We start from the raw sequence: 269,259 nt of genomic DNA, 5'->3' as shown, positions 1-269,259 counted from the left end.
GGCAAGGACCAGCATGCACACAAACCATCTGCAGTCACCCACAGCCAGAGATCTACCACCGGCATAAATAGCAGGGACAAGCCACATCTTGCTGAATTCCTGCAGGCTAGTGGGAGCTGTCAGTGCATGCTCTGGTGCCAGCTGCCTCCTCAGCTCCCATTTCCCATCTCCAGGCTAAGCTGTGTTATCCCAGCACTGGCTGATAGCCATTAAACCTAATCCCAAAAGGGGCACTTCTCACCTGGTCTTATACACACATTGTCAGTGATTAATGAGTACAAAGCAGCCAGACAGACCCAAAGTCAACCCAAGAGAGCAGAAAGCAGCGGTGAAACTGAGCAAAAAGCAAGCCAGGCAAGGATCTGGACTTAAATGCAGCTGGGGAACAAACAGGGTGGAGGGGGTGTGGGAGGAGGACACAGATGAGGCTGGTCAGGCTAATTAAGACCAATTACTACAGGCAGGACCCTGATCCCTTTTGCAGGGGGAGGATATGGGAGTGATGCTATGGGAACTGCTTGGGAAACTCAGGATAAACCAGCACTTCCTCCATCCTTGGCACAGCACCATTTTCTCAGTACCAGCAGAGCTGGTCTGAAGGGGTTTTGCCAGGGTTGTTCAGATTCCTGTCCTCAGGAATCTGTTTTGAGGTGCTCTGAGAGCTTGGTTTCTCTTGGGTCTGTCTACATTCCAGGGATGGATCAGAGCAGGAGTTTGATTTGTGACTGAAGCTGGGGCAGGAGCAGCTCCCTGCCACAAAGCGCTCTGCAATCCCACAGCTGAAATGTCACTTCATTTCCCTTGCTTTAGACAAAAAACAAAACCCAAAACCAAACAACCCCCTGCACTTCCTCTGCAAGAATCAATCTGCCAGAGGATTTGCTAATCTGGATCTCTGGAACAAATTCAACTGGTCTTTCTCAAGTGTGATTTGCAAGCTCTGAGGCGTTTTCACTTTGGTTTCCAGCCACAAAGAATCACAGAACCATTTGGGTTGGAAAGCACCTTTAAGATCATTGAGTCCAACAGTTAACCCAGCATTGCCAAGGCCACCACTAAACCATGTCCTTAAGACATGGCCTGCCCCAAAGCTGCTGCTGAGGCTCCGGAGAACGGGGCTGGTTTACCAAGCTGTAATGTGCTGGTAAGGACAGGCAGAGAGCAGGGGACTTGCAGCCACCTCCACCGTGCCCCAGGCACAGCCTGTCCCCTGAGGGCTGCAACCAACGGCTGACAAGTGACATCCAGCAGAGACAAGCCCGTAGCACTGGGCCAGGCTGCACCACTTGGGCTGATGCTTTAATCAGAGCTAAATCTGGATTCTCTGCTGTCACCTCACTGGGTGACCTTGGAAAAGTCAGCTGGGATATAATATAAGCTACATGGGAGAGGATGGCAAAGCGAGACACGGTCTCAGAATGAAAAGGTACTTAAAAAGTCACTTATAAAGGTATTTACCAAGACAAAGTGCTTTGCTTTCCTACCCTCAACAGACACTTAGTGACCCCAAAAAGCAGTTTACTGCCCCGCTCAGTTTACAGTAAACATCTCGATTCTGTACAGGCAGATTATTTTACACATTCATAAAATATGTGTCCAGCGCATACCAGGGTTGAGCTCAATGGCAGGAGGGTGCAAGAAACCTTCTTCTCCATTCCCATTCCTGTTCCCAAGCCACAGGCATTGTCCAGTCTCTGAACACCCTTCCAAGCCCCATTGCTTTGGGCAGTGGTTCTGCCTCCCCCCAGCCACACTCACTACTTCCCTGCTGCATCCTGTGGCTGGGTGTCCCTCCTCAGTAGCTCCAGAGAAGAAGTGGGCTGCTCATCTCCCTACAGAGGTGCCACCAGCTACAAGTTCTTACTGAACACTATAAATATCCTTATTTGCATAACATAAACCTGAATTTGCAAAATATAAACCTCTTCCTTCAAGGTGAGCTACATAAATGCCCCAGGCCCTTGTGTCTCTTGGCACAAAGGGCTGCATCTCCTTGCAGGGAGCAGCCAGGAGCCCTTATGCCAGCAGCTGTTTGTCCCCTATCGGAGCTAAGGGAAACTGAGGTACAGAAGAAGAAGGGAGAGTCACTGTGTGAGCATTCCTGGTCTGCTGCCATAAGCAACAGCTACCAGGGCTACTCCACAACACCTAGGGAAGTCCAAGGTTTGAATGCTGATGTCTTGGGGATCACTGCAAGAAGAAACAACATTCAGCCATCAACAGGAGAGGATTAGCTTATCAGGGCAGACAGTGACTGCCAGAGAGTGGCTGGAGAGAAAGACTGAAACAGGCAGTTATTCCCTGTGTCCCATCCAGGGCACTCACATGTCCTCAGGTGCTCCACAGGCTGGTAGAGAGAAGCACCTTTGCACCGTTCACCTGCTCCCAACAAAAGCACACTGTTTGCAGTAGGCACCCAGATGTGGCTATTGCTGTGAACTCCAATCCTATTCCCAACCCTACTAACGTGGGATGATCACGTGTGTGTGAAAATCTGCCCGTGTTTCACAGGTGTCCCAGTGCTGTCACGTTCATTGCTCAACACCAGGAGCAGGTTGCCTGAGAGCATCAAGCCCGTAGGAGCAGGACAACACACACCAGCCTTCCACTTTTCACACAGTCCATCCTATCTGGATACCTTGGAAGGGTTAATCCGAGGGTTTGCTGCGCTGCTGTTGCTCGGTGTGGCACAGCCGGCTAAGCCAGAGCTGGAACAAACTTGTTCCTTTACCTACATGCAGGCAGGAGGCAGCGAGGAGGTCGTGTGGCACCTGGCAGCACATCCCCAGGGTCCTTGCAGCGACTGTGCAGGTCGGGCTGCCCAGGAGCAAAGGTGTCCTGCAGCCAGGGGCAGAAAGTGGATGAAAGCCATGGGGTCTGCAGCCCCACTGGAGAGTCCTCCCCTGTGAGCAGGCGCCCAGGGAGATGTGAGGGGAGCCAGGAATCTGCTGGACAAACTCAAGAGTTGGACAGGGCAGCTGGGAACAGAGAGGAGCTGTGCTTCTGCCTTTTTTTGCAGGTTTGCTGTTGCCGGGGAGAGGTTTTAGGCTGTCATCCAGCTAATTCACACCACAGAGACAAGCACTTGAATTAGTTGCATTATCTGCGCCCAGCTAAAGTGGACAAAGGATTAAAGTGTGCTGAGCACCACCACCGTGATTTGCATCTCAGAGCCCCTTCCCACGGGCCCCTTCTGCTCCCAGCCTTTTTTTTTTTTTTCGTTTTCTGGCTGTGAGCCAGCCAGCATAAGAGCCCTGTTTACAGAAATGATGCCTAGGTTAATATTGCAAAGACTTCATCAAAGCCTGTAGTCGCTACTGAAGCAGAAGGGTCTGACCGCGGGCCATGAGCTGACCGGGCTGCGTACACAGGGGATGAGCCGCAGCCACGCGGCGCCGCCCTTCGTTTGACCAGTTCTGGTCTCAGCCTGAGGTACGAAACTAACTTTCTGCCACCAGGGCATATTTGAAATAATGAGCAAAATCAAACTGTTATTCATCTCTAAAGCTGCACACAAAACCTATATGCAGCTGTTGTGTCAGGGAAAAAACACCATTTGAGTGCTAAGTAAATATTGCGCTGTGCAGTGACCTTATGGGCACTTTTTCTGAGCTCATCCAGCTGCCAGAGATTATTATTTTATGCATGTTTATTCATGTGGAGAGGATGGGGAATGCTATTGCTATACCTTCCAAGCTGCCAGTCTCAGAGAAATCCAAACTGGGATCTCTCAGAAGCAGCTCTAGACCTAGAGAGGTAAAGCAAAAGCCTATCTGCCATCACTGGATTCTAATTAATTAATGGCTTTAAAAATGTTTTTTTATCACCACCACTTTGTAGGTAGGTGTAGTTTTCCTGAAAGGTTCGCACTGAGCTCTGCTGTATAGGTTTCTATTTTACTTGGCATTTGCAGTTTTTCTTCCTCTTCTTGGCATGGGGACTGAGTGACCTTAGCAATTGCCAGCAAGGGGACTCCATATGACGAAAGCAGGTGAAAGAGAAAATAAGGGTGGAGCTAGGTAAAGCCAATTCATACCTCAGAGGAGGTGTGGTCCTGTCCTCTACCTGGCTGTGGTAGCAGTCTTGTGAAATATAAAAGAAGGCAGTGGTTTCTTAAGCAATCCGGTGCCAGGATCCTGTAGTGAGAAGGAAGGGAGGTGCTGGAAGAAATGCAGAGCAAGAAGTCAAGAGTGTCAGCTGGGAAAGGTGTGGGAGACCGGTGCTCTGAGCCTCAGGAACACCATCACGCTCTTCCCTGAAGGCCTGTTTGCTGGGCTGAGGGTTGCATGGTAGCTGCACTCCCTTCCCCAGCAGGCTGGCTTAGAGGAGAAAGGAGCTATCATGTCCCAAGGAGAAGCAGCAGGACACGGCACTGCCAAGCCCCAGGACCGAGGATGGGCATGGATGGTCCTGCTGGCTGCAGTGCTGCTGCAAGGGCTGACGCTGGGCTTCCCCTGCTGCATCGGTGTCTTCTTCACGGACCTCCAGCACGAGTTCCAGGCCAGCAACAGCCAGACATCGTGGTTCCCGTCCATCATGGTGGCCGTGCTGCATGGAGGGGGTGAGTGACAGCAGGGAATGGCCTCCTCCACCTCCTGCCCTTGTGCTGCTGGTGGAGGGATGTAATGAGGATACTTCCACCATTTAATTAAGGCGGGCGGTGGAAGGGATTGGGAGGTCCAAGCAGAGTAGCTGTTTGGCAGTACACAGCATCTTCAAGCCACTTGGATCCCACAGTCCAAAGCTAAGTGTGCACAGATTCTATGGTCCCTTTTGTCACTCTCAGAGTCAGCCAAGACCCTTGGTCAAAGAAGGCAAATCCCTTTCTCAGCCCAGTTTTTCAGATCAGCAAGAACATAGTTATTTCTCACATAAGCTCTTTGAATAAGCCAGCACACAGTGCTGGAACTCTGCTACTTTCTTGGTTTATCTTGTCCACAAGAGCACATCTCCTTCCAAGTGCCACGTGACAGCTCTGTTCTTTGTGGCTGAAGAGATGCCAAAAGCTGAGCTCCTCCAAGCTGCCAGCTGAGGCAAAGCCTTAAAAGCAGCTCCTTGGGTAGTGGCACGAAGCACACACCCACGCAGGCATCAGGGTGGACATGCGCAGGGCTGGATCAGTGCAGAATGTGGGTCAGGCAGCACCCTCCGGCTGCAGGGGTGGAAGGAGCATTGTGCTCTGTGGATAGTAGAGTGACTCACTGGTTTTCCCCTCAAAATAAAATGTGGGAGTAACACAGGACAGTGGTCCCAGATTCCACACGCAGATGCAGGGATGCTTTTCTATTTCTGCAGAGAGAAAACCAAATCCCCAGCAGCTTGAGGGCTTCCCAAAGAGTGGCCTGTGCTTTGTGCCCCATACAAATCCTGTGCTTACTCGATAAACAGACAACCCAAACCCTACCAGGCAACAGAGGGAAAGTTCCCAGGGTTGCCCATGTATCCAAGCTTCTCCCTGAGTTCATACCTGCTCCCTTCTAATGCTGGTGAAAGTTGACACTACGTGATAAAGGAAAAAAAAACAACCCCAGAGCCCTGAGTCACACTGATGTGAAGGCTGTGGTAGGACATGGCTGGCAGCCACCTGCATGAAATTGAGAGTTTACACCTTAGCAGAAACAGCTGGGTCCAGAATATCAAGGTGTAGATTGAAAGAGATGTCGAGGGAAGTGATAAGGGGAGGAATCACCACTGAGAGTCAGCAGAAATAGAGCAGTATCCTTGGGGCTTGGAATTTGGAAGCTGTTGGGCATTCCCCATCCTGCCTTCCAGCCCCTGTGATCCTTCTGTGATTAGTGGGAAGGATCCAACTGGGACCTGCTGGCTCTAGGAAATGGTCTCAGAAGCAGCTTGGTCCCAGCATGTCCAGGAAGGACAATTCTGGCAGTATCTACAAGAATGTCAATTATCCTGTCATCTTTAATGAAGTAATTTTTGTGTAGGAGGCTGGAACCACAGTAAAAGGTAATACAAAGATCCAAAAGTTATAAATTGGATAAAGAAAGAATAGCCTCACATTAATGATATTCACAATAGAATTTGTCAGGGCACAGTTGTGCTTTTCTTGCCAGTTATGTCTCCTCTTGCAGGGTGTTACAGCATAGGGGGGCTTGTTCTTGTCCCCCAGTAGCACTAGGCAGCAGTAACATGAACCAGAAGGAAAAATCAACAAAATAAGCAGAGATCAAAGCCTCCCTCTCAGGCCAAGCACATATGGCTTTTGCTGCAACTTCTGACGTCCTTTGCAAGGGGCCAGGCTCTACTTGATTCAGGTTCTCCAGTTACATTCATCATTTCAGCACTTAAATCTTTCCCAAAATTGCATTCCGCTGTCACCAGTATCTCTTAGAAGTGCCTCTCTCTTTTCTTCACCTTTATTCTTTTTAATTCAGAGGAACTGAAGGGGGGAAAAAAATTATTTGTTGCAAAAATTGGAAGAGAAAGGAAAATGGGCAGAGCAGCCTGTTCTCAGAGCAGTCAGTCCTGGGAGAAGGTTCGATGCAGGAGAGCTATGGAAGGAAACGGGGAAGGGCACAGGGCAAACAATGGCTTATAACTCAACCAAACATATCCCATTATCGGTGCTGTGTTCCTAGGTAAAAGCCATTAACGATTATTTTGTTATAAGATAATTTGAGAGATCTCAGGGTCCTACATCTGTCTCCAAAAGGGAATTTCAGGCCCTTACAGGTTCCTGCTCCTAGATATCCATGCACACAGAAACTCTGGACTAACTCATACAAATGCAGCACTTTAGTTGATATTATTCTTGCAAAAGAAACCACAAAAGCCCCAGGCAAGTGAGAAATAACATTTGAAATCCAGACAACAAGCAACCAGGAACTAATAATGAAAAACTCTGATGGTTTTTAGAGCCAATCTCATTATTTTGTAGTGTTCAATGTATGCCTTCTTGGGCTAGTTAAACAGCAGTACCATCCTTAATGTCTTTAGCAGGAGGAAAAATAATCCAATCACATTTGCTGGACAGTTTTTCAAAGGCCAGTGAAGTCTGAAGCGAAAATCTCCCAAGCAGATCAAAATACAGACAGCTGCACTCGTAATTTTAATAATGTTCCACTGTTCACTTGACTGTGTGGATTTTATTTCAAACCAGACATTGATTTAGTTCACAAATACGCCACAGGTTATATTTCCTACACTGACTGACTCCGAATTCTGCAGCTTACAGTAATTTTGCATTTGCTTGCATAACCTTAAATGTTCAGAATTGGGGAAAAAAGTTAATAAAACCTGGAAAACCTTGAGGATCCTCAAAGGAACAGGAAAAGAAACTCTACCTTCAGATCCTCTTCTGCCAGAACATGCAGAGAGAAGCACCTTCCCACTGATGGACTGCAGGTGGGAACTAATCTTTCCCTGCCCCAAAATGAAGGATGTTAAATGTCATTAACAAACCAGTAATTTATCACAATATCATGGAATTCACCAGAAGTCCATTTCCAAGGGTTTTAATGAAAATCCATCACATCCTACTTGATGGTCAAAATCCCAGCAGATCACAGACTTCCCCTCAGCCAACAAGCTGGCCAAGCACTTGGGAGGATCACAGAACAGATTTTCTCTTCCTGTCTCCCCCACTACATTAAGCTGCTGGGACAACCCTTGGGGTCTTTAGACTACATCATTCGATAATTGCAGCAATCCAGCACATACAAAATACTTCCTTCCTCCCTAACTGCTTCCCGTTTTTCTTCTCTGCTTCCAGGGCCCCTCTGCAGCATCCTGGTGAAGCGGTTTGGCTGCAGGTTTGTGGTGATGCTGGGTGGGCTGCTCAGCGGGCTGGGAATGGTGTCCAGCTCCTTCTGCAAGTCCATCAGCCAGCTGTACCTCACGGCCGGCCTCATCACTGGTACGTACCAGAGAGCAGGGAAACTCAGCTGCTGTGCTGGAGATGGGAAATGGGAGAGCCCCAACTAAGTGGTCACATTTTTCCACTCATCTGTGAAATAGGAGAACTCAACAGCCTCCCAGCACAGCAGGAATCCTACAGCCACTAGACTTGGCCTTCACACCCCTTTAGCACACACCTCACCCACTCAAGCTCACTGGGAAGTGTTTCTCTGGAAAAAGCTACAGGTCTCCAGAGGGTAAAATGGAGAAAAAGGATGTCTGTTCTTTTTAGTAGCTTCTCAGCCTTTTGTCTTTCAAGAAGGGAGGGTTTTTTGCTGTTTTTCCAATCTTTGAACATAATGTGTTGGGATAATGTCCTTCCCAGGTTCCCTGGGCTTGTATTTCACCACTCCCAATCAGGGGGAGAATGGAGACATCTTCTTCTAACAAAAGACCATGTTGGTTTTGAACAGAAGTAACAGATGGGAACTTTTCCTTTCCAAATATTTCTCCTATGTAACTGACATTCAACTCTTGGTTTTTAATAACATAAGAGAAATTAATTCCCCACTCTGGGACCAATCCTGGTGGATCTTGCAAGTTAAGCAGTGGCCACTGCATAGAGAGAAAAACAAGCAACTCCCTAAGCCCTGATGAAAGCATCAGGAAAGCAGCAGTGCTTGTTGCATGTGGTGTTACACCCAAGTTTTTAATGAACAATTCCATAACAACTTTAGGAATTGCGGTGTGTCCCAGAAAAATGTCCGTTTAGATGAGTATATTACTATACTCAAGAACACAAATAGTTTAATTTACACACAACATCCTTCTTCATCCCTGATGTGAGGTTTCTGAGTATTAATCAGTCCCTGGGGGATGTGTGGCCTGGCAGGTCAGAAAATGCTTCAGTGGCAGATGAAGTCATCTGTGGGTACACCCTGAATTTTCGCCCTTTAAGACAACATAGAAGGATCATTTACTCTTTTATTCTCACTTTTAGGTCTGGGATCATGTTTCAGCTTCCAGGCAGGAGTGACTGTGCTGGGCTACTACTTTGTACGGTGGCAAACACTGGCCAATGCCGTGGCCTCCACTGGCGTCTCCCTCGGCTTCACGGTGTGGCCACTGCTGTCTCAATACTTGCTGGATGAGATGGGTTGGAGAAACACCTTCCTCATCTTCGGAGGAATACTACTGAACTGCTGTGTTTGTGGAGCCATCATGAGACCCATTCAGCTGGCATCAGGGTCACTCTCACAGTCTGCCAAGCCTGAAGAAGAGCCAGGGAACAGAGCACAAGAGGCACAGCTGTCCAATGGAGCATCTCCTCACCACCCCATGCTCCAGCAGCACACCAGAAGGACAAAATGCTTCCAGGTGCTGCAGAAGTACCTGGCTTTTGACATCTTCTGTCAAAACAAAGGTTACCAGATTTACACTATTGGAGTGACCTGGATGATGATGGGGTTTGCCTTACCTCATGTCTACCTTGTGCCTTATGCCATCCACAACGGGGTGGAGGAACACAAGGCAGCCCTTCTCATCTCCATCATCGGGTTCATCAATATCTTCATCCGCCCTCTCACAGGGCTGCTCTCAGGACACAGAGTCTTCACAGGGAGACGCATCTACCTGTTCAGCCTGGCCGTGCTCCTCTATGGGCTCAGCAATTTCATCTGTGTCATCTCAGCTGAGTTCAGTGTGCTCATCCTCTACTGTGTCATCCTCAGCATAGCCATGAGTGGCATCGGGGCGCTCACCTTCCAGGTGCTGATGGATGTGGTAGAGATGGACAGGTTCTCCAGTGCTCTAGGGCTCTTCACCATCCTGGAGAGCATCACCCTCCTCATCGGGCCCCCGCTTACAGGTGAGAGAGGCTATGAAAGCTGGCTGGGGGAAAGGTGGTGGTTTGGAAACTGGTGACAAGTGTTTGGGAGCATCAAGAAGAGGAATAAAGGAGTTTCCAGACCCATGGTGTAGGTGAGTTATGCAAAGGGAGCAATATAAAGGACAGGGTGGGAAAGGAATGATCAGCCTTTTCTGACAGTTGGAAGGTCACTTCTGCAGCTGCATCAAGAGCAGACTGAAAATATGACTCGGTAAGGGATCTGATAGGTATGGGAGCAATGAGAGCTTTTTTCCAGTGAGTGGCAAGAAGCAGACAGGAATTACTGTGAACTCTTTCACCATTTTGCCAGTTTGCATTGTTTTATCCATGAAGTCTCAAGGAATTGTGAACATCCCATTAAAAAAATTAACTGTTCAGAATTATTACCAGTCCTACATTATTCAAAAGCCCCGTAGTAAAAGCTTCTGTTCAGTCTTTCTCTCCAAGTTCTGGAGTGTATTAATTTTTCTCTGGAGACAAGAAAGGAGCTAGTTATGACTCTCAGTCCAATAAATTATTCACAGTTCACTCCAAATGTCACTAAGTGACCTGTCCAAGACACACCTGCTCCCGCAGTACAGCAGTAAATTCAAAAGACTAACAAACAACAAATGTCAACCTGAGCATGTCAACCTCAGTTCAGGCTTTAGTTCTCTTCTCCAGACAATGAATTGTGGCTACTCAGCAGGAAAATTATGTCTGGTTCAATAATGTGATGGCAACATGCACCATGCTTCATGGTACTCCCTGGCATTAGTGTGTCAGTCACTTTTCTCAAAGAGCAAAAAAGGTCCTTTCTTGGACATCTCTGACAGGAGCAGCAGATGGGCAAAACAAAGCACAGTAAAAGCAGCTCCATTTCTGTTTGTAGTCCTAAAATCTGCTACGGAAAAGTGCACTGTGGAAAGAAACATCACTAATCTTGACTGAAAAATACAAGCAAATAAACATTATTCCAGTATTTCCGCATTGATAAGCAGCCTATGGAAAGCATCATGTATTTGGCCCAAGCATCACTTTTCCATCTCTAACATTAGTGTTAAATTACTCCCTTGATATCTCATGCTTCTAAACGGTTTATATTGAGGTCACTTAATGTTAGTCATAATCTTGTTGTGCTGTGAATTTCCTTATCCCTCATTACACACGATTAGAGACAAATGTTCAGTTTAGAGACCCTAGTATGTAAATTTCTGAGCTATTTCTCTCTCTAGTTGTTCTATTTTCTGCCCTAGGATGTAATAGGGTCACTCATTCCAAAAGCCACTGAGTGGCAGTGGCACCAGTGTCCTCTGCTGAGCAAATGAAATGTAGCAGCAGGTTGAGGAAAAATTGCAATTTCCTTTCTTTCCTGATTTCTCTGTATATTGAGAAATACTTTCTACAGAAGTATCACCTGACTTGAGACTATAAATAAAAAAGTAAACAATCCCTAGAATCTAGAGAAGAGGAGAGAACTTAACTCATCAGAGAATGCTTGTCTTTTGTATACGGCAGTTTGCTGAATGATGCAGGTTTAACATTCAGGTAAATGTATACCTTTAGTGTGCTTCTTCTCTTTGGCTAAGCTATGGCTTCTACTTCAGGTCTCCTGGTAGACGTAACCAGTGATTTCCACTACGTCTTCTACAATTCCAGCTTCTTCCTCATATCAGCTGCATTATTTATGGGACTCAGCTTCTGTGCTCTGGAAAAAAAAAACAAACTGAGAGAGGCTTCCAAAGCACATTTGGACAATCCCTCCAGATATCAATACAGTGAAACATCAACAGAACCAAAGGCTGAAAATCAATCCCCTCCAGCAGTTGAGTACATCACAAGTGTATGAAAATAAAGAAGGGGAAGAAAGAGCAACACAATGAAGTGGTCTGTACAAAGCAACACATGGCCCAACACTGGCAGCAGATGAGAAAAAACCAGTCTGCTTTCCACAACTGTCATCTTCCTTTTGCACTTCCACTCCACAGGGCCATGGCAGACTCCAAGACAGCCATTCAGACCACGGGCCCAGCCCAGAACCCAGCACCAGCCAAGGAGACAATGCACAAAGAGATCTGAGCTCTCCTAAATCAAACCATGGGATAACAGCCACAGAACCCAGCGCCAGGAGACAAAAGCTGTGTCAGTTCAACTGGGTTAATTGACTTTAAGAAGTCAACGGAATTTCACAAGCACGTTCCAGTTGGAAGTGCTGGCTAACACGTATTAATGGGTAGTTCTTCACAAAGAAGTATTTTTGCCTCATCTGAATATGCAGTTTTGGTGCACAGGCTTCCTGGTTACTTCCCATGTTGGGGGTGGCAAGACAAACACTTTCTACAGGACGTGTGTTATTATTTTCCACATCTCTAAATATTATACAGAAGCAGCTGTGTGGGTTGTAGAACTCAAACAAGTCTCTAGTAAGATCAACTATTTTCTCCTATGAAACATATACAGGAGTTCTTCATGCCAAGGACAGTTTCAAAGCCTCAAAATTCAGCTCCAGAGCCTCAACAAAAAAAAAACCAACCCACCCACCAAGGCTTGGAGTGCCTGCTTTGTGTAACTACTGATATCTCAAGTGCTGTTTAATGTAACATAAAAGAGGATTCGTGGTTCATGTAAACAGTATTAACTGGAACTCATTTGGGGCAGGGAGGGTGGTATTAGACCTAAGAATAAGGATATGCATTATTTTATAGGGCAAAATTCAAAGCAACTGTATGTCCTCTTTGTGGAGATCAATTCAGCTCTTTAGTCTTAGACTTCTGAACTTAATTACACCAGCATTCTCAGTATAGAGAACTTTGTACAAACATAACTTATACTTCTTATAAGTACAAGCAGAACTTACAAAGAAATCTGTGGAGAAAGCATACTGAGAAAAACCAGTGTTGCTGACTTTCTAGCCATGCAGCCTTGACTGTAAGTGGCTTTTTTCTGCCACATTCCCGGGATTTAGGCTTGTCACGGCTCAGATGATGGCTGCAGCACCCTCAGCATCAGCTCAAGATGCAAACTGTTCGTGTTCTGTATCATTCCTGATCCAACAGACGTGGATAACAGCTCATGAAGCACACGGATGAAGATAACCCAACACATCAGAACAATCAAAGAGATGGAAGTACAAAATGGGAGTGAAATGGAAGAAGTAACAGCTTTCAATGGAACTCCAGCACCTGTCTAAGAACTGTTATATCAAACTCAACTGCAGTGCTTATCTGGAAAACTGTCCTATCAGATTCCTAGGGATAAACCCACAGTTTTCATTAGAGCTCCTCAGACAAAACAAACCAACCAACAAAAAAAACCCCACTCTGGATGAAACCACTGGAAAACTGACTCCAAGGTCTTCAGAGACTACGATGGCTTTCACAGCTGGCTTTTACACAGAAAAGGCATCAGCCCTTCAGAAGGGTTCCTGCTCCCACAGCTCAGTATCTTCACCAGTACTGCCCTGGGATTACGGACCCAGGAGGATTTGCATTGTCTGATCAAACCGATACTTAAATAAGATTATTAGTGGGAGATATACATATCTAATCTCTCCTCACATGTGTTTATTAACTTATGTAATGCTTACATGGCCCATAACTATGAAGCAAACAGGGGCTGGTGCTTCTCATCAAAACAGACCAGTGTACATTCCTAGGAAAATGAGGGTGCTTTCTCAAAAAAGCAATGAAAAGGGATTAAGTCCCAAATCTCTTCTAGCTATTGCAAATAAACAGCTAAGCATCCGAACAGACTGCTATTTTCTCTGTGTGTAATTCTTATATTTTAAATTCTGTTCACCTTTCTACATTCCCTTTCTGTTTTCTTATGGAAATATGAGGTTGTGTTGCTCCAGATCCTCCCACTGCTACAAATTACCTGGGCAAACCAGGCAAGATATGGTGTAAGCTACAACCCACTAAAATTTCTCACATGAAACAAAGGTTAGGTGAAGGAGCAATGGAATGGCTCTTGTGTGGAGCCAACTGCTCCGCCTGTAATGCTTTTGCCCTGGCTGCTTCATAAGAAAGGAAATATACAGGACAAAACCAAAAAATCTTCACCAACTGAAGCTGACACAGAGATCAGCTCCTCCTACACCAAGGCAAAGAAACCTGTTTTGATCATTTCTTGATTGTACACAGCAGTGCAAGATAATTTAGGATGGAAAACAGGGAGAGTGCTTTCCAGAACTGCCTTTTGATATTCCCAGACTCCTCACTGGGGTCACTGGGACTTATTCGCAGGCACAGGGAGTGTTTCTGGGAAGAAAAACAACCAATTCACAAACCTGTTGTTTTAACATTTCTCAACTTGCTGACTGAAACCTTTCTAACAGCCGTACAGAACTCAAGCCTGAAAACAGAGCTGTCTCTCCTGGTTACTTTCCACAGACCCTTTAAAAGTAATCCACAACCCATAGGTTTGAAGCAAATCCTCGGCAGACAAGAAGCAACATTTTATGCTGTGTTTCCACAGGTGAATAAGATGTCTGAGTTCCCGTAACTCTCCTTTCCGCAGAGCTCTTCTCCCGTGTGTGTTTCAAACCTGAACTCCAAGCTGCCTTGAGCAGGAGCTTGGCAAAGGATAACAGGAGGGACCTGAGCATGCTACAGAATAATAAATATTCCCCCTCAGAGGGATCCTACAGGTGCAGCAACACTCAGCCCTTAGGAATCTTGGGGACCAGAAGGAAAAGAAAGCAATAAAAGTTCCCCTCATTAGTTTAAGGTCAGCCCTTTATGCAAGGCAACCACAGCCCAACTGAAGCAGTTTCTTTAACACCAGCAGACAGTAAAATAACCCTGGCTTTAATTCGGGACAAACACTAATAACTCAGCCAGGTTACAAATCTCTGAGAAACAGCAGAGCAACAAAAACTGACCAGAATTAAATGTTCCTTTCTCCCCGGGTCCCCTCTTGCCCCTCCCCTGCTCCCTTTATCACTGAAGATACTCTGACTCTTGCAAGATAAGCATTTTGGCAAGAAGCACCTTTACTCACTGAAATTAAACATTCACTGGGAAGCTCACACTGAAGTATTGCAAGATCATGATCCTTTAAAGCCTAAGGTTCTCTGCCGGGGTAATAATTGGGAAAGTTTATGATTATTTATTTATATTTAATAGCAATAAACCCCAAATAAAGGTTACAGCAATCTAACACACTCTAAGACACCTCAGAAGTTCAAAATCACTTAATTTAAGAGCTTGGCTTGCTATTTGCAGACATGGCTAGTAGCTATAAGAAAAGAAACAACTACTAGAAATTAAAATTTCCTGAATTCTGGCTTCAATATGCTATGGAAGTCACCAGAATAGCCCCTGGAGCTGTGACTACCCCAGCTAGCCCAGTCCCTGCTCTGGGAACTGCTCTGGCAAACAGCAAGTGCTTGGAGCACTCAGACCATTAAACTATACAGCCAATATTGGGTGAGTAAATGCAGTTCTTACAAACAGAAGAAATAGCGTTTTTCCTTTTTAAACACAGTTTCCCCCCCCTTATTAGTCAATCCCAGTAGTGCTCTGTTTGTATGGACTAGCTCCCGGTGTTTGCTTTCTCTGCTCCTGCTTTCCCACATTGCTCATTTACCTTCTATTTAATGACAGATGAAGCTTTAAAGTGTATCAACACTTACCACTTACAAAGGCACACATAAGAAGAGATTTCTTAGTACAGTAGCAAAACATTCTAATATAGACATAGTCTGTAGCACCTTTGCTGATCATCTTCACATATATATACTCAAATATGCACATAAAAATACATATATATATTTAGACATATACATAAATACATACTGACTTCAGTTGATAATTATGCTAAGAGCTGAAGTTGCTAGTGCTTAGTCTGGCTTAAACTTTTGTACCAGGTAGAAATAAATACCTTCCCTTTCATGTTCTGTGTCTTCCCACACCATTACAACATTAAAATATTTAGCATTACTGCATTCAGTGAAGCTTTCTTTGCTCATCCTTCTATTTAATGTAGTCATGGGCAGATAATTTTAGTGGCCCCAGCTGTGTGGGTTATCAGCCCACCACTCTTGTCACTGGTGCCATGTGGATCAGTCCATGACTAATTTGCTTGATATGAAAATCAATTGTATTTGAGATAACACAAAAGACAACATGTTCTCACGGCCTGTTCCTTGCCTTATCCACAGAAGAACATCCATGCATGTAATTGCTTCAATAAAAGCAGTACAAATTTCTGCAGAGTCCACTCCCACAATTTACGATCTTTATTAACCTTTACCTTGTATATTTACACAACATGAACCATAATTGAACCCTCTTGCAGCACGTAAAACTGCGGTGGTTTCACTGAGCTGTGTTAGTTCAAGACAAGGGAATTGCTCTGCTCTGTGCCCAAACCTTTGTACAGCCAAGGTGGAATCACCTGCTGCTCTTTTAATTCACTCCTTGGGTTTGTTTCATTTTCTTTCCCAGGTAATTTACCTCACTCTGCACATATGTTTTTACCTTTTCTCCCTCAGCTTCGTGAGTTGCAATCCCGTTATTTAGACTGGAACTGATCCAGGAGCAGCACTACCACAAGGGCAGCAGCACTGGGATGGAGCAGCAAAACACATACAGAGGTGAAAATTCTTTTAAGTAATCAGTGGGGAAAGGTCAGCTGGTTTGCAGAACAAAGCGTTTAAACAGCAAAGCTTTGCCATATAACGAGACAGTCAAATACCTCGACGCAGGTTCATTTATCTTGAGATATTTGATATATTTATTTATATTTTGATATAGTTATATACAATACATTTAGGGAGAGAGAGGAGGGACAGGCACCACCGCTCCTCCTCAAAGGAGTGGGCCCGCCCTCCGCCCACAAAATGGCGGCCGCCCCGCCCCGCCTGAGGGAGCTGGCCCCGCCGTGCACCGCCCACAAAATGGCGGCTGCCCCGCCCCGCCTGAGGGAGCTGGCCCCGCCGTGCACCGCCCACAAAATGGCGGCGTGTGGGCCTTGCGTGCTGCCCTGAGACAGCCGGTTCCTCCCCATCCCTCGGTACACCCGGTCCCTGAGCCGACGCTGCCCCGGGGGAACGGGCAGCCCCGGGGGTGTGTGTGTGCCGCGATGGAACTGGGTCGGCTGGAATACCTGCAGGCGCTCGTCACCGAGTTCCAGGTGACGGACAGCACAGGTAACAAACGGCGCTGCTCGCTCGTCCTCTCCGTGTCGAGCGTTTCCTCACACACCCGACCCTTTTTCCTTGCAGAGGCCAAGGAGCAGGTGCTGGCGAACCTGGCCAACTTCGCCTACGATCCCAGCAACTACGAGTACCTGCGGCAGCTCCAGGTGCTGGACCTGTTCCTCGATATGCTCACCGAGGAGAACGAGACCCTTGTGGAGTTTGCCATGGGTAAGGGCTGCTCCTCAGCTGACGCCTGGTCAGGGAACACCCGGCCCTGCGCTCGGTTCGGTCGTTAATCCTCCCCAAATTCACGCAGGGCTCCAAAAACAAACCCACACTGTGCTGGTAAAGCCTCCTTTAGTGCAGAATAGGAGAGAGGTCAGAGGCGGGCATGACCCTCCATGTCCTCACAGGGCTTAATAAAGGCACTATCTGGAAAGGATTTTGGGTTGTTTGTTTCTTTTCTAAACAATACCTGATTAACTTTTTACTGAAATCTCTTCTATAGAGAAGCAGTCATTAATACATAGATTTTGCCAGGTCTGTTGTACAGATCCATGTAACCATTCTGCTATTGGCAACTGGTCTTCTAGAATACTACCTGACATTTTTAATAAATCTCTGAGGAACTGCCTTACCGTGATTTTTCATGGTCTGAATGTAAGCTAAGGGGGCAGATCCTGTGAGCAGCTCTATGAGATGATATTAAACGTATTTGATTTTTAAGGTTTGTGGCTGCATCTCAAAGTTTCATATTTCAAACATTCTGTGGTTCTTGGCTACTTACTCTGGTTATCTCCATTCTCTGGCTTCCTGTAGCACCTGCAATAAACTGCTGGCTTGTGTCTTCCACTAGGGATGAGTGATCCTGGAATCATTCTGTGGAAGCAGTTATGTGCAGCAGTAACAGTGCCCTCTAATGACACACAGGAGGAGGAGTGTGCTGGTGGAAAATCTCGGGAAAGAATCAACAAAACATGGCCTAGGGAACCGTTAAGAATTTTCCGTCCAAACAGAAGATCTGGATGTTAGAAACAGGATGAGCAATGAATTTGGACAGACACTTTTCTCTTGCCGTTCCAGGTGGTCTTTGCAACCTGTGCTTGGATAAAACAAACAAAGAGTACATCCTGGAGGCCAACGGGGTGGAGCCCATCATCAACTGCTTGTCCAGCTCCAACGAGGAGACCGTGGTGTCGGCCGTGACCACGCTGATGTTCCTGACGACGCCGCGCTCGCGCGTGCAGACCACGGCACTGCCCGTGGTGGAGTGCATGCTCCGCTTCTCGCTCTCGGCCAACACGCGCCTCAGCAACCTGGCATCCATCTTCCTGCAGGATTACTGCAGCCCTCCGCAGGTGGAGGAGGCCAGGAACCTCAGCAGGCACACGGCAGTGGGGATTCCTCTGCCCAAGGACTGAGCGCGGGGCTGTGGAGAGGGGAACCTCCTGCTGTTCTCGCTTTCTGCTCAGCAGGTCAAGAGCAGCATTAAAGACGGGGGGGTTGGTCCCACCAGTGCTGGGGTTTAGTTAACAAAGAGGATGGAACAGCACTACCATGGCAGCTGGGCCAAGCACACAGCCAAGCCTGCAAGCAAATATTTAAAATAAAGCAGGTCATGGCTGCACATTGGAGAGTACTTTGCCAAGTGCAGCTCAGCACCCAGCTTGCTCAAGTAACCCTTCCCAGCAATGAGGGGTTTTCTGCTTGGGTTATTGGGCAGAATTATGTCCCCTCTGGTTCCTGGATAGTTGTGCTGCAGCTCTCCCCTTCAGTGTCAATGACAAGGAACGCTAAGTGTCAACTCAAGTGACTGAAATGTCACAGAAATTTATTTCTCTTGCAGAGAAAAGAGTTTCCCTGCCCTGGCAGTTCACAATCTCTGCATCCCTGTGGCACTAGTTATGCCATCCTCCAATCATGGCACAGGCAGCCAGCTAGGGAATCACTGCATAGGACACGCTGTAGCTACCCTACAAATGAAGAAGTGGTAAGTTTTTCTTTCATTACCACTGGTGAGAAAGGTGAAGTCAAAAAAAAAAAGGGGGCTCATGGCAGTCTGGCTCATAAGAACAGCTGTCTTGTAAAAGCTTCTCTTAATAAAACATTAACTTAAATGCTGTGTAATCAGTTCTGTGTGAGCTCATGAATGTTTTTCTCCAGCACTTGCAGCCTTTGCCCACTCTTACTGAAGCACATGGGCCAGAAATCGAAGCCAGCTTAGTCTCTTTTCATTATCAGCCAATGAGGCAAGAGAAAACCCAAGAGCCAGGGTGGCTAAACACATAACATTTATAAGGTTTGACTTGAGCCCAGTGCTCCCTGACAGACACCCACACTGGATCTGCTTACCTTTCAGAGCCTTCCTCCTTCCTCTTTTTCCCTCCCCTCTGCCCCCAGACAGCACAAACCAAACAGGAGTGAGGTTAAACACACACAAAAATCCAACCACAGCTGCTTGTAGTTTATAATTTCTCTTCTCCTACAGCAAACATCCAAAACGCTACAGAGATTAACTGAGTGCAGAGCAATCTTCCAGAAACCCAAGAGCACTGTGTGACAGGAGCAGCTCATTTACTGTGACTGACCCCTGCAGTGACAGTGCCTCCTGGCCATGGGAGGAGATGGGCTGGTTGTTCCCTGGCAGTGGGAAGAATGCAGCATCCCCTTCCTGCACTACTTCCTCCGCTTGCTTTCCAGGATGGCCTTCCAGTCGTCAGCCCAGGAGCGCAGGCGCCGGCGCGGGGCCGGCAGCTGGACGTGCCTGTTGTGGCAGCAGGTGAACAGGATGTGCTCCCAGCTCGGGTTGGGCTCTGCGCCTGTGGGAAGGGGGGGAAAAGCTGCAATCAGCTGGGGATGGCTCCCCAGCCAACAGCCAGCCATGGAAACGCTGTTCAAACCTTGGATGGTGTCCTTGTCATCAAACAGCAGGTCAGCAGCCACCACGGTCTTGTCTCGGGTCAGAATAATCCGCTCCACAAACTCGGGTCCCAAGTGTTTCTCTACCCACTTATACTGCAGAGACAAGGAATAGGAGAAAATCCCGCTGTGCTCTCGGTTTGCACATCACTTATGTCAGACCAGCCCTAATAGAGTAATTTTTTACCCCTGTAAACCTTCACCTGTGTCTAGGAATCCCCACATGGAGCCTGGCTGTGGCCCAGGATGCTGATTAAACCTGTCTGTGTGACAGCTGCCAGTCAGCACTGCCCTGGCCATGCCCAACTGTTGAGTTTGTGAGAAGCACTGGCTGCTTGCCCAGAGCACGTGGGTTGTACCCATCTAAGTCATTCCAGTGACCAAATTACCCCTTCCATTCTCATGCCACTGACAAGAAGGATTTATTCCAACACTACAGCCTCCTGAACACAGCACTGGCCTCTTTTGGGACATCTCAGGCTCCAGATTCAGACTGAAGTAAGTTTTGTTGGTTGATGGTTCTCCAGAGTGGAATCCCCTGGGAATATCCCATCCCTGTGGGCTGCACTGTAACAGTTCCTTTGCTGTCACCTGCTGACACAGCTGGTCCCAGCCCAGCTCCAAAAGCCCAGGGATCACATGCTCCACAGTAATTCTGGCACCATGTGGCACTTGGAGATTCCCTGTCCTGAGTTACTGCTCTGTGTGTGGGAAGCTGTCCCTCAGACAGGGATTGAGGGAAGCCTGGCAGCTGGAGCAGCTACTGTCTTTAGAAAGGAATAGCTCCAACTTGGGTAGTATGAAACAGCGAGGCCTTGCAAAAGCAGCATTAAGCCCAATAAAAACAATTCCCTCCCACCTTTTCCACAATGCAGTGCTCGTATTTCCGGAGAGGGCTCGTGCAAATGAAGACTTCAGTGCTGAAAAGAAACAGCCTTTGTTAGCAGTGAGGGGAAAGTGTGTAAGGTCCTGGAAAAGGGCTGCAGGGTGCGAAGTGTCCTTACTCCTGCATGTGGAGCATCTCCTGCACAGCTTCCAGGGCTCCTGGAATTGGATCCAAGTCTAGGAAGAAGCCAGGCGACTCATAGACACTGGCTACCTTGGCCTGCAGGAGACAGAGGACGATGAGCAGCGGCTGTGCTCTGTCACAGCACTCTCCAGTCACCCCCTGTGTGACAGCCCAGTGCTTCCCCCCAGGAGTGAATTATAAAATTTCTCACCTTTCACTTCTGGGAAAGGTCCAGTTTGGGCAGACAAGAAGGAGAAGTCACTTTCTGGTGGTTCATGAGGAGGCAGAGATGCCCCTGGCCTGACTTTGCTCCTACAATCAGCCCTGACCCACTGGAGTCTCTAGGGGCTGAGGGAGACAGAGCTCCCACCCCACCTCTTCACAGCAGGTCTCTTTCAACTGACTGTGGTGAAAACCAAAGGAACAAGTTGGAGGCTTCTCCTCCTCTGTCACATTTGGCTGAGTTTGCTGAGGGCTCAGGAATTCACCGGGGATGGGTGGGCAGATGCAGGTGCTGCCCATCAGCCCCCTTTTCCTTTAGAGCAGACAGGGCACGGTGGTGACCGTGCCAATGGCCAGGCCAGCACTGCCACACACCTGGGGGGAATCCCTTCAGCAAGAGGGAAGGATGAGAGCGCTGGGAAAGCTCCGTGTCTTTGCTGCTTTTTATGATTTTCAGTCACCCACTTAAAATATTGTTGAAGGAGCAGACCTTGGCTCCAGCCCGGATGGAGGTAACCCTGAGGTTACCCTGAGGTAATGGGCTGGTGCAAAGTCTGCTCCAAAGAGTCTGAGACTGCAGCAGGAAGTTCAGAGGTGATCCCTGTGCTTCCCCAAGAACCTTTGGCTCCGTGAGGTGACCTGTGCACCCCATGAGCCCCATCTGGGCTGGGTTTGAGGGTGCTCTCCTCGCCTGGCTCAGCACTGGGCTGAGCTCTGCAATTAAGGCCTTTATCCCTTTTGTGTCTGCACCTGCTCTCAGTGTAAACCCACCTTCCATACAGGCATGTGGGATGCCACGTGAACCAGAGAGGAAATCAATGATAAACAAGTGGGGAAGGAGGTTAGCCCTAAAGGCAGAATCATTTTTAAGTGAGTGTAAATAGGAAAGAAACAAGATTACTGGAGAAACAATGTTATCCCAAGCTAACATAGCCAAAAATGGGACAAAAAGATATTTAATATGATACAGTACAGTGCATCTTTAATCTCTAAAAGGAAGAGCAGTATTTCCAGGGCAATTTCCAGGTAGGACTGTCCTTCCAGTCCTTTTTCTTCTTAATTTACTGGTAAGACATTTTCACACCTTTTATTATTAGGAAATTTACTGCTTTGAATCCAGCTCTGGTTAGTTAATTTTAAGGATTGCTCCCTGGTGACTGTTCAGTGGCCTGTGTTAAATGAGTGTTTCAGAGTGGGTCACAGCTGATGGGTTTTCCCCTTCCTTATCCCACATCCCATCATGGCAAAGGACCCACAGCAGCACCGAGGGCGGAGGCCCCTTCCAGGCCTAAGTTTCACCCTAAGACAGAGAGATTAAGCTTCCAGTCTCTCTTTACCCTGAGGCACACAAATCTTAACTTCCTTGGGGTCACGTAGTGAAGTTCAGAGGTGTCAAAGCAGCATTTTTCCACAAGCATTAAAGTCATACGTTGCCATGCCACTGAACAGTTTGGAAAACTTAATTCTTGTTAAGTGTTCTTCAAAGGCAGGCTGCAGCCTTTGCTCAGAAGAGTCCAGCTCTAAAGAGTCCAGCCGAAGGTCTCCTTGCTCTGTATCACCAGTGGAACATCAACATAAAACCCATTTCAATCAAGCAGCAGTGAGGAGTCAAACCAGACTCTCAGATCCTGAAGCTCACTCAGTTATCACCACCTACAAATACTCATAAATCAACAGCCAGAAAGTTGGAAGCACTGTCTGATTTCACACGCAGATCAGAAGAGGTTAAGGAGCCTGTCTAGGTGCAGACATGGCAATCAGATCTGCCCAGATCTCTGTTTCCATGCAAAGCCTCCGTGATCCCAGCAACAATTCCCTGGAGCTCTTCCCAAGGAGATTGAATTACAGACTTGGGGCTCGTGTCTGAAAGCTCTTTTATCCTACAGCAAGACACCAGAAACTGGCAAGTTTCCACCACATCACAAAAAAGTCTGGCTTTGTTGGAGAAAGAAATTTGATTTGATGACTCCTGGAACCAAAAGCCATTTCCTCTCATAAAAAAAGTGACTAGAAATAGAAAGTAAAACCATTTTCTTTCCTCATTTTCATGCTACCAATGCTGAACGCTTCCTTTTAACCTCCATTAGTAAGATAACAATTTGGATACAAAACTGGAAGGACTACATCTGTCCCTAAGCTTTCCCATTTACAGGACTTAAAAATAATTCTAGAATTTTTTACCACTGGTGGGGATGTTGAATCCTTTTCTTGAAGCTGTCTGGGGCCAGGAAACATGGAGATAAATCCCCACCAACAAATTGACCACAGACACAGGAGGGCAGAGAGGCAAGTGCAGTGCAAAAAACTTGAACAAAATAAAATGGATTAGAAGTCCTTCTAAATAAAATGGATTTACAGTGTGAAATTAATGATCAACTTGCAATCAAAACAGAAACAGAAATGAAGTAATGGCTCAAGTTTCAAGCGGCAGCTGCTCAGCACCAATTAAGCATGAACACCACTCAGGAAGAGGTGATGCATAAATCATCACCACAGCACTTCCCAGCCCATGTCACGAGAATATCCCACACCCTGGAAGTTCATGGACAGACACAGCCAACAGCTGCCACAAAGAGCCTGGTGTCCAGCTGACCCCCCTGGTGTCCAGCTGACCCCCTGGTGTCCAGCTCACCCCCTGGTGTCCAGCTGACCCCCCTGGTGTCCAGCTGACCCCCTGGTGTCCAGCTGACCCCCTGGTCTCCAGCTCACCCCCTGGTGTCCAGCTGACCCCCTGGTGTCCAGCTGACCCCCTGGTCTCCAGCTGATCCCCTGGTGTCCAGCTGATCCCCTCCTTTCAGCACTAACAAATTGCAGGCTCAGTTTCCCTGCATGGACACGTGGCCCCACAAACTGCCCTGTGTGGGCTGCTGGTTCCTGCCAAAGCTTTCCCTGCAGCTTGTGCCAAGGACAGACTTTCCATGGGGATTCTCCTGCCCCACAGACACCCTATACAGCCACAGCAGAACAAACAAGGGCTCTGTTTTTAAAATAATGTATGGTATTTACATAAAACCCAAAGGAGCCTCAAATCTTTAAAACTATAACTTCATTGTGCTGCCAAACATACCTAAACCAGCCCAAAGCTCCAGAGATTACTGAAGGAGACAGACACACAGCACAGCTCCATAAAGCTAATTTCCTTAGGAAGCCAGGCTAGAACAGCAAGATAAGAGCTTTTAGCCACTGCTGGTGTGCGTGGGATTCAAACCAGTTGTCTGGTTATTTCATTGCCACACTTAAGGTCTGGGGAGGAACAGGATGAGCATGAACCAAATTAGGGAATGGGGTTTCCAGAAATAGAACAAAATGCAATTTTCTGGATAGATCAGACTGTAAGACCTTCCAAAAAAGAACAAATAAAAAGTCATGACCCCTTAAATTTCCTGCAACTTTTTTTTTGTCCGTGAGATTCACTTAAGGACTAGTCATTTAAACAATAAATCATGTTTGTTTCTGCAAAATAATAGCCAAATTTATGTCTGCTGACTATATTTACAGGCTTCTGGTTCCAGGAGCTTCTTACCATCAATAGTCATCGATTAGAACGCAGGCAGTTTGGAGCCTGTGGAAATGCTGACTGGATCCAGCACTCCAGCCCCTTATTCTGGTGCAGGAGCCTTTACCTCACTATGGAACAGCAGTGAAATTAATGTGAATTGTCGTTTCTTAGCAGTAAAACCCGCCAGGCTCAGTACAGGTTTTTAAAATGAGCAATGAACTTCTCAGGGACAGTGTTCAGCACAACCCAGATCAGTGGTTTCTTTACCGAGTCCTTGACTGTCCTGTGGTGACCAGAAGGAAGGGTGAAGCCTGGATTCACAGTATTTCTAATTCTGTGTTTCATGCAGCCTTAATTTGTGCAGTGATAATCAGTGACTTCTTCCAGGAGGATCACCAACCCTTTACAGAGGGATGTGTGTGTGGGAGTTTTGTCATCAAACCATTCACTGAACCATCTGAAGATGCTTGCTCTTTACCTACTCATGTTCTTGCTCTTGCTGTGCAGCAGAACAGTAATTTACCCAAAGCTCCCAGAGCACTCTGCACATGCTCACACGGCTCCACAGCAAGACAAGAACTATAAATGTTATATCTGGGTTTGTACAGAATGAAATCCTGCATCCATATTCCCTCTGCATGCCCTGACAAGCTGAGTGCATGGCAGGTAAGAGATCAGGAACAGCAGGAGAAGGCTGGTGGAACACCCTCCATCCATGCAAACTGCTGCCATTTTGAATGTTTGCTGATGGCTGAATGAGTAACAGAGAGGTTTGCAAAGCAAAATTACAAATACTGTAAATCCAGACTTCACCCTTCCTTCTGGTCACCACAGGACAGTCGAGGGCTCTGTCAGGAAATGGAACAGATGCTGATCTGGGCTGTGTTGTACACATTCCCTGAAAAGTCCATTGCTCATTTTAAGATCCTTTACTGAGCCTGGGGGTTTGTTACTAAGAAATGACAATTTCATTTCCCTCCTGTCCCATAGAGTGGCTCCTGCCACTGGCTGATAGACAGGAGTGTGGATCCAGTCAGCATTCCCACAGGCTCCAAACTGCCAGAGCTCTGATCGATGGCAATTGATGGTCCCAAGTTCCTGGAACTTAGGAACCTGTACATATAGTGAATAGCCATGATTTTGGTTATTATCTTACATAAACAAACATGGCCTTGTTTACGTGAGTATCCCTTAAACGAATCCCATTTAGGTATACATGAACAAAAAAACCTGCAGATAACTTAAGGGGATTTTAAAAACCACTGGTCCCACGCTGAGTTGTGCCCAGGCTGGCGGGCAGGGAGAGGTTTCCCAGCGGGATGGGGAGGGTGTGTTGGCCCCGCAGCCGCACTCACCGCCAGGTCCTCCGCACGCTGCGGTACTGCTCCCGCACCGAGAAGCCCCTGCGCTCCTCCAGCTCCACGCGCGGCTCCGCCGGGAAGCGGGCGCGGAATTCCCGCAGCACCGCGCCCTCGAAGTCGGCCAGGACCCCGTCCATGTCCACCAGCACCCGCAGCGGCGCGGCCGCGCTGCCCATCCCGATCCCAGATCCCGGATCCCGGCTCTCCGCTCCCGGCACACGCGGGCGCAGCGCCCCCGGCTCCGGCACACGCGAGAGCGCGCATGCATATGTATTAGCTACATGAATATGCATGAAGGGGCGGGGCGCCTGGAGGGCAGCCCCGCGTGGGAACAGGGTGGGGTCCACAGCAGGAATAGAGAAAAAGCCCACAAAAGCCGATCCCGGCACTCCTGGGGACCCCGCGGTGGCCGGGATGCGGCTGCCACGTCCCCCCGAGGAGAAAGAAGCGCAGTGGAGCCTCAGCAGCCATCAAGGAGCATTAACAAGTTCCCCTGGGCATGGCGCTTGCAAAGGAAACATTAATTTCTGGGTAATTCCCCATGCTCTCGATGCAGCTGGTGCAGGGCACGGAGCACATCAGCTACAGGGACCCCCCCCCCGCCCCAGATGGAGGAGAGGAGGAGTACGGCAGAGCAAATCCAGTTCGGTAGGTTCAGCACCCCAGGGCAGGGCTTCTCCAGCAGGGATCTGGAAAGCCAGGGTGCTTTCAGGCACCGGTTCTTCCAGAAGGGTGGAAGAGGCACCAGCAGACACGGGAGCTCCATACAGATCCTCTGCTGTGGCTTATTGGGCAACAGAGCCCTGCCAGGACAGCAAAGAAAGTCATGGTTTGGTCTCAATTCCACCCCCTCCCTTTTTAGGGTCCTCCTCTCTTTTCTTTTTAGTGAGGAAAATACACTTTCCTCAATTTTGAGAAAAAACAGTATTTTGGATAAAACAGATTATATATATCAAGCCATATTCCACAGTTTTCTGATCTAGAAGACAAAAATGAAGAGAGAAGTCAGATTCTCTCTTCAGGAGAAGATGGCATATGTTGATGACCTCGAGCCAGGTTTAAGAACTCTCCTCTGTTAGAACAGGGCAGGTTGGCTGAGACAAGGACAACTGAGAACAAAGCAAAACCAAAACCATGAAATAAAACCCACACAGGAAACACTGCTTCAAAATTTCTATATTATTTACTTTTAAGCAACAATCCAGCTTCGTGAAATTACAACACACACTTTAAAGGATGAGATTTTCACCTCATGGTCAAGCACCAGCATGATCATGCACAGCATTGAGTCAGTTGTAAAAAAAAAAAAAAATGCCCTGTAATTCTTAGTTATATAATCCACTCCACCTTTACTGAATAAAGTCTGAATCAGCCCCTTCCCAGCACTAGGCCAGGTGGCTCTGGTCATCAGCCCTCTATTTGGCACAGACCCTGTGTCATAGTAGTCCAGTATCAAGATTTATTTTGTTTTTAAAGGCAGCATGGTGTACATTAACCACTTAATGATTTATATGGCACAGCAGGGCACAAGGCATTTACCACATGCAGTCAATGAAGCCTTTTAGATCCCTAAATCCCACATGTGGAGGAGGAAGGGACTGCTCTTGCTGATTGTTTGCTGGCCTGGTTAACCAGGATTCTAGACCCTTGTAAAGCTAAGGGGTTCTAAAAAAAAAAAAAAAAATTTCTCAGTACAAAAACCTTCTAAGCACACTTAGAACCAAGCTACTCTCCTTTGAATTACATTACAATACTTCATAAAGCTTTCCCTCAAGTCTATCACTAGAAAACACTCATGTCACTTCCAGTAGATCTGGGGGAAACACAGGACAGAAGTGGAAAAAAACCCTTGATTTCAAAAAAAGATGGAGTACATAAAGTGCTTCTCTTTAATGAAAGAAATTTGAGATGTACAGTCAGGCTCAAGTTGTGCAGTTCACAAGCATGGGGGAAAGAAAACAGACACGAGTTCAAAACAGTCAGGAAGGGAAAGGTTTAACCGAGGACTAGGCTGGACTTGCCACCGGGTGGATTTCTCCTGGAGGGTGCAGGTGCTGGTGCTACTGGGCTAGGAACAGGTGCAGCAGGCAGGGACTTTTCTTCACTCTGACCTGGGGCAGCTTCTACATCAGCCTCAGTGTTTTCTAGAAGAAAAGAAGCTTTTAAAGTGTTTGATGTGGATGATGAGAGCCAGATGTTCGGCTGGCTCAGATGGAAGCTCAGCTCCTGTCAGTTTTGTCCAGGGGTACAGACACACTCCAATGCTATCAACCACTGGCAGGGCAGACTCAGCCCTCAGAAGTGTTTCTCAGATCAAATCTGAGGCCTTACAGCTCAGTCTCAGGCGTTCAGCAAGAGCCACATTCACCCAGCTGTTATTAGGGGACACCAGCAATTCATCTTTGTTAATGACAAGCAGCTTAAGGCTTAAGTCTTGTACATATAATTAGTCAGCGTTGTGACTCTGGCATCGTCACTCGAGTTTGAGCAGGTGCTGGGAGTCACAGCAGCACCAGCAGGAGCTCAAACTGCATCCCCAATTTCCTAACTGGAGAGAAGAGGATCTGACACACTTCTGAGGCTTCACACAGGACACACCAGGAAGCAGCCATGCATGGGGAGGCTCTGATTGTACACTCCCTGGAGAGCACGTGAGAGTTTTATCTTAAATCCTTCTGAGCAACCACAAGCAAAGACAGGGCACAGAAGGAATTCTTCACAGGAAGCACTTTAGATACTTGAGCAAACTAATGTATCTGCTTTGACAATTGAGTACAGCAAGTACATCAGCATCTCACATTTTTACAGGTTAGCACGACCAGTTCTGAGCCAAAGGCCCAAATCAGCACCAAGTAGCCCCTGATATTGAGGGTGAAGATGAACCTCACCTGTTTTCAACAGACCCTTTTGTTTTATCTCATGCTCACTAATTCTGGGTTGGGAGAATTCAGGAAACTGCTGCACATTCACCTTAAGCTTCATGATTTAGTAGATCTTGATCAAATTGCCTCCCCTAGCCTTCTCTTCAAACTGAACAGGCACAACTATTCCAATCTCCCCTCACAGAGCAGCCACTGCACCCCATCCTCTTCCCTGTCACCTCCACTACAGCCCCCTGCTCTTCACGTGTCAAGGACAGCACACAATTCAAGGTATTACCATTGTTTACAGAAAAAAATGATGTCGTTTTCCATCCTCTCCCTGATGAAATTCAGTATTTTGCTGGCACCTCCAAACACCTCAAAGAATTTCAAGGAGAAGGAGTTGAGGCAGATCCTGGGAGCACCACAGCACAGAGCTGAACATAAGGCTGCCATGGTTTAGTTTTTGGGGTTTTCTCCCCCCCTAGATTCATTACTTTACACTTGCTTACACAGGGATTATCCTGCCTACCTCATTTAGCTGAGTCCTTCTGATGGTGAGATTTTCCCACCATCAGCACAATTTGACTACTTCAAAGAGGTAGTATCATCAACAAAATTGGAGACTTCACTGTTCATTACCTTTTCCAGGTCACAGACGAAGGCACTGAATAAAACCACCCCCAGCATCACCTTCCCTAGCTCATTTTTCCAACCTGAAAGGCAATTACTAAGTCCTACCCTTTGCCTCCTATTCCTCCTACCCCCAGCAGCAGCTTGTCTTACATCCTGTGTCAACTCAGTTTATTTTTTCCAACTCAAAATGTTATCAGATACACCAAAACCCCACTTGTGTCCACTGAACCTCCCCATATTCATGCTTATTATAATCTCAAAGAACTCCAGCATCTGAGCATAGTCTGCATGCAATCAGGAACAATCTCCACTACGGATTCTCTGCTGTGCTCACTAACCCAGCATAGCTGAAACAAACACTTAACACCACGTTTTAAGCCTGAAGTTCCTGTAGCTGCTGTGGCCCAGTGTCTGCTGACACAGCAAGTGCTGAATGTCCCTGCCTGGGGACAGTCCCAGCACTGTGCAAGATCCAGGCTCCACCTTCCTGTGGGTCATGTACAGTCAGGCACTGCTGACACTCAATCGGGCACTGCCTAATTCTCCTTAGCTGCTCACATTCATTCAGCTCACACTGCCCCTGAATCACAGAAGAAACAAGAATTACCAGCACAGGAGGCTTTGGGGGAAGTTTCTGTAGCTCCCTGTGTAGCTGATAGACATTAGCACTTCCCACATAGTCAAAGTAAGTTTGCCAACCTGATGAGTGACGTGGTAAACCCAACAGGATCAGATAAAATATCAAAGCTCTTCCCTTCTCAGAAAGGGTCTAATCCCTGAAGCAGCTCCCTGCTGAGTGCACTGCAAGCCACTGGGAACTCTGATGCCCAGAAAGGAACTACAGCTCCCAAAGAGGAAACAAGAGCCCTGCTGTAAAAGAAATGGGTTTTTTACCCTAGACAGGCTTGATTAGTAAATATACACATTCCACCTGACACATGGAGGGGTGACACAGCCAGATGAGTGAGACTGGGCTCCATTGAGCTACAACACCCAAAGCTGTCAATGGTAGGAATTAATTTAACAATCCATCAGGACGTTTAGGTATCTACCACAGACACCTTCTGCAGGAGGCATTGATTTCTACTCCTTCCTGAGTACCATCAGTGAAAGTTTAACATTCAAATCTTTGCCTGCTATTTTTATTTCAGCTTGGCCACCTTCAAAAATTTAATATTCAGTCATGGCCACAACAGGAAACAACCCCAGTTACTTTCCATAACATTTGTTTTTTAACCACCTCCCAGCACAGATTTACCTGACCCTTGATAAGAACTTCCTTCACTGTCACTTGCCAGAAACAAACCAAAAGACAAATACAACACCTGTAGAAATGTGAACTTTTTTAAAAAGTCAGGAATACCACTCTGCACTCCAAGTTTCAGCCAGCTGTCCTGATGCCAGGCAGCCCTATTTCTGCTTCCTGGCATCCCAGTCCTTGTCACCTCCCTGCTGTTTGTGGGATCTCCTCTGCCCTGTGGGGAGCTGGTTTAAACAAGCACCAGGCAAAGCAGCAGCCCTTAGAGCAGTTTTCTTCTATTAGCAAACCACATCCTCCTACTCAAGGCATAAACTCTAGATGCCTACAGTGCTAATTAAGATCAGACAGACATGGGAAAGAAATCCTAGAGCCTGTACAGTTGCATTAGAAGCAGCCTGCTAGAGAGGCAACCCTTATTTTGCATACAGATACCACTCAGAGGTAGTGCAGAAGTTCTGGAAAAGCTTCCCCCCCTCCCAGCAAAAGTCTTTTCAGGACACGGAGGTGCTAATGGCCTCAGGGATGTCCCACCACTCTTAGGTGTTGAAAGTAGCACTTGGAAAGCAGCAGTCAACACACACACTCCTGTCATCAGGAAGTCAGCTATTCCTAAAGTGAATCTTGCAAAAGAGACATTTCCAGCCTCAGAGCTAGAAAAAGTACTGGAAGGGGAAATGCCTCTGTTTACAAGCGATTTGCAGTATGCAGATCAACTTCCTTGGCAGAAATCAGCATTTTAAAAGCAATAGGAAGTTAAGAGCTGGTTAATGCAGCTACTTCCAGAAGCAGTAGCTGGGTTTGATTCTTTCTGTCAATGTGGAGTTTGCTGTATGAGAAGACTGTGGGAAAGAAGGAAACTGCTAAACTAAAATCAATTATTTTGACTGTCCTATTTAATTACAAGCAACCCTAACAGCAGTCTGGCCTTTCAATCACTGAACTCTTTGCAAAACAGTCTCCATCTTACCTTCTAGTACTCAGACACGTCTTGACACCAGCAGCTGCTGGCAAAATAAACCAACAGGACTGTTCTCCTTTTTACCCTGATGAGCAACAGCACTACACCATTTCCCTCCAAGCCCACACTCCACTGAAGCAGTTGGTCACGTTGTTTTGATGGATTCCAGTGACAATCCCAGGCTTCCTCTTTCCTAATAAATGACCATTTATAGATCCTACATCCTCTTCTACTGCAAAGCGACCTGCAAAAGGCTTTTACTAGAGGAGTCCAAGGGAGTTACTCACCAAAAATGTCACCACCAACATCTCCTCCCTAGAAAAGAGAAAGGAACATGTTACACCTCATGTCTCACAAAGCATTCTCCTATTCCATGGAGTGGATACTCCTGCATGGTGTGACCACTGGCACATGGTGTGACTGGGCACACTGCTCTATGTGGCACCACAGATGCAGGGAGGCACTTTTACAGCAGCAATGGGCTCTGGGTTCCAAGAAAGGGACAGAACCCAGAGTGGCACAGTGGGGTCTGCACTCATAATCTGCAGACTGAAATCATGGGTTTGTAAGCACCATTTCTGACAGATTGACTTATAACTTAACCAACTCTTTCTTTACCTAACATACTTCCAAAAGTTGAAACAGATATTGGAGTAATCCTGATGACACATGGCACATTTGTTATTCCCACAGTGAAGGACACAGGTGGGTATGAACACTTTATTGTACAGAGCATCCCACATCAGGCAGCATTGACAGGATCCAGAACATTCCCACTGCCCAGCAGGAAGGGCAAAAAAATTACTATGACAGCAACAAGCAAGAGTTGAGTGTCCTCTGCTTTCTACTGAGCAACTCTTTGCAACACTGAACATTTATCTGTTGGCAAGGCCAAGAGCATTTGTTCTGCCCAGGGTATTTAACTTCATTTGTGAAATACAGATCAGCTTTTTTGTTCCTGATGAAGCTTCCTTCACTACATAAACAGTTAAACATTCTTTGCATACTGAATCTGTTCACAGGCTGCAGCTTGACACAAAAATAGGGAGTCTCCCAGCAGCAGCCAAGGCTCCTCAATGGCATCAGGCTTATCAGCTTTTATAGATTTAACATTGCTAACTACACAGTGAAACTGCAGAAATTTGGATTAAAAAAAGCACAGAAACTGACACAAATGTATCACCTTAAGTCTCAGGCTGTTTGCAGCTGAATTACTGCATAAAAGTAAAGTATTCCACATGGGAAGAATCTGTTTGCAAAGCTGAGAACCACAGTATTCAAAACAATTTAGCAGAAAGTAGAATTAGACTAAACAGTTAAATTTATAGCAGAAAATATACCACAGAAAATAAACTCACTTATATTTGCTAAATTGAAACAAGACATTTTTCGTAACAAAGAACAGTTTTGTGACTTAAAGCTACAATTAATAACAAAAATGGGCTGTGGTGCTTGATGCCAATTACCAAAATAAAACCTATGATGAAAGGTGTCTGCTACAACATTTGAGATCAATTACTTACCTACCCAGTTCTTTTCAGAAAACCTACAGCTGGAGAGTTTTAAACAACAAGATTTCTTTTTTCCACTTTGTTCATGCAAACACAGGCTATCATACATTCCTAGGGACCTAAGTTCAGAGGAATTACTGGCTTTTTACTGAATTTACTGTGTTTCAAAAGAACCCTGTTTTTCCCATTAAATGTAGTCACACATCTAGCAAATTTCACTTAATTAACACCATTAACACTACAAATCATGCTCCATATTGCCACTAAGTAAGGAGTTTATATAGAAAATAACACACCTGATGGTATTATTAAAACAAAACAGGCATTGATGCTACTGAGGTAAGAATTTGCTGGGATGTGAAACCAAGTTCTTTGTCAGACCCACACAGAGTTTGCTGTAGTAACTATTGTTTGTGAGATGTTTAAACCCACAATTACACACAGAGCTGAAATCAGATTTCACACCACTTCATTACTGTCTCAGCAATGAGATGGGTAAAGAGCTCTACAAAGTGGTCCTTGTGAAAAATCCAGCCCTTCCTTCCTCAGCATACTGGAAGAGTACCAGATGGAAAGGGGAACCTTCAGGAAAAAACAGATTTGAGAGAAAGGCTTCAAATCCTACAATGCTTCCAACTGTGTGAACATCCGTGATAAATTAATCCCACACAGAGTGTGAATTGTCCATTATCAGGCTCTTTGTAGTCAAGTACTGACCTTGGGATCTACAAAGTCTCCACAGTTTGCCTCAGTTGAGTTTGTTCTTTGTGGTCCAGACGATTCACAGCTGTCTCTGGTTTCACCTGGCTTAGCCCCTACAAGCAGAGATTGATTCTAACCAGTTTGCAAGATAAACTTGATGTGAAAGCAGATCATAAATAGTCATAGATTTGGGTACACTGGGAGAGGTTTTTCTTTTAAATTACAGCTTTGCCATTCTAAAGAGTCCTGGTCCTTTAGATAATAACTCACAAATTACTGTCTTACAGCAGCACCCCATGCAGTGAGGGTGTCATTTAAACAGATGGAGTTTGGGATCCCAAGGCCACCCATACTGGCAGTGTTCTGCAGAAAGGGAAGCTTAATCCCAGCTGTGAAAACACGAGGATAAACTTCCTCTGAATAATCAAGACCAATTAGTGCTACTCCAAACAGTAAGACACAAGTCCACTTGTGTGACTTGGAGAAATTGCATCCAAAATACAATTCTCTGCTTGTAACATGCCCAACACTTGAATAAAATAAACCCTCCTGGAAGAAATTAATGAGAAATAAACAATCCCCTGCAAGCAGACATGATTTATAGCCCCAAAGTACCAAGCAGGAAGGGAACTCTGGTTTCCACACAGCCACCAGCAGCATCAGGCTAAGCCACAAAATGAATCAATACCGGTCAGCAGATGTGGAAACAAAGCACTACAGCCTTACCTGATGCTTTAGCCCAGGAAGGTGGGTTCTCCTCAGGAGTTCCAAAGATGCTGGATGCCATTTTGTTCCTCCTCACGGGTTGTTCTTTGGGCTCGTCAAAGCCCAGGGAGAAGTTGGAGCCGCCGCCGGGAGGACGCAGCACTCTGCAGAGAGAGGCAGCTTTACACCCTGTGCCAGCCCCCAGCTGCACTCCCAGCACGTCAAACAGAGGCTCCAGCACATCACTTCAACTACCCAGGTAAGCTCCAGCCAGAATTCCATCCTGGCACTCTTATCTCCACTGCTCTTCAGTGGCACTTACAAAAATAAAATGCTCCCGCGCTCTACTTGTGCCCTTGTTCCACCCGGTGTCACAGCAAGGGCTGCTCCCATCAATCTGAGCCAAATAAAAAATAAAAATAACTATGTGGGCATGTCAAATTCCAGCTTTTTTAAGAGTACCCTGGGAAGGTTAATATTCATCTTCAAACTGGCTGCACAGCAAAGACTGAAGTTTGAATCAAAGGACTGGTTGCACCACTGATGGCTGGGGGCTGCAGCCTTTATTTAGATTTGTTTCCTCAGGAAAAAACCCTCAAATCTGCAGCATGCTGCTGGTCTAGAAGTAAAAAGTGAAATTAAACAGCTTGCAGTTGACTATTATTAGGAGAGACACGTGTACAAAGCTCCAGATATGTAACCTAAATCTAACAATCTGCTCTTAGACAGACACAAAAGAAGCCTGCTCAGTACTTCAAGAGCTTGATTGCAGTCTGCTTTCCAACCTGCAGAACCCAACCAAAATGAACAGCTGCAGCAGAACAAATCTTGAAACATAAACTCCTCCTGATCTTATTTTCATAAGCAAGAGATTCTGGGTTAGCTGGAGAAGCCAGACAAAAGCCAGGAGAATAAAACTGTGTGTGAGAACTTTCAAAACTCCCAGAGAGATGTGAGGACATCAACAGAACCTGGGGCTTCCTGGTCTTTAAAGACCTCCAGGGCTCCAAAATGAACACCAGGACAAACTAAGGATGGTGCACACTTCCTCTTCTTAGCAACTTAATCAATCAAAATTAGAACAGGAAACAGCACCCAGCTTGTTAATGCTCCAAACCTGGGAATTCAACACAAAGAGTGTGTCAAATTGTACAATTCACATCTTTGGAGAACTTGTGCCTGTTACATTCCAGCTGCAACACAAAAACACTTCTCCATGCTACAGAGCTCAAACACCCCAATGGCAAGGGAAATTCCTAAAGGTGTGTGACATGGATATTTTCTTAACCAGAAAAATACTTTTCCTAACAAATTCTCTTACTAAGAATTACTAATGCTCAGCCGCTAATGGGAGGATCCCAGGAGACTGGAGAATGTGTTTTATTATGACTTGTTTTGTCTCCTTTCTGAATCAAGATGTGGTGTAATGGTCTTGAATCATTCCTTTATCTTTTTTTTTTCTGTGAGGAAACGTATAGAAGGTTTATTTTCTTAGTTATAGGTGTTGCAGTTACTAATCTGAAGAACAGTCTGTTCAAAGCAGGGCTTGTTCCCAAACCTTAGATCACCTCTTTTTACCAGAGCAGTGAAACCAGTACTCTCTTAAGGGCACAACAGTTTCCACTGACAGACTTAATGACATTAACAGAAAAGGCAACTGAAGGGGGGAAAAAAATCCATCACTCAAACTGTTAGAAAGGAATAATCGCTTTTACCAACCTCAGGTAAATGCTAACAGATTTTATTAGAAGCCTCTCACAGCATCAAATGCTGTAACCTGCTTTATGAAAGCCACGTTTAAACTACAAGCAATGACATGCTGTTAAAATTCCACCTCATGCCCAGTGATGTCCACCGAAAATCCACCCACAGCTCCAGGAAGAGCTCAGGTAAAAGGTTTAAAAACAAGCTTTGTAAAGGGTTGGTTTTTTGTTTTTTTTTTTCTGCTTTAAAATACACTCTGAAAAACCAAAAGGGAACAGGAAGCATCCGCTTTGTCAGGCCACAACCTTAGAGAAAAAAGACACGACAGTGTGGAAAACGACACGATCCTCTCCAGCTGTGACTCCCGAGACCGCGGGTGCCCGACCCAGCGCTGTGCATCTCCTCCAGACCAACCTGCCAAGTTTTCTTTGTTTCCAGACAGGCTCCGCTTCTCGCTCCCCGCCCCCCCCCGCCCCTTCCAGCCCTGGGTCGCCCTCGGGAGCGGGGCCGCGGCCCGGGGAAGGGGCGACCCCGGTTCGAGCACCGGCAGCTCGCGGACCGAACGGGCCCCCCCCGGGCAGAGCGGCGCGGGGCGGGCGGGGGGGGCGAGCAGCGCAGACAATGGAGCTCGCCCGGCCCCACCCAGCCCGCGGCGGCTCCGCGGGGCCGAGGGGCGCGGGGGCCGCGGCGATGTGGGGAAGGCAGGCAGGCGGAGGGGCGCGGTGCCCCCCGCCCCCGCGCCGTGGCTGCGCGGCGAGGCGGGGAGTCGCCTCCCTCCTTTGTTCGGCGCCGGCGGCGGGGCCGCACCGAGCGGCCCGGGCGGGTCTCGGCAGCTCCCGCACCTTCCTCTCCCGGGCACGGCGCGGCCCCAGGATGCCCCGTAGCCCATCCGGGTGGGCGCGGCCGCCCCCGCCCCCGGCCGACCCGCCCGGGAGAGGCCGGGAGGAACCGCACACCCACAGCCCCGGCCCGGCCGGAGCCTCCGCCCCAGCACCACGCCCCAGCACCGCTCCGGACATGCCCTCCCCGGGACCCCCAGACCCACCGCCCTCTGGGTCCCAGCGGCCCTCTAGAGCCCCGCAGACCTGGAGCTGTTCCTGCCATTGGGGTCCATGCCCGAGAACGTGGCCGTGGTGGTCATGGCGGAGGGGCCGGACCGAGGGAAGGGCTCTGTACAGTGAGGACCCGAGGGACGGAACTGCTCCCGCTACCGGACCTTACCGCTACCGGTGACAACTGCAGCCGCCGCCCGCACCCCCGCGCCTTTTATACGCACCGCAAGCCCATCCCACCTCCGGCCTCCTCATTGGCCGGTTCAAATGAAGTCGCGAGATCCTATTGGACAGCGCCCTGCCACTCTCCCACTTGCCCCGCCTCGCTGTCTATTCCGAGGCGCCTTTGCCTCACCGCTGAGAGCCCATTGGTGAAGCACTACGTCTGCTCTGCGGTGACTGGCTGTGGGCGGTGCCGCCCCTTGCTGCTGATTGGCGGGAGCGCTGTCGCTCACCGCTGGCGAGCTGTGATTGGCTCAGGCGCACCTGAGGCCAGACAAAAGTCCCCGCGGCGCTCCCACTCTGAGGGGCCCCGGGAGGGGCTGGGCCGTGAGGGGGACCGTGAGGGAGCCTGTGCTGCCCCATCGCTGGCTCCGTGACCCCCTGCATGGCTCCTCTCCTCACAGACACCGCTCAGGGCACACCACCAAAGCGGCCATGGTGCCACCAAACCCACCCCTGGCATCCCCTTGGCCGCGCAAGGCCCGGCTCCGTCACACTCATTGCCATGCCCGGCCTGTGCAAGCCCTGCAGGTGCCTCAGAGGTGTCACGGAGCAGCTCCAAGGTACGGGGATGAACCGCACCGAGGCCATCGCGGTGCGGGAGGTGTTGGCACAAGGCTGCTGTGGCCTTGGAGGTTGGATCCGACGAGGGCTGAGACACAGCCAAGGGCCTGCAGGGCCACAGGCCTGGTGAGGAACGCCCAACAACTCAAAAATCACGGCAGAATAAAATAATTTGCAATATCGGTGTATTATTTTGGATTATTGCATGAAAACTGAGTTCCAGCACGGCTATTGTAGCTGGAGTACAAGGCCCAGCGACGCTGCTCACCTGGCTGTCAAAAGCACAAGGCTGCACATTTTGGATTGTGCATCTCCCACCAAGGCCAGCACAAAACTCACAGCACTGGGTTTAAATCACATGTTGGCTGCTGACCTGTCTGTCACATCCACCTTTGATTTGGTGACTGGGAGCTTCCCTGCAACTTCCACAGACACAGATGCTTCCCCGATCACAACTTTTACTCTAAAACCTATGCATCAGCAACATTATTGCAATTAGCACTTGCATAAAGTAGGAAGAAAGGGGAAAGAAAACCCATCTGTGCCAGCCACCCCTCCCAGTTTCCACCAACAACAGCCCCAAAACGCTTTCTAGATAAAGGTATTTCTTTTTGGTCTGGAGAACACATGGATTGTGTTACATCCCTCTATGCACAACATGAGTTGTCCAGCATCTGAATTAACACCAGCCTTAAAATTAACACAGATCAGGAAAGAGAAGAACTGTTAAATATACACAAAGAGGACCAGTGTTTTATTTTTGCTAATCTAGGATCCATTAAAAAAAAAATCCTGGGTTTTTTTTTAATTTAAAAAGCTCCAACCACTATTTAGATCCCCAGGGAATTCTCTGTTGCATCACATCTTTTTAGAGGCAGATTAAAGGGAATTTTTAAGTAACATGACACAGTTGTTTTAATTCTATTATCCCTTAGGCTTGGGCATTAAGAAGTCAAATGATGCCTACCTGCACACAGGTAACCATCTGCTCTCTCAGGAACTTGCAGAAGTATTTTGTAATCTAGATGCTTCTTATTCAAACCCACAGGATTTGACTCTTTAATTTGTACCCCTGAGACACACACAGAGCCATTTTTTAAAGTCAAGATGACGAAAAACCCATTCCCTATGACAAAGCCAGTTTTAACATGGAGCTTTAGAATTCTAAACTGTGTTTCCAAGGGGCCCCACTGATCTCTCACAGGCCTGGCTGCAGGGTGGCCCTTAAATAAAAGCTGCTTTTCTGACTATTCATCCATTGTAAGATGAAGGGGTTTATGAAGATGGCTACAGAAACTGGCCTTACAATCCATCTCAGGAAGATGACATTTGACTAGAACAATTCTCAGCAGCTGTCTGGAAGACTCAGACACCAAACAATTCCACCTGTTGTTGAAATTCCACCAGCAAGGAATGCACAAAGCATCTGGAAGTCTGAACAAGACTCCAGGAAATGCAAGGGTTAGGCAAGGAGAGATACCATTGGTTTGAGAAAAGCCTCAGCTTGGTCATCCTTCTGTGACCAAGGGTTTCTTCATTCCAGTCTCTGCTACTTATGGCTGTCACAGAGAGCATTCCTTCTTTATTCCAAGCACATGGCACAAAAAAAAGAGGGTTTGACTCAGTCTTCTCTTGACCTGTTTCACTCACAGCTGAAGATAAAGTGCCAGCTAATAAACAATCCTTGCCACAGCTGGATTTGCCGCTGTCAGATTTTTGCATCTGGAGTGATGCACAGAGGAGGTTCAGTGGAACGTGGTATCCTACAGATCCAATGGTTTGTCCTACAGAGCTGATGCTGTTGTTTGCAAGAGTTGTAAAAGTTGCTCTGGTACCTCTCTACATCTTCAGGAAACGTTCCCAACAGTCTGTCACTGTTTGGGGAAGGGGATTGCACCACAGTGCCAGGACTCCTCTCAGAGCTGCAGATGTAGCTCTGAACAACGCGAAAAGCAGAGTGGCCAACTCACACTGCTGTTCCTGTCTGGGCATCCAACACCACCAAGCCTGGTCGTGGTCAAAGTGTTCCTCCTTAGTGGGAAAAAGCAGGGATTGCTGGAAGGGGAAGTCAGTGTCCCATTTTTGTTTTGTTTCAGTTTTCTTAAACAGTGAGGTTTTCTTATTCAAGTGGGAAGTTTTCTTACTGAAGTGGGATTCAAGTCTTGATCCTTCAAGAGCCTTTGCAGGGCATCAGATGTGCTTTGATGGGATCCATGGACTGGGTGCTGGAAGGGGGAGATCTAAGCCACCAAAACCAGCACAAAATTCACCACAAAGGGTATCCCTTGCATCCATGTTTCCCTGAAGAATATCCCTTTCCAAAGGAGAAACTCTATTTGCTAGTTGGGCTTCCACAACCTTAGCCTTTCCCCAGTGCTCCAAAGTCATCCTCATACTGGGATTGTTTAAACCTACAGCTCTTCCCACAGTGCCCATTCCCACTGCAGCTCCTCACTGACTCACACACATCCCTTGTCCTTCTCCAGCACCTGCTGACCTTCCCTCCTGGGATCTCTGCTGACACCCAGCCAGTCCTTTCACAGCACCACCACCCCACCTCACCCCTCCCATGTAAACTGAAATCCTTCCGGGATTAGGGAAAACTCTTCCCTTAAACGGACTTCAACCATTCTATGAACACCGGGTGGGGCTCCCGGCACCTCCATGTTACAGTAAGATCACCATCCCATGCTGCTAGGGGAGAAACCAGGAAACCCCAGTAATTAAGCATCTTGGAAGTCAATCAAAAACTGAGAACAGGGATCAAAATTCCATCTTCCACTTATCCTCACACTCCTACATCCCAATCACCCAGGAAAAGTGCTGTACCACCAATTCCTTCTGCCCCTAAGTACTAAAAAGCAAGACAAACTACAGGATTGATTATTCCCTACCAGAACACATTGTTTGGAAACTCATTGCAGGCAGAATGAACAAACCTCAATAAACCAGTGAGTTAAATGCATTATGATGGTAATATAATTAATAATAATCCAAGTTATTTAAATTTTTTAGATTAGTACTCTGTAAGAGTCCATCACAGCAGCTGACACACATGTAATGAGAAGAGGCCACTACCTAGAATTCTAAGAAAAATACTCAGATTTATTGTTCACATGACGACCAAGGAGGCATCTTGTCATTTTTAGCTTTGAAAACAAATTGCTATTCCTTAGAAATTCAGTTATTTCCAGCTGGCTGAAGCCTAGGAAGTCTCCTCTCTTTGAGCGGGTCACATTATGCCTTTTCATTAATGTTGCAGTAAGAGACACAATAGAACCAGCATCCACCAGGCAAATGACAGCACTTAGTTACATTGACTCGGAAGTAATGAAGTGAAGGTACTAGAAAGGAAAATTCCTGCTGAAAAATCATCTCCCTTTGACCTTAACCCTTGCAGAGATGGTGTCTCTGTTCTGATATTGCAGTTATCTTGAAGCAACAATTATCTTAGTGTTACTTCAGGGATTTTTCTTTTGTTAAAAACACCTCCATACGCCAGTACAAGAATCTCATGTTACCACATGGAGTATTTCCTTACAGTCCTGGCAGCTTGGAAGATTCCATGTCAGAGCAGCCTTGCACTGCTGAACCCCTGTTCAACCAGCACCTCAGGCCAGTTAACACTGACCCCCACAAGAGCCCCCTGGGGTGGGTGTGATCCCCACTGTGCAGATAAACCAAGGCACCAGTTTTCAAGTGTCAGCCACCCAAAGCAGCTGTGATTTCAATCTGTCATTATCTCCCCTGCACATGAATAAAAATGCCTTACTTAAGGTACCTGACACAATTTTGGTTACCTATTTTTAAGTAACTGGTCATGTCCATAACTAATTTGAGGGACTAAAACCCCAGCACAGGCTGAAGGCAGGGTCCAGCCATCTCCCAGAACTCACCGGGAACTGGATCCAATTATGAATTACTCCATCTTTTTTCATTTAAAAACCATGGGAGAAATATTAACTAAATTGCATGGCAATCACTTTAGAACACATTATTTGAAAATTGTGGATAATAATATAATTTTCCCAGGCTCTTGAAAAGATCCCAGCTGCTTAACAAAGCATGAAGAACTTACCTCACAACTAGCCTGACAAGATCTCTTTGCCCGGTTGTCCTCCGACACGTGGACTCCCAGAAGTCCATGTGGCTACCACTGTAAACCTGCGAACTGCCACAAACCAAGCCAAGCAGCAAAGGGAACTCCAAATAAGTTGATCCAAATTGTCCATATCCCTGTACTCCATACCACTTCCAAATTCTCACCCCCAGCAGCAGCTTCCTTAGCTAAGAGGTAGTCACAGTAAAACCACTGAGGGGTCCAGCAATCAGGAATCCACAGGTGAATCTGTAGCACCAGAGGAGTACAGACAAAAACAAGTTCTGACATAAAGAGAGTATTTGCATGACCATGGAGGAAGAGTGCTATTTTTTTTTAAGGACAGTATTTCTGCATTACTGTTACACAAATGTGTTATGCATCAGAACCAGAATCAGAAATCAGCCCGCTTCAGTTTGCTACACTAACAGAAATTCAGCTTCTGAGGCTCTTGAGGAACTACGTCCCTGAAGTTCTTTGAGATGTTTTCATGATTAGATTAAAAAACCAAGAAACTGTCTCAGAAAAGACCATTTTATCAGTTTTTGGCTGCAGTCACCACCTAACATAACAAACACCATTCAGCATTGTTAGAAGAATCATTTCAGGAACATGCGCAAGCCCAGGTAACAGCAAAAGATGTGAAAAATGGAGGAATGTAGGTGAATGCTGCACATAAGTTCATGACAGATGAAGTAATGCTTGACTAATTCAGGAAATGAAGATATTGCTTTTAAAAGCTCTTCAGTACCTGTCACTTGACTTCTGTTGCCTCAGGAAATAAAAAGTAAAAGGCAAGATACAACAGGGAGCTTTGAGCTTCACAATCTTAAATTGAGCTGAAAAAAAAATTGTATTTAAGGAGACCTCACCCTTTCTTCAGAAACTAAAGCAAGTCCAAACACCTTTTTGGGCCAAACAAGATAAAGATAGCTTTCTCCTGAAAAAAGTCTTGGCATGACATCAAGTTGAAAGAATTTTATACACTGATATCAGAAGTTTAGCCATCTTAAAAGCCAGAGATCCTAAAGCCAAAGAGCAATGTATTCCATGTGTAACCTAGGAAATATGTTGAAATATATTCCCCCACCGCCCTCTTTTTTTCTTCGAAGTAGTTTTTTCTAGGCCTTTTAGAGTTTGGCTATGCATACATTTGTTCACAAGAGGGAATTTCAATCCTGCAAAACACCACAGAAGTCTACAAGATACATCCCAGAATGAGAAGTAATCTGCTTAGCAGTAGCATTTCCTTCAATCAAAACAGAGGCACAGTAGATTACATTCTTCAGCTACAGAGTCAAAAGCAACTGCAAAAACAGATGTTAATTTTCCCTGTATCTCCATTAGATGTAACTAATGTAGCATCAAATGTGTTATTCCTGACAGAAGACAAACAGATCACAACTCATCAGCTAAATGCACACACCCATCATTCTGCCACAGAACTTTCAGCTCAAGCAGGCCCCACATGTAATAATCATTCCTTGAATTAACTGTTACAAAAAATACCACCAAAGTGTGGCCTCTTCTAACAAATTAATACCTAAAAGAGCATTAACTTACTGCAAACACTACAAAATATCAGAACATTCCTAGGACATCAGAGAATAACATGGGCTGTGGGTTTGACAGGTGTATAATCTTCCACGAACGTCCATGGATTTCACTGCAACCTCTAAACTTCCCCAAGAAGTTCCCCAAGAACTCGAGAACTGTGGAAGACTTGTGAAAAACACCGCCATCACTGTATCTCCCTTCAGTACTTCCAGCCTCTTCCCCTCTTCCAAGCAGAACAGCAGAGTGGGGTAAAGCAGAGCTTGGAACCTCCACCACCATAGCTAAATACACCCAAAAACAGAACTCAATTTTTTATTTTTGCTTTACATTTCCAAGCATCTCCCATTTGATACCATGGTAAACTGAATGGTTAATGAAATTATTTGCTCTCTTTAACTTAATGTTTACATCAATAAGCATTCAAATACAGAGTCTTACTGCAACAACAATATTGATGCTTGTATTAAAGACTGACAAAAAGAGCTCAACCCAAAGGCATTACTAAGTAGTTCAGTATTTTGCAGTTTGCCTAATCAAACAGTTTTGGCTTAGCAGAGCATTCACCAAAAAAAAAAAAAAAAAAAAAAAAAAAGAAAGGAAAAAAAAAAAGAAATCAAAGTAAGAGAAAATTGACTTCTATTTCCAGTTCAACTGCTGACTGACAGGTCTCAAGGAAGCCTTTCATTTTCCAACAGTCTTCTGCCTAGACAAGGGGGATTATGCTTACTTACCACAGAGAAAGCTGAGATTTGAGAGGCATAAAGTGCTGCAGAGAAAGAAATACAGGTGCTGAGTACTATTACTCCGCAGAAAAAGAAAGAAAGCTGGTTATTTTAAACAAGAAGTTTATTTAAACAACAAGACGTTTTACTTGAAGGGAAAACTATCTAGGATTTTTTTTTGCCTTTTTTTTTTTAAAGAGTAATTTACCCCTACTTAGACAGAGATTGCTCTACATGTAACAGCTACGTACAAAAAAGTTATAAAATTGCCCTTGGTTTTACAATGATAAAAGAAAAACATTGAAATTATCCAATCAAACAAGGTATGCAAGGTTTTTGTTTTGAACAGTGAGAGCAAAATAACTTACTGGAATATAAAGATAACTCGGCTTATTCTGTGATTCTGTAAAAGTAGAAGGAGCATGCCACTAACGGAGAGAGGGGCATTTTCACAGAACCAGTTTGTTTTCCCACCCCATCTCCATTAAATGTTGATCAAAACATACCATTGGCCATTTAGTTAAAAAAAAATATGCATTATGTCTGTGCACATCACCAGTTACTTTATGTACAATAAAAGGAATAGGAAAAAAAAATCAGAGAGAAGAGAGAAAACTATACTGCAGTAGTCAGGATGTGGCTGAACCAAGTCTCATTTTTCTAATTGTGAAGTGTCGCCTGTGGTAGCACAGTTCTGGAGAGGAAAGTAGCAGGATCTTTTTTGTGTGTTTGTTTTAGTAAACTCCTCCTGTTTGCTGCTGGAACACATCAATTGTATCTTCATCCTCCATTTCCAACTACAGCAGAAAAAAGAAAAAAGGGCTTTCAACTCTTCTCACAGCTCTACAGCAGCCTGGGTTGTTCTTACAGTTCCTGACTTTTTATGTTTACTTGCTATGCAACTTAACTAGAGCAGCCCCACTCCCCTCCACCACCATCCCTTTGTACATTTAACAAAACTCACTAACTCAAAAGCAAAGAGACATCACAGAAAAAAAAATGCCAATTGATAACTGTTGACCTAGAACAAATTCTAGTACTAACTTCAGGGTACACTGTGTGACTCCTAAGAAATAGATTTATAATATTTCATTTCTGTTGCCTGCTTTGCCATTGCACCTTTGTTCTCCTATTTACTCCCTCCGTTTACCTCAGAACATTGCCACAATTCCACTTGGCTGCTGCTGCTCAAATGGCTACAGCCCTGGGGAAGCAGACTGGAATTAAGGCCTCTGCCCAACCAGGCAGTAAAACCAAGAATCGTCAAGCACAAAAAAATTAAAAACACTTTGCATGTAGCCATGTAACAAACTGCCAGTGAGGAGCAGAATACTTCATTAATATAATTCTCTTTTTTCACCCTAATTTTTACAGTTGATATTCCTGGGATGTTAATGGCACCTACTGACAAAATCTGTACCAAAACTGAAGGAACTGCTGTAACTAATGCAAGTTATATTTCTAAACAGACTCAGCTGCTGCTCAGGAAATCAAAATGGTCTATGCCATTGACCACAGATATAAACAGACTGATCTGAGCTTCAGTAAAACATGGCTGGAGAGAAAAATCATCCTGTTGCCTGAATTATCAGTTTTCCAAGTTAAAAAGTTACACAGATTGGGGCCATAAGACACACAATCTTTGAAGCAACAGCTTAGAAAATTCAGAACTAAAAACTAAAGTCCATTATTTCATAACAAGTGGTTCTAAAGAGCAGATAAAACTATCACTTGGTCAAGCTGATTAAACACAGCTCCATGGAGCAGGACAGAAAAATGCTCCACAGCCACAGGGAACCATTCTGTTCTTGGAATGGCCTTCATTCAACTACTTACAGACAACCCAAACTTCACCATATTCATTAATTTTATGCTGCTGAAACAGCTTCAAATTACAAACAGAAAAGTACTTTTGTACTACAAATGCAAGCTTGCAAACAGGATCTCTGATAACATCCTCGCAAGCTTTTATATAAAAAATAAAGCCATTGCTTCAAGAAAAACTCAGTTCTTAACTTACCATCCTTATCTCAGAGCCATGACCTAATAAAGTGAAAGTTTTACAGGACTCACCATCTGTACACTGTACTTAATTTTTTTGTTTTATTACTACAGTGATACAGATTTATTATTCAAAACCCTAAATAAAGTCCTGGATTCTATTTCTAATAATCCCAAACTAGTTACACCAAAATAATGATTAAAAAAATCCAGTTCTATCAGTAATATACACATTTACATAAGTATTTGACAGGAAACAGAAGCATCAACTCCTGCAGTGAATTTCAAGTAGTTCTTTAGCCTTGCTTGTGCTGTTTACCTGTGCAGGTGTGTCTGTTTCATTAATTGGCTGCCCATCGAACCGGAATCTGATTTGCCTCATTGACAACCCCTGGACAAAGAGAAGCAACACAAAGGGAAATAAATCTGGTGTCAAAGTACTCAGTAGTTTACTCTTGAACTTGTCACTGAATTGCAGCACCATCATTAAAAGCCACCATTATGCAGGACAGAGATTCTGTTCTCCCCTCATGCCCTGACTTTTAGGCATTTCACTCCAAATCCCTGCAATCTGTTTTGTATTAAACATTGCATTGTGTCCAACAACTCGTGAGAAGCAACAGTGCCCCCACTGACTGAGTTAAAATAAAGCCATTTCTGCTACACCCCAAAGGCCAGCAGGTTTATTGTGCTTTTGAGTAATTCACTTAAAAACTAGGTGCAACGCTCTAGGTAACATGAACAGTGATACTCAATACTTCTTTTTGATCTTCTCCAAAGAAAAAGGTATTCTGAAATATTTCTTCCAGAAATGCAACAACAAAATTAAGTCTTCAGCAGCAAAGAGTAAGCAATGGGAACTTTTTGACCTCCAATTCCTATTATCAAGAAATCAATGTATCAAAGTTTTTCCGTGCACAGATGGAAAAAATGAAGGAATTTTCTACTTCCACAAATTACCCAGCAGTATTCTAGATAAGCATTTCTACCACACAACACTCATTTTGCTGGCCTCTTCCATCCCTAGAAGAACATCTCTCATTCTCACCTGAGCCAACAGACTGAAAAATGTAACTTGGGAGTAACAAACAACCTCTCCGACTGATAACATCAGCTCCAAAATCACCAGTGAGTTTTCCAAGGTATTTTATAGCACCCCACATTCTGCAAGGGCATGTCAGTGAAATTTGGGGATACAAACTTCCTTTCCAGTTCTATCCATTCTCTCCAGAGTATCTAAATAGCCAAGAAGCCCAGTCTGGTTTTGAAGCCAATCCAATGGATTGCAGCGTCGTGCTTTGGCATCTCTGAGTTAGAAGAGAAGCCTTCATTCAGCCTGGCAAGAGCGGATGTCACACACAACAGAAAACAATGTAGTAATTATTTCTGAGGAGTAGATTTGTCAGGAAAAATATTTTAATAAATGTGAGTAAACTTTTTTTTTTTAATTAACTTTACAGTTCACAGCAAAATGTCTTCTCCAGCATGACCAAGACACTGCAGTGTTCACTCAGAACATCATCTGGTCTAAGGAAACTGTGTGGCTCAGTCTCATGGCAGCAACACATTTCTGCACAGCAACATTTGGTTTGAGCCCTTTTCTGTGACATTGTGTTTCTTAAAACACGTATTTCCTATTCCCAGTGTGTTGGTTTTTTCCAGGTTCATGACAACTTTATGAACTAAATAAATGTTAGCTGAAAACATACTGAAAAACTGTACTTTGGTGAGCTTAGTGTCCACAAAACATGAAGTATGGTCCATGGATGATTTTTTCACCATTTAAAATAATCACAAAATACTCTTGATCTTCTCAACAGATCACTCAAGTTTAGCTACTTCCATTTTAAATCTACTACACACAACAGATGATTATCATCCTTTATAACTGCTAAGTTCTCTACCACCTCTCCAAAATTAAATCTAAAGTCCACAGTTTAAGGATTTAAGCTGGGGTGTACCTAGTTAGGTAAATAAATACATGAATAAAATCTAACTTTTAGAGACATGCAATACAAATGTTTTTAAGCAAAATTTCAGAAGTAAGCACCTAAGAAATAAAATTTAAAGACAAATCCACCTCCATAAAAATATTCTTTGGATACTTACTGCTTACAACTGAGATCAGAAAAAAAGTCTCCCATTCTCAAGATTTACTGATTTTTCCCCTCCAATCTGGGGGTTTTTTGCTGGCTTTGATTTTGTTTTCCTTTAAGCAGAGTAAACATTTTGGCAATCTAAGACAACTTAGTATGTTATTTTTGTTTGTTTCAGAGTAACTAGAAATGAATGATACTTTTAAAATCTTATTTCCCAGGACTTTATAGACAAATAACTAATCCTCAAACTCCCTGAATGCCAGATATAACTGCACTCTATGACTGGAAAAAGCAACATAGTGATTTGCAAAATGTAACAAGAGTTTGTATGACTGAGGCAGGAAAAACAAACTCACAGCTTCCAACACTCACAAATTTCTCCTCAGAACACTCATACAAGTACATATTCATATGTTCAGTAAGAGCTGATTTTTCCTGTCTTTACTTCTACTCTGTTGTGACACAGAGTAAACTGAAGAGGTTTTACTACTCTCTGTGTGATTTACAGGGTTTTTTTTCCTGGTAATGAAATAGTTGCTCCAATATGTTATACTGACTTTATTGTAGTAATAGTAAAACTGAATATTTGTGTTTAAAAAATTAAAAATTCACGAATTCGAAACACTTTTGTAGAGCTAGAACTTTTTAAAGACAGACAGTAATTTAAAAAAATCATGGATAACAAAGACAAAATTTCCCTGATCAGATGTTTCAGAAGGAAGAGTTCCATAGCTCTACTCAAACAGGTGGTTTTAAAACTTGCAATAGCTGCTTGCAGCCTCACAGACCGGCTGCAGCTGCCACCACATCAGCAAATACAGGGGACTTGTCTCTCAGAAGATTCATTTGTCAACCAGGCCACAAGAGAAAAAACAAAGCTCATCGTTAAATGTACAAGCTCCTTCTCAAGGCAACTTCTCATCTCACTACAATTAAGCTAATAAATCAGAAGTCAATGACCAGTCCAGGGAGTTACTCAGAGCTGTAAAAATCCCTGATTATCACTCAACTCTCTGTCCCCTAAGTTCATCCCAAACCCACCCTTTCCACACTAGTATTTCTGAGCAGTAGAGCTGCAGGTACCTCCCAGAAGCCTCCACCTATAAATGCAGATTTCACACATGACAACAGATCTTTATTTCACCCGTTTCCTGTCACAACCTTCTCAGTCCTCCCTGTAACAAACCCCAAGGACAATACAATTCCCACAGCACAATTAGTTTCTGTTCAACGTCTATCATTTTGCATATTTACTTAAGTTTTAAGACTTTAACTGTCTTCCTCTATCCCTGTGGAGAGCAGTTCTCCCCCAGACACCGTTTTCCTGAGATCATACCTGTCGTTCACAATAGGCTTTCATTAGTTTACTAAGTGGTGTGTGCCTCTTAATCTTAAACTGCACCACAGACCCATCTTGCCCTGCCACCTTCAGATTAATGTGGTCATTGTTTTCAGTCTTCACTCCTTCCTGTGGAGGAAATAAAAGAAAAAAAAAATAACCAACACTTTGTAAAAAAAGGTATGAAACAAGAAGTTAACATTTTACCAAAGTGCAACAGGTTATTAATAAGGAGGAAATAAATATATTATGGCTATTTACTGACTGGAAACCTTGAATTAGGGAATAAAGGTCAGTACTTTTCAGTTGAAAATTTAAAGAAAAAAGCCACATACAAAAAAAAAAAAATCTGATATTAGCTGTCATCCTACAGACTGGAAATTTAGCAATGAAGAATTACCAGGCCAGGCGTTCAAAACAGATGTTAAAAAAAAAAAAAAAAAAAAGTTATTTCTATCAAAAGCAAAACAATGTGCAACACCAGTGCTCCCTCGGAAAGGAATTAAGTTACTTATGTTATAACTATGATCTGTTATATCTGATTTGTATTATAATAACTGTGATCCCAACCAGCACCAAGGCTCTTTCTCATTGCATCTCAAACTTTCTCCTACCGTTTGACGTACTTATTAAAAAAACTTTACAGATACTTTAAAGGGCTATATTTGAAATGGTGATAAAACCTGAAGCGGCCCAAGTCGTCTTCTTCAGAAAACGTTTAAAAAAAACCCACATCAAGCAGCCCGACCCTCTCGGAGCGGAAAACTGCGGAGGATCAACTTCCAGCTCGGTCCCTCGTGTTCTGGCCAGCCTCAGGGCAGAGGGACGGGGATCGGGGCTGTCCCGCTCCGGGGGTGCCCGGCACCCCCATCCCAGCTTTGTTTTCCCTCTTTTCTGGGAGCCGGGTCCCGCCATGTGTCAGCCCGCGCGCGGCCCCGCGCCCTCCGCCACTTCGAACTCGGTTTAAAAATCGTGTGGGGGAGGAAAAAAAAGGAAGGAGGGGGAGGGAGAAAAAAAAAAAAAAATCTACCCCAAAAAAAAAAAAAAAAAAAAAAAATCCAACCCCCCGGCGGCGGCCGCTGTTAATTCCTGCCGTGCGGAGCGGAGCCCCCGCGGCTCCCCCGGCCCGAGTGGGGCCAGAGGCGGCACAAAGGGGCCGGAGCCGTGAGGGGACCGTGAGGGCAGCGGCTGCCGAGGCGGCCGGCGGGGATGCTGCGGCCGCGGAGGAGGAGGAGGAGGAAGGCAGCAACAACCGCCTCCAGACCTGCCTCTCTCCCCGCGGAGGGCGGGAAGGCGGCCCGGGCTCGCCCCCCCTCTCCCCGGGGATCCCCCGCCCGCCCCGGGAGCCGCGGCCTCGGCCCCCCCCACCCGCGCAGGAAAATGGCGCGCAAAGGCGGCGCGGGGGCTGCGGGCCGGGGCCGCCGCCTGAGGGGCCGAGCGCGGCGGCGGGAACTGCGGAGCGCGCCGGCCTCACCTTGGGCTTCTCGTCGGCCATGGCGAGTCGGCGATGCGGGGGCGGCTCGGAGCGCGCACAAAGGGGGGGCAGAGCCGGCCGAGCGCGGCGGAGAGAGGGAGAGAGAGGGACACAGAGAGAGGGGAAGGCGGGGGGGCCGGGAGCGCGCACGCACAGCCGCGGGGCCGCGCCTTGCCCCGTGCGTGCGCGCACCCGCCGCGCTTCCCCCTCCCCCCCAGGCGCGTTCCCGCCGCCCATTGGGCCCCGGCGCGCGGGGAGGGGGCGGAGCCAGGGCCGGGCGGGGGGGGCGAGGCGGGAGGGAGGGGGAAAGGGGGGGCGGAGGGAGCGCGCGCCCGCCCCGCGGCCGTTACATAACGCGGCGGCGGCGGGAGGGGAGGGGCGCGCGCGCGCCCGCGGCCACGCTGCCCGCGCGCTGCGTGCGCGCGCCCCCGCCCCGCCCCGCGCGGCGGGCATTGTCCTTCGCAAAATGGCCGCCGGGTCGCCCTCAGAGCCCCGCACCGCGCCTCACTCCACACCCTTCCCGAACGCACCTTCCCCTGGCCATCCCCGGCATCCTTGGCCCCCTCAAATCTTAAATCTCCTCAAAGCTCCTCAAAGCTCCTCAAAGCTGCCGGGCCGCCTGCCACAGTCCCCTCAGTGCCTCGTCAGTGCCTCACATGGGGTTCTCCACACACATCTCCCCGCGACCACCCCCAGCCCGACTGAACGGGCTGCCCGGGGAGGTGGTGCAGTCCCTGTCCCTGGAGGTATTTGGGGGAAGCGTGGACGTGGCACTCAGTGCTATGCTCTGGCTGACAAGGTGGTGTTGGGGCACAGGTTGGACTCCCTGAGTTCAGAGGCCTTTTGCAACCTCATTGATCCTGTGGTTCTGTGATGACCCTTGTCTGTGGGTCATCAAATCTCTCCCTCCTGCTTGTGTCCCTCGCTGTGTTATGGAGGACGCTGATGGTGTGGCAGCCCCCTGAGACCGTGGGCTGTCCCTGTGAAGGGGGTTGTTCTGGGAGAGATGCCATGTCCGTGAGGGAACCGAGCTCCTGCAGCACCCCAACAAATACACTACATAAATTACGCTACATAAATCAGAGGATATACCACCAATGATGTGATTTCTTAAAGTTCATTCCGATGGAAGGGAGGAGGCAATTCTCAGTAACTTCAGAGATCTCACAGGTTCACACAAAACAGTTCCTGTGTCTTTTTTCATCAGCATTACGCCTGCCACCATAATATGCCAAATGTTTCTCTATATCACGCAGATGGAAAAGAAACACCACAAAAATGATCCCTGTCAATCCCTCAGGGATAGATTTTCCAGGTGGACATCATTCCACAGCAGTGCTGCTCTGTGTGGGAACGTGCTGGGTTGTGACACCGAGGTGGCCGTGTGGTCACACTCCCCCTGCTCCTGGCAGGACAAAACTTTCTGTACCATTTCAGAGATGTTCCTTGTCCAGAGTAAACTGCTCACGTAGTGAAATGTCGACTGAAGAGAAACTTCACTTACTGGCAGAGCTGCAGATTTGCTTTTCCCTGTCAGTTCTGGTCCCTCTCCTCTGCCTTTGTCATGTTACTTCACATTCCAGCTCCTCCCTTCTGAGCACAGATTGCATTTTTACTGCAATTTTCTGGAAATTGCAGAAGAGTAACACCCACTGGGCAGAGGAAGTTGAAACCAAACCTTTATCTGAGTCCACGGTTGAGAAAATGGCACAGCCACGGTCCTACCTGAGGCCCAGGCAGCCACCTGAGCTTCCACAAAACGTGGGCACTGAAGTCTTTTACCATCCGTTGCAGTCCAAAATTTAGCCTGAAATTTCATAGAACCTTTTAGTTTTAGTATTTTACTCCTCCTGAAGGGTCTTTATGAGTCAGTTCTGAAAAAGTCCCAGGCACTGAAATGTTCAGTTTGACCCGAGAAGGCAACAGATGTTGTTTCAAATTGTGACTGCGACTCAAACAGATCCTCCTTTGAGCTCTGCTTTCCACACCTACCTGTGTCAATTTACTTGATTTATCATCAAAAGATCAATCAGTTGATCCTGCCTGTTTTCTCTGTGTTGAATTACTCATGGTATTATTTTTCTATTTGTTTAAGGTAATGGGAAGTGAGAAGCACCCGTGGCTGGAGAAGACCATGTGCTTTTACCCAAATCCCCCTTCATGTGTGACGGTGCCTCAGGCTCCTGTGATCTCCCTTCTCCTTTCATTTGAGCTCTGAAAAACAATGGGCAACGTGGTTTGGGCCTTCTCAATTCCATCACCACCATTAAGAAGCAGAACTACTAGTAAGAACAAGGAAACAAAGCACCTTAATCCCCGCCCTTCTACCTCATTCATGGCTTTTTAAAGCAAAACTCCAAACCCATGGGGTACTTCACAGAACAAAAGACGAGTGGCGATTCCCAATGGACCTTAAGTTCTATTTTTAGAGATGATGCCCTTCCTCACACTCACATATTACACACTCACAGAGAAGTGTGAGGAAGGGCATCATGGGGCTTGATGATCCTGTTGTATTTTGTTCTTGTCACTTCTCCCCCCTCCCTCCGTGAAGATCCCTGTGCTGCAGGCCCAGGAGGAGGATTTTTGAGGAGGTGGGATGAAACTGGCCAAGGCCTGAGCGTGGCATGAAAGAACTGAAGGCAGGACTGGCATCAAGTAAGACACACGTTAAGGCAGCATCACAAATAGAACAAATGTGCTAAAAGAGACAGGAAAATACTCTAGAATTTATGAGAACATATGGGAGTTAGACGTGCTCAGAAAGGCTGAAAACGGCTTCAGCTGCACCAGCACTGGTCTCACCACCAATCACAAATCCCAAATCACAGAGCAGGTTTCTACAAACCTCATCTCTGTGTGGCTTTTCTTTTTACATAGCAACAGAGGAAACTCTGAGAAACTGGAGCTCACAATAATCACTGCTAAAACCTGTAAAGGAACTGGCCAGACGGCAGCACTGGGAGCGAGCGGCGGGGGGAGAAGCCACACTGGGAACTACAAAGGCCCTGCTCCTGCAGGGTCCGGGCTGCAGCAGAGGGGAGCAAAGCAAAGCTTTTTGTCCCTCTGAGCTCCTCCTCTTCGGTGCACCGAGCTGAAGGGAAATGAATGGGGAAGCATCACAGTGAGAATTCCTGAGAAATTCCATCTGTGGGAGAAAAAAATTCCACGTGTTGTTTCTTAAAATATTTCCCTGTTTTATTTCATTATTGTACTGCAGTTTTATAAGGAAGAAATCTAGATCTGTCTGAGCTCTTTGGCTTAATTCTCCACCCTCCGATGAAGAGGGCTGGGAGCACAGGCATTCCATATATATGCCCTTCACTCTGGGATTTTAAAACATTACGGTTTTTGACACCAAGACAGCTACAGGCAGAAGGTGTGTGCTCCGGCACATCAGCAAGCACTAGCCTACAAAACCAACTCCAGCCCCTTTAGAACTGGGTGTTATTTTGCACTGAGTCCAAGGCAAGAACAGAAAGCAAACAGTAATTTGGAGGTGTAAATGAGTTGTGTCGGGTTACTGGCTCAGACCCTGCAGGTCCGAGTGCTTTACTCAGGCTTTGCTCTTCATTAATTGTGGCTTAGCCCTGGGAATAGAAAATACCTTTAGCCTACAGCCCTGCCTGTGCTGTGCCTTCCCTGTTCATGATGCTAATCATTCCCTCTGTTCCTCAAATAGCTTCCAAACCTCCTATTTCACAAGTTAGTAACTCCTATCCTCGTCAGACCTTTTTTTTTTTTTCTTTTTCTCCTGACTGTAAAACACACAATTTCTCTTTGCTTTCCTTGCTGGACCCACAGCCTGTACTCCAAAGCCTTTTTGAGCAATGTGAAGTTCCACTGACACAGACACTCCCAGTTTTGCTTACTTACATGGACTGGAGAGGCACAGAAGCCTCCTTGAGAGGTGAACAGGAAGGCTTCCCTTCTAGATACATGCAGAGCTCCAGCCAGTGTTCAAGAGGACTGAAAAATGTCAAGATTTCATACTAAAACTCACCTTTCCCAAGATGATTTCCCCAGGAATCATCCATTTAAGAACAACAGATGCTGCGGATATGAAAAGCCACTGACACTTTTAGGGAGTGAGCAAAGTGGACTCTGTGTGCCAAGAGACAGCAGGAGAAGATCAAAGAGTTCCAGCTTTCAGTGTCTTTACACAGATGGATCTGGGAGCAGCAGAGGACACTGTCCCACTCCTAGACCCACCTCCTACATGGTGGCTCCCTACACAGTGTTACATGGATGTTCTGAAGATGTTCTGCCACTCACAAGAAACTGCTGCAGTTATAAAAGCAGCACCTTAGCCTTGAGGAACAGTGGCAGGAGGCCTCGTACTCCCGGGTTTTCAGACATGCGGTTTTGATTTGCTTCTAGAGCCTTTTAGTGATGCGTGGAATGGTATTTTGGATCTAGGAATGCCCACTAACATCCTCAGAAAGTCTGCAGCACAGAGCAGCACCGTTGTGTAAGACAATAGGTGATTTTGACTTTGTACAGCAGAGATTCAAATACAGGCACATCCTCAAATAACAAAACACAGACCCTTACCCACAATAAACAATGAGGGATTTTAAACTGATGAGTCTTCAGTTTCTCAAGCAGCTTTCTGAGCATTTAAATTGTTCTACCTGCAAAAATTCATTCCTTCTGACCTGAACAGACACCACTTCCTTTTCTCAGCATGACTGGTGACATGACATGCTCCTCCCAGAGATAACTGCTGGCTTTATTTTTATTGGAAATGATGGATGCAGCAGCTGATAAGTAAAAAAGGGCAATTTAGCCATGGAGTGTTGCAGCATTTGTCATATGAGGACAGCAAATGATTTACATTATTTTGAAAAGTTAATTTTTAGTGAGGGTCTTGGGAAGGCATCAGCCTAAGAGGGACTGGTGGTTTCCAGCTGTAAGACCAACAAGGCAGCACTGCTAATACTTGTCTTGAAAAGTGTATTGCTGAAGAACTTGGTTATTGGGCAGCACCGGCAAAAAGGGAGGAGTACACAGGAGTGGGAAGGAGAGCAGAAGGGGAGGAGTGGGGTGCCATTAGTGTTTTATCGCACCAGGTTATTGAGTTGAATGCCATGGTAGGTGAGCTCCTGGCATTAACAGAAAGGTGATGAGCCTCCAGCAGCCTCAGAAGGCTCCTCTGCCCAGTATCCAGGGGATATCAATCTCCTCCTGGACCCTGAGGGAGTGAGTGAGTGAGGCACAGTGGGAGTTCTTCCTGCTGCGATCCTGCTTCATGACGAGTCCTTCCCCAACCTGCAGGCAACTCACTGAAGTCAGAGCACATAATTTGATTCGTCAGCTTTATCAGTGCCCAAGAGCTCCAGAGAGCATCACCTTCAACATCCCAGAGGCTCCTCTACCCGCACGTGTTTGACATGCATAAGGAAGTAGGAGACACTGGTTGTTACACAGCAATCAGTCAATGAATTGAGCATGAAAACAACACTGTGTGAGTGACTGTGCACTTGAATAGAGATCAGACAGGGTGTGGAGTCTCCCTCACTGGAGATATTCCAGAATTGTCGGGACACAATCCTATGCCGTGTGCTCTGGAATGACCCTGCTGGAGCAGGGCTTTTGGACCTGATGACCCTTTGTGGTCCTTCCAGCTTGACCCATTCTGTGAATCTGGACGCTGACTGGCCAGCTACATCACTGCACTACACACCCAGGGCCAGCAATGCTCCCACCCAGCACTGAAACTGTCCTGACAAGAAAATGAGGCAGATTGTGATGGGGCAGCCTCCATTCATTTCATCCATCGCATCGCATCGCATCGCATCGCATCGCATCGCATCGCATCGCATCGCATCGCATCGCATCGCATCGCATCGCATCGCATCGCATCGCATCCATATCAGCCCCCACTGCCTGCTCGCAGCAGCCCCTGCCCGGCCCGGCCCTTGGGGACGGCGGCTCGGGCAGGGGCGGAGCGGGGCCCGTCCCGCCCCGGCGGGGCCTCGGGAGCGGGCGGCGCTTCCGGGGCGAGCGGTGGCGCCTGCCCCGAAGCGGCGGAGAGCCGCGGTCCCTCCCTGTGCGCTCCCGTCCGCGGGCGGCGGCTCCGCCGGGGCAGCAGCGGCCGGGCCGGGCCGGGCGCGGGGCTCGGGGCGCGCAGGCGGCGGCGCGGGCAGCCCGGAGGGGCCTCCGGAGCCCCGGCAGGCGGGAGCGGGAGCAGCGCGGCCGCCGCCATGGACGAGTTGGACACGGAGCCGCCGCTCGTGGTGCGGGACGGGCGGGCGGGACCGCGGGCGGTGCGGGGACATGAGCGGTGCGGGGCCGGGGCGCCGCTAATGGACACTGTCCTCCCACAGGTGGTGCCGGGCGCGGACCCATCGGCCCGGCAGCTTTGCTTCGCCTGGGGCCCCGCGGAGGTGCTGGTGTGTGAGACCCTCTTCGGCCGCGCAGGTGGGTCCCGCTCCCGGGGCCTGTCCCGGTCTCCGTGCCCGTCCCGGTTCCGGGGTGAGGGCAGGGGCGGGCACTGCTGCCCGGGTGCTGACGGGCTCTATTGCAGGTACCGGGGAAGGAGCGCCGAGCTCCTCCCGCGTCTTCGTGGTCCGCAGGGATCAGGACATTTACATCCAGACGCTGCGGAAACTCTTCAACGAGTCGCACGGGATCTTCATGGGGCTGCAGCGGAGCGAGGAGGAGCTGGCGGGGAAGTCGCGGAAGGCGCAGTGAGTGGATGGGGTGGGTGGGAGGCACCCGCTGCCCCTTCTCCAGCCGGGTCAACGCCAAGGGCTGATGAGGCAAGTGCCGCTGGCCAGACTGCTTTGACCAGCTCTGGAATCAGCAGTGGGGCAGATAGAGTGACCATTTTGCGGGGATCTTACAAAGCAAGGCTCGGATCCTTCCAATAATCACGCTGGTAGAGTGTGGCACAGTCTCACTGATTCCAGCTGGATCCACCCAGGTACTGGGAGTTGCTGCTGCAGAGAAACTTGTAAGGATTTAGGGAGCATAACAGTAACACTCTTAACAGCTCACTCCAACCAAAGTTTTTCTGTGTTTGGCAGATTGGTTCAAGTGAGTAAAAACTACCGGTCAGTGATAAGGGCCTGCATGGAGGACATGCACCAGGCAGCTGGTAAGTTTGTTTGTTTGTTCTGTTACTGCAGGAAAAGGAAACACCAGTTGCAATTATGAAAGTAGTATTTTAATGGTAACTTATTGCAACTACCGTACAATAGCATGTGTAGGTTTCAGTAATTAACAAGACTCCATTTCCATGCTGGAGATTTCCAAGCTGGTTTGTAAATCTGGTCAGAGACTGTTTCTTCCTATTGTATTGTAACTGATTTTCTGGGGACTTGCAGCCTTTTTGTATCTCATGTGGCAGATATATGGAAAGCTCTCAGAGCTCAGAAGGGACTGTCAAAGGTAAATATGTTGCTCTTTGACTTTCCTTGTTTTTCCCTCAGTTTCGACCCGGGACCCTGCCCTGCAAGGCCAGTACAGCACTCAGGTAATCTGCAGTCGTGTCAGGGTGAGCGTGGATAACTGGCTGGTGAATTCACCAGGCCACCATTGTGGCATGAGGTGCTTCACATTTAACTCTGCCTTATATATGAGATGCAGTTCATGACCAAGAATAAATGGAAATAAATAGCTAATTCCTGTATTTCTAAAACAGTAAAGATGCCTAACACTTCAATTCACTGCCATGTCTTAAACATATTTGCTGTTGTAGATGTGATGTTTTCTTGTCATCCCAAAGCTGACAAGAAAAGTTTCAGACTTGCCTGTGTGGTGTTTCACCTCTCAAACACTCAGATTCCAATCAGCTGCCTCTGAGCCTCGTAGCAACCTCTGGGTGTTCATAGTGAGCTGTCAGATCCATGGGAGTGTTCTGGGAAGAGCAGAGTGCTCACACCAGTTTTGTCCTATCAGTTGCAGTGATGTTGCTTCACTGGCCTTTCTTCCTTTAAAGTTTGTATTGAGTCTTAAAAGTGCAGAAAGGCTGAAAATAAGACCAGTTAGATAGCTCACTGGTGAGAGATTATTGCTGCATTTCAGTACATAGTGTCAGTGTTTTCTGATAAAAGTGTGAAATTGTGGCCTGTGTCTTTTAATTTTTATCTCTGAATTGTCAGTATGATATTTCTCTGTAAAAACTGATTGCTGTGGACAGCAGATGCCTTTGTGTGGTTAAAAAACCCAACTGGAATAATGACTAGCTCTGAAACTTGGCCCTGCTTTCCTTCAGGTTTCCATTCTCTCTGCGATGGAGCTGATCTGGAACCTGTGTGAGATTCTGTTTGTTGAAGCAGCTGCAGGTGAGCTGTGAACTATCCTGGTATAAAGACTGAAGGGTTTCTTCTTTGCATATTTATTTGTTTAAAAATGTATATCATACTCACTATGCCATAGTTTAATGTCTTAGAGATATGCAGAGTGTCAATAAGCCTTTTAATACCCTTTCTGCCTCAGTTAATTGCCTTCTTTATATTGAATTATGTCAAACTACTCAATTTGCCTTTTATTTTTCTCCCTCACTGATTTAAATTGTTTCTTTGTCAGAAAGGTTATGAAGAAGAGGGATATCAAAAATTGTTGCCAATCTCTTTTACTTACAAGCTTAAACATGTCTTTGAGCATCAAATGTGTCAATGCCAGCGGACATTTACACAGCTGTGATACAACTCCTTTTACTTTAGGTTGCCATTTTTGAAGTCAGTCTGTTTACATTGGCATTTTAAAGTAATAAATAATTTTTGAAGGAAATCAGATTATGCAAACCAGTGTGCTACTTACACAGTCCCAGAATTCAGGAGAGATTCACAAGTTATAGGTTACTTAATCTAAAGTAATCATCTAGTGCCAGATTTCTTCCTCATATTCAGTTAGTAATAATGAAATGATGCTAAAATAAACAGAAATATTCTGTTTGTCTCTTGGCATTGCAAGATTTATGATCTGAATCACTCACTTCTTATTTCTTCAAGTTTGGGTTTTCTACTGGACCGTGTTGCCACAGGAAAATCTGTCAGAGGCCGGGTGCTCCCAGGGCTTCTCTGCTTAAGGAACTCTGTAATTTGGGGGTGGCAGGTAGAAAATCCAGTCAGTAAATCTCATTGTGTGGTGTCAGACTGTTACAAAGTGTGTGAGAGCAGTTTGGGAACAAACACGTGGGAGCTCACAGAGGGAAATCTTGTCTGCACAGCTGGGCCCCTCCTGCTGCGCCTGCTGGACTGGGTGCGGCTCCACGTGTGTGACGTGGACAGCATGGTCCGGGAAGTTCTGAGCAGCGAGAGTCCATCCAAACACAAGCTCTTCTGGAACGTGGTGAGTATCACCACCTGGAAGGTTCTTAAACAAAGGGAATTCATGTCTGGGCTTTCTTTCCTCTTCCCTGCTGGACTGTACACTTCATTGCTGTCTGCCTGTGTAGGCTTTAGGATGAAGCCATTCTCATTCCCGTCATCATCCTTCATGACCCATAGAGATCAAGCCTTACACTGTTATTTGAATTAGCAGTGCCTACAGTGTAAACATTTTAATTCCACTTCCCTTGCCTGAATCAGAGGTTGAAATTCCCCTTTGATTCCTTTCCTGGGTGTTCCATAGCCTTGCCCAGCGTGGAGCTCATGGACAGGGGGTTTTTGCAGGTGGATGTCTTTGTGCTCCAAGGCCGGATGGACGAAGCACGGCACCTGCTCTCCAAGGAAGCCAGTGCCAATCCCACATCCATGAACATGTACAAAATCTTAGATGACTTGATGAAGAAGATGCCTGTGCCCAGTGTATGTACAAAGTGTGTTTTTTCATGCAGTTTGTTGGGAAAATCCACTGTCTTGTGTCCCCTTGTGTAACAATTTGTTCCCCTTTAGAACATCTCAGTCTTACTCCTTTACAGTAACAATATTTGTGTTCTTGAATTGCCCAAAGACGCAACAGTTCAGATACAAGCATGTTAGGTGACAAATCAACCTAGAAAGATGACAGGCAGCCTCATGTTTAGCTTTTTATCAGTGAGTTACTGTGAGTTTGGCCCCAGAACCTGGTGTGATTTGACTCGGTGTTTCCTTTATTCCCTGTCTTCCTTTATTCCCTCTGTTCAGCTTGGCAACACCCAGACACTGACAGAGCTGGAGCTGAAGTGGCAGCACTGGCACGAGGAGTGTCAGCGGTATCTACAGGATGGAACTTTTGCTTCCAATCCCCACATGGAGTCCATCTGCAAGGTGTGTTTTTGCTGGGAACAAAGGAAACTTTGGACTAAAGTATTGAATCCGTCATTGTGGATTTCAGGAACCCAGTGTAGCCATAAGTAACTTTAGTATGTCTCCTATCCTCTGTTTGCCAGCCTGGGCACATGGGTTTCTCTCCCTGTCCAAGGCCCTAAGGCTGATTTGGAAACTGGGCTGTGAGAAGGATCTTTATTATGTAATTTTGATTAAATCCTCACCTTTGCAGAACAGGAGTAATGCCTCTGGAGAGCTGGAGTGCAGCTGTGTCCATTGCTTACTCTGCATCATTCCTGCTGTGTTTTTGTCCCATTAGATCCTGCTGGGAGATGAGGATGCCATTCTGGAGAAGAAGGAGCTCATGACCACATGGTATCACTTCCTGGTCACCCGGCTCCTGTATTCCCACCCAACAGTGAAGCCGCTGGAGCTGCGGTTCTATGCACAGGTAGGAAATACAATTATTCTTATATTCTCTACTGTTGCAAGCACACAAGGGTTACTGCACTGAAAGGAAAAATCTTACAGCAACTACATCCCTGTAAGATGTTGTCTGGAGTTTGTAAAAGGACTGGGAGACTGATAAAGTTGACAAATAATTATTGAAGACCCACTTTTCAGTGTCTTAATGTTGCCAGTCTTGTTCCTGCAAATTGTTTTCTCAGTTCCCTTATGCTAAAATAAGGAAAATTCCATTTTGTTAATGTGTTCAGCCTCCATGACCTGTTATTTCACATAAAATAACTGCTACATCCAAACAAATGTCTTGCTTCTGCATTTATCATGTCTTGTCATCTCATTCCACAGTCTAGTATGGACCTGTTCCTGGGTGGAGAGAGCAGCCCTGAGCCTCTAGACATGATTTTAATGGCAGCCTTTGAATTTGAGATGCATCAAGTGATCAAGGAATGCAGGTTGAGTTTTAAGGTTTTTGATTCTCTAGTTCTACAGGATTGCTTCTGTGTATTTGGGGCAGGGGGGTATGGATACAGAGCCTTGGTCATCCTTGCAAGGAATTTAGCAAAAATATGTGAAGCTGGCAGCAACTAAAAGTATTCCATTAGGTCTGGGACATTGCAGCCAGACCTTGCACTGTAACAGAGCTGTGTATTGGTAAGAAAGGCCTGTGGAAAACCTGACATAGTCCGTGGCAGTGGTAGGCTTAGTTTTTTCTTTTGCTTCAAACACAGCATTGTCCTGAGCAACTGGTGGTTTGTGGCTCATCTGACTGACCTGTTGGATCACTGCAAACTCCTGCAGTCTCACAATCTCTAGTAAGTATTTATTTACGTTATTTGAATAAAGCTGATTGAGATAGCCCAGAGGAAAAAGAAACAAAAGAAAACATGCTGCAGAAATTGAAAGCACTTGTGAAATAAAGTCAGCAGGTTTTTCCAGTGAGATGCAAATAATAATATCTGGATATTTGCTCTCTTTCCCCCCCAGTTTTGGTTCAAATATGCGGGAATTCCTCCTGCTGGAGTACGCCTCAGGACTCTTCTCCCATCACAGGTACCAATTTTTGTTTTATTACTCATAGGACAGACTAACACTGAGGCACCCAAAACAAATAACTGCATGTTCATGAAGTAAAAGGGCAAAACTTAGAGCAGCCACTGTTAGAATTTCAGCAGAGGTGTCCCTAAGGGATTGTACAAGATGGGCACATTTCCCTTCCTGAATGGAGACAAAAGCTGTTAGAGCCCTTCACATGTCATGACCTGGGCACAGCCACTCCTGCCACTGTGCAGAGTGCCTTGCACTGAAGCTCTTACGAGCTGCACGTATTCCAAAGTTGTGGCATTCCAAAGTTATGTTACAGGGAGCTGGCATGGGGTAGAAAGGAAAAGCCATTTCAGGACTGAATACAGAGTTAATCAGAGCTAACAGTTATTAATGCAGGCTCAGATTCTCCTTGGGGCTTTACTGTTGTGCTCATTGAAGATTTCTAGGGTTGGAATGGTGGTGATTTCTCCCCTCTCTCAGCCTGTGGCAGCTGGGGGTGGATTACTTCGACCACTGCCCGGAGTACGGCCGAGTGTACCTGGAGCTGCACATCGAGCGCATCCCGCTCAGCACGGAGCAGAAGGCCCTCAAGGTGCTGAGGATCTGTGAGCAGAGGCAGATGCACGAACAAGGTGGTGCATTTTCAGTCTCACTGTTTTGCAGTGATCCAGCTGAACCTTCTGACACTAATTCTTCCCCTCCTTTCCCCCCAAGTGCGCAGCATCTGTAAGATCATGGCTATGAAGGCGCTGCGGAACAACCGCCTGGGTTCTGCCCTGTCCTGGAGCATCCGGGCCAAGGACGCAGCCTTTGCCACCCTCATCTCGGACCGGTGAGGCTGAGCCAGCAGCTCCCAGGCTGGGGGGGGACAGGGGAAAGGTGGCTGCTGTGCCAAGGGCTAGGAAAGCTCCCACTGCTGCAGGTGGGGCCAGGCACCTTCTTCTGGACCAGAAAACAACACCCTCGGGTGCTCTCCCCTGCAGTACCCCCAGCTGTGCCTTCTCTGTGTTGTTTTCCTTCCTGACATCTAGAGACAGAACAGCTTTATCTGAGAGTCCAACCCCCTTAGACCTTGCTTGGATAAACATTTCTTTTAACAACTTCTGTTTTCTGCCCTTCACTTGCTGTGACGGCTGTTTGATGGGCTGGACAGTGACCCAGGGGGCTGATTTGGGTGGAGGATAATCCCCACCTGTGCTTTATTCAGCAGATTATTTATAATCAAGTTCACAACCTCCAAACAAGTCAGTGGCAGTCACTTAAGCCGCCGTTTCTACTAAAAATTAGCATCAAGGAGTGGTTTTATCATGTCCCTGGCTTTGCATGAGACTCTCAAAATTCCTGACCTTTTCTGGGGTGGGAGGGTTGTTATCAAAGTGAGGAGAATGCTGGCACTTGGCTCAGGCCTCAACAAAAGCTCTGGCAACTCTTTATGCTTTTTAATCTGTAACAATCCATGTTGTGTGGGTTTTGCTAATTGGAAATAGGCAGAGACCAATCTCTGCATAGTTAAGAGTATAATTTTGAAATTACACTCTGGGTAGGTGGCCAGGCAACACTCTGTCTTCAGCAGTGGAAAAAGGAGAGGTAAGAGATTGCTGGTCTGAGGTTTTGGGGGGTTTTTGCGTTTATTTGAGGGAGTGGGAATCGTTACATTTCCTTCAACAGAAGGATGAAAAAAAACCATCACAGGAAGCAGCTCTGCAGAAAGCAGCATAATGGAGGCTGTAACAAAACAGATGAAAAGCTTTTAGCATTGTTTTTGTTCCTGCTGCTTATCAACTTTTTTACACAGCAGAAAAACAGAGCTTTTGTTACGATCTGGGAGTGTTACTTATGCGTCCACCAGCCTCAGCTTCCTGCCTGCCTTCCTTCACTTACTCGTTTTAAAGAATAGATCTCAACTACCACAGAATGTGAAGAATCAATGAAGTGTCTGTTAAATGTACATTACACCACTTCCTTGGCCACTTCCAGGGAATGTTTGACAACTTCTGAAACCCTCGGGGAGGTCGATCGAGATGGAACTGAGCTGTACAGTCAAGTTTTCTGGGAAGGGATGAGGAGGTACAGACTGGATGTGGATGATGTCCTTCTCTCTAAGCTTTTCCTTAACTTTCTCCCCAGATTCCTTAAGGACTATTGTGAAAGGGGGTGTTTCTCTGACCTGGACCTCATTGACAATCTGGGTCCGTCCATGCTGCTCAGTGACCGGCTCACATTCCTTGGTGAGAGCTGCCTACAGTGTCCATACTGGTCTGTTATGGAGAACTCCATGGAATTACTTGGATTTATGCTTTCTTCCATCTGGCTATCTCCTGGTTTAGTGATGAGGGGAAAGCAAATGGTGAATGTGGTTTGGGATGCAGCTTGTACCAGGGGTGGTATTTACCACTGCCCTCACACCAGGTACCTGCTCTACTCTGAGCAGGACAGGCTCGAATCCTGACACTCTTCCTGAACTTCCCCTTCCTTGCTTCTTCCAGACTGTATCACTGCGTCAACAGGCTCTGGAATACTAACCAATGCTGCCTTAGGGGGTTCATTGGAAGAGTAATCCACTGCTTTAAGTTATGTTGACCGTGTTATAATTTTACCAAGTTCTCCAAAGTCTCCAGTGTGTGGGTTCAGTGTGCCAGTCAGGCTCACTGGAACAAGAGCCCTCCCTGCCCTCTCACTGAGCACTTGTGCCAAGAGACACTGAGGGCCTCCAGCTCATTTCCTTCAAGTACCACAGCTTCCTTCTGCCTGGCACAAGGCAGGCTGTGGTAACCTGCCCCTCTGCCTGCAGCTGCTCTGAGGCCTTTGATTCATGGACCAAAACAGGAAATTGAGATAAAATATCCCTTTGTCTGATGCTGTGAGTTAGGAAGCTCCATTTCAGGGGCCAGAATCTGATAGGAATTTGGAATAGCTGTCAGCATTGGACTGACTCCTCTCTACCTGATGCCACCATTACAAGGGAGGGATGAGCATGAGTTTTATCTGTTTCCCCTTGGTCCAGCTTGCAAGACTGGAGCTGAATTTCCTTCATTAAAGCTTATCTTGAGTTAGGTCTAGAAGCTGAACATGACTTACCAAATTGGTAATCCCTCAACTCTGCATGCCTAGCATCATCTAGTGATGCTGTCAGCCTCAGAGAAGCCATTTCCCTTGCTGCTCTTTATAAACAATCCTAAAAGGCCTGAAAATATTTCTGCCTGTTTTTCTTTTGGGCTTTTTAGAACATCAGGTGTACTTTTGCTGGACAACTTTCCCATGTCTCTGCCTTGAGCTCAAGCATTAGTCAAGGTGAATCTGAATGGGAATCATTAACTTCCCGTATTGTGACAGTTTAGTGGATACAGAATGAACCCCACTTCCATCCTCAGCCACTTCTCTCATGCTGGATATTGATCTCACTAATGCTTAGCAAAAGCAGAACTTTCCCTATTAACAAAGATCCCCGTTTCCATTTGAACAACCAGGAAGACAGTGCAGCCTTTCAGACCTCCTGATACTCTGTGACCTCAAAGAAGACATTCTCTCTGCTCTCTAAGCCACTGGGGCATTGCTCCCCTGCAGACACTCAGCATGAGGCAGCAGCAGCCACTGACCAGGCTGATGGAAACCCTGAAGCTCACCCAGAACAGCAGCAGGGTTTGGCTGCCCTTTCAGGAGGCTCTGCTGTCACTTTCCTTCATGCACCAGATTCCCAATTCCCCAGACTGGGCTGCTTTGGGCTCATTTTGGTTGGGGGTGGTTCTGCCACGTGCTTTGTGGGAGCAGAGGGATCTCCCAGGGCCCAGCAGCCCCTGATGCCTCGCTCCCTCCCCCCGTGGCAGGGAAGTACCGGGAGTTCCACCGGCTGTACGGGGAGAAGCGGTTCCCGGAGGCGGCGCGGCTGCTGCTGACGCTGATGACGGCTCACATCGCCCCCTGCTCCTTCTGGATGACGCTGCTCACAGACGCGCTGCCGCTGCTGGAACAGAAGGAGGTGAGGTCCTGCTCACACCCCCCAGGGGGCCTCTTCTTTTTCCTGAAAAGGGAGCTCAAGGTAGGAGTGATCCCCTTCCTGCTCCTGCCAGGACCTGTCCATGGCAGCTCCAAGTGTCCCAGCAGTGGGAACACTCAGGGACCTCGGTTCCCTGCTTTTACAACAGCAGTGGAACTCATCTGTACTGGTAATTTAAGCACACGCTGCATCCAGCTCCTTTGGGTACTTGGCTTGAAGATTGTTCCAGTGCTTCCTTCTTCTAAGCAGAGTTTTTCTGTTAAGATCCATCACGACAAGGACAATTCAGCAATTACAGACCCAGAGCAGCCACTCTGACCTCATAGCTGACCCTGCTGGGTGCAGGAGGTGGCACCTCCTGCAGACCTCCCAAAGTCACATCCAGCCTGAATTATCCTTGGATCCTGTGATTTGAAGGGTCAGAATGGATCTGTGGGAGTGTAAAAGCATTCTCTTCCTTTCAACTGTATTATCTTCTCAGCCTGTGTGATGTCCTTCAACTTGATATTTTTCAGTAAATACTTTGATTTCCACAGGTCATATTTTCAGCAGAGCAGACTTATGAGTTGATGCGATGCCTGGAAGATCTGACAGCAGGGAATCCAGATCAGCAGAAATTCCAGGTAGCCCCAGTTCTGAGGACAACTGGATAATGAATCGAGGGGGGCCATGGGAAGGGTCAGGGAGGGAAGCTCTGCATTTACATTCCTAGTGAGGGCTTAAGAGAGGGACAGCCCAAATCACAGAGACTGGCACAGGGGGTTCAGGGCAGCCAAATGAAGCATCAACAAGAGACTGAAGTATTCACAAACCCAGTGCAGGAGTGCTCCTACTCCTCATGTTCTGATGGTTTGCACTGGACCATGATGCTTTTCCAAGATAAATAATTGCACATTACATGGGCAATGAAGAGCTTAGCTGTTGCCATCCAGCAGCTCTGGCTCTTGAGCATTCCAGGCACAGAACAGGGAACTGTTTGCTGCACACGCAAAGCCCTGCAGCATCCAGGGAATGAAAAGGTTTGGCAATGCTGCCTTGGGTTGAGCTATTAAGTAGGAAATGTAGCTTTTGCTCTTCTCAGGAGGTCCCTGTAACAGGTAATTAATTACCTCTTACTGACCTGCATCTTTACTTTCGACACCCAGAGACAGACCCTGTCACCAGCTCATTGCTGTGTGCAGTCCCCTAACCCAGGCTGTGCTCCCTTCCAGGATGATGATGTTGAGACAACCAAAGTGGAAATGCTGAGACTTGCTCTCGCACGGAACCTCGCCCGAGTCATTGTCAAAGAAGGCACTGTGGAAGGGTCTTGAAGACTGCAGGGTGTTCCTCTTCCTCTGGGGCTTGCTGTACATAAACTGACTTTTTCTAAGATTAAATGTTTTGTTTTGCAGATTGCTTGGTCATTTGTTCTTGTCTTCCATAAACAACTTTACATAGATGTTTTTTTAACTTCTGTGAAGGAGCTGCATCAAAATGTTACAGCTGCTTGTTCCAGCTTGGCCTGGCAGCCCTCCCCTTGTGAAGTGACCCTCACTACAACTTTTCCTTGGATTTTATGTTTTCTTTGCCTCTAACACCCAGAACTGAAATGAAGGCCACCTCTTAAACCAGTGGGGTTTCAGAAACAGCAGCTTCTCCATTTTTGCTTAGGAAGGTCTTGAGTCGAGTTTCAGTTTGAGGCTTTCCAGAAGCAGCCCCACATTCCAGAAGCTGTCACGAGAAAGGGCCAGCACAGAGCCAGGTAGGGAAAATGATTTATTCAACATGCAGCAGCACAAATGCATCGGAGATGTATGTACAGGTAGGACTGCTGGGGATGAAGCAGGAACCTCACCCTACAGACAAGGAACATTCATAATTTAATTTCCAAAGCAGCAGGACCGGGGTGCGTGGCCGTGTCCGCTGTTTCTGTTCACAGAAAGCACCTGTGCTCTCCTGCCTTCCTCCAAGTCACAGTGAGATCCACGTGCAGGCAGGGCAAGCAGTGACCCTGCTCCTCAGGACATACCACCCAGGCACTGCCCCCATGCCTACCGTGTCTAAAGTGCTGGCAAGAACATGTCTGATGCAGAAAGAATTCTCTCCTCGTCCCTTATCTCCCAGTCCATCGATTTGAAATAGCTTTCTTTAGAATCCGAACAAACCATCCCTCTCACCTGCCTTCTACATCAGGAAGCTCACAAGGCTGAGGTCTCCACAGGCTGCAGACCAGGACAAGCTTGGATTCCACCTTCAGGGGCTCCTGCAGCTGCCTGGTGCCTCTGATGAGGGCCTCAGGCTTGTGAATCCCCTGCGTTTTTCATCTCTAGGGATTTTTACTCTGCAGCACAGTAGAGAAAATTCAACTACAAGTTACTCCAAGCTGTGTTTGCAGCAATGGTTTTACAGCCACCATTCATGTCCCGTGGAGTTTTCCTAAAAGGCAGGAGCCTCTTCCTGTGTACTGCTTTTCTCTGTCCTGTTCCCACATTTGAGAAGAGCTGTTGCTTGACAGCCCTGCTGGAAATGCAGAGCTGAGTGTCCAAGGACTGTCCAAGCACCTCGCTGTGCTTGTGTCAATGGGTTAGAAACCCCCATTAATTTACAATGGGCTGTCTCAGAGCTCACTGAGGCACTGCTTGAGACTGGAAACTGAGAAGAAGGACGGGGCTGCTGGAACCAAGTTTTGCTGATTTGAACCTTACTTCTAGGAGAGTGTAGCTAAGGGATCAGCTCTTCTGTTAGCACAGAACACTGATGTCCAGCAAAACTGCTTTCCCCTTTGTGGGCACAATTGCACTTTGCCACTTAATACAGGGAACAAAGAAGATGGGGCATTAACCCAGGGGCTCCCCCAGGGGAACCTCTTCCTTCCTCTGCCTGCTTGTTCTAATATCCTACAGCTCTATTATTTACATCTTGTAGGTCACTGTACTCAGCCCAATAAAACACAGTATTTGACTATACTAATAATACTGCCTGCATGAGGGGACATGAGAGGCATCTCTCCTTACCCCTGGATTCAGTCACTGCCCCAGATTAGTGATTGTAAAGACAGTTCTGTGCTCCAGGTGCTGTCCTCCTCCAATACTGACCAATACCTTCCATCCCTCTTTTCCCCTCACTACGCATTTCCTCTTTTCCCCACACTATGGAATGCAATGAAGGCAAAAAAATAACCAGTGTAACCATTTGCAGACAAAACTCAGCCCTAGCTGCCCCAAATGGATACCCCCGGGCGGCAGCCAGCAGTGTAAAATAAATACAGCAAGTAAAGGTACAGCAGTGTGGCACACACGGAGCGAGGGGCTGCTTACACGGGCCCTTGGGAATGAAGCAGGAGAGGGGGAAGGGAGCTAAGTGCTATTTCAGTGTAAAAAAGGAAGCATTCCCTCACGGAGCAGCATTATTGCTCAGCATGCTCACAGGCCCGTGTGGCACAAGGAGGTCACAGTCCCAGGGAGGGCTCTGCGCTGAGCTCGCGGCATCATCACCCCACAGCCTGTCGGGATCTCTGGACAGCAGTGCAGGAAAAGCCAACTACATCCCCTTCTGCTGACAGGTCTCCCCTCAAAATACAATAACTTCAAGTTTAATAGAGTGGAAGATAGAACCAGATTCACCCAGAGGTCAAGGTAAAAGCAGCCAGCACTGCCTGTCACTGGCTGCCACTCAGTTCATGCTTGGCATAAGTGTTCCAGGGCCCCTTCAATGTGGGGCACAACATTCTGGACTAAAGCTACAAGCAGAGTGGTCAGGACATGTAAACAAAGCTGAACATCACCAGTGGATAGCATGTGTGTCCCTCCCCACGGCACATCCGTTCCAGTCCTGTGGGATCCTGCCCTGGTCCTGTCAGAGTCTCTGGCAGTGTCCTAAGGTCATAGATTCCCCCACTGCTCTACCGGGGGAAACTGATCCACTTCGCCCACTTCTGTGCTGGGCTGATCTCCCAGGGTGAAGGTCAGTCTGTACCTCAGCCTCACCTTCTCCTGCAGGAAAGACAAAACCCAAAAGCAACATGAGAACAGCCCCAGCTCAACAGCCCCGAACAAAACACTTCACTGTTACAGCTCTACAGAGAGCACAAGACTTCTGTGGTACAGAGCAGGGGCAGGAGGGCTCAGGTTAAGTTCATTAAGTTCAGCTATTTACAGACCTGAGTTATTCACCTTACATTTTTTATACCAAAAAACCTTTACTGCTTAGCATGGAGCAGAAGGAGAAAAGCATAAATGACCTGTGAGCAGACACTGCACAGATGTGGCCAGCTGCTCAGCTGCTCTCCGGAGAGCCTAAAGACTGCTGCTGGAAAAGTTCAAAATTTTCAAAATTAAATTCCTCATTATGTGGAAGAAGGTAAAACAGTTCCTGCTCTGAAAAATGCCTTGCAATACAGTAAGCAAGAGATGGAAGCAGCCCTTCAATGAGGGCACCTCCATGTACCTCACAAAGTTTTTAAACATCCACTAAACCCCTCTGACATCCATCCTTCTATCTCAGAGCCGTCAGCTGATACTTGAAGGACACTGTTGTAATTCTCAAGTAGAAACATCTAATTTGTCAAACAATTAGAAAGTCCTTCAGCTTTGGACTTTCAGAGCTGGCTGACTGAATGAGTGACTACAGCAAGCAAAAACAGCTTCTCAGCTGCTCCCAGCATCCTCAGCAGAAAGTAAAGTGTTAACCCTGTTGTGTCCCTGGTCACAGGTACTTCCTCAGAGAATGATGGAACAGACATGATCTGACATTTGTCTGTTGGTTCATCAAAAGTACTGCTACAGCACCAGTTAATTTAGCATTGATCTAATTATCAGCAAAGCCAGGCACGTTCAGTGGAGTCAGGGGAGTCAAACTCCTGATGCAGCTTTGCTATCCTTTAAAGCTGTGCCTGACATGATCCTTGCTCCTTTTGCTGTGAGAGGTGTAGTGCCCCTTCTCACACCTCTCCTTGCCAAACACTTCTGGGAAGAGCCTCCTCTAGCCCTGAACTGAAACACCAACATTCCATAGTAACCACTTCCAGAGGGCACATTAGAATCACAGATAATTAAGGTTGGAAAAGACCTCCAAGATCAAGTCCAAACTTTTAGGAACGAACAGCTGTAGCTGCTCAAATGTTTGGTCCTACCCCTCCAGAGAGTTCAGCTGGTATCAAATGTGTCTGAGGAAGGCAGGATAAATCCCACTGTCCCTCTCACCTTCGCAGGATTTGCCAGAAGCATGACCTGAGTGATGGCAGCTGGCGGCTGGATGGGATTGAACGGAGACAGCTCAGTGCCAGAGGGTGGCTGTAGCTTCACTTTCATGGACTGCAAGTGAAATAGAAAGCAGAACCTCAGGGATGATCTCCTGCCTTGGGGACAATGAAGAATGCATGCACAGGCTGGGGGGACAACAGCACACATCCAAATGGAAGAGAATCAACCCACAAGTGAGGATGAGGGAACAAGAGCCAGCCCAGCTTGCAAAACACAATAGGAACAGGCAGTTCTTGGCTTATCCTGTTCAGTGTTTTCTGCCCGTGACAAGAACCTTTGTGCTTTGGAAAGGGGCACAGCACAGCCTATGGCAAGGTCCCCAGTCCCTGAGTCCATGGCCAGGCCTCCCTGGATGCAGTCTCTGTCCCGTGTGTCCCTACCTTGGGCACGGCTGCCTGCAGCACGATGTTCCTCACGGGCAGCGGCGCTGTGTTCAGCATGGAGACCACCACGACCAGCACGTCCGAGCGCCCTGGCGGGCACTCCCTGGCAAAGTGCAGCAGGATCCGGAACCCGTTCTTGTCGTAGGCTGTCACTGGCAGGGCACTGCCTGCCACAGAGAGAGAAGGGAGAGGATCCAGGTTCATGCTGCAGCAGGTGGGCTGAGGCAGCATCAGGTGTTCAGGATGTTCAGCTGGAGCTGCTCATCCCTTCTCTCTACTTCATGAGCTTTGCCAAGAAGCTTTGCCTTTAAAAAATGTTCAGAGCAAGGTGAAAAGCCTGAAATACTTACTGGGTTTAATGGATTCCAAGGGAACATGGACGTTGGCCAAAGAAATTTCAGGTGCTTTCATGGGACTGCCTTGCTGCTGGAATGACGCCGGCTGGAAGAGAGGACTTCCTGATCCAGCAGTGCAGCTGCTTGGGAAGGGAGCTGGAGGGGCTCCAGAGGCAGTGGCTGGCAGCCCTGCAGGTGCTGCTAATGGGGCAGGGGTGACAGTGGTTGGCAAAGTAACCCCAGGGAACACTGCAGGTGTCGCCATGCCTTGGGTGGCACTCCTGCAAGACAGAAAAGCCATGGCGAATGGAGCTGGAAGTGAAGCAGGAATTTCTCCAACACCCAGAGATAACAGCACATCACGAGGACAAAGCAGCAGCCTGCAGCTAGGCTGGAGCCTGTGACTCTGCACAAGTCTCACATGAGGAGAACTACAAGGACAGGGGTGGTGGTAGGGGTGGGGTCACTTCTCTGAGTCAAGAAGGAAATGAGGCCTCTGTACCTCAACAGCTCATTCCCCTTCACACCACACCTTTGGATCAGGCAACAGTACAGCTGTGTGCTCTGCCTGAATTTCCCTCCCAGAGGTGGGAAACTTGTATTAGTTTTTAAACTGAAACCTCTGAGAAGAAAAATCCCAATCCCACATCTCTACCAAACCAGAGAGTTGAAAGTCAGCCTCAGAACCTGGCACTGCAGCAAGCCTGGCTTTCTAACTGCAGAGCCAAAGCAAAGTCAGGACTTTTGGTTACCCTTTGGCTTCTTCAAGGAGTTGTCCCAATGCATCCATCTTATGTGGCATGTTGCTCCCCACAGACGAGCTGAAGTACCCAGGAGCAGCTGGAATAGTCTTAGGAGGCCCTGCAGGGGCAGCTGGGACAGCAGGAAATACAAATGGTGCTGAGTTTGGTGCTGGGATGCTGGGAGCAGTCTGGGAAGCTGGGAAAGCAGAAGGCAGCGTGGCTGATGTCCCACACGTGGTCTGTGATGTGTGATGGAGAAGAGGGTTCCCTGCAGGGTTGCAAGCAACAGTCACCATCTTCGGATTAAAGAAATCCAGGTCCAACTGCTCATTCTGAAAGAGAGGACAGATAGATGCTCTAACTCACTGCTGCCCCTGATGCAGAAATGGCACTGCTCTATTACAGAAGGACAGAGGTTTACCACAAAAACAGGTGCTGGGTGACAAGCAGCAAAGTCTGTGGCCTAAGTCAGGGCTACTTCTGATCTGTAATTTAAGCAAAGGAAGGACTAACATCATGGGGACAGATAGGACACTGAGAAAGCCAGGTTCAGGGATACCTACTCTGTTTAAACACATCTATCCCTATTTTAGGGCTAAGCCAGACTGCCCCTCTGCCTGTGTGTGTGATCACATGCTTCTCCAAGGTGACAGAGACCTCCCACAATGTCAATCCCTCCCTCCCCTTCTCTGAGACTTCTCCTTTGTACCTCAAACATGCTCCATTGGTTGTTTTCCAAGGTCTCCTTCCCTGCTGCAGGGGCTGGGTCATTCAGGCCTGGAGGGAGAAACAATAGGAGGAGAAAATGAACTCAGAGTCATTCCTTGGCTGCTGTTTCAGTACCATCAAAACTTGATTCAGCTCTGCCAGAGCCCAAGAACCTGATGAAACACTGAGATGGGCTGCAAGTCTATGATGAGGAAAAGAGACTGACAGCACCAGCAGCCAACAGTCATGCCCTGCACCCAGCTCTTCTAACCCATCCTGATTAGCACTGCCTTCTGCTGCTCACATCTGGGCTCTACAAACAGGCATCCTGCAGGCTCCCATGCACAGCCTCTCTGAGGCACCTTCCCTTTAGCACACCCGCAAAATCAGGGCTTAATCTGTCCCAAACTAGTGTAGCCTGTACAGCCAGCAGGATCACCCAACAGGAGATCAGACAGCAATTGCACTGAACAGCTGCTTTCTTGCAGCCAGCTCTGGGAAGAGATTTTAATACTGACTCACTGAGGTCTAATATTCAGAATGATGCAAGGGATTCCCTGGAATCCAGGAACATGGAGAACACAGAAGCAGCCTTTGTTAGGATGGATTGAGCAGCCCTTTTGCAGGCCCCTCAGTGTCTTACCCAAGCACAGAAGCTCCTCATCCAGCAAGGACAGGGAGTTGGTTGTGCTGCCCTGCTGAGCGGGTGCTGTTTCCACCTGGCCGGAGGAGCTGCTGCGCAGCGGTGCCAATGTCTGGGGAGGAGGAGGGAGGATGGGGATTTCAGCTGGGCCAGGGGCTGTGCTGGGGGCTGGTGCCAGGCTGCTGGGTGGCATTGGAGGTGGCGGAGTGCTGGTGACGTCCAGTCCAGCAAGGTCAATGAGGGTGTTGAGATTACTGGTGGAGTTACTCCCTGCAGTGGACAGGAGAAGAGCACTACTAGGAAAGAAGGCAAAAGGCTCAGAGTAAACCCAGTGTGCAGAAGAAATTAGCAGAGAGATGGTTTAGATCCTCATCTCAGCATAGCTTGTGGCTCTTTGTAACAGAGCAAGGGTATTTGCTGTCCAGACTATGTAAATCAACAGAGATACTTAAAGAATTTCCATGTGAAAACCTGCTGCAACCACTGCTCCTTCCCCAGCGCTTCACAATTCATGATCCCTTCAAAATTTTTTGAACTCAGATAAGGCGTTGGGAGATCCTACAGCATTATAATAAACAAAGGCTACCAGAGAGCTGGAGAGCTGAGGGAAATTCATACCATCTCAAACTTCATATTTAGAACAGTCTTGTCCCAGTAAGATGCTGCCAGGCAGCAGCACAAATGTTTGAGTCCCAAATGGTAATTCTGTCACACTCATGTCCAGAGCTTTAAATGGTGAAGCTGAAGTGTGAAGTGGGCAACTGGCCTGAATTCACAAATGGAATTACTGGCAAAACCAGGAAAAGGACCTCTGGTCCAGCTCCTACTCTCCAGCTCTTGTGTTTTTAATAAAATTATCTTTTTCTTACACATCACCATTAAGAAACAGGACAAATGTGGGGAGGAAAATGTATGAGAACTTCCGGCCACAAAAACTGCTCAGATGCAGGTTTGCTACTGATGTCACAAAGGTTTCAGTAATATGGACTGAGCAATGGAGAATGCAAAGCTGCAGCACTGCTGCTCCTGTCCAGAATTGTTTATCCACTGCTCAGGAGCCTTCTTGTCCCCCTCTGATTCACAAACTGTTCGCCACAAGAACCACCAAAAGCTACTTTAACAAAACAGGAAACATTGTTCAAAAGACTTAGAACTGCAGGATTCAAAAATTAAACAACTGGCTTCCCAGGAACTCACCTTCCACTACAGACATCCCAGGGAGATCCACTTCACCATTGATCACTTGCCCCTCTATTATTTTTTTATAGGAATTTATCACACGGGATAAATTGTCACTGGCCTGCAGAATATCCCCTACAAGAGAGACAAAAATTACTTCCAAGGCTTCAGTCACTTTGCTCCCACTAATGCTGAGAGTGCTCAGTTGTCAGCTATATAATCAGCAAGAAAAACCATGAATATTTGGCTATGAGCTCCATCACTCTGCCTGTGCCACACTTCTCTAAGCAATACCCTAACCTCTTCTAGCTCCACACACATTGCAGTAACAAGGAAAAAATGAGCCCAAGGTTGTTCCTCACAGCAACCCTCTTCCCCTCCCAAAGCAGCAGCTGTCCCCCATTATTGTTCCCATCCTCCTGAACCACCTTTACTATCCAGTCCTTGCCTGAACTGAAATGATAAGCACAAAGAGAGAAGGATTGTCCTTTACCAAAGCAACGGGAACTCACAGTGAGGAGGTGACTTTACAGCTGAACCTTTGCATGGGCAAGGAGCACAAAGCAATTAAAAAAGGACAGGTGTAGCTTAGTTTACCCAAACTGCTGTCATTATCCTCTGTCTCACTGGCCAGCTTGAACAGTGTCCGTCGTTTGGTTTCACACCTTTCGTAGAGCTCCTGGAAGACAGGTTAGGACAAAGGATTTCACTTTGTGGCAGGAGCCACTGCCAGCAGCACCAGTCAGCACAGAACAACCCCCAGAACAGACCAGTCTTACTGTGCTGACCATGCCAGTGTGGCTGCACAGCCAGGATGGCCCTCCCTGCCCAGCTCACAGTGCTGAGCAGCGTTACATGAGCCTGGGGTCTAAACACAACCTGCATTTCCAACACATCTCTCAGTCCTCCCTCACATCAGCACTTACGGCCAAGTTCTAGTCTAAAAGAGATGTTCCTTCCTTGTGTAGTAGTCCCTAAAAGCCTGAGGAAGAGCAGAATATTGTTTCAGCAATTAGGCTTCAGTTGTGCTGCAACCACTACTGAGTCTGTAACCACACGGCAGAAAGGTGGCAATAACAAAATGGTTCACAGAAACAAACCAGTTTCTTAAGCTTCTTACCACTGTTTAAGGATCTTGCTGTTAAAAATAAGTGGGTTTAATTTTTTTAATTAGATAATGTGCAACTCTTAAAGGCTCTGGGCCTACCAAGTCATCCCTGGTGGCTGTTTTGATTTTTACTTTCCTGATGTTCTCCTAACCCTGTAACACAAGTTAAAACTCTTCCTCTGAAGGAGAGGGACTATTTCCTGCCCCAGTCAGCCTTTAGTTTATTCATCCACAGTGCTGCAAGGGACAGTTATAACCTGCAATCCGTGTGTCCCTATAGGATCCAGAATTACAAACTGCAGCTTCTTGGTTCTGCCACGATGCACCTTTGGAGAACAATTGCACCTCACTTCAAGCATATGTGAAACTGAGCTACTCCCCACCCAGTCTTTTGGTGAAAGGCACTAAAACCATGGATATTTTCTTGCCTGCTGTTTGCAGCAACTGCTCCTGTTTCTCACCACTGCTCTCCATTTTACTGCAGTGTTTGTAATTCTCTGCAAAACTCAAGTCTGTAAGAAAGGACTGACTCCAGGACTACTGGGAAGAAGGAGCAGCTCAGACCCACCTTCATGAGCTCCCTGTCGGCCTCTGATGAGTCCTCTTTGCTGTAATGAACCAGCATCTCATTCAGCAGCTTCACATTGTTGTTCACCTCCTCCAGCGTGTGCATGCGCTTTGTCACCTTCTGGATCCGAGCCTCATCCTTCAGGGTGGAAAGCACAGACAGAAAGGGTGAGTTTGTCTCTAGAAGTTCACAGTAACACAACCACAGATATTATCTGTAAACGTGTCAAGTGATGGCTATTTAAGGCTAAGCTAGGAAAAAAGCAAACAAAACCCTTCTTTGTTCATGTGAAGCTTTGCATATTTTATTTTCACCACCATTCTGAAATTACAGGCAACCCCATATTTTGAAAAAGTCTCATTAAATAGACTTCAATGTATAATTACACCGCTAAAAAAGTTCCCAGAAATTCCTTTCTGACCTTTTCAGAAGATTTTTTTTTTGTTCACTTGATGCCATTTAACAAAAGAGATGTGTTTGAAGCAAAAAATTCACTAGGAACAACATGCACACTCTGGTGGAAAATGTCCACCCATCTCTGATTGGAGATTCCAACTGAAGACATAGGAGTCTCCCCTGGGAACAAGAGGAGCTTGAATGGAAATATTTTAGTAACCTATACAACCACTACAGTCCAGAAGGTACCCTTTTATTTGCCAGAATCCCAGTGAGTCATTTCCTGGACTCCAGAGTTTGGAATGACTGTCATGGGTGGATGCAGCACAGCTCTACAAACAGGAAGGTGTTTCCATGGACTTGTTTGTGACAAAGTCCAGTGACTCGGTCCTCAGCATCCAGGGGTGGTACCACGATGCTCCCACCAAACCTTGATATGAAAGCCCATCTTGAGTGATGGGAATCTGGTAATTACAACAAGGGATATTCAATTCCTGCCCAATCCTCCACCAGAGACACCAACTGTAGACACTTCTGTGACACAAACATCTCCCAGGTACAAGCTAGAGACCAAATCCTAAGCTCTCCACCATTTGAAGTCAAATTGCTTAAAACCTGGAAAGCAGACTGCTGACCTGAACCAATCCTACAGGAATTTCTTACCTCTTTTACCATGGATTTTATAAGTTTGTTGGCCTCTTGTAAATCATCTGGGTTTTTGCTTTTCAGCAGCTTGGCTAGAAGCTGAAAGACAAGATGATAGTCAGGAGACAAATAAAGACCCTTGGGTAAAGGGAAAGGAATCTGTGTGAACAATTCAGGGGAAAAGGGATACAGCCCAGTATTGCAAAGCTTACACAGCTTCCATAGTTACAAGGACTCCAGCATGAGTCATTTAGAGTTTATTATCTATGTGAGCTCCTGCATTCCTGCTTTTACACAGGACATATTCTGTGAAATCTCAGAGACTTCTGACACCAGATAGTTATTCCTCCCATACATTATTTTTCCTCCTGTGTGTGAAACATTCTCTGCTTTCCAGTACTTCAGCAGGATGGCACTTTAACAGGAGTAACCCCATAATGGTAAAACAGACAAGGTCTTAACTGGAACTTTGGGTTAAGCGGGTGGACAAAGCAGTGAGTTCTGCAAAAGTACAGACCATCCCCCCAAAACTAAAAGCCACATTATTATACTTTGTTTCCTTATTCCAAATGTGCACTGAGTAATCACTTTTCATTAGTGATTTTGGCACAAGTCTTCACTGTACCTTGGATTTCTCCTCATCATCAAACACCGGGTTCTTGGGACGAGGTGGTGGAGAAGGAATGAGTGTTCTGTCTGCAGGAATCACAGGATCAAACATGACAATCCCTGAAAGCAGAACGGGAACCCCTGTGGTCAGCACACACCCTCACACCAGGCAGGGCACACAGGTACTCCCAGGCTGCTGTCAAAGCCAACACACATCTGCCCCTGACACTGCCACGCTGTTCCAGTGAACAATACATCCAAATCCCTGAGCTGACTTTTACCTGGATGTTCTCCCAACCCCACAACATGAGCTAAAACTATCCCTCTGAAGGGGAGGAACCATTTTCAGCCCCATTTAGCCTTTAGTTTATCCATCCACAGTGCTGCAAGGGACAGTTATGACTTGCAATCTGTATGTCCTCATAGGACAGGATGGTTTCCAGAGCTTCCATGGAATCAATTTTTCTTATGAAGCTACTGAGTTTTTTTCACTGTGCCTACACAAGAAATGTGTGTCAGCTGAACTAAAGGTACAGCTGCAAAGCCATTCATTTGAAAGAACACAAAAGGCTGCTTGGAAGCTCTTATTTCACTTTCAACTAGACTTGTTCAAATAATTTAATAACTACTTCCACCAAATAAAAAATTCAACTTAAAAAAGGCCCTTCAAACCAAAACAAAAGTATTTGCAAGGTATCTCATTAATTTAGTTAACAGAGCCAGCCCAACCCTGCCCAAGGCATTTACACATAATGAAAAGCTTTTCAGAGAATTTCTCCCTTGTTCTATCTCCCCTCAGAGTTTGTGTTGACCCCATTTAATTAGAAGCTGTAGATTTTGTGATGCTCTTGCTCAAAGCCAAGGCTGGAGAGAATGCATGAGTGAGCAGTTGACTCCCTACCTTGTCTCTTCAGCATGTAGTAGGCATCCTTGATTTTGGATTCCTCTGGCAATGCCACTGTCCAGCTATACAGCAATTCAATGACTTTGGACTTCACCTTCTCTGAGACTCGGTCTCCCAGGTACTAAGGGTGGAAAAAAGGATCCAAATTCTTCATGTTCTTAATTCCTTTTTAAAAATAAAGCTTTGTGGAAGCTCAGTGATATACATTACAAGGTGTATGATCCAAGTTCCAAGATGGCCTGAGGTACATCTCACTAGGAGGAAAAACTGCTCCTCTAATAGATTTGAAATAACAGTGAAGAGAAGCTTTGTGATTATCTTCAGCAAAAGAAAAAGCAGCTATTCTGCTAGCTCCAGGATTTTGCTATTTAAAAATTACAGCAATACAGAGAACCACCTCCTCCCCTGTCTTATGGGAGAGAATGTAGGAATGCATTGCTGCATCAATCATGCCATAGGGAAGATTTTCAGCACATTAAACTCATCATGAATGTTGAGGGACTTAGCAAAGCACTCTTTACACAGCAAGTCAGCAGAATGAGGACTAGAACTCCATGGTGTGTTGTCAAACCTCTTGTTTTAACCTCTGCATCACACTTCTCTTCCACCACCACTGGAGTTCTGTTTTTTAAAACAACACAGCCAAAGTTTTAGAAGCCCTTGAGTTACCTGAAGAATTGGAACAGCCCAGAGACTGCATAGTGATGGCACATAAGTACGACTTCCTGAGAAATTTAGTAAGGCATAAAAAACCCCCAAACAACAAGAGCTTAGCTAATAAATGCTCTTGAATATAGACTAATAAGTGCAATGAGCCAGACAGAACACTGCAAATATTTTGGATGCTGCCTTTAGCTTACAGAGATCAAAAAGTAGCTACAGCCATAAGGTTCAGGGACTAACCTTTGGAGACACAACTTTTATTAACTCGTTTAAAAAGCGAAACTTCCCAACTTCATTATGAAATCTTCTCCCACAATTCTTCATACAAGCTTCCAGCACCTGCATTCAAGGAACAGAAACAGGGGCTGAAACAGCAAAACCCTAAAATAACAGTGTGTGTTCTGCTTAGAGGGGAGGTGAAGGGCCCCTGTCAGTGGGCCAAGTATTCCTGCTCCATGTAGATATCAATCTCCCATCTTTAGGGACGACACATCAAGACAGGCTGGTGTCCCACCCTCAGCCAGGTGTATCTGGGTCTTGATACTTGGTCTTAACAATGAACACAAATCTTGCCTGAAGATAACAAAGGAAAGCAGCTCAAACTAAACCAGAGCTGTTTCTGGACACTTTAGAGACGGAACTGTGCTCCCTCCCACTTCCCACTCCCTCCCGGGGATCAGGGAACTCAGCCCCCAGCTGACCCCATGGACACTCCCTGTGCCCCCCCTACTCCACACAGGTGATGCCATAGGATACATGCCTGGATTTAAGAGGAGGGGTAAGGACTACCTACTGTCAAGGCTTGGACTGCCTCCCATTCCTGTGGTGACTGGATTTTATGAGCCAGGAGTCTCACAGCTATCTGTGGCCTGGAACAGAGCAGAGCCCCGTTACAAACAGAGCAGGTAAACACCAGGAAGGATTTTCACACTTTCACAAATTCTGCTGTTTAAACAAAGTGTCTTCCACATAATCAAAGGGAAATGCCATTAAATACTTTTATTTTTCCATCACAAAGGCTAACAAAAAATGTTCATGGTAACTTCGTAAGCCTGGCTGTTTGCATGCATGAAAGGAAGAGAGGGCTGGTAGTCTGAGCCAGCAATTCCAGATTCCTCCTTGGGACGGACCAAACAATTGCCAGTACAGGCCCTAGCCCAGGAAATCATTACTCTTGCATTTGTTTCCTTTTTTCAGAAGAAAACACTTCTTCCTTAGCTCTCACGAATGCTGTGAGCCAGGTTTCCTCAGTTAAGTCCAATAAGGATTTTAAAGATGCGAAGCCCCACCAGCACAATCAGTGATAACCCAATTTTATAGACTGTCAAATGGAATAATTTTGGCCAGATGAGAACCCTGGAGCTGCAGAAGCTGAAATTAGAAGCAGATTCAGAATTCCCAGTTTCCCAGTGCTCAGTCTGGATTAGCCACGCGGCCTTTCACAGGAGAGGCAGCATCCTCTCTCTGTTGTAGCCAGCTCTGCCTTGTGATATCAGTATATATAAAAGAAAATGTAAATGTTTGATGATGGAATTTCACACTTTAAACGGTGAATGTTAATTTATTAAGTCTAGAGCAGTTTGGAACACCCACCCTTCAAGTTCCTTGTTGATCTGGTCACAGAATCCAATGATGTATTCCCAGTCTTCTTGCCTGTTAGATGGGTTGGTGGCTTTATCTTTGGCAAGGAAAAGAGAACATATTACCAATCAAGAGAAGAAACAGTATAAAAGGTCACACATTTCTTAGAGAAAAGCATCTGACATCCATTGCCAGCTCTAAAAAAGGAGAAAGAAATTCACACATGGTATGTCTGTTCAGGGAAAAGGGTGTGCCCAAGTTGAGACATCCAAACATCCAGTAAGAACCACCGCTTTCTAAAGAAAACAGGTGCCAAATCTCAAGTATTTAGAAACAGGCTATTCCCATATCCTCAATGAGAGCACAAGATAAAAGATTTCAGCTCACAGCTTCCTCTGCCTGAAATGCTGTCTCTTTCTATTTGGCTGTAACATTAAACTCTTTAAAGGTTAAACCCTCACATTTTCTACATATGAAATTATTTTTGTATTCCCTGGGAATTTTGCAGAAGCAAGAGCTGGAACATCAGCTGTTTAATATCACTCATTTAGCATTAGCACTTGCTTTTGGAGTGCCAGCTGATTTGATTGATGCCTTAGCATTTCTCCTGGGATTTATGACTGAAATTTATTATTATATGTTGAGTTCTTCTTGCAAGTAATAAACACTGCAGCCTGCACCTGATCAGGAACTCAAATCCTACATGCTGAAGCCAAGAGATCGATGCTTTACTGACAGGGCTATTTCAGGCTCCTGAAGGATCCTGCCTTAAGCAGCAGGACCTCACTGACTGTACTGATTGCAGAGTAGTGAGGCTATCAGCATCTCTTTGGTTATGAATGCATCTTCTCCATATATTTTACTTAACCCTGATGCAGCAATGAATTTACAGGAGATCTTAAGCCAAGACGACCAAACATTATGGGGGTTTTTTTCTTGTAAGGGAAGAAACAATGCACTGTACCCGTCCCTAAATATCTATGTATATCTATGAGCTGGCATTTAAGAAACCTTCCTCAAATTTTTAACATAACAGAAAGAGGTTTAGAAAATAAAATACTGCTTAGTCAGATAGTACAGAGCAGGGATGAAGAGCAGGAAAAAGCCCCACACATATCCCTGTACTTTCATCTCAGAGGGAAGTATAACAAACAAACACATGTTGCATTACCAAGTGTCATTTTTTATCATCATTAAAATGTATCCTTTTACCTTTCCAGAGACAGATAAAACCAGCTGCTTTAAAACTCCAAACCCTCCCTTTCCCAGTGCACCTCAGCCCTCCTACTGTGCCCATACTGCAAAGTTTGCTCAGGTTTTCCTCCTCACTGAATGATACTTGTAGAGCAAGTAAATTTTCCATGGATTGCATGTAAAATATTCCACAGGTGAATCTCTGTGCCTGCTGCTGGTCTTCCTGTGACCCTAGATAAGCAAAGACAGCAGCCAGGGAGGAATAACTGCAGGATCACATCCTGTAGAACTAAGGAGGAATAACTGCAGGATCACATCCTAAGAACCAGCTACAGGCTGGTCTTAAACTCAAGAGATTCAAGGGAGGCTCAGTTTAAAAGACAACTTCTGCAGAGCCAAACAACTGTTCCAAACATGTGGCACCTAAACCTTATTACCACATTTCCAACTGCTGAACATCCTGGAAGCATCATGAAACCATGGACTTACAACAATCTAAAGCCTCTTCATGAAAGTCAAACAGCACCGTGGTGGTTTGGTGCTCCAAAGCACCTCTTGTGCTCGGCAGCCGCAGAAGAAAAACACTCAGTTCCAGGCTGGAATTAAGGGAATTTACTTAATAAATGCAGGAGGAGCAGAAACAGATATGGACACACAACCAAACGGACTCTGTTGGCTGCACAGCCTGAAATTAGGAAAATGATGTGGTACAAACATGAAAATGTAAACAACATTTCCATGCTCCAAGTGTTAATTTTAAAGCTGTTCCAAGTATCTCCAAAAATTTTTTCCAATGACACTGGATTATTTCATGCTCTCAGACTCATCTAAGTTTTCTTCTGCAAAAGCTCTCACATGAAGACAGTGAAGCCTCAGAAGGAGAGAGTGACTGCCAAAGGGAAGTGCTGTTCCACATGAAGAAACTCCCTATTTCCAACATCCATAAAACTTCCATGTGAAGCCTTGGTTCATAAAAGTTAATGAGCTTGATCACAAGTCTTGCCCTGGCTCTGGAGATTGGTGTGTTTGCATGACACAACACAACAGGGTGTATGGATACCTGTTCCCAGTCTCAGCACAGCCACATGAACTCAGCATTCCAGCAGAGCAGAATCACCTCACTTCACCTTTTCAGGTCTGCCCCACAGGAAGCTGTGTCACGTCTATCAAGTTGTGACTTAAAATCCTCTATTTTTATGAAGAATGCTTAAAATGTGGGCAAGGAGCTCATCTGTGCTGCTTTATAAATATGCTTCAACCCTTATGTGAAAGGATTCACTCCAGGATGAAGAGTTGGTGCTCTGGAATATCAAATCCTTGGCTTTTCTGTTGAAACTGCCAACCAAGGCCCATTTGGTACCAGTTATTTGCTTCCAGAGACACTTGTCCACCTGGTCCCCTCCTGAAAATCCCATTTCACACTGGCAACCACATGAATCTAAATTAGCAATTGGCACTACCCCAGTCCTGCTAGCACTTTTGCCTCAGTTTTCAGCTTTTTTTTAATGTGCTCAGGACAAACAAAGCTGCTTCACACCCACCCCGAGCATCAGAGCCACTCAGCCCTCAGGTGCTCTGCCAGACTGAAATGCTAATGAGGCAACATTCAGATTAATAATTAGATATGAAACAAAGGTGTTCGTTTTCTCTAGAGAGAAATGATGCTGGAATGCAGAGAACCACAGAGCAGCTGGAATGAAGAGAACCACAGACCATTAACTGGCTGGTAATGAATGCTCCTGTTTTCCTGGGTTCACTTCTCTACTGAAATGAGACAAAAGCCACCCCAACAAAGAGTTTCCCCAGGTCAGGCTTAGCCTATGAATTGGGAATCCCCAGCCCGGGCAAGTCCAGTCTAACAGTCAGACTCTGTTTGCATCCCTGGGCAGAAAAGAATGCTGAGACAGAAAACCCAAGGAAAAAAGAAATTAAGACAATTATAATATTTTATCCATTTGTATCTGTTCCACAGTGGAACACTGCCTTAGCCTGACATGAGTGGGATATAAGAAGCTTCCTTCTGGATGCAGCAGAAAAAGCAGCATTGGAGTCAAAGGCTCCAGCTGTGTTTGTACAACTGACATTATCTCCTAACCTTCTTCTGTTTCATCTCAGTGCAGAAGCAGAGCCTGCCAGCCAGAAGGGAACAGGAAGGATCACCTTCTCTCATCCCAGCTGCCTGGAATGAGGCAGGACATGCAGATGCCAGATCATCACTGGCTGAGGCGCAGATCTTGCTGCAGCAGCTGGACACGAGGATGATGTTACTTCATGGGTCTGTGACTCCACCTGATGCCAGAGGCAGGGCAGCAGGAGGCTGCACACCACCGCAGGAAAAAAACCCAACATTTTCAGTAAGAAATTCTCCATCTTCCCATGGCTGGGAAGTTGGCTGTGCTGCTGAGCCATTCTCTTTAGGAAGGGCACAGCATGGCACACCGTCAAGGCTGGCATTAGCCACAGCTTTGTGATGATCACACAAAAAAAAACCCTCGGGAAGGCAGGTGAAAGCCGGGAGCTGCACCAGCTCTGCCTGCCCGGCCTCCTGACTCCGCCGGCAACTCCTGGGCACGGAAGGCTCCGCGCTCCCTGCGATGGGAGGGGCGATACAGCCGCACCAGCAGCGATCACTGTAGCAGTGACCTGGCATAAAAGCATCCTCCTAAATCAGAGAGCAGCACCCAAGCCTTGAAAAACGTGTGCCCCTCTGCAATCAGGCTCGCTGCAATTCTTCTCACAGTGAGTAAGGCCTTTGCAACTCTTCCCTTTAACCCCTTGGCCAAGGACAGATCACCCGTCCCTTAACTTCCTCAATTAAAGAAATATCCCCACAAAACAAGCAGTCAGGAAACATTCCAGGCTATACAACCCAAAATATCCTTCCTACTAGAGATATTTTCACACACAAACTGAACTGGGTGAATCAGCTCTCCTCAGAGGAAGATTGCAAGGAAGGGATGTGGGTGTTCCTTCTTGTGTCTCACTGGCTACAACAAAAGATATTGACAAATTGTGGGAGTTGAGAGGAGGAGCAAAAACGGTAAGGGGACAGAAGGGATTGAGCTAAAATGAGAAGAGCTGAAAACATCTTTCAGCCAGTAACTCGTATAACAGATCATAACAGCATGTACATGTTCGAATTTTATATAAAAATACCAAGAAAGAAGGAGAATTATCTAGTCTTGTTGATGGAAGGATAGCTCCAAGGGTAACAGGTTTTGCACTCTGAGGTATTTGGGGTAATGACCATCTTCTGCTGTTTGCCCAGTGCCTGACTACTTGGAACTTCACTTCCTGCCATAATTAAACAAATAACTATTAAAACAAAAAGAAGAAAATCTAGGCAACAGGCTATGATGAGCAGGATGGCCTCCCAGGGACAGCAGCAGGAGCTCCTGTGTGTGGAATATACAAAAACGGTTACAGTTATGACTGATTCATTCAGGAATCACATCCCTGTGTTCTGTATAGCCAGAGCTGAAATGCCATGGGCAACACGGACAGACACACAGACAGAAGACACTCAGAAGGGGCTGGGCATCAACAGACAACGGAGGTTTGTCCCCTCTAACCTTTAAGATACCTTATCCTGACAAAGGGTTTTGATATATTCCAGCTTGTACAGAATGGATGTCCACAACTACCGTGAAACTGCAGCCAGGCATAAAGAAGGATTCGTCTGCTTGAAAATCACAGTTGTGTAACACATGAATACAATTCATCTGGGAAACCCCACAGTTCTGAACCTCAGGAACGGCACTCAGGCTGTACACTCGGCTGGCCACAACCCAGGCAAGGGACGAGACGGGAGGGACAAACACCTACCATGACCCTTTACGGACAAGAAAAAGCAGGTGCAGAGCACGGCGAGCTGCAGAGCCGCCCGCATCTCCCACGGGGAGCTGCTACCGGCCCCCACCCGCTGCCGCGCCCCGCACCGAGGTGACCGCCGGGAGGGGCGGCCCCGGCTCTTCCTCCGGGACGCCGCATCCCCGGCGTGCTGAGCCCCGGTGCCCGGTGTGCTGAAACTCCCCCGCGCCCGGGGGGGGCTGTGCCAACCCGTCCCTAAGGCGCTGACACCCCCCGGCCTCCCCGGGACGCCCGCCCGGCTGAGGGGGGCGGCGGAGTCGGGCGACCGAAGGCTGCAGGGAGGTGATGGGAAGGGGCTGAGGGGCCGGGGGGCGGCGGGGCCTGGGGTCGGACGGTGCCGGAGGGGGGCGGGCGGTGCCCCCGCGCCCGCGGTACTCACTCAGCCACGACTCCAGGCTCTCCCCCTCAGCCTCCGCCATGTTGCCGGAGCGACCCGGGGCCCCGCCCCGCCCGCGCGAGAGCCGCGCGAGGGGGGCGGCGCCAACTCCGGGCCCGCCCCCGGCCGGGGTGGCCCCGCCCCGCGCGGCCGCGCGCGCAGGGAAGATGGCGGCGCCCGGCGCGGCGGGGCTGGGTCGGCGGCTGCGGGCCTGGCTGCCCCGGTGAGCGGGGAGAGGGGGCGAGGGGCTTCCCGGGGGCGCACGGGCGGCACTGGGGGCTGCGGCCCACCGGGGGAACACGGGCAGCGCGGGGCGAGGCCGCGGGGCGGCTCACCGGGAGCGCACGAGGGGTGCGGGGACGGTGTGCGCCGCACCGGGAGCACACGGACAGGTCGCCCGCCTGTTTTTGCTGGGCTCATACAGGCGTAGAATTATCAAGGCTGGAAGAGACCTTTAAGGTCATGCAGTCCGACCGTGCACCCAGCACTGCCACTGTAATCCCTGAACCGCATCACCCAGCGCCAGGGATGGTGACTCCACCGCCTCCCTGGGCAGCCGCTTCCAATGCGAAAATGTGAAAAAAGGGATAGAACCCCGCCCGAGCTGCTCGCCCCACTGCCACTGATGCCTCTCACATCTAACATGTCGTTCTGAGGCGTGTTCACATCTGTCCACGTCTGTCCAGCTGCATCCCTGTCACGACACAGCGTGTGCCTTGGGTTACAGCCCCGCTTCTCCCGTTCCTTGCAGGATGGTGCCGGTGAGATGGAGCCGCTACAACCCCAGCTACCTGGAGCCAGAAGTGAAAAAGGAATCATATCAGAAACCTTTAGAGGAGCTGACTGAGGAGGAAAGGGAACAAATGGAGCTTAAGGCTGTTCAACTAATCAAAGCTGCTCCTCCCTCTCTCTCCAGTTCCGTGTTCAGCGACCCCATGATTAGGTCAGAGAAAGCAGCAGCTACTCCTCTCTTCAGAAACGGCTGGGAGCTATGCTGCCCTCCTCGACCTTCACCTGCTGGCTGAATATTGCCTTTTGTTACAGCATAATCCCTATATTCTGGGTTAATCTTTTCCCATCAACCAGTCCATTGTCCTACAGTGATTAGAGATAATTACAGCAGATCTGGCAGCACCCACACTTAACCGTGGGAACAACACAAAGGAATGGGGGTGGGGGGCTTATTTCTGTGTGTGATAAAATCAGAATTCATATCAGATCCCATTTGACTTTGTGTTTACAGTAAATTCACCAATATGATGATGAAGAGTGGAAATAAAGTGCTGGCCAGAAGCCTCATGTCTCAGGTAAGAACTCATGTTTCTTCTCACTGTTACGTTAAAACAAGACAAAATGGAAGGCTGGGATGTCAAACTCACTGGAATTGGAAATTACCAGAACTTGGGTGGTCCATCTCTGTGGTCTTGATGTGTTTCCCTCTGCCACACGTTGCTCTCAGCATGATTCCTCTGATAAACCATGGTTTGTTTGATAAAATGTACATTGCCCCACCCTCGTTGGCTCACAGACCAGCAGGTAAGAGCTTCATGGAGAACCTTCTCTTTCCATCCTTCAGTATCCCTGTGTCCTTCTGTACTGCATAAAGCATCATTTTCTCTAAACATCATCTTTCCAGCTCTCTGTCATGCCTTACCCTCTGTATAACTTGCCCTTGAAGTCCCACAAATGTGTCACCTATATGACAGAGCTTTGAGCCTGCTCTGACCCACAGCAATTGGTATTAACTGGTGGTCCCATCTGGTCTCTTCCACCCTTGAAATGGGAACACATTTTACCCAAATGTTTCCAATTGACTGCTGATTCCTTGTTACAGAAGAGCACATGGGCTCTGGGCTCTGGAGTCCAGGCTTTGCAGGGGAGGATGCTCAGTGCACAGACCCCTATTCCAGCCTCCACTTTGTCCTTGCCCTTCCCTGGCTTCTGACCTGGGTTTGTGCTGCTTGTCCCCCTCACCCCAAATGCAGTGTCTGATAAAACAGTCTGAAGAGCTGGAAGAAAGTGAAGTAAAACTTGAGTTAAAGAATTCCCAATGGGTCTTTGGCCTCTGGGGCTGGAGGACCAGCTGCTCAGGTGAAAACGGGGTGCCTGTAAAAGTGATGTAACATCATGGAGTGGGAGAATCCATCTGCTCTGTATGTCTTCTTTCTTGCCTTTCTTCCAAGACTCTGGAGACCATTAAGAGGAAGCAGCTGGAGAAGTACCACAAAGCTCCAGAAAATGAGAAGGAGACAATTGAATGCAACCCCTACGTTATCTTCCACCAGGCTCTCAAGAACTGCCAGCCCATCATTGGGCTCAGCAACATCACCAAAGGAGGCAAAACCTACCAGGTGAAAGGGGGGCTGGGAGCACATCTGGTTGGGAGAAATTAGGCAGGGAGGCAGATGAACTGATTTCCACCCCATCAGCTCAAGATCTTCTCTCCTTGAAAGAGCCCCTTCGCAATCTGGAATAAACCAGCACCTAGAAACTGTCCAGAATCAGGATCCCCACCTATGAGTATTGTGATTCCCCTGTCACAGAATCACTAAGGTTGGAAAAGACTTCTAAGATCAATCAAGTCCAGCCATTAATCAGCAGCAGTCTCTGGTTCTCTGACTAGATGTGAGGAGAAATACACAGCAAGTCTTTTCCAAGGAGACAGAGATCAGCAGCAAAAGAATTGGTAGTGCTTGGATTACCAGTCCTATCCACTGCACCATGTTGCTTGGGGAGAGGTCCCACAGCCCTGGGGTAGGTCAGCGTGGCAAAATGGGTCACCTAGATCCTGTGGGTATTTAAAACACAAGCAGAACCTGTCTCTGAGTACAGGCTCTGCAACCCTTGGGACCTGAAGGAGAGGTGAGATGTGGAGGTATTTGGAATTAGATGATCTTTAAGGTCTCTTCCAACCCAAACCACTCTGATTCTGTGACTTCTCTGTATTCAGTGCAGGGATGGGGTGACCATCTCCCATCTCTGCTAACACACACCAGCCTGGATCCAGCTCCCAAACAGGCCAGCATTTCCATTTTGGTAGCAGTGGCCAGTTCCTAAGGACAGAGCAGGAGAACTGGCAGGGCTCAGCTGTCAGGAGCAGGTCTGGCTGCAGAGAGCAGCACAGTGAACATCTGCAGGTGCCAGCTGGTGCTGTGTGGCTGCTGGGGAGGAGCAGGTTGCTGATAACTGCCGTGGTTTAACCCTTGCCCAGGTGCCCGTCCCACTGACGGACAATCGGAAGCGCTTCCTGGCCATGAAGTGGTTGATCACCGAGTGCAGGGAGAACAAGCACCGCCAGACAATGATGCCAGAAAAGCTCTCCCAGGAGCTGCTCCTGGCCTTCAACAACGAGGGGCCCGTCATCAAGAGGAAGCACGTCCTGCACAAGATGGCAGAGGCCAACCGGGCATATGCCCACTTCCGCTGGTGGTAGGGACCCTGCATGGGACACGCTGCCACGGCCTGGAGAGCAGAGCCCCAGGGCTGCCAGCCTGGGAGAGGGAAAGGTGGAACATCCCTTGCAGGCAGCTTCTGATCTAACCCAGGGAAAGCTTACACGATCCCCATGAGGTTCTTTTTCTTTGTGCTTGTCTGGATGGGGGAAGGGGGGGTCTGAGTTACCAGCCCCAGCAGGGATGCTCCAGTTATTTCATAATCACTTCCCTGTGAAGACAAGCCTTAGATGTTTTTCTTACAGCAATGCTAAACAAAATCACCTTTCACTCACCTGTTTCCTGGGCATCTGAAAGTATCTCTGCTCCTCAAATCAGCAGTGTTTTTGGCTACAGAGCTACGAGCAGAGCTGGATCCTCTTCCACACCATAACCAGCCTTAGAGGGATTAGTACAACAGGCAATAAAAGGCCCTTTTTGATTGTTGGTTCTGGTCATCAGCAACATTGTCTGCACAGATTTGATGGGAATGTTAATAAAACCAGTTTTATGGGAAAGGTTTCCCGATTGCAGACCTTTGTCTCTGTTGCTCCAGCCACCCTGGTTATGTAAAGCCCTGAGGCCCTACACTGGAGCAGAAACTGAGTTATCACAGCTTTAGGGCTTCAGGCAGGAGCAACCTTTCAGTATTGCTCAGAGCTCAGCAGCTGCACAGGGAGAAAGCAGGGCACACATTAATGGAAAACTTTTATTAGAAAAAAATCCTTCAATAGACTGTTTCCTTTCTTCCTCTCCTATTCTTATAAGAAACATACTGTAGCTGAAACTTGCAAAATTCTGAAAAAAAGGTGACAGTTATTGTATAAAACTTACAAATTCCATTCCTGCATGTGCTCAGGGACCTCTCCTGTCACAGGCTGCCCCATGGCAGGTATTCCTGGCTGTAAGAGAGGCTGTGTGCATGCAGGTGCAGCCAGCATGCTGGAAGGAGTCTGAGAAAAATAGCACTTGGTTGAGTTGTTTGTGAGGCCATGATGTGTTCTGTGACCTGTCACAGAGAACCACGTACAACCTGAGCTGGGAGATTTCTCCGCTGCCTCCCACAGCTCTGCTGGCTTTGGGGTGAAGCAAAATGTTCTCAGCCTAAACTGTGCTTTCCTTAACACTCATAGAAAATGCTGGTGTGAGCTAGAAGCCTCCCAAGCCCTTGGCTGGCAGCAGCCCAGTATTAAGACAAAATCAGTGGGAGAACTTGGTGGGTTAAATCTGCACTTTCCACTGCTCTGAACCTCCAAAGTCAGACCAGCACCAGCTGCATCTGACAGTAGGTGTACAGAGGCTCTAGCCAGTATAAATCCTATTTACAGGAAGTGCTAAAAAATTAATGTGAAAAATTCCAACTTGGTATGAAGCTTGCTGGTGAAGGTGCTGGGGACTCCCCTTCTCTGCCGCGGGAGTTAATCCGTCACTTCGCTGTAATAATATTTCTGGGCAGCGTCCGTCATCTTCCAGTCAGCAGCCCGGAACTCGATGATCTCCAGCAGCAGGAGCTGGGACAGGGAGCTGAGCCCCTCCTGCAGAAGGAAGCCATCTCGGAGGAGGGAGAAGAGCTCATCCATCCGCTGGGAATTCATCTTCTCCAGCTGCTCACCGATGCGGTGGAGCTGCAGGACCAAGCAGTCCACCTTCAGAAGGAAGAGCAGATGGCTGAACACAAAGCAATGGAGGCTCCTCTGCACCCCCTGGGCTGTGCTTTTTACAGGTCCTTGGCAGGACAACAGGCACATCAGCAGCTCTTCCCTGCACTCACCTCCTCCTCCTTCTGCAGGCTGTCGGGCTGTGCCAACCGGAACAGGCAGTCGTACACAGGGTTCACCAGAGCCATCATGGGCATGTTGTTCACCTGCAAGGAGAAGGAACATCATCAGCCTGGAGCCAGAAAGGAGTCTGCAGCTATTTTAAATAGTTATTCCCTTGCTGCACTCCAAAGGAGAATGGAGCAGGATTTAGCTGTGCTGTATTAGTGGGATTTACATCAGAGATCAGACAATTGAGTCTCCAGGAAGCAGAGGAGCTGAACAAATGATGTAAAAAACATCTATTTTTAAATGTAAGCAGGTAGTCGTGGGAAATATACCTGTTCCAACAGTATTTTTCCTGCCTGCAGCTCTACTTGCATCATTTTTACATCTACTCCAAGCAGGAATTCAAAGTTCACACACTGCACAAAGGCCTGAAGGCAAACTCCGTCAGCAAACTCCACAGCAACTAAACCAGTGCAATCTGGGACATCTGGGAGCAGGCAAATCGGGATTTCAAACACCAGGTACAAAATGAGGAAGCTGAGACTTTGTGACTGTTCCTGAAGACTTCCTCTGCTTCTCCAAGCCTGTAGGTAGCACGAGCCCTGACAGCATCCTTGTGCGGAGAACCAGCTCTGGCCCCCATGGCCCTGGGGCTCTGTACAACACGCACCCAACACTCCTGCCCTGGTATCCTGGGATGCCCAGGCCCTTCTGGCACTCCAGGCAGCAGCAGCTGGGTGCTCCTGCTCCAGCTCCTCACCCTCAGGTAGTCGAAGATGTTGCAGATGAAGGTGACGTAGCAGATCCAGGCCTGGAGTGAGCGGGTGCGCAGCTCCTCCCTGTCCTTGTACTCCTGCTGCAGCCGGTTCAGCAGGCTCCTCCGGAAGATGCTCTGGCCAACTTGTTTGCTCTCTGCCTACGAGCCCACAAAAGCAGGATGGAGGGATGAAACAGGGCTGCCAGAGGGGCAGGGGGATGCAGAACCACACAGATACCCTGCTGTGATTCCCGGAGAGGCAGAAAAGCTGCAACTCGCTGCCTGTGCCAGCCCACTGCTCCTCTGGATGCTGCCACTGCATGGGGCAAGTGGGAAGAGAGGAGAGAAGAGGGAGAGGGAGAGGAGAGATGGCCAAGGGGTCAGAGCACGTGGCTGGGGCAAAGCCCTTCCTGGCCCAGCCCAGGGACAACCCACACAACACAGCCCAGGTGTTTCGCCGTCCAGACACGAGCTCTCACCTGGATGATGGTGTAACAGATGCGCCCAGCCTCCTTGCTGAACACACAGTCTTTGAGGGACTGGTCCACTATAATGTTGGCCACTTTCTCCAGGTCCACGTTACTGGGGTCTGCAGAGAAGAGAAACACTGTCAGGACGCAGCCCTCTTTGGCCCCTGATTGCTCTGGGGTACCTGGAAAGCAACCAAGGTCTGTGCAGGGCCCGGTACAGTCACGTTAAATGGTGCAGAAACTGTGCGTGGCAGAGGAGTTCATAAAAACCTGCTGACCTTTGAGGGCTGTTTTCAGCAGCTTCTGAGTCTCGGAGTCGAAGGACTGTATTTTGTACTCTTCTTTGCCTGTTTCCCCCATGACTGGTTTCCTCCAAGGGCAAGAGTCAGGGCAATGGATGAGCTAGTGACAGTCCCTGGGGAGGGAGCACACAGAGCTTAGTTGGACAGAGGCAAAGCTTCACCCATTTGCCATTCCACAAATCCCAGGTAGTGCTGGAGCACAGGCTGTTTCCTGACAGCTCCCCACCCCAAGGAAACTCCTCTTTTATTAGGGCACCAACTCCAGCCCTAGATCCAGGCAAATCCTCATTCCCACATCTTATAAAGCCTTGTTTCCTACCAGCTGATGATAGAACTTCATCTTCAGAGTCTTTATATTTTTCTGATATATGTTACAGGCAAAGCAGACCCAAAATACACCTATCTCACCTCAGAATATTTCCCTGTGGCTGTATCACAGGGAAGCACACACTGCTCCCTTGGGCCTTGGAAACACCAATTCAGCTGCTTTCTTACAAAAATCTAGCAAGAATCAAAGCCAGCACAAAAGCATCTAACACATGCTCACCAGAGCACCTCTCCTGCACCAGAGCCAGGCTCCCTCAGTTCCCAGCACAGCACAGCAAACTCAGCAGCCAAATCCCCAACAGCAACAGCTCCCATCTCATTCCTCTGCAGTCAAGCACTGCTCTGCAGCACCAACAGTGCTCCTAACTAGTCTCTAAATTGATTTTCTTCTGCTTCGTGACACAATGAAGACAGCAAGAGGGTACGCACGGGACAGAGAGAAACGGCTTGCTCACACAGGATCTGCTGGATGGAAATGCAGGGCTGGCCAGACCGACAGCACAAACACGAGAAGGCAATCAGCCAAATGAGTTTTGCCAGCTCGTCGAAATTCCTCGGCCATTACTCACCCCCCTCTGCAAACAGGTCCCTACCCAGATCAAAGCCCAAGAGCCTTTAGGGGCATGGGACAGGTACAGTGGGCAGACCCTTCACACACAGCACAACAGTTACTCACAGCAGAGAGCAGCCATGGGGGTGACCACCTGCCGACACTGCTCTCGCACTCAAAGCTCTCACCTACCCTGGGACTGGCACTCGGGTTTCTTTCCCAGGTGGATTCACAAGCAGCTGGGTGCCCTCCGTGCCATGCCTAGTTGGCAAACACGTTGCTAGCCGACCTCTCGTCTCTCTGCATCTGGACTAATGCCATGCTGCACTGCTAGTGGAGCAGCCCGAGATCACCAGCAGCCCCGTGTCCCACCGGCAGCATCTCCACGCAGAAGGAACCTGGCGAGAGCTCAGTGCCTCACGCAGCACAGCGGGAAGCGCCCGAGCCCGTCTGGCAGCGTCTGTACCGCCGCTGCCCAGCCCCTCTCCCGAAGCTTCCGTCCCCACGGCTCCCTGGGATGGCCACGGCTGCTTTGAACTGCTGTGCCAAATAACCCTGCCTAGAGCAAACCACAGCGTGTGAACACCGAGCCAGCCAGGTCTCGTCAGCACTAGAGACTCTGCTGCCAGCACCTCCTCGTCTGAAGGGCTGGTAGCAGTGGATGACATGGGGCACCTGTAGGCACCGACTGCTCCTCTGCCACTGGCCCCTGCTAAACGAGCCGCCCCGGGGACTGACACAGTTGGAGTAGGCACCCTCAATGTGCCGGTGATCCATCAGCTCAAGTGCCAGGGCACCTATGACCCGCGGGGTCACACCTGGCCGTATGGGCTGGACAAATCCTGACCACTACAAGGAGAGGGAGCAGTGCAGAGTCTCCTCTGCCACCCCATAGTATCTGCCCCAGGGGCTCTGCCAGCCCCCGGGACTCCCATCCCATCCCCGCCGAGCCGCACGTGGAACTTCCCAGCGCCGAGACGCCTCTTGCCCGGGGCAGCTGGACCACCGGAGCCCCCAGGAACCGCCGCCGCCGCCTCCCGTCGCTCCAACCCCGCGGCTGGCACAAGCCCAAGGGCCACCGGACGGAGGGACAGGCGGATCCCGGGGAAAGCAGCCCCCGCGCTGCCCCGGGCCGGGCAGGGGGAGCCGGGCGCAGCCCCACCGACCTGCCGGCCGCCCCCGCTGTGTCCTCCGGCCGCCGGGGCATCGCCGGCACCTCCCGAGCCCCGCGCCCTCCCGGCACGGCCCAGGTTTCCTCTTAGGTCATTTCCTCGCCCGAGCCGGGGGAGGGACGGGCCGGGACGGGCGGGGGAGTGGCGGCAGCTGCGGCAGCGCCACCGCCTGCGAGCGCCGGGGCACGGCGGGCTGAGCCCCGGGTACGGCTGGCTGCTCCTCGGGAAACTCCCGGGCTGCCCCGGGCACGGGCGGCTGCCCCTCCAGACACCCTCCCGCGCACGGCCGGCTGCCCCCCGTTCCCCTGGGCACCCCCGGGCACGGGCGGCTGCTCCCGGGTGCCTCCCCAGACACCCCCAGGGCACGGCCGCTGCTTTTCCGACTCTCCCCCCGCCCCCGGCAGGTCGCGGGCAGCACTCACCCCTCTGTCCTGGTCCCCCGCGGGGCTGTCCCGGCGCTCTACGGGTGATAACGGCGTGAATTCCGCCCTTCTCTCCGGGCCAGGGCAGGCTGCAGCCGAGTGGTATTAAAAACTGAGTAGAAAAAAGTCAGGAAAGGGGAGATGCACTATACCAATGCACTGCAACAAGAGCTGAGTATGGTATAACATACTTCACGTTTTTCCTCTCAAATCTCAACCATTTCACGAGGGAAGACCCCGCAGGGGGTGAAGCCTTCACAGCAGAGCAGCCAGGCTGCTGAAACCAGAGAATGGCTGAGGGAACACAGAACAGTTTGGGAACATTCTTGCTAGCACTGCATGGCCTGGCTGAATACAAAGCCTGAACTCACCCACCGAGGGTGTGAGGCTCAGAACTGGCCACCGCAGTTCCAAAAGCCCCTCCAGGACACAGCAGTGGGACTGGGCTGCACAAATCCCCCTTGGCCGATCCCTTTTGGTGCAGTTCTCAACAGCGATACCCAACACAGAGGGTACCGTTCTGCCTACTGCTGAGGAGCATCCACAAGCAGGCAGTGGGAAGGGAAATCCAAAAGGCTCCTGTTGCCCCACGCTCTGGGCCCTGATTATCCTTTCCTTCAGGAAGGCCACGTTGTTCCTGCGGGGTCCAGCACAGGCACAAAGAGGATAGGAATAAACCAACTGCAGCCAGACATGTACATAACAAAATATTTAATGTACCTTGTCTCAAAGGTAGGCACACACTGTGCGTGTTGTGCTCGGACGCCTTCAGAAAACAGCAGCTGCAAAATATCCACTCAGGCAACACAGCAAAATGCCACAGTTACAGTTTCTACATCACAAGAGAAACTTAAATCCAAATTAAATACGATCCATTCCAGTCCCGACTGTAAAACATTAATTTCTTGTCAAAAATGATGCTGTGCAGCTCTGGATGAGCATCCTGAGAGTGGGACTGTCCTAGGAAGTCGGTGAGGCAGCCAGCGCTGCAGGAAGCAGCATGTTCCTCGCAGATCTTGTGCGTCCGAGGCCGGCTCAGTGCTGTGGTGGAGCTGCAAACAACCACGGCACAACTCCTCGCCTGTGCTCTGCCTGCTAAGGAGCTTTTGGACGTTCTGATGGTAAAAGGCACTAGAAGAAAACAAACGCAACTGCTGAGCAGCTTGTGAGGTGAACTGCAGGCAAATCCCTGGTGATAGGATTAGCTTGGAAAGAAATCCCAATGGCCAAAACTGGCCAAGTCTCACAGCGAGGCACTTGCTGCGTTGAGTCACTTCACACTAAACGGGAGGGCGCAGCTTCCAAGAGCAAATCTGTGCCAGCACATGGGAGAACAAGGTGACCACAGATCTCTCACACCTCCTGCTCCTCTAATTTTAAGAAATTTAGCTCCTAACAGTGTGCATTTTGGCAGAGCAGCATGACAAATAAGACCTGTCCTCCTAGTGCTTCATTCAGCCTCAATCCCGCAGAGAAAACAACATTCCTCTTAGAGTGCTTTCCCCAGCAAAGTGCACATGAGAAATCTGTGAGGGACAGGTGCAGCTGATCAGAGGTGAGTGATGAAGTGACTGTTGGATGCAGCTCCTAATATTGTTGAGGTTTTCATGTCTTTCTCCCTCTCACTGGAAGCCCAGATGCCCTTATGGGCCTGCAATATTTGTGACTCGCAGCCCAAAGTCCTCCGACCAGAGAGTGTCTCTTCCACAGCCTGGGCCAGACAGACACAACTTGAACTCCGGCTGTGCCATCTGTTGGGTGGAGGCAAGCTCAGTTAATGCAGAGTGGAGGAAAAAACTACCCCAGAGAGGAAAAGCTGCTCCATACTCTCCAGTGCTACCCTCTCTGTGGAGCAGCCAAGCTGCCCATGCCCATCACCCCAAACTCCACAGAAGCCTCGAGGAACGTCATCTTACCAGAGCACAGATCTTCCTGTTCTTTCCCACTGCTGAGTTCCCAACCAGTTTCCCCCTATTTAGTGCAGTTTAACAGCAGCTCTTTGACATAAAGTGGAAAACAAGTCTTGCAATGTTTAGACAGGACGGACGAGTCCCCATTTCCTAAGGAAGCCTAGGTCAGCACTGAACATTTTCTGCTGTGGCCTGTCCCTGCTAACCATGACGACATTCCTCTCACCAGCAACAAAAGACAATAACAAACCCAACCTGTTTGTGTCTGTTTTGAAAGGAGACATTTCTCTCCCTCAGAAGGATGTCATGAGGCCGAGTTCATTACTCCTTATGATGTCTTTCCAACAGCAACAGGTGAACAATAAACAAAGGCTAAACATTGTTAAGAAGATTTTGAGGAATCTCAGCCTAAATAACACAGGAAAATGCCAACAGGATTGAGGTGCTTGGAGAAACTCACTCCACATTTTCTGCATTGTCTCCTCTAAACAAAACAGCCATTTTTAGAGTACATGCAGCTCTCTCTGCCTCTTTAAGACTCACATATTGGCCTCCTGCCTGACACCAACACTGCTCAATGAACTTAATTTTACGCAGCTCAGTCACCTGCAGTGAAACGGCCACTTTGTACTCCAAGATCTCAAACCCACAGCAGACACAAAGTTATTTGGCCTGGATTTGCAAGGAATTTCTCCAGATACCTCAGCCACCAGTGAAACAGCTGTTCTCTAAAAACAGCCTCTCACAATAGCTCAGGATAAGTGAGCAATGCTGATATGCTCAAAATCGCCAGGAGAAGTTGCGTCAACGGAATGGAATTGGTCACACTGGAATTTGGCCAGACCATTTGGGATTAACACCCTGAATACTGCAAAAGAGCTGGGAAAGCTCTGTGTTAAGAGAAGAACCATCAAACCATCCTCCAAATAACTGCAGTGCTCTGCCTTATCCACCCCTCGCAGATGACTAACGTGCTTTTGTGGGCAGGGTTCAGAACTCTGCCTTCCACACAGTCCAACCACACCCTGCTAGGCTTGAAAAAACACAGAATAAAAGAGGAGGAAGAAAGTAATTTTCCTCTTTTCCACTGTTACATAAATCACAGTTGTTGGTAGGTTGTTTTGTTGGGTTTTTTAACCTCTCATAAAACCTTTGAAACTCCAGAAAAAAACCACTTTTCCATCTCTAATTCAATCACCCATGTGAAACACCACACTCAGCCAACCAATTCCCATTTGATGTTCATTCCTTTCACTTCAGCAAATCTTGTCAAAACATTTTCATCTGCTAGCACCAGTATGGGACTGAGGTTCTGAAATACAGAAATACTTGCTAGACACAAACGTGCTCAAACGTGCTATATTAAATAAATAATAATAAAAATACTACTAGTTTCCACAGGACTTTCCCTTCATTATTTAGAGTAATTACTTCTTAACTCTATACAGCATTAGTTTACTCACTGCTTTGAAGCAAAGAACCCTGAAGTAAGAATTGGGTTTGTGTGTTGAATCCCATCAGAGTGGGGCTCTTAATATGCAGGTTTGCTTGTAAAAAGTGTGAGTGAGACACTGCAAACCTCTAAGATATGTATGGCCACACACCCAGGAAGTGAAATGGGAATTCAGGATACAATCAAGCTGACTGGAGTTAAAGGAAGAACAAGTCTGGTCCACAGCATGATCAGAGAAGATGCTGTGTTTAAGATGACAGAGAATGCACAGCCAGCAAGTGGTGACCAAGCAGCAGCAGCTGGCAGCAAAGGAAAGGAAAACAGAGGGTCTGTGTACTAACGTGGCTTTACCCGACTTCACAGCAGCAGGACAGAGTGACCTGTGCAACACTGAGACAAGAATCTGGTGCAAACAGCAGGCACAGAGCAAGGGAATAAAGCTGTGCAGATGCAGTGCTAGGAAGTGGTGTTTGGCTGGTTAAGCAGCACTAGGCTGGGCCAGGATCCCTGCTCTGGGATCCAGGGCGAGCTCAGGGATTCACCAGCTTTATGGGTGCCTTTCCAGAGCACAGGCCTTGCTAGGGAGTGGTCTGTTGGTTCCCCCTCTCCCCACTGAATGTGCACTGATATGAGAGGAGACAGAAGAAAAGTGCTCTGTTGAACAGCTTCCAGCCAAGCAGCTCAGTGTCTCCAGCAGAACTGCAGTCGCCTTCTCCTTCTGCTTGGTCCCAGGAGGTGATTCCCCACAGGCTGGGGGAGCTCCGACATTTCCAACACGCTCGTGACAGAGCAGGGCCATCAGTCTCCCCTCCTGAGGAGAACAGCAGGCAGCCGCACACATCCCTTTCAGCCTTCCTTCCTCCTTGTGCTCTCAGGGCTCTTCAGGGCGCACAGGAGGCCGCAGAACAGCTCATACCAAAAGAAGATGAGGCCAGTGGAGAAGGCAGCCTTCAGTAAGCTGGGAGAGAGGCCCTTGAAGAACCCACCTGGGCCCTCCTCTTGCATGATCTGCCTCATGCAGTCCAGGAGACCCCCGTACGTCCGCACCTGGGAGAGAAATGACAACAAGGTTAAACAAGAAAACTTCAGGACAAATGGAAAAACCCACAAAGATCTCCAAACTATACCACAGAAACATTATCTTGACATGCAGCCTGGAGATGCCTTTCTGGAAAATATTAAAACTAACTGAAAGTTTTAGAGACAGTTTAGAGAGAGCAGGATAGAGGAAATGTACACATTTAGGGTCAGCAATGGTTTATGCACATCATTCATTGAATGGCTGTAAAACCTCTGCATGCAACAACAGCATGACTTTAAATTTATGGCACAGGTTTGTGAAGTCATTATTTCAGATTGTGCGGCTGCTGTTTTCTATCCCCTTCACTCTCTAAGAAGGGACATTTTTGAGTTTTCTGACAGAAAGAAAACACAGTTACAGCACTTAGAAGTTTCCAAATTAGCTGTCTGCATGTCGTTGTGTTACACTGTGCAGTTTTAACATCTTGTGACACATCAATGCTAAGAACAAATTCTGTATCTCACTGCAAGAGGAAAAGCATCCAATGCAATGGGCTGAGACATCCAAATCCTATTCCAGAATTTCTTACGGTACAGACTGATTTCCTTCTCAGATCCAAGGAATTTTAAGGAAAAGAGAAAATTTCCATGTTTCATGGAAAAAAAGAGAAAGTTCCTTGAAAGATCTGTATTTGTCTTCAAGTGTATTTCAAGGTGGTAACAATGGTGCTAAAGAACACCAGAGTATTTAATTAGCTTTGAATTTCAGGCCATTTTCATACAAAAGACACATGCTGAACACTTGGTGCCTATTCCTTGCGCCAAAATATTAATTGCAGAAGAGGAGCCTGACAGCCAAGTGACCCCAGCACAGAGCCAGTGTCATCCTCTGCTAGTAATTGGTTCTGGATCAGAAATACCAAGCTGCAACTAGAAAAGTAAAGTAAATCAAAACCCCCTTTGCCTGCCTGACTCACCCCCAGCTCCAAGACATAGTTGATGGAGAGGGATGACAAGCCAGAGCACAGGTATGTTGGACAGTGTCATAAAATAAACCCAGTATGTTCATGCATAAATTCACATTATTAACGAGACCAATGCTCAGTGGCAGCTCCCAACCCCAACATGAACTCAACAGGTACCACTGGTGGATTGTCACTGCATTCCAGTGCACTGGACTAGCTCCATTCTCAGGAAAATCCACCACTTCCAACATTTCTCACCTGCCCAAAGGCTGCCCGAGCATCCTCAAAGCCACCCACTTGCAGTCGCTTTTTGACCACATCCAAAGGGTACGTGAGGGTTTTGCTGACGACTCCAGCACAGCTACCACAAACAAGGTTTTTAACATTGCCTGAGAAGCAAAAAAGGAAAAGCATAGCAATGAGGGAAAAGAGAGGATTAGCAGGGAATTCTGATTAAAGATCATACAAGGTAAGTTAAAAATCACTTTTCACAAGAAGTAAGGTCAAAAAAGTCCTCTGAAGTTACATCACCTCTTCTGCATAGTTTGGGCCAAAGAATCTCAAGCTCTATTTTTTCAGGGTTGCAGTGTCTGTTGGAATCAGAGGACCAGCTCCTCTTGGTCCATTACAGTGACTAATGGTTTTGCTCTTCTCAAAAAACCCCAATCTCCAGTCACCAGACAACTTGCTGACAGTGGATGGAAAAGTTTTCATGCCCCGCCCCAGTAAAAGCCTGATCACTGGAAATCTTGCACCCCTGACTGCTCAGGCTGATTTATTCTGGATTGGAATGTCACAAGCTGACACTGCCTGATGATTTCAGAGGCTTGTGGGAAAGGAGTTCTGTATTAGACTCTTTCCTGATAAACACGAGCCCCCAGCACAAAACCACCATCAGCCTCTGCCACCTACAATTAAATATGCAGACAGGATATTGAAAAGTCTAGTTCCTCTGCTGAAGAGATTCCATTGAGGAACAAAGCCACGCTGCTGCTGCATCCCTCTCTCTCAAAGAGGCACAGGTATCTAGAACTGCTAAGATGACAGGTTGCATCAGGATGAGGTTCTCTTGCAATGGAGCTAGAAACCAACATAAAAACATCAAATCAAGAGCCTAGCAGCTTTAAAGAAGACTAAATAAATCCTCTTCTCTAATAGCTGTGCTGGAATTTGCAGGCAGATTTACTAAGGAAATCCAAGAATCCTGTCCCCACAGCACTAATGAAACAGAGAAGGGTTATGCCAGCACTGTCTTCCCACAGTATCAGTAACGTGACACTGCTCAAGAAAGAGCACCTGGCCTGTGACACTTCACTTTCCCATCCACCCACTTCCATCACGGTTATTCCACAATGGAAGCTGTTTGTGAACTCCATTGGACTTAATGTGGCATTTCGGTGCAGGGCTAAGAATGAGAGGTGGGAAATTGAGATACTTTTCAGATGTTGCACCAAAAAACGTGAAAGGACTAACAGAGCTTACATCAGTCACACAAACCAGCATTCATCCTCTTTCTCTCCTGACTGCAGCCATCACTGTCCCAAGTTCCTACCTCCATTCTTTCCTTCAGCTGGAATCACACATCTGGAAAACTGCTGCAGGATGTTGTAGAAGAAGAACTGGAGACCAGCATATGGGAAGATAGCAACGAGTGTGGGGGTCAAACCTCTGTAGAAAGTCCGAGGCCCTTCTGTCTGGTACATGGTCACCACTGCATGGCGAAGGTTGCGGTAAATCTGGACAACAAGGAAGAGGCTGAGTGACTCTCCAGTGAACTTAAAACCAGCAAAACAAAGGTCAGGTCATTTCCCAGCAATGGGTATAGGAATTTCCCACTGCCCAAAATACAACTGACTGTCCTCAGCACAAAGTGATGAGCAAGGTGATTTTCCACACCCTCAGTGTTCTGTGCTAAGCCCTTGTGACTTACAAGAAACAAGGCACAGAGCTGAGTCCTGAGACCAGCTACATCACAGACATGATTATTTTTCTTTTAACAGCACTTAACTCCTGCAACACAGTTCATATACAGGCAAAGTACAGAAATGGCTCTGGTAAAAATCGATCTCATTATTACAGACCTATTTAGCACAGAGACCAATTTTTGTGTAAATAAGAACACGAAGCACAGGTGAAAGGTGACTGGTTTCAAGTATCATCCCCATCATTATCTAAACATGACTCTCTGCATGTGGAAAGTTTCAAAAATGCAATGTTCAACACCCTGGGGAGTGGGTTCTATAAAGGGTCAACAGCGAAAGCAAAACTGAGTTATCCTGTTAAGGACAGTTTCTCCTTTCTGGATCACCTGTCAGGATCAGAAGCAGCAAAACACAATTAGGAAAGCTGTGTCAACAGCACAGAGGATAACTGGGCAACAGTGCAAACACTGCCCGTAACAGCACCTGCTCCTTCATTTTAACCCACATGCTGCATGTACTTTCAAACCTCCTGCATCTTCAGACCCGTGAAATATTGCCACTGCTATGGATGACAATTCCAACACGAATGCTAAGCCTCACCTTTGGCTCACCCTGGGCAGCAAAGCGGGTGCGCAGCATGTCCACAGGCTGGACTGCGACCGTGGCTGTGCAGGCAGCCAGGCCCCCGCACACCAGGTGCACCAAGGAGTCGCGGGCGTTGAAGGAGGTGACGTTGTGCACCAGCTCTGTCAGGCTCTCAAACACCATGAACTTGCAGAAACAAACGCACACTGGTCAGGAAGCCGATCCTTAGGACTCACAGAGGTCTCCCACTCTTTCATTTCACCAAGAGCTCCACCCCCCCCACTCGTTACCACCTTCTCTGTCCTTCAAAAGTCCTCCCCAACCTGCAACGTGTAAAAATCACTAAGCAGCCCGGGGAACGCTTGGGATACTCTAGTGTCTAACACTTCTGATAATTCTTGCATTTAGAATCGTGAAAAACTCATTTTAATGTTCTATGTATCCAGAAGAGTGTTCACCATGTCACAAATATGCAGTCCTTTACCCTTTCAGCCACTGCTCCTAAAACTGCTGTTAATGTTTACAAATTAAGCATAACAATGCTGTGTAAAACACCCTCATCAGCTTCACTGATTTTCTCCTAACAAGCCCTGACCAGAAGCAAAATACTGCCCAGGCTTGGGGCATGAACAGCTAAGCAGTGTCAGGAGCAGAGAAGGTTTATCTATGATACCAGATACAGACAGAGTTCAGTTTGCTCTTGCCGTGCTCCAGTCTGTTCAGCAATCTCAGGAATATTAACTTAGGAATTATACACCAGTTTTAGACAGCTACACATCCTTCCCACTCCTGAACACAGCCGGTCTGAGGGAGCAGAGCAGCGTCCTGTGTACATACACTTTGCCCAGGTGATGCCTGGTCGCCTCACCTGAACGGCTCCAAAGCCAACAGAAAGGAACTGAGCGGGAACATGGCCCTTCCAGAAGGCTGTCAAGCCCTCCTCCCGGAAGATGCGCTGCACAGCTTGCAGGATGCCGTGGTACTTGGCCGCGGGGTTTCTGGAGGAGAGCTGCTCGATCTGGAGCTGGAGGAAACGGGAGAAAATATTTTCAATGTCACCCTTCAACATTGGTTCAAGCGTCCAGTTCAGGAATTCACAACCCTGTCAGCCAGCCAATGCTAAGGGATGACATTCTACCCTCCCACAGAATCACAGTCAAGATCTGACTGGGATGTTATTTATGAAGGGCTCTAAAAGAATAAAAACATCCATGAACACAAAGAAACAGGAGGGGATGATGGTGAAATTCAGTCAGATAGTGGAAGTCATTCACAAAAACAGAGAAAGAGAGCGAACTATGAGAAACACAAGATTCCATTCCCACACAAGTTAAGTTATATAAATAGAAGTTGTGGACACAGGATAGCCCTAATTCCTTGCATAACCTGTACACAACGTAGGTGAAGGCTGACGAGCGGATTTAGTGCTCTCTGGTTGCACAAGTGACCTGTTCACCCAGGACACGATCAGCTCTGCTCCCTGACAGGCTCATTCATCCTTGCCCCAGGGCACGCCGCGAGTGAGGTACCTGAAAGCGGATCTTGAGGACATCCAAGGGGCTGACAAGGACCCGAGTGACCAAGCCAGACGCTGATCCTGCTGCAGCCGCTTCCGCCGTAGACACGCACTTGGCTTCGGGGTCGTAACCCACCATGCCTGCCGGCTGTCCTCAGCCTGGGCAGGGGCACAGGGGCAGTGATTCCCCCACACCGAGCCGACAGCCCCTCCCCCCTCACAGAGCCCCCATCCCACAGACCCCTCACGCCAAGGCCCACAGCCCCCTCCTCACTCCAAACCCCCTCCTCACCCCATGGGACACACAGACGCCCCTCTCCACCACTCCCTCTGCCCCGCAGCTGCCGGCCCCGCCCGTGGCAGCCACCGGCGGGGAGTCCAAGCCGGGCCCGGTGGGACCGGGGGTGTCCAGCCCTGGGCCGCCCCGCGCCGCGCCGCCTCACCCGCTGCCGCCAGCTCCGCACTGCGCCTGCGTGCCGCGGGGGCAGCTGGGAGATGTAGTCCCGGGAACGGCGCCCGCGCCGGCCCCGCCCGGAATCCGCACCACGCGCAGGATGGGGCGTTCACAGAACCACGGGATCTACGGGGCTGGAAAAGACCCGAGACCATGGAGTCCAGCCTGTGATCCAACACCACCTTGCCAGCCAGACCATGGCACTGAGTGCCACATCCAGTCTTTCCTTAGACACCTCCAGGGACGGTGACACCGCCCTGGGCCGCCCGTTTCAATGTCTAATCACCCTTTCCATAAAGAAATTCCTCCTGATCTCCAACCTAAAGTTCCCCTGGTGCATCTTAAGATTATGTCCTCCTGTCACTTGTTACCTGGGAGAAGAGCCCGACTCCCACCTGGCTGCACCCTCTTGTCAGGGAGTTGTAGAGAGCAAGGTCACCTTGATCTTCCCTTCTCCAGGTTAAACAACCCCAGCTCCCTCAGCCACTCCTCATCACACTTGTGATCCAGACCCTTCCCCAGCTCTGTTGCCCTTCTCTGGTCCCACAAGCCAGGGCTGTGAGAGGGGAAGGTCAGCACATGGCGCACACCGCCCTCAGCACTGCTCCCACCACCACCACAGACCAACAAACCTTCTCTTGTCCCTATGGCACAGGGGAAACAAGAGTCTAAGCAACCCAAGGTACAGTAATTCACCACTTCGAGCAACATATTCTGCTACAGCATTCCAAAAAAAGTCGAGCGCTTCAAGCCACACCGTGAATTTTCCAGTGACTTCTGGCACAAAAAAAGAGAAAGAACTAATCATAGGAATATCCAGGCATTTCCACCATGACATCATCAGTATTTAAGCATAATAACTAAGAGCAACTGTTAAAAAACCACTCAAAACTCCCATGTGGGCCTTTTCCTATTGTATGTTAAAATTGGCTGTAACATTCACGCCCACAGGCACTTTCTGACCACTTACAAAGGCTGGGGAAAAGCTGCAGAGAGCTGCCCACACACCTTGTTAGCACAACAGAGCCATTCTTCCTTCGGTAACAGAAGTGAAAACAATCTGCAGGGCCCTGATAGAGCAGAGCCAAAGCCACAACAGCCTGAGCCTGGCTGCTGTGCTTACATCAGCCCAACATCCACCTCTCCCTTTTAGCAAAAGGCTCCAGAAGTGTCTGAACTACAAGCTCAGTCATACCTCGGTCAGTTAACTGAAAATAACAGACAGATGCTCAAGTGAAGAATTCAATGTATATTTATTATTCACAGTTAATTACTATCTACCAAATGCTGCTGCAGAGTTAAAGGATTAAGTACATAGGCCTTTTTTTTTATTTAAACACGGAATTTTTTTTTAATATATATACACACACAAGACATATGTCTGCAAGGCTGCATGATATACACCAATTCCAAAATAAGGAAACAATCAAATGGTCCAGGTGTAGAATGCCATAGATTCCTTTTCCAATCACTTTACAAAGTGGGAAGAAAGTGAGTGACAGCTAGCAAGGAGAGGGGGAGAAAGTAATACTCTACAGGGTAGCTCTCTCTTTCATTTGCTGGAAAATTAAAGTGTAAGGCAGAGTCCATCTCATGAGTAAAACTTTTGTAACACTTAGTACAAAAAAAGGCACCCTCCAACAAAAGATTGCCCGTGCTGAGGCAGGGCGGGAGGAGATCTCTGCTGCAGGTTGGGATGCGTTGGTGGGGTGAAGGGATCCAGCCAAACGGCCACCGAGGGAAAAAACGCAACTGAAGATTGGCACAGAGAGCGCTGCGGGCTGATTGCTTTCCTTCTGTCCAATTTAATGTCACACTGCTCTGGCGAGGAGCAAAGGGCCACCAGAAACGCCCCGGGGGTGCAGGGTGGGGAGAACAGTCACACACAGCCTGCTGTGAACGGGAGCGGGCGGGGAGCTACTTCAACAGGAACACTGACCTGAGGAAGGAGGAGAGACTGAAGAACGGGGATGCCAACTCCACTTCTCAAGAGCAACGACTGCAAATACTGCCTATCCAGGCCGAGGAGACAGGCTGATCACATGCATCACGTAGAAACATTCACTAAGAGCGTAAAGTTTTTTTCAAGCACTATTTCTTGAGGTTTCTCTGCATTATGAAGTTTTCCACCCAAGGAATGTACATTTTGTAGGACATCTCAGGCCTATTGTTTCTCAAATTCCCCCCTTAACCCTCCCTCCCCAAAATATTCTTCCTCATTTTCCCTGACCATAACTTTCCCCTTTCTGTTACTTCTTCTGAGGCTCCTGGTTGCAGCTCTCCACCTCTGAGCAGCCTAAGTTGCCACTTGAATGCCTTGATTTTATCTTCCTTGGAATAAGGGAAGTTGAACAATAAGACAAATCTGAAGATTAAAGCTCCATCTCTGTTTGTAGATTTTTCTCAAGTGTCCATTGATAAAACCACCCTCCTTTGCCCCCTTCCCCCAAAGTATTTATTTACACATAGGCAGAAAAAAAAACCCCCTCTGAAAAGCTCTGGACTGTCCTTTTAACTTAAAAAATAATAAAAAAGAAAATAAGGGAAAGGCACTATGGAAAAAATTACAGAATGTGCTCAACCGTACACCTTTAAGAAAAAACAAAAAAGCTGTCAGCACAGCATTAATAGACTTCAGTTGTATGTTGGAGTTTCTCAAAGCAGCTCTGTGACTCAAAAGAAAAAAACAGAACAAAAAGCCACACAGCTCTTCTCCCTTCCTCTGTTTGGAAGCTGCTGAGCTTCAGAAGAAAGTGCCAAAGGAGAAGAGACAATAAAAATTAGATTAACACCTCATCTTTCCCAGGCGAGAAATGCTGAATGTTGAAGGCAAAAGCAGAGACTGATGATTTTTGTTTTTTTTTAAAGGCAGGACTGTAGATTTGGTTCTTCTCTCATGTCCCTTCATGTCAAATGAAGACCGTTTGCAGAGAGAGAAAATACCAGCAGAGTTTCTCCCTTTTCCTTTAACTGCATGGCTAGGACTTTATATGGCATTAAAACTTCATGCACTGATGGACAGAGGAGGAGGGGGAAACAAGAAGAGTTGTGGTGGTGAGACCTTAGGTGACCTTAAAACACTCATTTGCAACAAGAGTGAATAAAGGGGGATAACCCAGGAGCAGCTGAGGAAATTTGTTATTTTCATTTTTTTCTCTCTCTCTCTCTCTCTCCTTTTTTTATTTCCTTTTTTTCTTTTCTTTAAGATAAGTTTTGGTGTGTAAGTTGAACTCTTCCCCCCCGCCCCTGAAGTTCCATACTGAGGGAAGGAGGATCACCTCACGGTGAAAGGTGACTCTGGTTTTACCGCCGTGTGATTTTTAGGTCACTGGCTGCAGTTAGGCTCTGTATGTGTATTTACTGTTTCTCTGGTTTCCTTAAATAATCTCTAATATTTATCTCTAGATGTTCCGGTTCACTGGGGTCACGTAGTTGCGTGGGAACATGCCCGTCTGTCCACGGCACGCTCCCTTCCACCAGTTGGGGTCAGAATTGTCAAGGACTTGGATAAAGTCTCCACGATGGAAGCCCAGCTCTCCTTCCTCTTGGGGATCAAAATCAAACAGAGCTTGAACGTATGTTGGTTGCTGTGGCACCTGCTCAATGTCCCGGAGAAATATTTGCTGGTTCCTGGAGACAGATGTGGATCTGTGATAATCTACCAGCTCGTTCAAAGAATTGAACTTCACCACCCAAAGGAAATAATTGCCAGCCCCATCTCTAAGCACCTTGAAGTGCTGCACATCATTTCCAAACTTGACTGAGAGGGAGAAGTCCCCGGGAGCACTCTCACTCTCCCTGATGAGGAAGGCACCATCATGTCTCTGTTTGCCCAACATCTCTTCAGCCTTCGCTCGGGGAATCTTTCCAAAAAAACACGGATGGGGTTTCATTTCTATGTAGTTCTTGGGAATGAAGCCGTCTTTTCCATTGAGTTCTGCCTTGTACCAATTCTGATCGCATTCTTCATTCAAAACCTGAAGGAAGGAAGCACACAAAAATTAAGCTTGAGATACATTCAAGATACAAGCAAAACTGATGGAGGTAATTCTTCCCATTTGTGTTGAGCAGTTTTAATAAACACATTCAAACAGCAAATGTAGATGAACAAAGTTCCTTCTTTTTATTTTTTAAGGGGATACTTTTCTTGCTGTCATTTTAAACATGAATGAAAGATCAGGAGTCACAAGAGAGGAGCCACATGAAAAAGTAGTTTTAAAAAGCACAAATTGATACTTCAAAGCCTAATTACAAAAAAAAAACTTTGATGCTTTATTTTTCATTGAATTTCTGCCAACTGGTACAGTGCAATAGGCAAGCCTGGTACACTGAAAGCAGTCCCTCCAATATTGTATTATGTTCTGTAACTAAAACCATGCTAGTGTTTGAAACTACCTCTCCTCAAGATGATTTTATTTTGTGTTGGAAGTAAGCACCCCAGAGAACCTGCCCCCTTTCCTTTAAGATTAAACACCACAACTACACTTTTCCTGGAGCTCTTTCATTTCTTCTCAGGAGGATACAACAAAAAGCTAGATCTGAGTCAAAAAAATAAAAACTTAAAGCCTCAAGTCACAAAAGTATCACATGACTAGCACTGCCTGAATGCAGGAAGATGAGGAAATGCAAAGAGAAAGAAACATGAATGCAGATCCAGAGATTGCATACTACACACACAGAGTTATGGTGAAGATATCCACCAAACCTTCAAACTAAAACTCTTTAGCTATGCCATTATGTTTCTTTATTTCAAGGGTGGTGAGAGGAAATTAAAAAAAAAAAACCCAGAAAGTAAAAGCAGACAAGAATTTGCAAGTTCATGTCTTATTCTTACAGCTGATGGGAGTGCTTCAGAAAATTAAACTGTAAAGATCAGTGCTTGCTGCCTTTCAAAAATATGGGACACACCAACACCCTAAATCTGTCTCACTGCTGACTGTATGACAGAGAAAAACCACAAAACCTACTGAAAAGAAACGTGGTAAAGGAAAGAGAGCGTAAAATGTGAACCTCCTCAGTCAATTACAGTGGGCAATAGTTACTTGGATGTTCCTTAACTCCCAAGGGAAGAGGCTGATGGGGTGTACATTCCCCGGGTGCCAGCACTTCCACTGGGGAACTAGCACAGCTGCAGGGCCACATCTACAGAACTTTAGGTGAGCAAAGATATCCATCTTTATGGCCCATTTCAGGATATTTTCAGCTGAAGAGGCTTTAACACTTAGAAGACCCCAAGTACTTTCATATGGATGAAAACATTCAAGCTGTCTTTTGTGAAGTTACTACTTTGGGTTTCCATGCATTTATTTACAAGCACTGTTCCAGCATGCACAGCAGAGTTCAGTCATTTAGCTGGGATAATCTGAGCACAGGTCAGGAGCAGTTCAAGCGTGGCTCTGTTAGAGGCTCTGAGGTAAGAGCTCACACAGGGAGAGCTGCCCTGGATCAGCTGATGTCTGCTGGACTGCCTTTGAGCTTCGAGACAGCGATCTGGGCAGGGACTGATTCCTCCTCAGCATGAAATACAGGGAGAGACACCAGCAGGAGCTCCGGGATACTGAACAGCAATGACAGAGATCAAAAACAGGCGTGTAAAAAAGTGAACTGCACAGAGACCAGGGAGGGCACAAGCTGAAACCCAGATATATAACTCAGTCATATAAAGATTTCAGCACACAGCTTCCAAGAACCAGTAATTTGGGGCTGTTCTGCAACTCAAGCTGCCTTCACTAGAGTCCTGCACAATATAACACAACTCAAACACAACACATTTTAATACCATTTCTAATAAACCAAATCTTACACAATGGTGTGCATACCTTTATCAGAGATAGCCCCCTTGAGCTTTGGTAAGCTCATGTGCTACAGACTTGTTTCATCACCATCAGCGAGCGGTTAAGGGATCTGGCAGTCTGTTCTTTTTCCAGAAAGTATGGGTAAATTGTAGTTTCATCTGAAGGACACTGCCACAGTTTTGTGGGTTTGGCAGTAGGTATTAAAAAATTATCAGAAATTCTAATGCCCAAATGTAAATTATTTTAATGAGTTTTATCTTGCTCTGAAGATATGCTAATAGATTTGGAGGAGTCAAATCACATTGGGCTTGGGGTACTCATTAATGCCTGGCCTGAAGCCAAATGCCGTCGAGGGAGCAGTACTGAAGGATGCATTAAGTTTTGTGACCAGAGTGAAAAATCGCTGATTAAAGGCAGGGTAAGGTAACTGCCTACATACCTGCACGTCCAACCTCTTCAGGGGACTTCTGCTGTAGTGATGAGCCCTTCACACCTCCCCTCTCAGCGGCTTTGTTTGCTCCCAGGACCTTTTCCTGCCTCACACCCAGGCTGACGTTATCTTCGCAGCCCGTTGTCCTTTCTAGGATCATTTTAACGAGCTGTCACAGCTCTATTCACACCCTGGCAGGCAGCCAAGGATCCATGCCCTGTGTTATGGACCAGAGAGCTCATACACACACACTCACCCAGTAAACACCCCTGGGTTCCCCTTTCTGGCTCTTCCGGAGAGAACAGAACACACAGTTTTCTTTCCAAAGCTCCATGTTCCTGTATTATTTCAGCAGGAGTCATCTCCACAACACAGATCTACAGAATCATTTTTTCTGACAGTGTCAGACACCCCTGGTGCTGCTCCCAATGCTTAGCACCAAGCAAACTGACTTGTACTGAAGTGCCTTAAATTCAGGACAACTTTGCAATCACATGCACAAGGCTGGAATTCTGATAACTCCTATGAAGTTATGAAGCTATTATAATGAAAACTGCAGAATAGTCCTGTAAAATTTCAGCTTTCAAAAAAAAATACGTCACTAACATCCTTTAGTGAAATCTAACTAAAAAGTAAGTCAGGAACACACATAGGAATTTTGTGCATTGGTGTATCTGCCTTTGATGTTTACATCTGACACTGCTCTCTTATTTTAAATCATGAATCCACTGAAATGAAAGAACTAACTTTAAGTAATTAAACCATTTTACTGCAAAACGTTTCATGAAAAGCATCCAGTAAATCCATCTATTCTATATCTCCACGTGATTTCCAGATAATAAATCATATTAAAATTTATCATCTGGATATTAAAACACAGTGCTATGCCTCTAAGAAAAAGAATGATTCTTAACTGAACCACAGTAAGATTTCCCCGGACTTACCAAAGCTACAAAATTTAATCTAACTACAGCATGCATCACTGGATTTTGCTTTGAATAATTCGCCAAGTACAAAATGAAAACACAAATAAATTAAGTAACAAAATGAAACTTTAAAGATTCACTGCTCCAAACTGAACAGCCTTCAAGGTCTGCAAAAAATCTGAAACACTTTTTTAGCTCAACTGTTCAAAACTGCTGCTCTTTGGATAGGTCAAAACCTAAAGCGTTCCTCTGCATCCAATCCCATGGCTGCCATAGATCTAATCAGGTCTGTGCCAGAGTGACTCTTCCATTCACACTGGGGCACCTTTGTCTGAGAGGAGGAACAAGGAAGTGTATTTTTATCCCCTCTATTTGAAGCCATGCTGCCATGTGATATCCTCAGCCCACAGTCAGCCCTGGTTTACAGTAAGAGTGGCTCAACTGCATCCAGCAGTTTCTCAGTTTGATAACAGCTCTTATCAACAAAACCCCATCTGTTCCCATGGCAATGGAGAAGAGGAACCTCGGAAGAGTTGCACAGCAAGGCAGCTCCCAAGTTTTAGCTAGAACAGTTCACACACAGCAACCATCCCCAGCCACGTTCAATTCCATACCTAGCGAGTATTTCCAAGCACACCCTTGGGAACTGTACACCAGTCTCAAACCTCTCAAAACCAAATCACCCTCAGGAACACACGGGCACCAAACTGGAACATAACAAGCAGATCTGGCTCAGCTCTCAAGCTGACACCCATTTGCAAACATGAAACTAAACATAATGCCTCAAATGTTACGTGCTGTGAGTTTAGCCAAATTAATCAACATGCTTCAGTTTTGGAGAGACAAACCCCAAAAAACATATTCAGAGAGGGCTCTGAGTTTGGACTGAAGCTCCTCTTTTCCCTGAACTCCAAGGTTTTGGGATTCTTGCTGTGCTAACTGAAACAGAAAGTATAACACAACTGCTGCAGTAGCACCTGTTATTGCCAACGTGGTTTTTCTCCTCCACCAAGTCACGTTGACAATGCCACAAGGAAAACAATGCAGTTGATTAAAAACATTCCCATAGTCTGAAGAATCCAAGGAAAGCACCCACGACACCCAAACTAGGGCAGGAATTAAAATTTACTAAGTGAGCAAATGTTTCAAAGGCAGCAATTCTGCAACTGAATTTCTAAGCCTGGAAATTACTTGTCCCAGGATGGAATGGCCTTTGGGAGAAGGGGGCTCACCCACAGCAGAGGTGCTTTAACACAGCTTTACATTTCAGAGAAAAATGGCTCCTTTTCTGCTCTGAGGGTTACAAACTAGCTATAAACCAGCAAGTAGAAACTGCTTCAAGGGAAACTATGTCTGGATTCAACAAAGCAAGTTCACCACAGCCCAACATAAAGCATTTTTGTTCTCTGCAAATTTACTGTAAATGGCACCACAGGATATTCAAATTCATCTCTTCAGGGTTTTGCAAAGACAACCCAAGATATAGCCTGGTCACCTGTACCTCCTGTCTTATCCTCCTCCCTCTGGCTGCATGTCACCAAGGTGGCTGTGAGGCAGGAATGGCATCTTAAGGAAACCTGGGGAAATGTGCACATCAAAATGCCATTGTGACTCAGATCAGGCCAAATCAAATTTTCTTGTCTTTTCTTGATTTACTCATCACACACAGTACAGTTAACTTTAACTGCAAACTTTCAATGCAAAAAGGTACATTGGACTATTCGGGTGACTCAAGAACACGTAACTGCTAAAATATTTTAGCCTTTTCCTTAAATTCAATTTATCATGATAACACATAGGAAATGCAAAATATCCACATTTTTCAGAACAAAGCCTGAAGTACCACGTTTGGACATGCTTTAAGAAGACTGTGCATACTTGTTCTCTAGGTAGATATAAAAAGCTGTGGAAATGCTTAACAACCACTGAGCAAATATTACCAAAAACAGCCAGAGAAAAGACTGTTTCTTAAATTGCACTCAACTACCAAGTATTATAATATAATACCTAAATAATGGATGTAGATTGCACTGTAATGCAGTAATGTGTTATGGATACAGGTTTTCCTTCTCACGCGCCCCAGTTCCCATTATCACTATAGAAACACTTCTTCCACCCACAGCTTTTTAAAGGCACAAGAGGAGCACAAAATATAAACTTAAAAGAAAGTAATTTTAGAAAGTCTCCCCACCACAACAAAGTCCAGGGTTCTTTTTTCCCCATTCCTCAGTGGTGCTTTTGTCAAAAGCCTTATCTGAAGTGACACTGCTGCTTCAACACACACGGACTTTGCATACCCACAGCCTTTACCACAACAGCCAAGCAGCTGGAAGCAGGAGTCCAGAAGAGGAAATTTTGAAGCTTTTCAAAGCAGAAGGCTGATGTCTGGGTTACCAACTGCTGTCTTTAGTTTCTTTGAGAAGAAATTATGTCCAAGTTATTTCCATTCATCTTGAAGGAACCTGGAAATTCCTCCAAAGTAAAATACATGACAAAGCTGAGAGACAACAAGCCAACAATAAAGTCACAGGACAAGGCCACTCTAGGACCTAAACTTCTCTTTCCAAACCCTGAATAATATTGCCCTCCATATCTGCTGCACAAAACTACTCACCACGGGAGGTCTGTGCAATATAAACATTTATACATAAATTCAGGATTACCCTAAACTTCTGAAAGGGTTGATGGGGAGAAGTAGCTGGGTAAGATTACAGGAAATGATGTTATTTTTAACTGCATGAGATAAAGACAAGTAGTCACTACAATTCCATGCAGTATTTCACTAGGAAAATCTCAAATCCATAGGAGCATTGGCTAAAGTGGTCAAGAAATCCACAGTTGCACTGGCTGGCAGCACAGTAAAATCTGTTGTAACAAAGAAAAGTCCAAAGAGAGGACTGGAGCAAGGAATTAGCATTCAAACTTTTACAAAGCCACCTTTTATGTTTTTTTGTAGGTAACACAAGAATACTTGAAACAACTTTATGTTAGCTGAGGCACAATCAAAGTCTAGCCACCAGGGCAGAACCCAGTACAGACTAACTCACCCCGCCTCTCAGGCCTTGCCAGTCTGGTACTACCATGTCCCCTCTTCAGTTGTGAAGTTATTTATTTAAGATAACAGGAAAAAGAGAAGTAAAAAATGAACAATCTAGACAACAATTCTCTTTCCCTATGGCTCACCTTTTCTGGTTCATGTGGCACAAAGATGGGAGGAAAAACCCCAGTATTTTAAAGTATACTGCAGTGAGCTCCAAAATGTCTAATGGAGATGCTGGATGGAGCCAATAAAGTTCAAGAAACTTTGCCACAGGTCTTGCATTTCTTCTGTGTAGGAAGTTTCCACTAGCACAAACACATGGAGGTAAAATGATAGCAAATGTGCCAGTTCTGCTTCTATTCTTGTGGTGGATAGAGAGATCTCAGCCACAGTGACTACAGAATTCCCTTCAAATTAGTCCTCCCACTATTATCATCTGTATAAAGGTTAAGCTGTAGATACTACAAATAGCCTATTTTCAAAAAGGTTGATGGAAAATCTCCCGAACAGAAAGCATGGCAGCCTGCAGCAAAAAATCAGTATTCGTGATTTTACAATTCAAACAAAAATAGCTTTACAGAACTTGAAGTAGCTACAGCTCACATTCTAATTAGGCTTCCCACATCTCAAAGACCCCCAAGTGTTTCCAAAACAGCAGGGACTCTCAGAAGTGAGATTCATTTTATGTTCAGCAACTTTAATGGTACTTAAATGAACACTAATTCTGACAAACTTCATAATGTAAGGACTACTTCAGCATTTGATGCTGCAAGGAATGCACAGTCTCATTCCAGTGCCTGATCAAAATGGAGTGCAAAGCAGTAAAAAGCTTGTTAACACAGCCTGAGCCCCACAGCTTGGCTTGAACATGTGGAGAGCAGAATGCTCAGGGATTCACAAGAGCAGTTTCTTAAAAAGAGGAAGGGGAGTGTTGTTTTTCCCCAACAGACCAAGGGTTAGTTTACAGTGACTAAAAACCAGGATCAGCCGCCTTTTATAACGAGCTGTAGTGCTCAGGATGTTATCACGGAAACAGAAGACAAAACATCCTTCCTTAATCTCAAACCCAATCCAGACCAAATTTGGAAGCCCTGAAGAGCACAGCATTTGGTCGGCTTTCTGTTGTGCAGTGTGAATTACTTCACTCAGGTACTACTACGGATGGGCATTTGCTTGCAAATGAGCTATTCACGGAGGTTTTATTTAGCACTGCTTAATTTAGGATTAAACAGGGTCCCAGAAAAAACACCATTGGTGAAGCAGGAACTGAAGAACAGGTCACGTGCGGAAGCCTAGAGAGCTCTATGCCACCCTCCCTCTTTTTTAATGAGGAAAGAAAACAGCCTTGAATTCTGAGTACAAACCTGCTCTATCTGGGAAAGGTTCAAAATTCAAAACCAGACCCCAAAATAACCCAAATGCATATATGCACAAGTCTACATAAAGAACAGAGCACACATTGCCTTAAGCACCAAATAAACCCTCAATTTTGAGAAGAAAAATTTTGAAAGAAGTCTTTTTACCTACTGGTCAGAGTGAGGTCTCCTGGTTTCTATTCCTGTAATCTGCTGCTAACACTAGTGCTATTGATGCCATGATGATTTTTTGCCTTTTTTTTTATATCCCTTTTATATACCTTTTTATACCTTTTGTATTCTTAATGTTTTTTAGCCTACATTCTTAGACTTGTTTGTCAAGCCAGGAGACTAAACATCTCAGGAGCCTCGTAGTTAGGGATCAAAAATCTCCAGACACCAAGGTCCTCTCCAGAACACATTCTGTAAACTAAGATAGAACATCCAGGGGAAGGTTCCTTGGGGAGGGGGGCTCACTCGAGCCTCTCACTGGGGAATCTTTGATAGATCTGCTAATTAGTAAGACCTATAATGATATACCCGATCTATTAGGGGTGTGCACTGTGGCGTGCATTTTGGCACATTCCACCTGGGTGTGGTGCACCTAAGGATCCTTAAAATAAATACAGAGATAAAATCCCGTTTTCCCTTCTAACCGTGTTTGATTCTTGATTTTAAGACCAGGAAAAGGCATCACTATAAATTCCAGGCCATCTTACAAGGGCTGTTTCGAGCTGCAACTTCAAGTTTAGCAACATGGACACCAAGCATAAAACATCTGTTATCATGTGCTCTAGACTATTTATCCAAGTACAACCAAACTACAACCTTTCAGGCATTTAATGAAATTGTGAGGCTTTTGTAAGAGCTCTTGGCACAAGCTCTGAGGGATGATGGTTGAAAGTTACTAACAGAAAATAATAAAAAAGAGCTATCAAACATTCCAATGAGAGTGTTTCAGAACTGCTTTTGAGCTCAACAGAGAAACGGCAGAAATATCAGCAGTGGGCTTGTGGCAGTTTGCAAGCATATCAAAATTATACATTTCTCACTTTCTGCACTTCTCTCATTGTGCTGGCTCTGTTGTAAGCCCGGACTTGATAGTGTGTCTCAAACAAAAACTAAAAAGGTAATGAAGAACAAGCAATCGTAGCATGTGCTTGTCCTTTTAGAGCTTTACAATACAAATGAAGCTGGTCACCACAGTAAAATTGGAAATACCCCAGGGAAATACACATGCCTGACAGCCCATAGGTCAGACATTCACTGCTTACAAAATCCATTCGTAACCTGCTTTGCATAACAATTTTACTTGAGTACCCAGCAGTTCCTACTTCTATATTTGCATGTGTCCTACTTTGTCCTGCTATCTCTCACTAAAATGCACCGCTGGAGAATGAATTTCTCACCATCTCAGGAGGAAGCACATACACCTGTCCCAGAGACAGGGACAATTCCTCTGATTGTACAGCAGAGGCAGGACCAGAAGGCAGAGCTCTTGGCTGACTGTCCCACATGGTGCCTTTGAACACACCACAGTCAGGGACCAAAACATTCACTAGAGGACAAAGGATGGTTTGTATGAAGCACAGGATGGTGCACCAGTAACAACCAGCCCTTGATCATCTCATGCTTGCTACCCCAAACCTCTACAGACAGAAAATTCCAAAAAATTCCTCTGTCAAGAATGAAAGGTAAAAAATGCTGAAATTAGGACAGTTGTCCTTTCTGTTCCAAATAGAGGGTGTGTACCATTACCTCTGCTACACTTTGCTGCCCAAGAAACCACCAAACCCAACACTCCATGTCAGTACTTTCACTCTTAATTACTGCTTTTCCTAGCACACAAACTCAACAACTGACCTATCACTTTTGATCAGACAGGAACAGTTATTTGTGGAGTGACATCCAGCAACTGCTTCACTAGGACATTCTCCATCACAAGCATTCTAATGCTTATACACAACAGAGGTGCTGTGATGTACAGAAGTAACAGCAGGTTGAAGTCCAACAGGATGTGTTATGGGAGACAAACTAATTAGGAATACTCAGCATCCTGCAAAAGTATCACACCACATAAGGCACCTCGACTCCAGTACTGGAAAAGCTCGGTGGGAGGAACAATGATTATTAGTGGGACAACCTGGACTTAATCTTTGATCAAAAATTTAGGTTATGTGACCAGAGGGCAGTTTTGCAGCAGCCTTGTGGACATCAAACTACAGTGCTCCCCAGCCACAGCCTTACATGCACTGAGTGGAAGAATTACTTTGCATGATGGGCAGGAATTACAGCTCTGTCTGTACAGCTCAATATGAGGTGACATCAGTTTGATTTCAACCAATTTTCCACTGTAATGTTTGGGGTATTTTCAGAGGAACTGATACCAAGTGAGTTACCCCCTGTCCTGCACTGGTGCAGCTGATTATTTCTGCCTACGACTCTGACAGTTCATTGAACCTTGTTGAACATCTTCCTGTTTTCACATTTCTTCAAACCACCATGACAAGAGGTGTCACCTAAATGAGGTCACTCTGCTTGTAAAACAGACTGACAATGGCAGTGGACAGAGTTCAAGAAGCATTTGGACCCTGCCCTCAGGCACATGCTTCGACTCTTGGAGTTGTCCCCTGAAGGGTCAGGAGCTGGACTTGATGATCCTTGTGGGTTCCTTCCAACTCAGGACATTTTATGACTCTATGACAGGATTGATAACCCAGGATGCACTGGTAAGTCTGAGTGACTAACAACATGATGTACTTTGAAAACCTGGAAAAAATTAAAAGAAAAAATGTACATGCCTTGCACTGACAACCAGAAATTTGGTGAGGAGCAAGCCACATACCAACGCTGCTTGCTACAAAGCAAAACTGAAGGAAAAAAATGTGAAGGTTGTCCAAAACCCAATTATGTTTCTGTGGGAAATACAATTAGAAACATTATCTGCTGCATTTTCAAACACACTAAGAAAAGATACAACCCCATAAAGGCCTTAAAAAAAAAAACTCAGAAGAGTTCAAAGAACCAACTTTCAGTTTTTGTGTCGAAAGGAAGCAAATTTACTTGAGCTGCAGCTGCTCTGTTTTTTCCAGTGAAAAAGGTATTGCCAACACATGAGCAAAGGGTTCAACATGTTTCCAAAGATGAAAACAGGCACATTTCTGCTATTAATGACAGCAATATAAGAGGAGGGTCAAAAAAGGCTTTTTTTTTTTCTCTAAATGCACGGTTTTGTTTAAAATGTTTTATTACAGTATTCAGTACACATTCATTTTACACTGCAGACAAGTTAACACAGCAATAAAAACCTTAACTTTGCTTCATCTGGTTTTGAAATGCAAAAGCTTTAGGATTCTACTAGCATAGATTCTTATTTAATATTGATTGCTTAATATATTATTAATATTATAGCATTGTAAATTTTACAGAATGTGAAACAGCCTTACTCAGCCCTTTGTAAGAAAGATTCCAGGAATGATATTTGACAACTAATTATCTACAGGACAAAGTTTCCTAGGTTAATTACACCCCGATAGGACATACTGAAAAATGTATTTGAAAAACACTATGCAACACTGCAGTTATTCTGATATTACTGAACTTTTGTGCATCTCTTACTGATGGTCCTCAGAATCCACAGCTAAGTCATGCCTTGAAAGGCACAAAAACTTAGTGTACTAAACACAGAGCTATAAGCCAAAATCTAGTTGATTTAAGCCTTTATTCAGGAATAAGGATATTTGCAGGCATCTCTCAACACAGTCAGCAATCAAACTGTTAATACTGATACTGCACATATCTTGACCTTGGAATTAACCACCTTACTTGGGAATTCACACTTCTGAGCAGGAATTCCTACCCAGCTACAAACTCAGAGGCCACACTCTCAGTTTGGGGTGGCTCCAAGTTTGGCAGCAGCTCTGTGAGCTGGTTTATGCAGTGGCTGCACCCTCCCACCTGTGCTCCCCAAAGTGGGAACAGGCACCTGTTTAGTTCCTCATTGGAGGACTGAACATTGGAGAATTGATGTGCAGAAGAGTTTAGGGAGGTGCTGCATTTCTCACCTGCCTGGTTGGCTCCACAGAAAGTGCAGGGCACAGCTCTGGGTGTGAAGCAACAGAGGAGACGGGAAGGAAAGGAACAGGGCAGGACTGCTGGAATGGGCACTGCCATGAAGGAAACACCCTTGTTCCAGTTTCAAAGGATACAAATTCTCCCCAATTCTTGCAGCAACCCACCCCAAAATGTACACATGCAAGAACAGTTCCACTTGCTCTAAGATTTAAACACAGCAGATCAGGGGAAGAGAGGGACAAGAGCTCAAGAAGGAGAAAGTGAGTAGTCCTGCTCTGGGGCAACAAAAATTCAGAACTCACTGACTGCAAGTGGGAGGAAGGGAAATGGGGAAGCTGGAGTGAGTAACTTAGCTGACACCTAGATGTATTTGTGTTTTCTGATGACAGGCTTATTTGGACAAGTGTTAGGATTATTTTTTTCAAACTGTATACAAGCTGGGACTTTTAATGGATAAAGATGGAGAGTCAGGTCAGCCGTACCTTCATGTCAGCCAGCCAGGTTAAGCTAATCCTGGCAAGACACATCTGAAGATAGACAGGAAAAACTCAAACTTCATGCATGAAACGGCTCTAAAGTTCAGGGACACACAAGAAACGCTGGTGGGCTCATCCATCAAGTCTCTTTTTGTGCTCTGTACTGTCAACAGTGACAGCTGCTGGTCCTTCTGACAAGTTTAATTCTTTACAGGTTACATCACCCACGTGCAGAGCAAAAGTCATCCCCCCTTCCATCCTACTACATGTTGCAAAACTGCACACAGGAGAAAGCAGGGCTTTATGGTGTTTGAAATTACATGTTAATACCAGTGCACAAACCTCAAATTTTTTGGACATCGAATGTCAAGAGGATGCTGACTGCAATAACCTCTCTGCAGCAACTGAGCAATCAGAATTTGACAATCAGTATTTACTAATTTCTTTCACACCTAAGACCCACATGGACTTTTCTGCCAGTCCCCGGGGCATACCCTGCAATTTGCATTTGAAAGTACAGAAGAGGGAACAGCGCATGTTCCACTACCCTGAGACAGCTGCCCCAAATGTCACCACCACCCAGGTCAGGCCCCAGCTGCAAAGGCATCACTGGCCAATGAAGCTCAAGTTGCCACTTCCTCTTAGCACCAAAAAGGTTTTACAGCCTCAGTGATCTAAGAATAGTATTATCACCATCTATTTCAACTGCATTTTCCCCCATTTCAGAATACATCCTGACCTCCCCATCCGTGCATTTCAATCCCCATCCTGCTGAGGAGAGTGAAATTAATGGTGTTGAAATCTAATTCTGAGATGAAAAATGAAAATTACTTTTAAAAGGACCACACAGGATTTTCTGAGCAATTGCTGCAAAGCAACAATGCCAAGAGATCCTGGGCAGGGTCTGAGAACCCCTCCACAAACTACTGTCAGTCTGTGCAAAAAAGCCTACTGAAATACATACCTATAAAATACGTATGATTCAATATAATATATTTCAATATAATAAAGATATAATTAAATATATAAAAATATTTTTTCCTATTGTTGCTAGGATGGGCAACAGCAGTTGCACCTGCACCTTTGAAAAAGCATAATTTAGCTTTGGCCATAAAATTTCCCAGGCTTATTGATGGAGAACAAAATGATATAAATGCTTGTGGGATGGAAAGACAAAGATTTTTATTAAGCAGACTTCACACACAAAATGGAAAAGAATAACTAGTGATAGTTAGACCAGAAAATAGTATTTAAAGTAATCTAGAAAGCCTCATTACTTTTCTACTGTGTTATGAAAAATCATCATCCAATCTCCACGCTATATGAGGCGTTCAGATGCAAGGCTTACTGCAGCTGCCTTACACCACAGACACCACAAATTAAAGACTTGCCTCATCAATCCAGGGCTTCAACAACTCTGTTTGCTAGAATTTTGTGCAGGAGTCTTAAAGATCTTGTTTACAGAGCCAACCTCTGCCTCAAAGGGACTGCAATGCTCTGCTTTGCCAAGAACCAAGTTCAGGGAGAAAAGAAGAAAAGCTTTGTGTTTGCCACAGGAAGGGTTCACTGTGCTCATTTGAATGATCCTCCCCTTACAACAGAGGAGATATGATTCATATCAAGTGTCAAAGTTAACGAATTCTCAACATCTTTATTTTTCCTTCCACCCCTGACAGCTCCTCACTGAAGTTATTACTGGAGGAGTGTCACAGCAACAGCTCTTACCTCACCATCTATTCCCCCTTCCTCCTCCACTACCCCAAATGGAACAGACTTGCTATCACTGAGCCAGCTCATGCAATTCTTTATTCTTTGCAATTTCCTACCTCTCATTTGAAAAACAAATACTTCACTGTTATCTAAAAATATATTAAAACATTGCCAGCAACTCAGCACTTAAAGCAAAACAACCATCACCACCCAGTGTGAATGCACAATAGAAGTAGCATTTTTGGTAAGGCAAATTTTTAAGGAGTTCTTGAGAACTGCAAGAAAAATAACTCAAGTTACAAAAATAAAGGGCTGCTTTGCCATCATGAGACTTGGCCAAATGCACAGCCCCAGGGCAGGAATGGAGACTGCCATCCACCTCAGTTTGCGGTGGCTCATCCAACTTGGATGGGAGCGCACGGAGCACAACTACTTTGTATCAAATCAAAGACAACCTTAGCTTAAAAAAGAAAAAAAATATATATATGTGAACTCCCACACAAGTCCAAAAAACCAAGCCAAAACAAAAAAAAAAGCCACCAAACACAAAAAACCCCAAAACACAAAACCATAACCAAACCTCACCAAACCCTTGTCCAGTTCACAGTGCAACTCTACAAATGTCTGTGCTACCACATATGAGTGACACTCAACACAGTGTCCTGTCTGTAAAGCTCAGATATGACCCCAAGATATTGATTCCACAAGAGGAGTTTGTGACAGAGCTAGGTTCAGCTTCTCCCTGTATTTTCTTCCCTCCAGCCATTCATTCTCACCCCTTATTCTCCACCCCCATGCTATGCCGGCCCAAGTGTTTGAGGAGTTAGTCAAGACAGGACAAGGTGAAGGAAAAAAAATTAAACGTCATTTTCAAGGGCTCCGTTTTTTCCAACTTCCTCAGTCCCAGTGGAGCTCGGTCACTTGGGTGAATTCTATATCCACAGAGCACAGGAATTACAACTAGAGGAGAAGCTCAAGTGGTCTCTGTACTGCACAAAACAATAAAGTGTGATTAGAGTCACACACCGCAGGCAGGGGGAGTTCCAGGGAGCATCTTCAGTGATGTTCCAGCATTGCAGATTCTCTCAAAACCAGCTGCAACAATATACACCACTGTACAGAAAGGCACCCTTTAGATGACCTATAAAAATAACAGACACAGGAGGAGAAGGAACTTGCTTCTTCCTATCCCAGCTTCAAAGCACTAACACATATTTTCCCCTTTTTCCATTTCTACATTCTGAAATGTAGCTTCAGAATGGGAACTGGCAAATATGCTCCATGTTCAAAGCTGACCAGCAGAATAGTCAGAGCAATATCCAAATGCTTTTAAAAGAATTCCCTACACCATCTAATCTAGAACTCCATCAGTGTAGTACAATAAAATCTCAATTATCCCATGAATCTGTTCAAACAGGAGTTACAATAAAATACCAATCTCTTAAAGACAGAGAATCACGTTTGCTTTTTAAACTCCCACCATCAGCAGCTGTCCTTTTGCTTTCTTTTCATTTCCAGGCCTGAAGAAGTAGTACCACTTGTTTCACAGTTGATGTCCAAAACTGTGTAGAGAGGACAGGGCTTCCTCCCCAGGTTTCAGACAAAGAACTCTTGTAATCTTCAAAGTCCACCTGACAATGTTTGTTCAGTAAAACATGTTAGCCCAGTGCAGAAGTGTCTTCTCTGTTACAGACTACACAGTTAACCCTTTACAGTTAACTCTTCAGTTAAAAGTGAAACGATTTGCCAGTAACAAGAGTGAAGCTGTAGATAAGGAAAAACCAGGGAATTTTGTGCTCCAGTTGAGTTGTCCCTTCTGCATTTAAACTGCCCAGCTACACACTTTCCAGCATCTTGCATTAACTTCTGTGTTCTTGTAAGAAAATGAGGAGACCTTCCATGAAGTTTTATATTTTTGTATGTCAAACACTGAGACAAAGCTCTGGAAAATCCTATTCTGTTTCAGAAAAGCTAGTAAATAAAATAATTCTGACCTATCGGGAACTAAGAATTTCCCAAAATTTTGAACTGTAATAGCCAGTACTAATTTGTTGTCATGTGTGAATTGCATCCTTTGTTACTGAAAAGAGTTGATTTACCCATCATTTTAGACTGTCTGTTAAGACAAAAAACTCCAAACAAATATCCCCAACAAACCCACCCAAAAAAACCCCCCAACCAACAAAGTGTATGACTCCAAGGAGCAAAGTCTTTGAGTGCTTTACTATCTCAGGATAAAATAAGCATTTAATCTGAAGTTTGCAGAACACATCTCAACCACCTTTCTTTTTTCACTACATTTTTTGTAGCTGTTGAAGAAAGGGTTAAAGCCAGGACATTTTCAAATCTAGAGATTAAGCGTAATGAGATCAGAATAATAAGATTACCATAATCTGCCTCACACACATAGCTAGGATCAGCCCTAATCTCTTCATTTTCAGACAGATGGAAAAAGCATGAAATCAGAGATAACAGGAGGCCAATTTCCTGGAATCGGCAGCTTTGCAAGGTTCACCATAGCTGTAAGTCAATATTTTGCTAGATTTATACCTATTTAACCAATTCTAATATAACATATTGGATGGGACAATCAGGCATCTCTAAATCCATACTACATAAACAGTAAGTGATACATCAGTGTAATTTTAATATATTGCAGAATATTAAAGACTAATTTACTGAGACTGCAGCCAGTACCATTCCCAGATGCTTTAACTGGGAATGCAACGAGCAAAGAGCTAACCATTGAAAAACAAAGATCTTACAACTGCGCATGACCAGGGGCTGCTCATTGATTTTTCTTATAGGGTGGATAAACACAAACTAGCAATTTGCATCTGTGGTCAGTCTGACAGAAAGCAGGCACAGGAAAGGACCGTTTTAACCTCGCTTTAAGACAGAGTATTAAAGAGATGCAGCGTGGAACCATCCCTTAACTCTTCTTTCTGCAGGATATAGGCGGGGGGGAGAGGGGAGCTATGAAGTAGCCTCAAATACACAACAGAGCGGTTATGGTGGCTACTGTCCTATCTTGGTGGAAGCTGGCTAAGAACCAACAATAGGGAAACATAAGAAAAAAAAAAAGAAAAAAAGAAAAGCATGCTGGATTTTAGCACTAAATAGGATGAGGATGATGCCTTGAATTAAGTAACACTGTTAAGGGAAACCGAGGTGAGCAAGAAACCATCCAAGGAATTAAAAACAGACTGGTGGCTGTAAGATGAATGGAAAATTGCTGTTCAAGCAGCTAAAAGATCCTAACTTTTTCCCAGAAAAAGTAAAAGTAAAAGCCTCAGTCTCTCTAAATCAGATCCTGCAACACGGCACCTTTGAGTTTCGAATGTGATGGTTTAGCAGGACTTTAAGACAGTTATGCAAAGACCTGAGAAAGGGAAAAAAAAGTGCCACAAGATCCAATCTCTTACTGAGCAGGTTCACCTGTCAGTTCAGACTAATTACTCCATAACTCTCAGAGCACAGTTCCCATTCATCTGCTCTTGGCCAGTGATTTTACAACATGTCTTAGTTCAGCCCACAAAAAGCCTGCTCACAGTCGCACAGCCCTCGTGATTTTGTATTGCATTATATAGACACAGCCACAATTAGGAATTTGGTCGGTCTCCACACAAAGCTCTTTATTGCCTCAGCCCTGTCTGTACATATGCAGAACTTGCTGCCCCACCTCTTATCTGCTCATTTAAAATGTTTAATTTAACTCTCCTTTGTGGGGAAGACATGCAGATCCAAAAGCACTTATCACCCATTTCATTTTGGGATGGCTCCCTGGAGAAAGCCAGAAGAGGAGACCCAATCCCATCAGTTCTGCAGGGCTGCACCAACAATCCCATCCTCGCAAAAAGAACAGCAGTACCAATAGTGTAATTTTATCCTCCTGGCAGAGATGAATTTTTGCTATCAGAATCTTAATCCAACTGCATGTAAACAAATCCTTGCTTAAAAAAAGACACTTTCATGACTAGATTAGAAATTCAGTTATAAAGCAGCATTGACTAAAATAAAAAGAAATTAATGAAGCTGGTTTTTCCCTGTACAAATCAAACCAATTTTGGCTCAGTGTGACAGAAGAGCTCAGTTTTCTACAATATAAAAACCACCGTTTAAGGCATTTAAACCACTAATTTACGACTGAGGAACTGCAATGATATTTATCAGACATTTGTCACCTGCAGAGTGACGGTTTTAATCAGTGCATTTTTGATTAAGTTTATTTAATGTTTTTACAGACTTATATCTAGGAACATCTTGAATTGAAGAGGAAAGGAACAGGTACATAGTCTGGCTGATCTTCAGAGTGAGAATATTTAAGAGAAAAGGGAACTCTCCTCGTTTTCCTGTAACTGCGAAGCTGTTCCCACTTCCTTCTGCTAGTGGGACAAGCACACACAAGAGGAAGACACTTGCAAATGGTTTCTGATCCGAATGTTGAACATCATCTGATTCATTTCTGTCCCATTTGCATAATGCAAAGCACCCCAAGAGCCTGCAAACCTCTCTGAGTGTAAGTGAACAGATCAGACCACACCGGGGGCAGTTTGCACCACTGGCTCTAGAACACTAAACTCACAAACATTTCACAGGATGTCTCCAATCTCACCAAACAGAACCAAACGAGGAGAAAAGAGATGAAGCTTTACTGTACAACATTACATGAGCACCAGTGATTTCCCTGCTCATGTAACACTGAATGGGGGAGAAAGAAAGAATAATAAAGAGGCCACTTAATGCAAAAAGATTTTTAGGGGACTTGCTTTTAAAGGCCTGAGACAGAACACAGCTGTTTCCTTGCCCCCATGTTTCAATGGATGGGTGCAGGTCATCAGTCACACTTTAAAAGACACCAAACAAAAAAGCCCAAGCTGGTTAGTTTAAAAACAACAACAAAAACCCAACCAGGATTATGCTAGTGTTGCACTAATAACCCGAAGTTCAAAGACAGTTCGAACAGTCCATTCTTACAGGCTGTTCACGCCACTCTGGAGGTTGTTAAGAGATGCAACTCTGATCATTTCCACCTGGCCAGGTTCTATTAAGAGAAAAAGATTTCAAATAACAAATATACTGAAAGATCTTTGTTCACCAAAGCCATGAGGGACACTGACTTCAAACTTCTAGGCCTGCAAGAAGCAAACCTTAAAGTAAAAAAAAAAAAACAGTCACCAAGGCAAACACATTAAATACAATACATATTAGAAAACCATATAGGAAAAATGAATTTCAGTGGATTTTGCAGTTAAATAAGCTTTCTGAAAAGATATTTAATCACAACATTGCTCCACAGGTTGTTCTGAGCAATTATTCTAACAGTTTTAAAAGTCAACAAAACCAAATTGCACCAACTGGTTATGCTCAGTGATCTTTCTAAAATCTATAGTTTCCCAAACAACTTGTTTCAGTTATAAATCCTTAATTTCTTTTCCAGGTTTCCTTAGGTCTTTGATCATGAGGCATAGAACTTGTATGTCAATATTCTTAACATCGTATCTTAAGTAATTTTATTAGGAAGACTTGGACAATCTGCTTATCCACCATCAATCCCATCTTTTACACAAGTGCCAATATTCCAGCCTCTCCAGCACAAAGCCTCCTCAGTGCTTTCCCAGTGACTTGTGCCTTTAGCATATGCAAGCCTCAATAGGGCAAACACACCAAATTCTCTAAAAACAAAGTAGGGCTGGTGTACCAACATCTCATGTTGATCTTCAATCCATGATAACTTTCAGAAGGAATGTATGATTGTTTTCAGGCTGCTACAGGATAATGAACTATTATATTCCAGAAATCTTTTAATGACATTTAAGTTTAGCCTATTTTTGTGTAACAACAGGCCTGAGTCAAAAAGTGATGATTCATTCCAACATTAATCCATTTTTCTTTCTTTTCCAAACTCATCATTAAATGAAGGTTCAATGAGTGGAGAACCAATAGGATACAGAATGAAACACCCACAATTCTGTACTCATAACTTTGGAATAGTAAATTCTGGAGTCACAGTGGCCTCAATTTAACCATAAAAAGCTCAACAATTTCTGGCCAAACAGGAAAGCTTAGCCTTTTCTCAAAGAGAAAAGAAAAACACCCTCCCACTGGAGCCTGTAAAAATCCACACTCCTCAGGAGACTGAAAAAAGAACCTGCTTTGATAACTGCCGATGGAGAGAGGAGCAGGAGAAAAGGCCATCTGAACCACAGACATGGAATCAGACGGCAAAGGAGAAGGATCATTCCTTTAAAACAACAAAAGCTATCAGAGCTAAATGGCCTTTGTGTAAGCCCAAAAAGAAGTGCCAGAAGTAATTATGAATGGCAAAAAGTGGAAAGACACCAATAATCTCCTCTTTTGGAAAGGAGGAGGAAAGATGACACTGTACAGCAAGGACCACACGTGTGCCAGAGCTGCTGATGGTCTGTGACATCCACTCATGCCAAAACACTTCCTACTCTGACATCAACTGGGAAAGTACAAGGCTCAAGAACTCCAAAGCAAATTTAACTTTCATTCTACCTCAGAAAAAGTCCAAAATCACAGCTGCGGGGGCTTACTGAAAGTAAACTGCTGAATTACACACTGGAAGGGAGGGGAGAGGGGAAAATGAGAAGAATAAAGAAAAAAAACAGGGGGCAACATCTGCACATCAAAGTGATGCTTAAAAAAATCCCCTTGTGTAATGAAGTTCCTCTTTCACTTCAGAACTAGTAAAATAGTATTTGTTCATGTCCAATTCTCTCCATAAAAGGAAAATAAAGCATTTAAATACAATTTAACGACACAAAGTTAGAACAGAACTTTGTATCACTAACAGACTGAGGCTACACTAGTCTCTTGCAGCTTACTATCACATGGATTGGGCTAAGAAACAGTTGTCCAGAGTTACTCAGGGTCAGGAAGAAAACCAGTATCCTAATACCGGAATACTTTTATTTAATTTGGAAGGAGACAGTACTTACAATATCTCAGAGGAACAGAAAATATCAAAGTGATAAATGCTGCCTTTTTTTTTTAAATATAACATACTATTAGAAACACCAGCTGTAACTACAATAAAAGTCTATTGCTGCTCTCTTGGCTTGTGGGCAAAAAGAAAAAAAAAAAATCAAAGAGTCTCCTTATATGAATAATGCAGAAATGCAGATACTAAATGCCAAAAGCAGTAACATGCTCCAGAATCTTAAAGTCAAGACAGCTGAGGCACAAAATTCTTTATAGAAAAGATCAGATATAACTAAAACCATCTCCTAATTAGTGTCTCAAATTAGAAGAATTGTTCCAGGTCAAGAACAAATTAAAACAAGAATAGAACTCGTTATGGCTCCGTTGCAATAACCTGGAAGGGATATCACAATGCAGGTCACTGACACCCGAGGGTGTATTATTTGACCACAGACTAATTTTAAGCTTCCAGGTACATTACAGCAGCACAGTATCTCCATTGTAAGTCTCAATAAAAGCTAAGGCATTAAAACTCTCCCTTGCTGGGAGATTCCAATCAGGAGATCAATGCCTTGACCGCAGAAAACTCCCCCCAGGGCCCTGACAAGGGGTCAGTTTTTCCTACACAACAAAATGGGATTTTCAGACCACGCATTAGTGTGGATGCATCCAGAAACATTCCTGGAAGCGGAGCTCTGGAAGACCTCAGTGTGTGGAAGCCAACTCAGGACCAGGCCTTATCTAAAGATTTTAAAATACGTATGATGAGATGACAGATGCTGGATGGTCCCAGCTGCTTTGCAGCAATATTGCCAGTCCACAGCCATAAAACCTCCCTGGAAGTACACGGAATATCCAATTAAGGTGACTCAGGCAGCTGTTTGGAGGCTGGGCTCTTCTGGCAAAGCTATAAAAGCCAAAAGCAATCTTCACCTCAGACCTCCACTTAATCAGTGGCAGGAGAGAACAAAAATATAACTCCGTATAGAGGACAGATGAATCACTCATTGAGATAAACTGGAATAGTCACAAGGCTTTTCTAGGGTTTGTTTGAGCTGCTTCATTTAAAAACCCAACAACTCACACTTTTGGCTACTCGTCCCCACAAATGTGCTCATTAACAACACAAGAACTCCACCCTTGGTGGTTAAAAAGGAAACCAAAGGGTCACTGTCTGCAGCAGAGGGAAGCTGTGCCACAGGATCCCAGGACTGGCTGCAGCTTCAGGAGTGATCCAAGAAAGTAACAGAGGGGTGAAGTGGCAAAGTTCATCAAGAGAGTGATTAAATGTACTCAAACCTCAAAATTCATCAGTTAAACTGATAACTTTTAATACTGAAAGGCCAAGGGCTAAATGTCAGATTAAATACAATATGCAAAATAACACGTGTGAGGAAAAACACAACCAAAAACCCCAAAGAACTGTAACTGTATGAAGCTAAGGGTTTTTAACTATTACTCCTCAGCAATTTTAACACAATCAAGGGGGCAGCAGTCTGAAATTAGAAACATTACCTGTTTCTCTTAAGAACGAAACAAAACAAGTATTTTGACACTAAATTTGTGTCAGCCCTTCCATACTCTGAGTACTTACATTTAGCACTTTTTGAGATGGGTTAAAATGAACTAAAAGACTTGCAAAAAGAACCAAGATAAAACAAAGTGTGGAATGGGTTTTGGACTGTATCAGACTCTCCCAATTTCCTTCTCAGAACAAAAAAGCAACAAAGACAAGAAGACATTTGCAAATCAGTTCTTCCCATGAGAGGTACAAGGGAGATGTTTTCCTATTGTTTCTTGCAAGGGGAGGAGGAGAGAAGAGGAAAAGAGAAAAATCAGTAAAACTCCTAGGTAGCATGTTTCAAATGAAGAAAGCGACTTTATTCCACACAGCACATGTTTACATCATGAGGATTTCATGCTGTAATGTACAGATGGATTCAAAATGGGTTTAGAAAGATGCACAGAAAGCGTAGCCGTCAATACCCAGGCACAGCCTCCAGCGGAGCGAGTCACTCCAGCCTGACTGAAGGAAGCCAACCTTACACAAGGAGATGATGATGTCCAGGGCTAAATATCTGACCAATACAGTAAGCACTGGAAGGGTCCATCTAGCCCAGTCCAGAATGGCAAATATTCAGAGTACGCAGAAGAACAGAGGAACAATTGATGTGTAAAGAGTTTTCAGTTACTTTTATTTGTGAAAGCTGCATAATTCACTTCAGATGGGAACTGCTCCCAGAACATTGTGAAGAGTAGAATTTACTTCCACAGAAGTTTAAAGCATAATCCATTATAAAGGTACAACAAACTGAGTATTATTTGTGGCAACCAACAGTGAGTGAAACTTTCCTAATACAGGTAGCTGGCAGCACAGTACAAAGGCCATGTGAAAGGTCAGCTCAGGTCTGTCTGTGGGGGCTAAAAAACCTTGGCAAGCCCAAGCACACCCCAGGAGTGTTACTTGATCCCTGCTATGAGGACATGAGAGTTAGTTTTCACCCATTTGAATGATGGCCTCTCCCTCCCATTTAGTAAATGGGAGTTTTGGGAACCATGAGTGAGGGAAAACAAGCGCTTTCAGAAGATTTTGATTAGGTACGGCCAGACTTCTGAGTCTTGACTGCAATCCTGACCAAGAACAGCTAAATCCAGTTAGCATCAAAGCAGACCTAGAAGATTGCATAACATTATTTTCTTTGTGAGGACTTTAAACTAGGGAGCCCCAAAGGGTTCAGAAAAATGCCTTTGGGGGGTAGTTCAGCCACTTCCACAGAATTTCAACTTGCAGCACACGTGAATCACCCATGGATCATTTTCAGTAGCTGACCAGCCTGTAGAGCAGCTCTTTTATCAACATATTGCCCTATGTTTAGTAACTTTAGCCTTTTTAGAAAGTTAAAAATAATATTTTCTTCTCAACAAACAAGCTTTAAGGGGAATTTATTACTCATCATGCAAATAGCATCAACAGTGCCTCTAATCTTACTGTGACATCATGCAGGTGTTTGTAATCCAAACAGAGACAGGTGGACTGAAACAGAAACTTTTCAAAGGAAAGAAAGCTCAACAGAGTTTATAGAAATGTTGAAAGCCTTTCTACTAAGGCCCTTCCTTTTTATGTTACCTAAAAAGAGCAAAGGTAACAGCTTGCAAGATTTCCAAACACAACAAGCTGTAATGGGAAGGGTGAAAGTCAAGAAATGTGGATCAACTACAATCACTCTGGTCATCTTTTTTTTTGTGACTCTGCAGAGAAAGTTGTTAGTTTCAATCGGAATTTTTCTAGGTAGGAAGGTTGAACCGGATCAACTTAGGGGTCTTTTCCAACTTAGGCAACTCAGTGATTTTAGGGAGAGTCACAAGAGTCTTCAGTTGCCCATCCTAGCAGAGAGCAAGTGACATCTTAACCTTACATGCAATTTTCAGGGAAAAAAAAATGAGGAATGTATGTCTTCTTAGTAAAGAGTAAGGAAGCATCAAGATAGCTTGATGCTGGAAGAAAGTTTAAACACCCTGGCACAGACAGTCAAAAGACAAATCCACACAGTTTTTGACAAATTATAGTTTCAGGAGAGGTATGACAGAGGCATTAGTGCAAATGTATTTTAAGAAATAGGGACAGAAGTGAAGGCAAGGAAGAAGCAGAAGCAACTTCTGCTTCCTCCACTCCAGCAGTCAGCAGGGAGCTGAACTGCCAGCCCATGCTTGAGCACTTCCAGGGTTAAGGATACATCTTGTGTAAGTAGTCTTTGAGAACATGTAAAACATTATAGAAACAAAATTTAGCTGTGAAATATGTGCACAACAGGTTCCCCTGATACAGCCTGGACAAGGCAAATCTGTCAAGCTGATGTTCATGTCACCAAAATTCAAGCATTGTTCGAAGGCAAGGTTGGGAAATAGAACATTTTAAATGCCAAATTTCACCTTTAGAAGTGTTCACTGTCCTTGGCTGCCACTTTCTCCTCATTTTCCTCCTTGCATTTGGTTCTTCCCTTCTTCTGCAACTGTACAATGCACTTTGAACCCTTGTTTGCCTTCCCCCTCCCAAGAATTTCCCTGATTAGTTGTGCCCCAAAAAGTAATAAAGATTAGAGCAAAGACCTGAACTGCACAGGAGCTCAGGAAAATACCTCTAAAACAAAAGTGGCAGATTTTCCAGAGGTACTCACAAAAGGCACACTTCTGAAGCTTAAAATCCTATTTATTCTAGAACAAATCCGCTTAGACCAGGAACCTAAGCATAGCTCTTTCCAAGCAGACCACCATCTATTGTTAACAGCAGTAAGTAAAAACCAGACCAAATGGTTAAAATATCATTTTCATATTTATGCTAAAGAAGTGTAAGTAACAAAAGAAGACTCAAAATTTGACTGTACATAAGGACTTACAATGGCAAAACCTACTCAAGCTCAGCAAGAGTTGCAAGAATTTAAGATTTTGTGCCAATTTCTCACAGACCAGAGGGCTGACTAGCTCATACTACAAGTCTTCAGCACTAGCAGAGCTGCTATGCTTAGTGGAACCTGCTGGCTCATACATAACTCATGAAGAATTCCCCCCTTTCCTCCCAAGGGAAACAATTTTGCATAAGAGCAGCACTTCCAACCCCCCCCATCCCCCGTAAACCTGTAGAGTTTTAGTACAAGTTAGAGCAAGAAGTAGGTTGGCTCCACAGAGAAACCATGAATTCCAGAGACAAATTATTTAAATAAGAGGTTTTAGAGACTAACAGTATAATTACAGTTCAGCTGAAGAGGAAAAAAAAAAAGCTTTCTGCTCTCTCTGCATGAGGTCCAGCTGCAGTGGAGCCAACAGGCAGCTCCCAACACGGCGTGCAGGCTGACACGAAGTCATGCAAAGCAGTAAATCCAGCAGGTACAAACAGAATAATTCTACTCTGTTAAGTATTCTCTTCTTATATTTTATTTATAAAGGGCAGTAACATTTGAACATCACCATTCTAAATTAATTACTCTACAGAGGCTGACAGTCTACTTCCTAGACAGAAATAGCTGTTCATAGCTTTTGCCTTATTCCAGTCACTCTTCTGACCTGCCACCACAGGATCAAAACCCAACTGATTTCATGAATCCCCAAGACCAGGACTATTTGTTTTTCACAACCTCCAACAGTTGGAGACAAAAGAATCCAAGATCAGGTACAGAAATTCAAGTGAACAATCACTCCTGAAGGGGATAAAAAGCTTCTTAAGCTCTTCAAGACACTTAAGACATTTTTAAAATGGGTTTCTAGTCAGTATCTATAGAAAAACACCATACTTTTCTTAAAGAGAGAAATACAGGCTGAGGAAAATTATGAACACAACCATTTAAAATGCAAATTTCAGATGCATCTAGTAACTAATCAGGAAGTATTGTAGAGTAGCATCTGGGATTCAGGAACATAATAAGTACCCTAAAAATAATTTTCATGAGCAGTTTTGGAGACTGTCAGTTCACTTTTTGCTCCATTAGAGCTCAGCTGTATAACCCCGTGTGTTTAGCACATGTCATCATGAAAAAACACATTCTTAAGTTTGTTAAACCAATTCTCACTTGAGTTGTCAGATGGTGGCACCAATCATGCATACAAGCCATGGGAACAAGTTCAGGCTCCACCACAGACATTCTGCTTCACATCTTCTGTTCCATTTGAACACCTACTCCTAGGAGGTGTTACAAGATGTCTTCAAAGCTGAAGGCATGTGCCACTCACACAGTGCTTTAAATACTCAGCAACAGGGCAGGAGTCTCAAAGTGACAAACAAGGACAAGCCCAAGGCTTGACAGATTGAAATGGACAATGCTGCTGGTCTGTCTAAAAAGATTTGGCTATTTGAGGGAAAGAAACAACTTTATCCAGCATTTCCCAATGTAGAAAATGAAAACAAACCCAAACCACCCCCAAAATCATAGGAAGTATTCTCCTATCCTATTTTCCCTCCCAAGGCCCAAAGCATCCAAAAAACACATTTATTTCCAAGTGTATATTAATTATTCCAGTCACTGGTGCTTGCCCAGCCTGGGAGATAACTTAACTGACACTGCAGGGCCAGCAAAGGAAATGAAGGAGCTGTGGGATAAAGCTGCAGATAAGAACTCGCGTATCAAACTGCTGCACTATCAGTCCCCTGATCTGCCTCGAAACGCAGAACACACAAGTCACCTACTCATTTGCATTTTGAATCTAACACAGTTTTCAGAGAAAACTGGAAATGACAGAGATCAAAGGCAGCTTTCCCAGGAAAATGCTAAATGAAGCAAGTAAAAAATAAAACACTTGGACCTAGTGCCTCTGTTCACTAGTGCCCCAGTGAAACAGATAACTGCACAAATGCTCCATTTCTAAGCCTGTAAGACTGGGCACCAGAGAAAGAACAAACACATTCCCTTGATCACTTTCCTATTTAAATATTCCATTCCCAAGTCACAGCTTCATCTCCCTGGCTAGGACCCATCCCACTAGCACTGAAAAAAGTGAGGGCAGGGGGAAGAAGGGAAGATAGCTTACCCTTTGCTACACCTTGTTAATTAAGAGTAGCTGCTCAGACATTAACTAACGCAGCAAAGTATTCATCCAGAGTCCTGTGTGAGTTTTGTAATTCACAGTGAATCCCACAGTGGGGTTATCATTACTCCAGCCACCTCGAGGTCAGCTTGGCTGTAGCTAGAGAAGATCCAGTCCCTTCTCTTGGCCACACAGCGCAGACAAACCCACAGACCTGACAGACACCTCAGGTCTCACTGCTGCAACAACCCTCTGCTGTCACACCTGGAAAGGACATTCTGCAATTCAACACCACAGATCAGAAGAAAGGTGATGCCACAGAGACACACGGGAAAAACTCAAACAAAACTCATCTCCACTAGGTCCCGTCTGCTGTCGAATCCTTTGCTGATGTCCACTATGTAAATGGCTTTAAATGTGCTTTTTTTGGGGAGGTGTGTGTGTGTGTGTGTGTGTGCAGGTGTGTTTATTGGATTTTTCAAATTGTTTGTTGTTATGGTTCTAAAATTAGCTTTGATTCTTCAAACCTTTTAAAATGCATATAAATAGAATTATTAAAAATTCAGCAAAGGTTTTAATTCAGGGATAAACAGCAAGTATGGAAATCTGCCATCTTCAGTAAAATAACTTATAATACAACACTTCAGTCTCACAGCAATTCTGAAAATGTCCAAACATTATCTTTAGTAGTTCTTCTAGTTTAGACTTCTACTGTAAAATTAATCAAGTTTGGTACATTACAATCCCTTTTTGCTCAATTTGAGATTATAAGATTTATTTGCTCCAGTGTTGTTAGGACACTAATGCCTAATTTTCTTTCATTTTCAAAAAATAGAATTAGTTTAGCCCAGCACTTTTTTCCCCTGAGGTTTAGGCTTTAGTTATTGATTTGGTATGTAGCCCCTGGCAATTTTAAAGCACAAGGGATTTTATCAAGGGGTCATATAGTTCATTGCTTATGTTAGGCTGAGGTCTACACAGACAAACTGGATTCCTTGTCTTCCCTTGCTTAGTTGGATCCTTATTAATAATAGAGACAAATCAAAAAAGTCTGAATATCACTACAAACAGGATCCCTCCTCCAGCAATTAGCAGGGCTCTGCACACAAACATGGAAATCTATGAACACACTCCTAATCCTTTATACATGCCACTAAAAATCATAATCCCTCTTTTCTTCCCTCAAGCTGTGATCAAGCTTTTACCGTTTTAATTTAAAACAATAAATTAAATCAAAGTTAGTTCATTAACACCCAGGATGTCCAAGAATAACAGGTTTTATCGATCTGAAGTTCTCAGACAATCCTTAATCACAGTAATTAACACAAGAGAAACATCACCGAACCAAAGAGGGGAGGCAGCATTTTTCTGTTGCCAGTAAATAAAAACAAAAGCACATCACGTAGGTTGCAGTTTGACGAGCAGGTTGAACAAAGCAGATAAATAACTTACCAAGCCAAAATGTGATTTGCTGCTATGCCTGTGCTAACACTTGCCTGTCACGCCCCGCATATCACAAGCTGGACCTCACAGAGAGGCTGTAACAGCTCCTCCATTAAACTGGCAAAGGCAGCTGAGCTTCAAATCAGCATCATCTCCCTGGTTATCACAGAATGCAACACATGCTAAGGCAGTGTCACAAAATCAGCCGAGCTGACCACTAGCTTTAATCAGTGTTTGTTCAACATTCAGAACTCCTGCAGCCTTCAGGCAGCTCACAGAGGTCACCTTTCTCAGCTTTCAGGGACAAGTTTAAATAATCATCACAAAAAGCTTCTAAATAAAAACAAAGATGCCATATTTAAGGAGGAATGTGTTTACTCCTTGCTTGCAAAGACCACTTTACACCTTCAGACTAGAATACTCCATATTTATGTCTCCTGCACAGAAATACTTTCAGCAACACAATCTTGGTCTAAGCAGGTCCAAGCTCTTCTACAAATACAGAACGCACTTTGTGAAGGTTAGGTATTTCCTTCCCACACACTTCACCCTGATGCCCACAGAAGTTGGCTAATGGAACATAACACACCTTCAGATTACCTTCATACATAAGACGAACAATAATTGAGAAGTTTGCACTACAACCAGGCCTTGAACACTTTGGTAGATCAGAAGAATGCAGCCCCTTATAGAAGCATCTCTTTGTGACATAGATCTCCAACTGCCAGGCTGCCAAATCAACTACATTTCAGGTAATTGTACTTGATTTTATGTCTCTGTAATGTTCTGACAGTTTTGCCATCTTAGACTGCAATATTGATCACATATTGATGGCAATTATCATCTTAATTCAAGGCCACCAGCCAGAGAACATGACCTAAGCACACCTCTACAAATCAACCATCACACACAGCAGAGCTGCCACTCACAGCTAAGCCACAGAATAATGGAGTTTGGAAGGGCTCTGGAAGACACCCAATCCACCCTCCTGCTCAAAGCAAGTCTAATTAGACCAGAGCGCTCAGGGACTTGTCTGGGTATCTCCAAGGATGGGGATTCCACAACTTTTCTAGGCAACCTGTTCTAATATTTGACCTATTTCACTATAAAGCACATAGTGCTTGCAATTTGGCTGAATCATTAATTCAGAAAATTCTCACATATTAAAATCATCAAGACCACAGTGAGTCCATCCCCTTACAACAGATGGGAAATGATGGAGGAGTGTGTAAGGAAAGGAAAGGAAGGATGAATGAGAAGACAGTTTCACCCAAACCAGGAAAAATATTGGCACGTCTCTTCAGCAAGCCATGAATTTCTGTTCTCTAGCACAGACATCACAACATAACCAATGCAGGTGAGGTCACAGACAAGGGAGGGGAAACAGCAGAAGGGAGACAGTGGTCCCCTTATTTATCATATTCCTGCCTCTATTTGAAACTGTTCCACTTGCATCCTGACACAGAAAAATGGTTTTCATGCAGGAACTGAAAATGCCACCTCAGCATCAACTGTTTGCAAACACTCAATCCTCTTAAGGGCTGACAAAGAAAATAAGTGTGGTGACAAAAACTCATGTGGACAGAACCTGTGGCGACTGTCAAGTGTGTGATCAGAATGTGAAAAATAATCTTGATTTTGCTGAACAAAACTGTGAAGTGATCAAAATCCTACCAAGGAAATCCTTCTTTTAGCACATAAGGAAGCTGGTTTGTGCATCACACAAAAGCGAACACCTCAAAATTCAAGACGATGGCCTTCTACTTAAAACACCACCTGAACAACTTGAGTCATAAAAACAATCTTTAAGCGCCCCTGAATTAATTATGCTGACATCTACTGGGAACAGGAACTTACTCACTTCTTCAGAATAACACTTTCCAGCTATGCCCCAACCCTATGACAGAAGGAGAAAGAGGAAATGGAGCAGTGGTTTATAGTTTAAAAACAAAATAATTCTAACATTTAAGATATTAGTTAACATGTTTTTGCTTCTGCATTAACCACACAGAAACAGTTCTCAGAGCACTGTGGCATTAACTTTACACTTCTGATTAGATTTAGGAGTAGAGAAAAGCAATTACAATGCAATGACAAAGAATGGTGATTTTTCTTCTCTTTTCTCCTCCTGGTTCCTGCCAAACTGTCAGCAAGTATTAGCACACTTTAGATCTGGGTATTTTCCACTTAGCATGAAGGCATATAGTTTTGGGGGACATAAAACTTGAATAACAAACACAGAGGCTGAATTTAACTCCTCCCAACTTCAATATATACAGCAAATGAAAGGGGTGAAGACTGTAAAGGCATCAGGACAACTGTCAACTGTTCCAAGTGAAAAAACAGTAAATCAAGATTTCAAGTAGGAATCCCTCAGCTTCCTTATTTTACTTTTTTATGTAAGAGGACAGGCCATCTTCACCCCTCCCAGCAGGACCCCAGTCACCAACAAGCTCCTGTGAAGCAACAGGAAAAGCACGGAGCTCGAGAGCTGCAGCACTGTCAGAAGACACAGAAGGAAGCAGCAATCTTGCCTTTCTTAGGAAAAGGCTCAGCAAGTAGTATTTAGAGTACCTGAAGTTTAGAGAAAGCTGCCAGTGAGCATCTCCTGAGTGGCAGTACCACACATTGCTACAGAGCCACTGGACAGAAGGGTAAGGGACCCACTGTACTGCCAGGGTTACAGAAATCATAGAAGCAGCTTTTACCACCTAGTGCCCACAAAAAAAAAAAAAAAAAAAAAAAAAAAAGGCCAAGCACTTTTCCTCTTCACTCAGCTGTTTTACAATTGCAAGCCAAAGGTCAACTATCTTCACTCACTTTTGGAAACCAGCCACAAGATTACTAACAACCAGCTTAATGGCTCCAGTTCAAGTGCTATTCAATCAGGTCCTGAATCTGTGGGTAGGCAGCAGTAATGGCACATGACATCATAGGCAAGTTATCTGCTGAGGTCAGAGCAGCCAGACTGGGCATCTCTGCCTTCTCTCCCCACAGGGAGAAACATGGACTTCCAAGGACTGGGAATTCAACTGTTAGAGATTTTGTTCTTGCCTTGTGTGACACATTTTGTGCTACAAATCAATCCTCTGCCATCCTCAAATGGCCATCAGGCTGATGTGGTTCTCTGGAGTGCATTAACACAGGTGTCTCACAGCCAAAAGGCTTCACCACACATGAAGTGACACATGGCCCTCAGCCAGGGACACTAAAGAGCGCAGGCTGCAGGTGCATTCAACGTGTTACAAGTTTATTCCTCTTTCCAACTCCTTTGAGGGCAGGAGGACTGACCTGGTTAATGAGAGACATCACACGGGGCACATGACTGGGATACCCTGAGATTTCACAGTCATGAGCATAGCTTTAACAAACAGACCTGGCATTTCTGGTGGAAATTAATTTCCACAACCTCAAACACATTCGAAGTGAAACAGATTTTTCAAAGCAACAAAGTGCCACAGAAGTTTGTCAGTTTGGGTAAATTAGAACAGTTCTAACTCGTTTGCATTTATTTGCTGAAATGAACCAGCTTTACACAGTGAATCTCACCATGGAATCTCACCATGCTGCACAGAACTCAGCTCAAATATGTGCTGAAGGATTCCTGAAACTCCTGATGCTTCCACTGACTTTAGCGATAATCTTGAGCAATTTACCATTTCTATGGCTTGGTTTATACATCAGTGAAGTAAACATGTGAAATTTGTGAGCATTTTCATATGAATATGAGCTGAAAAGAAAGGAAATACAGATTGAAGAACTGTTCATAAATGCTTTGAGGAAGTGTTCAGCCTAGGTTTTGGGTAAAGTAGGAAAATCCCTCTTTGTATTCTAGGAAAAATATAATTATTAATGTAGTGTAACAGCATACATACCACCATGTTTCTATTTGTGTGACAAAATTTTTATCTATGGGATGACATCAAGTAGGTAGGACTCAACATCTTACTATCAGACACTGTGCACAGATGTAAGACTTTTAACACAGACTAAACTTTAAAAACACTTTAAAAAGTTATTTTTCCTTTACTTCTTAGAGAAGAACATATTTTTAAACAAATGCAAATTTTACTGTATTTTTTAATGTACTTAAGCAAACTTCTACCCCAAACTAAATGAAAATAGCTGAGAATACACTTTACAATAAACTATATTTCATTATACTTAATTTTTCCTTCCTGTTCAGCATTTTCTACAAGCTGACTTCAGCTATGCTCTACTTCAACAACACTATAAAAGTTGAGGCAGCTAGTAGTAACCCAAAATAGAAGAATACAGCTCAGGTTAAAAAAAAATAAATGCAAAGTTATCACAAAAAGTTTCCAAAATTCTGACAGTCTCAAACATTTAAAAATAGCCCAAGGAAATATCCTGGTAATTTACACACACAGTGGCACTGAAATGTACAGGTCTAACAGGAGTGTTTAGGCCAGTTATGAGCCAGGGATGTGTAGAACATACACAGATGCAATCATTTTATAAATTAAGATCTCAAAGCATCATATGCTTTTGCAACCTTTATCTGTTGATGGCATCACACTTTTAACAAAGCCACAGTTGAAATATCAGCTATAAAAGACACATATTAGGTTTACATGTAAAGGTTATATTTTTCAGCTCATTTTAAAATAGTAGTTAAAATCAAGCCCTTCCCTGGCAAAAATGTTGAGCAGATGAGTAATCCCACTGAGGTCTGCAGGACTTGATTTGTCAGCATACACACAGTTACAGCCTTATATCTGCAGAAAAGGCATCTCTCAAAAGTGCTTCTACTCCAAGCATTTTAGAAAAAAAGCAGCTTAAAAATACCTTAACACCAAAAATATCACACTAGGAAGGTAAAGACCACCTTGATGGGGAAATACTCTGAATGAATTCCATTAAATCATTTTGCAATATGGCTCTTATTACTTGGAAGCAACAAAGCTCTGAGCTACACTTCACCAAGGCCAAATCACTAAGGATTTTTGTATTTTACTCCCCCTCCCCTCCCCCAAAAAAAAAAAAATTTTGGGCTTGTTCTGTGTGTCTAGTTTTATTACAGTTGTAGAAATTCAACTGTTTTTTTAAATTCCTGTAATATAGCCAAGACGAAGCCTAAAAAGCCTTTGATATACTGAAAGAACTATAGACCAAAATTCCTCTAATGCACTCCAGCATTCACTTACATCTGCACAGATCCATTATATATTCAGCCACAAGCTTATCACTTGAGTTCATCAGGACTGAAGATAAAACTCAGCTTCAATATTTGACAGCCTGATGCTAAAAGATTATCTACTGAGAAATAATCCAATCACTGTTCTTTGATATTAGAATCTTTGGCAGGAGGCAAAGAAAAGGAATACCAAATTGATCTTGATTACTTTATGGGGCTTCCTCTCATAATCTCTACACTGAATTCCCCTTTATCTTGTACTTCTGCTTATTTGCTGCCGTGTTTATGACTAAGTTTTCAAATATTCCAGTCTCAGAAGAGAGAATTGAGAGACTTTGGGATGGATGCTTAATACTGAAACAAAACAGCCTCTCCCGCTCTCAGAGAGGTGTGACTGGGGTTTAGGAGATCTTGAGGCTCCCTATTAAATGGAGATGACGTTCTCTGGGGACCCAAAAGAGGGTCAGGTCAGACGGACAGGAAGAGACTCACCGAGAAACTGAACAGCCCAGGGGTAAAGAGGGAACTCCCGAGCCCGACCCCTCTACTTACCTTAAGGATATCCCCCCGTTGAAGCTCAGCTCGTCATCCGCGGTGGCTTTGAAGTCGTACTTGGCGATGGCTTCCATGCTGGGGCTGCCGCGCCCGGCGGTGCGGGCGGTGGGCAGGAAGCGCTCCCGAAGCCTCCGCTCCTCCCGCAGCGGCTCCCGGCTCCGTGCGAGACACCGGCCCCGTCTCTCACATACAGGGAGGCCGGGGGACGATCCGCCCTAGGGGAGGGGGAGGAGAGGGAGGAGGAGGAAGAGACGGGCCATTAGGGGAAGTGGCACGGATCGATGGCCGGGGCCGCGCCCAGCGCCGCTCCCTCCGCCCGGCGCGGCGCGGCCGCCGCTTCCTCCCGCCGCCGCTCGCCCGGGCCCGGCTCGCCCGAGTGACGCGTCCCGCGGCCAATGACCGCCCCCGCACTCCCGGGGGCGGGAGCGGGAGCGGCACCGCGCCGCCGCCGCCACCGGCCCGCCGGGAGCCACCGCCGGCCCTCGCCCCGGGGCTCTCAGCGTCCCGCTGCCCGCGGCGGAGCCCTGCCGGGCGGGCCCTCCCTGCTCCCGCCTCTCCCGGGAATCTCTCCCGCTCCTCGCACCGGTAATTACAGCGATGTAGCGGGGGGAGGACGTGGCCAGCCGGCCCCCCGAGGGCCCGGGGAGAGAGCCCCGGGCTCGGCACCACGGGACCGGCACAGCCCGCCATAGGGGACACGCTCCGCTCCCCACCGGCTGCCCTGGGAAAGACCCGTCTGGAGATGCCCGCACCGATGGTTTGGGTTCTGCCATTCAGGCAGCTCATGTCGATTTAAATACAAGCTAGACAAAGCAGAGAGTGCTGCTGAGTTTTTGGAATTGAAATGCCTATCAAAAAGTGTCCTCAAATAATATGAGACAGAAACAAAAGTTTGGGCTGACTCTAAGTAAAAGCAACCATCCTGAAATTCCAGTGCTTTGAGCAGCAGAACACCTTAAAAAATCTTTGTAATTCAGTGCGACAGTCAGCAAGTTTGTGCCTCTTATGGGCTCAGAAAAGACATTAAATCAAACCTGGCAAATCATATAATACACACTGAAACCACTGAAAAGGCTTAAATCTTGCTCTCAGGCTTGAATAGGAATGATTTACTATAACTCCAGCTACACTTGATAGCAGAGCAGCTAAATAATCAGAAAAACCACCAAAACACAAATAAGACAATCTGTAAGTTAAAACCCACCATGAATACCCCCTTGAAGAGCTAACAGAGAGCTGGCACTTGTCAATGACAATTCAAGACAGAAGAGATCTGACAAACACTGGTGAACCCACGCACCTGCTAATTCAGGCTCTGTAGTTGTGGCCCAGAAAGCCCTGCTGCATGCAAAGGCAGCAGATGGCAACAGCAATTTCTCATTTCAGAGAAAAACCTGCCTTACATAAATGCAGTTCAGCAATTAACATGCTTGTATTCCATGAGCCCCATGTTTGCCCAACCTTCAGCTCCCTGTAGAGAATAATGAAGCTTGAGGCAAACACCAGAACCGAGATTCTATCACATGAATCTGGCAGAATGAGAAGAGCTATTTACAGGATTTACCTTGATCAAAAAAAAAGGCCAGCTTAGCAGGGTCCCCACATGGACAGAGCTTGGGGATTTCTCTGGTCCTCCTACACAGCGCTACTGAAACGTCAGCAAGGCTGAAAACAGTCACCTGCCACAAGGATCCCAACAGAACAATCTCCCTGTACTGCCGTGACTGATGGAGATAAATGTACTGGATCCAAGCTTCGACCAACACACATAATTAAATCCGTAAAGTGGATCATCGTAACTACATTTTGGTCATTCTGAAAGACTTTAGTCTCAAGGCTGACGAAAAAGCTTCCTTCTGATGTGAGTCTTCCACATCATACCAGCACACTCATCCAAACAACAACAATAGCTTCCCTTCACCAGAAGTGTTTTCTCTTTGCTGCTTCTATTGTGTTGTGTTCACTATCTCCTCACCTTTCCAACCTGGCCTCTTGGGGTTTGTCAACTGATGGTACTGATAATTTTCTGCTATTATAGCACCATTAAAGGGTAACATGACTGACAGTGTACGACGCAATGAAAAATGCAAACTGCTCAACGCTTGTTGTCTACCTGTCCCGTATCTTTCATGGTAAACATCATCTATTTCCCGTCCTTCTTACTGGCAGCAGTCTTTGGGTATTTCTAACACCACACCACATGTGAAGATGTGATTATATGGGCACACAACAGCTTGAAAACCTGAAGTTCCAAACCTAAGAATATAACACCAAGTTGCACAACTTAAATACACTAAAGGCTTGAGACACATTTAAAGAAAGAAACTACTTCAACTGGTTAATGTTCCTTTTTTGGGGGCACAGAAGTATTGCTACCCAGTACTGCATTACCAGCTATGAATTTATTTTTTTAACTGAAGATGTTAATACACAACTTTCTTAGAGAAACCGATGCAGCATTTCCAAGAACTATACTGGTGTTTCCCTGAGCTTAGTAACAGCACGATGTCGGGAAATTTTCCAGCAGAATTCAAGATGAAAGAGATTCATCACACAATACTCTTTAAACATGCATTAGTATTACTACCACCATCAGATATATTGTCAACATACAAAGGAGTGATGTTTCCAGGTAACAATGTTAACAGCAGCTGCACTGTAGAACAAAACTTTAACCTTCCTGACTTTAGGCAAAACTGTAGTTGAAGTTTAGGCACTAAAGTTACACCTGAAACAGAGAAAAGCTCTGAAAATACTAAACCAAGATACTCACGCAGCAAATGTTAGGAAAGGTGAAGTCAAGGCGTAATTCCCTTCCAGTGTCTTAAGGAAGCATTTGCTATTCACAGTCTTATTTAATAAGTTCTTACAGACATTCAGCCATGTAGTTATTAAAATATTAACAAATCAACTGCGTGCAGGGGGGGGAAAAAGCATAGCTGTATCTGCTTCAGGCAGAGAGCAGTGCAACAGGACACGTTACTGTAGCGAACCCAGTCCACAGACTGCAAATGGAGTAAGAGAGGTATAAACGAATAACAGTCAATATATGAATACAATGATTACATGTTACAAAACTTACCTTGCTAGAGAAATGACTAAGGTTTCTCAAAATATCAATGTCTCTCACCTTACTGTGACTTGGGGTAAGACTTCCTTTGCTCTTAAAAGTACTGGGAGGGGGGAGAGGAAGAAAAGGCAGCAGATGCAGCCAACAGTAAATGCTCATTAGCAGGAGTGCTGCAGTTCAGGAGGGAATAAAAGTAATTATAAATACAAACCTCCCTGTTGTGGCCAACAGGAAACAATTCTCATGTTCACTTCAACAGATATTTCAAAAAGCACACGGGCAAAGGTGGGCTTTTTACATTACTCTTAGAAACAGCACCGTTTTTAAACAATAGAGAGCTTTCTCATTGTTCTCTTTTCACTGTTTTACTACTCTTCTGGAAAGTGATACAGGCAGGAATACAACAACAGACAGTTTAGAAAAGCCAAAGAGAGGCAAGATAGAAGATAGATTCATTGGGAGATTTTGGAAAGAATCGGATCCTAAACTTCATCAGCTGTTTTAGGACAAAACATTACTGAGGGTGGTGGAAAGAAAAATGTGTGCATACATCATCTGGAAGACATGCAGAAATGGAGTGTCAGGCTCTAGACAAAAGAACAGAAAGTAAAAATTATAGGGGCAGAACACTAATTCAAATTAGCCATATAAGGAAGTATAACATAATAAAGGAACAAAGTAAAATTGAAATTAAATTATCAACATATAAACCCCAGAACATTCAGGATCACAAATGATCCCCATGATCTACCAGCTTAAAATGATTCAACTTCCTTCAGCGCCAGACTCAAGATATCACTTACAAAACTAAGCTACAGCACAAAGCACAGATAATACTTATCAGATCAAAACATTTTATCAGGTAACAGAAAACTTCACCTCTGCCAGAATTTATTTACTGGCAATTCTTTTTCTTTTTCTTAAACCGTCTAAAACTGCTTTAAATGTTACAAGCTTGGCCGGTATTATGAAATACTCAAAACACTGCATGACAATCAACGTAACAGATGATAGCAACTGAAAGGTCTTTTTTGGCACAAATTCTCAATATCCAAAGTTTGCACAGAAACGGTTTACAAACAACACCGTGTTTGAAAATTGATTAACCATCTGTGGTCCTTCAGATTTTGTCCCTTGGCCCCAGGTATTTAATAATTTTTGAAACAAAGAATTAACTTCCCTAAGCACTGTATCTGTGAATTGCTCTTGCAGTTATTAACTGTGCTACAGAATAGTTTGCACTGTAGGTTATAAAAGAGGTGTCTGAGTCAGATGTTGTGGGAGTTAACAAGGCTGCATCCTTGTCTTCTACAGATTATTTGAAACTACGTTGGCAAGTCAAACCTTATCCCACAAAACCAGCACTGGATCTCAAGCAGGAAGTTCAGAAGGGAAGGAAAAGGACAAGAGAAAACCGTCCTTCTCCATCATTGAAACTCACGTTTGAAGCACGACCCCAAAGGTGTTTGGAGACAGTGCGGTAGGGATGTTATCCTGCCTACAGGGTACTCGCAGCCTTTTAACCTCTGGAAGCGACCTGAAGTTATGGAACTCTTTTTGAGGAACACAAAAGATAAACCCCAAGAGCCACTACTAGCCAGCACTCCCTAGCCATGGAGCAGAGGGGAAAGCGACCCCCGCCCGGTGCTTCCCAGCACGGAGGGCTGTACGTGAGCCGGCAATCTCACCGAGCAGATGACGCCTCTACAGCCAGAGCTTATTTCAACCACCCCCCCCCCACCGTCAGAGCCCGCATCCCCTCCACCCCCCGCGCCCCGGGCAGGCCTGGGCCCGGTGGGATACGGGGCCAGCACCGAGGCGAGTCCTGCGGAACGCACCGGGGAGAGCGGAGCACCACGGGGCCCAGGCCGCGGCACCGGGGACTCAGCGTGTGAGGCCCCCCCCGTCCCCGCCCCGGCACGGCCCGCGGTGGGCGGGGGCTGACGGTGGTCGGCGGCCCTCCACACGCCCGGACTCACCGCGCAGCGCTGGGCGCTCCCGCCGCCTGCCCGGCCCCGCGCGGCCCGGCCCGGCCGCCGCTCCAGCGCCGCCTCAGCCGCCGCTCCGGCCCCGGCCCGGCCCCCCGCCCGCCGCGCCGCCGGTGCCGCCGCAACTCTCGCGAGAGCCGCCCTGTCAGCGCCCTCCGCGGGAGCGGCGCCTGCGCGCTCCCCTCCCCGTCCGGAGCGCGGGCACGCCCCGCGCATGCGCAGTGCCCGATCGACCTGCCCTGCCCCGGCCCCAGCCCCGGGGCAGCCGCCCCGGGAGCCCCACCGGGAGCCGCGGGGCTCGTGTAGGAGCGAGCGGGGAGCGGGAGGGGAGCGGCAGCATCCGAGCAGCGCAGCAGCACGGGCCGGGCGGCATACCTGAAAGGAGGGTGTAGCCAGGCGGGGGTTGGGGTCTTCCAGGCAACTAGGGATAGGACAAGAGGACCAATGAAGCTGCTCCAGGGGAGGTTCTGGCTGTACATCAGGAAGAATTTTTCCGCTGAAATGGTCATTAACCACTGCAACGGGCTGCCCAGGAGGTGGTGGAGGCGCTGTCCCTGCAGGTGTTTAAGGAAAGACTGAATGTGGCACGCAGTGCCATGGTCTGGTTGACATCATGGTGTTGGATCAGAGGTTGGCCTCGGTGGTCTCAGAGGTCTTTTCCAACCAAATTGATTCTGTGATTCTGCAATCGAGGCTCTATTAACACCCCAAGGAGGAGGCCCTGATTACCGGTTTCTGGAGAAGAAACCACACCAGCTTTTTGCAAAATACTTGCCTAATTTGTCAGTGTCTCCACTTGTCTGTAAGGCAGGGCCATCTACCACACCATGGAGCCATCAAGGAGGAATTGATTTAGAAGCTCTCTAACTACCAGAGATACACCCCAGCTTGTCCCAGCAGTGTTTGAGCAGACACCAAGGGGTGCAGAGCTGCTCACCAGGCTCAGAGCAAAGAACACCTGGTGAGCCATTACTTGACAACTGGCATCCCTCCTGAGCAGTGATTAAGGCACCTGTGGTATGGGAACAAACAGTTTGATCATACATGGCAATTACAGCATCCACAGAGGCCAAAATTCAGATTGCACAGGCAACTAATGTCGGGTTTGCATGGATGACCCTCCTGACATTCTTTTAGCTTGAAAATACTCTTAATTATATGGTAAAGCAGTTGCTCAGGTAAACATCGGGCTTCAATCCTTCGATAAAGGAAATAAAAAAGCTTTCCTCTGGCTTTAGGGAGGAAAGGTGGTTTCTGAACAAGAAGATTTCTAGGACTTAATTCGTACCCCCTGAAGGGATGAGCTACTACAGGGTTTATCCCTTCCCACTCCCTGTCTGCAAAAAGATGCCAAGACTGGAAGTGGGCAGTCGAAGCACAGCACAACCACAGCATGCAGACATCAGCTGCAGAGCTCACAGCTGGGCTCATGTAAATTTAGGATTATTGTGGAGACCAAAGTCTACAATTTAGGCACAGGTAACTGATATTTTGTTTTATGACAGAGATGCACATTTTCAGCCTCCAATTAAACCCTTTTTTTAATAATAAACCATGACACTGGTTGCTCTCCCCAGCTGGACTCTGCAAGGGGGTTCTGGTTACATCCATACCAAGACTGGAGTACCATCAGAATATTTACCACAGTCTCAGACAATCTGGCTTACAAATCATGTTCTGCAAACATTGCCTGCTAACATTCTCATTATAAATGCTTAAGCAGCTTGATAAAGATTGGATGAAATTTGTGCTTTAAGCCCTTGGCAGGATCATTTTCTCATCCTAACAGCATTGTCTTTAAGGGGTTCTAACTTACTCCCAGATTTGGGTACTGGGGGAAGGTGTGAGTTCTCCCCATACTTCATTAAAAAAGTTGACAGGGTGGAGAAAAGGAGCTTCAGGAGTTGAGATGTTAGAAATGTTTCAGACATTCTTTCTGCAGATGCAGAAGTGATTCATTTAGAGGGACACAAAGATTGATGAAATTGGAGCTAGATTCCAAGATCCCTCAAGTCCCCAGTACTTGTTCCTAGAACAGTCCTACAGAATCTCTGGTTTCATGTATGCCCTCAAGATGGGGATTCAGAAGTTCTTAGTAAGTTTCTGTAAGTTAAATAACATCTCAAAGAAGTTATATGAGCTACTTTTAGCTGGAGTTGAAAAGCCAGCTATGGCCAACAGCTGCCAGTTGAATGACAGCTTCTTTATGGGGCTGCAGCTGCCTGACTGTAAAAGGGCAGTCCTAGAAAATCAAACAAGCAACAAATTTCAGAAATAGCAGAGATTAGAGCATTACAGAGAGATACTCCTGACTGAGGAGTTGCTGAGATGTACTTGCTTGCAAACCAATCCATGTAGAATGTTCCCCAGCTTGCAAACAAGTTAATACTTTATAGAAACACACAATTTATTGTGCAATACTATGCAGCTTTGCTACAGCAAAAGCCAAAATCCTGACATAGCTGTGAGCAAGGGTGAAAAAGGCAACAGAGACATTGTTTTGCTAAAGGTTCCATTTCAATTTTTTTTTTTTTTTTTTTTGCAGTCTAGGAATAGCTTGAATTTTCTATGACAGTTCATGGTGATAAAATATAATCCAAGATTAGCTCTGAGTATTTTAAGATGGTAAGAAAAATTCTTGTGTCTGACATTTCTTTTTGATACCTTTTTAAACTTCTCAGAGCAGTCTGGGGAAATAAATGTATGAGTTTTGCTATCAATAGATCAGAGGAATATTTATTAAAATGGGTCAAGCAGCCGCTCAAGGTTTAAAATTGCTGCTTGGAATACTCGTATTAATGCCATGTTCCTAAGTCTGTTCTCCTCAGACATGAGGATCTGTCATCATCATGAACTATAATACACTACTGACAATTTAGGGAACTTTGTGTTTGTTGCAATGTTTTTTTTAAAGGCATCTGGCACAATAATTGTAATGAAATACATTTATAATATGCACCTTTCTTCCTCTGACGCATTTCCTGCTTTCAAAGAATTGTAGTGGTTTTTTTTTTTTTAAAGCAAACCCCTGACTGGCTCAGCACATCTGAAGATGCTCAAAATGTCAGGCTGTGATTCTGCATTGTACTGCTGCAGTTTGTATAGGGCAACACTATATGTATTGTGTATAAGTTGTATCTAAGCAGCCTGATGTATGAAGCAGGACACAAAGCTTGCTCCCATGGAAAATCAGACATTCTGCCACAGGGAATGTGGAATAGATGTAGACAGACCCCGATCAGTTTTCTTCCAAGCTGAAAATTTACTGCCACAAGACTGTTCTGACAGCTGTGGAGGGACTGCCTGGAAATGCGCCTCTGTCTGAGATGCGCAGGGATACAGCGGGTGTGGCACAGGGGGAATGACAGGAATGTAGGCACAACACGGAGGGAATGGGGAATGCTGGGAATGGGGCTGTTGAGATTTATTGCATTAATATTACCTTCGTGCCTTTTTCTTCTCACATCAATCCATGTTGGCCTCAATGGGATAATCAAACCAGGGACATTAGCCATAAAATCCAAAACTATTCCATTTACTACATATTTGGGTATGTCTTTGGAACAAAGTTGCTTGAAACATGCCTGATGCACCTGAAGAGCAACAAATATGACCTGCTCTAGGAAGATGCTGAATACCTTGAGAAAACCTAACATTGAGGTTCTAGTCTAAAGTCAGGCCACAGACTGGAACAAAACTGGAACCACGTACAGACAGAACTGGCAACAAATTCACTTCCTTTGTCAGCACATATTAAAATGGACACCAAGGAGGGATTCTACAAATCTTAACTGCTATTACTAGAATTTCTCTAAAACCTTAATTCAAGCTTTAGGTTTCTGGTCTATAGGATTTCCCCACATGCCCATATTTGGAACACTGTGTGACCCGACTAATTAGGGAATCAGACAGCAAAGCTAAGGCAAAAACCCTGTCCAAATGTGTTTTCTGTGCCTATTCTTTAGAGAGCAGGATAATGAATGAATTGGGTAACTACTTTGCTGTATATTGGTGAGTTGGTCTCGATTTGCAGCTTTGGGTTAGTGCTAAAGGCAACAATATCGAAGGGATAGAAAAGATGTATGATAACAGATAATAGATGTGTACACATATAAACATGTAAATATCCATATTCTGCAAACAGGGGAACAGAGGCATAGAGGGCTTGCCCAGAGCCATACAATAAACTAATGCCAGCGTTCAGCAGCATTAGGAACAGAATTGGTAATTTTTAACTTCTGAGCCAACTGAATCCTTCCTAATGCTCTGCTCTGACTTCTCACACACAGCCTGAACTGTTGTCACAACTGTCTGTCTCTCTAAATCTGCCCAAGTGCAATCAATAAGTGTTGGTGCTTGTGACCCAGACAGAACAGCTGATCTGCCAGAACAGCTTCACAATTTTATTCATTACAGATCCCAAGAGCACTTGTGAAGCAGCTTAATCACCATGTGAGACAAACAGGGGCTGTTCTGACTTTTATAGACTAGGAGACAAGAAAACTTAACTTAGCCTCAAAACTAGAAGAAAAAAGGTCCAAACCAAAACTACGCATGAGTCTTCCACTCAAGCTGAATGTAATAAAAGCAGATTCTTTTCCATACTGCCTGTGTTTCTATGGTCACAAAGAAGAAATGACAAGATTAACAAAACTGACTATGTAGGAAAGGCTGTTCTACCTGGGACCTGCAATAGCTGTCACTGACATTAAGAAATTAAACAATAAAATCAGTCGGCCAGGGTCACCCAGAGCTGCTTAAGCTCTGAAAGAGATCTGTAAAAGGGAACCAGTTCCAACTATAGTGTGCCATCTCCCTTTCTTTAGTACAAAAGGACTTCTGCTTTCTTCCTACTCCCAGTCCAGTCATTTGTCATTTTCAGGACAGCCTGGAATTGTCAGTTCAATTACCTCTCAGTTTGGAGAAAAACAAAGCAGATGCTGCTTATTACAAAAAGGCAGAATCTCTCTCTTTTATTTTTTATAATTAGACATTGAATTACATGCAAGTCCTTTATTTATTAAGCAATACAGAGGAGCTGGGAAGTAATGTAATTCAGCTGAAATGAAATACCTTCCCTTCAGCTTTGGTAAAGGTGGTGGTCAACTCAACTACTCCTTTTAATTTTTAAGACTCAGGCAGCTTTTGTATCAATCTTCCCCTTTCAATTCCTTTTTCCATTACACACATTATAAATATAGTCATTTCTTAGCATCTGTCATGAAATATGCAAAGGGGTGGGGGAATCAGACAAACAGCAACTGCCTGTTCTAAACAATACAAAATTTTCTCACTGATTTAGTTATATTTAAATTATTTTGCACTACTGTTCAGAAACTCTACTTGTCAAATACTGATTAAAATGCAACTTCAACACTTTGTCAGAGAGCTTAACTAAAAAAAAAAAGGCAAAGAAAGGTTTGGGGGTTTTTTGCATACAATACCTGCTTTAAAGTGGTCCTACTGAAATTCTCATGTCTGCTCTACCCGCAGCAGCCACCCTGGTGAGGACCGACTGAAAGGCACATGCAGGGAGGTCAAATAGTTCCTGTGGATCTGCCGGGCTCCACAAGCTGTTCCAGGCGGAAGCTCATGGCAAACTGAGCCCTGACTCTGCCCATATGTTGTGGCCCCAGGAGGAGCCAGCAGATCCCTGCGCTGAGACATGGAGAGCATGAAATGAAGCTTTTTCAGACTACCCACATGGGTTTGCATTGTTTCATTTCTGTAAGCTCACTTTCCAAAATGATACAGGAGGCCTTTACACAATTCCAAGAAATACAAGGATGTGGAGAAAAAAGGCACTCAAGGAATAGTTTTGATAGCTATTTAGAAGCAAGTATGGGAAGTGATCTTAATTTGCAGGCAAAATTGACTGATTTGTGGTTTTTTCCATACCAAAATATTACATTACTACAAACACCCAGAGCTAACATTAGCTAGCTTTACCATTCACTGACAATTCTGTAATATTAAAAAATAGAGAGGATGATGATTTGAGCACTGTCCCGTGGAACAGGTCTTTACAGCAAAGTTCTCCGGTCCAAAAATCACACCAGCTTAGTGCCTCTTGAGTGCTTCACAGCATTTTCCTCAAGTTTCCCTTTGTCATCCACTCCTAAAATACATGGGAAAAGTGCTCTTTGGATACCTGTCCTGTTTCTGAATCTGTAGAAACACTGGCCAATTCCAGAGTGTTTCTGCTCCTCCAGCCACCCCTGTAACAATGCATTTTGATGTTTCTCATTTATTCTCAACACTCTGCAAGCACGAGGTCCCTGAGGTGAGCAGTTAGATCAGGTTTACCAAGGAGGAAATAAAGGCACCAACAGGTTAAAGTTCCAGCCTGCCTCCCCTGTAAGTGCACATTTCACTGACAGAAATTCTATACACAGTATACTTGTGAGTGAAAACAGGGTTTATTAGGGGCTTGTTTAAGATCCGCAGGGAATTCATGTCAGAGGCAAAATAACCCAGAATCTAGACCTCTGTTCAAGACGAATCTTTACTCTGACCTTTTATTTAAAACCTTCAACTAATTAAGTAGATTTTATTAGGGTAGAACAGTCTAAAGAGGAACTAATGAGATGCCTGTGCAGCACTAAGCACAACTCATGATTTTGTGTTACTGCAATTGAAGTAGGACATTTATCTCCTTTTCCTTCCTTGTACTGTCTCTAAATTACACCATCAATTCCCCAGAGCTGCCGTTTTGTTTCCTTCTAAGTCACCAAAACCACTTTCAGCATCAGGTGTTGTGGGGGTTTTTGTTATCTGATTCTGAGTGACAAGCTCAGGAAATCCAGGAATTTGGTGGCCTTGATTATCCTCATTAAAATTGTATTTAAAAGAGCTGAAATCACACCTGTAGAATCCTGCACTGTGTGTATCCAGACACTGTCAAAGTAAACTGTCTCAAAGGAGTACGGAGAACACTCCTAAAATGTTACATTCTTATCTGCATCTGCAGGGAAAACAATGCAGAGCTGAAGCTCTTTGTACAAAATTGCAAACTGCACCAGGCTTTGGTATTTGTAGTTTAGCAAGCTAGTCAACATGAGTTTTGTAACAAAATACCGCACGTGGGAACTGCCACATCACAACTCGGGATAACCCAAGCTCTGCAATAAATTACAGGAATAGGAAAGGAATTAAAATTGACGGACACACATCTTTTCAATTTATCCAGTCCACTACGAATGCAGAAGTCAACCCCCAAATGTCTGCAGGCAAAGGACAGCAGTGGGGCATCTGTGTCACACCTTTAACTTCCTTTCCAGATTCGGCAGAGGCTTAGATTTCACGTTAAGATTACCGGCTGGGTAGGTTTGTGTGATCGCCCTGCCACGGTTTCCTGTGCACCTGGCACCCTGCGTGACTTCAACTCATGGCTCCCTAGACTGCCAGTCTGCTGGTTCTCTACGGAAAAGTGGCTTTTCAGAGGCAGATCTGCAGGTGTCACCCTCCTCTTGCAGGTGTCACCCTCCTCCTGCAGCGGCACAGCCCCGGGAAAGGGACTCCCCTAAGGTCCCCCTCATCCCCTTCCCTGGGGCACCCACCACGGCGTGCCATTGACGAGGGCATGGAGCCTCGGGCCACGGACCGCCTTCGGGCTCTCTCCATGCCCTCCTGCGTTCCCTTCACCCCAGAGTCACTTCACTGCCCCTCACCACCGTCCCCACGACGTCCCCCCAGCAGCCTTAGGGCCACCCTTGCCCGGGGTCGCCGCTCCGTCCGCCGCCCCTCAGCGCCGCCGCCCTTTCCCCTCAGCCTCCCCTCACGGCTCGCCCCGACCTGCCGCCAGGGCGGGCGCCCGGCTTCGCGCGCCACCGCGGCCCAGCCAATCAGCGCGCGGCGTGCGGGCGGCCGCGCGGGCTCGCACCAACCAGACAGCGGCTTCTTGCGGCGGCCCCGAAGCGCCCCCGCGGGCCCCCGGCGCCGGGGCGTCCCGCCTGCCAGTGACCGTGATGGCGGCCACGGCGGCGCGGCGGGCGAGCGGCCCCGCCGGCAGCTCCCGGCGCGGCGGGTGAGTACGGGCCGGGCGGCGGGGCAGGGCCGGGCTGTGGCCCGCCGGGGAGCGCGGCCGGGGGTCCCCACCTCGGCTGAGGAGGCCCGAGGCAGAGCCCGCGGCGGTCCCGCAGCCCCGCGGCCCCGCTGCTCGCAGTTCGCCGGAGCGTTAGCCAGCGGCTTAGGAGGGAGAGGAAATTAGAAAAGGACACACAAAAGGCGGTCCAAACACGTGTTGGCGGCTCAGCGCACTGGCGGGGCTTCTCCCACAGCTGCGGGACAGGCTCCGGCTCGCGGCGCCACGGAGCATCCCCCGGGGCACCGGGCTCGGAGCCAGGCCAGGGGGTGCCCATCAGCCGAGGGTGCGCTTCGGGTAGCCGCAGTGTCATACTCCGCGTAAAGGTTTAGTGTCTGGTCCCACATTCTGGCGTTTAGGAGTTTTTCCAGACCCTTTCCAGCCGGTTCTTTCATATCGCTTCGCTCCTGTGCCTACGTCATCACAGTGTTCTGATCAGCAGAAGTTCATGGCACACTTCGTTTTTCCCCAGACGTCCACCTGTTCTACTTTCAAAAGCTGTGATCCATGCAGTTCCTTCTGTTTGTCCGTTTGGGAGCTTTCCCCTATCAGGGTAACACAGGCCGTTATTAATAAGGAAAAGCCTAAGAAATCCCTTTAAAAAATCCCATTACATAAAGCACAAGAAGTTTGTCTTAGATGATACTATCTATCCAGAAGATAGGAAGAGAAAACCCATAGACAGGAGTGGAGAGTGTTTTAGTTACACATTTAACACTCACTGAGTTTTCATAGGAACTCTTGTGCCTCGGAAGAATTTCCTTAAGTTAGCCTTACCAGTCTTAGAAGTTACTAAGGTAGTAGCAGAGAGCATAAGCACCCATCCATCTTCCTGAGGCAGCTGCCAAGTCGTAGATATGTTCATGTTTTCTCAGAAAAGGAACCTACTAAGGCCTGCTTCTCTAAAATCCTATAATTTCCCCCAGCAATTGTAGAATAAACTTCCTAGCTGAACAGACAGCTCACACACAATGGGACACAATGGAATAGTAGTACATGAGCTCCATGAAACACTTGAGGTTACTTAGAAATGCAGGTTTCTATATAAACAGTTACTTAACAGCTGCTGTACTGCATTAATCTACAGGGCTTGCTCAGATATAGTAAAATTTAAATACCCTAGCAAGCAAACTAAATTTATTTCCCAAGAAGCCTGCCTAATATAGGCATACGTAGAACTAGCTACATCATGCTGGTTTTATGCAAGATATGTTTTGTTCTTTTGAGAAGTGGTTTATATTTCCTATCTTTTACTCAAGCTTATTGAAAAAAATTTACATAATATTCTTTTTAACCATGACCTTTTAAACAAACACCTTGCCAACATTTTTTATGTCATGAGAGGATTAAGATATTAGTGCTTCTAGCCTTGGTCACCAAACAAATTATTATTGGTGCCACAGGTGGAAGCAAGAAAACAAGCCTTTGTCCTCTAATCTTCACATTACAGCTCTGTTTACAGCTTGATCTGTCAGAGCCCTACCCAAATTAGGTGCTGGAAGCCACTGCAAGTACTCAAGAGACCAACCTACTCCAGGCAGAGACACAACCCTGAGAAGGTGTGGGTTGGGAGGGTTTTTGTCCCCCTGTGGCTGGCTGGGACTGGCCAGGAGCAGGGCCAGGGGCCATGGGGGGTTGGCCAAAAGACAAATCCTTTGGTTGGGTTGGCCAAAGAGAGTGACCTGCCTGGGCTTGGGCAGCATTGTCCTGCACTTGGACCTGTGGGAGCAGGGTTTGCATTGGGTTGGTTGGGTTCACATCTGTGATAATGTATGGGACTGTTTGAACACTAAATAGGGCAGTTTGGATCTCTGGAATACTCTTGAGTGAAAACTGGGGGGAAGTTCTTCAGGAGCTGCAGAGAGCTCTGGTTTCCTTTCTACTTTCATAGTAGAGTGAGGCAGCTCACTGCCCTATTTCTAGGCATGGCTCATCCTACACATGTTCATCATAAAACTTTCATGGGGCTTGTGAGAATAGCAAAATACACAATCTGTGAGCTGCTCAGTGCCTTTTCTAGGTAAGGGCTGTGCTGTGCTTGGAGTGGGTGTTTGAGCTTGGTCTGAATGGCCTTCAGCTGCTGAGTCTGCTCTGGGGAACTCCCAGAGAACACCTTCCCATTGGCACAATGTTTATCAAATATCTCTAAATGGCAAACACTGGTGTAAGAATGCTTTTTTACCTAGATTTACTGTAAACTATGAATACAACACCTTTATTTGTAATCTAGATTAAAGAGGAAAAGCTGCACTTTTGTCTCTGAGTCAGTGTATATCAGCAAACATTATTTGCTAAAAGGTTCTATAATTACAGTGCAAGCTTTTTAAATTTTATTTTGGGCCATTGTCTTTCTGTGGTTTTCTAACATTTCAGGATTACTTCTTTTTAGATGGAGGTAGTTATACAATCCTGGTTACCATAATAACTAATATCATGATGAATGGCAGCTGTCACTTTTGCAGTGAATTCTTCCATAGATTTGCTGTAAAAATTTCTATTCAAGGCATCATGCCACAACAATGTCTCATCTCTCTGCAGAAGGTGGAAGGGCCCTTCCACCTTTCAGAATTGTGCCTTTTGTTGCATATTTCACTTTGATCCGGACTCTGTACATGCTGTGTCTTTCTGTGGCGGGTAGTACCTGAAGCAGAAAAAATAAAGCAATCCTTTAATTCCCAAACACTCTTTTTTCTTTTTAACCAAGTAAAGAAAAATGAACACAGCAAATACTTTTCAGATTTACAATACCTTAATTTGAGACAGTATCAGCCCCTGTGGAAACAATAAGGTAGACTAAACTAGCTTTATAATTCTTTTGATCATATTTCTTCTGATAATCGCTTCTCAGCTCACCAGAATGAAATGAAAACAAAAATAAAAGTGTTCTTTCACTTGTGGAACATCTTGTTTTATCAATCTTATCTTGTAAGTAAACCAAAGGTCTGACTCTTAAAAGTGTGCCAAAGCCATTCCCTACTCCCCTTCTCCCTCTTTGTTGCTCAGGTTTCGTTTTGAGCAATGTCTCTCTTTTGTAACAGTCCAATGTGCAAGTCCTGAATGTGCTGAAGAAAGAAGGAAAGAGTCAGATATTTTTTATTAGAAAACTCTCAGCAAGTAAGGTTTAAACAAAAAGTAGTTTCACCTCCAAGAGACACTTGTCAGTTGAAGACAAACTCTTAAGTTTTCATTTCAAGTTTAATCCTGTTTGTGATTCAGTGTAGATAGACCTCTCTCTGATTCCTGTCATTTAGGAAGGGAAGCAGAGTCTGTGTGAAATCAGCTCCTGATTCTTCACAGCCAGGCTCAAATGAGATATTTGACTGCTACTGAGTTGATAATACTTAGCACATATACAGCAGTATTTCAGAGGATCTCACTTTACAGATACTAATAAATTTACTTCACAGTCTCCCTCTGAAGCAGATACACATATTCCTATCTACAGTCTGGGGTTATTGAGGCAGAGAATGTTTAGCTGGCCCAAATTCTGACAAGTCTTTTTCACAGACAGATAGTGAAGCCAAGAAGCGTGGCTGCCAGCTCCCTTGCTGTAATTATTCCGTGCTCTCGGTGGGTCTCAAAGCAATTGACAGTATCACTTGATGCACCTTTGGAAGGCCATGTATCAGCAAATGTTGCAAATTATCAGGCAGACATCAGCTCCTCATGAGTAGGAAGACCGTATGGTTCTGCTGATATCAAAACAATCAGCTCAAATCGAAGCCATTTTCTCCAAGGCAGCTGCTTTTTTTGGTTATTATCTGTTCCCCCGTGTTTCTATTCTTGGTGACAGATCAGGCTTCTGTTCTTGAGGAATTCACTTTTGGCAGCGAGAAATGTTCATGCTCCCCATCATTTTTCGTAGAGTAATCTGTGTTGGGAATTTTCAGTAAATAACATGAAAGCATCAGTGATTGAACACTTTAGGGAAAATAGTATCATTAGGTTGATTTATTTTTCTCCCTAAAGACAGCAGCTTCTGAAACGTACTTTTCTTGCCAACTGTCTGTAGGTTCTATAATTACCTGATCTTTCTGTTTGCTAGTTGTTTTATAAATTCAGTAAGTAATATATCATGCTGTATAGTTTTTTATTAAAATTCAACTCTGCTATCTCACACTGATGGTTAAGTGATTTGAAATCCTTGGATTTCAAAAGAAAATCTGAGCCATGGTATTTTTTACCTATTTAAATACACTGGCTGCATAACACATTGCTATTCAAGAGATGATCTGGTAAAGAAAAGGGTGAAAGGACCCTTGCAAAGTTCTGCTGTCCAGAGGGATGTTTCAAATACTTGTTGATACTCAGATCAAGCTACAAGACTTGCTCTTTGCTCAGGGCATATCCAAACAGAAACAAGTTGCAGGGGGGATATGGATGTATTTTTCAATTTGAAAAGAATATCAGTCACACATGGCAACCCAGGCACCAAACTCACTCAGTTGTATAAAATAGAGATATTCTAAAGTGGATTGCAGACCTCTCCCCCCCGCTGTGGGATAACCATTGGCTGTTTTTGGCATACAGGGCTTCCAGACAGTTGGCTTGCTGTTAGTGTTGGATTATTTGGTGAACCCTATCCTGGGTTTCACTCTTACCCAACGATTTGGAAATATTTCTCAGGCTGAATGCAACATGATGACACTTGAACACCACATCCAGCCATTCCCAAGTTTCACAAACTGCTCTAGGCTTGAAAATGCTGAGGAGAATGGAGTGTAGGAAAGTGGAAGGGGTAAACTGGCTGCACTGGGAGCACGTGGTGTCTGATTAGTGCAGCCACAGCTTCAAGCATCTCTGATAGTCTGTGGCTGAATATTTAACACCCTCCAACATGTCCCAGCAAAGCAGCCCCACTTCATTTCTGTCCTGCAGAGTGTAACATGTCGACGTGACTAATTGCCTGGGCAGACAGAAGAGAGATAAGAACAGGGAGGGCAGAAGGAAGCAGATATTCCAGTGTGGATTAGCAGTGCACAAAACTAGGGTGAGTCCAGAGTGTGGAGAGTCCCTGCAGCAGGGTAGGGATGATCAGAGACGTGTCTGGAGGTGGAAATTGCAGGAGTCCCTGAAACAGAGGAATCTGGGAGGGGAGCACACAAGGACAGTGCAGGGTCAGGAGTGAGTGGATGCACAGCTCTGCAGATCTACAGGCTGCCTCCAGAATTTATTAAATTGCTGCAGCCTCAGTGTGTGGAGCTGTTTCCTGAGTGTTTTCAAGATCTCTGTAATGCATGTGAGGTGTTTAGTTGGAATGACAAAATTCTTGCAGTTTTGTTTTGAGAAATTCTGCATTTAAAAGAAAGCATGCAAATCACATCTTCTATGGCTCCAGTGCCAGTCCAGGTGCAGAAATTGAGGGAGGTTGGTTCATCATCCTAGCCTGTCTTTGCTGTTGGTTTCAGTTAACCCAAAACTAAGATATCCCAACCTATCTGGGACTAGCTGTGTTTGGAATTTTTGGTTCTAAATGACAATCCTTTTTTAAACGTTGGAAAATTAAATGTTCTCCTTGTTCTGTGTGTCTGGATTGGCACAGGGAAGACTTGCCTTCTTGCTTTGTGTGTGTGAAATGTCTACAATCTACCGTTGCTGATACCTTAAATTTGGGATGTGAGAAAAACTAAACTGCTTCTGGGTTGGTCAGTGTGTTCAAATTTTGGAGAAGCCCTGAACATGTATGATGATGAAGCAGTGCTTTGTGCACCACGGATTATTTTCACAAGCTCATTATATTGTCCATTATAACAGCTTCTGGATTTCTCTAAACAGGGAATATTCACTCTTTCCAAACAATCCTTTATATTTTTAACACCCTTGGCGTGTTTCCTGCTTCCTAGCACTGAAGGACTCCAGGGTGTGTTCCTAAGCATGCAGATGATGTGCTGTGAACTTTAAGGAATGGCGTGTTTTGCATTCGGGATCACATTTCAGTTTGCTGCCAGAACCAGAATGTCACTGAGGGCAGTGCAGAAATCCTGCCTCCTGCCCAGCTCATCCCCCTGCCCTCCAGCCAGAGCCACCCACTCCTGCTGGATGCTTTTGAAATCCAGAACCAGAGAGAAATTCAGGCTCTTAGTTTTGTTTGAACAAGTGAGAGCATGGTGTGTAAGTCTTTCAGTAGATCAACTAACAAATCTTCTCTCGGAGGGGACTAAAAAGAAAAATCATGGATTTATCTTAGTCCTTTTATTGTTAGTGACCATTTTCTCCTTAAAATCATCTTGTCTTGCCTTCCCTTATACTGAAGTCGTTCTCAAATTAAAGGCAAGATACTAAGGCTCTAAACTGCTGTGTGCAAACACACAAAAGTACTTTTTCCTCCTTCCCACTCCCAGCCCTTTGCTGGGAGCTCTTTGTCAGCTTCACTCCAGTAACTTTGTCTGATCTTCTCTTTGCAGTTGCTAATTGGCCTGGCAGGGATATGAAGTGACTGAAAATAACTTTATTCCCTCGTTGTGTGCACATTGAAAGGGTCACAGAACAGAAAAATAGGGCAGAATCCAGACTGGTGGCTCATGCCAACCAGCCCGGCAGCCAAAAAATGGCACTTGCAGGTGCTGGTTGTGGTTCTGCAGGCAGGTCTTTGATAACCATCACTCTGAATATTGAATGCCTGCTGCTTCCCCCCCCCAGAATGCAGGTGCAGGATTGCCTGCAGTAGAGGAAATACTGAAATCTAACTCTGCAGAGTGGGACAGAGTGGCTTTCTGAGTAAGCTTTGGATGCCTTTTGTTTTCCTTGTGCAGCATTGTCAGAGCAGTGCTGTAGGTGACTGCCACAAGGATGGGCTCTCCACAATCCTTCTTTGAAGAAGGCAGTGTTGTATAAACCAGGGTAGTAAATCCCAGCTGGCAAAGGCCAGTCTCTTTGTATCTAGGAGATGTGTGGGTGGTTTGGGTTGATTTGCATATCTAGCTGCTTCCTTGTTTATTTGGATTTAGGAGAAGGATATGTCCAAGCCCTGAGCTTCTGTGTGATATTAAAAGATAGAACCAAGCATTACTAACCAACAGAAAGAGTTTCCCAAGACAATCATAACATAATCTTACAGGATCATGTTGTGTTTATATGTAAGAGAGTCCTCTGGAGCAATGTACACAGATCCTTTGTTTTGATCAGAAAAGACATTTTATGAAAGGAGAACAAATTTGTGCCATGGGAGGTAGAGGAGGGTTAGCTAGAAGAAGGATGTGAATTCCAGAGCTGCGCACTACCTCAATTCTGTTAGAGTCCCAGTTTTGTTAAAAAGAGAAAAGGCCTAGATCTGAGGTCATCTGGAATTGTTTTTAGGACTTCCGGCCTACTTACTGGTTATCAGATCCATGCTCAGCCCAGCACCTTGTCTAAGGTTGGATGTGATGTTCAGCAAATGGAAGAATCACTGCTGGCTCCATTAGAGAATAGCTGGACAAAGCTTCTGATAGATAAGATTAACAAGACAAATAGCAGTGGGTGACAGCTTGCTCCAACACCTGGTGGAATCCAGGCTTTATCAGCCTGTTTTTGGAGGCTTGCCCAAAAGCCTGTCAGGACTATGATAATACTCTTACTCTGCACTGCAGGGAACTTAATTCATCTATGGATGCCAGATTTTGGGGAGAGTTAAGCTGGCTTAACTTCCGAGTTACAGGGTGGGTTGACGTACTATTTAGGAGGACTTTCATCTCTCTAGTTCTCCTTCTTTTAAATACCAATTCTGTAATTTGAATTTTGTGAATTTCATCACTTTCTTTATCCTAAAGGAAGTGATGTGGGAGACTTGACTGCTTCCCTTTCTGTTTCTACAGATGGTGATGTGGTAAATGTAGCCAAGCTCTTCTCTACCTAGGAGACATTCTCCCCTGAGGAGCAGTCCCCTTTTGCTGGACATGCTTACAGAACTGCACAGCCATGGACCTCAAGGAGAAGTGTCAGGTAGGTTGGCTGATAACAGTCACACCCAACTTAAGTGTTGAGTCCTTTTAAATGTCTTTATTATTTTGGGTCAAGATTCACCAGGTGGCATTATTATGTAGTGGTATAATCCGTGGTTAGTATAGAAGTTGAGAGTTCTGTCACCTTCACATCCCTGTATCAGCCAGGAAATCGTTTGCAGGCTGGGACTGAGGCAACCATGGTGGAACAGCACAGGTGGGGTGTCCAGTGTCACATCTGCTGTGTCTCTCAAGCTCTAAGCTGGGGCTCCATTCCCATGGACACTCAACTCTGCTTTACTTGAGAGGCTGAATTCACTGGGAAGATTTTTTAAATAAATCATCTGAGTCCAGTTTTGCTGGTGGTAACTTGGGGTCTCAGCCAGCTCTGGTGAGAGAGCACTCTTGGCTTTTCCCTCTGGTGTCCCTTTCCCCACCACACTGTGAGCTTTCCTCTGTTGGCTGTCTCTGTTTTCTCCATGCATCCCTTCCTTGCTGTTTTGTTTGCAGCAGTGAGAAGTGGTTTTGTTCATTAGCGCAAAGTACCTGTTAGGGACTCACCTAGACTCAGATCAGCTCTAAAAGATACTACAGCAGTGTAAGTGACTTTTAAAGGTCAGTTTTTCACATCAGCTGTGGCACTTGCTTACTTAACTGCTTCTTTGCTGGGTTTCTGCTCTGAGCTGTGCTAGGCCAGGAAAGCCTGGGCTCACTCCTGCCCGAACCTCTTGGTGCTGGAGTGCTCAGAGGACATGTTTGACCTATGTTACTTTATATCAAACTGCTTTATTACCATGGAGTTAACATTCCGATGAGGACAATTATCTGCTTATTCTCTTGTTAATGACATCATGGGCTAATCTGGTATTGATCATTTTAAGAGATGATGCACTTACCACTCTGTGCAGGGGTGTGTTCTGTGTAGGATCTGAGAGCACCACAGAGAGCAGGGCATAGTGGGGGCACTTTCACTGTAGGTCACTATCTTTGGTTCATCTTTCTCATATGACATTCTCCACTGTACAAAGCAGGAAGATCATATCAAATTGCTGGACAGGCAGCAGCATGGATGCTATTGTAATAGACCTTTAAAAGGCCTATTAGGAAAGTGTCCTGGCAAGGAGGTTACAGGGGGAGTCATGGTGTTCTCAAGCCCTAACCTCCTCTCCTGACTTCCTGAAATTTTTTCTCCTTCCTTTCTGAATGGGAGTTAAAAATGAAGGCAAGAGATCACCACAATCTTTTCAATAGGAATTAAAAAAAATCATAGGTACATAGAGCTGCATTTTGCAACTAATTTTGATTGGATTCGAGGAAAGACAATGATTTTATTCCTGTTAGCAACCCCATGGCAGGGGACTTGAAACTAGAGGATCTTTAAGGTGCCTTCCAATCAAAACCATTCTGTAATTATTGTTTGGTGCTAAGGGGTTTGCTCCTTTTTGGTTTTTTAAAATACTGTAGATCCTTGTTTCACCCCCTTTAAGGTGGAATCCATCTTCCTAAAGTGAAGAACTTGGACTCATATACACTGATAAAGGAACAAATTAACCTGCTTTGTAACCTCAGCAGTAAATTCAATGTGCTAGGTTTATTTTAAAACGCTAAAAATAAAATGAACCCACGTGAAAACATCAGTCCCAAATCTGGTTGAAAGCAATCTCTTCAATATACATGTGTGATGGAGAGTTAGCACTCCTGGAGCAGGAGACGTGCTCAGAGCACTGCTGCAGCACAGACATCTGTCACTCAGATGAGAGACTTGTCCTCTGGCTCCAGTTGGCTAATAAGTTCCCTTGTCAGGAATGGCTGAGGATCAGAGTTTGTCAGGTGTAATGCAGGCTGCCTTCCAGTTTTTGCCAGAAATCAGACAGCACAGAGAAAGGCAGAGAGTATTTTAGGACCAGAGCCAAAACCTTCTTAAATTAAATGTGCTGATATCTTGTTCTTTCTCCTCTTCCTCTGACTTTTTAATTTTCTCTGTATTTCTGAAGTGAATTTAATCCTTGTGACAGGTACCAGAATCTCTGCTCCAAGACCACTGAGCCCATACTGAGAGAGCAGCACTGATTGCCCCAGGACAGTGGGAGGTTCCTGAGTTTGCGTTGCGTTAGACGTAGGCTGGATGTGCAGCCACACAACTAATAAAAATTATTGACATCATCCATTGCTCAGTTACCCATAACAACTGAGCTGTATTGTCCCAGTGTAATTGCTGCAGCCTGGATACAGCACCGTGCCTCCTGGCCAGAGCCTGGAAACGTATTCAGGGAGCCTGTGCTGTGCTCCACATCGCTGCAGCTCCAGCACTGTTGGTCCTTGTTCCAGGTTGCCTAACAAGAGCTACAGTCCTACCTTTGGACTGAAAAGTAGCCCAAGTCCTTTGCCACTTCTCATCCTGCCAGTGACTGTGTCTCTGTTTTTATTCCCTGCTGTTCTCTAAAAGCTCAGCTCTTCTTCCAAGGGCCTTTTCAAAGACCGATCCTTTTTCCACAGGCGTCTCTCATCTGTGCTGCAGATTTTGTATAGGTCAGTCCCTGCCTTTGTAGTCAGCCTTTTATTTCAACTCCCAGTTTTATCTTCAGATCCCAAGTTTTTGTCTTCTGCTCTTTCATTCTATTATTTAATGCACAAATGCATTTCCAGATGCAATTTCTGATACCAGTTGATATCAGAAGGAAGCTACATAGTACAAGTTACTGCCCTACACAACACTTTAGAGCAAGGTTTCTCAGCAGTGCGGTAAACAAGAAGAAGCAATTTGATCCAATTCCATTTGTGTCCATGACCAAAGCTGGAGGTTTTGAGGTTGGGACCTCTAGCTGCATGAAGCACAAGGATTGTTCCTGGGATTGCACAAGCAAGTTGTTTTATTCACTTTCATTCGAGTCTCCAAAAGGTACAAAGCCATGGGAAACAAATCAGCAAGCACTGTGATAAAGAAGGGGTCTTACAAGTATGTTGTGTGAAGGTTTATCCACTCTCACCCCATCTTGTTGTTGATCTTTTCTTTTTTCTCTCCTTTTTTCTTTGTGTTGAAAGGAGCAGGTGAGTAGTTCCTTAGCAGGCAGGAAGGAAAATTGTGCCATTAGGACATTTTCTTGTTTTCTGCAGTTCAAAATTGTTGTCTAGGAAACAAAATGCCCTGCAGAAGGATAAAGGATGTTTTGCCTCTCTCTCTTTTCTGCTTTCTCCCGAAGTTACATGAAATAAATACAAAGTGTCTGCTTCCCTTCGCTTTGGCTCTAAGAGCTTTGTGAGATTACACATCCATGTGTAACTCAGTGCCAACACACAGGTGATAACCAGACCCTGTGTTGGGTTTGTTGTGAATATTGAGGCCACTTAATCTCTGCCCTTCAGGCTTAAAACAGAGAATATGGGCTGTGTCTATTGAGGCATTTGAACCTCAGGAAAAGAAAGGAAGTGAAGAGCTTGTCCAGGCAGGTTTGGTGAGTCCTGACACCTGTACGTGGTCTTCAGAGCTGCAAAATATGCTGAGACTGGAAGCCTTTGCAGTGCCTGTCCTGTTTGGTACCAGCTAGCTATAATCCTTGGCAAGCTATTGAGGTGGTGCTTGGCTGGGCCAGTTCTTTACCCCTTTCTGTGTGGAATGAAAGCAGTTGTTCTAGTGATTGCTCTGCAGAACTAGGAAGCCCCAGACAGAATTAGGACGGCACTGAAGCAGGAGCTATGTAAAAACTCACATAACAATGAGAAGGAAACATTCCTGTAAAAGATGAGAATGAGAGAGAAGGCTCATTCCTTCTTCACCTTTTTATCCCCTTGTTGTTGTTCTACCCAGCCCTTCCCTATCTACACTACTCCTTTGCCATGCCCAGGTAAATGTGGAGCCCCAGGCATGGTTATGGTGAGTTTATGTGCACCTTTTAGTGCAGATTGTGTGGTTCAGGATGAATATGGGCTGCGGAGAGGGGCTTTTGCTGCATTCTTTGTCAACAGGAGAAAAGGGAGGGAACACTTCAGATGGGACCTGTAACCATCTCAACTTGTTTAAATAGCAAATACTTCTATTTTTGATTGAGCTTGAATCCAAAGCTGCGGAGTCATCTGTGGGGCAGTTAGTATTCCAGGGTCTCTTGGTTTCAATTTAGTCATTTTCCATGCCTATTCAGGTGTTCTTTCCCCTGTACTGTATTTTATAGCACTTTGTCCTACCTAATTTGCCATCTGCTTTTGCACAGACCCCTGTCTGTCAGCATCATTCCTTCCTGTGCATGCATGTGCAGCTCTGCAGGCAGGGAGCCCAGGGATCCTCACTGTGTCGGCTCCATCTGATGAATGAACCATTCTCACAGACATCTGGTGCTATCCTGGGCAAACTTTCTTCTCTCTCTGCTTTTTTCTCCCCCTCTTTCCATCCCTCATCCTCCCTCATCCCCCACCCCTATCCGCCGCCTCCTTGCTGGATCTGCAGCGTGACTGGAAACAGGCTGAATTAATCAGCAGACTGGTGCTTCACTCTGCTGCTTCTGTCTCATTCTCTGCGGCGCTGGGCTCTGCACAGTCTTGCTCTCCCTCTTTGCTCTCTCATTTTTGGAGAGCAGCAGCAGTGCAAGTTGCTGGGGAAGTGGTGCAGGAATTTAGCCCAGATGCTCTTCAAACAGGCTGATCTCTGGATCCCCCACCAAGGCAAATGTCGCAAAGTAAGTTCCTCTCCCTTAACATTTAATTTCAAAATGGCTTTCCCTGTCTCCCTCCCCAGCCTTCATCCTGCCTGATGTGATGGGGCATGAAGAGCTTTGAGGTTTTGGGGAAGGAGGTTATGGCAGGACATGAAACAGGGAGTGATGATTTTTGCTAGGGAATAGCTTCTTGTTGGCAGTGACGGGGAAAAGAAACTGTTTTAAACAAACTGCAGTTTTAACCCCAGGACCAACAGGAAGATCCACACAGGAATTTAGGTTCTGACTCCTGCTTTGCTGCCCCTCTGCCTCACAGCTTAAATTTGTCGGTTGCTTCTATAGGCTTTGATCTGTAACTGTTGAACCTCCTTATCCCTGTGGGATCCATCCAGCAGTGCAACTGCCAGGCTGGATCATCATTTTAGTCCCCAAAGTCTTCAGCTGAAGAAGTGGGGATGGGAAGGAAGCTCTCAAGGGGATGAAAGATGTGCTGAAGTTCTGTGGATTTCTGAGCATTGCTGGCCTCTGGGAGGGGATTAGCATTCCCTGGAGGGATCTCTGCACTGGCATAAAGCACTGCTGCATGTTGAAGCCAGGATAAATACAGACCCCTAACTGCTCTCTGAACTTGGAGGAGTAATGCAACTGGCTAAATTACAGTGATTAAAGCTTAATAATTGTGTAGTGCTTCAAAGTGCTGCATAGACCCTGCCTGATCCTGCAGCCTGGTGGGACAGGTAACTATGGTTGGGGATTTGCTGCTGCAAACAGGACTGAAGGGACGGACTGAGGAACGTACAATTCCAAACTGGGCTGTTTCCTGGGGAGCAGCTGCCTCTTTCTTTGCTGCTGGGCTGCTACTGGGGAGAAGTAAAGTGCTGGGCTTTGCATTACCTCTGTAGAAAGGTTGATTGTGCCTGTTGGCATCTTACTCCATGCTTTATGGAGAGCATAAAATGTGGATGTTGTTGAGTGGATTAAAATGGACCCTGTGCACAGAAAAGTGCAGCAGTGATTCAGGCTGGCGAGCGCTGCTTTGGCCACATCTCAGAGCTCAGTGCTCCTGCAGCTCTGTCTCTTTGCAGGGGGAATCTGCAGGCCCCGTTAGTCACAAGCTGTGGGGAGCCTCAGAGCATCCACACTGGAGCCCCTGCAGGCACCCAGTTACCCAACTGGGGGGCTCTTTTGTCTGGGGGCAGCGGGAGGTCTGGGCTGCCTTTCATCCTGGGCTGCACAGGGAGGGGGAAGGAGATAGTTGCTGCCTATTGCTCTGTCCATTAACTTGGGCACTGCTGTGCTGAAGACTTGGCTTGTTTCACCTGATTTGAGACCACCAACAGCTAAGCTGTGGCTGCCAAGCTCATGTCAGGTGCATTCAAACCAAGTTCAATAGCTGTGTTCCTTGTGCCTTCTGGTGCTTTTCCCAGCATGTCCAGGTTTAAAGGCAGTGGTCCCCACAGAGCCATGGTCTGCTTGGTGAAGCTGCCTGATTTGTGCAGATATCAACATACATTTATTTTTCCTGAGCTTTCCAGTAGTGTTCAGGTGGGCTGGTGAATGTTATAACCTTCACAATTAAAACAGTTGGTGGGGAGTTGGTAGCCCCATCACAGAATGAGAAACTAAGGCACAGAGGAATATCTGATTTTCCCACTGTCATGCAGAAACCAGTGACAGAATGAATTAGAGAATCCAGCTGTCCTGACAGTCCAGAATCTTAATCAAAAGTTCATCCCATGGAGTAGGAATCTGTCAGGGGGGATGATTGATGTAGCCTGGGTCACTAGAGAAGCGTTCTTGCTTGGACTCAGGGATCTGATCTCTTAGGAAAAGTAGCCAAGAGAGCACCAAGAAAGACAGAAAGCAAGATTGGGACCAAGGATGGGGTAATAAAGGGAAATTTGTGCCCAGAGGGACTGATGCATTGGCTCTGCTGGTTCCATCTGTGTCACTCTGAAGCAGGGATGAGCCATTTCAGGCAGTCCAAGCACTAAATCAGCAGCTGCAGGTGTACAGGAGCTGTAGCATCCTGATGTGTGATTTGCTGTTGAACAAGAATAAATCCCTCTCTAGCACTAGGCTGCTGTATGAAATGCTACCCCAAGAAATTGTGTGCTGTCATGTATTTGATGTCTGTCATCCTCTCTGATCAGACCCAAAAACCCGACTTTGTGTCATATTGTGACTTATCCTAAATAAGAATTGGTCTTACAGTAATAAATGCAAATGTATTTGGTGGAGTTACTCCTTATTGTGTGGTTTTGAACCTGTGAATAATGCTTACATTTCAGGAGGTGTAATCCCTGTAGTAGATTATTCGCCTGCAAAGTGTCATTGTTAAATTAAAAACTGCCTTCTTTTTCTGCTAAGGAATGCAAAATAGCTCTCAGAAAAAGGAAGAACATTCTGCTGCCCAGTTTCCCACCTCCAACTGTTCAGATCTGAAAAGCAATTGAGTAGAGGTGTTATAAAAGGAACCTAGTGAGTGCAGCCTGGAAAGAGGGAAACAGTCTGACAACTGCCTTGCAGGGGTTTTCCACCACTCTCAATCAGAGGGGTGGATCTGCAATCTATGAGAATTGAAACTTGTAGCAAATATTTTGCATTCTGTTCACTTACTTGTTTAAACAGTCTTTGTAAAGGCAGTTACATTCAAGTATACAGCAATCTTGGTGAGAAGCCCTTATTCTGCAAGAGACTGAATCCACAGAGGATGGAGGATGATTCAACCCACTTTGCTCTGGAAAGCAAGGAACATATTTGTGTTCCAGTATTATTAAAAAAAATATTTGGCACATATTATATCAACATTTACTGGTACAACAAATAAATATGCTACTATGGATGTGTAATGGCTGTGGGAAAATATAAGAGGACTTAAATATACTAGTATTTTGTGTCCATTTCTCTGTACACATTCTGGGCTCTACTTCTTTGTTCCTCTGGAAGGAAGCTGCAAGACCTCTGTCTTTCATCAGATAGCAGAGAATGTGAGATAGCTGATAAACTTTTAAGGTAATCTTAAGCAGTTCTATGTGTAAAAGAACAAGATGGGAATTTTAGGAAGAGAGCTCAGTGGTGAATTTGTGTGAGGATGAAGGTGGGCTGCAGGAAGCAGACATGGGGGGGTGGTGTTGCTCGGGAACAACTTCACGTTGTGGGAGGAAAAATCAGAAAATAACCACACTTTTCCTACCTATCAGCCTGAAAATGCTCCTGCAACCCCTGAGGAAGGCAAAGAGAACCTATTTGCCATGAGCCAGACAAGGCTATGGATTTAAACAAACTCCTCGGTATTTGACAACTGATTTACCCCTGTCAGACTATGGAGGCTCAGCTGAAAGGACAAGGCAAAGAAAAGCCTACAGATTCTGTGATTCCTCATCTCCTGCCTCTGAGCTGCTTCTTGTTTCCTTCCTGAAGAGCCAAACCAGCTCCTAAACCTGGGCATTTGCAAGATCTCTGTCAGGTTCCCTTTCCCTAATGTTTTCAGGCAAGCTAACCAGTAATTTAACATGTAGAATATTTACTACGAGTGGAGAAATTCACACATCTTTTCATGTTTCCATCCAGTCCACACCTCAGCACATTCATTGCCTCTAGAAAATAAAATCACACTCTCAAAGGAAATGTCCTGCACTGTTTTTTCTTTAACAGCCATCCCACAGATCACAACTCCTGAGAGCCCTGGTATCATCCCAAAGCAGAAGGATGCAATCATCCCATTTTTACCTGGCTCCAGCCTCTCTCATCACACTGAGGCTGGGATGGCCAGGGCAGGGGTCAGCTCCAGAGGAGCCCTAAGTGCACTTAGAGGTTCCTGTGCTCTCTGGGGCAAAGGAGGAAGCAACTGCTCATTTTCTCCTTAGGACTTTTTGCCTTTAGGCCCAGGCAAAAGGAAAGTACAGCCTTTTAAAATGCCTCCTGATACCCATCAGGGGTTTGTTTTCACTGTAACCTGGAATTTACTGTCTGCTCTTTCTTTGTTGTTCTTTACAGGAAACGCTATGCTAAGGCAGCTGGGTGGGAAGGTATCTTGCTGTTTCTGTTTGGACCGGAAAATTTGCAGATTTCTCTTTGAATGTAACTTTCCAAAGCAAAGATGTGAATGTTGAGGTTTTTTTATTAATGAACTGACACCTCCTGTGAATGGCTTCTTCACCCTGGGGTGCTCACTTCCTGGTTTGTGGCAGGAAGAGCACTTGCAGCTGATGAAAGGCTGGAAAGATCCCTCTGGGACAGTTTCAGAGCGCCTGGGTTTGCCATATACAAAGGTTTACTTCAGGGCATTTGAAAAATGCCTCATTAGCAGTTGATGACTTAGCAGGGCAGCTCTTGTTGTGAAAACCTGGAGCTGCCCCTTGCTGGGAGCTCAGGGTGGCTCTTCTTGCCTGTCCCTTTCACTTGGGTCCCAGGCTCTTGCCCTTGATGCTCACCCACAGCAAGTTACCCGAGTGCCCCCAGCAGTCCTCACTCACAGTATTAGAGTGTTTGTTTACCAGACTGGCTCTGCCTCCTTTGCCAAATACTCCATGTTCTGAGTGTCAGGATGGGTGTTTAACAATTCCTGCCCTTCCTGCCCTTCCTCTTCCCCAGCCCTGCCACACTGCACTTGTCCTTTGTCACTTGCTACAGCCACATTCTTTGTGGCTGCCCTTATCTTGACTGACACTGTGCCAAACCAGTAACTCCTGTGTAAAGTCTGGAGCAGGTGTGCAGGTGTTTCAGGAACCTTTTTTGATTACCTCTGGATTTGCTGCCTTTTTGTGCTTGCTGCCTGCTGTGCTGTGGCAGTTTCTCTTTCCAGGCACTGTATGGCTGTAGTAGAGGTTGGCATTAAGTGCAGCTTTCCTCTCATTTCTTCTGTAGCTTCTGATGTGGCCATTGGAACCAGCTCAGTGGCTAAGCAGACTTTGCTTTTCAGTTCAAATCCCTCTTATTTTTTCTGCCTTCTGTTCTGTGTGTTTTATTTATCTGTCTGCTTTCCCCATGTTGGAGAGGATTTATATTTCTGTGGGTGCCTTGCTCTGCCCCAAACAGGCAGCAGCCAGACAAGAGAGAGAAGCCTGATTGTTCCTTGCTTGGTGTTGTTCTCAGACACTGTTGTTTCCAGCACTCCATGGTGCAGCAGCATGGCTGGTGCCAGCTCCACTGCCATCTTCTCCTCTGGGAGTCTTTGAGAGACTCCTACGTTTAGTCCTGTGCTGATGTTACCTGGGCTGCTTCCAAGAACAACACAGAACAGCTTCCTCTATTCCTAAAACTGACACAGAGAATGAGAACTGCAGCAGGATTATTTTTAGTTCTGTAAAAGTGCAGCTAAAGCAGCATTGCTGGACTCTGCCTGGACAGAATTTGCTGTTTCAGGTTGTCCCTGATAGGTGGGGAGAGTGTGTGTGTGTGGTAGATGGTATTTTAAAGAGAATTTTTGTGCTATTCCTCAACACTGCTTTACAGTTTTGGATTGGACCATCAGTGCAAATGAGTCTGAAGTCCAAGATTAGTTTCCAGTAAATGTTCATCACAAAACCATGCAGTTAAGGAACAGGAAGAAAAGATCAGAGCCAAGCTGCACTTGCAGAGCTGGGTGTGTGCAAGCAGCTCCTGAGGAGCAGAACTGCTGCGGTTTGAGAGCATGGTGAGTTTGGCAGGGCTGGGAAGAGCTACAAGAGCAGGAAGAGCTGCAGCTCCTGCCTGAGCTCTGGGCTGTATCACACTGGTGGGGACAGGAGGGACAAACTTCCTGCTGGTTTGCATTCAGTAGTTCTGTATTCTGTGCACAGTATGACACACCTGAACATTTCCAACATGCAGGATACACTATGTGCTGTACATGCTCAATGTGTTTGTATTGAAACATGAAATGCCCATGAGAACTTTTATTTACCAGTTCCCTGCTGCAGCCCTCTCATGGACGCCAATGTGCTGTTCCCTGTTGATTTGCTGTCAGTGATATGGTGCCCACAGTACCTCACTGCAATCTGTGATTTGAAAGAAAGGAAAGTGCTCATGCTCCTGACCCAGAAAGGCGAGTGTTTACCCCACTTTGTTGTTATCAGCATCTTATGGTGGTGTTTTCCATATGACACACTCCTGGGATGTGTCCTTTGGGACTGCTGCCTCTTTACTGAGTGCTGAGGGAGAGGTGCTGTGAACTCTGTGCTTCCTGCAAGTCCAGATATCTCTCTTGCAGCTCAGCACTTAAAACTCCGGTGTTTGCTCTTGTAAAAGGAGGAGTTGATGGCGGGGTCATGTCTGGTCCTGAACTGACCCACAGCCTAGCACTTAAATCTGGGAGCTTCTGCGTCAAAGTAGCCAAAGAGGCCTGGCTCACAAATAAAAATCTGTAGTGAGCAGCTGTGGAAATTGGACCACTCTTGTTTTGAATTGCTGATACTCTACTACTTAGTTGTTAGTATTGTTAACAAATTCATCCTGTATCATTAAAATTCTACCATAACTGTGTTCTGTTCTCTCTACAAGCTGACACCAGTTCAAGCCTGCATAATCTCTGTTTGTATTGTCCTCAGCCTCTACCGATTAGATCTTGTTTCACAGAAATTACTTAGTATTGTTCTTTGATAAAGTATTTATCAGCACAGTCAGGACTGGTTTGTTTACCTGATACTGTCTAAGTGCTCTAATTCCAGCCAGCAGTCTAAAGTTCACAGGAGGGAAGATGATTTCAGGAAAACAGAGAATCAGGCTGCTGCTGCTGAGTACAGGGCATTCACCGTCAGCTGCTCTGTCAGCCACCAGGAGAAAGCCTAAAAGGAAAATAGGGAAGCACTAACCAGTTTATTTTTCTGGCACCTCAGGATGAGATGACCTCAAGTTTGGGCCTTACCACAAAGAAAGCCCTCACGATCCTGAGAGACCAATTGTCAGCACTGCTGGAGGGGCATCAGAAGGAACGGAAAAAAGGGACTTCGTGGAAGGTGAGGCACCAAACAGCACAAGTTGGGCACTCGGTCTCCCCTTCTCAAAGTAAAGATGAGGGTTAAACAGAAGTTGGCTGCGTTCCCCTCCAGAGTGCAGCTGCAGAGTGTCCAGGTGTAGAACTGCTAAAGTCCTTGGGAACAAAGCAAGGAATCTGTCTAAGGGTGTGCTTCTGTCAGCACTTCTCTCCTGGATGCCAGAGTTTTGGGAAGATGCCTCTTGCCATGTGAAGGATCTAAGGACTTCAAGAGTCACCAAGGGCAGTGAGCTTAGAGGGTCCATCACAGGTGGAGATAAAGAGCTGTGAAGCTTAACAGTCTCCCCTTGTCCACCGTGTTTGCCTGGCGTGTGTGTTGAATACAAAGTGCCAGTGTTTATGCACAGTGCTTAAAAGTGTTCCTTGGTTGGTCAGTGACAATGGGACAGCCTGGCACAGAAGCCTTTTCATTCTTCCAATCAAGAGAAAAGCAGAGTGTTCACTCAGACTCACCAGCTGAGCATCCACTGGTGCTGTAGGATTCACACAATGGATCTGGGATGCTCTGTGTCATGTTCAGGGGTTTGGCAAAGTTCTGTTCTCCCTGGAGCACCAGCTGCTGCCTTCACCCTTTCTCACTCTGCTTTTCCAAACGTCTGGCTCTGTGTTCCATGAGTGCTGACTGTCTGCTGCTCTCCCTTTGCAGGAGGTGTGGAGGAGCAGTTTTCTGTACCATGGTAACCGCTGCTCCTGTTTCCACTGGCCTGGTGCGTCTCTAATGCTGCTGGCAGTGCTGTTGCTGCTGTGCTGCTATGGGAGCCAGCCACAGGGGAGGTGAGCAAAGCTTCCTGTGCTGCTTAACTGAAGCAAGCTGCTAGTTTTATATCATCTTAGTACTGTATATGGTTGACGTTAAGTGTTGTCCCTCATTCTGTCTGGATGTCTTGATATCAGCATACTCACACTGGTAATTCCCTATCATTCCCTTCCACAGAACTTCAGCCAGCTTAATTTTACTTCTAATAGACCCAGGGAGTGTCCTATGGAGAGACTGAGGGGTTTTTTTTCTACAGCATTCCTAGATCTTTAAAACTCCTAGGGCATTATAATAGTTAGGAAGTATTTTGAAACCAGAGAATTTAGTGGCTGATGAGAGAAGTTACTGTGCCATACATGCCTTGACCATATTTGTAAAGTATTTCTTAATTGAGATGGGTCCTTTCAGACCTCTCTGGTGTCATTATCCTAAAGAAGAAGTGTGATCATGCATTTCTTTTTGAGCCATAAATCTGTGAGATGTGGGAATAAACAACCAGGCAGTTGTGTGTTTATCTCTGTGGGTGTCTGGCAGTGTATTCTGCTCGTTTACTCAAACCTCATCTGCTTTCTGCTTCCTCCTGTTTTGCTGTGTGAAGCCAAGGTGCTGAGATAGTCAATGCACTGGCACTCTTCCTCCTGCTCCTCTTGGATCTCCTCATGATCGGGCGTCAAGAGAGGCTGAAGTGCAGAGAGGTGGAGAGGAGGCTTCAAACCATCGTTGATAAGATAAACGGTGAGGTCGCCTTCATCTGTCCCATTTGCACTTTGTTTTCCTCCCATTGAATCTTTCCCCAAACCTGATCACATGCATTCCTAATTAAGCTTGCTAACCTTCCCCTGTGTTGCACGGAAACAGGCTGTGGGAAGTGTGTTCTCCTCATGCCTGTCCTGTAAAATAATTATTTTGAGCTGTCATGTGGCCATGTGCTTCCAAGCTGTGTGCTACCAGGTGGGCGTCTGTTATGGCTGTGCTTTGGAGTAATTCGAATCCTAACATCCTTATAAAAATATCTGCCTTGAGCAGATGATGGGGGGAGAACACATGGGGTTGTACCACAACACAGAGCAGAAGGAAATAAATTGCTGTGCATGAGCATCGTCTCAATGGGTGCTTTGGGACCTGAGGGGGCAATTCATGCCAGTGGGGCAGTTTCAAGGACAGCCTTTAGCTTTTCTGTTGCACAGGGTTTTAATTGACTGTTCAGTTGCTAATACTGGGTGGAGAGAGAAGGGAAAAGCCATCACAGAGGAAGAGAGAGATGATAAAAGATCATGGGAATGGGCTGAGCTTAGCACTGGGGGACCTATAGCCCACTGCAGGATGTAAAATCCAGAATTGCTGCCACTTCATTCTTTCACACTTTGTGCTTTCAGATACACTTGGCAAAGAGGTGAAATGGTCAGATTCCATGTACCCTGACCTTCACATGCCTTATGCCCCATCCTGGTCCCTTCACTGGGCCTACAGGGATGGGCATCTTGTCAACCTGCCCGTGAGCCTCTTGGTAGAAGGAGATGTTGTTGCTTTGAGGCCAGGCCAGGAGTCATTTGCTTCTCTGAGAGGGATTAAGGTAACTTGCTTGTCTAATTTCCCTGGCCTGTAACAATATATTTCCCAGGTTTTTCTTGCTAATACTCTTAATTCCCAGAGTACAGGTTATGGGAGTATTTGGTTTCTTCTGACCTTGAAAATAGCTTGAAATTCCAGTTCAGTCAAGGATGGCTCATAGTTAGCCAGGCTGCATCTTCTCCATGAACTCCCAAACCCACTGGACAGGAGACACTAATGTTATACAAAAGCACTGTGTTTCCTCCTCTCCCAGGTCAAGGGGAAAATGTAATGTGCTGCTAAATATAAGTGGAGTGAATCTATCCAGTAGGATAATGTGACATACAAACCCCATCCGTTATCCTGCTTTTTATGTGCAGAAATAAAGTTTGTCTGCTTTGACCTTCTCCTTACTACTGATTTATTATAAAAGAAGGTAATATAAAATACCTGGGGTAGAAGTAAATTAACTAATCACTTACAAGATCTATACAAAGATTTTACTGTTTGAAGAAGGATGGAAAAAGTTTAAAGCTTGAAATGTACCTTTGGTGGGTTTGATTTCACTCCAAATGCCAATTCTCATGAAATAACCGGATGTGCTTGAACACAAGCCTCTGACCTTTTCTCTAGGATGATGAGCACATAGTTCTGGAGCCTGGAGATCTATTTCCACCCTTCTCACCCCCGCCCTCCCCAAGGGGAGAAGTGAAGAAGGGACCTCAGAACCCTCAGCTCTATCGTCTCTTCCGTGTGTTGAAGACCCCAATAATTGATAATGTCAGGTGGGTTAAATGCAGGGCACAGTGCCTGCCCAGCTGTCTATGTCCTTGTTGGTGCCTTCCTGTTAAGCAGGTGAGGGGTCCTGAGGAGTTTGCTTGACAACACTGAAAATGTACCATGGCAAGTGCCACACTCTTATTGTGGATGTTGGCTTCTCTTTTGACAGCCATCCCTCATAGCATAGGCTGAGCACAGTGTTCTAATCAGGTCTGCTAGGAGGTTTATATCCAAGGAAAGTGAAGGGTTAGGGTCTTAGCTGCTGAAATTTCAGGCTGTTTTCTGTTTTTTAGGTGGTGCCTGGAAATGGCTCTGTCACGGCCTGTGACAGCCCTGGATAATGAGAGGTTCACTGTACAGTCAGTGATGCTGAAATATGCCGTCCCTATCGTGCTGGTGGGTCTCATTCCAAGCCTTTGTCCTTGAGAATAGCCATGTGTTGTCAATAAAGGTGAAGAATTTGCTGCCATCAACAGGAAGTTGTGGCCAGGCTCACTCATGCAGCTGACTCTGTGTGTACCTTGGGCAGTTCAGAGATGCTGAGCCACGTAGCCGTGAGAGTGGAGGGAGGAACTGCAGCAGCAGATCATAAATACATTTTTCATACTTTCCCAGGCCTGAGAATGTTACAAGGCACTGAAAACCCCTTCCATGCAAGTGCAGGTAGTCAGGTGACAGTGTCATCTCTGAATTGCAGGCTGGATTCCTGATAACCAACGCCGTGCGCTTCATTTTCCAAGCTCCTGGAATTGCTTCCTGGCAGTACACTCTTCTTCAGCTGCAGGTAAAGGAGAGCTCTGAGCTTCACTACACCTCCTCCCCAGAGCACCACCAAGATGGATTCCCTCCCTCAGTGACCTAATTCATCCTGTGACAGCATCCTATGGCAGCATCCTGGACCTGGAAGCATGCTGGGTCCAGGAGCATTCAGTGGAGGAGGACAACAGAACTTCCCTGGCCATTCCTTATAGACTTCCCTTTAAGTGTTTTGCTCTCTCATTTGCCATGTATGTGATTATCTGTATCTATTTATCTATATCTATATATATGATATCCTTTGCCTTTAAACTCATTAGAGTTTTACACCAAATTCAGCAGGAAAAACAGCTGCAAGTTGGTGTGATTGATTCCTGGCCTCCTTCAGTAAACCCCCCTAAGGTGTGCACTGTTTGGCACTGCTTCCAGTCCCTTTCCTTCCTGCCCTGGCCTTTTATCCTTATCCTTTCACTGTGGTGGAAAAGATGTCACGTGGGAGATTCTGCTTCTTGTTGTCTCTCTGTGCTTGTTGGTGATCACAGATTGTTTTTTTCAGGTGAATGGTGTCTTACCCATCCTTCCATTGCTCTTTCCTGTCTTGTGGATTCTTGCTACAGCCTTTGGAGAAGCCAGAGTCTTGGCCCAGATGAGCAAGGCCTCATCCACCTCACTGGTAGGTTTCTCCCACATTGCAGAGACAAGGGCAGGAGATGAAAAGGCTCTGTGAAGTGACCACACTGAATTTAGCAGATGTGTCTTCATAATTATAAAACCTTGTTATATCTTTGTCCCAGCTGTTCCCTCTCCCTGGAGTACAACATTACTTCTTGAACAGATGCTTTAATTTTTTCAACCTCTCTACAGATATCCCAAGGTGATAGGAAGCTCTTGTGATTCCATAAAACTCTTCAAGACATGTGCTTTCTGTCAGATAAATATCATTTGTCACAGGGGTCAACAGGGAGATAAATGCCCTGTGGTGGCTATATCTGGGCAACGCGTAGCCACTGAGAAGGAATGTGATACATCATATCCTCTGCAGTGTTCTGTGGGCTGAACAGTCCTTTCCTGAGACTCTGGGGCTTTGTTTGCAGGCATGGCCTTTGAGTAGGTCAGGGAGTAAGAGCAGTTTCTGGTGGTTGTGCTGGTTTGGGGAGTGGAGTTTGGTGGTCTGATGGGGTGTGATCCTGAGTTGGATGCACTGTGAGGTGTCCCTTCTTCTGTCCTGGTGGCAGTGCTGATGAGATGCACTGAGCTATGTTTGTCTTCTGTGCTGATTTCTGTTACTTGGACAGAGTTTCTCCCTCCTCCTTGTCCTTCCTTGGCCTCTGTGGCCCTGGATCTGTGTTTTCTATTTTCCCTCTAGTTGTACATGACTAAGCTGCCTGTGTCCTGGGAGGAAGGACATGTTACATCCCACAGTAGCATTTGCACCTTTAGAATCTCTTCTCAGTGTTTTCTCCACTTTGCCTTTCCTACCCATTCTCAGCATCACTTGGTTTGTACTTTTGAAGCCTCCCTCTTTCCCTTCACAATTTGCTATTCAGCTGGGAAAAGCCAGAGCTCCTTGGCCTCCTTGCTTCATCATTCTCAACATTCCCATTTGCCCTGTCACTCATACTTGCACCTTCCTTTTGTTCTTTCCTCTCTTCTCATTTTTCTTGTCCAGGCAACCCTGTCTCTCCAGCCAGCTCTTTCTGTGGCATCTCAGACATGATCCTCCATCCTTGCTGCTGCAGAACAGCTGTTGTGATGTGCCTTGGTCACTCACCCTCTGACCAGGGCAGTCACTTGGCCTCTCTATTTCCCTCCTTCCTTCTCTCTTCTCTGTTCAAAATGTAGCAGGTAAGACCCTTTTCCTCTCCAATCACTTGGCCTACTTGGTGGCGACTTGGCCACTTCTCCACCTTCTTCCCCTTCCTATCATGTTCAAGCTGATGGATTCCCAATTTTTCAAGGCTGGAGGTGACCTTTGTGCCTGGTTGAAAGGACACAAACCAGTGCCCCCCTAAACAAGCCCCTGCCTCAAGCTGCATTACTACAGTTGGACTGCAGCAACATTCCTTTTAGAAAGGAATTTGCTGTCGGTTTGAAAACATGTACTGCCTTTCATAGGTTGTCTCAGTAACTATTTACCTTCACTGTTAAAAATGGGTATTCTGCATTAGTGGGAATTTTTGCAGTATCTGATTTCCAGCCTTTGGAACATTTACATCTTTTGTCTCCTAGATTTAAGAGCAAAGAGCACGTCAATCAAAATTCTGGTCTGTTGTGACTACTCACATTCCCTTTTACCATCTCTGGTTAACAGTTTAAGCACCTTGAGGCACTATAAACATATTTTCCAAACCTCTAATCTTTCTCTTGGTGTTCCTCTTAGCTTTCTCCACTGTTTCAGGATCGCTGTAGGGTTATGAATCTCAAAACCCACAAAATATTCCAGTAATAGCTGTGCTTTTGATAAATTTCAGAATAATTTGGACTTTCTGCTCTGTGTTCCCTTGTTTGTGCAACAAAGGATCCCATTAGATCTTTTAGCCACTGCTTTAAAAGGCCAGGCTTTATTCAGCTGATAGTCTGCAGTTACTGCTTTCTGAGAGTCCTCGTCCTGTAACTCCAGCCTTCATTTTTGCACCTAAATACACAGCCTTAGATTTGTGCCTGTTCAGATACATGTTTTTGCATATTGCCCAAGCAATCCATATTGTTCTGTGACAGTGGTCTTTTCTCTTTACATTGCACTCTGGCCCAAACTTTGTGTCGTTTACAGTCTCTATCAGTAATGTGTTGTTTTTAGTTGCTATTAACAAAATACCCAGATTTGTCCCTGCTTGAGCTAGTATCACATTATTGCAAATAATTTCTGTTTCTGTTCAATTTAGAGATAGTCTATTTCTAATATATCTACTATGGGCCTGATTTCTTTGGTATTTTTGTTAGAAAACCACTCAAACATTTAGAATCAAGTCAAATTACCAAATGGTCTATGTCAAAAGCAGTACTTTTATCAGTCAAATCTGTAATTTTGTCAAAAAAGATATCACAATAATTTGAGGAGATTTGCTGCTCATATAGTTGTGGTGTTTGGCACTGGTTGTATTATTCCACTTCTTTTCTTTTAATTGAGTCTCATATTAGCCACTCTGTTATTCTGTCTGAAATCGAAGTCTGTCTGGGGTCCTGTGGTAATTTGGATGGTTCTCCTTCCCTTTTTGGGCATTGGCACCACTTCCATTTGAACTGGGACTTAATCCATAGTTCAAGCCTTGTGCAAAATCAGCAGTAACAGTCATTGTCCAGACCTGCTAATTTAAACATATTTACTTTCAGTAGCTGGTGTTGGAATGGAAAATATTTCATAGTTATCATATGGTATGATTTTATCACTGAATAAGGAATAGCAATATTTATTTAACATGTCTGCCTTGCCTGCAATGTCATTTGTAATTTCACCGTCTTTAACAAGCAGTGGTCTGGTTTTAATTACCTACTGGTATACTTTTCGTTATTTTTTATGTTAATTTTTACTTCTGTTTTCACTTTCACTCAAAACTGGTCTCTTACTTTTACTATGGGATTGTTGCTTTTTAAAATTGTAACAAAATATTCTTAACCAGTTCCTAATCATCCTTTGTAGTTCTCAGTTTAAATGATTTCTGACAGATTTCTCTTGCCTTTTTTTGGCTTTGTTAAACTGATCCTTTTTGAAGTGCCAGATATATGCATTATTATTTGGGCTATAGTTTTATTTACATATAAATGTAATTGCCATGTTCACTTATGGTTATGAATAGACTTAAATTTAAACTTTTTCAGAATTACACCTAGTGTGGAATGCCTTTGTGCTGGATGCAAAACTTACGAGTTAGTGAATTTCTCAGTGTAATTCCACAAGCACCGTTGTAGTGCCCTGCTGTAATTTCTTTTCATTTGCTATCCACATCCCATTTGTATCACCTCATTCCTCTGTGTCCATTGTGTTCCAGGCACCTGCTTTTCCAACCCCTCTTCCAGCTCCCTTTCTGTAACTGACCCATATAAGTTAAAGTCAGATCACTCAATCCTGGCTTTTTCTGACTAAAAATAGCCACACAGAAAGAGCCTCCTCTGGGTCTAATTGCTATTATTTTCTCTGTAGACATTTAGGTAATGACTGTGTGTTCCTCTGTGATGTACAGCACCAAGCACTTTGCCTGTGCTTCACAAGTAGATAAAGACAGAGTCCATTAAAGGCTTAATTGCTTTGTTGAGTTATCGGTCTGCCTTGGTACAGTGATTGCCACAGAGCAGGACTCCTGCTTTCTCCTCCCTGAAGGCACATCCTGAGGGAAGGATGTTCCTCCTGGCACATTTCTGAGCACAATTATAGTAACTGGTCTCTTCTCTTGCTGCAGCTTGCTAAGTTTTCAGAGGACACTCTCAGCAGCTACACAGAGATGGTATCTTCTCAGGTACTATTATTATGAATTGTTTTCCTCCATCTTCACTGCAGAACTTCATGATATCCTTTCCCTTCCTCTCTGATCTCCTGCTTGTTGCTAGACCCTTTTTACTTGTGTCAATTGTCCGTTGTCACTCATTTGTTGCTTTAATTTGCTGTGCATGCAGGTTGCATGTCCTTCCCCTCCACCTCCCCATGTAAATACTGCTCTGCTGACCAGAGATTGAGGTGACCTCGATACCGAGTCCAGTTGTGTTTTTATGAATATTGCAAATGGTTTGAAATCAATGTTTTCTGTCCTGAACACAGTACCTCTTTCAAGGCCTGTTGCAGAAGTAAAATAAACTTTTTATGATGTGTGTCTGAAAGAAGGGAAGTATTTTGCTTGCAGCAGAAAAACCTTGTTCAAGCCAAAACTAAAACCCAGAGGGAATGGTGGTCAGCACCGAGACCAAACTGCAGAGGGGACCATGGAATGTTCAGGCTTTTTAAAAAGTCTGATCCTGTTCCATGGGCTCCTTATCAGGCTTAAGCACATTACTGGTGCTTCCAAAGCTGGGGCAATTAAACATTCAGGAGCCCTTTTTCTGGGGAAGGAACTGCTCTGGCCACTCTATAAATTGCATCATCCAGATTAAACAGGTGGGTAGAGGAAAGATACTTCTCTGTCTAATCTGGCATCAAGATTCCCCTTTCCATAAGGAGGCAGATGCACTCCAGGAGTGATTAAAAATCCCTAGATTTTATAGGAGTCAGTTCCTGTTTCCTTGCTCCCAGTCGCTCAGAGGAATGCACATGGGTGCACACACACCTGTTTCCTTTGCTGAATGTTTTGTTGCCTTTCTTTGCCAGTTCATCGTTTAGCTGAGATGTTTTTCAGGTACTAAATAGGAGTGATTTCAGCTGACCTACCCTGTTGAGAAGATCTGTTTCTTTTCTTTTGTAACATTTTTGCTTAGGAGAACCTGGTTTAAATAAGAGCTTTTTTTTCTTGGTGATAGCTCCGGATTGTTTTGCATTTGAGCTTACTGCTGTACTAATCATTAGGATCCAGAGAACTGATTTGAGGAGCTTTGGGGGAAGTGCTCTGCAGTGACAGTATTCCAGAGTAACAGCTAAAAAGTGGTAAAATAACACAGTAATTCAATCCTGGTTTTGCTGGCTTTAGGATTGCACAGAGGAAAACACGCAGCTCTGGTGCTTGGATTGATTGCTGCCATCCAGACTCCCTCTGAAACATGTTTGTGTGGAAAATGAAGGGTGCCAACTGGATATTTTAATTTTGCAAAATATCCCCTTCTTTCTGTTTCATTACAATACCTTTGTAATGATGGAGTAGTCAGGGCACCTTGGCTTTATTTCCAACATTGTCACTGCCTCAGTAACTAAGCTTGGGCAAGTCACCTCACCACAGGGACCCCATCCTTTACCTGATTTGCAACGTGGTGGTGGGAAACCAAAGGCCTCAAACTCCATAATCCGAGGGGTTGAATTACTTCAGGAAAAAAACACTAAGAGGTGACAACTGATTCACTCAAAATGAGCTCACTTCAGAATTTCTTTCTCTGTTTTTGGATAGACAGAGGTAGTTTCAGTGAATTCTCAGTTCAACAATCAGACTGACTGTTAGCAATCAGTGGAAAGGGGAAGAAATGCTTTTCCCTTGAGAACGCCAGCACTGTATCAGGTAACAGGTTCCCACAGAGGCTGATGTCTATCTTACAGTGTATCCCTGTGTTGAAAGTGGAAGCAGGTAATGTCATACTCCCTTTTTTCCTTCTCTCCCTTCATCTTCCAATGAATGGGTATCTAATTGGCTGATGTCCTCTGCTTCCCTCGTCAGGAAATGATACGCTGTATCTGGAGCCACTTCCTCTGTGTTCTAAAAGGCAAATCCCCAACTCTGAGCTTCACTTCCAGCTTGCTCCACAGTCTGGGATCTGTCACTGTGAGTATTGCTGGGTTGTCAGAAAGAGGAGCCCTGTGAGGATGCTTCATTTCCATTGTTCATGTCGTCCTTCCCTGAGCACAGACTGTTTGCAGTCAGTTCACTGTGTTGGAATTAGAAACCCTTCAGGCACCTGTCTTTGTAGAAGAGTTTATAACTGTCCTGTCATGTCCAAGCACATTTACAGGCTAAAACAATGGTTTGAGATACTCTGTGACATCTGACAGGATGTCTGTATTTTCCAGCTCTGGTTCTGGTCAAATTGCCCTCTTGATTCCTGTGCAAGAATCAGCTGGTTTGGGTCCTGGTACGGTAGTAGCTGGTGAAATAGGTTGAGTAGTTGCTTCCTTCCCTTGGTCTTCATGCCTAGTTTGTAATATGCTGAAGTAAAATTGGTGTTAAACAACCCATCAATCTTGTTAGAGCAAGGAATTCTTGGATTTCTTGGAGTGTTATTAGGTGCAGTTTTTTAAGAGAGAAAGTTGATGAAGGAGAGACTTGTCTATCCTCCCATGTGTTTAATGAAGTAATGATATTTACAACTAAGCATGAACATTGAGACATGTCTTCACTAAGATTTTGCTTTCTTGGGGGTGTTGTGGGATGTTCTAGGTGCTCTGCTGTGTAGACAAGCAGGGGATTCTTTCCTGGCCAAACCCCAGCCCAGAGACTGTTCTGTTCTTCAGTGGGAAGGTGGAACCACCTCATGACAGCCACGAAGATCTGACTGATGAGCTCTCCACACGGTCCTTCTGCCATCCTGAGATGGAAGATGAGGTGAGTGATCCATAATCCATAATGTAGTGTGTTGGCTGCAATCATAGTTTGACTGACACACAATGTGATATTATAGAGGGGCCTTGTAGAGAAGTCCTGTGCCATAATTCTTTGCTTAAAAGATGAGGAAGCAGGAAGGATCCTTTTCTACAGGAGTCCTAAAGCAGCGGGTGAATCAGCAGTGCCTTGTGTTCAACCACTGAATCACCACCCTTCGCTCTGTTGGTCTCCCACAGCCCCATGAAAGAGATGCTTTGCTCTCTGGCCCCTTGGCAGACACAGTGCACATGGCCAATGAACAAGAGAGGAACAACTGGTCTGGTGATGCTCCAAAGGCTCCTGAAGCCTCTGCCCACCGGAAGCCAAACAGCAGAAGCAAACATCCCTCTGGATCTAACGTGAGCTTTAGCAAGGACACGGAGGGTGGAGAGGAGGAACATACTCAGGTAAGACATACTGGAGGGGCACACAAGTAGGCTTTTGTGAAGCTGTAACACCGACTCAAACACACAGAGTACCCCCTTTTGGGCAATTTAGCTGGGATCCCTGCAGGATTCTAGGCTCAAGCTGTATTCATTGTAACCAATTAGAATTTCTCTGCCTGTTGGACCAGGTTGTTGGGGACAGCGAGGTGTTGGCTTGTGAGGCTGAAGACTTTGTGTGTGACTACCACCTGGAGATGCTCAGCCTGTCCCAAGACCAGCAGAACCCCTCCTGCATCCAGTTTGATGACTCCAACTGGCACATGCACCTGAATTCCCTCAAGCCTCTGGGCCTGAACGTGCTGCTCAACCTGTGCAACGCCGGCGTGACCGAGCGGCTGTGCCGCTTCTCCGACCACCTCTGCAACATCGCCCTGCAGGAGACTCACAATGCTGTGCTGCCTGTCCACGTGCCCTGGGGCCTCTGTGAGCTTGCCAGGCTGATAGGTGAGGAGGAACTGGATGAGCAGACACAGAGAAATCAGAGCTGTCAATAGACACTTAATCCTTAGAGAGCACAAGAATATTTCCCCAGTCCTGTTTGCTGAGGAGGTGGAAATTCAGAGCTGACTCTGTTGTTGTTTGGTTGCCAAAAGAGTTTATTAAAGAGATGGCTTTTGGCAAGTTCTGACGTTGTCAGCGCTATCCAAGGAACAAATGTCATCAAGCACAGTGCCAGCCAGCCCTGGCTCGGCTTCTTATTCTTCTGGTGTGAGTCTGCCAGTCTCATCAGGAGACAAAAATACCTGCTAATGAACAGATACCTGTCCTGTCTTTACAGTAGGGCTTTACAAGGAGTTTGGGGATAAATGGTGTACCTCAGCTATAGATGGGAAAATGGAGTCATAGGGGATGTAAGAGGTTAGAGGTAACACTAGGATTAAAACCTGGGAACTTGAACTCATTTCTGTGCCTGTCCTGCAATGTCACAGTTACTCTCTTCAGTGAACAAGAGCATGGACACTGTAATTACTAATCTAGTCCTTTTGAGTGTTTTTCATCCTAGATCTTGAGCCATATTTACGTGATGCACAATGAGCACAGCTCACCTGCCAGTTGCTGGGGAGGTGTCAGAATGAGCACAAAGTGGGTGGCACAGAAGCAGGAGAAGGGTCTTTTCTTTTGCATTGATTAGAGCCTAATTTTCCTCCTTCTTGTGTTCATGTTTCAGGTTTCACACCAGGTGCTAAAGATCTTTTCAAGCAGGAGAACTATTTGGCTTTGTACCGCTTGCCAAGTGATGAGATGGTTAAGGAAACCATCCTGGGGAAGCTTTCATCCATCACCAAGAGGAGACCACCCCTGAGCCACATGATTAACCTGTTTGTGAAGGACACCACTACCAGTAAGGCTGCCTCTTTCTTTGGGTACCCACTTGGCACAGGGGAGGCTTTTCCTTAGATAGCCCAGAAAATGTCATGCTGGAAGAGCCTGGAGTCCCTGTGGGTGATGGCCCTGCTCTGCCCATGGCCAGTGCAGATATGATTAGCAAACCTCAGTGAATCATCTGTGGTATACTGAGAGGGAGAATTCTTCCCAGCCTTGACTCACTCCAGAAACATAAATAATTAAAAAAATTATCTTAGATAGCACATAGTAGACCTGTTTTCTGGGACCAAATGGCAGTGCAGAGCATGGTATGGGTTTATTGAGCTTTTAATAGACTTTATGATGGTAGTGCAACTAATACTGCACAGGGTTGAATATCACTCTGGGTTTTAGTTAATAATGCTCATGGTTCTGATAAATCATAAACTATTATCTTTGTGAGTTGTCTGCACATTACATTGCACACTCCTATATTGCATAATAATAAGAAATCACAAAACTCCCATGCAAACTCACAGTCACCATAAATACAACACCTGAAGCCATGCAGACTTCTCTACTCTTTCTACTCCTTCCTACTCCCGTAGGAATGGGCTAGGATGGAAACGATGTACAGCTGGTTGAGGTCTTAAAGCACCTCAGAAAGGTTTAACAGCTTGCTTGTCAGAGCTCTTAGTCTCTTTGTAATTCCTTAAATTGTCTGAACTTGGCTCTCTGGAGTTGACATATGTTCAATATTGAATCTGAAATAGATCATTGTGCTGGCCAGAGTTTTACCAGGTTAACTGTCTTCTCTCACCCACTTCTTAAATTTTTATGTTTCTCTGGGAAGGAGCTTTTTCATTTGTTCTGATTGCTGCTATTTTGCCTTCATAAGCAGGAATTATTTTGATGCTGAGATTTTTAGTGTAGAGGAAAAACCTTTAATGTTGCCTCATTTCAACTCCTTATCCTCACTTTTAAACAGTTCAGGTTAGAGCCTGGAGCTCAGACGGATATGTGTGACCTGGATTATGCTGTCTAGAGTAAATTCTAAGAGGAGTTTTGCCAGTTGGGTTTAGTTAACTGTTGCAACACCTCTCACAAGGGGTCTTATCCCTTGAAACTTCCTAAAATGTTGCCATTTTAGAATCAGAAATACTGGATTGTGCAGGTAACATTGGGTGAAGTCAAACGGCTCTGTTTATGCAGAAGTCAGACCAGATGAACATAACTTACCTCTCTCCACACATTATTTGTGACTAAATCTTTGAATCCTCCCACTCCCATGACACGCTGCAGTCAAAGGGAGATACATAATAAATTCTACAGCTGTAGCAGAAATAGGAGGCAGCTTATCTGTATGTTCCCTTACTATTCCATTGAAATATGTGTCCCACCATCTGGCAGTGTTCATCCCAGATCCATAGTAACCACATGGAAATGAGGGGCTCACCGGCATCTTCCACGAATTAGAACGGCTCGATACCATCTCTGTCTTCCTTTGCTGGAGCTGCACTGCTCCCTTCCTTTTGCTCTGTCTCACTGGCACAGCTGGAGCAGTTTGGTTCTTCCCAACGAGTCCCAGCAGCCATCAATGCCTGGTCATACTCCCTGCCCTGTTGATTATTTTTTACCCCTTTTGCCAGAGAAATTCTGGCCTGAGAGTTCATGATTTGGGAAGGGAAAGGGCTGAGCTCATTTTACTGGCAAAGACAGCTCAGTGAACTCCTTGCAGTTTGTAATGTCTGCAGCCACTGCCACTTTCCCCTTAGCAGGGCTGTGGTGTGAGATTCTGGTGGGAATGAATGGGAAATGGGTTGCAGTTGCTGTCAGGCACGAATGTCAGTACATCTGTGCATGTGGTCATTGCAAGCTCTTGCTCTGTGTCCAGGACATAGGTTTTACATGGATAAACATCCCTTGTTCCTTCTTTCCTAGCAAGGACTATCTGACCTTAGGAGCAAGGTGGGAAGGATTAGGTGTTTATACAATAAAATTAACCAGAGCTCTGCACAATTGCTCCTTTGTGTCCCTGAGACAGGCTCCTTCTTTCACACACAGCTCTTATTCCTCTTGGAGGTTTGTTATGCTGATAAACTTGGCTTGTGATGACTATTTATAGCAAAAGCAGAGAGCTGCTATGTTTTGGAAAATCCTCCAGTGTTCCTGAAGGTCCCTGCCTGGTTTGTGTTGAGGGGATATTCTTGGCTCTGGATCTCACCAGCCAGTGTGAGCATTAGCAGTCAGCAACAATGCCTGCAAAGAAGCCTTTGGGCTCATTTTTCTTGGCAGTAGTTTTTTTTTTTTTGGGGTTTTTTTTCATTAGCTCAGCTTTGAAGCTGTTGGGGGCAAAGTCACAGAGCAGCTGGATGAGGGAAGGGAGACTCTACGTGCAGGAAATGTTAATGGGTCAATACAAATGAGAAGGAGCAGGAGGTGTGGAGGGGAGGCAGCCCCACATCCCTGAACTTGTGTCCTGTGCCTGGGACCTGCATCAGTGATGTCACACGCCTCTGAGACAAACCTTTTAACACCTCTGTCTACAAGAGGGAATAAGAGATTTTGAGTCTGTATTAAAAACTGAAAGAGGGGGAGAAAGAAAAACAGGACGAGCTGTGGTGTCCATTGATTTTCAGTTCTTCCCTAAAGACATGAGTTACTTTTGTAGAGTCTGTTATGTTGAACTTTTGACCCATCCTGATTTAACACATTTTCAGGGTGAAAATGTGAAACAGGCTGTTATGTGGCAGGTCACACTGTCAAATTATCTTCTGCTACTTGAATGAAAAGTATTCAAGAATAGCTCTTACCCTTCGGTTCCACGTCTGGCCTAAAACTGAATGTACTTTGCAGCGTAGGCAGACTTTGATCCGCGGCTCATCACTGGTATTTGTACTTTCATGACAAGAGGCACAAAGGAATTTCTCTTCTTCTGCTCTGTGGGATGCAGGAGCAAGATATTATCCCACCTTTATAGGAGCAGGATTGATACACAGGGTAAGGGGAGAATAGGAAGGGACTACATGGCTCGCATTTTATCACAGCCTTGTTTGAATCCACAGTTAGACAATGGGCAGCTGCAGGTGCATCATCAATCCTGAATACTTTCTTGGTGGAGACTGAAGACTTTCAGCAGAGGAAAAGGGGATATCTGGAATGCATCAAAGCATTTTGTGGGAACACTCATGTTTTAACAAATAAGGGAGCAGTTGGTGTGATATTCCCTTCCTGGGAGCTGTATGTGTGATGCTGACTCATTGTTCTCCTACACTTCAGGCACTGAGCAGATGTTTTCTCATGGGACAGCTGACATCATCCTTGAGGCCTGCACTGACTTTTGGGATGGTACCGATATCTACCCCCTCTCTGGCTCTGACAGGTGGGCAGCTTTCTCATTTGGGGCATTCAGGAGCTGCAGATGAAATGCAGAGGGAACCTGGTCACTCTGTTAAAATTCTTTTTGTGATGCTTGTTAAGCTTTTTAAGAGCTTCAAGTAGGTTATGAACAGGAGCCATCTCTGCTTGTAATTAATTGTTATCATAGCAATGTAAGAGATTAGACAGCAACAAGCACTCAGTTGGACTGTAAGAGCAAGCCACTTCATACTGTATCTGTTGGGATATTGTCCTCTTGTAAGTGGATTCTGACTGTACTGTGTAGTAGGACTGAATTATAATCAGGTCATGCTGGTGGTAGAGAATTTTTGTTGTTTTCCAAGAAAAATGTGTTGTCTTACATGAAATGGAAAATGATCAATTGTGCCTGAACCAGTCCACACACTGCATCACACCCTTGGAGTCCTGCTTCAATATCTGACAGTGTGTGCTGTATTTTCATCTACAGGCTGAATTGCTGTTCCTGTTGGCACAGCAGACCAGTAATGTTTGGTTTCACTGACTTTTCACATTGTTCTTCTAAATCTGCTTATCCTCAGGTGTGAAAAAACTCCCACTGATCTTTTTTGGAATACTGATCATGTTACAAGCAAATGAAACATCTGATATAAAGTCTAATTTGTTACCTTTGTGAATTCAACTTAGAGAAGGAACCTTACCTTATTTCAGTGACTCAGTATTGACTAAATACAGCTCCTGGGACCCAGACTCAGAAGGGGGATAGGAGAAAAATCTGCTACTGCAGCTATCTCTGCCATAGATCCTGTTGTCAGAGTTGTCAGTTCCCTCCTTGGTGTTTATCTCCCTACATATACATTATGTCTGATGAATTAAGCTGCTTCTGTCATGCAGTGAACTTCCTTGGAGTCATCTGGCAGCCTTATAGAGCATATTATATTAATAAGTGTATTCAAAGAGCTCCATGTTCATACCCATCAATCTGATGAGCAAACAGAAATATTCACCACTGCCCCTGTTGGAATATGTGTTCTTGTTGCCCTGCAGTGCCTGCAGCTTGGAGAATGCAGAAACAGTAGGGAAAGGCTTCTTCAGACTTCCTATCCACTCTTTGAGGAAGACATTTTTCCAGATACATGGAACTACAGCATACATTGTCAGAAACACGGCACATTTTTGCTAACTTTGCCTGTTTTTTCTCTCTTCCACATAGGAAGAAGGTGCTGGATTTCTACCAGCGAGCCTGTCTGTCGGGATACTGCTCTGCCTTTGCATACAAGCCAATGCACTGTGCCTTGTCCTCCCAGCTCAATGGCAAGTGCATAGAGCTGGTGCAGGTGCCGGGGCAGAGCGCGATCTTCACGTGCTGTGACCTCCCCGGGACCACTCCCATCAAACAGAGCAGCCGGAGGAACAGCTGGAGCTCGGATGGTATGTGTGTCTTCAGTCCTGGCTGTAACCAGATCTGCTGCTGGCCCAGGGGCTGGATCAGATCAGTCTAGAGCTGTAAGAACGTTGTTATTCAGAGTAGCAGATGGAAATTTGGAAGGAAGGGTTTCTGAAGTAGATGCGTTTTCAGAGGAAATAATGGTGTGGCAGCTGGTAGGGGTATTTCTAGTTAAGTTATTGAAGCTTGCAGAGAAATTCTCCTTGTGGGAAGTCTGTTTCTAAAGTGGGCTACTGAGAGTCAAGACTTCTGGGTGTTTCAGTACTTGATTTACTATTTGTCTGATTTTATGGAAATCACATGTGATGGGCTTTTCAAAGGAATGAAATTTGTGGTGCTATGCCACTATTATCCCTTGGTGGATTTTATTGCTGTAGTGAAGGAACTGTTTCCACTAGTGTGCTGTACATGTCCTTCAGAACAGCAGTGGAAACTGAGAAAGAAGCACGTACCATTACATAAATCCAGGAGGCTCTTTGGAAAACCAGTCTTAACCTCTTTCTGCCTTGGTCTCCCATCCTGTAAAATGTGACTAGCAGGGTTTCCAGCAGCTGGGGACAGTTGTGACTGTTTTCAGAACACTTTTGAGTCCCACCTGTGGCAAGCCTTGCAACTGTGTGAAGTGTTTTATTATTTTGTCCTTCATGCTGCATCCAGCCCCCATTCACCACAGGCTGATGTGGTGATGGTGAAGGAACCCTGTGAAAGAGCCTTTGGAGGCTCTTTGGAAGTGTCTGCAGGGAACATGATTCAATTCCTTTGCATCAGCCCCTCGTGCTCTGATGCCACTGTGCCTCAGCTAGACTCACCATGTTGTTTAGGCACAGTAGGATGTGTTTAAAATGCACATGTGAACATTATGCAGCACACATCCTTGACCTTTCTACCCAAATTCCTTGTGACTGATCCCTGCCTTTTATCTTTTTCCTTTCCACGCTTGCTGTTTCCCACTTGTGTTCTTGGTCTTGTGTGTGGGGATGTTCTGAAACCGCTGCTGTGACTGGGTATGCTGGGACAAATGGATGTCTCTTCATCTTTCCTCCTGTGTTTGTGTTCCTGCATGTTTCTGTGTGTGGATACCATGTCCTTGGGTGTCACCTTGGTGGCCTCCCTACCTCGTGTCCTTTGTCTGATGCACACGTGGCCCCTCTTGTGTCAATGTGATTGCGTGTTGTTTGCATGCCTGAAGAAGGGATTGGGGAAGTGATGGAGAAGGAAGACTGTATCCAGGCTCTGAGTGGACAGATCTTCATGGGAATGGTCTCATCTCAGTATCAGGCCCGCCTTGACATTGTCCGCCTCATTGATGGATTGGTCAATGCCTGCATTCGTTTTGTCTACTTCTCCCTGGAAGATGAGCTCAAAAGCAAGGTAAGCTGTCTTTGCTGAACCCCCTGACCTTGCATGGCCCCTCGTTGTCTGACTGGAGAATTTAGCTCCAGTGCAATCTAAGGTTAATCTGATTCAGCCCACTAATGAGTCCAGAAGGTACCTGTGCTCCAGTATGGCATCAGTCTGCAGTGCTCTGGCCTGGGCAGCCACCCTAAAACCCTTTGTCTGTTCACCCACAGGTGTTTGCTGAGAAAATGGGTCTGGAGACTGGCTGGAATTGCCACATATCCTTAACACCCAATGGTGATGTGCCTGGCTCAGAGATCCCCCCCTCCAGCCCCAGCCATGCTGGCTCTCTGCACGATGACCTCCACCAGGGTGAGAACTGTGCCTTGGCCACTCTGAATGCCATGTGTTTCCTGGGTGGTTCTTTTAAACCCATTCATAGGTTGCCGTGTCCACACCTGACACCTGATCCATCAGAGCTTTGAGCACAAAACTGGATGGGCCTCAGGTGCATGTGTGTGTAAGCAACAGCACTTGACATTTATAGCCTTTTCAGCCAGCCAGTACCAAGTTTTTGGAAACAGACATCCTTCTGTGCACCAGCTGCCATGAATTTAGGTCCTCAAGAGTGCTTCTGGTTCTTGCTGGGACCCTGGTCAATCCAGTGAAGGTCCCTTGCCTGTGCATTACTCTTTTTTTTCTTACTTCAGCTGGGATTTCTTTATTCTCTTCCCCTAGAAGGACAGCAGAACAGATAAAGTATCATGTCTCAAAAGAGCAGAGACTAGGCTCCCATATCTACCTCTGAACAGATTAGTCATCTAAAAATACTGCATTTTAGATGACTGAGTGGGAGATCTGAGTGTTGCTAACCCAGAAAATCAGGCCTCACGTTTCCTGGCTTCTGCAGCGCCACGTGCATGTCCCACGTGGGTGGCACAGGGGTGGCAGAGGCAGGTTTGTGATTATTGTTTATGCTGCTTCTCTCTGCTCCAGTTTCTCGAGATGATGTGGAGGGGCTTCTTCTGATGGAAGAGGAAGGGCACTCGGATCTCATCAGCTTTCAGCCAACAGACAGTGATATCCCCAGCTTCCTGGAGGACTGCAACAGGGTGAGGGCCCCTTTCCCTGTACACCTTGTACTGTTGTCATGGTCAGGAGTGTCACCTCATTAAGCCCAGAGGGAATTCCTCTTCGAAGCAGATTCACTGGTTTGTGTTGGGTCTCCTGATTTCCCTCACTCTCTTCCAGCTTGGTTATTTAGAGCCTGGGAAATCTGGGGTTCTCTTAGTTAGTTTCTTTTGCTGAAGAGCTCTTTGCTTTGGAGAACTGGAGGCTACTACACGTGGGGTAACCTTGAGAGCTGCACCTCAGTTCCTCTGGGTCCCATGGGCTGGGCAGGGTGTGGGAACATCCCCACTTTCCATGCAGACAGAAGAAACATTGTCCTCCAGCTGTGACCCACAGACTGGTGCTTCCCAGTGGTGAGAGTGTGAGACCTGTGTTCCTGCTTTATAAAGACCTCACACATGCTCAGCAGAGATTACAGGAATATCAGAGATACAGATTAAAAAAAAATCTATTAGGCCTGGTTTTAGAAGGCAAGAACCCTTCTTGCATTGCTGCAGGTTGATGTGGCTGCAATTGAAATAGATCCAGTTGCTGGGAGACAGCAGATGTGTCTGACTAGACTCTCCACACAGGCAAGAAGTCCTTAGAAATCCTTGAGCACAGGTTTGTCTCACTGACCTTACAAACCCTGAGGGCAAGCACAGGCAGCTTGGCAGGTCAATGTAGAACTTTATCAGAAAACTTTTGACAATGGCTCAGGAAAGCCAGTTCTGTCTGCAGGAACATGTATTTGCATAATTCTAGGAATCATCATTCTCATTTCAGCAGTTCCCTCTGAAATGCCTCTCCCTCACACTCCCTGCCTTATCTGTCCTTTCTCTTTTTCAGGCCAAACTTCCCCGGGGAATCCACCAGGTGAGACCTCACCTGCAGAACATTGACAATGTGCCTTTGCTGGTGCCCCTGTTCACAGACTGCACCCCAGAGAGTAAGTGGCCTTTCCTGCTCCTGTCCATTAATTCCTTCCCCAGCTCCTTGGTCTGGCTCATCCAAGAGTAGACATGGGTGAAAGGAAGGGGATACATTCCAGAAATCTAGGTCATATTGATATTAATTACCCTCTGTTGCTACCTGTGGGGAACCAGGTGTTAACTTAATTTTAGTGCAGCTGTTGCCCAGCTACTGAATTGGGCTGAGAACCACTCCTTTCAATTTGCATTCGTAAGAGACACAAAAGTAAACATCCAAAATGCTACTGCCCTTCATTAAATAAGTGTTATCAGTGTACCAGGAGACTTTGATCTCTGCTCACAACTGTTATATAACTCAGAAATCACTTCCCAGAAGAATTTTCCCTTGGCAGTTGCTGTTAACACCTTCTGCTGCTTTGCAGGTTTTGATTGCAAAAAACAGAAAGGACAAAATTTCTCCCTCTCTCTCTCTCTCTCTGAGGTATTATTTTATCTAAGAAAGGGGCTGAGTGCTCAGCAGGCTAATACCTGCCAAGTCTCCAGTAAAAGTGTGAAGCATCATTATGATTTGGCATTTTAGTACCTCTGGTCACAGTTTGCAGCATCTCAATCACGGTCCAGTCTGCCTTCACACTTAGTGCCCAAATTTCCTCGCTCTCTCTTTGACAGAAGTGGCAGCTCCCCACCTGACCCAACCCATCACTGTGCTGCAGGTCTCTGTGCACCAGGAATCTAGGGAAAGTGTTTACAAGGGAATCTGCAGAGGAGAGGCTTGGGGATTTTTGTCTGGAGCATTCTAGAAAATCCATGTACACACAGAGAGAGCACTGTGCATAGAGCTACAGAACTAAAATCAGATCAAACAGCAGCTTTGACTTAGAGGCCCCAGGGATGTTGATAAACATATTGATAAAGGGTAGAGGTGGTGGTGGGTGGGAGAGCAGGAACAGTGGCTGAGTGTGGCACTGCTTTTGGAGTGGTTTGTTACTCTACTCCTTTACACTTGCAGCAACACTAGTGATGTGCTGCTGAGCAGAGTTTGAAACACTATTTATTTTCAGTTTGAATGCTTCAGGTTTATTTCATTTCTGCTGTTTTCTAACAAGACCCTTTGATGCTGAAACTGTTTCATGCACCCAGGTTATACCTACAGCTCTGGTCTGAAAAATGCAAATCTCTGGGTCACAGTTCTCTGAACCACAGCTCAGTTCCTGCAGTGGCAGGTATACAGAGCACCTGGCCTGCAGTTCATTAACTGTCTAATTGTATGCTTTTGCTGTGGATCTCCCTGTACATGACTGGCAAGTATCAGCTGGGGCAGTTTTAAAAGATCTGTTAGTTATCCAGATTGGAAAGGGTGTGGAACACTGCATTTTTGGGTGCATAATGACATAACACACTATTGCTCCTTCTGTCCCTCTGCAGCCATGTGTGAGATGATCAAGATCATGCAGGAGTACGGGGAGGTGACCTGCTGCCTGGGAAGCTCTGCCAACCTTCGGAACAGTTGCCTCTTCCTGCAAAGTGATATCAGGTGGGGCAGGGTCTATTCATCCTCCAACTGCCTTTGCCTTGATCTTAGCAAGTACCCAGCCATGGGTCACACCACATCTGTGCATTGTGCAGGGAGATGCTCACAATTGCTCTGCCCATTTTTAGCTGCTTTTGTCTTCATAATGGAGATTTGGGGGTATTGGATGGGATGACTGCTTAGGGCCCTTGACACACAGAGGTATTTCCATGTCTGAAAGGAAGGTAACTCTCTTGCATGCTGGACTGTTGTGCCCCAAGTGGATTACAGATGCTTCCCATTGGGTGAAAGAGTGGAAACACCCCTCTCAATCTGCCAGTATGTTGACCTTGTGCCACAAACCCAAATATGTTCGTTATTTCTCTGTGGATAACTGAAAGTCTAGGGAGATTGATCCTAAATTCATGTCATAGCTCAGGCTTCTCTGCCTGAGCAAGGTGTACAGAGCATGGCACAGCACAGTGTGACCTTCCAAGCTGGACTGCAGTGAGACAGTTTCTCCTCTGGGATGAGGCCTTTCACCAACACCCCTGTGTTGTCCTTGCAGCATAGCCCTGGACCCTCTCTACCCATCCCGCTGCTCCTGGGAGACCTTTGGCTACGCCACCAGCACCACCCTGACCAATGGCTCAGAGGAGCTCACCCCGCTGCAGCTCTCAGGGCAGCTCAACAGCCTGCCCTGCTCCATGTCCTTCCGCCAGGAGGAGAGCACCAGCATCATCAGGCTCATAGAGCAGGTGAGCCAAGCAAGCCCCTCTCCCCTCTGCAAGGAGCACAGCCAGGAGCTCCCGCAAGCATTCTGCTTGAGGTGCCCACAGTGCTGCTAGCAGGAGCTTTGCTTGTGTCTCCTGGCCTTTGTTCAGGAAGAACAACAGGGAAAGTCTTCCTGCCTGACCCTCCTAGTCCAAGGTGTAGTGGATGGTTTGGGAATAGTGCCTTGTGGCAACAGAACATGAATATTGTTCATCTGGATGAAGTATAATCTTGCAGAGATCCCTAGCCAGACAACAATGCAGTGTTAGGGAGAAGTGTAACCCCAGAAAAGCCAAGAGTTTAAACAAACTTACCCCTTGGCTAAATTCTACCTTTCCTTCAGAACCTCTCCATGTAGGCAAGAGATCTTCCCTTTTTGCTTTCAATGTGTCCAGATCTTCTCCCCTCCCACTTCCCCTGCAGGCCACATGTTCTGCCCCTGCCTGCCAATAACTGCTCTTGGCTGGCAGCTGCTCCCAGCAGGGCTCTGAGGGCTTGTGCTTCCTTCCAGGCCAGGCATGCAACGTATGGGATCCGCAAGTGTTTCCTCTTCCTGCTGCAGTGCCAGCTGACCTTGGTTGTCATTCAGGTGAGTCCTGGCCTGGCTGGGGACAGTGTTTAACTCAGAGCACAGGAGGGCTCACGTGGATTTGGTTGGCTGCAGTGGGGCAGCCTCGAGAGAGGAACGTGGCCTTCAGTCAGGTTTACACAGCGCATTTGGGGAAGTTACAGATGGATGTGATCTCAGCCTGCACTGCCTCTGCTCCCTGACCCTCCTACATTTGCTTTCAAACACTTTTTCCCTGGAGACAAGCATCCCCTGCAGCTCCTGCCATGGGAACATATGGAGGGGCTGTGCAGTGGCAGTCCAGTTACCAGCTCATCCCAGTGTTTTGGGGGAAGACAGCAGCATTTTGGGTAACAAGTGTGTCCTAGCACTGCTCATGCTCTTCACTCTGGGTTGTTTCTGTCCAGTTCCTCTCCTGCCTGGTGCAGCTGCCACCCATCCTCAGTACCACAGACATCGTGTGGCTCTCCTGTTTCTGCTACCCACTGCTCAGGTGAGTCTGTCAGGGTGGAATCTCCTCCCACCCTGCACAGGATGCACAGACCAGTCTCTCAGCCTCACTGTGTCCATGCTAAAAGAAAGCTGACCACCCACAGCATGCTAAGAAGGCTGCAAGGATTATTCCAAGCACCTGCTTTGACAAGGTGCTTGGAAACAGTGACAGGAGCTGCTGTGTTAACCCTTGCCTTGTGTGATGGAGAGTCTGGGGTGTCAGGTGGAGGTCAGGGTACCACAGGTGGTTTTGTCTCCCTCATATATTTGGAGGTCACTTCTCTCTCTGTCTGCACCTGCCATGAATAACACTTTTTACAACATATGTAAAGATAAGTGCCAATGCTTCAAGCAGTCGGAGTAGGTTATTTGGGTTCAAATGTTAGACACAGATAAAAGCACAATATCTCTGGTGCCTGAACACGTTACTGAGACACTTAACTTGCCTTTCTCCAGTATCTCGCTCCTGGGCAAGCCTCCCCACAGCTCCATCATGACCATGGCAACAGGAAAAAACTTGACTTCCATCCCCAAGAAGGTAGGTGGCCCCTCAGATTTAAATTGTCCACGCATTTTTCTCTTCTGTTTTGTCCCAGTGTCTATGCATAGCTGAGGCCCTGTGCCTTCCTGGCTCTCTCAGTAAATTGATCCATGGCATGAGCCAGGAAGGGAATTCCCTGTTCCAGCATGCCCAGAGGGCAGATCCTCAGTGCAGCATCTCATCTGTACTACAGCTTGTCTTTTGCAGCCACTGATTCTCTGATGGTTCACGGGGAGGAGGTTGTACCAGTGACATGCCTATGTCATCCTCCTTCCTTTCCCTTATTCACAGACTCAGCACTACTTCCTGCTCTGCTTCCTGCTGAAATTCAGCCTGACCATCTGCTCCTGCCTCATCTGCTTCGGGTTCACCCTGCATGAGTCCTGCAAAGGGGTGAACACCACCAGCCTCAACCTCACAGCCTGCTCCTCCATCATGCTGCACAGGTGAGGAACTGGGCCTGGCACACACATCCTACTGCTCTTGCCCTTTCCAAGGAGGACTGATTCCAGTCCTCTAACAAGCTTCAGCCTCTTCCATGACCCCCCAGGGCTAAGTGCTCTCCCTGTAGCCCTGACAGCTACATCAGTGCCTGCTGATGATGTCCTGGTACCAGGACAGCCTGAGCTCACACAGATTCCTCAGCTGTTGGTGGAAACAGGTCAGACAGTTAAGTGCCCTCTGCTGACTTCTTTCCTGTGTCCTCTCATTCACTAGCAATGCTGATGGTGCTCCTGACTGGTTTGGGACATTTTCCAATGCTCTCCTGGTAGCCCAGAAGCTCACAGCTGGCCTGATTGTTTTACACACAGGTAAGTCCCTGTTCCCAGAACCCCATTCCCTGCTCTGGGGAAAAACTTGCATCCTCTGTCTCTTTCTTTGCCCCCTATGCCAAAGCACAAGCTCCCTGATAGAAGCAGACACTGCAGTGGCCTCACAGCACAGGCACAAATTCCCCTGTCTCACTAAACATTGCCCTGGCAGATTAAAGACAACGTTCTCAGAACTGATTCTGCTTCCTACCAGCTTGGTGAAGTGCTGGTTCTGTCCAGTCTCACCAGGAGAGCCAAATCCCTTTTGCCTTCTTGAAAGTTAGTAGCAGCACCTGTAGCTCTCCAAAAATATTCCCTGCCTCAAAAGTGTTTATATCCCTGCTGCTATTTTGTGAAGTACCCCATTGCCTTCCTCCAAAGGGCACTGGTGCAGCTGTGACTGTTTGAGAGCTGGAAGCCTTTTTAAACCCTCTGGAGGGGTGTGCAGCCAGCTCCTGGCTGATCCTCATCACCTGCACCCATTGCCTGGCAGAGTAGGTCCAGTTGCTCCCTGAGAACCCTAAAGGGTCTCTGCTCCCTGTCCCTCATGTCCATGGTGCTGGGCAGAGCATTGTGTGTTGAGATGTGCAGGTGTCCAGTCCAATGGAAGTGCTTCCTGATTTGATCTCCAGCTTTGGAAGGGGGGGGGGGGGGTTGCAGTACTTTTGTGTCCCTCAGACCACTAAGGCAAGGCAGGGGTGCTTTGCCTGGCAGCTGTTTGGAAGAGCCCAAGTGAAAGCTGAGCAAATGCAGACAGCTCTGGGTCTCTGGCTAAATCTCCCTCTGGGCTGGAGCTTTCCTTTGGTGCAGCCCTGGAACAAGAGCACACCCACCCTTGCCCCACTCCCCAGACCTGGGCCTTTCCCTGCTCTGTTTTAGCTTCTCAGGCTGTGAACCGACCTCCCAACAGTGAATAACTGTGTGCAGTACAACCCCTGCCCTTCCCCCACCTGCATTCCAGGGACTTGGCATTGCTGTGAGGAGCCTGGTCTGAAAGAGCCTTGAATGGAAGGTTGCTTCCAGGGACGTGAACCTCATATCCCTTAGGAGTAACAGGTGTTGATGTACCTTGTAAAGTGCTGTATCTGTGTGTGATGCTAAATAATCCCCTTTTCCCTGCAGTGTTCATATCCATCACCCACGTCCATCGCACCAAGCCCCTGTGGAAGAAGAGCCCCCTCTCCAACCGGTGGTGGACGCTCACTGTGGCTGTTGTGTAAGTACCCCCGGGCCCTGGAGAGGTGTTCCAGGGTGCTGGAGCAAGGAGGTCTCCAGGCCCACTCCAGCACCACTTTGCTGGTGCTGAGGAGAATAAAGTACATGGCAATTGATCTCCACTGCTGAACTGGTGAAGGGTCTCTGTTGTGAGCATTTCATCTGGGCCTGAACCCTGATCTGCAGATCCTGGGAAGCTTGTCAGGTCTGCTGAGATTTGCTCTGTCTGTTTTTAATCTTAGATTGCTGGGGCAAGTGGCACAGACTGTGCTGGACCTGAAACTCTGGGAAAACCTCAATTCTTCTTTGACATTTAACCACGTCTCCATCTCTCCGGTCTCATGGCTCCTGGGTTTTCTTTCCTTGGTCCTTGTGGTTATTATCAATGAGATAGTCAAGCTGCATGAAATCAGGTATGGGGGTTGAAGGGAGGATGGGGAGAAAGGGCTGGAGCCTCCTTCCAGCCTGGCCTTGAGCTGCAAAAAATAATGATGCCCAGGGAACAGGGTGGGGAACAAAAAGGAAGAGCTGATTGCATTGTGTAAATCACCTGGCTATTGTGTGCAGGCCCATGTTCCACCTCCCAGGGAGGAAGCGCAGGGGAGGAAGGAGGGTCAGAGAAGGGCAGTGGCAGTGATTAGGAGCAGGAAGGGAGAACAAAATTTCCTTATCTCAAACCAAAGGGAGGGAGGGAGCCAAGGTCTGTGCAACACAAGTATGGAATTGGGGAGGGCTGTTCTCTCCATCTTGTCCCATGAGGACAGAGAGGCATTGAATCACAGCAGAGGAAATGTGCCTTCACACAGAGCCTGGACTGTGAGACTCGTTTTCACGGGAAGTGGCTGAAGCCAAGAATGAGTAGCAGGCAGAGTGACTGGCTGTTCTTCCCTGCACCGGGAGCAGCCGGAGCTGGGAGTCAACGCTAATGAACATTGATTCAGGAAATGGGCTGGGGAGGAAAAGCAGCAGGGATTACAGGGAACCCTGATGGGGATAGAGACACCATCTCAGTTCCCGGGAAGGGTTTCTGGACCTTTCTGTGCTGTGTCTGGTGTCCCTGGAGATGGGATTTAGCTGGATGGGGTAGGACTGAGACCATGGGTTGCTCTCTGGATTTGATTCCCCTCCCAGGCTACCATAGGGCCCAGGCCAGGGGCTTCCCTGCTTCTTGGGACTGGCAGCTCAGGAGTGGCAGTGGGGCAGTCTTGCCTTTCACCCCTCCACATACTGACTCTCTTCTTTCTTCTCCAGGGTCCGTGTCCGTTACCAAAAGAGGCAGAAGTTGCAGTTTGAAACCAAGTTGGGGATGAATTCGCCATTTTAAAAGCACCCAGCTCAAGTTCCCTGGAGCCAGGGCCAAACAGCCACCAGGAGAGTGGCTGCACCAAAGGCTCAGGGAGTTTTCCCTCACACATGCAAACCTGACAGCCTCCTGGCAAAACTACATCTGCACCTTCCCAGGCCCCAGGCAGGGATCCCCCCACAGGTATGCAGCCCCTCCCCAGCCTGCCAGGTACCCTCACGGGAGCCTGCAAGCTCTGGTGCCTGTTCTGGCTGCTCCTCCTTTATTTATTTATTGCTAGAGGTATTTGTTAGTATCATGGTGATGCTAAAACGAAGCGACTCCTTTCCTCTTTGTGAGCAGATGGGTTTCCTGGGCCTGTCAGGAGAATCTGGAACCAGTAGGGCTGCTGAAGCAGGAGATCTCTATTGAAACCCGTTTTGTTTTCCATCTCTGCCTGCCCTCCGTGTGTGCGTGCCTGTGCATGCCCTCCCCGCCTCCCTGCCCTGTGTCCCGGGGCAAAGGAGCCATCCCTCTTGCAGTCCCAGGAGTGCTGGGAGCTCACATTCCCGAGGGGACAGTGGAGAGGGTCTCTGGACAGCCGGGCTGAGCCAGCCCTGCCCTCTAGTGTCGTTGTCACAGCTTTGTGCTGGCTGTGTCGGAAGAGGGATGAGACAGGGCTTTGGGAAAAGCTGCCTGTGATCCTCTGGTCTGGTGCAGAGGGAGGGCAGCTCTGCCTGCCTGCAGGGAGCCAGCATGGCTCAACTTCCTGTAGCCCTGTTGAACCAGCTTTTAGCTTCTTTAACAACCCCCAGAGAGGTTTTATAGCTGTTCTCCTGCTTGTGATCCGAATTGCTGTTCTGCTTCAGTAATGTGCCTGCTTGAGAGAGCCACAGCTCCAGATAAAGCCTGAGCCCTGCCTATCCCACCCTAGATGGAGGGGATGTCTTTCCAGGCAGGATATCTGCAACTTGCAGTTGTGACTAATACAGAGCTGGTGAATGGCTCCTTTCCCAATCCCAGGATTGTGCTGCATCCAGTACTTGCTCTCCAAGGCACAGGGAACCCCCCAATCATATCTGTCTGTGATAGTGCTGGGAAGTCTCTCCCCTCTGTGCTAATGCCTTCACACAGAACCACAGAATGGTTTGGGTTGGAAGGGGCCTTAAAGCTTATCTCATTCCACCCCCTGCCACGGGCAGGGACACCTTCCTCTACCCCAGGTTGCTCCAAGCCCTGTCCAACCTGACCTTTAACAATTCCAGGGATTGCCACAGCCTCCCTGGGCAACATCTGCTCAATGTTTTTCTGGAGGTCTCTTCCTTTGCCTGGAGAGACCCTCCCCTGAGGGCTGCAGCCAGCTATCATCTGCCCCAGTGCAGCACACAAGCTCCTGAGCTCTGACCAGACCCTGTCTGTACTGGGAGCACTGGTGCCCTTGTGGGCTGACAGCCAAGGGCCACGCAGGAGCACACAGGCTTGGCTGCCAGAATATTTGCAGCTCATGGAGATGTTGACTCTAGTTCTAAACACTGACTAAAGCTGGTAAATCCTAGCCCTGTTTTTGGTCCCAACATTAACACTACAATATTTGGCTGTTACTTCCCCTTTGGTAGCTGAGATTAACAATTGGCAGCTGGTCCCTCCTGGGCAGGCAGGGAGCTGGCTGGAACCCCCAAGCTCTGCTCTGCTGCTCCACCTCGTCTTCCTCACTTTTCAGCATAACCAGAGAGCACGGACACGTCTGAGTGTCTCTAAGCAATACCCTCACCCTGCTGTGGGGCTGGTAGAGGAGCAGAGCTGGGTACAGCCAACCCCTGAACTCTGGGGACACACTGAGGATGCTGGAGGGGGGCAGCTGGGGGTGTTCCAAGCCCTGAACCCAGTTCCTGCAGCTGGGGAGATCCCGTGCTGGCAGGATTGCATGGGATAGGGAGCCAGCAGCTCCCTGGGGAAGCACAGGGCTGCTCCCCTGCACCACAGCAGTGTCTGCCCAGCTTTGCCAGCCAGGCTGGACTGTGCCCTCACTCCCCTGGCACCTGCAGGGCTCAGGGAGAACAGGCTGCACTAACAGGTGGCACTAAATGCCAGCTCCAGATCTGTGACACCTGGCCCCTGAGAAATCAGCTTTCCTTCCTGATGCCAGGGTTGGATCACAAGTGGGATATGATCTCCTCTGTGACAGAGCTGAGCTGCAGTCAGAGGCAGCACAGGGCTGCTCACTGCTGTCCCAACTTTCTCCCCACCCAGACCTCAGCTCTTGCCCTGTGCCATGAACTGTTGTAGGTGATAAAAGGCAGCAGATTCCAGGGCTTCCTGCTGGCCACACCTTCTGCTGGAGGAGGCACCTTCAAGGTTTCCTCCTCTGGGTGATCACAAATGTTTATTTTCCTGCATCCTCCTTCCCCTGCTAGACTTGGAGGGAGCTAAAGTGTATGAATGGAACCTTTTGGATGGTCTTGCCAGTGCCACCCTTCCCTCAGCCATTGAAGTGTCCAAGGGTCAGGGTGTACGGCTTCAGAAGGAAATTTCCTACATCAAAATGTTTTTAAATGCTGTATATTTTATATTAAATTTTTGGGATGTATGTAAAAATATTTCATTTGTATTAAAACTTGTAAATTGTATAAAAAAGAAAAAAAAGAAACAAACCCAGACCCACAAGCATCCAGTATATGAATGGCAATAAATGATTGTCTTGGATAACACACCCAAGAGTGGGAACAAGTTTGCACCCAACAAAGCAAGGAGGTAAAAATGTCTGTGGCTGCTGGGGTCACAGGGTGTGATTTTTCTGTTGTAGGGACACAGCCTGAGAGCTTGATGCTCCTGGGATCCAGTTCTGGCCTTTTTCCCAGTTTCTGCTCAGCTTTGGGCAAATCTGTCCATCTCTGAAGGCCTCTTCCTACAGAATAAGTTTGCTTACGTGGTGGTTTCCTGGATTCCAGGCACTGCTTCAGTTGGGACTGGTGGCACAGTTTGAATCCCTCAGGATGGATGAAAGGTCAGGGTGAGCTGAAGAGGCACTGGGAGCACTGGAGACAAGCAGTGGTGGGATAAGGAGGCCTGGGCTGCTTGTCCTGACCAAAGCAGGCCCTGGGGTGACAGTGGCCGCACTCTGAGCAGGCAGGAGGAGGGGGGAATGCTCTGCCTGGCACAGGGGGGTAGTAGAGGTGTCACATGGGCAGAGCTGGGCACTGTGACACCAGTGCTGTCACCACGTTACTGCCGTGGTGGCGAGACTCACACTGAACATTAACCTCACTGGAGGTGACTGGGACTCACCAGAGGAGATGATCTGAGGAACCCTGGAGCACTCAAGGGACAGGATAAAGCTGATCCTTGATGGGCTTCAAGCAGTAGGGAACAAGCTTGTGCCATTTGACACAAAGGACACAACTAGGCAAAACTATCAAAAGGGTAAAATATGCCCCACTGTTTAATAGAATTTAGTCTTAATGGATGTTAGTGGAAAACAAAACACATGATTAACACAAACAGAGCAGATGGTTTAAAATCTGTTGTCAGTCTGGTGATTACATGGGCTATTTTTTCCCCTCACTGTCTCGCTGCACGGAGCAGGTGCAGCTGGGGTCAGTAAGTCCCAGTTGCAGTGTACATAACTTACACACCATACAGTAGCTTCAAAATAGAGATCTAGAGCTCAAAAAATAGGCATTCTTCTGCAAAATCAAATGTTTAATTCCCTTATTGACAATGAGAGCAGCGTTGTGCTGCCCTCAGGTGGCTCAGACAGCGGCAGCTCCACCCCAGTGTCCTCTTATCCCTGACCCAAGACTTGCAGTTCTGGTTAGTAAATATATATAATAAATCACATTTAAAATATATACATTGGCCTTTAAAAAAAAAACATTTACAGTTTATCAACATTGGAAAAAAAACCAACCTGGGTTTGTCCCAGGTTGACTCATGAGAGTAAAAATCAGTTTTAAAAGGTTTCTGTGAACCTCTTGATAAAGTGCCACTGGTTGTAGCTGTTTGAAAACATCATGTTCATGACGTGGCACTCAGACACGGACAGTGGATACACTCAGTGTGGAACAGAAATCAGAGCCAGGGAAGAAGTGTCTTACCCGCCTCACACTGACCTCAAGTCCTGGCCAACGATAGGATTTTAGGTTTTTTCAGGGCTTTCTGTCTTTGCTTTTTAGCCCAGAAGCTGGGCTGGCACCTCTTGCCTGCAGCTCAGCTGCCCTCGGGCGCAGAGACCCTCAGGAATGTTCAGGTGGGCTTTGCTCTCCTTCCCATGCAACAGCACAAGGGGCTGCAAACAGTCCAGTCCAGCCACAAACTCCCAACAGGATTGGGAAGCAACTGCCTTCTCAGCCACCTTCTCCCTCTCCAGTTTGGTTTTGCACTGGTGATTTTTTTTTTTTTTTAAAGGAAAAGATGTGGATTTTTCTTTCCCTTTGTTTGGAATTCTTGTAGCAAATGGCACTTCAGCACAATCTTCGGTTCCCTTCTGGTGCTCCGATGCTTTCATTTGCTTGGCATGCCGAGCGCGAGCCAAGTTCGGGGCTCTTGGACATATTTAGCCATGCACTACTGAGCAGCCCCTGCGAGAGAAATGTGTCTCGGAGCGATGCAGCCGCTCCTCCCGCCTGGATGCAGGCAGCTCTCGCTGCCGTTCCCCTGCTGCAGCCACGGGCTGCGGCCGCATCCAGCGCGCGGGAGCTGCTCCCGAGCCGAATTCCCCCGGTGCATCCGGGGTCAGCTCCCCCGCTGGGCTGCACAGCCGCGGGGAAGGATCACGTCCCAAACGCTGCTACTGTTGAACAATGCTCACGGCGGGGTTTGTGCCAGCAGCTCCTCACAGGAGGGGCACTGGGAAAAGGGACTGTCTTCTCCCAAAAAAAAAGGGATAAGGGAGGGGAGAAAAAAATTTTGAAAGCATTAATCATGCTGCTGCTTCACTCTGGAAGGACCAGGGTGGGAGTTTGCGTAGGCACAGTGTTGGCAGGGGGCAAACTCCATTGAGCAGCACAATCCAGACAGACTGGCCCAAATTCCCAGGTTTTTGGCATTGCCATCACCATCCTCATCACTCTGGGAAGGGGCAGGAAGGCTCCCATGTCCGGCAGGGCTGTGGCGGAGCATCCGCTGCTCCGCAGGCTGTGCCAGCCCCATCTCGAGGGGTCTGTGGGTCCCACTGGAGGGATTTCGATCCACTTGGATTTCACGCTGGCTGACGCTGACGCGTTTGGAAAAGCGGCAAATAAAGCAGAAAGGTTCCTCCTCGCTCCGCAAGCTGCCAAATTGCGACAAGCCCTGTCTTCTTTTAGCTGCTGTCAGGCCTGGCCAGGGCTGGGGCTGCTCAGTGAATCGCCAGCTCGGTGGCGGCTGCCCGGGGAGGTCTCTCCTGTGACACATTGTTGGCAGGGGATAAATAATAACAGGCAGGACTGAACAATGCAGCAGGGAAAGAGAAAGGTCCCTTGTGGAGGCTCCTCAGCTCTGTGCAAGGGAACGAGGGCTTCTCCGTGGCCTCCAGGACTGCATGTGCAGCCCCTCTGGGCTCTCCTCCTGCTGCCAGTCTGGTGGGAAATGCCTGACCCCCTCAGAAACCAGCCCAAGGCCACGCTGGCACGTGTGACACAAGAGCCAGGGGTGGGCAAGGAGGGCAGCTGTGTTCCCAGCCGCAGTGCAAAGTGCGGGGAGGGAGGTGGCTGGAGAGACCTGCAGGCACCACTTGGTGCCAGATTCTCTCTTCCCCATCGCGAGGGGCACTGGTGGAGCAGCCAGAGGCAGGGAGGGGAAGGAGGGAGCAAGCCTCAGTCCAGCATTGCATCCAGCTGGTCGGCCAGGTCGTCGAACATGTTGCTGATGTCTTCCAAGATGTTCTTGGCTGAGTGTGCAGTCCCAGGGTGGCTGGGGAGGAAAGGGAGAGAGTCAAAGCACTGCCCAAAGGCTGCAGGTGGTGATGGGGAAGGTTTGGCGAGGCTGGATCCAACCCAGCAGCAAGAACTCAACACAGAGCTGGGCTTGAGCACATGTGACCTGTGTGGTGCAGGCATGACGTGCCCATGCACAGCCCTTCTCCTGCCCACCCTGGGACCTTCCCAACCCCCCTCAAGGGGCCCAGCTCCAGCATTTCCCTCACCTTTCTGCCTCCTCCACTGTGATCTTCTTCTCTGCTGCCTGCAGTGTGGCAGCCAGGCTGGAGTTGGTCTGCTCCAGCCGCTGCTGGGCCAGGGTGGCCCCTGGGGCAGCTGCCAAAGGCTTTGCTGACACTTTGCTGCCCGTTTCCAGCGTCAGTGAGCCGGGAGTGGGCAGGGACCCGATCACATCTGGCACCGCCTCGGTGGCCGCCCAGGGAGCAACAGTGTGGCGGGAGGGCTGCAGGACCTGCTGGTAGATGGTCTTGGGTCCAGAGAAGACGAGCTTAGTGGATGCCACGGAGGTGTGCTTGGCAGGGACATCTGCAAAGGAAGGGGACTCATGGTAGGTGGTGACACAGGTCCTCCTCACCACTCATGCCGACATGGGAGGGAGCCCTACCATCACCACCTTGGAGACAGCTCCACAAACCCCCATACCTGGAGTGGGTGTCCTCACCACGGCTGTGCCGACCAGCTCTGTGGGGCTGGGGGTTTTGGTGGGGCTCGGGGCCTTCTTCATCCCTTTCTCCAGCGACAAGATGCTTTTCTCTATCTCAGCAATCCTGAACTCCACACTATCATCATCAAAGGCATCCCCAGCTGGCGCGGGCCGTGCTGCCGGTGCCGGGGGGCCCGCTATGCTCACAGCTTGGGCCTGGGCATACTGGGGTGTGGGGGTGCCCCCCGCCTCCGCCTGCCCTGCCATGCTGAACGCCTTCAGCACCGCCTGCAGCGGCTCCCGCTCCCTGAAGCGCGGCCGGCGCTTCACCGTGTCCGACTCAGTGAGGTTGAACTCCAGCACGGGTGGCTCCTTGGTCACAGTGGGGGCTGCTGGCTCCTTCCCCTGGGGCTCTGCTGGCTGGGAACCAGGCTCTGTGTCCAGCACGGCCGTGTCGGCCTTGGGATGCCCACTGGGCTTTGGCCGCTGTTTGATGGTTAAATTGCCTTCTTCTGCAAAGGGGATGCACTCACTGGAGCTGTTCTGGGACGATGAAGAGGACACCCCCGGCTTGGCCTCCTCCTCTGTGTCCGAGCAGGCATCCTCCCGCTCACCCTGCACAGCCACCTCTGTCATAGGAGCGCTGGGCTCGCTCACTGTCCGTCTCCGTGGCTTGCCGCTCTCAAAGGGGTCCCTGCTGCCATCGGGAAGCGTGGCACTGCTGGTGTCACCGCCATTGTGGGACTCCTCACCCACATCTGCCCGGGGGAGGCAGTCCTGAGTCAGGTGCAGTGGTTTTGGGGCTAGGAGGGGCTTGGATGGACTTGCATCTGGTGTTCCCTCCAGCGCAGCTGCCAGGCTCTTCACTGTCCTGCCACGGCCGGCATCACTGGGGGTGTTACCTGTGTCAACTGCATCCTGGGGGGCTGCGGGCTGCCGCTCGGGGTTGGGGGGCTGCTCGCCATCTGCCTCGGCAGCGAGGGCACTGGACACGGAGCTGAGGCGCTTGGGAGGCGGCGGCGGAGGGCCCTTGCGCTTGGCCCGGATAGCGAAGGACTGGCTGCGGGTCACCTTGGCATCCGCCTGCAGACAGGCCCGCGGCATCTGGCTGCGGCCCGGCCGCCGCGTCAGCGTGGCGTAGGAGCCCAGCGTGCTGCTGGGGGCCCCCTCCTCCTCCTCGTGCTCCCCGTCCGACAGCGCGTAGCGGTTCAGGCTGTGCGAGCGCTTCTTGTGCTTCAAGCCTTCGCCCCCGTTGTGCTGCTCCCCGGCCACGGGGGCTGTGGTGGGCGGCTCCGTGGGGCCGCACTGGCTGTGCAGGTAAGAGAAGCCTTTTTGGGCTGACGTCTGCAGGCTGCTCTTCTGTCCAGGGGAGACGGAGGGGTATGGGTGTGCCAGGGCCTTGGGCTGCTCTGCTCCCAGGACGGACGGGACTGTTGGGGATTTCAGGGAGACATGCGGGTACATGAAGACGTAGGGGGCTGTTCCCTTGCTGGGAGTCTGGGGAGGAGTACAGGGAGTGACTGCTGGAGTCCCGGCTCCTTTCTGAGCCACAGGCCGGGAGTACTGATCCGTGCCTTCAGGTAGGTTCCTCTCCTTGAGAGGGCTGCCCCCGCCGCCATTGGCAAAGCCATTCAGCCCCTCAGGGGACAGGAGCTTCCCGTAGGGCTCAGGGCTGGGCCGGCCCTGCAGGCTGACCGGGCTCTCCTTGCTGCGGGGCGGTGCACAGGACTGCCCACTGCTGCTGCTGCTCTCGCCGCTGCCCAGGCTCTCCTGTGAGGGGCTGGAGAGGCGCCGGGACAGCACATTGTCCTGCGAGTGCCCCGAGCCCCGCGACCGCACCCCGATGCTCTCCTGGCTCCGTGACATTCCCTGGCTGCTCTTGATGCCGAGTGTCTCGTGGCAGCTGTTGGACATGGCCGTCTGGAGCTCGTAGCTGAGCTCGCTGTCCTGGAAGGTTGTCATTTTGGGTGTGTGTGGGGACTGGCACTCCCCATTCTCCAGCGACTCGATGGTGACAATGTCCAGGGAACCGGGGACTTTGCGTCTTGCCAGAGTTGCTTCTGCTTGGTTGAGGCTTTTGCGGAGGTCTCTGAGCTTCTTGACAGCCAACATGATCTTCTTCTGGTGGCCTGCAGGAAGGAAAGGGACATCAGGTCAGCTCCAGCCCCCAAGGCCTTTGTTTCCTGGCAAAAAGAGTAGTAGTTATGTCACACACCGGGGCAAAGGCCTCGGGGTTATCCAAACTCTGCCTATGGGAGGAGACAAACTACTGCTGGCATCTACCTGGCTGGGCCCAGCTCCAGCTGGCCAAGGAGAGTTCTTAGGGACAGCTAGGAACTGCCCTTTCCGGGCACTCACGACATGCCTGCACCTCCCAGCCTGAGGGAGAACGGGGCGTGGGGACAGACCTGGGTGGGAAACTTGGCTGCCCTGGGCCACCCCAGCATGGCAGGAGGGACTCACCCAGCTTGTTGATGCCAATCTCTTGCAGATCCTCCCATGTCAGGTCCGTCACGATGGTGATGGAGTCGTAGCCGTTGTTCACCAGCTTTTTGTGGTACTGAGGCAACCCAATGGCACTGAGCCAGTCCATCAGGTCAGCCTGGAGAGAGCATGGAACCACTGCTGTGAGCATCAAGGAATGGGCAGCACCTTCAGCATCCCCTCCCTGCCCTGCCCTGCCCAGGAGACTGTGTTTTTAGGGTGCCTCTGACTGCTTTAATGCAATCAAAGCCATTGCAGTGTGTATTTACTTACAAACCCCATCCTGTCCTATCCTGGGGTCAGAGAGCTCTGAGAAAAAACTTGGAAAAAGGGGGTGACCAAAGCCTCATTGCCAGGGACTCACCGGGATGTAGTTGGGCAGCCACTCAGCGATGCTAAGCTGCCCAATTTCCGTGGAGATCTTCTTCCTGTGGCCTGGTTTGGTCACGCCAATGGCTGTCAGATCCTAATGGGAGCAGAGTGGGGCCGTGGTCAGCATTGGCTCAGGGAGCTCAGAGCAGTGGGTACCCACTGCAGGCAGCTCGGGGTGGGGAAGGAGCTGCCTCACCTCCGGGGTCATGCGGCTGATGGTGGGGACGTCGTAGCCGGCATTGAGGAAGTTGACCGTGTACGACTCCAGCTGGAACTCACGCAGCCAGTTGTAAATGGCTTCTGCATCCTGGGGAGAGGATGGGACACAGAACAGCCCATGATGGTGGCTGCAAGGGCTGGAAGAACCTGGCTGCTCCAGGCACAATGACAGTATCTCCCTGGGCAAGACCCACTTGTCCCCAGTGTCCTCAAGACCCAGTTCTCTGTGTCCCCGCTGCAGTGAGAGCTGAGCTGAGTGCCCCAAACATGGCCCTCTCACCCAGCACACCACTCCCCAGTTGTCCCAGTTACCTTCCCCTCGAGGAGCTGCTCAGGACGCAAGAACTGGTGGGAGAAGAGCCTGTCTCCAGGGGGGCAGCTGCCTGGGGTCTGGAGGCCCTGTGGCCCTGGCAGAAAGGAGAGGGGAGAACTGTCATAGGGGCACTTAAACAGCGAACAGCCCCTAGGGCTGGGAGGACAGCTGTCCCCAAGGCCCCATGGAGTAGGGACAGCTCTCACCTGCCGGGGAGGTCCCATTGTGTGGCTCTGATCCCAAAAGGTGTTGCTGAAGGTCATCACCAGTGGAGGGCAGAGGCTGAGGGAGAGGAGGAGTGAGTGGAGGAAGGACCCCGCTCTGGAGTCCAGCTTTGTCACACCCCCAGGAGCAGAGTGGGGGTCCCCATGCTGGGCTGCTGGCCACAGCTTCACCCAACAACAGGCTGGTCCCCAGCGAGAGATATGGGCAGGATTTGGCCCAGGGTCTTTTATTATCCTCTCAGGTGACACAGCACATGGTGGAAATGCTGTGTGATGCCAACCACAGCCTCCAGCTCCACTCAGAAAGGCCAGCTGTGCTTTGGGAGACAACTGGGGTCCCCCCAGGAGCATTTCCCTGCTGAATCCTGGCACCAAGTAGGTGTTTGGTGTAGGATACTCAACTCCAGCAGCCCCTCCTTTGCTAGGAGGGGGCATGGAAGCGGATAGGGCTCCATCTCCAGCCTGAGCCAGCACAGGGAAGCAGCACAGGAGGAGCAGGGGCTGGTACCTACCCTGGCATTCTCGATGAGGATGCTGGTGCTCTGCCCATTGGTGCCCTCGGTGCTCTGGCCGCTGCCAGCGCTGCGGATGCTGCCGATGCTGCCCTCGCTGCCCACACTGTTCCTGTCTCCTGCTGCTCGGGGCAAGCAGGGAGCCCGTCAGCAGCACCCCGGGATTGGGGGTAACACAGGGCACAGAGGTCCCCAGCAAGGACCCGTGTGCCAACACAGTGATCCCAGTAAAAAAACAGTCTCCCACAAGATCCCTCCAGCCACAGACAATGCATCAGTTCCCTCCCACCTCCCAGCATGCACAACACAGACAGGGTGACCTGGGCTGGCAAGGGACACACAGAGGGCTGAGACACAGGGAGAGAAGGGGCTGCTCTAAGGGCTCCCCAAAACTCCCTTTTCCTGCATCTGCTTCCTCTCATCTGGCTGCTTCCCCATGGAGAGGTGGGGGGAGAGTCTCCCCCTGTGCCCCTGCCCAGGTAGGGCTGGGAACAGGGGAAGGTCCCCAGCCCCTCTCCCTCCCCAGGTGCTCCCCTGACCTGAGCTGTCAGGGCCTGGGGCCGTCCGGGTTAGGGTGAGGTGGCCAAAGGCCGCTGGACCGCTCGGGGCCGCTGGGTGCGGACACTCGTCGGGGAGGTGCTGCAGCCCCCCAGGGGGGGCCAGGAGGGCCCCGGGGGGACCCTGGCGCTGCTGCACGGGTGCCACGCGGGGGACAACCATGCCTGCATTCAAAGACAAAACACGCGTGGTCAGAGCTCATGCAGGAGGCAGGGAGGGGCGCAGAGCTGAGCCACAACCCCCAGATTAGTACCCCACCCATGGCACACCCCCCGAGTCCTTCCATTCCCCCCTAGCTAGCCAGGGCTGCAGGGCCTGTCTGACAGGAGGTGCTGGGAAGGCTGGGAAGGTTTCACACAGGGGACTGTCCCCAGGATGGCCACTGACCTGTCCGCTTGCTGATGACTTCAGCAATGGAGGGGGGGAAGTACCCGACCCGATCGGTGCCTTTCTGAGTGTCGTGGATGTGCCCCTTCCATCGGCCATCTGGATGCTGTTCCAGGACCTGCCATGGGACAAGAGGGATGGGGCTGGTACCTGGAGCCATGGTGGGGCAGGGGGATGGGGAGCAGAGAGCAGCCTCACCGTGATGATGTCTCCTGCTCGGACATTGAGAGCAGTCGGGTCATGGAGGTTCCAAAAATCCTTCAAAGCTCGGACCTTCAGGATTCCTGATGCCTCTGAAGGCAAGGGACAGAGGAAGAAAGAAGGTGCCAGAGCATAGAGGAAGGACAGGAGGCCAGGGAGAGCAGAAGGAGAAAGCGAGAGCAAGGAGACGAGAGAAGAAAACATTAATAATGCAGGAAGGACTCAATCCCCGGACACTGCCCCACGATGCGGGCACATGTGAGAGGGGACTGGGATGTTGGCACTGGTTTAGGCTGTTCAGGAGCACTGGGAACCCAGGCAGATCCCACGGGGAAGAAGCCCCTCTCAGTGCCGTCCCAACCTCACCTCTCAGCAGCTGTTTGATGTCCTTGCTGGCGTGTGAGGTGGTGAACTGGTTGACGATGTCCAGCGCTGTCTGGTTGTAGGTGTTCCTGATGTTCACGTCGACACCGCCCTGCCCGGGAGGAGACATGGTCAAGGCCAGATCCCTCCCTGCCACCACACCCAAGGGAGGCAAGGGACCAAGGGGAAGGGGTGCTGGGTGACCTCCAGGGGCTGTCCCCCCACGCAGCTCCGTCCCCACCACGCTCACCTCCAGCAGGAGCCGCACCACCTCTGTTTTGCCGTAGAGCGCAGCCTCGTGCAGGGCTGTACCTGTCTTTGTCTGCTTGTTGATCTCAATCCCAGCCTTCAGCAGCTGCCTGGTAGGAAGGAGGGAGAGGTATGAACAGCAGGACATGGACATCAGGCATTTGGCTGCTTTGCGGTGGGAAGGGGACAAGACCTTGCATTTGCTTTGGGGATGAGGGGTTGAAGCCTGCAGGAGGAAGATGTGTTTGGGAGGAAGCAGGACTGAAGCCCTGATGGGTTTTTCTAGCATAGGGCAGGGAGTTACCTGATGATCTCCTTGTGCCCGTTCTTGGCTGCCAGGTGAAGTGGAGTGGTGTAGTTGGGGTCAGTGGCATCCTTGGATTGTCCCTCCAGCAGGGCGACACACAGATGGCTGTTCAGCAGCAGCTGGGCCACCTGCATGAGACACTGGTGAGCAACAGGGTGCACGTACCCCCACCCACACCCTCCCAGTGAAGGGCTCATCCTTGGGGCCAGCCCACCACTCCCCATCCTGCCACTCCCTTCCATCCACAGCCCCAGGCTTGGCTGGAGCTGGACAGTGCTTGGCATGGCCACACTATCGTGAGGGGCTATAAAAGGTCACAACAGCCAGAAATAGTCTTCCCATAATCAGACTTTTCAGACCAAGCCCTAAAAACCTCCAGTCTCTCCAGCCCAGAGCAACTCTCAGCATCTCAGGTCAACCCAGAGGCACAGAGGAGTTATTTTTACTGCCCTGTTTATAGCTGCAGACATTATAGATACTCCAAAAATGGAAATATCCCCCTGGTCCCCTCCCAGAGGGGTACAGAACAGTCTGGCTGGCCATGCTCCAGCCCAACCCGGTGGTGCTGGCTGGGCCAGGGTCTCCCAGAGCATGAGGTGGCCCTGTCCCCACAAACTGTGCTGGGGACCTGGAGTAGGGCTGGATGCTCAGAGCTTGCTGGGATTAGCCAGCTCAGCCTATCTGTGCTTAACTGTGAGCAAAGCTGGGGTGGGTGGGGGGAGGCTGTGGAGAACCGGGAGCAACAATTCCTGGCTTCTCTCCCAGCCTGACACTGCCCTGCTGCAAGGTCAGGGGCAAAACCCACGGCTCCCAGGTTCAGGATCCGGCCGTGTCTGGCCATGGGAGGAGGCAGGTGCTGCCTGCCAGACTCTGAGTCTTGTGGTGGAGGGAGAACAGTCGTAACCAGAACCAGCACTTTGCTCCTGGAGGAGCCAGTGGGTTCCAGAGCAGCCCCCAGAGAAGCCCCTGGCACAGGGCAGAGCCCACAGCACCCACCTTCAGCCGCCCGAACTCGCAGGCCAAGTCCAGTGGTGTTTTCTTTGCCTTGTTGATGAGGCAGGGGTTGGACTGGTGCTGGAGCAACATCTCCGACTGCGGGGGAGCAACGTGGTACAGGGGCTCAGCATCACCCCGCAGCGGCACGGCGGGGTTTGCCCCCACCCATATACCCCAGAGAGCCCCGGGGAGGGCATGTGGGTGGCTCTGGGCTCTCACTTACCACCTCGTAGTGGCCGTACTGCGCCGAGAGGTGCAGCGGGATCTGCCCATCCAGCGAGGCCATGTTGACGGAGGCGGCGGCACGCAGCAGCACCCGCACGGCTCCACACGGCCCTGCCACGCTGCGTAGTGCAGGGGCCGCATCCCTGTGGGCAGCGGGGCTCAGCAGGGCTGGACACGGCCCCTGGCCTGGCGCAGGGGGCTGCGCTGGCGGCCGGAGGGGCCGTGCCCAGGGTCACCCCTTACCGTTGCTGTCCTTGATGTCGACGGTGGCCTGTGCCTCCAGCAGCAGCAAGATGAGGTCCAGGCTGCCGCCCAGGGCTGCGTGGTGCAGCGCTGAGAACCTGTGGCACAAGGCAGGGCTCAGCCTGGCCCCCAGCCCCACAGTGCTGTCCCCACAGCCACCCCCTGCACGGCGACATGGGCTGAGGGCTGGGATTGTCACTGGCTGTTCATGGCTACGTCCTCCCCGATTCCACACTCCCACAGTGCCTCAGATTCCCCACAGCAATACACGGATAAATCCCTCCAAGCTGTCCGTGCCCCAGGGCCCAGTAAGGGATGTAGGCAAACTGTGTGTGCCTTGGGAAACCCCAAGTACTTGTGTACTTGGGAGTCACTCACCCTGTGCCCTGTGTTGGGGGAAACAGACAGGATGGAGGGAGATGCATCTCCCCTCTCCATGGAGCAGCCAGGCAGCCCCAGCGCTGCTCACAGCATCCAGCAAACACATCAGCCCCGTGGCCACTCCTGCCCCCTCTGCCAGCTGCCCCCTCCCCATGCCAGCAGGGCTGCCAGGAGCCCACGGCAGAGCGTGGGAGGCCCCTGGTAATGAAAGAGCCCAGTGTGTTGGGGCTGTGAAAGGGGCCTGTCTGCCTGGCACTCCCCCCAAGCCATCACGTGAAGGGCCAAGGCCAAGAGAGGGGTCCCTGTGCCACCGGGGATTAGCCTGTGTGCTGCTCCAAGGGACGTGGGGGCTCCTGACAGCACCAGCGTGGGGCTCTGATGGGCTCTGCAGTGTCCAAACCCAATGCTGGGGATGCAGCCCCTCCAGCACGGCTCTCCTCATAATCTGCAGTCCCAGAGCATCCCCAAATCCCTGCGCAAGTTAGTGTTGAGACTCTGCAAGTGTCAACACTAACCCCAGCAGAGAGGGCTGCTCCCTCCTCCAGTACACCCACCATATCCTCTGAGCCACAGCAAAACCTCTGCCTCAAAGTGTGAAGTTGGGGGGTACAAAATCCCTGTGGGGTCCCACTCTGCCCAGAGGTGGCTGCACAAACCCACACTTGCCCACTCCATCCTCTCCAAGCCCTGAGCAAGGTGATGCTGAGGACACACCAGCACCATGGCTCTCCCAGGACACACACTGCCATCCCCATGCTCGTGTCTCATCTCTCCATCACCCCCCTCCTGTGCCCCAGCAAAACCCAATGCCCTGCCCGTGTCCCTCGGGCAGGGAACAGACCCTTTACCCCAGTTCCCACCATCAGCCCTCCTGGAGCTGCCTGAGCACAAACCCTGTGTCTTATCAGAATCAGATCATAGCTTCTATTATTAAATTCTTTTTCTATTAAGCTCCATCTGCACAGTATTATTTTAAGACTGAGCCATCCTGCAGGTTCCCAACCCCCCGCTGGCCTGTTAGGACTCATCATGGACACCTCTTCCTACAGAGTCCTCCAAAAGAAAACATGCAGAAATTAGGTACAACAACAGCACATAAAAACAATGCTAATGACTGACAGGTCAGAGTTAATTCACTAAGAATAATGCGCTTATTTATTTTATGGGCCTTTGTGGTTTCTTTAACTCTCAGTACCCAGCTTATTAAGTACTTGGATTTTGGAAGTGATGAGCCACACAAATATGCTGTGGTCACTTGGCAACCTCATCTTTTCTTTCTCTAACTCCCCCCAAAACAATGGGATTTTGCCTTTGGGGTATTAAACAGAGGCACGTGCAGGCACTGAGGCCGGCCGGGTGCTCCTCTGGTCTTCAACCAGGGGAAAACAGGGCACTGGCTGGACATGCTGCCATCCCTATTCACCCCCATCCCTACAGAAGGGGACACAGAAGGGATTTATGAAGGATTTTCAGGATGGATTGAGCACAGCCCTCAGCTTAGATCCAGGCAGGCATTGGCTCTGCCTGTGCAGGGCTTGCCCTGGCTCTGGGATGTTGTTGTGTTCTCCAGCTCCCCTGAAAAGCTGTATGATACCCTGAGCTGCAGGACTGACTGGATACTAGGGAGAGGAGCCCACCTGGGCTGGCAGCAGCACCCAGCACTCTCCAGGGGAGCACTCACCCGTCTGCATCCTGGTAGTTCACGTTCAGGCGCTTGGCAGATCCCAGGAGCTCTGCAGAGACAAGAGGTGAAGGTGAGGGCAGGCGGCAGAGCCTGCAGGCCCCCACAGGAACCCCATCCCACAGCCACACTGACCTCCCAGCGCACAGAACAGCGCCTGGCCCATCCCAGTGGTCTCTCCTCTGCTCTCCTCTGCCTCCACATTCACCTCCACGAACCCTCAATGGGCTGACCCAGCTCGAGCTCAGCACTTTCCTCCCTCCATCTCTCCTGCCTGATTCCTGTGTGCCCCTGGGATGGGTCGGACCCCGCAGCTCCTGCCAGCCTGGCTCAGAGGAACAGCGCTTCCCTCCCCTTTATAGGCACTGACACCCCAAAACTGCTGAGTGGGGCCATTCTGCCCCCCACTCGCTCCCTGTGCCCGCCACTGCCACTGAGCCCTGGCCCACAGACCACATGGTTGGCATTTTTATGGCCAGGGCAGAGGCTGAAGCTTCCAGCTGTGAATGCAAGGATTGTGCTACCTCAGATATCCCCATCCCCCTTGCCCAGCCCTCCCTCCCCTTTGGGGACCCAAAGATTGTGCCACCTCAGATATCCCTATCCCTCTGCCCATCCCTCCCTCCCCTTTGGGGACCACTGGGCAGCAGAGGATGCTCAGCCCACCCTCAGCACAGCCTCACACCCAGTGCACCCCCAACTCCCTGCTCCTTCCTGCAATTAATTTGAATGGATTCCTTCCTCCCACACAGAGAGGACATTTTATTCTTCACCGACGGGTTGAGAGCGGATTAACATCTCTGGAATTCATCCGCCAAGTCAAAAGGGAAAGAAAGGGGAAGGTATGTGGGGGGCCAAGAAATACTGCCGCTCCTCCTCTGCCCTTCCAGGCAGCCCCATCACCGAGCCAGGGAGGATTAAATGCTTTGAATGGTTTCTGTGCTTTCTCCTACAGAAAATCAAAGTCTGAGTGCCAGGCTCTGAGCCTGGGGTGAAACAGCTGCTCAAACCCCACTCTAAATGTGGTTGGTCTTGAGGAAGGAGCCCCTTCCTCACAGCCAGGGAGATCTCCAGGGCTCAAGATCCCTGCTTTTCCTTCCTCTCCTCCTCCTCAATTTTCTTCTCCCTCTCTCCCGAGGTCTCTGCCCACCTTGCATGGCAGATCCCATACAAAGCCATACTGGGCTGTGTGACCCCTCTGCTGGAAAAGAAGGGCTGAAGACGGGCTGGCTCATTCATCATGCAAATGGATAATTAAAGGAAACCAAGCACTGGGGTGTTCATTACGGCAATTTACAGTGTTTTGTAAACAGCCTAATTAACACAAAATGGGCCTGGAGTGGCTGCTGGTAAAGGGCTCGTGACTCCTCACCAGTCACTCGCCACAGCTGAGGGGATCGGGACAGGATCACCCTAATTACCTCTTCCAGGGACTGTCTTTGAGCCTCAGTCACCAATCTGACAGCCCTTCCCAAAGGAACTGGCTCCCAAAGCACTCAGCAGAGCTCCCACTTTTCCCTCCCAGCCCCAAGAGTCCAGGATCGGGGGCCTTCATCAAGGACAAGTTGCTTCCCTTGATCTCAGCAGCCCGGAAAAAAATAACATTTCACTTGTAAATTGGCTACTTCTGATCCGAGTTCTGGAGCAACCGTAACCACTGGGATTGCTCCCACCGTCTGCAAAACTGCCACCAGAAAAGGGCAGGATGGGGAGGAGGAAGAAGAGGAGGAAGAGGGGTCCTTACCCAGGGCAGGAGGGGCAGACCCTGAATGATGACCACTGGGAGTGCAGTGCTGGGAAGAAGAGAGGGGCTGGATGGAGATGCCCAATGAACACCAGCACCTCCAGAAGAGGCAGAAGCATTCCACAGCCCCTGGGGGCTGCTCCTGGAGTTGAGCAATGCCCCACTATTTAAAGAGGGAGAGCTCACCCCAAAATTCCATCTCTAACCCCACCTTCAAGGGGACTGAGCTGGCTAGTGGGGTCCAGTAAGCAAGGCTGGGATGTCCCAGGACATGGTGGGTGTCCCTGCCTGCTCCCAGGCACCTGTCAGCATCCATATCTCCCTGAGCAACATTCCTCAAATTTGTTCCCTGCTGCAGCAGCCCAGCCAGGTCAGGACACAGGGCAGGACCACTCAGGCATGGTGTGGCTGGCTGAGAAAGCAGCAGGTTACAAATAGGAGAGCCAGGAGCAGTGTTCCATTTGGAGGTCTTCCTAAATGCTTGGATCCACCTTGGGCAGGAAGGGAAAGAGTTCATCCCTGGTTTGCAGCTGGGTAGATCACTGCTTGGAGAGCTGGAGGGTTTGAAGCAAGGCTGGAAGGTGAAATGTGGGTGGGAAAGCGTCTGGGTACCCCAGCATAAAGGCATGGGAAAGGAGAGGAATGGAGGAATGGAGGGGAAGCAGAGCACAGCCAGGCAGCTGGGACCCCTGCACCAGTGCTGTCCTACTGCACAGTCTCAAACTCCAGGGACCCGGTGACCAGGAAGGCAGCTGATGGGACATTTCCCTGCATGCCCCTTCCTCATTTCATCCATGTGCTCCTTTTGACCAATTTCCCAGGTTTTCCCCACATTTCTTCAGCCCCTTCTCTCCCCGCTGGTGCCCAGGGCACCCATCCTTTTCCATACAGATGTTTTGGAGATCAGCAGAGGTTGGGCCAAGCTGTTCCCAATCCCACAGCCCTCTCAGACTCCCCTGTTCAAAGGTGCAGGGGACTGCAGAGCTGGGCTGGGAAAGGGCTGCAGGGTTAATCCAGCTACAGCACTGGGATGGTGTGGCCAGACCCTTCGCAGCCACATCATCACCCCCGCTGGGTTTGCCCTGGGGCAGGGGCGCTCTCAGGACTGATCCGCAACCCCCACTCCCCACCAGGAGCACACTCACACCCCGGGAAGAACACGGACACGGCGCTGAAATACGACACACCCTGAAGGGGTTATTTCCAGGGAAAACCCAGCTTGGTGCACCCAAGGGTTAACTCCAGCCGTGGGTTCCCCCTGCCCGGCCCTGCTCCCCAGCAGGACCCCCGCGAGGGGTCCCGCCAGGCTCCCAGCCCGCTCTGCCCCGGCCCCGCCGCGTTCCCCGGCGCCGGCCCGGGCAGGACGAGGCTCCGCAGCGCAGGGCCGGGCCTGAGCGAGGCCTCGAGGGAGCCGGCGAGCTTCTGTGCGGCGTCTGGCTGCCAAGCGGCAGCGGGAAGCACCTCCGGAACGCTCCGGCAAATTGCTTACAAATGTCGGGCCGGCCGCCGGCCGTGGCGAAGGCAGAGCGGCCGCCCAGCCCCACACGGGGCCGGGACCCTCATGCCTGGCACGGCCCGGCTCCGGCCCTCGCCCTTTGGGTCCCCACCGTGGCACAGCCCCGCACGGCGCATTCCCAAGCAGCCGCCTTTGCCTGTGCCTCGGTTTCCCCAAGGGCTGCACTGCCGTGGCGGGGGATGCCAGGCTGGGCTGGGCTCCTCGTGGGATGCAGGGGGCACCCGGGGAGCGGCCGGCCGGGGCGGGCACCTCACCCGCCGCGCTGGCAGCCGGCCCGGCACAAACCCGTATTTACCCCCCCGAGGCACTCGCCTGGCGCCGGCTGTGCCGGCTGCGTGGAGCCGGGCGTGCCCTCGCCCGGCCCAGCACCCCTGTGCCGGCACACCGGGCACCCTGAGTCACCCCCCGCCCGCCAGCGGAGAGCCCGTTCCTGCGGGGACAGCCGTGAGCTTCACCCCGAGATCTCGGAGACGGACACAATCCTTCCGAAGCGCTCCCTGGGATGCAGTGACACGTGCTTGCCTGGGTTTGGCTGCGGAAGGAAATGCCCAAACATCCCGTGGAGTCCTGCCCTTTGGAGACTCCTGCCCTGGCTCTCACACGGGAGTCAGGCTCCAGAAGGCAGTTCTTTTGCTGTGAGCCTCCCACCGGTTTTGTCCACCCGGGGCAGCCACAGCAGAGCTCCACCACTGCAAGGCTTTGTTGCTGTGCAGGACACACAGATCCGTAACTGGAGATCAAACACCCCTTTCTGCCAGTCCTGTGTCACAGACTCTCATCCCATCCCCTCGTCCTGGGAAATCACATCCCCACACTGCTGGCTGCACCCCTGTGCCATGAGCCTCCCTGTGCTGCAGGTCTGAGCATCCCAGTGTCATGAGCATCCACCCCGAGGATCCCTGTACCATGAGCGTCCCTGAACATCCAGTCCTGGGCACCCCTACACTGCCTGCTACGAGTACCCTGCATGCAGGAAAGCCCTGCAAGGGCACTGCAGGAACACCATCCTGCTTCCCTGGGCAGTGGGAGAGGCACTGTGTGCATTGGACACACCACATACCTGCACATACCCTCTTGGGAAAAGGAAATCCACCTGGGGATTGTCACCACTAAGTCAATAAACCAGCTGGAGGGGCTAATCAGCTGCTATCCCACAGAGCACCAGCCGTCTCCAATGGTGGTGGCAGCCTCTGGAGCTGGAGGCGGAGGTGGCAGGAGGTGGCAGCTTCACCCAACCTGCCCTGTGATGGCCTGGGGTGGCCCTGCCTTGGCATATGGTGGGTTCGTGCTGGGGCTCAGGACAGACTCACTGTCTTGGCCAAAATCAAGACCCAAAGAGGTGATGTCCATCCCTCTTCTGCAGGAATCACCCTTCCCTGTTGCCTCTCCATCCACAGGCACGTCCGCTGTGGCCACCCACACCCGGCTCCTCCCAGTGCAGCCTCCTGGCAGACTGGCTGCTTCAGGAGCAGTTTCCCAATAGGTTCAGAAGAGATTCACCCACCTCGATAGGGAAGGAATTCAGCCACAGAGATGTTAAGAAACTCAACCAAAGCTGCCCAGCCAGCTCGGAACAGAGGCTGGGTGAGAGCCAAGGGCTCCTGACCCTGGCTCTCTACTGCAGCCACCAGCTGCAACACAAACAACGAGCCCAGTGCTGTGCCTGGCTCCCCAGACAGGGGCTCCCCTAATTCCCCCATGGTGATGGTGGGTGAATTTGGCTGCCAAGGTGCTGCTGCCTGGGATACCTTGCTGAGCACCCATTCCTGTGCCCAAATGCCATGACTGTCCAAACACCATGGGTGTCCAAATGCCACAGGTGCCTTCCTGCCCACAAATAGCCCGTGCCGGGTCTGAGGCTCCGCAGCATCACTGAAGATGGGCTCCCCACCAACGCCGACAAACAGGTCCCTTGCCAAGCCAGGCACTATGGGGTTGGTGCGACTGGTGCAAAGCCACTGGGTTAACTGGCAGGGATGGGGAGGCTGCAATCAAGGGGGCAGATTCCCATCAACAGAGGGGAAATGGCAATGACATGAGAGCAGCTGGGAGCCCCTTCGTGTCCCTACACCAACACCTGGCAACTCCTCAAGAGTAATTGGCATTTTCATCCCTTGAGAAACCGACCAAACCCTGGACCAGACCAGGGCCCTGCCTGCTCTGACACTGCACAGGCTGCAGGGTGGCCCTCACACCAAGTCCTGCTCCTGGTTTCAGCAGCCTGGAATAACCCCAGCAGGTGCAATAACCTTCCAGGAGCTGAGCTCCAAGTGGCTCCTCACAGCATCCTGAGGCTGGACACAGCACCCCTGTGCTGTGAGTATCCCTGCACCTAATGCTCGTTTCTAACCTCAATACAAGTCACCATTTACCCCTGGCTGGAGCCCCAAATCTTAGGGCTTACAGCCACGCAGAGCCCAAGCTGTTCCTGTCACCAGCTTGTCTCTGCTGATGGCATGTCGAGTCTCCTCTGGCAGCTTGGCCTCCTTCCTCATCTCCTTTGAGCAATCCTGTCCTGCAACATGTTTGGATATGATGGTGGATGATGATGAAGGCAGGTGATGGCAAAGGCAGAGGAGTCTGAAAGGTCCAAGGATCTGCCTTCCACCCTGGGCTGGCCTGGAGGCCCACCACTGGCAAACAGGGATAGGGCAACAGGACCATGGAGTCAACTGGGAGCCTTTTACCTTCTTTGGAAAAGGCTGGGAGTCATTTTTCCAGGGGAAATCAAACATTTAAGGTTTTTTAAGAGGCTGGCAGCAGGTGAGACATGAGGCAGCATCCCCACAGCACATTGATCACTCACCCCCAGCCCAGCCACTCCAGGACCCCCATCCAAACCCCCAATTCCCCCCTGCTGCTTCCCCTCACAAGCAAAGCAGGAAAAAACAGGCAGTTTGTTCAAAGGGAAGGCTCCCAGAACAATGAAAGGAAAAGCAGAATCGGAAACCCTGTCTCCATCCACACAGCTGGGAAGAAGGTGCAGCTCTCAGCTCTCGACCCCAAGGTTTGAGTGGCTGGAGGGGACAAACGCCAAGAGGGGAAAGGAGCATCACAGGAGTTCTTCGGGGCTGGATTCACCCCTTGCAAAAGCCAAACACGTGCTCCTGCTCTGAGTTTCAGGTCCCCAGAAGGATTTCAGCTGGGGTGGGATGAATGGTGCTTGCTCCCCTTCTCCACAATAATTTGTGGGTTTGTAGTGGCTGCCTACCCCAAAATGATGCAGCCCAGCCCAGCTCCCCTGGCCGGGAGGAATGGTAACACCCCTTCCCCACAGAGCAGAAATTGCATCCCCCAGCCCCATCCAGGATGGAAACAGCTGGGAAAGGCTTCAGGTGGGGGAAGCCAGCCGGCTCCTTCGGAGATACAAGGGCTCCTTTCCCAGCTGGCCGGGGAAACGCGTTACCGGGAGGTGAAGTCACCATCCCTGCTGGGACCTGGCTATTCCGCTCTCCAGGATATGAACTCAGAGGAGCTGTATTTGCCCAGGGAAGAGGTGGAGCCTTTTCCATTTCCCCCATCCTTCCGAAAGGACAGGACGCCTCCCGAGCGGGAAGAGATGGGCCGATAGCAGTGGGGGCCAGCGGCCAAGTGCGAGCACTGCCTGAACCTGCACTGGGCACTCCGTGGGGCCAAGGGCCATCCCTGGGCTGTGGGACACGGGGAGCAGCAGAGCATGGGCTCCAGCATTAACAATGCACCTTAGCTCAAGTCCAACTGGTTCCCTGGAAGGCAAGGAAGGACTATCCCAGATACCCTGGCAAAGGGGCTGCACCTACGGACACTCTCAGTGTTGTCATTAATGCCATACCCAGCAAATGATGCATTAAAATAATCTGTGGTGGATGTGCTACACATTGACAAGGCCAGAAATAACACAAAAAGGACTTAGAGAGATTAGGAGAACAAACCCAGGCAGATTCAACCTGGGAAAAATGCAGATTGCAGCATCTGGGGAGAAATAATCCAACCGGCAGCAGGTCAATGGGAGGAAGAAAGAGGGGAAGCAGGATGTGGGGGGACGGTGAGAGGAGCAGTGTGAGCGTGGGCATGGAGGGAGCTGCTGGTCAGGAAAACAACCTCAGCAGCCCTGCATGGGGGGATGCTGCTTCCCAGGGTGCCAACTCCCACCATGTATTCTGTTGCTTCCTGGGGTACCATCTTCCATCACATACCCAGGGCTGTGAACATGAGAAAGGCTCACAGGGGACATGAGAGGTGAGCGACAAGAGTCAGCAGCGAAGGGCTGGCCTCACATAGGAAGATTAGGGCAGGTCAGTAAGTCTGGATTAGCTGAGCAACAGTTAATTAGGGAGGGTGGACAGGGACGCAGCAACCCAGCAACCCACCTACACCTGGAGGAGTTTGACGCTCCAGAGCAGCACGTACCTATTTATTTTATGGTTCTAACAATGAGCCCCAGATGAAAATTAGAGCAGCCAACAGTGGCCAGCAAAATCCTGTGGGCTCAAGGGAGAGAAACAAGGATCCAGCTCCTACATTGTAGCTTGGACATTGCAGCAACCATGCAGCTTCCAGAGGAAGCAGGGCAAGGCTGAAGCTGGAGGACTGGGTTGCCACAGCACTGTGTCCCCATCAGTGCCAGCCCTGCGCCTGCACACGGCAGCTTGGCACCCAGGAGCTGCTCCAGCCGGTGGAGCCAGTACTCAAAGCACACAGCGATGCAGAGGCTGGAAATCCTGTCACATCCTCCTCCTTTGGCCCCAGGGAAGCTGCCGCGCACCTGGAGCAGGCGCTGCCAGGGCGAATGGAGCGGCTGTCCCCACCCTGGCTGCGCTAATCTGGGCAAGGCACACACAGGATGGGAGGGGAGGCAGCGGGAGGTGAAGCTGTTCGCTCGAGGTCACCCAGAAGGTCGATGGTTCAAGTGCCGCCACTCCTTCCGAGGCCGCGACACAGCTGGGAATTGAATTTTACTCAGAACTCCCCCCTCTCGCCAGCAGCCTGTGGGCAATCAGCCGTCGGCAGCCCGGGACTAACCTCAGATGGCTGCTGGCGGCCAGAGTTCGGAGTCCCACGGTTAAAAATACCTTGCGGATGCCTTTCCTCAACTCTGACCCCGCGAGCCGGTGCTGCCGCCAGCCCCACTTGGGGACGTGCCGGTGGGGTCCCCCGGGACAGTCACAGCCTGTGCTGTGCAGGGAAGTGGCAACTGCTGCCTGGGGACTGGGTTTTCTTCTCTAAGAACCAAGGATTTCCACTTCTGGGGGGCTGCTGACTATATTCTCCATTGCTGAACTGAAACAAGAGGCTGAGCTTCCTAAAGCTACCTTCCAGCAAGTGATGCCTGGGCTGTCCAGCTCCCTCTGAACTGCAGCCTGGATCTCAGCACCTTCAGCAAAACATCTCCTTCCCTCCAGGACAGAGCCAAAATGTGGCCTCTGGTTCCTGCCAGTCTCAAGGGATGCTGGATGGGTGACTGCTCCTGCAGATTCTGTGGTGCTGCAGCCATTTCTGGCATCTGCACTGGGAAAGAAAGTAAGGATCTCACCCAGCAGTGGCTGCTCAGCTCCCAAGCCATGATGGACGGGAGGGATCCCTCTCCAAATCCCTTCTCCAGTGATGGTGAGGGTGCAGAGGGCACCTTGTTGTTCCCATTCCCTGTGCAAAGGTCACCTACCAAAATACATGGGAACCGACTGGCTGCTCCACGCTGTTGCAAGTGGGAATGGGAGAGGAATGGGTCTATCCCCAGCAGGCACGGGCCAAGCTCTCTCCAGCCTGGGACAAGCAGCCTGAGAGAGATGGTCCTGCTGCCACTCTCTCCTTTCCCTCCCAAGGCAGGGAAGGCAGCATGGTGTTGTCCATGCCCAGAGTGAGCATTTTTTCCCAGGTGGATCAGACCCTCCAACTGCCCATCTGGGTTTCTGGCTGGCTGGACAATGCCAAAGTGGGAGAAGCCATTGCCAAAATCTTGCCGAGCATCTGCCCCGTACCTTAGCTGGATCGGGCTATTTTCATGCAGCTGTGGCAGTGAAGGATTTGCCTGGGGTCTACAATAGGATTCCATATGCAGTGGACAGGAGAGGGACACGACAGCTACATGACCAGGATGTCCTGCACCACCCTGCATGTCCCCACATGGAAGCAGCAAACACTTAGCAGCCGGTGACAGTCTGTGTCCTGGGAGAGGCATCATCCCTTCCCTATGCTGGAAGCAGGAACCCACCCCAGGATCCCACACCCACTTTGCCATCCCTTCAGGGCCCTTGGTGACTGCTGAGTTATTCTGGGCACTGCGTTCCTGACCCCCTCCCCTTGTCCCAGCTGCTCCGGGGCCGGCAGGGAGGGCAGCGGGTTCCTCCCATTGCCCAGCCCGGACGCCAGAGTCAGGCAGCAGCTGCTTGGGGACCAGATGGGGACAAAGGCGACACGGAGCAGTCCCATCCCCCCACGTACCTTGGAAGGGACAAGGGCTGACTTACAGCAAGGTCAAAGGCATCACAATACAACTCCAATAGAAAAGCAGGAGCTGGATCTGAGGACCCCCAGTTCGTGGGCTGAGATCTGGTCAGGAGCTCCCCACATAGGGATCAGGAAGGGGTTTGGGGGCAGCACATCAACACCTCCCACCCCCCAAAGAACAGGCCCACCTCAGCACCAGAAGTAAACAGAGGCAGAGGCAACATCCTTGGCTCCTTGTCAAGCCAAGGTCGTGCCCAGCTTCCCGCAGGGATGCCGCCGCCTGTGGGGACCCCTCTGCCAGGTCAGCCCCCTCCATCCCAGCCCTGCCTGGGAGCTCCCCACACCCCGTCCTGACGGAGCGGTGGTGGGACACAAGCCAAGGCCTGCCCGCTCCCTGGACCCCTGCCGGGAACCCGATCTGTTTACGCCTTCCCAGCACGGCGGGTGCGTGTCGGGAACGGCCCCGGCAAGCCCGACTTGGCTGCGCAGGCAGAATGTGGGAGCGAGCCCTGAAACCCCCACCTGCTGCCCCGCAGCATCCTGAAGGGGGTGTGGGGAGAAAGTGGGGGGAGCACAGGGGAAAATGGGACCCTCATGCCTCCATCAGCTCCTTTTTGTAGGAAAAGGCACCACTTCTTGCTCTGTGCCAGCCCTCCTGCGGCATCCCATGCCCCCCACCCTGGCCATGAGATCATGGCAGGTTGCTCCATCCCCAGGCCTGGCAGGGAACGGCTTTCTGAGCTGTGGCAATCCTTCTGGGAAAGCACCTGGAGAGCCAACCAGCCCTGGAAGGTGCATGTCCCCCCCTGGAAAATGAGGTACCATTTTTGCAAGCACATGGCCACCAGCAACACATGCAGGTGCAGGGGGCTGGCGGCCACATGCTGGTCTCTGTTCCAGGGTCTGGGTTGTCCCCCACTGAGGCTGAGAAGAGGCACCCACCTGCACTGCTCCTGGGAGGAGAGTGTTCATCCAGGACCACTCACCTGGTGTGAATTCAGTCCCGCAGAGCCACAGGCATTAGGAGCAGGCTGCAGTGGGACAGAGTAGAGCCATGACTTTGGGGACTCGGAGCTGGACACCTGCACATCCACACCAGGTTTGGGGTGGAAGGAACAGAGAAGCAGCTCCAGGATATCCATGTGCTGCTAAATATAACCAGTGGGACAGATGCTCCAAGACAGTTTCCTGCACCTCAACACTGTTGAGGAGGAAACTGAGGGCTCTTCCAATGCTTAAGTAGCTCCTGAGGTTTGGAAACACAGAGCAGGCTCAGAGGCAGCACCTCAGTCTGCAGGAGCCTCCTTCCCTCTAAGGAGGAGCGTCTCCCTTCTTTTTAAGCCAGCAGGATTAGCAGGTACTGGTTCAGGGAAGCCAAGAGGGCTCATGAAGCCCTTCCCATCTGTGTCAGCCCCACAAAACCAAACCAGAGCTGTTTCAGATCGACCAAAGCAGCCTGGCCTGTAGCCCAAAGCAATCCCTGGGCCATGGCCATGCTGAACCCCACGCTGCTGGCCAGACTCACTGTGTCCCTGTGTCCCCCCTGCAGGCAATGATTAGCCACCAGGGAGGACTCTGGCCGCTTTTGGAGGCCACTGAGGCAAGTGGTTCTCACGTGGCCTTGCCATGGTGGGGACACATCCTGGGTTCCTGAGGGGCTGCACAGGCTGCAAGATGGAAGGGGAAGATCCATGGGGCTCCCAATCCCCAGTCTCCATATTGCTGTTTGCAGCCAGTTCACCTCCAGCTGGAAACCCCCCTTCAGGCTTACCCACACCTGTCGTGGCAAAGAAACAAGCAGTGCTCGAGGGGGAGAGCGAGGCAGGCAGCCCCTGGGATCGATGCTCCACAGGGGCAAGAGGCACCAGCAGAGTGGGTGGCAGAGCCTGAGCGACCCTCGCTGCTGGGGACACCTCGGTGACAGGCACCTGACGCCCTTGCCGTGCTCACCAACTCCCTTCCAAGCAGACAGAGCCTTACACAACCAGCCGTGCCTAGCATTACAAAGTCGCAGGTGTTTTACCGCTCCCGGCACAGCTGCCCACCTCGGGTGGCCGAGCCAGACCCAGCTCCCGGGATGGCACCGGGGGAGGCCGGGGCAGGGGTCTGGGCACGGCAGCAGCGCCGGGGGCCACGTGCTCCCTGCGCAGCCTTGGCTGGGGCCCGCGGGGAGCGGCGCTGGCAGGGCTTGGCGGAAGCGCAGCCGGACGTGTTGCACCAGGCCTGGGATGCTGCGGGAGCCGCATACCTGCCTCGCGCAGGTTCTCCCTGCTCCCTTATCTCGCCATCGCAGCCCTGCTCGCTTGCAGCTCCGGCCTTTCTCCCTGGGGTTGCAAACGGCTCGGGGTGGCTGCGCACCTACCCCGGGCAGCATCCCGCAGGAGCGAGGGATGGGCCAGAGTATCCAGCCCTTCCCTGGGAGGGGAGAGATCATCCCGACAGAGCCATTTCCAGGCAGTTTGGGCATCTCCAGACAGGTCTGTGACTCACCAGGACACCTCGGCAAGGCTTGGGTGATATTACAGCCCCAAGGTTCAAACAGATCTCTCCCTCTCCATCCCAGGCGTGATTTTTTAGGGAAGCCAGGATAGGATTTCGGGGGAGCCAGAATGCTCGCAGCTCCTCCCCACCCTCTCGCTTGCTAGAGCAACCAGGAAAAAAAAAAAGGTGGTTTATTGTTATTTAGTTTCTTGCCCCTTTCATACTCCTTTGCCGGAGTTTTTTGCCAGCGGCGGGCCCCGGGTCTGGCAGGGATCCAGGACAGCCGAGGCGCTTTTAAAAACAAAGCAGGGCGCGTGCATGCACACACACACGCACGGCATCCAACCCCACTTTTAACTCTTGCCGGAGTGATGCTGGTGGAATCATCCATTTCCAGCAGGAAACCATCTTACACGCAAGTCCATTGCCACTTGGATCCAACAATTCACCTCCCACCTTCCCCGAAAAACCTTCTGGCAGCACTGGGATCCTGACAGAGAGGTGGCAGAAGTGATGCTGGTTGTTGTCATGGTCCACCAGCTCCCTCCTGGAACCAGCCGAGCCAGAGGATGGAATGCCTGTGCTGGCAGTGTCCTTGCCACGTCCCCTTCTCTCCAGCCCTGGGGAGCATCGTCCTGGTTATGCCGCCCATGTGCTGCTGGCAGCCAGGCACACGGTGTCCCAGTGCTCGGGGCTGCCCTCCCTGTCTGCCCTTAAGCTGTCGTCATCTGAATTGTCCTGTGTTTCTGGGTCAGACAGCCAAAATGGCCTCTGCAGCCCTTGGGAAGGGGCAGCTGAGGCCCCTGGTCTGGGCTGAGTCACCAGGAAATGCCCAAGGGATGGAAATTCCCCTCCTGTCCCAAACCTCAGCCTCCTGCCTGTGACATTGGGGACGGCTGCCAGTGTAGCTCCATCCATGGCCCTGAGGGACCTCCACAATTCCAGGAGATCCCAGATTCCCTGGAATAGCCAGACAGTGCTGGGGTATCTCCAAAGGATGGCAACATGGCCTGGAGCAAGCTCAAAAGTTCCCACATTCATCCTCTTCCCCAGAACTAGCCTGGTTTTCCCCCCAGTCTTTTACAGAGACAAGAAAAGTCAGCTACAATGGCCCAGGCTGACAGCAGGGACCACAGGCTGCCCTGCCAACGGGCGTCCAAAGGCTGAGGACAGAAATACAGACCTGGAACAGGGGGAGATGTGGAGCTGTGAACACAGGGGAAGGGGGTGCAGAGGGGCAGGGGCTGGGCTTGCTGAGCCAGCACAGGCTCCTCCACCTCCCCGTGTGACGTTGCTTGCTCGTGCCTTATCTCCTGCACTCGGCACAGCGACGCTTTCCCTGGCTCCGGGCACTCCGGTGGCAGCCGGGCCCCTTTCCAAACACAACACCCGTTGGAGCCCAGCTTGGAAAACCAACTGTCCCTTCACTCCTTCCGCTGCCCGTGCGGGCCTTTTCCTTCCCAGCGACAGAGGTGGAAATTCCAGGATGTGGATGGGAAAACCCACCCAGCAAACACCAGGCTACCAGAGGAGACCCCCTTCCACGGAGGTCGGGAGCCACAGAAGGAGGAAGAAAGGATGGACCCCTCCTTGCCATGGAGCTGCAGCCCCACCACCATCCAGCCCCGTGGCTGCCGCACTCTCCAGAGCCTTTGAAGCCTCTTTTCTCCCGCTCCCACCACCCACCCGCCGCAGGCTGGTTCAGGAGCAGGTCTGGGCACGCTGTGGGGTGCTGGGGTCCCCGGCACGGGGCCGCCGCCAGCCCGGCTCCCCGGGCACGGCGCCTCGCCCCGCTGCTGGCTCAGTCCCAGAGGAAGAGGGAGTTTTGCCCGTTTCGGCAGAGTTTCTCGGCGTCTCTCCGCAGGCGTGCCCACAGCCTTTCCAAGCCGGAGCGTGGCTGCGGAGCCGGTCCAGCCCGTCAGACCTACAGCGTGCGAGGAGAGGAGAGGAGAGGAGGAGGAGAGGAGAGGAGAGGAGAGGAGAGGAGAGGAGAGGAGAGGAGAGGAGAGGAGAGGAGAGGAGAGGAGAGGAGGACACCACCAAGGACGCTTTGGGAACTCATCCTCAAAACTTGGGCTTCATGTGACAGGGCCAGGTCCAGGCTCCTGCACTGCCTGGGGCAGGACTGGAGCGGGAAAGGTGCCCAGGCACCCCTGCACCACTGCCAGCAGGGAAAGCCATCGTGTGTAACAGAGCCTGACACGATAAAGATCCTGCCCAAAGCCAGTCTTGGCTCTGCCCTGCAGCCAGACCAAGGAGTACCCAAGGGTTTGGGACAAGCCTCCCTCAGTAGCAGCAGCAAAGAGGAGGATGGTCCTCCTCAGTAAGGGGGGTGACACACTGGGCTTGCTGTGTGGCACAAAGGCACATCCGACATCATTACAAAATAATCTCCAGATTGCAAAAAGGAGCAAATTCTCCCCCAAACAACTACAGACCTGCTGCTGCTAGGAGAAGCAGAAATCCCAGCAGAACATGAAAGGAAGACGGGTGTTTCTTCAGAGGACAGGGACACAGAGTGTCAGTGGCAAAGGTTAACAAATCACGGGAGAGATATTAAACCTCATACTTTGAGGCTTAAGCTGATACAGCTACTAGGGATTAGGAGGAAATTTAAGGGGGAGGGAAGGAGTGAATTATCCCACACCTGCCTGCTACAGTCTCACGGCACACAGAGAAGCATCGTCCCTCTCCTGCCAACTGGACGGTGGCAGCAGCATCCGAGGGCTGGCACAGCTCCTGGGAAAACCTTAACGTGCTTTGTGCTGCCAGGACGCAGCAGTGAGAGGCTCCAACACAGGCATGGAGATAAAGCCAAGACCCCTCTGCAAGCTTTGCTAGCATTTAACAGCTTGCTAGGTCATGGCCCAGACACAGCCACATCCCAGGAGCCCACCCCAGTCCTTAATATACCTAAGGTCTGGAAAGCAGCAACATAGCTGGTGAAATGGGGCAAGTGGCTGACCAAACCTCCTCAAGGCAGCAGCTGAACCCCAGCAGGGCTTCACTCCCCGTCCTTGAGAGTTTCACACCAGTTTGCTCAGCTGCTGCCCTTTCTTTGCACTTCGCACACGTTTAAATAAAAACCTTCACCACTCCCTCGAGGAAGGTAAACAGTGAGTCCAGCTCCCATCACCTTCCACGGCTCCTCCAGTCCCTAGCTATCACAGGGGCACCCCCTCTCTCAGCATCACCCTGGCATCCCCCCATCCCTGCCCCTTGATCCTGCATCCAGGCATGGGGACACCCAAAGTTTGCCGAGCACTGTTCAGCTCCAGAAGCTGCTGCCCCTTCGCAGGATGAGATCCCCTGGCCAGAGGGGCTCTGCCTCTTGCCTCCCCCGGGAGCCCCAGCCCCTCAGTGCTGGCCCTGGCCGGGCCAACTGGTGCATTGTTGGCGAGGGCAGCAGCCGAGGGACGTGATTGATCGCGGGGGAGAGAGGCCAAAGCCGTGACGGGTCGTTTAACAATTTCAATTAAACTCTGCAGCGCTCCCGACGCAGAGGGGAGGGGAGAGGGAGAAGGAAAATAAAAAGCGGGATGTTTCCATTGCCAGGGAACCGCAGTAAAGCACGGCTGGCCCGGCAGGAGCAGCCTGGCTCTCCCAGACCAGAACCCCTTCCCTGGCTGCAGGAGTTACCGGGGCATCGCGCCGACATCCCCTTCCCGCAGGCAGGACAACTGCCCTCACCCACCCTTTCCCTCCTGCCCCCAAAAATCTTGTCCCTGCCCACCCCACCTTGGAATGAGAGGTGCTGTGACCCATTTGTGCGGCGGCGCTTGCGCAGGGAGGAGGCTGCGCACGGAGAATATTAAACAACGTGTCCCTGAAGTTCCCGCTGCCGGGACTGGCGCTTGGATTTTGCTTACGTGCGGTGACTTTTTTAGGCACAGGAAGCCCCAGAGGGCTGATCACAGTGATCGAGCTCCCAATCCACTGAGACAGCAGAAGGACTCTTAGAGGGATTTAAAAAAAATACAGAATAAAAAATAAAAATAAATAAAAATCAGCATCTCAGCCTGTCATATGGAAAAGGCGCTTTAATAAGCAGCAAAGGCAGCAAATGCTTGGCTCGCACGGCATCGGTGAGAGGAGGGAGAGGGAACCATAAGGGATGGGGAGCAGTGGTGCCCTCCATGCCAGGGATGAGCTTCCAGGACTAGGCAAGCTCCCACAGCAGGTCAAGCACAGGAGCTCCCCTGAGGGCTTGCAGCAGTGGCCTTGGAGGAGTCAGGTTTTTCTGCCCCCTCCTTTTACAGGAATAAAATGAAAATAAGCCGAGGGAGCTGCTGACGCCGCTGCAGCGGGGGAGTTAAACACACATGTTCACGTGGGTGCCCCATGGCTGCAGGGTGGGGAAGACTCCAGAGAGAAAACAGACGGGATTGAACTGGGAGAGAGTTACTGGAGGGTACAGGAGAAAACAAGTGTGACTTCACCCCTCTGGGTGTGCAGGAGGAGGAGAGCCATGGGCACCCCAGCCTGCACACACTGCCCGGCCATGGGACACCAGCTCGGGAGACAGGGCTGCGTCAGCCAGCAGGACACTCACGTCCTGACGTTATTCATTGCCTTGGGGGTGTCCTTCAACCCACCCACACAGGCAGACTGCTCCTGTTCAGCTCAGGGACCCTGTACAGGCACAGTCCCTGAGCAGCAGAGGCAATGGCACCCAGTACCTTCATCCAGGGAAGGGGCACCAGATGCCCCCAGTCTGGGGAAGGAGGTGCCTCCCAGCCCTTCTGAAAGCCCAGCAGTTGGGATTTGCAAAGTTCTGGCCCCAGTCAAAGCTTTCCAGTAGATGACCCAGGGGAGCTGATCCCCTCCTCACGTTTATATTCCTCAGCCTAACTCAGGTTTCTCCATGCCAACCTCTCTCCTCTGAGCTGCTCCTAAGAAGCCTTAAAGCTTCTCCCGCCTGAGTTTCCCCTTTCCCTCCTCCGGACAGCTTATTCCCCTTCAGCTTTCCCACACACACCCACGAGACCCCCCACGATGAGCAGCCCTGGCAGGGGGATCCACACTGCCACAGCCCGGGCAGCCAGGGTGCACCTTCCCCCAGCCAGACACGGCACCAAGAGCCCTTTTATTTACTTTTCCCAGTTTCCTTCTCTTGGTCCGTCAGGAGAAATGACCAGGAGCTCAGCTCTATACAAGGGCTTCGTGGCACTGGCCACGATCTCCTCCACCTTTCCACCCTCCCCATCTCCTCCAGATGCCGTGCAGCATCTGCAGTGCCCTTGGGGACCCCCCCGAGCCCTCTGTTCACTCCAAGTTGTGCTTGCTGCTGACCTTTCTGAGAGCACATGCAAGAAAACAGCCCTGCTGAAGGGTTAAACATTACCAGACTGAAATTCAAGGCTTGACGATTGGTTCCAGTCGACTGGCTGGGATGATAATTTTTCACAAGATAAATACAGCCAGGAGTGAGCAGCAACCGCTAAAGACCCTTTGTAGCAGCGTCCCCCCCAAAGGCGTTCACTTCCCCCACCACGGCTGCTTCCCTTCACCCATCCCTGCTCAGTGGCCCACACTCCAGGGCCCCTGGCCCCGAGCCCAAGGGGAACCCAGCTCAGCTGTAGGATTGCTTACAGCCCAGTCATTCATCCGCACAGGCTGTGTTTGCACTCCCGCCTCTGGCCACGGCATAACTCATGTGCTGGGGGTCAGAGCCAGCACTTGCACCCCGGCTTGGCCAGCACTGAGACTCACACCCCAGGACTGGCAGGAGTGTCCAGCCAGGGGGAGGGAGCCCACGGTTCTGTGCCCAGGTACTCACTGCTCTTGGACGCCTTGATCTTGGCCACCAGTTTCTGCACGCCGGGTACGTCCCCGTTCTTCACGGCCTGGATCAGCTCCTGCTCGCGCCCCATCGCACGCAGGTGGGAGCAGTGGCAACGTAGAAACCCTCCGATCCCAGAGGTTTATAAAGCCATGGGAATAAGCCCTAATTCCTCAAAAAACTTTGATGAGAGATGAAATCCAGCAAGAAAGACGCTTTACAATCCCACAGGGCATAAAAGCCAGAAGGAAGAAGTCTTTCTGTTAAGAGCAGAAGTCCCTTTCTGCGTCGGGAGGAGCAGGACCCAGATGGGGTTTGGTTGGAGAACATGCAATCAGTTGAAACAAAAATTACTTCAGTGCTCGGGGACAGGCTCCCGGCAGCACCAGGGCTCTGTGAGACAAAGCCAGGCAGCTCGGGGCAGGGTGTCCGGTGCTGGCAGCATTGGGATGCCCTCAGCCTCTCACAGCACTCCTGGAGCCAGAGGTGTCGTGCTTTGCTCCCCTCAGCAGGCTCTGCTGCGTTGACGAGTCCCTAATTCTTCCCAAAGGGATTATGGGCTCGTTGCCATCTGGAAGTTATAGATCCTCCCTCTCTGGTGCTCATTAGCCCCTTCGTTTCGGCATTCCTCTCAGTGACAGCACTGCAGGCACGCTGGGGAGCCCCGTGCCTGGCTGAGCCCCGGCGCGGCAGCCCGGGACCTGCAGAGGGAAGAGCAGAGTCAGCCCCCAAAGGCCATTTACCTCCCGGTTCCATCGCGACAGCTTTTGTATCCGTGCCGAAGAACGAATACTTTGACTATATTTAGTCCTGGAGGGACTTGGCTCATCCTTATGTTAAACGGAGAAGGAAGAACCTGTGGAGGAAACCTCCCGAGGGTGCTGCCCCTGGAGTGGGACAGGGGCACAGCTCCTTCCCTGTCCCACCCCCCCGGGGCCACACACACCATGTCCTCCCTAAAGGCAGCACACAGGGCCTGGGGCACACAACGTCTCCCCCTCTCCTTTCCCGGTGGCAGCACACAAGGGATGGAGCTGGGAAGGTTTAGCCAAAGCCCTCTGCAGCCCCCGGGAGTGGATCAGCCTGCCTTGCACTCTTCTCCTCCTGTGCAAGGATAAACCCTCACCCTCCAAACCTCCCGTGAAGCTCAATGCCCTGGGACCCAAGACACTCCTTCACCAGTTGAGGAGCTCTCTCTGGCCCCAGTGAGGAGCTGGGTGTAATTCAGCAGGACGACCATGCTCAGAACAAGATCAATGCCATATCCTGGCCAGCCAGGGTACCCTGGAGAGGGCATGGGGTCCTGCAGGAGCAGTTCACATGTCCCAGCCTGTGCTCCCACACTGTGCCCGGGCTGCCCAAACTGTGTGGCAAGAAAATCCCTTCTGGTTCAGGGCCATGCATCTGGGCAGGCTGCTCCGACGCCGGGGAGGAGTGTGCGTGCAGGAGAGCAGGGAGCACACACCGTGCCAGCTGCAAGGCCATCGCCAGATCACCCCTCCACTTCCCCTGTGCCCATCCAGGATGGATCAGAACCAGCTCTGGTTCCCCCAGCCATGGCTCAGTGGAGTCTGGAGCGCTCACCCTCCAGAGTTTATATAACAGCGAGTGTCGCTTCCTCCGAGCAATCGAGGTCACTGTTTGGAGGATGGAAATCACAGGGGAGAGAAGGCAACAGCGACAGGTCCTGCTGGGGTGGGGGCAAAACCAGAAGGAGAATCCCATGGCACAGCATGGCTCAGCTGGGAGCTGCAGCTGCCCATAAACAGGGACCCCTCATGGGTTCCCCATGTTCCAGCACTCCCCAGGGTGCAGCAGTACAGGGCAGACGAAAAAATGATCCTCAGGTACTGGCTCAGCTTCTGGGACAAGGGGTGTGTGATTCCCACACCAGGCTGGGGGGTTCTCCCTCCACCCACAGCTCATTCAGCTGATGAACCCCCTCGGCACTGAAGCTGGTGCCTGTCGGGGTCAGCTCTCACCTCCCCTCGTCCTGGGGCACCTGCACAAGCTTATCTACCTTACAACAAAGTTTCAGCCACTTGACTCAGACTAACCTCTTGCTGCAAACAAATCCCCTCCCAAAACCTCCTGAGTTGCACCGTCTTCAGAACTATTTCGTTTAACCCTCTGCACTGCATCCGACTCTGCGCTGCTCCTCAAGACCGCTCACAAGAAGCAAACGCGAGGCGGTGAGGCAACTTTATGTTTGAAAAGTCTGCCCGGCCTCACTTGGAAAACGGCCCCGGTGCTGCTGCCTCGGCTCCCGAAACACGCGGGGCTCAGCGGGCAACTCGGAGGGATCGAGAGCTCCGAATGCCGACCTGCACCTCCTCAGCCTTTCCAAAGAGAAGCAGCGAAGGTAAAATTCGAGAAACGCACAAAGCTGGAAAACCAACAGCAAAACATCCCTCCCACACGAGCAGAGCTGAGCCTCCAGCCCAGGAATCCACCTGGAGAAACAAAGTATCCCACACATTCCTGCAGCCAACGGCAGCGCCGGGAAAAAACAGGCGGGAGGGGAGGGGGAAAAACCCCCGAACAAACCCAAACCAGTTACGTAAGTGGCGGAGGAAAGATGCGAACGAGCTGAAGGCACCCAGCCGGGTCCCGAGAGGCGGCGGGGGCAGCTCGGTGCCCCCGGGAGGCTCCAGCCCCGCTGCGGGCGCGGCCGGGCGGGCAGCGAGGGGGGCCCCGGCCGCGCCTCCGCCTCCCCCCGCCCCGAGACCCCCGGGCGGGGCGGCTCCTTCCTCCGGGCGGGCTCGGGGGCATTTCTGCTCCCATCGAGGAGAGTCACTCCGCGGCTCCTGGGGCGAGTTGCTCCGCCGGCCCCACTCACCTGGCGGCGCTCCCAGCCCGCCGCACCGGGGCGAACCGAACCGCGCCGGGGCGAACCGACGGCACCGGACCGGACCCGGCCGCGCCGTGCGGAGCCGCTCCGGACCGCAGCGCACCGAGCAGTGCCGAGCCCGGCCCGGCCGCAACTTCCCGAGCCGCGCGGGGCGGGAGCGGGGCCGGTACCGGAGCGCAGCCGCGGGTCCCGGCTCGCAGGCGGCGCGGCGCTCAGCAAAGTCCCGCTCGGGCCGGCCCCGTCCCGGCAGGAAATCCCTCCCCGGCCCGGCCTGATTGGAAAAGCCCGGCGGGTTGTGCGGCGGGGCCGGGCCGGGGCGGCTGTCACTCACCGTGATGCGGCGTCGAGCGGGGCAGGGGCCGGGCCACCCGTCCCGCCGCACCGGCACCGCTCCGCCCCCGGCCGGGCTGCCCCGGGCTCCCGGGCATCGGCTCGCTTTGAACGGGGTCCGGCTGGACGCACAGCGCGGCCCGGGACCGGCGCCGGGGGGCGGGACCGGCGGGGTCCGGGACCGAGCTGGTGGGAGGTTCCCCATTCTCGATCCAGGACCGAGCCAGTGGTTCGGGACCGGCTCCGTTGGGAATCCTTCATCCTCCTCAATCCAGCGCCGAGCCGGTGGTCTGGGACTGGCACGGTAAGGGACCGACCTCGTGCTTGATCCGGGATCGGTCCGGTGCTACAGGACCGGCCCCGGACGGAGATCCCCCATCATCGATTTAGGAGCAACACGGTGGTTTGGGAACCAGCCCTCCCCCACCTTCAGCCCCAGCCCTCCCCCGTCAGCCCTTTGCCCCCTCCACCCCCAGCCCCCTTGGCAGAGGGGCTGCATAAAGCTGCTGGTGGCACCCATGGGACTAAAATCCACCGATCCCCAGCTGTCCAAGACCCAAATTAATCCTGCTCTCACAAAGCACTAAAACCACCAAAAATCACCCATTTCTGCCAATCTTCAGCAGAAACAGCAGAGGCAAGTGTTCCCTCGAGCACAGTTCTTTTAAAACAAGAGATTGCCTAATAAAGCTGGACAGTTTTTGTTGCATGATACCACTGGATTATCATCAACTAATCAGATTAAAAACACACGGAAGCTTTGGTTTTATTCACTAAATGGCCAGCCTGCAGCTCCCTGGGGGAGTTGCAAAGATCCCACACCTCTTCAAACCAGGCCCCGAGACATTTCACCAAATGATGGTTTCATGAGCAATCCCAAGGAGGGGGATCCTTGGCAAGGAGGAGGGACTGACGTTTCCAGACACACCCTGTCTTTTCAGTTTGGGAATAAAGAGATTATTATGCACATCTAATTATAAATGTCAACATTTTACGGCTGCTATGCTGAAGCACGGAGCTCTAAGTAGCCCTGCTAGAAAGGGCTGTGAAGTGAAAGGTCTTGTTATTCCTCCTCTGAGTTTTTCCAGAGCTGGTAAAGCTCAGTGACATTTATAATAATCCCCCGAATTTATGTAGCACCTTTTGTCCTTTTAAGGATCTTAATTAAGCTTTGCAGCTCCCTGAGCACAGACTAAACCCACTTTGCAAAAGAGGAGCTCAGATCCTGCTTTGTACAAAATGTGTGCCCCATTTCAGGCAGGAGAAGGACTTTTTCACCCCAGCGACCTCCAGCACACGCTGTTACATCACAGTCAGGGCACAGCACCCTGACATCCCCAGCCAAAGGTTGTGCTGCTGTAGCCACACTTGTGTGGTTAAAGCTGGATAATTCAAACTTTAATCTCTGGTGTCACACAAGCCTTGTGAATGGAGGGTGCCACTGGAGGGATTTACTAGAAATTTCTGGTGCAGTCTTCAAACATTTGACTACCTATTGGCAGGCCTGACATTGCCCCGAAGCCCAGCGCCTTCCCCCTATGGCCCTGCCTGCAGGGAGTGAAGCTGGAAGGAGCAGGCCCCCATTTCCCACCATGAATCCCAGTTTTCCATCCACTCCTGAAGGTTGAACAGCTGGTTGGTGACACCAGCCCAAAGAGCTGCCAATGGCTTCAACCGTGCCCACCTTGCAGAATTGGCAGACCCCCCGTGACATTTATTCCCCCGTGCCTGCAGAGCAGGTGCTGAGAGCATCACTGAAGTTTTCACTGCAGAGAAAGCCCTTTAACAATTCGCCCCCTTCTATGCACCAGGACGAGAACTTTTAGAGTTTAGGGGGTTTCAAGGTGCAGGCACAGTTGCGTGGCCAGCTCTGCCCTGAGCCCCTGCAGAAGGGTGCCCAAGGCAGCACTGACTTGTGTTCCCCACTTCGGGTGAGGGGCCTGGGGGCTCCAGCCGGGTCAGGCTGCTCCGTTCTGCGGGGCCCCGGCTCCTGCTTGCAGCTCCTCAGGTCGATGTTGCCATCTAGAGGTGCCTGCTACAGCGATCATCTCCTTGTAAAGTATTGGGGAGGAGGTTTGTTTTTGTTTTTTTGTTTTTGTTTTTGTTTTCAATTCAATGCAACAATTCAAAGCGTTTTTTTTAGGTTAGCCCATCTCTTGGGTGGCTGCAGCTCATCCTGGCTTGTCTCACAGTCCCTGCAGCTGTGCAAACCTCTCCTCTCTACTCTGACATTATTTTGAGATGGAGTAAAACTCAAAGTGATGCATTCCCCGGCAGGGAAGCAGCCACACTGGCAGAAGCAATACACACAGTGACATCCACAGCAGCTCCATGGCCAGCGCTAGCTCCAGGTGGGGCTGTGACAGACACGGCTCCAAATCTTGGAGTGCAAGACTCCCACTCCCAAATCTCACCCATGAAAACCAAACTTGGAAATTCATGGTTGTTTAATCCCCACTGAGTGGGTAGGAGGTCTGCAAAGGCCCATACCAGACATCCAAAACATTTTAAGTATGTTATGAACCAGATGGGTGGAAATACACATCCCCCCTTTCAGCTGTGGCTCGGGCTTCTCCTTTCACTGCTGGCTTTTTAAAGCATGCCCAGCTCGACCCAAAGACTTGCTGCAACCCCAGGGCTGCATCTCACACCTGGGCAGGAGGAGGCTCAGGCAAACATGGGAGCAATGGCAGCTTGATGCCCATGGCAGACAGGGTCGATTCCCTGGATGGGTGTGCAGACTCTACTGCCCAGACACTCCCAGTTCAGGGTCAGGACAGGGCTGATGTCTGGCACCTGCACAAGGGCAGCACCACCATGGCAGAGGCTGTGTTGGACCATGGGATCTGTCCTGCAGGGAGGAGGGTGCAGGCTGAGGATGAAGCAGGGCGAGGAAGAGCCTCTCCTGCACTGAATCAGGTCAGAAAGCAGGTTATTGCCCAGATTTAAAGCCACCCACAGGAGCTCTTCCTGCAGCTCCTGACACTGATTCACACATCACCTGGCTCCCTGAGCACTGAGGGGTGATGGGTGCCCCACTGCTGGGCTTTGCTCGTGTCCTTAAGCAGCCCAGCAAGTCTCAGTCTCATTCCTGATCCTCAGAAGTCACATCCTGTCCCCACGGAGCCTTTCCTGTACAGGCATCCATCTCCTCCCACATTACATCCAGGCCAGGCATTTCCCACCCTGCTCAGCGCTCCACCTCGTTGGCACCAGTGTCAAGGGCAAAGCGAGAGCAGGATGGAGGATCTGGACGCAAAGGTGCTTACATAGGCATTTACTCCATTGCCTCTCACACACCCTCCTGGCAATAGGTGCTGCTGGAAGCAGTCCAAGGAGATGAATTAGGGGGCTTGATCAAGAGAGAGATGCACTGCCCACGAGGAGGAGGAGGATCACAGCTCCCAGAGACCAGGCTCTGGCAGAGAAGGGTTTGGGCTGGTTTGGCCCCAGACATCTGTCACGCCAGAGCACAGCTGTGCAGCCTGCAGCTGGCCACTGCCACCAGGAGGGCTTCAATGCCAGGATACATCCCAGACCCAAGCCAGAACCCGGACACAGCTCCATGAACTCATGCCCTGTGAAGCTGAACATCAGCCTTAGTATGAAATGCAGCAGTGACTGCCCTTAGCAGACCTGGTGGGACTTGCTGGTGGCAAAGAGCTACAGAAACCCACCCAGAGTCAGCTCTCAGACAGGTAGCAGGGCTTGGTGATCTAGGAAGCTCTGCTCAGGTAGTATCTTTTCCAACAAATAGTTTCCTCCCCAAAAGTAATCAGGTAACCAACCCTTCGCTACATCATTCCGCGGCAGTCCAGCTCCGAGCTCCCTTGAAAAGCAGCTCCACAGGCCTGGCTCGAACACGTGCAAGCCAGGAGCTGCAGCCTGCACCAGCCCCTGCCCTGGCACAGCAAACCCAAATGCTGAATCCCTGTGGGAACTTGGGCAGGTGCTGGCATGGGGCTCCTTCCCACGTGCCAGTTCCTGGCTCCTGCCGGACTCACCTCTCCAGGCACACGTGAGCTGCTGCTTGCACTGTCCTCCTTGTCCTGCCTTCCTCCTCTTCCTCCTCCTTGAGCCTCCCTGTGCTGACAGTCACTTCTTTCTGGTCTTGTGCCTTTCTTTGCTCTCCTTCTCCCTTGCTTAGTCCCTCACTCAGGAAATTAAAGATAATCCTCCCCTTTTTTGCAGCCGGATTCCCTGTTTAACATTCGCTGCGTGTGCTTGCACTGATTCAAAACGGGATTAGACTTTCTGTTGCTTTGATGTCAGTTGGGCTTTGCACTTAAGGCAGAGGGAGGAAAGAAAATGTCTGTTAACAAACCTCTTGGATTCCACCCATCCACTTGCATCCATCCTGGAAATGAAGGTCAGGCACATTTACCTGCAGAAACTGAGCCCCCTTCCAGGACTGACGTGGGGGGAATAACCCAACGCGCAACTGCAGCACTGCACTCCCTGCGCTGGGCCTTATTCTCTGGAAACACCCAAATTTCGCCCTGGCTCCGTTATCATCCAGCTGCGTGGAGGCTGAATGGCTCCCATGAGGAAGGAGGGGTCATTAATCATCAGAAAACCACAACTCGTTGGCTGTCAGTGGATATTGCAACCTCCAGCTGCCGTGCAGCAGGGAGCGCGTGGGCCACCGGCATCGCTCCAACGGATCGGGGCTCGGGGCTGCCCGCCGGGAATACCCCGAGCTGCTCATTTCTGAGGGGGAAGCAGGTGCTGCAGGGTGGCTGTGCTGGAAATCCATATCCTGCTCCCTGCGGTGTGACATTTGTGCAATGGAACAGTCCATAACTTTCCAGGGCATTGCCCTCTGCTTCCTTGGGCCTGAACTTCTCCCCCTTTGGAAGATGAGGATTTGGGGTTGTTCTCACTGCTGGTCCTTCCAACACCAGTCTGAAGCAGATGAAGAACGTTTTTCTCATGTTGCCTGAAAACATCGTGCTTTGCTTCCAAGACGCCACTCCTCGAATCCGTGATGTCCAAAGTGATGTCCAAAGCAGCACAGGTCAGAGCTGGAACAGGATCTCGCACCAGAAGAGAGCCTTTCACAAGGGATTCTGCAGAGCCATGGCCGGGGCTGGGATGTGACAGTGGGTCCTATTCCTGCTTATCCAGGACAGCCCTTTCCCACAGTTTCCTGAGCCTCACAGGTGGTTTCTGCTGCCTGATGCTCCTTCTCCATTCCCACCAGAGCTTCCCTTCACAGGCAGCTGGATCTCCTCTGGCTAACAGGCAGATCTGGGGGCTGCATAACTGGAGATGTTTGGATGTCCCTGAAACCATCCCAGGACCTTCTGCAGGTTGTTCAGAAGAGCAGCTCCATGGATGAGCACAATCCACCTGTGACCAGAACCCTCCTCACAGCCCTGAGCCCCTGGAGAGGCACAGCCAGTGCCTGTGGAGCAGAACTGGGGACACACCTAGGCACTCCTGGGGCTCTGGCAGCTGTAATCTCTGTCACCCGCACCTCACTGCTGTGCTGCAGCCCCGACTGGCACTGCCACCACATCGGGCTTCCTCCAGGATTGCCCAGGGACTCGGGACGTGCCTCTGCCAACAGCACAGTGTCTAATCCATTTTGCCTGGTGCACACTCACAGACTTGATTAATGTCTGCAATGAGCTCCATCCATCATCGGGGAGTAAAGGAGATTAACTCTGCAGCATGCCTGCCTCGCGTTGATCCCATTCTCCAGGCCTCCTGATTAATGGCGAGGCCGCCTTATCTGCCAGGCCAGGAAACACGAATATCCGGGTTGCCTGGGGATGGGGGAAGCTCTGGGAGCTTGGGAGCAGACGGGGCAGTGCCGGCACAGCCACAGCACGCTCTGCCATCGGGGCCATGCTGCTGCACCTCTGCTCCCCACGCTGCCAGCTCTGCTCTCCGTTCCTATTGATCCCTTCACTCCCATTGCTCCCTCTCTCCCTTCCTCCTGGCCCTTCCCAGCCATGCTAACAGGGATGATTGGAAGGAGAGCAGCAATTGGAGTGCTGATGCATCCATGCAGGAATGCAATACTGAAAACCAGAGTCTGGGGCTCCATTTTCCCTCGATGGGTCAGCAGGGAAGATGTCATTCCCTATCCATAGAGGGAATTCGGATGAGCTGATTTGGAGGCCTGGAATAATCCAGGCAAATCCCCCCCTGGGGCTGGGGGCGAGGCTGCAGCTGACCAGCGCTGCGCAGAGCGGCCGCTCGGCCGAGCTCTTCCCGGGAGGACACGCGTGTAAAGTGGATGCAGGGAATTAGTGGTGCCATCTGGATGGGCTCCAGCTCCTGCCCCTGGCTCGCTGCTGATGCTTCATTAACAGCTCCCTCTTTTCAGCTCCGTCTCCTTGGCTTCTGCTGTGATCAGCTGGGCTGGAGTTTTGTTGTCTTGGGTTTTTTCCAAGTGGAAATTATTTCTCATTTCTTTTAACAATCAGGACACAGAGAAAGAGACAGGAGAGGAAGGAATTTCTAGGAGATGAAAGGGCAGGATTAAGGACACGGCTTTCACTTTGTTATCCCTCTAGTGTGGCTAAGAAATTCCTTTCAGAAGAAGGCTTTAATTAACTATGTTTTTCTGATGGGAATAAATCCTGGACCTAGAGATAGGTCTGGCTGCTTGGGTCTGCTGACACCCCCAGCTGCAACCTCAGCAGCCCAGATTCGTACACACACACACGGTCTTATACAAAACTCAGCACATTTAAAATGGCTTTACAAAGGCACTGACTGTCACCCAAGTCTGGAAAATAAGGAACAGAGGAAAAAACCCCAGGCATCAGAAGGCCACTGTGCACAGTGCCAGTGGAAAGACGATCTGAATGCGCTGAACCACGGGGCTGTGGTGGCTCAAGATGTGGGAAGGGGCCTTTTGCACAGAGGAATAACCCAGAGCAGGAGGCAGTAGAAATATCTCTGTTGCCTTCTAGACCAACAACCCTTCTCACACAGCAGGAAAAATCAGGGGGGGAGAGGAGAGAAAGACGCCCAGTGGCAAACTGGGACATTTAGAAAGCGTCGCAGTGATGTATCCGCATCCTCCACTGCCGCAAAACCCTCCAGGAACTGAGTCAATCAAAAATAACATTTGGGGCTGATTTTTATCCAGATGAACTCCCTCCAAATATTTTAAGGCAACCAGCAAAATGGACAGCTTCTGCTTGGTTAACCCTTCTCCTGGAACCTGCACTGTTTCTGAAAGAAAGCACCATTGGAGAAAATATTTTTTCTGTGAGCTTGACCTGCAAAACTGAACGTGGTACCAGGTCTGTTCATCCCCAGCATCACCCTGGTCACCTCCCTGTGCCCTAACTCTATCCTGACTCACTCGGTGTTTCTGCAGCTCAACCTTCTATGTAGATCTGGACATGAAAGATGAAGAACCCACACAGGTTTCCAGAGGAAGCCTCGCCCCTGGTTTACACAACAACAGTAACTCCTGCCAGGGAAACATCACAGCAGGTCCCTCTGAGAATTGCATTTACCTTTTTCTGAGCCACGTTAAACAGGGAGCTCACACTGAACCCACATCTTGCTCCTCTCCCATCTTTCCAACTAATGAACTCCCAGCTGATAACAAATGCTGGCTGCTGTTGCTCGAGCATCCACCTCTGCTCTCAGTGTTCAACAGCCCAAGAGGCAAAGTGCTTTACCAATTATTGTTTTCATAAATGTGCATCATTTTACTTTTTCATTATCATTTTAAAAGGTTCCCACCTCTTCCACTGCCCTGAGCAACTGCCTCCGAGCCCAGCAGATGCCTCCGAGCCCAGCAGTGGCAAAGGGAACATGTGGTTGGTTTTCCTGGGGGGAAGCAGAGAGGAAAGGAACATCTGGCTGCTCCAGCGACCCAGTTGCTGAGGTGAGCAGAGCTCACCATGTCAGGAGGGTTTCCCATCCCATGCTACCACTGCTAACAGCCCCCTCAACACAAGGCTTTGGTCTCACTTGGGATTTTATTCCCTATTCATTTTACAGGTTTTGTGCTTGTCCACATCTTCTGCAAACTAAAAATTTCCTGTAACATGATGCATCAAATGTTTTACTGGACTTCACGTAGATTCAATGCACCACAGCTCAAAAATCAACTATTACTGCTTTCTTCCCACCCCTGCTCCTTCTCAGAACCAGGCAGCAGGATTGCAGTCTCTGGTTATAAAACACCACTTTTTTATTAGCTGTCATAAATCCTTACACTTGGATTTGCAATTTCATGTGACAGCTCTTTCCAGACACCGAATGGAGTTTATCTTGTTTCCCTGACTTGAACCTCTCAGGATTTTCCCTTTTGCTTCATCTTGGATCTGTAATTTCCATTTCCAAGCTTAACAACCTGCTAATTCTCATTGAAAAGAAGGATGGCATAGCACTCATTTTGGGTTGGGCAGACACCTACTCTTGGTCATCAACCCCCCACATCAATCCTCCTGCTCTGCCTCCTCTTGAGCTCCATGAACAGTTATCCACAAGCCACAGATCCGAGCCAAAACTTTTTCCCCCCCAGTTCAGACTCACGAGGAATTCAGGTTATGGCTGCCTCCTCCTTGTGCTAATGCCTGTTCTTGTAAAAGGGAATCAGTGACTAACAACAAATACTAACCCTGAGGCAGGATTTGTCTCCCTGAGGGCTCCTGGCTGTTCCTGTCCAACGTCAAGATGTGCTGGCAGCTTGTTATCCCCGACAAGGGGATGTCCCCGTTGTACCAAGCACACATCCACATCCCTGACCTCAGCACATCAGCTGACCTGGCCCTGGAGCCCACCAGCCCCTCACAGGGCAAATCCTGCTTAGCCCCTTGTTATTTTTGGCTGTGCCTTTGTCTCTGGGATCCTCTAACCTTTAGCAATGAAAACGAAACCACAGAAGGTGCTGCCCTGGCCTTTGGCTCACTGAGAGCAGTGGGATGGGCAGAGGCTGAGGGCTAAAACCTCAAATTAGCAGCGTGAGACTGGAATGAGCCAGGCAGCTTGGACCTGTCATTTCAAGGGCAGGAACCTGTGGGGAGAGAGGAGGTCATCATCTGGTTTCAGATAAATGCCCACTTCGTGCTAATTAATTAGAAACCCAGCACAGATAACAGGAGAGCTTAGATGACCATTTAGCTGAAGCATTCCTGTAAAGCCACATGTGGCTATGGAGCAGCTGAGAAAGGGAATTCACCTGCTGCTTTCGTTAGAGATGCTCATGTCTAAGAGAAAGCAGAGCCTGGGAGTTGGGAAATCAGGAGTTTGCTCATGGCTCAGGCTCCTTGCTCATTAATACCAGCTCAGGGCAGAACTGGATCACACAGTAGCACTGACCTAAATCACGTCAGGCACCAACACAACATCAGCTTCTTTCCAACCAACTAGACCATACATACAGCTGTGCACACCTGGATCAATGACAGCAGCACCTGAGTCACCACCAAGCTGCCTTCACAAACCTCCTCCTCCAGCCATTTTGAGTTTTCTGTGTTAAGGTTTTTCTTTCAATCAGATCATCACATTCAGTACACATCCCTCTGTGAAGATACAAAAGTTGTGCTGAGATAGACATTGCAGGAAGATGGATAAGGTGCTGCCTAAGCCAGGGCTGTTGTAGAGAGAATTGCTGTCAATTTCTGACCTCAAGCTCAGCATGTGGCTTTAGGGAAATTATTTAAGTTTGCTATCACTTCTCATCTACTGGGAAGGAAAACGTAATGTGGCAAAGACCTGCTTTCCAGAATTAAGGGAGGTAAAATGGGACAGCAGTTGGAAGCTACTTTACCACTCTTGCTGTAAAGAAGGGAGACTGACATGCAGCTGTCAAAGACAGCACTCAGCCAGTATGGGGGGTTGATGCACCATGTCTAACACATCCTGAGTGAGATCATCCCTATCCCTAAAGCCACTACAAGGACAAAACTTCACCCATTAGGCTCCTTGATCAATATAATCACAGACAAAGAGCTAAGCAATAAAAATGCAGAGGCCCATTCTGTATGTCTGGAGTCGAGAGCAAGGAGAGCAGTGAGGTCGCGGGGAGGATTTGCAACTTGGCTCTTAGCGAAGGCCCTTCTCTCCAGAGTGCGAATCAGAGCAGCAGCCAGGTGCTAAATAAATATTTAGCAAATGAGAAAGTCTCCATTTAATGAGAAATTATTTGGTGAAACCAGCTGGGGAAATGGTTTCAGTAGCACGGTAACAGAAGCTGGCGCTGCTCTCTGCCCCACGGGATGCTGTGGTTCCACTTGTGTTGCGTAAGTCAGGATCTCCAGCTGGGACAGGCACAGGAAATATAACTCATTACTGAAATGCAAGAGCCTTTCAGGGTTAAACCACTTTTAGACCAGCCAGATTCATTCCCTGGTTGCAGAATTTGCCTAGCAGCAGCTTTGGATGATTACTATCTTTCTTCATAAGAGCGACGCTGCAGACAGGATGGTCTAAGTGTAGTGGCGATGCCAAGTTTGTAGGAAGAAGAAATTTTTCTTTCTTTTATGTTCAAGGGCTGAGCTTCATTTCCTCACTTTTATCTACATCATTAGGCTGTCGAGATGGCAGTTCCCTGCCTAAACGTTAATTACTATATCTCTCTTTTAAGGGGTGTTTTCAAGGGGTTAGTGCCTCCATCTTCCTTGTAATTACATGCAGTGGGTTAGTACAACTCATTGGCTATATCCCACGGTCCCTTGAGAGCTCATCCCCGCTGCAGTTTCCAGCAGATGAACACTCACAGAACCAGTCCTTCAGAGAGCTGCTGTCTTCAAGCGTTCAGCCAGATAATGAGCCGATTACTGTGCCTGCTCCCGCTGCCGACGGCGAGCTCTGTGCACAGACAGGCTGCGCATCACCAGTTGCTGCAGTTAATATTCCTCCCTTCTCTCTATCCCTTCGACTCGGCAAAACTCTGTACAACCAGTCCCTCCCCAGGGCAAGAACTTCCACAGATTATTGACAGAGCAAAAAAAGGGAAAACCAAATCTTGTCAAAGTCTGAGTATAAAAGCCCAGTAATGAAACAGTGACACAGCTGTGGTGGTGAGGGAAATCTCAGATGCTGAGCATGGCTTTGTCATGTCGGCTGTGACACGTGTGCATCAGGGGCAGAGCTGCTGTGGGGTTTTATGCCTCTACAGCTGAGAAGAAGGAATTACAGCTTCCTCGTGTGAGGCGTTTCTAAGTGAACAGCAATGGTTGAGATCGAAAATTAAAAATAAAGTTGTGCTTTGGAACAACTGCTACATTTAAATGTCAGATTCTTTCGTTGAAAGCTATAAGATAGCTCGTTCCTCTCCAGGGAAAGTGAGTAGGAGCTTGCTATGCAGGGAAAATGTTTGGAATAGCATCTGCCTACCAGTTTCCCATGCAAACACTCCTAATCCATACTTCAAGCCTGGATAAAGCTAAATTACCTGAAGGCAGTCTCTGCAGAGGACAGCACCCTGTACACAACACTCCATCACCTGCATGCAAACCACTGCTTGCTTTGCAGCAGTAACCCCAGACAGACGAACACTAACTTTCACCCAAGATGTAAAGGAAAGAGTTTTTAAAGAAAATATTAGCTGGGAAACACCACTTTTTCACAAGCTGTACATGTTCAAAACTTAGATACCGCAGATACCTGCCACGGAAAAAAACTCCTGGGCAAATCACTGACTGAGGCAACTCCAGAGACTCAGCAAAAACCTTACAGCAGAGCAGACAGATTGGCCTCAGCCCGTGTCTGGTTTCTAAGAGCTGTGATGCCAGGGCAAAATGTGCTCCAGGTTTCTGTCTGCTGCTGGTCCACTAGAGGACAACCTAATAATGATGAACTCCTTTGGGTTACACAAAAATGGCCCATACTGAAAATGCTGCTGCCAAATCTGGCTGACAGCCCATGCTGGGAATCGCTGCTCTGTGTGTGCTGGGCCTCCTTTTTACTGGTACAGATTGATTCCTACAGACTTATGAAGCTCCAAAAAATGCCTCCTACAGTTGATGCCAGCCTTTGCAACTACAGAGAGAAAGAGACAGAAGCGAGGGAGATTTCCAGACAGACATATGCAGTTTTTATAAAGCAAATCAAGTCCCCTACACTGTGCTCTGCCACAGAGAAAACCCTGCCTGTTGCTGCCAGATTTCTCACAGTCTTCTGACATGATATCATGTCTTTTCAGTGCAGGAAGTGCTCTGAGGTACAGAATGATCTGTTTGCCTTGGTAACATGTGATTTATCAAATCATAATGGAGGAACCTATTTCAGGTATAAACAATGGCCAAGACCACAACAAAATCAGCACATCAGCTCAAAGCCACAGAAAAGAACAGGCTACTGCTCTGGCAAGGCAAAGAAAAAGAGTAAAACAGCTTCTCAAAACCCGAGGGAGTCCTTGCTTAATATTTTTAAGGCAAATAGAAGATGAATAAAATCTGAGCTAGCAGTAGAGCTAATTTCTGGAGCTAGGAAGCAAATGAGCTGTGGCAAGAAGCAGAACAGCAGAAAACAGCAGAGAATTAATTGCAAGTGAAGTGTCTCAGGTTAGAATTGAAGTTAGAGGGGTCAGAGTGTCAAAGCAACAGTTTCCAGTGGGTAATTTGCTTCCTTTACATTCCTCAGCCCCACCGGGGCTGTGCCTGTGACTCGGGGATGAAAAGTGCATGTGTCTGTAAAGAGAGAAAGATACACACCGAAGGCAGATCAGAGCTACCTAAAAGGCAAAAATCTGATACTCCTCCCGACGCCGGCGAGCGCAGGCTGGCTGTGACCGGGAGGGCGCAGATCCAGCCATCCCCTCGGGCTGCGATGTGAAGGGGCACTGCCCAGCCCCCCGTCGGCCCCGCTCCATCCCCTCCCACCGGCGGCGGCGAGGGATGCTCGCCCCCGGCGTGTCTGCCCGAGTCAGCTGCTCTTGATGTCAGAACTTGCTCCGGGCTCGGCGGGGCGGCAGCGGAACCGAGCGCAGCCGGGGCTCAGCCGCTGCTCGCCGGCTGCGGGAGCGCTCCTTCCTCCCGCATCCCGCCGGGAAAGCGCGGGGGCCCAGCCCATCCCATCCCACCGCGGAGCCGCCGAGGCAACTTGCCCAACTTTTTCCGTCCCTGCTGCCGGCACTCGCTGCCATGGCCCCCGGCAACTCTTCCCGCAACTTCTCGGCGCCGGAGGCTCGGAACGGCTCAGGTGAGCGGCGCTGCGCGGGCCGGGCGCTCAGCGGGGCTGGGGGCGATGGAGGAGGGGGATGATGGGGGCTGAGGCGGGGACCCCCCGCACCCCACCCTGGCCGTGCCGCCTTCAGCACCCGCGGGCGGACAGCGCCGGGCGGGACGGGCTGAGGCCCCCGGGGTGCGGGACCCTCTCGGGCACCGCACAGCGCTCGGACAGAGCCCGGCCCCGCCGCTGGCCACGGCGGCTCGGAGCCAGCCGCTACCTGTTGGCTGCCAGGCAGCAGAACTCCAGCAGCCCGCAGGTCCTGGCTGCTGGGAAGGGAGGAACCAGCCCGGCTAGACAGGGAGGGAAGCGAAGATGAGATAGGGCTGGAGAGGGATGCAGAGATCCTCGCCAGTCTCCCGTTTTCTCCACGCTGCCCTGCTTTCAAATCGATAGTTTAGGGTCAGGCAGGCCAGTTGTCAGTGGTGAAAGTTAGTGAAACTCTTCAGCAGAGGGTGGTTTATACGTGGTCTTTGACTCTGCACCAGCAGAGTCCTTTAGAAACCAAAAATGTGCCTTAGGTACTTCCTTCTGAAATGCAGTGAAGATGAAGTCTCTTACGTATCAGGGCATGGCTTAGAACTACAACCACCTTAGAGAAAAAAAAAATTAGCCCAGCCCTCATTCAGTTCACATCGTGCAGCCACTTTGGGACTTTAAGAAAAGCTATCAGGGCAGCCACAGCAAGGACAAATCAATGCCTGAAGTAGCTGCTTCAATACAAAATATATTCACTTGGATATGCACAAAAGCAGCACTGAAAATTCAGATTCAATGATGTCTCAAGATGAAAGAGACTTTAGAACAGAGAGAACTTTTGAGTATTTGATAGTTGTGCTCTTCTGACACCAGCCTATAAAACACACATGAACTACAGCTTCAAATTAGCGCAGCTGATAATTCTTGAAAGCCCTGCTTGTACAGACACCATCAGCAGGACAGATGCCACAGCACTGCACAGGCCACCTCTCACACAAAGCCTCTGGCCATGCACACATCCTGCTTTGAGGCCAGCCAAGCTCATCCCAAATGTTACGGAGTCACCATGAGCACTGTATTGATTATACGGCAGGAAAAAGACATTTTGTCCCAATTTCCAGCTAACCATGTGCCATTTGTGTTTCACTCAAACAGTCCTTTCCCACCACACTCATAAAGTTTGTGGTTAAAAGAAAGGAGATCAGAACTCATACAGCTACATGCAGAGCAGCAGGACCAGAGTCATCACCTTCAGCATTGAGGAGGTGTGAGATCTGTTTGGATGCTCAAGGGATGCACAGGTTGGATGCTCGAGAGTGTCAGGTTTCAACAGGGTGCTGATGGCCGTAGGTTTTCTACTAAAAATCATAACAGGGGACATTTCCTTGCATTAATGAGTCACCAGGAGGAACAGGAACCACTTAAACCCCCACACATGGTCTGGACAAGGCTATGTCATCAGCTAAGCCTGACTTCCACCTTCAGACCCCGGCCAGTTCTCCTGTGCCTCACTGGCTGCTTTCTGACACCTGCAGAGAGGCTTCCCAATAAAATGGTGCAGCAACTGCTTTACTGTGTTCTGTCATTGGCCTTGGACTTGTTCACGCCTAAGCTGGCTGCTTCCTAATGCCAGAAGGACTGAGCCAGTGGCAGCTCATCATGGCCCACTTTTAAGAGCACTGAAATACAGCACACACATTTCCAGCCACAGGCCAGCAGTGTAGCCCCAGCTATCTTGCCAACTCCATCAAGCTTCTCTGTCACACCGAAGTAAATGTGGAGAAGTTTGTACTCAAGAATTTGAGAGGTCAAAGTCAGCAAGTACCACTTCAGCACACAGACACCGCTTTGGCAAAGACCACACCTGTAAGTATCTGTTATTTCACTTAATCTCATTTTCAAGATTTCCCTAGGTTCTGTTGGAGGAGGCTTCCCCTCTTCTGCTGCTAAGGGGATCCAATTGCTCAGCGACTGAAAGCGTTTCCAATTAACAGCACATTGAATCATCTGCAATTCAGTGAAAGGCAGCCTAGGCTGCAGGGCTGTCACACACAGTCCTTGTAACAGCCACATAAATAACTCACACAAAACCTTTTCCTAGAAAAAACCCCGCCAGGTCCCATAGGAGAGGAGTAATGAGATGAAATGAGATTTGCCTCAGCTAAGAAGGGCTATTTTAGACTCCAGCACACGGGAACCCTGCAGAACAGAGAGCGCCACCATCACTTCAACACCACCTCCCATGCCCAAGAGCTTGTGGCTTCAAAATGTGATTTTACAGCCAGGTGAGGGACAAGGCCAATGTGAATTTGGTTATGTTTGGGCCTCCCACCCCAAAGAGGGACAGTCAAGCATTGGCATGGATAAGCTAAGTGTTATCAGGCAAGAATTTTGCCTTGGAAATCCACCCACATCCAGAACTCAAAGAGAGCAGCTTTAAGCTGTTTTTCTCCTAGGACAATCCCTGTTGAAGGGCTCCTCTGAAACACACTCCCAATCCCTGTCTGGCCACACACTTGGATTTCTTTGTAGGAAAGAAACTAGAGAAAGGGAGAGAGGCAGGGAAGGAAGACGGAAAGGAGAACGTTCTCTGGCCTGACCTTGACAAGAGAACGGGGGACAGCCAGGGCACAGTCCTAGATCTCATGATACAGATGAGCATGAGCTGTCTGCCTGCATGGTCAATGAACTCAGTGTCTCATACCATACAACAGATAAACTACCCAATAGATGAACTGAAGCTTTCTGACAGCAGCTTGAGCATTGACTTTATCCAGATTTTGGCACCCACAGAAAGGTTTTACTTCTCCACTGTGTGAAGCACCAGCTGCCTCACCCACTCCCCTCAAAAACAGCTAAAAACACTTCACTCCATGGAATAAAAGTTACTCTCAACTCTGTCAGGTGCTGGTGAATACAGAGACATGCCAGCCAGAGGTTAGTCCTTCAAGAAAGGGCTGGGGAGCTGCAGAGCAGGACAGAAGCACATCAGGAGAGCTGAGGAAAGATGCCTACACATGGCTAGGTTTGGGTGGCGTACTGCATATACTGAGGCAGAGAAGGAAGTGCCAAATCCCCAGTGCAGCCTCTCCAAGTGCTACAAAGGGTATTAAAAATCATCCCAAGCTATGTTTTTCATGGGGATGGGTCCATCTGCAGGACAGGACAAGCACACAGAGTTGTAAAGAGGTTATCTCTGGGTTGCACTCACTGCCTTGCTTTGTTTTGGCAGTAGCAGAGAAGCCAGCACCACACACCAACGTGATCATGCCCAGTCTCTTCAGCATCATCTGCTTCCTGGGCATCGTGGGGAACCTCATTGTGATCTACACTATCGTCAAGAAGAAGAAGCTGAGATGCAAACAGACCGTGCCTGATATTTTCATCTTCAACCTCTCCATCGTGGACCTCCTCTTCCTCTTGGGCATGCCCTTTCTCATCCACCAGCTCTTAGGCAACGGCTCGTGGTACTTTGGAGCTCCCCTGTGCACCATCATCACCGCCCTGGACACAAACAGCCAGATCACCAGCACCAACATCCTCACAGTGATGACACTGGACCGTTACCTGGCCACCGTCCACCCCCTCAAATCCACCTACGTTCGGACGCCGTGTGTTGCGGCTCTCGTCATCTGCCTGGTGTGGCTCCTGTCCTTCCTGACCATCATTCCCGTGTGGATGTACGCAGGCCTCATGCCCCTGGAGGACGGGACTGTGCGCTGTGCTCTCCTGCTGCCCAACCCAGAGACCGACATCTACTGGTTCACCCTCTACCAGTTCATGCTGGCCTTTGCTGTGCCCTTGGTCATCATCTGCGTGGTCTATTTTAAGATCCTCCAGCACATGGCCACCACCGTGGTGCCGCTGCCCCAGAGGAGTCTCCGGGTGCGTACGAAGAAGGTCACCCGCATGGCAGTCGCCATCTGTTCTGCCTTCTTTATTTGTTGGGCTCCCTTCTACATCCTCCAGCTGGTTCACCTGGGCATCGACACCCCATCCATGGCCTTCTTTTACGCCTACAACTTTGCCATTAGCTTGGGCTACGCCAACAGCTGCCTCAACCCCTTCCTCTACATTGCCCTCAGCGAGACCTTCAAGCGCCAGTTCCTGGTGGCCATTCGCCCTGCCAAAGAGCCCTGTCGCAACAGCAGCTCTGCCAACAACAACAGCATGACAGAGGCCAGTGTGTGCCTGAAGCTGGCGCCAGAATCCACCCAGCAGACTCAGTTTCTGGAGGACTTCTCCCCACGCTCGCTGCCAGTGACTGTAGCTGTTCACTAGGGCACTCTGAAGGGAGGGCAGCAGAAAGCCTTTGGATCTGTGAGTTGATGGAGGAGCAGCAGCTGCAGGCAGGTCTTAGAGAAGCCTGTGGACTACAAACTTCCAGCTCCAAAAGTCCAGGTGCCTCTCTTCCACTGCTCTGCTCCTGCTCTGCTCCCAGCCTATGAGATGTTCTGTGCTGCTGCTTTTCATCCTGGACAGGAGGACTCTGCCACCACTGGGCCCCCAGAGAGGATGAATGGAAAAGAGAGTAAGGACAACAAGTGGATTTCCAGGGGGAATATTCACCCTGGAAGAGTAAAACCTCTATCAACATTGCCCAACAATTCCTCACCTCTTGGCCCGACCAGGGTTCCTAAGCAGCTTGTCAACATAGAGCTTCTTCATTCAAAACTTGAACCTTTGAACCACAATACCATATTTTTTTTTTTTATAAGTAGTCTGCAGACTTTGCTGGCTGTGCTGATGTCCTAGAAGCACACAGCAGAGAGATCCTGGGGACAGAAGTCTCACCCAGCCCTGTTGCTTGGCCTTTCAGTCTGGCCCCGTCTGCCTCCAATGCACTGTACTGTTTGGCAACCAAAACATTTCAAGAACTGGCTCATTTTGATGCTAATCCTAAATATTTCAAGCAAAATCAGACACATAATAATCACACTGCTTCAAGGGACTGCAAAGAATTCTCAAAACTACTGCTGCTGACACCAGCGTTGTGGCTTTTCATGCCAATGAGCAGATTTTCACAGTGCTAGTTCTTCATGTTGCTCTTGTGCCTCACAGTCTGCATGGCCATTGGGGAACCCCCGGCAGAGGGTTTTAAACAGGACTAAAAATCACAATGTGCAGAGCTCTGTGGAGCAAGAAGCTGTGGAAAAGCAGCTCAGGGGAAGCAGAGTTGCTTATGCAGCTTCCTCAAAAATAACAAATGCTTTACACAAAGTTAAAAGAGGGAAAATTAAATGTCTGCGTGTTGTATATGCGGCTTTAACAGTTGGAGGTTAGGAAATAACTCTGCTCATTATAAAGTAGAGAAAAGACAGCAGAGATCAGCTCAAAGCGGGGATTACACCGACAGCCTGTGCCAGGCTCCACAGGGACCACGCAGGCATTGTTCAACACTTTGTCAGACATGGAGGGACTGGTTACTGTCGATGGATTTAATTTAAAGAACTAAAAACATCAAACAATCCAAAGGAATTTGTTATACCACGCTTACGGTTTCACGCCACCAGCCACCCACGATATGCCCAGAACAGAATTTCACCCTTACTCAGCTCCAAAGCAAAATCATGTCACCTGCACAGGATGTCCTAAGCCACACACACTTACAGGTGCACCTAATGCACCCACACCACACTTGTCAGCCTATTTAAGTACAGCCAGTACTTCAACCTACACCCTGTAGAGAGCACACAGCCATTCGCTCACCTCTGGCGATCAAAGCAGTCAGGTGTGCAGCACCTTTGACACCATCAGATGCAGCACGTTGCTTTCTGAGTCATTGAACAAACCTCAGGACATGGTCTCTGTATTTTCTTCCAGGCTCTGTCAAAACCAGCCCATCCACACCGTGACTGAGGGTATCTCATGGATTTTCCGCCTGCGTTTCCCTGACCAACAAAGCCAGACACCTGTGGAGCTTTCAAGCTTTATGGCTCGAAAATCTTTGCCCCGTTTTAACTGCCAGGAATTTTCACCTGCTGTTTTTCATGGAGCTGCTTTGCTCTTTGGCCAGTACTCTCCCTGAAGGGCTCGGATGGAGCGAAGGTCGAGGAGGATGTGTGCTGTGCCAGCCAGACTTGCCCTCGGGACAAGGGAAGCTATTGTGCTACCTTTCTCCCATGAGGCAGAGAAGGAAAGAACTGGCACACTTTTCTGGGAAAGGAGGTGGTAATGACTGGGTGGGTGTTTCTTCCTCTAGTGCCAGCCGTAAGGAAAGTATGAGAAGTGAAAACAGACTGAGCTATCGGGGCTCTCTTGGAGAGCAGTGTATTGAAGATATTATCTTGCTTACACAGTAAAGCTGTTTATGGTTGAATGAGTCTGTTCTCATCTGAAGTGAGTCAATCTGGCCCAGTGTGGCCAAGCCATGTGCTAAAAACCACAGGGGCAAGTGGGCCAACCAAGAAGGGAGGCCACCCCAGCACCAGCTGGTGCAGCACTCCAAAGGGGTTTTGTGGGGCAGACCTTTCCCAGATCTCATCACACTGAAGTCAACACACCAGTCCAACACCAACCACAACATGGGCACCTTCCCAGCTTGAAGCCCTGTAGATCTCATCTGCGTGAGGTGGAAAGCCATACTGGAGAGACTGGTCCCAACACCAGGGACAGGGTTTCCCATATAGCCAGTGTCCCAGCAGAAGCATGTGCCCCTTCCCACCACCCTGTAAAAGCTCATGGTTTCCATTCCCTCATGTTCCTCCTGCCTGTCCTGAAGGGGCTTCCTTGTCCAAATATTTAAACACTGACTGTGGGGTCCTTCCCTTTCCATGTACATCCATAAAAGCGTGACAAATACTCCTTGGGAAGACAAGGATGAGGATGCCTGTGTGTGTATGGAGAGGCTGGGAAGAGAGGCACAGACAGGAAACAAACTAGCAAAGAACACAGCCAACATAAAACTTTTGTCAGCTTCTCAAAATCACCCCAAAGCACAGGGCAAGAGGAACAAAAGCCTCTTCTTAGAAGCAAACCTATTGATCAAATGCCTTCAGAGGTGTCACCCTACCTAGAGGATAAGGCAAGGCCTTTCAGGAGCTAAACAGTGTCTGTGCACCTTGGTGTGACCTACTCCAAACATCCTATACCTTTTCCAACTTTTTCAGAGCTGGCTTTGTTCAGTCAGCGAGTCCATCAACATTCTGGTTTGTGTTCAGCTTTACCTCTTTGTCTCTCTGCTCTTTGTATTTATTATGGGATCTCCTGTCTCAGTGCCTTGGTTACCAACGGCAGAGCCTGAATAAAGGGAATTGCAAAGTAGGGAAGGGCACAGCTACTCATGCAGGGATAGGGAGCCTGGAGAGCTGCGAGGGCTGCCCGAGAGGTGACATGAGAAGGGCACAGAGATAAGGCAGCTCATTTCCCGGCAGTCCTGCTTGCCGTACACAGCCCACTTTCTATCTTGTCTGAGAGAAATCAAAGGGAAATCCAGCTGAAAAACCAGGGGAAAAACACTCCCAGAACCAAAGGGTGATAGAAAAACTATTCAATCTGTTCTTTCAGATCAACAGCCTACTACGCTCGAGGAGACAAATTTCCTCTGCTCATTTTGCCAGCACTTATCCCATGTGTTTGTGAGCTGCCTTGTCAGACAGCAGGGTGACAGATGGGTTCACTCTCCAGCCCCTCCTCTTCCCCTCATTGTCCTCAGAGGTGCGAGTGAAGCCACATGTCACAGCTCTGCTCTTGATGAACTCCCACAAAAGGGCAGATGGTCCAGTTACTTTTACTCCTACTTTCCCTGCTAGTGACAAAGCCATCCTTGCCCGGTCATGGCAGGATTCAGTCCCTGGCTCACCTTTCTCAGTTACCTCTATTCCACTCTCCACCTCCCTGCGTCCCCACAGGCAGCAAAATAAACTCCTGCCTTCTCCCAGTCACAGCTCTGCCGAGCCACCCCTGGAGCTGAGGTCCCTGGAGCCCAGCTGGTGACACCCTTCCCTGGACACCCTTCTCCACCTGAAGTCTCTGCGCAGCTAAACCTGCCCAGGAGAAAACTTCAGCCGTGATGGAGCACACAGACAGAGGCTGCAGGGTGGGGAGAAGGGAAAGGTGGGGTGACTCACTGGCCCCTGGGACACAGCCAGAACCTGACTAATCCTGTTTCCTCAATCCCCCATGGCTGCTAATTGAACACATTTCATTCAGCAGACTCACCGGTGGGAGAGGAGCCACGTGGCAGGTACGGATACGTTCCCAGCCCATTCGCTTCTCCTAAATCCTCCTGCCAGATGCAGGGACCACACAGCAATGCCCTTCTCTGCTCACCTCCCGTTAGCAAAGCAGCGCAGCCAAACCCCCACAGCAGCCTTTCCACTGGCTCCCTCCCTGCTGGGGGGGCTGGGGAGGGGCAGCAAAAACGAAACACACCCACAGAAGAGAAGGGGGAAGGATGTCTCATCTATAGCCCCCATCTCCCAGTGAAAGGCTCCTCCTGCACACGAGAGCCCTCCAGTCTCCAGAATCTTTACAGGGCAGCATTAGAACAGGGAACTCGCTGCACCACTGGGGGGAAAAACCTTGCTAAGAGATGTAGACCACAATTGCAGAAGGGTATGGGAGAGGATACCAGCTCTGGGATCCTTTGCCCCTATCCACATCCCCTTTAGGAAACAGCTCCTATGATCATATAAGACACAATAATCATTCCTCTCACATCTTTCTACCAGTAGGGCTGCCCTGGCCATGGAAAGCACCACTTCTGATGTCCCAGTCTGGCTCAGGGAGAGCAGCAGCACTGGTTTCTCCTGAAGGGTAGAGCTGGGCTTCAACCACTGCAAAGCTACCCTTGAGAAGTGGCTTCAGCGTGAGACGTGGCAGTGCACAGAGTGGTGCTTCCAGAGGCACCTCTGGATGTGCTGAGGACAAGCATATCAGAAAAGCCATCAGGGTGTCACCTCGATACCTTTCACCATCTCTAAACACTGCTGGAGTCAGGTCCACACTCCCTGGGGTCCAGCCTTTGCAGGAAGCCCTCCCTCCTCTGCTCCTCCAAAGCCAAGTCACTGCATCAGCCTTGCCCTCCCCACACACAGCAGCTGAACAGCACAAGCACCACCGAAGGCTCAAGGCCATGTCCTGCAGGTGCACACAGGGTCAGTCGTTTGGAAAGGAGAGCCAGGTTCTGCCCATCCTGCAGATGCACACAGGGTTAGACCTTTGGAAATGAGAGCCAGGTTCTGCCCATCACACCAGGGTGAGCTGACACCACAGCAGTGAGGGGATTTTTTAGCACCCCAGGGCGTGGACCCCACCCCAAGTACCAACTGCATCATCATCCAGCACTGGATGGCAATAGGATCTGCAGGGTCTGGATCCACAGAAATGCATTTGGGGCAATGATTTTTCCAAGCTTCAGTTAAACCAAAACCTGTGTCACTGTTTAAGCTTTAAATCTTATTTCGTCCACTTAAAACTGAGTTAACAGATGAGTCAGCCCTACCCTCCAACCTGTGCTCCTGTGTCCCCTGCAGGTTTCCACTTGCAGAGTAGGCAGAGCCAGTGACTTCATTTTAATTATTCTGGTGTTTAGCTACTATTCAGTTGCCTTTGCTAATTCTGGAGGAGCTCTTACAATTATCTTCCTACACATGCTGCTGTAAGCACATGCTTGGAAACACCAGGCTGCCATTCCCTGCTCCTCCAGACACTTCAGGGGAGAGAGCAGAGCTCTCCTTAAGCAGCCACAGCAAGGAAGACTCCTGCCTCATCCAGGAGCAGGACTTCTCACACCCACATCCCCCTCCGGGCTCCAATCCTCTACCCCTTCTCCCATGGGGCTTGAACACAGAAAGCCAAATTCTAACATTTTCACGCACATTTTGGCACAGAGGACTCAATAGGGACAAGCAGAGGGATGGAAACAGGGGGTGAAGTTATCACTGATGAGAGTTTCTAAAAGTTCTGATTGACTTACTCCCTTAGGAACTTTGCTCCTGGAAGTGCACCTTCTCCAGCAGCCAGGTCCCTCCCACCATGAAATCAAAACAGATTGTGAAAGGACTGTTCACATCAGGGCTCCCTGCCCTCCATCCTGTCTGCTCATGAATTAAGACTTCAGATTTCAACTTGCACAAAACATTTTTGGGAACTTAACTCCCTCCCACTTTTGTTTTTTCTTAAAGGTCAACTCATTACAACCACCTAGATTCCAACTAGGATTTCAGTTGAGACCTTCAAGTGCTCTGGGCTCGTACATTTGTCATGTTATCAACACAGAAACTATTTGAGAAGAAAAAGGAAAGAGTAAAACGTCACCTCTCAGAGTGAGAACAAGTCCTTTGCTTTCATTCAGATCCAGATACTTTTCCTCAGCCAACTGCTGCCACTGAAGAAAGCACATGAACATTTGCTCCCAGGCTGTGCCAGCCACAGCCCCCAGTCACTACTGGGGGGCTCAGGTCTAAGAACAAACACTGGCAGCTCAATGAGAAGGGGCTCATTTGCTGTAATTAATATTCAGCCTTCCTGCAGCATGGGAAACATCGATTGTTCCGTGAGAAATAAATCATGTGTCTTTCTCCGGAGGACTTTAATGAAACCTCCCCCCTCTTTTCCTGACAGTCTCAGGCTCAGGGTAAAAGGAAAAAAAGAACAACAACATTCCAGCATCTCCCCATCAACCCTGAATCATGTAGTGGCCCAATCAGGCTAATTAAGATGTCTCCTGTGTGCTGAGGGAGGCTTTACCCAGCAAATCCAGCCCCACTGTTCATTATATTGCCACAGCACAGCTAATTACTCCTGGCTTTGGTGGGAAGAGGGCAGACCAGCTTTGTGTGCAATTGGGAAAAGGGCTGTGCTGAGTACAGTCAGGTTCTGCCTTTCCCTTTGGTCCTACCAGACTTCCTGGTGCTCTGAAGGCTACAGGATGGAAGAAGAGGCTGAGCTGGGTAGTTATTTCTCAGAAGAAGAACATCATAAAGACCTAAACACGCTGGAGACCCCTTTATTTTATCTTCAAACTCACCCTCTCACCTACAACAACAGCTAACCAGGAAACCTGCCCTGAACATGCTCTGGGACCAAACCACCCCTCCCAAGGGGTATGGGCAGCTGTTCCAAAATGGGATGGCACCCTGCACATGTGCATCCAGGAGGCAATGGCAGCACTGCCCAGTCCACGATGGCACAAGGAAAAGGGCCGGGGCACGGGCAGCCTCAGACCCCTTTGACCCCTCGGCTACAGGAGGAAATCCAGGGCCTCCTCTCACTCACCACCGCTTCCTCTGCTATTAATGACATGGGATTAGAGAAAAGCCAAGCAAAACAAGGTCTGAGTCATGCCAAAAGCTTCTTCTGGCTGCCTAAGAGTGGAGTTTGACATCCTAGGGCTCCGATTTCACCACCAAAATGAGCTGCTAAGGAGGAAAGCTGACATGTTGCTGTCCTCTAGCTCCTGAGTCTAAAAATCTCAGATATTTTACAAGTATTTGTGACCCAAACCTCAGATGAAGGCTGGAGACAGGAGAATAATGAGGATCATTTTATCCTTGGAAAGTGTAGGCTGTTGTCTCAGATAAAATCTACAGTACTGCTGAGAAAAGCAACTGCTTATCTTGACTGTCCTTTAGAAGAGGAAAGGAAACCAGGAGAGAGAGCAGTGGGTGGCTCAAGAAAAGACAAAGCCACCAGTGACAGACCAAAGCTGCTGAGGAGCTGCAGCACCAGGGACCAGGCAGAGCAGCTGAGCCCTGATGTGTTACAGACAGCACATAACCTCCATTTCTCTAATCTCATGGTCCTAATCACCTCATGGTCCTAATTCTTTAAAATATGCTTATTTGAAAAGCTGCAAACATCTCAGATACCTCCCATGGGTTGGGGGAGTTGGCCCAGCAGTGAGTGTTGCTTCAGATGAGAACAAGACAGGGTGACACACCTCTGATGTACAGAACTGCTCACAGAAAACAGATCCCAGCAGCCAGTGAGGAGGAGCCAGCCTATTCTGGTATACCTAGAGCTGCCGGCTGTGGTTCCCAGGAGTGTTTAATCCCTTCTTTAAAGAGGAATGGGATAACTTCTGAGGATATCAAGTTTTAAGCAAATTCCACGGTTCCTTTAGTCTGCTCCTTCCTCACCTTGATGATGAGCTAGAAAAGGGCAGTGTTACCCAAACTGGATTTGACTTGTAAACCCTGCACAGGAGGAATATGGGACAGCACTGACAGTGGTGAGAGGACAAGAGCTGGGACCTGGCTATGTCAGCTGGAAAAAGTTGGACAG

At 48.2% G+C, this 269,259-nt stretch overlaps 14 protein-coding genes and 2 long non-coding RNA genes across 24 annotated transcripts; 7 read left to right on the top strand and 9 right to left on the bottom strand.

The window, feature by feature from the left end:
- Positions 1-3,878: 3,878 nt before the first annotated feature.
- SLC16A5 (solute carrier family 16 member 5) lies at positions 3,879-12,735 on the top strand. Of its 2 annotated transcripts, none has more exons than XM_019290716.3 (4): positions 3,879-4,561; positions 7,730-7,873; positions 8,855-9,721; positions 11,381-11,543. In XM_019290716.3, exons 1-4 carry the CDS (start codon positions 4,342-4,344, stop codon positions 11,449-11,451), a joined length of 1,302 nt encoding a protein of 433 aa, XP_019146261.1. In that variant the 5' UTR covers positions 3,879-4,341; the 3' UTR covers positions 11,452-11,543. The 2 variants fall into 2 exon arrangements, with proteins under 2 accessions (XP_019146261.1, XP_019146260.1); XM_019290715.3 differs by having other exon boundaries at positions 3,881-4,561; positions 11,329-12,735.
- Positions 11,282-16,536, bottom strand: LOC109145709. The gene is made up of 2 exons (XR_002047358.2): positions 16,204-16,536; positions 11,282-11,429 (listed from the first exon to the last, which is right to left on the bottom strand). It is a non-coding gene; the product is annotated as an uncharacterized LOC109145709 (long non-coding RNA).
- Positions 16,537-16,647: 111 nt separating this feature from the next.
- ARMC7 (armadillo repeat containing 7) lies at positions 16,648-18,992 on the top strand. The gene is made up of 3 exons (XM_010407492.4): positions 16,648-16,874; positions 16,950-17,093; positions 17,949-18,992. Exons 1-3 carry the CDS (start codon positions 16,808-16,810, stop codon positions 18,284-18,286), a joined length of 549 nt encoding a protein of 182 aa, XP_010405794.1. The 5' UTR covers positions 16,648-16,807; the 3' UTR covers positions 18,287-18,992.
- A 316-nt stretch (positions 18,993-19,308) lies between these two features.
- Positions 19,309-26,365, bottom strand: NT5C (5', 3'-nucleotidase, cytosolic). Its single transcript, XM_010407586.2, has 5 exons — positions 25,870-26,365; positions 20,789-20,889; positions 20,644-20,704; positions 19,766-19,880; positions 19,309-19,684 (listed from the first exon to the last, which is right to left on the bottom strand). Exons 1-5 carry the CDS (start codon positions 26,137-26,139, stop codon positions 19,542-19,544), a joined length of 690 nt encoding a protein of 229 aa, XP_010405888.2. The 5' UTR covers positions 26,140-26,365; the 3' UTR covers positions 19,309-19,541.
- A 668-nt stretch (positions 26,366-27,033) lies between these two features.
- JPT1 (Jupiter microtubule associated homolog 1) lies at positions 27,034-37,460 on the bottom strand. Its single transcript, XM_010407493.4, has 5 exons — positions 37,299-37,460; positions 34,531-34,673; positions 33,820-33,917; positions 31,879-31,906; positions 27,034-28,019 (listed from the first exon to the last, which is right to left on the bottom strand). The coding sequence occupies exons 1-5, from the start codon at positions 37,352-37,354 to the stop codon at positions 27,871-27,873; spliced, it is 474 nt and encodes a 157-aa protein (XP_010405795.1). The 5' UTR covers positions 37,355-37,460; the 3' UTR covers positions 27,034-27,870.
- Positions 37,461-44,003: 6,543 nt separating this feature from the next.
- SUMO2 (small ubiquitin like modifier 2) lies at positions 44,004-51,539 on the bottom strand. The gene is made up of 4 exons (XM_039562375.1): positions 51,343-51,539; positions 49,866-49,997; positions 46,750-46,821; positions 44,004-45,226 (listed from the first exon to the last, which is right to left on the bottom strand). Exons 1-4 carry the CDS (start codon positions 51,361-51,363, stop codon positions 45,164-45,166), a joined length of 288 nt encoding a protein of 95 aa, XP_039418309.1. The 5' UTR covers positions 51,364-51,539; the 3' UTR covers positions 44,004-45,163.
- Positions 51,540-51,798: 259 nt separating this feature from the next.
- LOC104694307 lies at positions 51,799-56,138 on the top strand. The gene is made up of 2 exons (XR_752711.4): positions 51,799-53,627; positions 55,147-56,138. It is a non-coding gene; the product is annotated as an uncharacterized LOC104694307 (long non-coding RNA).
- A 1,333-nt stretch (positions 56,139-57,471) lies between these two features.
- NUP85 (nucleoporin 85) lies at positions 57,472-68,439 on the top strand. Its single transcript, XM_039562569.1, has 19 exons — positions 57,472-57,581; positions 57,672-57,765; positions 57,872-58,034; positions 58,374-58,444; positions 58,779-58,822; positions 59,564-59,633; positions 60,521-60,642; positions 60,966-61,100; positions 61,419-61,541; positions 61,861-61,992; positions 62,352-62,458; positions 62,735-62,818; positions 62,991-63,056; positions 63,531-63,682; positions 63,765-63,882; positions 65,178-65,278; positions 66,875-67,026; positions 67,581-67,667; positions 68,256-68,439. The coding sequence occupies exons 1-19, from the start codon at positions 57,549-57,551 to the stop codon at positions 68,355-68,357; spliced, it is 1,956 nt and encodes a 651-aa protein (XP_039418503.1). The 5' UTR covers positions 57,472-57,548; the 3' UTR covers positions 68,358-68,439.
- Positions 68,440-68,785: 346 nt separating this feature from the next.
- Positions 68,786-88,288, bottom strand: GGA3 (golgi associated, gamma adaptin ear containing, ARF binding protein 3). The gene is made up of 17 exons (XM_039562568.1): positions 88,196-88,288; positions 82,765-82,849; positions 81,965-82,040; positions 81,412-81,510; positions 80,506-80,629; positions 79,621-79,724; positions 79,014-79,094; positions 77,955-78,092; positions 76,876-76,957; positions 76,297-76,413; positions 75,100-75,369; positions 74,458-74,525; positions 73,758-74,080; positions 73,021-73,286; positions 72,668-72,837; positions 72,228-72,338; positions 68,786-71,018 (listed from the first exon to the last, which is right to left on the bottom strand). Exons 1-17 carry the CDS (start codon positions 88,233-88,235, stop codon positions 70,908-70,910), a joined length of 2,265 nt encoding a protein of 754 aa, XP_039418502.1. The 5' UTR covers positions 88,236-88,288; the 3' UTR covers positions 68,786-70,907.
- Positions 88,289-88,334: 46 nt separating this feature from the next.
- Positions 88,335-92,156, top strand: MRPS7 (mitochondrial ribosomal protein S7). The gene is made up of 5 exons (XM_039562573.1): positions 88,335-88,415; positions 88,944-89,135; positions 89,436-89,499; positions 90,376-90,543; positions 91,404-92,156. The coding sequence occupies exons 1-5, from the start codon at positions 88,360-88,362 to the stop codon at positions 91,623-91,625; spliced, it is 702 nt and encodes a 233-aa protein (XP_039418507.1). The 5' UTR covers positions 88,335-88,359; the 3' UTR covers positions 91,626-92,156.
- Positions 92,157-92,313: 157 nt separating this feature from the next.
- On the bottom strand, positions 92,314-97,068 carry MIF4GD (MIF4G domain containing). The gene is made up of 6 exons (XM_039562574.1): positions 96,962-97,068; positions 94,895-95,031; positions 94,626-94,735; positions 94,150-94,305; positions 93,395-93,487; positions 92,314-93,269 (listed from the first exon to the last, which is right to left on the bottom strand). The coding sequence occupies exons 2-6, from the start codon at positions 94,974-94,976 to the stop codon at positions 93,042-93,044; spliced, it is 669 nt and encodes a 222-aa protein (XP_039418508.1). The 5' UTR covers positions 94,977-95,031; positions 96,962-97,068; the 3' UTR covers positions 92,314-93,041.
- Positions 97,069-98,083: 1,015 nt separating this feature from the next.
- SLC25A19 (solute carrier family 25 member 19) lies at positions 98,084-107,286 on the bottom strand. Of its 3 annotated transcripts, none has more exons than XM_039562572.1 (7): positions 107,053-107,192; positions 106,774-106,919; positions 106,113-106,268; positions 105,260-105,430; positions 104,290-104,473; positions 102,996-103,126; positions 98,084-101,799 (listed from the first exon to the last, which is right to left on the bottom strand). In XM_039562572.1, exons 2-7 carry the CDS (start codon positions 106,897-106,899, stop codon positions 101,599-101,601), a joined length of 969 nt encoding a protein of 322 aa, XP_039418506.1. In that variant the 5' UTR covers positions 106,900-106,919; positions 107,053-107,192; the 3' UTR covers positions 98,084-101,598. The 3 variants fall into 3 exon arrangements, with proteins under 3 accessions (XP_039418506.1, XP_039418505.1, XP_010405797.1); XM_039562571.1 differs by lacking the exon at positions 107,053-107,192 and adding an exon at positions 107,204-107,286 and having other exon boundaries at positions 99,558-101,799; XM_010407495.4 differs by lacking the exon at positions 107,053-107,192 and having other exon boundaries at positions 99,558-101,799; positions 106,774-106,958.
- Positions 107,287-108,443: 1,157 nt separating this feature from the next.
- On the bottom strand, positions 108,444-150,730 carry GRB2 (growth factor receptor bound protein 2). Its single transcript, XM_039562373.1, is given in 4 exon segments — positions 108,444-111,191; positions 145,635-145,654; positions 145,657-145,852; positions 150,687-150,730. Coding segments are annotated over 3 exon segments (651 nt in total). The 5' UTR covers positions 145,712-145,852; positions 150,687-150,730; the 3' UTR covers positions 108,444-110,615.
- Positions 150,731-158,642: 7,912 nt separating this feature from the next.
- TMEM94 (transmembrane protein 94) lies at positions 158,643-207,703 on the top strand. 5 transcript variants are annotated; one of them, XM_039562492.1, is made up of 33 exons: positions 158,643-158,721; positions 166,572-166,698; positions 176,801-176,981; positions 178,162-178,281; positions 178,966-179,093; positions 179,675-179,811; positions 180,453-180,649; positions 181,261-181,412; positions 181,701-181,803; positions 182,105-182,191; positions 182,720-182,836; positions 186,558-186,614; positions 188,448-188,552; positions 189,165-189,329; positions 189,566-189,775; positions 189,943-190,258; positions 190,983-191,156; positions 194,399-194,501; positions 195,690-195,907; positions 197,113-197,294; positions 197,495-197,633; positions 198,258-198,373; positions 199,221-199,320; positions 200,729-200,837; positions 201,382-201,571; positions 202,099-202,176; positions 202,563-202,648; positions 203,104-203,185; positions 203,480-203,634; positions 203,906-204,000; positions 205,123-205,216; positions 205,458-205,628; positions 206,467-207,703. In XM_039562492.1, the coding sequence occupies exons 3-33, from the start codon at positions 176,979-176,981 to the stop codon at positions 206,537-206,539; spliced, it is 4,062 nt and encodes a 1,353-aa protein (XP_039418426.1). In that variant the 5' UTR covers positions 158,643-158,721; positions 166,572-166,698; positions 176,801-176,978; the 3' UTR covers positions 206,540-207,703. The 5 variants fall into 5 exon arrangements, with proteins under 5 accessions (XP_039418426.1, XP_039418425.1, XP_010405801.1 ...); XM_039562491.1 differs by lacking the exon at positions 176,801-176,981; XM_010407499.4 differs by lacking the exons at positions 158,643-158,721; positions 166,572-166,698; positions 176,801-176,981 and adding an exon at positions 171,176-171,364.
- A 2,204-nt stretch (positions 207,704-209,907) lies between these two features.
- On the bottom strand, positions 209,908-243,643 carry CASKIN2 (CASK interacting protein 2). The gene is given in 22 exon segments (XM_039562489.1): positions 209,908-212,386; positions 212,619-212,937; positions 213,055-215,184; positions 215,519-215,657; positions 215,904-216,005; positions 216,108-216,218; positions 216,443-216,537; positions 216,650-216,725; positions 217,180-217,301; positions 217,719-217,901; positions 218,125-218,242; positions 218,323-218,417; positions 218,692-218,800; positions 218,939-219,047; positions 219,242-219,372; positions 220,241-220,336; positions 220,464-220,561; positions 220,564-220,608; positions 220,709-220,806; positions 222,771-222,822; positions 240,717-241,420; positions 243,559-243,643. Coding segments are annotated over 21 exon segments (4,419 nt in total). The 5' UTR covers positions 240,811-241,420; positions 243,559-243,643; the 3' UTR covers positions 209,908-212,289.
- A 13,140-nt stretch (positions 243,644-256,783) lies between these two features.
- LOC104694380 (melanin-concentrating hormone receptor 1) lies at positions 256,784-263,350 on the top strand. Of its 2 annotated transcripts, none has more exons than XM_039562006.1 (2): positions 256,784-257,025; positions 260,267-263,350. In XM_039562006.1, exons 1-2 carry the CDS (start codon positions 256,968-256,970, stop codon positions 261,310-261,312), a joined length of 1,104 nt encoding a protein of 367 aa, XP_039417940.1. In that variant the 5' UTR covers positions 256,784-256,967; the 3' UTR covers positions 261,313-263,350. The 2 variants fall into 2 exon arrangements, with proteins under 2 accessions (XP_039417940.1, XP_039417939.1); XM_039562005.1 differs by having other exon boundaries at positions 260,264-263,350.
- Positions 263,351-269,259: the final 5,909 nt, after the last annotated feature.

The sequence above is a fragment of the Corvus cornix genome, chromosome 18, assembly GCF_000738735.6.
Source record: "Corvus cornix cornix isolate S_Up_H32 chromosome 18, ASM73873v5, whole genome shotgun sequence".
NCBI classification, from domain to species: domain Eukaryota; kingdom Metazoa; phylum Chordata; class Aves; order Passeriformes; family Corvidae; genus Corvus; species Corvus cornix.
The sequence above is the reverse complement of the archived record's forward strand: the minus strand, read 5'-3'. Positions and strand labels throughout refer to the sequence as shown.

Coding starts and splice junctions, on each gene's coding strand:
- SLC16A5 (XM_019290715.3), top strand. CDS start 4,342: ATGTCCCAAGGAGAAGCAGCAGGACACGGCACTGCCAAGCCCCAGGAC. Junction 7,874..8,854: donor CACGGCCGGCCTCATCACTG/GTACGTACCAGA, acceptor TCTCACTTTTAG/GTCTGGGATCATGTTTCAGC. Junction 9,722..11,328: donor CATCGGGCCCCCGCTTACAG/GTGAGAGAGGCT, acceptor CTTCTACTTCAG/GTCTCCTGGTAGACGTAACC.
- ARMC7 (XM_010407492.4), top strand. CDS start 16,808: ATGGAACTGGGTCGGCTGGAATACCTGCAGGCGCTCGTCACCGAGTTC. Junction 16,875..16,949: donor CCAGGTGACGGACAGCACAG/GTAACAAACGGC, acceptor TTTTCCTTGCAG/AGGCCAAGGAGCAGGTGCTG. Junction 17,094..17,948: donor CCTTGTGGAGTTTGCCATGG/GTAAGGGCTGCT, acceptor TTGCCGTTCCAG/GTGGTCTTTGCAACCTGTGC.
- NT5C (XM_010407586.2), bottom strand. CDS start 26,139: ATGCGCGCTCTCGCGTGTGCCGGAGCCGGGGGCGCTGCGCCCGCGTGT. Junction 20,890..25,869: donor AGCGTGCGGAGGACCTGGCG/GTGAGTGCGGCT, acceptor TGTCTCCTGCAG/GCCAAGGTAGCCAGTGTCTA. Junction 19,881..20,643: donor AGCACTGCATTGTGGAAAAG/GTGGGAGGGAAT, acceptor TTGTCTCTGCAG/TATAAGTGGGTAGAGAAACA.
- JPT1 (XM_010407493.4), bottom strand. CDS start 37,354: ATGACCACCACGGCCACGTTCTCGGGCATGGACCCCAATGGCAGGAAC. Junction 31,907..33,819: donor GAGACTTTGTAGATCCCAAG/GTCAGTACTTGA, acceptor TCTCTTTTCTAG/GGAGGAGATGTTGGTGGTGA. Junction 28,020..31,878: donor TGTTGGTGGTGACATTTTTG/GTGAGTAACTCC, acceptor CTTTTCTTCTAG/AAAACACTGAGGCTGATGTA.
- SUMO2 (XM_039562375.1), bottom strand. CDS start 51,363: ATGGCCGACGAGAAGCCCAAG. Junction 49,998..51,342: donor TGGCCGACGAGAAGCCCAAG/GTGAGGCCGGCG, acceptor TTTCCTCCACAG/GAAGGAGTGAAGACTGAAAA. Junction 45,227..46,749: donor AAACAGACACACCTGCACAG/GTAAACAGCACA, acceptor TTTCTGCTGTAG/TTGGAAATGGAGGATGAAGA.
- NUP85 (XM_039562569.1), top strand. CDS start 57,549: ATGGACGAGTTGGACACGGAGCCGCCGCTCGTG. Junction 58,823..59,563: donor AAGGCCAGTACAGCACTCAG/GTAATCTGCAGT, acceptor GCTTTCCTTCAG/GTTTCCATTCTCTCTGCGAT. Junction 61,101..61,418: donor AGAAGATGCCTGTGCCCAGT/GTATGTACAAAG, acceptor CCCTCTGTTCAG/CTTGGCAACACCCAGACACT.
- GGA3 (XM_039562568.1), bottom strand. CDS start 88,235: ATGGCGGAGGCTGAGGGGGAGAGCCTGGAGTCGTGGCTGA. Junction 78,093..79,013: donor TAAAATCCATGGTAAAAGAG/GTAAGAAATTCC, acceptor TCCACCCTGAAG/GATGAGGCTCGGATCCAGAA. Junction 76,958..77,954: donor CCGACAGGGAGCTCATGAAG/GTGGGTCTGAGC, acceptor CCTGTCTTCCAG/GAGCTCTACGAAAGGTGTGA.
- MRPS7 (XM_039562573.1), top strand. CDS start 88,360: ATGGCGGCGCCCGGCGCGGCGGGGCTGGGTCGGCGGCTGCGGGCCTGG. Junction 89,500..90,375: donor CCAGAAGCCTCATGTCTCAG/GTAAGAACTCAT, acceptor CTTTCTTCCAAG/ACTCTGGAGACCATTAAGAG. Junction 90,544..91,403: donor AAGGAGGCAAAACCTACCAG/GTGAAAGGGGGG, acceptor ACCCTTGCCCAG/GTGCCCGTCCCACTGACGGA.
- MIF4GD (XM_039562574.1), bottom strand. CDS start 94,976: ATGGGGGAAACAGGCAAAGAAGAGTACAAAATACAGTCCTTCGACTCC. Junction 93,488..94,149: donor ACATCTTCGACTACCTGAGG/GTGAGGAGCTGG, acceptor TTCTCCTTGCAG/GTGAACAACATGCCCATGAT. Junction 93,270..93,394: donor GCCTGCAGAAGGAGGAGGAG/GTGAGTGCAGGG, acceptor TTCCTTCTGAAG/GTGGACTGCTTGGTCCTGCA.
- SLC25A19 (XM_039562571.1), bottom strand. CDS start 106,899: ATGGTGGGTTACGACCCCGAAGCCAAGTGCGTGTCTACGGCGGAAGCG. Junction 105,431..106,112: donor TTGGCTTTGGAGCCGTTCAG/GTGAGGCGACCA, acceptor TGTTTCTGCAAG/TTCATGGTGTTTGAGAGCCT. Junction 104,474..105,259: donor CTGCCCAGGGTGAGCCAAAG/GTGAGGCTTAGC, acceptor CTTGTTGTCCAG/ATTTACCGCAACCTTCGCCA.
- TMEM94 (XM_010407499.4), top strand. CDS start 171,311: ATGCTCTTCAAACAGGCTGATCTCTGGATCCCCCACCAAGGCAAATGT. Junction 189,776..189,942: donor GAGAGGAGGAACATACTCAG/GTAAGACATACT, acceptor CTGTTGGACCAG/GTTGTTGGGGACAGCGAGGT. Junction 202,649..203,103: donor TTCTGCTACCCACTGCTCAG/GTGAGTCTGTCA, acceptor GCCTTTCTCCAG/TATCTCGCTCCTGGGCAAGC.
- LOC104694380 (XM_039562005.1), top strand. CDS start 256,968: ATGGCCCCCGGCAACTCTTCCCGCAACTTCTCGGCGCCGGAGGCTCGG. Junction 257,026..260,263: donor GGAGGCTCGGAACGGCTCAG/GTGAGCGGCGCT, acceptor TTGTTTTGGCAG/TAGCAGAGAAGCCAGCACCA.